Source organism: Panthera tigris, chromosome C2 (assembly GCF_018350195.1).
Source record: "Panthera tigris isolate Pti1 chromosome C2, P.tigris_Pti1_mat1.1, whole genome shotgun sequence".
Lineage (NCBI taxonomy): Eukaryota > Metazoa > Chordata > Mammalia > Carnivora > Felidae > Panthera > Panthera tigris.
This window is the reverse complement of record NC_056668.1, coordinates 58,067,745-58,298,696: the sequence shown is the minus strand read 5'-3', so window position 1 is coordinate 58,298,696 and position 230,952 is coordinate 58,067,745. Positions and strand designations below refer to the sequence as shown.

The window sequence follows — 230,952 nt, the reverse complement described above, 5'->3', positions numbered from 1 at the left end:
CAGTTTTAGTTTTATTTTAAACCCAAAAGGCTTCTTTTGCTTTCCCCTATCTCTGAACAGGTTTATCACCACCTTGGAATTTTTCTAAATTTTTACCAACAAGAGAACTATGTGACTGAGTTATTCTAAATGACTCAAGTGCTTACAACTTTCCCAGCATTACTTAAGCATACAAAGCCCAAGCTGCCTCTTTCCAATTCACAAATTCAGAAAAAGCACTCCTAATTGAAACTTTCAGGATAAGTATGGGATGTTGGAGAGCTCCTCCCAGGGGTGACCAGGCAGGAATCAGAGGGCAAGACAGGTGTTCCACATGCATCGGCCTTCTCAGCCGCGTGCTCTGGGCTACCCCTTCCTCCTCCTGTCTTCATTGGCTATGACCTTCCCGGGGTTTTTTCCATCACAGCCTACTAGTCTAAGTCCAAGTCCCTCAATATCCTCCAAGGTAACTGATAAGCCACTTTACAAGCCAATTTAATTGAATTACATGGGTACCTTGCTTTATTTCACTTCACAGATACTGTGTTTTTTACAAATTGAAAGTTTGGGGCAACCCTTCCTCACGCAAGTCCATGGGTGTCTTTTTTCCAGAAGCATTTTGTCATTCATGTGTCTGTGTCACATTTTGGTAATTCTTGCAATATTTCAAACGTTTTCATTATTATTCTATTTGTTAGGTGATCTGTGATCAGTGAGTATGACTCGATGAAAGCTCAGAGGATGGTTAGCACTTTTTAGCAATAAAGTATTCTTTAACTGAGATATGCGCATTGTTTTTCAGACATAACGTTAATGCACACTTAATAGATTACAGTATAGTGTCAACGTAACTTTTATAGGTACTGGGAAAACAAGAAATTCATCTGAGCCCTTTTTTAATGATATTTGCTTTTTTGCAGAGGTCTGAAACCAAACCACAATATCTCTGAGGTACTCCTGGATTAGTTACAAAGAAGGATTCGTCCTAGGGTTCTCTGCACTAAGTTATGATGAAATAATAAAATGTTTAGGCACTGTGAAGATACCTGTTTAACAAGGAGTTTCCTTGGGAAAGACTCACAAAATCTTCTCATCAGATGGTCTCCTTCTTTGCATATACTTTACAGGATCAGTCTTTAATATTGTCCCTGAGACCATTTCAGGGGGCCCACAAGGTCAAAACTATTGTCACCATCATACAAAAACATCATTTGCCTATTTCACTTTCATTCTCTCAAATGTGCTGTGGAATTTTCCAGAAGCTACACGATGTGTAATGTTGACATCATTCTGATGGCTAATAGAATACATGCTTGTATATTTTTTTCAAATATGTAAGTTTTAATTTCAAATGTGGTTAACATTGGCAAACACTTCTCTTTACCAGAAAGTTCTTTGGGGTCCTCAATAATGTTTTTAGGGATGGTCTAAATTTTTGAGAACCGCTGCTTTAGCTCTCCTGCCTGATCTGGCAGTTGAGATACAAAGATACAGTAACGCAACAGAACGAGAGGCAAGGTGGTGGCTCCTATTAAATTCAAAACTGTGTAAGCCAATCAGTTTGCAAAGGTTGGTGTCAAAAGCAAAATCAAAAGAGCACATGCAAGGAAGTGCTCCAAAATTGACCATATCACATCAAATGGACACAGTTACCAAACTGACAGAGCTCCCTCTGGCTAGATCAGGGATATCTGATTTGTGACTTTGTGACTAATCAGAAATGTTAGTGGCATCTTCTAGTGGGTGAGAGATAGATGGGAGGGGAGGGTTTCACACACAGAGGGAAAGTATAAAGATTATCACTAATGTCTACCACAGTCCCCAAGAGTATCATGAACCAAATATTTAGCCTTGACACTTTTACGTTTAACCATTCAGTATTTTAATACAAATATATGAAATAATACAGAATTAAATAACACATGAAAAGCTTAAATATACAAATATCCAATTCAACAGTGAAAACAAGTTAAGTTTTAGTCACGGAGTAGAGAGAAGAAAGCAGGCAATACTGAAAAAGTCACTAATTTGGTCTTGTGAGTAATAAGAGTTCAAAATTGTTCCACTAGTTCGAAAAATCTATTTAGGGGTCACGTGGGTGGCTCAGTTGGTTGAGTGTCTGACTCTTGATTTCAGCTTGGGTCATGATCCTAGGGTGGTGGGCATGAAGCCTGCTTGAGCTTCTCTCTCTCTCTATCTCTCTGTCTCTCTCTCTGTCCCATCCCCCCTCAAAATAAATAAATAAAAAGGAAAGGAAAGGAAAGGGAAATATATTTAGACCAAAGGGATCTATAAACCCATACATGCCTTCTCTGCTATTATGAGAAGTTAACTCATGAGAAAAGAAGACGGGAGAGAAAAGCATTTGAATTGACTGACTGTTATTTACAAAACTTCCTAAATGCCTATTCTTATCATATGTTTTCATTACACAAGTTTGAATTCACAACGACTAAAATAGGACTGACATCTTATGAGTCAAATGGGACAGGAAATGCACACTTTTTTAAATATGCGAGCTGATGGACTAACAATACTTATTCTTCTATAAAAATAGGTAAGTAAAGTTAAGGTTGCCGATGTTATTTTGCAATAAATTCGTCCCACATTCATTGTGGTAAACGTCACAAAAGAACATGAAGTATAGCAGTGAAACCAAGGACTTTAGAAAGACCAGCTATTAACAATGCAGTGAAGAAACACATGAAAAAACAGACTCATGGACCTAAGAACAATATGGAAGAAGAGAAGGAACATCAACAGAAAGGTTAATGGTAGTCTCAGAAAAGTTCTTTGGTCCTCAACACCTTTCTGTATTCTCCTTTCTCTTTTTCATTTCATTATTCATTTTCTTTCCTGGAATTACATCAGTTTTTAGAGCAGAATGGCGAATTATCTGGTCCAACTTCTTAATTTTCTGGATGCAGATGTGGAAGCTCATTGAGATAAAGTGATGAACGTGGGGCTGCCATCAGCTGGAGCCAGAGTCAGTCTCTGAGTTGTGGCTACTGATCCAGAGTCCATTCAACAGGACAACACTGCCCTACTTCACAAAATCAAGTCCTACAACAGACTTGAGAGGTGAAATGACTTCCTTTTGGAACACTCACCAGCACTGGGTCGCTTACATGGCAGAAGGAAATCTTGAAATTCTTAAGTCTTTTACCCCTACCTCTTTTGTTCTTGGAGAATGACCCTTTTCCTCCTGCCTTTCTCATGAATCAGATTCAAGTAGACCAGGACATAATATTCAGGGTTCTGTGTGAGTCTTCTAGGGCTCTAGATAAAAGAAAGAACAAGATATTAACTTCAAACATGTATAATTTCTATACATAGTGGTATATATTTCTATAAATAACAAAAGCGTCACTAAACACAGAATACTCCTGTGCATATTTAATTGGCAAAGATAAGGACATTTCTTGATCCAATGTGACACAAGGACACTGTGACTCTTTAAAAGGACATAGGTAGGGACTCCTGGGAGGCTCAGTCGGTTAAGTGACTGACTTTGGCTCAGGTCATGATCTTACAGTTCATGCATTTGAGCCTCGTATCGGTCTCTCTGCTGTCAAAATAGAGCCAGCTTCAGATCCTCTGTCCATCTCTCTCTCCATGCCCTTCCCCCACTGTCTCAAAAATAAACATTAAAAAAATGTAATTGCTTAAAAATAAAAGGACAGGTAATTCTAGGAAAAAATGTTCTGCAGAATCACTTAAGACTACAAGTGAAAAAAACATTAAAGAATTCCAAATGATCTGGGGCACCTGGGTGGCTCGGTCGGTTAGGCGTCTGACTTCAGCTCAGGTCATGATCTCTCAGTTCGTGAGTTCGAGCCCTGTGTTGGGCTCTGTGCTGACAGCTCAGAGCCTGGGGCCTGCTTCGGACTCTTGGTCTCCCTCTCTCTCTGCCCTCCCCCACTCAAGCTCTCTCTCTCTTTCTCTCTCTCTCTCTCAAAAATAAATAAACATAGAAAAAAAACCCTTTTTTTAAAGAATTTCAAATGATCTATGTGTATTTTATTTATAAGACCTTGAGCTTTGCTTCCTGTGGATATTAACTTGCTAGACATTGGGTGGCATTCATGTGTCACAAAGAAGACACATGGAGGGCCTTTCAAGGGCTATCAGATTTCTAGCACATAAACTGAAAGGATGTGGGCCTCACCTCAAGGTGTGTAGTTAGTGAAGTAAAAGGCCTAGGATTTTATCTTGGTGCCACCTCTCATTCTCTATGTAAATCGTAAGTAACTCTTCACCAGAAACTGCAATGTTTTAAACTTGCCAATATGCCCAGTATCCACTATCTGTGGTAAAAGACGTAAAGCAGCTCAGGCAAGAATGCCCGGGCTTAAGATTCTGTTAGCCAATGACTCTGTAATCAGATCATGCCCTGCCATTTTTTGATACGATGGATGGCATCTGCACCCATTGGAGTGTAAACTTTTGTAGAAAAATCAGTTGGAAGGCAAGATTTCTCCCGGCAGTATTGACCTAAGCAGTACAGTAAAGGTTGCTTAACACTTCCCTCATAAAAAGTGCCACATCTCTTCTGCTTGGAGCTCTGAGGAAACTGGAGTAGGGGTAAGGAGCACCCCCACCCCCACAACCACTCTGCATTAGGGAGACATAGGTACAATTATTACACAAAGCAAAGATTTGCATTTGTTTTTGGAAACAAATATTTTTTGTATTGCCCTTACAACTAATCACTATTTCACCATCAAAATTATTGAGCACTTCTGGTATTTGATATAGTACTAAGCGTAAAATAAGAGAAAGCGACATGATTCCACTGAGGACACAGTGTTTCATTAACACCTCCATTGTTATCAATGAAAAGACAGCCCATTTAAAGGTCAGGTTATTATGAAGTGAAGTGAAAGAATTCAAGGTAATTATACAGATAATGTTGGTGAAGGAAAAACCACTTTGTTACAAAATAGCTGGATGATTTGAAGAAAAAGTGAAGTTTGGAATAGGCATTTCCTACGGTTGTGTACATTTTTTACTGTTTTCCACTTATACTTTGACTCAATGAAACAAAAGAAAACTGCTGCTCAAACATTTCAAAAAGTGAGATGATTATCTGTTCAGATCTGCCCCCACGTGAGGTTTTTGTTACTGAGAAGCATGTAATCATTGGTGGGTTGACTAACGAGAAATAAGAGGTTATTTTCAATCCCAAATTTAACTTCATTGTAGTATATGTGGAAGGGAAAAAATTATGACCTCAATTGGGTTTTAATAGAATATTATAGAATAGGGGAAATTTTCCCTAGGAAATTTTATTTTTTTTCACTTTCTATTTCAGTAATAAAGCACTACATTCATGAAAGAAAATAAAAGGGATTTTTTTTTTTGAAAACCTATCAGTCTATTATTATCTGATTGTTGTAGTCTCGTGGGAAGTAACTGTGATCTGATCCTATCAGGAATGGAACAAAGAGAAACTGCCTCTAACTCACCATACCTTCAGAGGACACCTTTCCTGGTGAAAAGAACAATATTCTCTCTGGCGTTAAACAGGATCACAAGAAAAATAGATCCTAATTTGTACAAAAATAACATCATCATTACAGATTACCCCTCTATCCTGAAACTGTAAGTTTGCTGTGCTTTTGTGAGCAATGAATAAGTGATTTTGGTCTAAAATACGCTTTTTTGTTGCGTTTGTTATGGACCTAACAAAGAGTCAAACCTTACTTAACTAGATTTGTCTTACCACCCAGCAGCTTCTCAGAGATGATTTCTTTGCCCACATTCAACTAGTACAAGAATTAATTCATCCTTTCTCTCCTCTTTCTTTCTCCATGAACTATGAACACACACACACACACACACACACACACACACACACACACATTTAGTTCCCCCTCTTCACTTCCTTATTTCTGAACAGTTGCCATTTTTTCCAGTAACCAGGTCCAGAAATTTGGTGTCATTTTTGACTGATCATCATGTTCCCCTGCCCATCCAAAAGTTTTATGTTTTCAAATGATGGAAAGCAGAAGAGAAAAGGAAAACCCAAAGCAAGGGTAGGAAAAAAGTAGGAAGCAAATGTAGCAGGACTGTTCACTTTCATCACAAATTGATAATCAAAATTTGTTACTTAAAGAAATTTTAAACGTCAGTATCTCCGATGGTTTTCATCCCTTTCTGCTAACTTTTTGTATAACTTAAGTTTTGGTCCTGAGTGTTTAAGTCTCCAGCATAACAAACACTTGGTTTTACTAGCTATTTCAGTGTATGGGACCTATTAACATTTTTGAAACCCACAAAACAATTCAGCCACCCAAAATATGTCACTTCGCATTCAGTGTAATTAACTGAGTTGGCCATATGTCATGAAGATATCATCAGTAAATAGCAATTCTAGTGCTTACAAGATCCTAGAGAGGTGCAAGTGTTTATTTCATAAATGAGAAAAGCCTGGGTACAAAGATAAGCTGACTCCCTTTGCTTCAGGAATTGGAAAAGGCCTTGAACCATTCTTTTTCCCAGAAAACCTAAGACTTAATGAACAAAGGACAATTATTCTTCAAATGCCCCATTCTAGTGGAATTTACCTTGGGCTTGAATAGATTGCATTATAAGATTCTTGTCCAACAGGGACTTTTTAAAACAAATTTGAACACTTCATACTTTTTTTCTTCGTACTTTCCAAAAGAATACAGCAGTAACAGCAAGCTAAGACTAAAATAAATGCAACCCAATAGTGCCTTTCAAGTCAGAACTCCAGGGTATCACAGCTGGAAGAACATTCTGGCAGAGGTCAGGAGACCAAGGCCACGGTTCTCATCCTAAACCTGTTGTTAACTAGCTGTGTGACCTTAGGAAAAAAGTCAATTTTCCTCTCTGGCTTCAGTTCCTAACTGGAAAAACGAAACGTTTGGATAGAGTCAAACAGCCTTCTGCCTTTGACATTCTGCGGAGCACTAATGAATTCTATGGGTTTATGTTTATATGCAATAAAATTATCTAATATGTAATCCCCTCTCCCCACAGAACACATTCTTTTGACTACTTTTGCAAAGGGGTCACTGGCACTGAAGATTTGTTGTTTTTTTATAAAATGACATTAATCTGGTGTTTATATAAGGTTTATGCAAAATTAAGTGTTTGAAAAACCTAGCACATGAGAGATAGCTCATGAGACATAAAAGAAAAAGGGGGAAAAGTAGCGCTTAAGTGAAGTTTTTAATAGAAATTTAAAATAACACTCTAAACCAACATTTTCTTCCTTCCCTTACAGTTATCTGAGATGGTGAAAACTCCCATATCAGCCTTTCACCCTTGGAAATCCCCATCAACATGCCATAAACTGCAGCTTTGCATTAACTTTAATAAATTATGCACTGTCTTCAGAAAACAAAAAAATTTAATTCTCTCTTTCTAGCTGACTCCTCTTGTTTTACAGCGTCTCATTTTATAATATCTCACAATGCTTTAGACTCAGCATTTATGAGGTACTGAAATTACAATAAGAAAAGGAGAATTGAAAACATCACTTTCAAAATCTATCCTTCCACCCAGCCAGCCAGCCATCCACCCATCCATTCATCCACTGATTCATTCACTATTTTAATGAACATCTATTGAGCACCTAATAATATACATAAGATGTTGTGATAGATGTTGTAGGGGACAGAGAGAAAATGTGCAGTCTATAAAGACAGAATGACATAATGTAGTTAGAAGGTTGCCTATATGTTGCCTATAGTGTTTGAGACATAGTAAAAGTATAACAGAGAAAATACTATTTAATTAGTGAGTATATTGGATAATTTCAGAGTCTGTTACATGGAGTAGCTGGCCCTGGGGAGCGCTGTAAAAAGAAAAGAGATTGTCCTTCTCAGTAATAATGGAAGAACATAGTGTGGACGCTGAGACTTCTCTCCCTGGTTTTGCCATCAGCTGATTCAACAATGGTTGGATCAACATTTTCCACATTTCCTCTCATCAACCCTTACTCTCAAGTTACAAATAATTAGCCACTAAATGATCTTAGGAAACAAAAAGCAGAAGCATCCAGTTTTAACGTCCAATTGCAAGAAAATGATGCTGACGTGTTCTAAAATACCAGAAACATTTAGGTATTTTGGAAACAGTGAACAAAACACATTGTTGCCACCCCTTATTTACATCTTCACGCAACCCCCCCCCCAAATTGCTATTAAAAAGTCATTTGTTTCCTTCTGTGTATTTCTTGTGATCACTCACCTCGGTCTTGGTTCCGACGACGTTTCCAGTATAATAAGATTGAGATTAAGACCAGGAGAATGACCAGGGAAACAATACTTAACAATAGTGGAACTGAAAACCAAAAGCCTATAGATGTTGAGGGGGGAAAAAGGAGACACAAAGTCATAAGAAGCTGTTGAGGCAAAAAAAGATAGAGAAACAGTTGTGATTAGTTTTTCCTAGAACTGAGTTTAAAATGAAAACTACCCTTAAATATATACCTATTGAAGTTTACATTCATGGCTTTATATTATTTCGATAGCATTTAGTTAACAATAATCTAACCACACGGTTTATGTGGTTGCTATCTCTGAAGACCTTTGAATGTGTGGTTTCATTTAGTCCTCAAAACAGCCCAAGAGTTAGGTATTATTATTATTATCTCACATATACAAACAACAATAGAACAAAAAACTGAGGCTGAGAGAAGTTAAGCAAGCCCAGAATCAGAGTAGTAAGCAGCAGAACCAGGGCTCGGTCAGAGCTTGGTTTGCCTCTAAAGTGCATATTCTTTGCCTTACGGTCCGTGAAAGTCATATATTTATTGAGGGCGCTTTGGAAAATACAGAGTAATAGAAAGAAAAAAAAATCATGCATCTCATGATTCCGATCCCAGGAGTAACTCATCTCAATGCTTTTACTGTATGTCTTCTAATCTGCATCTTTGTTATTAAAGCTCTTTCCACCGGCCAACAAACAAAGTTCCTCAGCATCACTCTGCAATACAAAGACGGGAGGAAGAGCCTCCTGATTTGGGAGTTTCCAGCATCTTCCCCATACCTCCGTAAAGGGATTTGTTACATCATAATTGAATCGGGCACCTTCAGACAGAGATGTGTCTAAGTTCAACAGTTTCTGTGCTTGACACGTGCTCGAAGCACGGGAGACTTTTAGTAAGCGTTCGCAGAACAAACAAACATTACAGAGATGATGTTCACACATTATACATGACATAAGTCGATTTTAGCATTCTTGGGAAAGAAGACCAGTTCCTTTTCAACTTCTTGTTTTTCAGGGAAATTGACCCTTTGCCTTGGCTGAAAATGAGGATCTCTTCACAAGTATCCAAATCTAACACTGCATATCTTTTGACCAAATTTACCTAAATGTCGACTTTTTGATTCGTCTGTTTTTTACAAGGACCCCAAAAATGACTACAGGAAATTTTGCTTAGAGGCCACCACGCCAGTAAGGCATACACAGGAAAAAGTTTTTCCAAGCTCTGTTGCTTAAAATCCTCCCTAAAAAAAAAAAAAATCAAAACCCATCAATACCTTTTCAGGAGGCTTATTACAGACAGCCTCATCCAGAGTTGGTGCCTCAGAACCACAGAGAGAAAGAAAACCGTGACTATTCGCAAAGTGTCTTGCCTCTAAAATGGCCACTCCCTTCATTCTCCCACCCATAACCTTTACTTCTTGTATCCATGAGACCCAGAGATAGCAGTTTAGAGAAAAACACAAGAAAGCAAAAGGGGTTTTGAACAGGAGGCAGTTTGTTTCAAAGGGGTGAGGAAAACACCTTCCGATAGGTCTCTTTCTTAAAGCCTCTGTTGCCCCTTTTCCACAGTGTAGATTACCAAAGCCTTTATTGGAGAGGTCACTTCTTCCAGGAAATCTCCTTGATCCCTCCAGATTGAGCTGATGTCCCTCCTCCCCGCCCTCAATCCTCTCAGGGTGCACCGTAGCTTTCTTATTGAAGCATTTAACACGCAGTTTTGTAACTGCCCATTCTGTATTCCCAGCAAACCAGAAGCTTTCTGAGCAAAGGGACTGAGCCTTGCTTGCTGTCACATTTCAACAGTCCCAAAGCCTGGCACAGAACAGATACTCAGTAAATGTCAGCAGTGTGGAAAAATAAATGAATGGATGGATCTCAGCAAAAGCATTTGGTATGTGGGCAACATACCACATTTACCAAAGTAAGATTGGCTTTATTGGCTTCCTCAACCCTGTTTTTCTTTCCCCACTTATGCCATTCTCTCTCTTACTAGCTCCTTTGCTAAGAAACCAACAGGCTCGCAAAACATTCACCACCTTCCAGGTGTGTGACACATCTTTGCCCACCTTCTCTTACCTTTGTCCAAAGTTTGCCTGACGCTGGTCATAGTCCCCAGGTGTAGCACCTGGCAGATTACCTCCTTCCCCACCTGGCTCTTGGGGTCTTTGACCTGGAGGACACTCGTGACAGACGTGGTCCCATTGGGGTGTGAGAGAATCTCAGTACTGTTTTCAATCCCTGACCCAGAGACCTTCCAGGAGATCACAGGGGCTGGGCGGGCATTGGCAGAGCAAGTGATATTTACGTGGTCTTCGAAAAATTTATAGTGAAGGAACACTGTGGGCTGTACTGGGACAAAAAAAAAATGATGGTCTGCCATCAGTTAAGCACCACATTCTCCTCAGAGGATGAAGGAAGATCTGTACAGAAAGACACTGGGGGCTCAAGACATAAGATGGCACATCCAACCCAAACTGGGGCATCTCAGTTCTTCCTGTGTCTAATTCTCTGGCCGGCAGGATGGAAACTGGCCTAGTACAACCCTGCAACAAGAAAAATCCTCTCTGTCGTTTCTCTGCAGGGGAATTAGCTGAATGGATAAAGGGCATCTTCTTTCCCATACAGTCCAGAGCTTAATTATTCTGTTCTCTTTTTCCACGGGCAATGCAGCACCTCTGCCTTCTTCTGGGTATCCCTCTCATAGTCTGACAATAGTCACCAATCAGCACTTCCATACAGGTAGCTTGCACTTCTCAGAAGTACCAGGGCAGTTTCAGAACAGAGAGCCCGTAGAGGGGCTGCTGCTTAGGCATGGCCTTTCTCTGCTTGGAGCTGGACCAGGGAATGAGATGCATGGAGGAGACTTGGAAAGTCCCTGCTTGGAATATCCATAAAAAATGTAAATTAGAAATTCACATGCCCATAACTAGAAAATCACAGAATGACAGTTGGAAAGACCTTGGAGATCACCTGAATGGAGTTAAAACAACTAGTTAATGAGAAAAGGATATTATTTTAGTCCAGCTATAATCCTGTTCCCTTCCAAAAGTCCCTTGACTGATGAATTCATTGCCATCGTATATTTTTCAATGTGCAGTTTATCTCTGCTGAGTAAATGCAGTTTTGCTTTCCTGTGGTTGCTTCAGAGCCCTCAAGATAATTAAAGGGCAGTAACTAAATGAAAGCCTGGTCTGTGCTTAGAGGTTCAAGAGGTGGGAGGGTGACAGTGGGCTGGAGGAAATGGGGCCAAAGGGCTGTGGCTTTTTCCAAAGAGTACCCAGATACTAATGTCAAGGGGCACTGGGGGAAGACAGATAAAAGTGAGGGAAGATGAGTAGGGTTGACATGGTGAGACTGGGTGGCAAGGTGCTCTGGTATATCCAAGGATGACTTAGATGAAGGCTGTAAGGTGTAGCTGGAAAGGGTCAGAATGGAAAAGAATGGGGTTACTACCCGAAAGACTCAGGGGAGTGTGGTTTTCAGGCAAAAACTATTACAAAATATTAAGGGTAAAGTATAGGGGGGAGAAGAAGAAGAAGAAGAAGAAGAAGAAGAAGAAGAAGAAGAAGAAGAAGAAGGAAGAGGAGGAGAAGAAGGAAGAAGAAGGAAGAGGGAAGAAGGAGGAAGAAGGAGGAGGAGGAGGAGGTGAGGAAGAGGAGGAAGAAGTGGAAGGGAGAGGAGAAGGAGGAGGATGGAGGGAGAAGGGGAACAAGAAAAAGTAACAGAAATGAGAATGACACAAGAAGGAAAAAGATGAAAAGTGATGAGGAAGGGGGAAGGAAGGAAGGAAGGAGGGAAGGAAGGAAGGAAGGAAGAAGGGAAGGAGGAGAGAGAAAAAAGGAAAGGAAAGAAGGAAGAAAGATTGGAGGCGAGGGGAGAGGAAAAAAGGGTACAAAGAGACAGAACAGAAGACATAGAATCAAGAAGAAAATCTGACATAAGATTCTGCAGAGAGGATTCATTGTAGGCAAAAATAAGTGAAATATATATATATATATATATATATATATATATATTGTTTGTTTGTTTGTTTGGTGTTGCCATATGTCCCTTGCACTCTTGTCTACTGAGCATCCTCTTACCCCAGGTCCAATATTCTTAGTTCAAACTCTCACTTTAACATTCCTGATAACTATGTCTAAATTTGTCTTTTCCCTTCTAAACCTACCACCAACTGTGCTATGCTCCAAAGTTATGCCTCATTCCCACTTCTAAATTCTTGATCTCAGTTATGTGTCAAAGGAGAGGAATCTTGTCAAACTAACCCTATTGGATTGTAAAAGAATGCTTATTATCCAGTTAAATCTCTAGTTGGCCTCAGGTATGAAAGGCCTCTATGGTACATCCCCTTTCAATCCCAAGAGAACTACATTAAGCCAAAATGAGAGGTACCACATAACTGGCTTCAGGTTATCCCAATCTGGCTCTTTCCTTAGATCCAAAAATGTTTATGCTGTTAGGGACTTTACAGATAATCTATTTTATACTTATTGTGTAGATAAAAAAAACTCTGCTTCAGAGAGTGGACGGGACTCTTTCAGGGTCACATGATTGCTAATGGCAAAGCCAGGTCAGAATCATATCACTACTTAGGAGAACCCCATTATCCTCACCATCGTCCTTAATTTACCCTTGCTGACAACACAATTCCTCAGAGCAAAGAGAACTCCAGGCAGAGATTCAATGTGGCCCCACGAACTCTTCCAATAACCATAACTACGTTATGGTAGACATGAGAGGCTAGGTATCTTCTCATAAACCTTTCTGAGGTTAAGATCCTGAAAAATTAGGCACCACCACCATGTTCCAAACATTCTTGAAAACAACATTTCTAGCCAGAGACAATGTATTATCAGAGATTCTCACCAGAGAGGGTGAGGCAGGCTTTTCCTGAGATCTTCCCGGAACCAAAAGTATTGAAGAGGCACTTGTAACACCCTTCATCCTCCAGGGTGGTATTCCAGAACGTAATGGTTGAGTTCTTGAGTTCCAGCTGGGTGATGTTTATCTTGTCCTTATAGGCAGGCTGGACTACAACCCCATGGTTCTTGCTGAAGGTGACCATGTTTTCTGGGCTTACAGCCTTGATTTTCTGCCATGTCACAATCAAGACTTCCTCGGAATTTTGCAGAGAGCATCTTAAGGAAGCAGGTGTGTTCAGCAGCTCTTCTTCATCTTGGGTCACCACTTTTATCATAGAATCATAAAAGAACATTTATATTTTAAAATTTAATACATACAAGTACACATTTTTCTGATTAAAAATGCATGTTCAAAGTTAAATATAGAAAACATAGGGGAAAATGCTGGAGGAAAGGGGATAGTGGAGAAGAAGGGGGATCTGGATTTTCCTTGTCCTTCAAACATAGCCTTATTGAGGTCAGAATACTTGGAACACCCAGGAAATAGATCTGCGGAGCGACAGAAGGATCTCCATGGTTGGAAGGAGACAGCCTGGCAGGATGCATGTGTGTGTGAGTTGTGGGAGATAAAATAGTGCTGTTATGGAGAAGTGGGAACCCCTTCTGTGAAGAGACAAAAGGGAAACAAAGAGGGGTTGTGAAAGCACAGCAGTGAGTTAGCACAAGAGGAAAACCTCTCTGGACCATGGACTAGGGAGCGAAAAGTACTGAGTGTACTAGTTTGTTTTTTCAGTCTTTGGAGGTGAAACTCTCAGGTTCTGGAAGTGCATGAGTTTCTTTGGAGCAGAGCTGTGGCACGCAATCCTGGGGAGGAGGGAGCTGGTCCCAGAGTGCACAGCATGATGTAGTGATCTTTGGGGCACAATGGAAAAGAACAATCCCCTTCCTGGACTACTTTAGAAAGAGAGTTTATTGCCTCCTCAAGGACAAAAGACCCCGCAGGTGTGAGCCAAAGGTCTTTCATCAGCCAGGTGGAAAGGCTCTACTCTGGAGCAGGAGAGCAGATCACTGTCACGCCAGTCCTTTAAGACTTTGGGTTTTGAATCCCAACTGAGTGCCAAGGAGAAGGCACAGAATTGTGGCGCAGGGCAAGCTGACCACCCTCGCTATTCTGTGAGGACTGCCTGAACAGCGTGGGTTGAGATCCCTAGTTGAGATCCCAATCTGAGACCCCTAGATTGGGAGTACATCCTTTTTTCCCCCTAACAACAATGCGGTGGGACTTCAGAGAGCAGCACAGCTGCCCCCAGTGGAGGCTGGACACACTTACACCTAACCCCTCCTTTCCATGCCTAGCAACTGCTTATTTACTGAAACAAGACTGACCCAACACAGCCAGCCTTGCCTCCAGACCAGCACAGCCACCCCCCAAACACACACCAACAGACAACTCTGGGTTTCTTTTTTCATTTTTTTCATCCCTCTTCTTTTTTTCTTTTGGAATCAGGCTCAGACTTTCTGATTTGTTTTTTGTCATTTCTTATTACATATTTTTTATTTGTTTTTTTAAATCCTTTTCTTTTTCCTTCTGCTTTCCTCCCCCCCCCCCCCAATTTCTTTTCCTTTCACTTTCCTTGGAATCGGCCTTATAGGTTTTGATATTCTATTTGGTTTTCCTTTCTCCCCTTTCTTTTTTCTCTTTTAATGGGATCCGGCTCCCCTCCCCTTCCTTTCTTCCCCCAGGGTTACTTCAACAAACAAATCAAAGCACACCTAGTTAAAGGTCCAAACACTCCCCACTACAAGCAAGGAGGAGCTCTGCAGAGGACTGACCAGTGGCACAAAGCAGCCAAAATGCAAGAGCAGAGTACACTCAACAAAACACCAGAAATACTTCCCGGAGTGCCAGGCCCTCAACAGTGTATGACCCTTTTTTAATATAGCATTACTCTTAGGTATAGGACACATAATATGCTTTTAAAATACACAAAAGACAGAAACTTAGCCAAAATGACAAGATGGAGGAATTCTCTCCAAAGGAAAGATCAAGGAGAAATCACAGCCAGAGACTTGCTCCAAACAGATATAAACAATATAAATATATTCAGAACAACAGTCATAAGCCTAATAGCTGGGCTTGAAAAAAGCATAGAAAACACCAGAGAAACCCTTGCTGTAGAGATCAAAGACCTGAGAACTCACCGAGATGAATTTTAAAGAATGCTATGGATGAGACACAAAATAAACTAGATATAGTGACAGTGAGGACCGAAGAGGCCGAGGAGAGAATAGGTGAAATAGAAGATAAAATGATGGAATATAATGAAGCTGAAAAAGAGGGAAAGGAAATTACTAGCCCATGAGGGGAGAATTAGAGAACTAAGTGATTCTATAAAATGAAATAATATCCATATCATTGAGTCCCAGAAGAAGAAGAGCAAGAAAAGGGGCAAAGGCTTATTTAAATAAATTATAGCTGAGAACTTCCCTAATCTGGGGAAGGAAACAGGCATCCAAGTCCAAGAGGCACAGAGAACTCCCTTCAAAATCAACAAAAACTGGTCAACACCATGATATATCATAAAGTGACTTGCAAAATACAAAGGCAAAGAAAGAATTCTGAAAGCGGCTAGGGACAAAAGGTCCTTAACCTACGAGGGTGGACACATAAGGTTAGAGGCAGACCTGTCCACTGAAACTTGACAGACCAGAAGAGAATGGCAGGAAATATTCAATGTGCTGAATAAGAAAAATATGCAGTCAAGAATCCTTTATCCAATGAGGCTGTCATTCAGAATAGAAGGAGAGGTAAAGTTTCCCAGGCAAACAAAAACTAAGGGAAATTGTGACCACTAAACCAGTCCAGCAAAAATTCTAAGGGGGACTCTCTGAGTAGAAAGCAGCAAAGACTACAAAGGACCAGAGAACATTACCAGAAACACAAAATCTACAGGTAACACAATGGTGCTAAGTTCGTATCTTTCAATAAGCACTCTGAATGTAAATGAATTAAATGTCCTACTATAAAGACATAGAGTATCAGAATGGATAAAAAAAAAAAAAAACAAAAAAAAAAAACAAGATACATCTATATGCTGCCTACAACAGACTCATTTTAGACCTGAGGACACCTGCAGATTGAAAGTGAGGGGATGGAGGGGTGCCTGAGTGTCTCAGTCAGTTGAGCATCTGACTTTAGCTCGGGTCATAATCTCACAGTTGTGAGTTTGAGCCCCACATCAGGCTTTGTGCTGATAGTGCACAGTTTGCTTCAATTCTCTGTCTCCCTCTCTCTCTGCCTCTCCCTTGCTTGCCCTCTCTCTCAAAAATAAATAAACATTAAAAAATTAAAAAAAAAAAGAAAGTGAAGAGATGGAGAACGATTTATCATGCCAATGGATATCAAAAGAAAGCCAGAGTACCACACTTAATAACAGACCAACTAGATTTTAAAACAAAGACTGTAACAAGACATGAAGAAGGTCATTATATTATATTTAAGGGGTATATCCATCAAGAAGAGCTAACAATTGTAGCACCGAACATAAAAGCACCCAAATATATAAATCAATTAATCACAACCTAAGCAAACTCACTGCTAATACCATAATAGTAGGAGACTTTAGTACTCCATTTACAACAATGGACAGATCATTTAAGCAGAAAATCAACAAGGAAACAAAGGTTCTGAATGACACACTGGGCCAGATGGACTTAACAGATAAATTCAGAACATCTCATCCTAAAGCAGCAGAATACACATTCTTCTAGAGTGCACATGGAACATTCTCCAGAATAGATCACATATTGGGTCACAAATCAGTCCTCATCAGGTACCAAAAGACTGAGATAACATCATGCATATTTTCAGATCACACTATCAAACTTGAAATCAACCATAAAAGAAAAGGTGGAACGCCCTCAAATACATGGAGGGTAGAGAACATCCTACTAAAGAACGAATGGGATGCCCATAAAATTAAAGACAAAGTTAAAAAATACATGGAAGCAAATTAAAATGAAACACAACAGTCCAAACCTTTTGGGATGCACGAAAGGCAGTCCTAAAAGGAAAATACATTGCAATTCAGGGCTATCTTAAGAAGCAAGAAAGTTAGAAAGGTCCCAAATAAACAACCTAACCTTATACCTATAGGAGCTAGAAAAGGAGCACCAAATAAAGCCCAAAGCTAACAAAAGAAGAGAAATAATAAATCCTACAGCAGAAATAAACAATATAGAATAAAAAAATCCAGTAGATGGGCGCCTGGTGGCTCAGTCGATTAAGTGTCCAACTTCGGCTCAGGTCATGATCTCGAGGTCTGTGAGTTCCAGCCCTGCATCGGGCTCTGAGCTGACAACTTCAGTGCCTGGAGCCTGCTTCAGATTCTGTGTCTTCCTCTCTTTCTGCTCCTTCCCCACTTGTGCTCTCTCTCTCTTGCTCTCAAAAATAAATAAAACATAAAAAAAAATACAGTAGAACAGATCAATGAAACTAAGAGCTGGTCTTTTGAAAGAATAAACAAAATTGATAAACCCCCAGTAAGACCTCTCAAAAAGAAAAGAGAGAGGACCCACAGAGATAAAATCAATGAATGAAAGAGGAACGATCACAACCAACACCACAGAAATACAATTATAAATAATACTATGAAAATCATATGCCATAAAACTGGGCTGTCTGGAAGAAATGGACAAATTCCTAGACACACGCTACCAAAACTGAAACAGGAAGAAATAGAAAACTTGAACAGGCCCATAACCAGTAAAGAAATCAAATCTATAATCAAAAAGCTCCCAACAAACAAGAGTTCTGGGCCAGATAACTTCCCAGGGGAATTCTATTACACATTTAAAGAAGAGTTAACACCTATTCTCCTCAAACTGTTCTAAAAATACAAATGGAAAGAAAGCTTCCAAACTCATTCTTGGAGCCAGCAAAACCTTGATTCCAAAACAAGACAAAGACAGCACTAAAAAGAATTACGGATCAATATCCTTGATGAACCTGGATGCAAAATTTCTCAAGAGATACTGGTAAATCGAATCCAACAGTACATTAAAATAATTATTTACCATGATCAAGTGGGATTCATTCCTGGGTTGCAAGGCTCGTTCAATATTCACAAATCCATCAATGTGATACACCACATTAATAAAAGAGAAGATAAGATCCTTTCAATAGATGCAGAGAAAGCATTTGACAAAATACAGCATCCTTTCTTGATAAAAACCCTCAAGAAAGTAGGGATAGAAGGATCATACCTTAACATCACAAAAGCCATATATGAAAGGCCCACCACTAATATCATCCTGAATGGGAAAGCACTGAGAGATTTCCCCCTAAGACCAGAAACATGACAGGGATGTTCACTGTCACCACTATTGTTCAACATAGCACTGGAAGTCCTAGCCTCAGCTATCAGACAACACAAAGAAATAAAAGGCATCCAAACTGACAAGTTAAAAGTCAAACTTTCACTCCTCATAGATGATATATAAGATACTCTACGTGGAAAACCCAAAAGATTCCACCAAAAAAACTGCTAGAACTGATACATGAATTCAGCAAAGCTGTAGGATATAAAGTCAATGTACAGAAATTGGTTGCATTTCTATACATCAATAATGAAAAAGCAGAAAGAGAAATCAAGGAATTGAGCCCATTTACAATTGCACCAAAAATCATAAGATACCTGGGAATAAATCTAACCTAATAGGAAAAGAACTGTATGCTATAGAAAACCATAGAAAGCTTATGAAAACAATTGAAAACTATAGAAAGCCTATGAAGGAAATTGAAGCAGACACAAAGAAATGGAAAAACGTTCCATGCACATGGATTGGAATAACAAATATTGTCAAAATGTTGATACTACCCAAAGCAATCTACAACATTCAATGGAATCCTTATCAAAATAACAGCTGTACTCTTCACAGAGCTAGAAGAAACAATCCTAAAATTTGTATGGAACCAGAAAAGAGCTCTAAAACTCAAATTAATTTGGAAAAGAAAACCAGAGGTGAAGGCATCACAATTTTGGACTTTAAGCTGTATTACAAAGCTGTAATCATCAAGACAGTATAGTATAGGCACAAAAACAGATACATAGATCGATGGAATAGAATAGAGAACCCAAAATTAACCCACAAATATATGGCCAACTATTTTTTGACAAAGTAGGAAAGATTATCCAATGGCAAAAAGACATCTCTTCAGCAAATGTGCTGGGAAAACCGGACAGCGACACACCGAAGAATGAAACTGGACCATTTTCTTACACCATAGACAAAAATAAATTCAAAATGGATGAAAGACCTAAAGGTGAGACAGGAAACCATCAAAATCCTACAGGAGAAAACAGGCAGCAACCTTTTTGACCTCAGCCACAGCAACTTCTTACTAGACATGACTCTGGAGGCAAAGGAAATAAAAGCAAAACTGAACTATTGGGACCTCATCAAGATAAAAATCTTCTGCACAGTGAAGGAAACTGTCAGCAATACTAAAAGGTAACCGATGGAATGGGAGAAGATATTTGTAAGTGGCATATCAGATAAAGGATTCATGTCCAAAATCTATAAAGAACTTACCAAACTCAACACCCCCCCAACAGATAATAATAATAATAATAATAATCCAGTGAAGAAATGAGAAGAAATGAATAGACACTTTTCCAAAGAAGGCATCCAGATGGCTGACACATGAAAAGATGCTCAACATCACTCAACATCAGGGAAATGCAAATCAAAACCACAATGAGATACCACTTCATACCTTTCAGAATGGCTAACATTAACCAGTCAGCAAACAACAGATGTTGGTGAGGATGTGGAGAAAGGAGAACCCTTTTGCACTGTTGGCGGGAATGCAAACTGGTGCAGCCACTCTGGAAAACAGTAGGGAGGTTTCTCAAAAAGTTAAAAACAGAACTACCCTATGATCCAGCAATTGCACTACTAGGCATTTATCCACGGGATACAGGTGTGCTATTTCGAAGGGATACATGCACCCCAATGTTTATAGCAGCACTATCTACAATAACCAAATTATCGAAAGAGCAAAAATGTCCATCGACTGATGAATAAAGAAGATGTTGTATATATATGCAATGGAATATTACTTGGCAATCAAAATAATGAATTCTTGCCATTTGCAACAATGTGGATGGAACTAGAGTGTATTATGCTAAGTGAAATAAGTCAGAGAAAGATATCATATGATTTCACTCATATGTGGAATTTGAGAAACACAACAGATGAACATAGAGGAAGAGAGGGAAAAATAAGATTAAAACAAAGAGGGAGGCAAACCGTGAGAGACTCTTAAATACAGAGAACAAACTGAGGGTTGCTGGAGGGGAGGGCAGTGGGGGGATGAGCTAAATGGTTGATGGACATTAAGGAGGGCACTTTTTGGGGTGAGCACTGGGTGTCATATGTAAGAGATGAATCACTGGGTTCTACTCCTGAAGCCAAGACTACACTGTATGTTAACTCTCCTGAATTTAAATTAAATTGAATTAAATAAATAAATAATAAGTAAAATTCTTTTACTAGTGAAAAAAAAGAAAAAATAGAGAAAAATGCAAAGAAAACATTTATGTACATGCCTGATGCTGTTAGAGAAATATACATTCAAATACGTATATTCAATCTTTAAGAGTAACAGAGTAGAAAAACAAGAAAGCAAACTCCCACTGAACAAATATTGTGTAAAGAATCCCTGGAAACTGAAAGTAGGTAGAATGAGGTTGAAGATGAACACTGTCAGATAGAATAGAATGTGTTCGTGCCCAGAGAGGCAGAAGCAGGAAAAGGGCCAATGGACAATTGGCAGAGTGATAGGTTTAAGTGAAGAAGATACAGCAGCCCCATACATTCCACACACACACACCCTGCAAAAGAAGGGGCAGCAACAGTGGCGTCTGCCTCCAGAAAGCAGTGCTGAATACGGGAACGTAAGGTAGAGAAATATTCAGGACAGTGCTTCAGGAGGCTGCATCGTAACAGACGGCTTTGGCAGCCAAATAAGAATCTACACACCCCCACATTTTTACTTAATGCAATGCAGAGCATAAGGCATGACAATAACTTCTTCCCCCACAATGCTGGCTACTCATGTTGATATGATAGAGGATTCCATAAGAAACTGCAATATAAAAACAAACAGGCACAGGTGTGAGAAAGCTGACACAATGAAAGAAGAAAAATGAACTCTACAAAACCTAAGAACTCCTACCAAATGAATAAAGATATCATAAATCAAGAAACACTTTGACATGAATACATGTCATATCTTACGTGTAAAAAGAAGCCAGCATTGTAAATAGTAGAAACTAGAGGTGTAGCAAATGACATCTATAAAATCTTAACTTGGCTCACTTAGCAAAATGGACATTGCTGAAGAGTCAATTAGTTAAGTAGGAAGGCCACATCATGAAATTCTTTCAGAATATAGCACAAAGGGATAAAGATATGGAAAAAATTAAAGAAAAATTCAAAGACCTAGAATGTTTCACCGGTAGTCCATCAAAACTTTAAAAAAAGGGGAAAAGAAAGAATAGAAGATAAAAACACTGTAAGGGACATTTCAAAATGACAAAAGGAGCAATCTAAAATAAGATATATTAATTATAAACCTTTATATGCCTAACAACATAAGTGAAACATACAAAAGCCAATAGAACTGCAAAGAAAAAAAATTTTTTTTAATTTTTTTTTTTAACGTTTATTTATTTTTGAGACAGAGAGAGACAGAGCATGAATGGAGGAGGGTCAGAGAGAGAGGGAGACACAGAATCCGAAACAGGCTCCAGGCTCTGAGCAGTCAGCACAGAGACTGACGCGGGGCTTGAACTCACGGACCTCGAGATCATGACCTGAGCGGAAGTCGGACGCTTAACCGACTGAGCCACCCAGGCGCCCCGCAAAGAAAAAATTTTAACCCTCAGAGATAATGGGAGAGTTTCACTTCCATATATTAAAAAATATATATAAAGCAAAAAAGTCAAATATAAGGATAGAGAATGGACACCTGGGTGCTCAGTTGGTTAAGCATCAGACTCTTGGTTTCAGCTCAGGTCATGATGTCACAGTTTCGTGAGTTCGAGCCCCACATTGGACTCTGTGCTGGCAGTGCGGAGCCTGCTTGGGATTCTCTCTCTCCCTCTCTCTCTGCCCCTTCCCCATATACTCTCTCTGTCTCTCTTGAAATGAATAAAGTTTATACACACACACACACACACACACACACACACACACACACACACATATATATATGGATAGAGACGATTTGAAAACTGAATATTTATATATGAATCATTATATATAAATTATGTATGTATATGCATATAGGTATGTATTTATAAACTTTTATACAAATAGAACATATAGGGGCACCTGGGTAGCTCAGTCAACTGAGCATCCGACTTCAGCTCAGGTCATAATCTCATGGTTCACAAGTTTGAGCCCCACATCAGGCTTGCTGTGGTCAGTGCAGAGCCTACTTAAGATCCTCTGTCCCCCTCTCTCTTTGCCCCTCCCCCACTAGTGTGCACTCTGTTTCTCTCTCTCTCTCTCAAAAATAAATATTTAAGAAAAAACAAAGAGAACATACAATCTCTACAAACATTCTCCAAAATTGAACTTGAAAAAGGACGCAAAAAAAGCTGCTACTTTATGATCCTGAACACTGTCCACAATGCAATAAAACAGGAAATTTACATGCTTCTTTTAACTCTAATTACACCAGAAACCATAGGAAGAATAATCAATTACTATGAGTGACAAGGAGAATATAATGTATTGAAATCCAAAGAAACTGATAAAGCAGTTTTCAGAGGGAAATATTTAATCCTAATTTCATTAGGAAACAAAAGAATGAAAAATGAATACACACATATATCCAGAATCCCACACTGCCTCCCAAAAATAAAAACAGTGAGTTAATATAGATGTTATATATATATAGTTTTAGGGAGGCATATTCTTGGTAGATGTGAAAAGTTCTAGAAGCAATACCTGCCGTTGGGATTGGGGTTTTCTGAAAGTTCCTTGAGATTTTGCAGAGCAGAGATTTGAAGAAACTGCTGCTTTTAGAATGGAGAGTAGAAAAGGAATCAAAGCTACAGTTTTAACTTCTTAGATGATTTTTCTCTTTTGACTATGGAAGAAATAATTTGGTGAGAACGTTTACGATTCTTTGATGCTTCTATAGAATTCCATTTAGATTCCCCCGGTCAGTTGGTGAAGCCTGTGCTGTGGATGGTGTGAAACCTGCCCTGCCCCCAGCTGTAAAGGCTGTCGTAAGGGCACATCACATGGAAGGTGATAACAGGCCAGCAGCAAAGTGAGGTGTGATTTCCTATGAAAGAGAGCAGACAGGTCTGGCCCAATCAGGAAATTCAGCAGATAAGTGGACAGCACAAGCATGTGTTACCTAACAGACTGTGAACCTACGGAACCTCAATATTTCGTTATTTTCCATAGTTTTCTATAAAAAGGGGCAACCCCATTTAAAAAGCTTACTGCTAGAATACCTTCTAAAAAGGGTATATTAATTTATACTCCCCAAGCATTTCCCTATCTTTACAAACAGGGAACTATGTTTAAATGATATTTAGAAGTTACTCGATTTGATAGGTAAAAAACATCTTAAATTAGGAAGAATTTTTTTTTACGTCTGGTATAATCTATGAAAACGGTTTGCAAGTATCCAATGTCTTTTTCCACTTTGAAAACAAAAATGTGGAAAGCAGAAAGAACCACTCCCATTCCTCCAAGCAAATTACACATTTAAATAATTCACACAGACAAATGAACTAGCACAGGCCAAACAACAGTGGTCAAATGTTTCCATCCCAGAAATTTTGTTTCCTAGACTCCACACAGGGGAATTGCATAACTTTTTACCTTGGGCCGCCCTGCAGAGCCTCACTGCTGCGAAGAACCAAATCAGTCTGTAGGCAGACAGATGACACAAGAGCCCAACGAACACCTGAAGACAGAAAGCAAAGCAGAGAAATGGGCATTTGAATGTGGACAAAAAGCTCAAGAAGCTTCCATCTCATTGCTATCTCCAGAAATGCTGCAGCTGAAGTTTTAACCACCAGAGAACTTTGGTTCTTTGGATGTAGAACCAGGGACTATAAATGGAAGAAATAAAAGACTGTGCTCAGGATATGGGAAGGGAAAAGCAACCATGTAGCTCATCCATTATGGCAATCCCTAGCAATTGGAAGCCTTGCTCTCAAAGCCACTACTGTAAACAGCAAGGTCTCAAAGATGTAGGATGGTCAGAGGGAAAAAAAAAAAACTGCCATAAATACATACAGAAAACACAGAGACTGCAAACGTTAGAGAGCATTTACATCCCAAATAATCCACATCTGTTAACATTAAAAATGTAACTCAGGGGTAACCATCTTTCAGAAAGATGTGACTGCCTTGAAGTTTGCTGAAGTATTTTTCCCTGAGAATTCTGCAAATTTTACATGAATTGCACCTTTTGAAAAAACAGTAATGTCCTTTTTTTTTTTTTTTTCTTCAATGCTTAAAGTGACCGGGCAGAAACCCCTGGCATTTTACATGGTGATATTTAATGAAATGTTATTCTGGGTATCATTTTACTATAAGATGAGAGGATGGGATGTAGACAGATTAACCTCTCTCTACAATAGCCCCATAGATCCATTCATTTGGTCTACATGTGTGTTCATTGTAAGGGGTACAGGCCAGAAATGTAACTTTTCCCTACATTTTTCTATAATAGAGATACATAAGAAATGTGGGTTTCTCTGTATTTTTCTTTAACTAAATTTCATTGTTATTTCACGTTGCCATTCCAACTAGAGGTAGAGACTTCATTGCAGTCAATGTCACATAATCTCTGTCAATTCAGCCCCCTGCCACCCCAGCACTTCACAACTGTTCCAGTCTCTGGCATTGCATTGCATCTCCATTCCTAGAGGCTCACACAATGCCAAGCCACGGGGCAGGGCTGCTAATGCTTGGTTACAACCATCTCTCCACGGTGGCATTCTCTAAGATGGCCGTGTTCCCCTCGAGACATCATGGTCATAGCAATTAAACAATTAAACCTTGTGCTTACAGTGTCTTCTCTTCTTTTGTTCTCCTGATTCCGTGCTCCTGGATTCTCCCTGTGTTCAGCAAAGGGGCGTTCTGCGTGTTCTCTGCCTATCCATCTCTTGTCTTACTGTTCACTTATCATGATGGGGAGGCCGGTCTCTTTCCACAATTGCCCCCAAGAAAGCAAGGCACAGGTGTTTTCTGTTCTTGGATTTCAACACCTCCCTGTAAGTTCTATTTATCATCCTCCCTGAACTCCCCACTCATGGGCACCAGGCACAGGGCCACCTTTTCAGAGCACAAATTTGTGTCTGAATATAGACTTCAGACAGACCCTCTTTGCTTTCATAGCCTAGAAAACATTTACTTCCGCTAGGGTTGGGAAAGCTGGTTCCTCCATTACCCTGCGTTTCTCCCAACTGGAATAACACATGTCGTGGGTTTTTCAGCATATTTAGGCTTTTAAAACTCAAACGCTTAGGCTTTTGCTATATCAACACCTTGGCTTCTGAAACCAAAAAGTCTTCTTTGGCATTCTAAGTCCATGGTATTTTTTTAAAAAACCATATGCCCCTCTCTTACGTGGAAACCCAAAAGCAAAGATGATGAGAAATGCAGAATGGATTGGTTCTCATAGTGAAAATCCGTGTTTTAGGATAACAGAGAAAACAGATGCACACCAAAACGCAGTGTGTAAGCTGGGAGCCGACAATGTTTTTAAGAAGCAAAACACAATGATTGAGACTAGGGAATTCGGAGGAAAGCCTTGCTATTAAATATATACATAATTATCCTGGGTGATAAGTTGGGTTAGCACAAATGCAGGATGCGTGGGCCAGGACAAATGACTCTACCTCTCCAAGATGTGGGCAAAATAACAGCACCGAACTCTTTTATTAAAAAGACTAAACAAAGTAGTACATGTAAGGATCCCAGAATTGTGAGTGACACAGATAAGCGGTGAATGAATATCGTTATTATTTCATCGGGTTGCTGTAAGAACTCAGCATTTAAAATACTTAATATTTTAAGTATTAAGTATCAATTAAGCGCCTAAGATACAGTAAATACCAAGACATGTTAGGTAACTAAAAAAATCCACGAATCACATCATACACAGGGAGTACAAATATTAAATGGAGAAATCCAGGAGCTCTTTGCCGACAAGGCCAAGGTTCACAGAGACCTGTGCCTCTGGCAACCAACTGCTCAGAGCCTCCTTCCCTGAGTGTCTGGGTCCAAATCCTGATCCCATCACATGCAGTCACATGGACATGTAAAAATTAACCTCTCTGCTTGTTTCCTTATTTGTAAAATCAGGGAATTTGTAAAATTCCTTCTCTGAAGGCTGTGAAGATCAGAAGCGTCCAGCGCAAGGAAACACTAGCTCGCAGGCCACCATACTCCTTTGTTAAGATGCCGAATGACTGGCTGTGTGGTGTCGCCAGTAAACTACATCTGAAAAAAATTACCTTGAGGTATTACTTGTATTTGGATTTTAACTGTTTTATTCATTGTTATTATTTCTTTTCATTACGGCAGCGTAAATAAAAAGGCTCCCATTCAGTTAGTAAACAGGTCCTGAATAAACAAAGGGTCTGTCTCTCTTGGATATCCTGGGGTTTAACCCGGATTTATAGGCTCTCAAGGCAAATCCTTTATGGCTCTCAAGACAAAGGGACCGGAGGATGGAAAAAGAGGCCGGTGTATCCCAGGAGGGAGCGAGCTCCCCCGGAGAGAGCGAGCCTTGAATCCTGCAGCCCCACCCCAGCTTTGGGTGCCACGACGGAGCCAGAACAGCACCCACATCCCCTCCTTGGGACAGGGTATAACAGAACGTGCTCTGCCGCCCTCGAGCCCCGGCCAGTAAGCCAGGCCGCCGGACTGCCCAGAGGGCCCGCCGGCCGCCAGCGCGCCTCCCCGCCCAGCTCCCCTCCGAAAGAGCCCGGGAGAAGCGTCTCCCGGCAGCATCCTTTTTCCAGGACACTGGGACAGGTACCCGGGCCGCCAGGAAAGGCCTGAAGACCTCCCTGCCGGAGGCAAAATCCGCTCCTCCCCAGGTGAAGCGCCGCGGGGCCAGCGCCGACCGACACCGAAGCCACAGACAGCTCTGCCCGCCGCCAGCCCGGGGCCACGCGCGCCGCATCGCCCACCCCGCGCCCGCCGTCCCGCGTCCGGCCCGGCCCGGCTCACCAGCCTCTCCATGGTCGCTCCCTGCCGCGCGGGATGGCCGGCCTCAGCTGGAAAGCCCGAGGTTTCTCGCTAAAGGAGCTGGAAGCCTAGAAGGCGCGGCCGGTCCCCGCCCCGAGGAGCTGCTGCAATGGCTCTCCTCGCCGCCCCCCGCCTCCCCCGCTGGAGTCCTCACCGCTACACCCACTCGCGGGAGCCAGCGGTTGGGGTTTCCAGTCTCGTGGGTAAATTCCCCATCTGAAACACGGTGCATTTGTCAGAGGTGGCCGTTTTGGAAACACTTTGAGAAAGTGTTGGGAAAAACATACACTCTTTCCATTTCCACTCTACAAGGACCCAGAGAAAAAGGAAATGAGGGGAGGTGGGGAGACCTCAATCGTTTGAGCTCTCGCTCAGAGGTATGGCTGTCTGCATTGCTCAGCAGGTGTTAATCCACAGAACGAGGCGAAACTGAAAAAGAACACAGGTTTGTTATTTGGGGTCTCGGAATTGCAATTCGGGGGAGCACAGGTTTCAGGAAACCAAAAAAGTGTTGCTCTGGTAGGGAAAGCAAAGGCGGGGTATGAGAAAGAAGGAAGGGGTAATTGTATGTTGTAGACAAAGAAGATAAGGGAAAAAGATGCTAATCTGGTGCTGACCCGTTGAGCCACTTCTGATAACTATCTTATTATTTTCTTGCTGCCGTCAGATTAAACTGCCCCTACTATGTGTTTATTAACTTTACTGTCCTCGTATGGCCTGAACGCCAGTTGCTCTGTTGAAATTTAACTGCGTGCAAAACTATTGTCGCTGAATTTCACCAATAGACACTAAAAAACAAATGCACATGGGGTGCTTGGGTGGCTCAGTTGGTTAAGCATCTGACTTCAGCTCAGGTCACGGTCTTCCACCTCATGGGTTCAAGCCTCGCATCTGGCTCTGTGCTGACAGCTCAGAGCCTGGAGCCTGCTTCGGATTTTGTGTCTCCCTCCGTCTGCCCTTCCCCCACTCTATCTCTAAAAAATAAATAAACACTAAAAAAAATAAAAAACAATTGTACATTTATTTTTTTATCCAGAATCAAATTATATATTCAAGCAATCAATGTATCTAGTATCAAATTATATATTCAAGCAACCAATTCTGTAATGATCTCTTCTTTCATGATGTGATTTTTTTTTTCCACTTGAGTTAATGATGAGGAGTCTTCTTATTTTAACACATTCCAGAGTTCTTGGCTCTTAGGGAGAGAGAGAGAAATCAATGAACTGTTCATCTTCTGAAGCCTTTATGTTTTCCTAGGACCACCCTTTGACAAGGTGCTGGGAAAAAGCTTTTACTTAAGCATCCATGTGGCTGTAAATCTGAGGGCTGTAAATAATAACATAATGACTGGATTTTTCCAGACAAACAGAAAGATATATAGAAAGGATAAATAATTCATAAAAATTGATGAATTGCCCCCATAAAGCAAATTCCCCCAACTTGTATCCCTATATAAAATAATTGAATAATTCAAACCTACATGGAAGGAGGAAAGGAGATCATGGGAGGTAGGTGAGAATTATGGCAAGTTGTATATGTTTAAGAAATTGACATTATAAAATAAATACAAGTATTGTCCTTAGTAAGTTAGGAAAGAACATCAGAAGACTAAGCATGAAATATAACTCAAAGTAACAAAAGAATATTTAACCCAATGACAGACAGTATGGGAGAAAAAAAGACTATCACTAAAGTAAAATATAAATTTAAAAATAAAATGGAAAAAATGTCCTATTATATATATCAGTAACTGCAACATATACAACTAGGTTAAAAACACAAAAGATAGAAACTTAGGACACAGAAGAGTGAATGAGGGGAAAAAAATCCCTGCCATTATGAAGCATAAATATTGCTTTAAAAGTTCTTTGGAAAAGAAGAAATGTGCTTACATAAAATTAACATTTTGCAAAAAAAGGGAAATATGACATTTAAAATTCTTGGACAGGGGTGCCTGGGTGACTCAGTGTCAGTTGAGCATCTGACTCTTGATTTCAGCTTAGGTCATGATCCCAAGGTCATGGATTGAGTTCTGTGTTGGGCTCTGCTCTGACAGTGGAGCCAGCTGATAAAACTAAAGACAAAAATCAATTAGAAGGAACAAAATTGAATGAACAAAAAAAGGGCTTTCGTCTAGAAATTAATTGAACAAATCTGTGGCAAAAATTGCTAAGAAAATTAAAAATAAAAAGAAACAATATAGAATGAAAAATGAGAACTAGCATTGATATAACAAATAGAAAAAAATAAGACAATATTATGAACATTCATATCAATTCGAAAACACAAAATGGGCAAAATTCTGAAAGTGCCAAATTGGTCACAAAAAATTTAATAACTGACACTTTAACAATATTAAGGCTTCCAGTACATGAATTTGGGATATTGTCCCATTTGCTCTGTCTTGTCTAATTTTGTTAATTAATGTTTTTTTAATTAATTTATTTTTAGTAATCTCTACACCCAACGTGGGTCTCAAACTCACGATGAGATCAAGAGTCGCATGGTCTTCTGAGTGAGCCAGCCAGACACCCCTCATTAATGTTTTATAGTTATCAGTATACAAGTCTTTTACCTCCTTTGTTAGTTTTATTCCTAAGTATTTTATTTCTTTTGGTGTTACTGTAAATGGAATTGCTTTTCCTAATTTCCTTTTTAGACAGTTCATTGTTAGTGTAGAAACACAACTGATTTTTGTATGTTGGTTTTTTTATATTGTAACTTTCCTGAATTCATTTATATATTCTAAGTTTTTTATGGCGTCTTTGGGATTTTGTATATATAAGATCATGGCATCTGCAAACAAGGACAGTTTTACCTCTTCCTTACTGATTTCTAAGCTTTTTGTTTTTTTCTTCCTGATTAATTCCTCTGGCTAAGACTTCCAGTACTATGTTAGATACAAGTGTTAAGAGTGTGCACTCATGCTTTGTTCCTGATCATAGAGGTCAAGCTTTCAGTGTTTCACTGTTGAGGGTGTTGTTAGCTATGGTTTTTTCAAATATGACATTTATTATGTTGAGATACTTTCCTTCTATTCCTACTTTGTTCAAAATTTTCATCATGAAAGTATCTTGAATTTTTTCAAATGCTTTTTTTACATGTATTGAGATGATCATGTGACTTTTATCCTTTATTGCGTTAATATGGTGTATCACATTAATTAATTTGCAGATGTTGAATTATCCTTGCATCCCAGAGATAAATCCCACTTGGTCATGGTGTGTGTGCCTTTTAATATGCTGCTGGATTCAGTTTGCTAGTATTTTGTTAAAGATTTTTGCATCTATATTTGTAGGAATATTGGCTGAGAGTTTTGTTTTTGTTTTTGTTTTGTTTTTGTTTTCTTGTGATGTCTTTGGCTTTGGTATCAAGGTACCCTTGGCTTCAACAAATGAGTTGGGAAGTGTTCCCTCCCCTTCATTTGTTTAAAGGAGTTTGAGAAGCATTGACATTAACTCTTGTTTAAATTTTTTTTTTAATATTGTCTTTATATTTGAGAGAGAGAGACAGAGCACGAGCAGGGGAGGGGCCAAGAGAGAGAGGGAGACACAGAATCTGAAACAGGCTGCAGGCTGTGAGGAGTTAGCACAGAGCCTGAAGCGGGAACAGTGAGATCGTGACCTGAGCTGAAGTCGGATGCATAACTGACTGAGCCACCCAGGCGCCCCAACTCTTGTTTAAGTGTTGGTTGAATTCACTAGTGAAGCCAAATAGTCCTGGCCTTTTCTCTGTTGAAAGTTTTTGATTTCTGATTTACTCTCCATACTAGATATAGGTCTGTTCAGACTTTTCTACTTCTTCAAGATTTCATCATGGTGGTTATTGTGTTTCTAGGAATGTATCCATTTCTCAATTTCAGTCACATCATCTGGCCTAATGAGTTGCTAAAACGAGTTTTCATTTTATTTAGGGCATGCTTCCAGGTGTGTTTTTAAATTAATCAGTGCTAGTGATAAAAGACAACCTGACCTCTGGAAAAAAAATAGTTTCAAACCATGTGACTGATAAGAGGTTAATCTCCAAAGCACATAAAGAACTGCAACTCAATAGCAAAAAAACCCCAATAACCCAGCTGTAAAAAAAATAAACTAAGGATTTGAAATCTGCACAGATATTTCTCAAAGAAGATATAAATGGCCAACAGGCATGTGAAGAAGTGCTCAATGTTGTTAATTGTCAGGGAAATGCAAATCAGTACCTCAGTGAGATATTATTTGACACATGCCAGGATGGCTGTTATCAAGATAATGAGACAGGAAAGTGGGGAAAATGGCAGCATAGAAGGATTTTGAGTTCACCTCCTCCCATGAGCTCACCAAGGCAACAAGTACATGTAATATAGCTCTCTCTGAAAAAAACTTGGGCCTGGTGAACGGATTTTTCACAGCTGAAGACATAAATAGAAGTCCCAGTGAGAAGGGTAGGAAGGGCAGAGATGCAGCCAGGAACCAAACCTCCAACATGGTGACCTACAGGCAGAAGGGATATCACAGGTGCGGAGGTCCTCCCTGAGGAGCAAGGGGACCAAGACCCACATCAGGCACCACTGGCTCTGGGGACCTGAACAGGAAAGGGAACATAAAACCTCACAACATCTGGCCTTGAAAGTCATCAGGGCTTAACTCCAGGAGCTTTTGAAAACCAGAGGGGCTTAATTTGGGGAGATCCAGAGAGCCATAAGAAATTGAGACTCTCAAAGGGCCAGCACAGTATATCACTCCGTCTGAGACCCAGCACAGAAGCAGCCTCTTGGAAAGCACCTGGGCTATCCATGAAGGAGATTTACTGACCAAATTTAGGATATTTGTGAATTAATATTGTTAACATGTCATCTTCCACCTGTCAGAATGGCTAGTATCAAAAAATAAAACGAGTGTCAGAGAGGATATGGAGAAAAGAGAAACCTTGTGCACTGTTGGTAGGAATGTAAACTGATGCAGCCACTGTGGAAAACAGTATGGAGGTTCCTCAAAAAATTAAAAATTAGAAATACTGTATGATTAAGTAATTCCACTTCTGGGTATTTACCCAAAGAGAATGGAAACACTAATTCAAAAAGATATATGCACCCCTGTGTTTATTGCTGCACTATTTACAATAACCAAGATATGGAATCAACTTAAGTATCCACCACTAAATGAATGGATAAAGAAGATGTGAGATATATACATTTTTCAGCCACAGGAAAGAATGAAATCTTGCCATTCACAACAACATGAATAGACCTAGAGGGTATTATGCCACGTGAAATAAGTCAGACAGAGAAAGACAAATATCATATGATTGCCGTTATATGTGGAATCTAAAAAACAAAACAAATCAACAAACCAACAAACCAATGAACCAACAAAAAGCAGAAAGACTCATAAATACTGAGAACAAACTAATGGTTACCGGAGGGGAAGAAGGTGGGGAAATGGACAAAATAGATGAAGGGAATTACGAAGTACAAACTTCCAGTTATAAAATAATTAAGTCACAGGGATGAAAAATACAGCATAGGGAATAGGGTAAATAATATGGTAATAACTTTGTATCATGCCAGATAGTAACTACATTTATTGTGGTGAGCATATGTAACATATATAATTATCAAATCACTATGTTGTACACTTGAAACTAATATATAATATTGTATGTTAACTTACTTCAATTAAAACAACTTGCTAATAACTAGAAAGAAACAAACAAACAAAAAAAACCAAAACTAATAAAACAAGAAACAAAAGACAGCATAGGTTGATGAGGATGTGTAGAAATTGAAACCCTTGCTTGCTATTGGTGGAGTTGCAAAATGGTACAGCCAATGTGGAAAACAGTATGGAGATTTCTTTAAAAATTAAAAATAGGGGCACTTGGGTGGCTCAGTCGGTTAAGCAACCAACTCTTGATTTCAGCTCAGGTCATGATCTCATGGTTGTAAGATCGAGCCCCGTGTTGGGCTCCATACCCACAGAGGGAAAAAGATTTTTTCTCTCTCCCCCTCTTCCGCAACCCCTCCCCACCTCTCAAAAAATAAAAATAAAAGTACATATGATGCAATCCCACTTTTGGGTATTTATGGAAAAGAAGTGAAATCAGAATCTCAAAGAGATATTAGTACTTCCATGTTCCTTGTGGCACTGTGCACAACAGCCAAGATGTAGAAACAACCTAAATGTTGATCAACAGATGAATGGATAAAGAAAATATGGTACACACAAACAACAGAATACTACTCAACTTAAAAAAAAAGGAAATTCTGTGGATAAAAAAGATGTGGTATATATACACAATGGAGTATTACTTGGCAATCAAAAAGAATGAAATCTTGCCATTTGCAACTACGTGGATGGAACTGGAGGGTATTATGCTAAGTGAAATTAGTCAGAGAAAGACAAAAATCACACGACTTCACTCATATGAGGACTTTAAGAGACAAAACAGATGAACATAAGGGAAGGGAAACAAAAAGAATATAAAAACAGGGAGGGACAAAACAGAAGAGACACATAAATACAGAGAACAAACTGAGGGTTACTGGAGGGGTTGTGGGAGGGGGGATGAGCTAAATGGGTAAGGGACACTAAGGAATCCACTCCTTAAATCATTGTTGGACTATATGCTAACTAATTTGGATGTAAATTAAAAAAAGTAAAATTAAAAAAATAAAATTAAATAAAAAGAAGGAAATTCTGGGTGCCTGGGTGGCTCAGGTCATGATCTCATAGTTTGTGAGTTTGAACTCTGATAACAGTGAAGAGTCTTGCTTCAGATCCTCTGTCTCCCTCTCTCTCTGCCCCTCCCCAGCTTGTGTGTGTGCATGCTCTTTCTCTTAAAATAAATAAACATTTAAAAAAATAAGTAGATAAATAAAAATCTAAACATAAAATAGAAAAATATGAAGCCAATAAATATGATCATATTTTTGTGAATTTAGGTGGATAATGACTTCTTAAATAATTCCCCAAACTCAAACTGTTAGGTGAAAATTGATGAATTTAACAACATTAAAGCATTAAATATTTCTGTTCTTTTAATGATGTAACTGAGATACAGTGGTGCCAAATAGGGAGAAGTAATCAATGTCTAGTATGCAAAGAATCTAAAATATAAAGAATTTCTGCAAATATAGACAAACAACCAGGAATTGCATGAAGATGTAGACAAGAACCTCACAGAAGGGGAAACCTGAATGTCTAACAAATACATGAAGACATGCTCATACTTACTAATAATCAGAAAACACACACACACACACACACACACACACACACACACACACACAATCACACAAATCAAAGAAACCATTCAACTGGTGTTGATTGGAGGGATCCTGAATCAGGAGATGAATAGGAACATTCAAAGTCATTAACATTAATACAATTTCACTTGAACCCACTAGTTCATGCAACTGGATTATATAAACAAATCTTTGTTTCCATTTATTTTTTAAATGATAATTGTTGCTACCAAATGGATGATTTAATATGGAAGGTTAAGTCTTAAATCTGAAGTATACACAGTGACAGCAAAAATCACACACCTGCCAATTTAATTACCTGTGAGCAGGAAAAAATCGGGTTACTAAGGACTCCACCTCAGGATGTCTCAGCTGGGGTGTGGTTTCAGGCACATTCTCTGACCTACAGGTATGATGACATTGATATATTCATTAGAAGAATACAGTCCAAACACTCCCCCTAATGGCAGTATCTTGTGAGAGTATGCTATGAATTTTTTTAAAAAAAAGCAAAAAAAAAAGGGAGATTCAGATCTCTTTAGAGATTGATCAAAATATCTTTTCAATGCTGAGTTCAGCATAAATATAATCCATTAGCAGAACTTGCAGGTTATTTCCACTCTATTGTAGTGGAGTCATAACTTAGGATTTGTCCTGTTAAAGAGCATACCTTCTACTCTCCCAAATTTGTACCTCTGGTCCTTATCTGCTCTATAAATTCCAGATTCATATGTAGAGATAATTGACATATTCTCTTGGATGTCAAATAAGCATGTAAAAACAAATATGTTCAAAATAGAACTCTTGATCCTCCCTCCAAATTTGTTCTTTCTCTAATAATTCCCCATTTGTAAAAGGTTTCTTCACTCCATGGCAAAACATTTAGAATCATCAAGATAATTTCCCCCATTTACCCTTTATCCACATCTTCTCCAGCAGCAAATCTTGTCATCCTAAACCTATCCCTAATTCCCTCAACTCCCACTGCTACCACCCTAGTCCAGACCACTGTTGACTCCCATTTTTACTATGGCAATCACCTCTTTTAAAAACCTCCTTTCATTCATTCTTGAAGCCTAAAAACTGTTCACATTCAGCCTTTTTCACCACTCAGTGGGTCCCCTCCCACCAGTCACCTGAAGTCCATATGCTCTGTCCTGTCAAAATCTGTCCTCAAGAAAGAATCTTAAACTCAATTTACCATAGCATAAATTACTAACAGCCTACCTTTGTAACAATCCCAAGTAGGGTGTCATTTTAATAAGAATAAACCCTTGACTGCAAGAATTATTAAATATAGGTAAAAGAGTTTTCCATCATCATTCTTTCCATGATGAATTTTTCCATGAAAAAAATTTTTTTTTAGATTTAAAACTAGACCTATTTTACCCACATTCCCTATCATAGACAGGGAGTAATATAACTTACTTTTTCTTTCTCTGAACAAGATGGAAAATGATAAATACAATACATAGAAAAATTATGAATGAACCAAATGCATACAACAAAATATAAGGAGAACCAGAAGTACCTGAAAGACATAAGCAGAAACATATTCTTTGTGACTATATGTCATTTCTATACATGGTACTTTAAATCTTCAATGCTCTTTTGATTTACCATTGCTTTGTTGATAATGAAATTGATACTTTAATATTATTGTACCATATTCAATTTTGTAAAAGAATATACTAACGCATTTTCAAATTGAAGACAGATAATATTTAATACCTTTTTACCACACTCAAGAATAAGAAAAAAAGATATAACCACCAAAAGAACAATCACAAGAAAATGTTTAAGAAAAATATAATGTAGTCACAATGAAATATTATTCAATTATTAAAATGTATCTGCAAAAGCCCCAGAAAATAAATTTATAATGATAATTAATACTTAAGACTAATGTGTTAAGCAATGTGATAAGCATCTTATAAGGATTATTTACATTAACCAGGGGAGTACATTATTAGATACAGATGGGAAAATAGAGGCTCTGAGATGTTAAGAAAATTGGCCAAAGATACATAGTGATTAAGTGGCAAAATTGGGAAGCAAGTTCAGTATTGTCTGATTCCAGAGCCTGCAGTCTTATGAAAAAGAATATTGTAAAACTTTGAGTATCAACACTTTTTTTACATTTTCTTCCAAGATTTTATTTAAATTCAAGTTAGTTAACATATAGTATAGTATTGGTTTCAGGAGTAGAATTTGGTGATTCATCACTTATATATAGCACCCAGTGCTCATCACAAGTACCCTCCTTAATGCCCACCAGCCATTTAGCTCATCACCCCACTAACTGCCCCTCTAGGAACCTTCAGCTTGTTCTTTTTTTAACACTCTCTTGTGGTTTGCCGCCCTCTCTGTTTTTATCTTATTTTATTTTTCCTTCCCTTCCCCTATGTTCATCTGTTTTGTTTCTTAAATACCACATATGTGTGAAATCATATGGTGTTTGTCTTTCTCTGATCGACTTTTTTCATTTAGCATAACACACTCTAGTTCCATCCGCATTGATACAAATGGCAAGATTTCATTCTTTTTGATGGCTGAGTAATATTCTTTTGTGTATATATTTATCACATCTTCTTTATCCATTCATCTGTTGATGGATACTTGGACTCTTTCCATAATTTGGCTATTGTTGATAGTGCTGCTGTAAACAATGGGGCATGTGCCCCTTCAAATCAGCATTTTGGTTTCCTTTGGATAAAGACCTAGCAGTGCAATTGCTGGGTCACAGGGTAGATCTATTTTTAATTTTTGAGGAACTTCCCCACTGTTTTCCAGAGTGGCTGCACCAGTTTGCAATCCTACCAACAGTGTAAGAGGGTTTCCCTTTCTCTGCATCTTTGCCAACATCTGTTGATTCCTGAGTTGTTAATGTTAGCCATTCTGACAGGTGTGAGGTGGTATCTCATTGTGGTTTTGATTTGTATTTACCTGATGATGAGTGATGTTGAGCATTTTTTTATGTGTCTGTTAGGCATTTGTATACCTTCTTTGGAGAAATGTCTGTTCATGCATGTCTTCTGACCATTTCTTAACTGGATTAGCTGTTTTTTGAGTGTTGAGTTGGATAAGTTCTTTTTTTTTAAGTTTTTTAAAATGCATTTTTAGAGAAAAAGAGCACAAGTAGGGGAGGGGCAGATAGAGAGGGAGTGAGAGAATCCAGTCTCACAAACCATGAGACCATGACCTGAGCCAAAATCAAGAGTCTGATACCTAACCAACTGAGCCACCCAGGTGCCCTATCAACACTCTTTATAGTAACTATTTTGGCCACAGTATTCCTAAATTGTATTACAAATCCACTTCTTTTTTTTTTTTTAACGTTTATTTATTTTTGAGACAGAGAGAAACAGAGCATGAATGGGGGAGGGTCAGAGAGAGAGGGAGACACAGAATCCGAAAAAAGCTTCAGGCTCTGAGCGGTCAGCACAGAGCCCGACGTGGGGCTCAAACTCATGGACCGCAAGATTATGCGGTCAGCACAGAGCCCAACGCGGGGCTCAAACTGATGGACCGCAAGATCATGACCTGAGCCGAAGTCGGACGCTTAACTGACTGAGCCACCCAGGCGCCCCTTACAAATCCACTTCTATCTGTGTATAGATATGTATATTCTATCTTCTGAATATAATTACATTTTTCATTACAACTTAAATTTAACCGAAGATCATCATGATTATCAATGCTAGTTCTTAGATATAATATAAAAATGAATCAATACACTTTGTGGATGGACCTTGTGAGGAAATTGTGCTTACAGTAAATGACATGAATTATTGTGCATTTTGCATTCTTAGGTCTGCTTGTGGTAGAGTTTTTGAGTCCTTTTTTCGAGAAATTTTTGTTAGCGATTACTTCTTCGTTGATACTGTTAGGAAAATCCATGTGAGAAACTCTGTGCTATTTATTTTTGACTGTTCAGATGTCACTTGGTCTCAGGTTCTAGTTTTAACTATATTCTTTTTCAATGAGATACTACATAGCTCATTCAAACTGGGCAAAGAAGGTTGAATGGGCATAAAATGTGAATACAGCCCTGAAATTGGCACTAAAATGTGAACACAGCACTAAAGTCAGCAATAATAAAGCATGGGGAAAAAAGGCTTTCTATGAGATTTCAGTAAAACCAGAAATTTATAGGGAGCACCTAGGTGGCTTAGTCGGTTGCAGGTCCGACTCTTGATTTCAGCTCAGGTCATGATCCCAGGATTGTGGGATCGAGCCCCCACATCATGCTCAGTGCGGAGCTTGCTTGAGATTCTCTCCCTCTTTCCCTCTGCCCCTCTCCTGCTGACATGCTTTCTCTCTCTCTAAAAAAAAAAAAAAAAAAAAATCAGGAATTTATATCCCTACTATTTGTTGCAAAGCTAAGCAAGGAAGAATTATCTTCTGAATTGACAAGTTACTTCTTTACAGGCATTTGCATTTTAGTGAGAAGTGAAATTAACCATAATAATCCAGCCAATAGATTGATGAGAGATATATACATATCCTATTCAATGGGCATGTTCCAATCTCATGATTTAAGGAATTTTTACAGGAAAGAGGACCTGATTAACTTCAGCTTCAAGAAACACATGTAACAAAAATATTTACCTCTACCCTTCCTAAGACTCCATTAAAATTATAGTAACAAAAATAAACTGATTCAGTGAAAAACAGCAGACAGAAGAATGATCTTCATTGGCAAGAGATTTAAACAAATTTACAACAGATGTGAAGTGGATAGAGGAATGGCCTCTGAAGGTGCAGGGTGAGAGAAGCTGCAGGCTCATGTATGCACAGAACAGACTACACCTGCAGAGAGAGCCCCACAGAAACTGGACAGCATTAGAACTCAGATGACAAAAGAAGGAGGGATTAATCACATAATGAAACTTACACTCAAAAGCACCCATTTCCATATCCGAAAGTTCGGTTCTGGACAGCCAGGTGCTCTGATCCTTCAGGAAGAAGAAGAAGAAGAAGAAGAAGAAGAAGAAGAAGAAGAAGAAGAAGAAGAAGAAGAAGGAGGAGGAGGAGGAGGAGGAGGAGGAGGAGGAGGACAAGGGGAAGAGGAAGAAGGAAGAGTTAAGTAATTCATTGAATATAATGAATATATACTAGGAATACTTAGGGTAGGGGGTCAGACACCTTGAGTATAGGCCCCTCCATTCTGGCTTTTAGAGTCTTCTGCTGCCTCCTTTCTACAAACAAAAGTCTGTCTCTTTACAAGATGTAAAAAAAACACACAAAAAATCTGTAAAGCTGCAGTCAGGGCTCATCAGAGTTTGAATAAAACCTGTAATCAAAGTGAGAAAGATTGAGTAAAGGAAGCATAAATAAAATTAAAATGATGGTAGTGTCCCAAGGGTGGGCAGTGGAGGAGATAAAGAAACAGAAGATAATTACAAGATTTGACAAGATATTACTTTCTTAAAGCAGGAAGAGAAGGGTATGAAAAAATTAAATCAACTTTAATTTATAAAATTAATCTTTAATTATAAAAGCAATTCAAAATTATAAGCCTGATTGTCAAAAAAAGAAAAACTTGAGTGAAAAAATTTAAAGATATTTAAGTCTCCCAGATACTATGAAGGGAAGAAAAGACATATTTTTTAAAAGATGAAAATAAGATTCAATGTAAATGTTTTCATGCCCAGTTAATTGAAGTTTGTAAAAAGAGAATAAATTAAGTGAACAGGTGGAAATTTTTCAAAGAAAGGAGAGAATATTCAGGGTCTTTTAAAGATTTGAGTCTCCAAATTGAATGAACTCACCAAATGCCAATTACATTAAAGAACTATAAATAAAATACTCTAAAAATAGTAGTAGAAAGTTTCAGAGCTCTAAGGATAATGAGAAGGTTATCATTACCAAAGAGAAGATATGGTAATATTTACTATTACAATTTTCTGATTGACATTTGACTTTTCATCAATCACAATGGACGATCAAAGACAATGGAGGACTACTTTGCAAATTCTGAGGGCAAAAGAGTTGTTAAACTAAAGTTGTGTAACAAGCAAACTATCAATCACATGAAACAGCATTGTAAGACCATAGGAGACACCCTGTGGCCTGTTAGCATGACTATCAGAATCACTAGGGAAATTTCCCACTGTTCTAATTCCACAGCACTGAGGCGACTTTGCTTTAACCAGGTTGTGTTAACCTGGGGGAGTGAGGCATGAAAATGATGGAAGGATAATTTATGTTGGCCTGAGTGTGTTATATTTTGTAGTAGTTTCATTTTGTGCTGGTTATTACCTTGTACTTTATTTAGGTTAGTCTACAGATTGTTTAATTCAGAGATTAATGAGACATCCTAGGTTCAAATGAGGTTATGTTTAGCCCATCTGTACTATGTAGTAGGCTACTTATTCCAATAGTCCAGTAGCTGGTTATGTACCCCAAATTGTTAAACTTCCAAAAAATGTGATGTGTCCTTCACTCATTCAAATTTTATGTACCAATATCATTGATGGCAAGTGATGCTTTTTGTTCTTGAATGAATGTGACAAATTATGGACAAATTTTATCCTCCCCACTTCCTGAGTTTACATTTTTCCAAAAGTGATGAAGGACATTAACTAAAGACTCAAGAACCTTAGGAAAACACAAGCAAGACAAATACAAAGGATGTGACACCAAAGCATTAATAATAAAACTGACATAAAACAAATACAAGGAGAAAATCTTAAAAGCCGCCAGGATGAAAGGGAGATACATTTCAAAGGACCAGCAATAAAATTGATATATATCTTTTCAACAAAAGTAATGAAAGTCTGAAGCCAATAAAATACCATTGTCAAGGTGATGAAAAATACGAAATAACTATCAAACTGGAATCAGAAATCCTGTAAAAATGTTCTTCAAAAGTTAAAACATTTTATGACCAAAAATATTAAAATAATTGGCCATCTATAATTTTCCACTATGAAAAAAACAAAAAAGAATTCTTTAGGCAGAAAGAAAAGTGTGAACATGGACAAAGAAATAAAAAACAATGGAAAGGATAAATATAAAGAATATTATTATAAATAACAGGAACAAAAACGATAACATATTTTGGCATTTAAACATATATAAAGAATTAAAATGTACAAAATATGCGCCCGAAATTAATATAGCATTGTTTGTCAACTATACTCAAATAAATAAATAAATAAATAAATAAATAAATAAATAAAATGCACAAACAAATAGCACAAGGAGTGGGCATTCATATAAGCCCATTGCATTATCTGAAAAGTAGTAAAAATAGTAAATTATATTAGACTTTAATAAGTCAAGATATGTATGTTGCAGTCTCCAAGACAACCCTTAAAGAGGGGTGCAGGAATGTATAGTTAACAAACTAATAGAAGAAGTAAATGAAACAAAAATAAATAATCCAAAAGAATTCAGGGAGAGAAAAGATTATAAAACAGGTCAGAAAATAGAAAACAAATAATAAGGCGGTAAATGAAAACCTAAATATATCAGATTTACACTTAATGTGTAGAGACAAAATGGTTTCATGTTGAAAGATTATGCAGGTGAAATATAAAAACAATTATTTAAATTTTGTAGGCAATTATATTATATAAATACAGAACATAAATATATTGAAATTATTATTTAAAGTTTTAAGAAAAATCATACCTTGTTTAACTACGGCTTTGAAACAGAGGGTACAATTGACAGAGCTTGGGTGGAAGACAGGCAAGGAGAAACGGGCAGCTGAGAGAGACTTTCTATGGTGGATGAAACAAAAAATAGGTTTTACCATGCTGCTGACGGCTGCAGAGGTAAGCAGTAAGAGAACTATATTGGGAAGAAAGGAACCATATTGGGAGGAGGAAAGGTTGAAGGAGGTATGAGTGAACCTAGTCTTCACTGCCTGTGGCAGAAATTCAGTGGAAAGCAGTTAAGGGAGATCAATGAAAACTTTGCCCTTTAAGAACAGTTACCATTGGAGACAGAACTGGGGTAGAGAACATTTGCATTGCCTGATTCTTTTAACCATGCAGGAGTACCACAAAGACTTAACATTTCTAAAAATAGATGAGTACACAAACACTTCTGGTATGAATTTTTAAAACATTTCCCCTTGTTGATTATTATTTCTACTTACATTCTTGTTTGACTGACAGAGGAACAATCTTCTCTTCATTCCTTAGAGGATGATCCATGTGCACAATCAGGTGTTGGAGACTTAGGGATCTCACAGTCTCCAAGGAGACATTGTACATTTTCGTGATAGTCACTGTGCCATTTGGGTTCTGAGCAAGGTATTCCTCTGGTGGATTAATCAAGACTTTTGATGGGAAAAGAGATATTTGAGGAACAGGTTTTCCCACAGCTGAGTAAGTAAAACTAAGAAAATCTTCAGAGTCAAAGTTCGACTGGAGCTCAGTTTTTATTTCAGATACAGCTGAGACAAAAAAGGAGACACAAAATTAAATATAAAAATATGTCACACAAGATTTCTGAAGTGTTAAAGATGGACTTCCCCAAATTTTTATATGACAGTGAAATGTTGTAAACATGTCCCTCTCAGATACCTCTCCTCACATTTTGCAAAACTTCACAATTTCATCTCTTATACCCACTATTCCAATTTAAGAGGAACAGTTGGTATCTTCACTTTCATTCAACCTTAAAATTACATATTATAAATCTCCAACACTTTCAAGTTATAGCAAAATAATGAGGGGACACTATGTCACTATCACTATTCCTTCAACATTTTGTTAATTTGTTAGTAAATTTTTATTCTCTAAGTCTTCTTTCCTCTTTTTTTTTCTCTCTACTCTCTCTTTTTCTTTTCCTCTCTTTCCCAGTGAAAATTCTGATGTCATTTATGACTTTTATCTACTGGATTAAAATCAATGCAGTGTAAAATTTAGATGAGAGGTCAGAAGACCTAAATGTTATGCCTGGTCAGGAACCATGTGGAAATCAGAAAGTCATGTAGCCATCATTGGCTTCCACTTTTTTTCTTCTGTATAACAAAAGACTGGTTATGGATGGCCTCTATAATAGTCTTTCCTTCTCTAATATTCTTTCTCTGGACCTTAAACTTCAAAGCTCACATCTCCTTGATTTTGACTCTACATAAAACATTTACATACCTATAATGTTAAGGCAAATTTGTCCACTATGGCTGCCTTGCGGGAACACATTAAATAGACATTTGTAGCAGGCTTCATCTTCAAATGTTACTTCACGGATAGTTATGAATGAGGAATTGGGTTCGATGACCTCACAGTGCAGCCGATCTCTGTATGGTGGAAGAATCTTTTCTCCATATATATTGCTATATGTGCCAATATTTTGTCGCAAAGAACCTTGGATCTTCTGCCAGGTAATTTGCACAACATCTGCTGGAGTTGTCAAATTGCAGAAAATCGTCACATTTTCTCCAAATACAGCTGTCTCATTATTTTTGTATTTTATTCTATGTGGAGAATCTGAAAATAAAGCCCAGTATAAATTAAGAGAAATGTACTTTCATACTACCTTGGATACTATCCCTATCATAGCACTCCCTTATCTCTCTGTTTTACAATTATCTTTTTATTTGTGTCTTTCCCCATTAGAAAATGAGCTTTCTTATCTTCTTCACCATTGATAGGTAGTTTCTAAAAGTGTTTCTGACATATACTACCTATTGACAAATATTTATTGAAGGCAAAACTTGAAACATAAATTACCAACACAAGTAATGGTAATTTTGATGAATCTCTGGAGGTTGAGGGTGAACTAGCTTGAGGGTGACAAACTCCTCAGGGCTCCAGTATTAGGGAGGACCTAAAATTCATAGTTTCCACCAGCATGAACCTAGCCAGTTTCTCGCAGTGAAGAGCCAGGAAAACTCACTTCGTATCTTTGGCAAAGGAAGGAGAAAGTAATCATGTTGAAATAAGCCCAGTGCATTTTCCATAAAAATTTCCCCTTCTCCAGGGGAAAAGACTTTATCAGACCTTATCTCACATGGGTGGAAGGACAATGACCCAGATCTGGTTCCCTTTAGTTTTCCTATCTTATCTAAGGTGGGGAAGGCAGGGGGAAAAGGTACAAAAACTTGTGAAGTCACAGCCAAGGGTCATAGGCCTACCAAGAGTGAAATTTAAACATAAGATTTTAAAATACTTACTTCCTTAAGTCTTCCCCACCACAGCAGTAGGGTTCCAATATAATGACAGTGGATTACAGTTGAAATGGTTGTAATGCTCAGACTTCAATCATCAATAGGAGAGACAAAAACAAAGAAACTACAAGAATTTGAAACCCTTGATACCTTAACCTATAGTAAACAGTAAACACAACCCAACTCCCTGTCAGAGTAACATAAAACCCAAGTTAAAGCTCTATTTACCTTAGTTCTTATGTGACATGTCATGTCTGGATTAAAAAAAAAAAAAGTTGTAAGGCATGCTAAAAGCCCAGAATAAAAGTTATCGGAAAAGACAAAGCAAGTATCCAAGCCAGACTCAAATACAGTACAGATTTTGTAATTATCAGACAGAAAATTAAAGTCAACTATGATTAATATAGTAATGACTCATGGAAAAGTTTGACACGTGCAAAAACATATGGATAATGTAAGCATAGATACGGAAATGCTAAAAAGAATAAAGAGAAAATGCCAAAGACATTACAAGAAAATAAAACTACAGACCAATATCTCTTATAAACATATATGCAAAAATTCTAAACAAGTTGAATCTAAAAAAGTATTAAAAAAATAAACTCCATGATCAAGTGAGATTTATCCCATGTATACAAAGCTGGTTCAACACTTGAAAATCAACTAATGCAATTTATTACCTCAACAGACTAAAATAGAAAAGTCACAAGATCCTATTAACAGATTTAGAAAAAGTATTTGATAAAATCCATCACCAATTCATAATAAAACCTCACAGTAAACTAGGAATAGAGGGTAACTTCCTTCACCTGAGAAAGAACATCTTCAAAAAAAAAAAAAAAAAAAGAATACCTACAAAAACCCTACAGCTAGTATCACACTTTAATAGTGTAAAACTCGGGGCGCCTGGGTGGCACAAGTCGGTTAAGCATCCGACTTCAGCCAGGTCACGATCTCGCGGTCCATGAGTTCGAGCCCCGCGTCAGGCTCTGGGCTGATGGCTCGGAGCCTGGAGCCTGTTTCCGATTCTGTGTCTCCCTCTCTCTCTGCCCCTCCCCCGTTCATGCTCTGTCTCTCTCTGTCCCAAAAATAAATAAAAAAACGTTGAAAAAAAAATTAAAAAAAAAAATAAAAAAAAATAGTGTAAAACTCAAAGCTTTCCCATTAAGATCAGGTACAAGGCAGGGATGCCCCCTCTCACCACTCCTTTCCAACACATACTGAAAGCTCTTCCTAATGCAATAAGGCAAGAAAAATAAATAAAAGGTATGCAGATTGGGAAGGAATACATAAAACTGTCTTTGTTCATAAATGACATGATCATCTATGTAGAAAAGCAAAAAGAAGCAACAAAGAAACTCCTGGAACTAATAAGCAATTATAGCAAAGTTGTAGGATCACACAATATACAAAAGTCAATCGCTTTCCTGTATATCAACAATGAGCAAGTGGAACTTGAAATTAAAAACATAATACCATTTACATAAGCAGCTCCCAAATGAAATACTTAGTTATCAATCTAACAAAATAAGTACAAGATCTATATGAGGGAAATTATAAAACTCTGATGAGCAAATCAGGAAAGAACTAAATAAATGAGAAATATTCCATGTTCGTGAATAGGCAGACTCAATATTGTCAAGATATCAGTTCGTCCCAACCTGATCTGTAGATTCAATGCAATCCCAATTAAAATCTTAACAAGTTATTTATAGACATTGACAAACTGATTCTAAAGTTTATAAAGAGAAGTAGAAGACCCAGAATAGCCAACATAATATGGAAGGACAACAAAGTTTGAGGGCTAACACTATTCAACTTAAAAACTTACTATAACTAGAGTAATCAATACTCTGTGGAATTGGCAAAAAAAAAAAAAAAAAAAAAATAGATCAATGGAACAGAATAGAGAGTCCAGATATGGACTCACACACATAGAGTCAACTGATCTTTGGCAAAGGTGCAAAGAAATTCCACAGAGAAAGGATAGCCCTTTTCTTATTTTATTTTTTTATTACTTCTTTAATTAAACATTTTTAATGTTTATTTTTGAAAGAGAGCTTGTGCAAGCACGGGAGGGTCAGAGAGAGAGGGAGACACAAAATCTGAAGCAGGCTCCAGGCTCTAAGCTGTCAGCACAGAGCCTGACACAGGACTCAAACTCATGAACCTCGAGATCATGACCTGAGCTGAAGTCGGACACTCAACCTACTGAGCCACCCAGGTACCCCAAGGATGGCCTTTTTGACAAATGACGCTGCTGGGACAGTTGGGTGTCTAATTAGTTTCCTAGGTCTGCCATAACAAAGTACCACAAACTTCATGACTTGAAACAATAGAAATTTATTTTTCACAGATCTAGAGGTCTGAAGTCCTAAATCAAGGTGTTTGGGATTCAGGTTTCACCCTAACCCAATGTGATTTCTTCCTGAAATCACCTTAATTGTATCTGCAAAGACCTTATTTCCAAATAAGATCATATTCTACATTCCAGATAGACAAGAATGGGGGTGGGAGCACTATTCAACCCACTACAACAGGCATATGCTTAAAAAAAATGAAGATAGACACCTAACTAACAAAAATTAACTCAACATGGATTATAGACCTAAATGAAAAATACAAAACTATAAAACTTAGAAGAAAACACAGGAGAAAATCTAGGTGACCCTGTGTTTGGTGATAAGTTATTAGATATAATACCAGAAGTATGATTCATAAATGAAAAAAAAATTGATGTTATACTTTATTATAATTAAAGACCTTTGCTTTGTGAAAGACAAAGTAAAGACAATATGACAACAAGCCACAGACTGCAAGAAAGTATTTGTAAAACACATACTTTGTCATAGTTCATTCAGGCTGTTAAAATTAAATACTACAGATTGGGTAGTTTATAAACAACAGAAATTTGTTTCTCACAGTTCTGGAGGTTGGAAATCCAAGATCAAGGGGGCAGCATGGTTGAGTAAGGGCTCTCTTCTGGGTCATAGAATTCTTGTTGTGTCCTCACATGGTGGAAAGAACTAGGAAATTCTGTGGATTTTCATAATCTAATCCCATTTATGAGGGCTCCACACTCATGAGCTAATCACTTCCCAAAGGCCCCACCTACTCATACCATAACCGTTGAGTGTTAAAATTTTAACATATGAATTTTGAGGGGTCATAAAGATTCAGGCCATAGCAGACTTGTATCCAAATATACAAAAAAAAAAAAAAAAAAAAAAAAAACAATATGAAAGCAAACAATACAATGTAAAAATAGGCAAAAAATCCAAATGGACACCTCACCAAAAAAAGATATATAATTGGCAAATAAGCACATGAAAGGATGCACAAAATCTCTTGTTGTTAGAAAATTGCCAATTAAAATAATAATGAGCTTCCACGACACACCTATTAGAATGGCTAATATTTAAAATATGTATATACAATACTAAACGTCGGTGAGGGTATGGAGCAGCAGGAATTCTCATTCATTGTTGATTGGAATGCAAAATGATAGAGCCACTTTGGAAGAGAGTTGGCAGTTTCTTAACAAACCTACACATATTCTTACCATGGGATCCAGCGCTTGTGCTCTTAGGTATTCACCCAGCTGATTTGAAAACTTATATCTACATAAAAATCTACAGGTAAATGTTTAGAGCAGCATATTCATCATCACCAAAAACTGAAAGCACCAATATGACTTCAATAGGTAAATGAGTAAACTGTAGTATCTACACAACAGAATATGATCCAGCGATAAAAAGAAACGAACTATCAAATCGTGCACACACATACAAACCATGGATAAATATGGAATACAGATTGCTAAGTGAAAGAATCCAAACTAAGAAGGCTACACACTGTGTGATTCCAAGTATATACCATTTTGGAAAAGGTAAAACCATAGAGACAGTAGAAATATCAGTGGTGTCCAGGGGTTCAGGAGTAGCCAGGAGAGTTGAACAGGTGAGACACAGGGGATTTTTAGGGCAATGAAACTATTCTGTATGATACTGTAATGGTTGCTAAGTGACCTTACACATTTGTCAAAATGTATAGAGATTTATAGCACATAAAGTGAACCTTCAAGTACACAATTTAAGAAATTATTGGGGCACCTGGGTAGCTCGCTCTGTTGGTTAATCGTCCAACCCTTGATATTGGCTCAGGTCAATATCTCATGGTTTGTGAGATCAAGCCCCTTGGGCTCTGTGCTGACAGGACAGTGCAGAGCCTGCTTGGGATTCTCTCTCTGCCCCTCTCTTACTTGTACATGCGCTCTCTCTCAAAATAAATAAACATTTAAGAAAAAAAATTATTTAGGAGACAGAGGTTGCCAAGGAGTGCAGTCTGAAACCTTAAAATCTAGCTGTATTACAAATGTATCCTATGTAGACATAAGAGTTCATAGTATGTACACTTGATATGACATAATTAAAATAGCATTTTACCTCTGTGGCCTTCCTCCCCTAAACCTGTAAGGCACTCTAGTCATGAGAAAAATACCAGACAAATTCTGATAGAGGGTAATTCTACAACATACTTGACCAGTCCCCTCAAAACAGTCAATGTCATAAAAAATATGGAAATTCTGAGATAACGGTCAGTTAAGAGAAGCTTAAGGAGACAACACAAAGAAATGTAATGGGATAACCGGGGTGGGATCCTTAAAAAAAAAAAAAAGTTAAAAATCAAGAAATGCGAATAAACTGTGGACTTTAGTTATGAAAAATACATAAAATGTAATTTGTTAATTAAAACAAATGTGCCATACTGACATAAGATGTTAATAGTAGGGAAAGCTGGGTAAGGGATATATGGGAACATTGTACTATTTTCTCAGTTTTTCTGTAAGCCTAAAACTGTTCTAAAAAATAAAGTCTTTTTAAGGAATCAATTATATTTCTATATATCTTCAATAAGTAAATGGAAAAAAATTAAAAATACCATATAAAATAGCTTCCCAAGTAAAAAAGAAAGAAATATATAGTAATAAAAACTTATTGGATGATATATAAGACCTCTTTACTGAAATATGCAAAATAACATCTAAAAAAAATAAAGAAGACTTAAATAAATGGAAAGATACATCATACTGTAAATAAGGAAAAAAAATAATGATGTTAATTCTTTTCAAGCTAATTTTTAGACTCAATGCAAATCTAATAAAATTTAAAGCAGTTTTTAAAAAAGATTTTTTAATGTTTAGTTATTTTTGAGAAAGAGAGAGAGAGAGAGAGACAAGTGTGAGCAGGGGAGGGACAGAGAGAGGGAAACATAGAATCTGAAGCAGACTCCAGGCTCGGAGCTGTCAGCAAAGGCTCTGAGCACGTGGGGCTTGAACCCAAAAACTGAGAGATCATGTCCTGAGCTGAAGTTGGACACTTAACTGACTGAGCCACCCAGGTGCCCCCAAGCAGTTTTTTTTTTTTTTAATTCTGCATTTGACAAGCTGAGTCTAAAAAAGCCAAGGGCATAAACAAGACCTACTATCTGAATGTAAAGTTAAAGTAATACAATGTTATTTTTATTCAAGGATAAGGAAATGGATGAAACACAATGAAGTAGAGTCAGAAACAGTCCCACACATATATGTGCATCTGATATATATCACAAATGGAACAGACAGTGCATAGATTTGGCAAAAAGATTATCTTCCCAATAAATGATGATGTGTAAATTAGATATCCATATAGAAAAATTATATATTGGCTCTCATCTAAGACTAAAGACAAAAATCTATTTCAAATGCATTGACTCCCATCTAAAAGTAGAAACAAAAATCCATTTCAAATGCATTAAAAATGTAAATGTGAAAATAAAACACTGCTTTAAAAATAAAGTATTATAGAACGTCTACTTGGCTGGAGTAGCCGATTTCTTAAGTAGGGCATACATCAACAGTTATATGATGCTTTATTCCTTTTTTAGAAATATGAAATTATAAAAAATTAGAAGTGAGTGATTGATCTATTTTAATATTAATTAACTGCAGTCTATCAAAAGATACATATTCAGCAGTAAAAAGGCAACCCATGAAGTAAGAGAAGATACTTGCTATATGTATATATATATGAGTAAGGACTTGTATTCTACAAAGCAATAAGACAAAGACAGGCAACTCTATAGAAAATGGAGCAAAATATATGACTATGCATGTCATAAAAGAGAATGTTTAAATGGCCAATAGACAAGATGCTCAACTTCTTTAGTCATCAAAGAAATGCAAATTAAAACCTGGACTATACATGACTAGAATGGCTAGCTTGAAAGACAGACAATACCAAGTTTAGTGAAAATATGTAAAAAACCCAATTCATACTTTGATGGGAGTGGAAACTGGAAAATCTTTTGGCTTCATGGTCGATGGTACTGTAACAATGTGTGGACAAATAGTAGCTACACTTGTGGTGAGCATAGCATAATATCTAGACTTATCACATCACCATGCTGTACTCCTGAAATTAATGTAGCATTGTGTATCAACTATATTTTAATTTAAAAAATGTGGAACATAGGCATATCCTGTGATCAGAAAATCTACTCCTAGGTATATATCTAATAGAAATGCCTACTTATATTCTTCAAAACACACGTACATAAATGTTCATAGAAGCATGATTTGTAACAGTCAAAACAGAAATTACCCAAATGCAAATCAACAGTAGAATTGATAAATAAGTTATGGTATTTACACAATGGGATTTAATAAAATGCAATGAGATTTAATAAATTACATCTACTGTCAACAATACGGATAAAACTCACCAGTGTATTGTTGAGCCAAAGAAATTACACACAAATGAATAAATGCTAAATGATTATGTTTCTATATATATAATATATATAACATATATATTTATAACATATATATTAACATACATAATCAATATATATAATCAATATATGTATTATATATCAACAACAGATAAAATGAATCTATGGTATAAGAAATTTGGATAGTGGCATTTGTAGGAAAGAAAGGAAGGGGGCATGAATAAAGCTTTGGGATGCTGTTAATGTTCTGTTCTTGATCTTTGCTAGATATGTTGGTCTAATCATTAAAAAAATTAATCAAACTGCATACTTATGTTTATACACATTCCTGTATGTCTGCCTTACTTAAATGCAAAGGTTAAAAAAAAAACCTCATGTACCTTACTCCACTTACCTCAGACTATATCTGGTTTTCATTCACTTCTCTTGGCTTTTATATTCAAATTATAAACAAATTTTTTTGCAAATATTTTTCAAAAATTCATTGGTCTGCAACTATACTCAGCATTGGAGAACATTTAAATACATAGAACATGTTTGTTTTATAAAGAGTGTTTCATTTGTGAACAAGAGAGCTGTAATGATGTCTTACCTGTGCTAATTTCAAGAAGTAAGGTTTTAGAGCAATCATTTACTTTGCCGAGCCTCAGGTTTTTCATCTGAAAAATGAGCTTAGGATACCTGATTTACAGCGTATTGTGAGTATCCGAAAAGAATATGTAAATATAACGACAGTTCTAAATCACCAAGATATTTCAGGTGTCATGGGTGATGTAGTCCCTGTCCCCAAACAAAGACCCCTAACGGGTTTCCCTCACTATCTGAAACTAGTGTGTTCCTATAAAACCTTTCATAAACCGAAATGGCTTAAAGTGAAGAGTGGTTCCCTGCTTTCTGAAAGTCGCAGTTCCACCATTTTGCTTTTATGAAGAACCTACATTAGCACAGGAGGGCTTTTTTGTAAAAGCAAAGTCCTCTTCAAATTTTTTTTTTAGCTAGCAACAACAGGTACTAATGCAGATCCTTCAGAAAAGCAAAGTGATGTGATATGAACCTTCAGAAAGCAGGGGACACCTATAATACCTAATGAAAGTCTAAAGGGAACAAAGAAGCTATCACTATTACTGTAATAACTTCTCTCATTGTGCTTGCCACATCTCTTTATCATTATTTGCCCACAGGCTGTCTGCCCTACTGGATTTTGAGTTATCTGATATCAGAACCAGTGTTCTCCATTTTGTAGTTTAGATGATTAAGTTAAGAAGTAACATGGGACATACTGGTTTCCTCTTCTGTCACATCATTTTGTTCTCAGCATATGTCACTCCTCATTCAACTTTTGATCGGATTATCTAATTGAATTCAAATGATACTTCTTGAGGAAAAAAACTCCCTAACTGGAAGTAATCATGATTTATTTTCTCAACTGAATTCCTACAGAACGTTAGTTATTGCCCTTACCATGAACCCAAGAGATTTAAGATGGAATTGAGTTAAATATCTTTAACCAAATAATGTTAATGACTAGAAAATATTAGTACTTGAATATTTAGTAAATCCCTAACATCTCAGGAGTACTTCAGTTTGTAATGATAAGCAAACCCATGAAGGAAACAATGAACAAATTTGACAATTTAAAAATGATAAACCTTTTAGTGACCAAGGAGAGCCTCAAAACAAGTCAAATTCAGACTTAAAAGGCAAATGGGCTGCAGGAAATACTGCATAACTAGCTAACTAACTAACTGACGGACTAACTAACTAACTTGCAGAGAGCCCATTTGCTTCCAGCAGGTTTGTGGCCTCTAATCTGAACTACTCGGGCTTACTTCAGAAGCAAGGCTTCCTTAATACCTTTCTTTCATTCTCTGCTTACTAAGTCACTGTTTCAATATGCTCATCTTAAAACTGCTAGTTGCCAACCACCTGGATAGCTACATGGTTAACATGCAGACCCAAACATAATGCTCTGCTCCCCTAACTTTATAAAAGTGAAAAGACTCCATCCTGGTATTTATTTACCATTCATTTCCAGCCACAAAACAATTGCGAGAAAAGGTGAAGAGTTACCTGATCCTTGTGCCCAGATGGAAAGCAAGAGGGGCTGGAGAATGAGGTAGAGTGGAAAGCCCATGAAATTTGATGATAAAACCATCACTAACATGTGGAGTGTTTTATTCTCTAACAACTTTCACATGAAAATGGCAATATCTTCCGATATATCCGCCAAAATCTGTTATTCATTAACCACTTGCTCAGAAAGTCCGTTAAGACTTTCCTAACCTTGTGGCATTTCGACTTCCTTCTCTGCCTAGGCTCCAAATTTGTTAGAATCTCAGGTCTATATAATTTTTGTCACCGTATGTGCCTGCTATTCTGCAGCTGTCGCAGGATTCATGCACAGGTTCTGAAAACCTGCCTGCTAACTTGCAAGAAAGTTTCGTGAGTCCTTCTTTGGGGCCTGCTACTAACTTTTCCCAGTCTTTCATGTCCTGTTATTTATGTACAAAATAAAATTCAAACTAGTTTCTCCACAAGGAGTGAGGTCAAGTGAAAAGACCTCTCTCCACAGAGGTATGCTAGGTTTCTAAAAATCATTCCTCTTGGCATCTACATCCCCACGATCACCTCCTCAAATTGGAATAGGAAATTTAAAAAAATATATGTTTTAAGTAAAATCATCAAATAGTTTCAAATTATACACACTGTATTAAAATTAAAAAAAAAACACAGATCACTTTCATCTTTCTATAAACTCCTCCTCTACATAGTATTTTAAATAGAGGGAAAGGGGCACCTGGGTGGCTCAGTCAGTTAAGCATCAGAGTCTTGGTTTTGGCTCAGGCCATGATCTCATGGTTCATGGGTTCGAGCCCCACATCGGGCTCCACGCTGGCAGCACAGAGCCTGCTTGGGGTTCTCTGTCTCCCTCTCTGTCCCTCCCCTGCTTGAGCTTTCTCTCACTCTCTCAAAATAAATAAATAAACATTTTTTTAAACAAATAAATAAGTAAATAAGTAAACAAAGGGAAAGCCCTCCCTGCCTGATGCTTTGGGTTTGTGTTTTCCTCCTTTAAATTCCAACCCAGCCACTTACTTGTCCCTTGGCATTTTATGTTCACAAACTCATACAAGATTCCCCAGAATGTCTTTCTCCTGCTAGGATTGTGGAAAAGTAGTGCTCACTCACTACCACCTCCCAGCATACTTTAACAATGAACATTTGAAAGTAAGAATTTTTTTTCCCTCCTGTACTTCTGTCATTGATGGCTTCATTTGGTTCAATGTAATTTTTGATTTCCCTTGATTTCCTTTTTGACTCGAGGATAATTAAAGTTTTTTTTTCTTAATGTTTTCTGTGTTTCTTAATGTTTTCTGTTATTTTTCTATTATTGATTTGTGTCTCATTCTATGTGATCAGGGAATATATCCTCTTTTTATGAGGTTTGTTTTATGCCAGGATATGGTTGATCTTGGTATATATTCCATAGGCGCTTGAAAAAAAAAAACATATTTTTTTTTTTTTGTATTTTGCTGTTATGAGGTGGCATGTCCTATACATATTAATTGGATCTTGTTGTTGGATAGTGTTGTTGAATTCTTCTATGTACTTGCTGATTTTCTGTTTCATTGTTCACTTAGGCTTTTTTTGTTTATTTGTTTTTGTTGTCCTATCAATTTTTGAGACAGAGGGAGTTGAAGTCCTCAACTATAATTGTGGATGTGTCTATTTCTCCTTTCAGTTCTATCAGTTTTACTCAACATATTTTGCAGTACTGTTGTTTTGTGAATACACATTTAGGAATGTTATATCTTCTTAGTATATTGACCAATTCACCTTCATGTGTTTTCTCTTTCTGTCTCTGGTAAGTTATTTTGTTGTTGTTCTGAAGCATATTTAATACAGCTGATCCTGCTTCCTCTTAATTACTTTGCAGAGTATATCTTTTTCCCTAAGTTTATTCCAACCTACCTATATTTCTATAATTGAAGTGAGTCTCTTGTAGGTAGCATATAGCTGGGTCATTTTTTTTTTTAACCCGTTCTACCAATCTCAATCCTTTGGTATCTATAGATCATTTACATATAATTTTTATATTTTTTAAGACTTAAGTTTGCCATTTTATTTTTTAATATTCTGTTTGTTCTGTTTCCCCCTCTATTTTGCTTTTCTGCCTTTTTGTAGGATACTTGAACACTTTATTTCATCTTAATTTATCAATGGTGTTTTGAGTGTACCTTCTTTATAGCTTTATTAATAGTTATTCTAAATATTACATTATATATATGTATGTGTATATATGTATAATGTAATGCATGAGATGTATTTGGGTTTATGTGTGTGTGTGTGTGTGTGTGTGTGTGTGTGCGCGCGCTCGCGTGTGTGTGTACAGTTTATCACTGTTTACAGGTGTCAACACTTTACCAATTCTAGTGAGGTGTACAAAGCTTACCTCTCTTTGCATTCCTTTATCCTCCTCTATTAACGATGTATTTTTTTTTTTTACCCATTGCCTCTACATACATTGAGATCCACATTTGACAGTGTCACGGTTTTGCTTCAATCATCAAATGTAATTCATAAAACTCTCAAGGAGAAAGTCTTCTGTATTTACCCATAAGTTTGCTTACATATTCTTTCTTACCTGCTGATGTTCCAAGATTTCTTATTTTATTATATTTTTTCTGCTTAGAGAACTTCCTGTAGTCATTCGTTTAGGGGTCGTTTAGGGTGACAAATTGCCGGTTTTCCTTCATCTGCTAGTCTTGATTTCTCTTTCATTTGTGGAGAATATTTTCCTCTGGAGATAGCTATAGGAGTCATAAGTTCATTATTTTTTAGCACTTGAAAATGATATGCAACTTCTTTCTGGCCTCCAAGGTTTATAATAAAAATTCTGCTATTATTTGACTAGTCTCCCCCCCCCCCCAAGTAATACGTCACTTCTCTACAACAGCTTTCAAGACTTTTTTCTTCATCTTTAGCTTTCTGAAGTTTAACTTGTGTCTTGGCATGGATTTACTTGGATTTATCCTGTTTGGAGTTAACTCTTCTTCTTGATCCTGTAGGTCTGTCTTTTCCCAAATTTGGGAAACTTTCAATCATTATTTCTTTGAATATTTTTTCTGTACCACCCTCTTTATCCTCTTCTTCTGGAATTCTAAAGACCCAAATGTTAGTTAGATCTTTTGTTTTAGTCTGACATGTTCCTGAAGGTGTGTTCATTTTTTTTTTCAGTGAATTTTTTTCTGTGTTTTTCAGAATTGGTCATTTCTATTGTTCTCTCCTCAAGTTCAATGACTCTTTCCCTTGTCTTCTCCATTCTGCTATTGAGCCCATTTGTTGCTTTTTAATTTTTTTCATTTGCTATATCTTATTTTTGAAATTCCCATTTAATTTTTCTCTATATCACCTTTTTGTCTTTCTGCAACTTTTTATTTCTTTGCCCAGAGCTCATATTTTTTTCATTAGTCTTAATTGTACTTATAACCACTCATTGAAGTATTTTTATAATGGTTATGTTAAATTCTATTCGGGTAATGCTAAAATTTGTGTCGTGTTGGATTTGGCAACTGTTTATTGTCTAAGTTTGAATCCATCTTGAGTCTTGGAGCACAATGGACTTTTTTAAAAATATAATTTATTGTCAAATTGGTTTCCATACAACACCCAGTGCTCATCCCAACAGGTCCCCTCCTCATTGCCCATCACCTACTTTCCCCTCTTCCCCACCCCCATCAACCCTCAGTTTGTTTTCAGTATCCAAGAATCTTTTATAGTTTGCCTCCCTTCCTCTCCGTAACTTTTTTTCCCCTTCCCCTCCCCATGCTCTTCTGTTAAGTTTCTCAGGATCCACATAAGAGTGAAACCATATGGTATCTTTCTCTGACTGACTTATTTCACTTAGCATAATACCCTCCACATTGCTGCAAATGGCCAGATTTCATTCTTTCTTGTTGCCAAGTAGTATTCCATTGTGTACATAAACAGCATCTTCTTTATCCATTTGTCAGTTGATAGACATTTAAGCTCTTTCCATAATTTGGCTATTGTTGAAAGTGCTGCTACAGGGGCGCCTAGGTGGCTCAGTCGGTTAAGCGGCCGACTTCGGCTCAGGTCATGATCTCGCGGTCCGTGAGTTCGAGCCCCGCATCAGGCTCTGTGCTGACCGCTCAGAGCCTGGAGCCTGTTTCGGATTCTGTGTCTCCCTCTCTCTCTGACCCTCCCCCGTTCATGCTCGCTCTCTCTCTGTCTCAAAAATAAATAAATAAATAAATAAATAAATAAATAAAAATAAATAAAAAAAATAAATAAATAAAAAAATTAAAAAAAAAAAGAAAGTGCTGCTACAAACATTGGGGTACATGTGCCCCTATGCATCAGCACTCCTGTATCCCTTGGGTAAATTCCTAGCAGTGCTATTGCTGGGTCATAGGGTAGTTCTATTTTTAATTTTTTGAGACATCTTCACACTGTTTTCCAGGGCAGCTGCACCAGTTTGCATTCCCACCAACAGTGCAAGAGGGTTCCCGTTTCTCCACATCCTCTCCAGCATCTATAGTCTCCTGATTTGTTCATTTTAACCACTCTGACCAGCATGAGGTGGTTGCTCAGTGTGGTTTTGATTTGTCACAATGGATAATTTTTAACTGACAACTGAACATTGTGAATATTATAAGACTGGACCATATTTAAATCCCATGTTTTAGCAGGCCTTCGCTAACACTGCTCTAGCAAAAGTGAGGATACTATCTTGTTACTGGCAGGGTAGAATGGAAGCTCAAGTTCTATACTCAGTCTTCATTAACACAGAGCTAGGGAAAATTGTCTCTTTATTGCTAAGAAGTAGTCATGGCACCCTTCTTCTTGATGTTCCTCCACTTATACCATGAGAAGTAACCTTTTTATAGCTGAATGGCGATGAATGTCCAAACTTTCTATTTGTCCTCCTCTGACATCACCCCAGTAAGAAGGACAAGGGGTACCCGATTTGACTGGTTGGGAGTGGAAGTCCAGGCTCCAATATGGTCTCCATGGAGTCATGGGGGCCTGAGGCACCTCTTTACTGCAAGGTGGGTATACAATTCCTAGCTCCCACTAGACCTTTTCTGATGCTACCCTCTTCTGTAGGGATGGGAGTGGGGGCAGGTTTCTGGCACCAATGTGAGGTCTGGCATGGGTCAAGTCTAGGCTTTCCACTCAGCTCTTGCTGGTGTGTGTATTTGTTTGTGTGTAAGGGAGGGGATGGCTCAAGTTTCCCTGTGGAGTTTGGCTGGGGTAAAGCAGTTATTGGTAAACATTTTCCATCTTGTTAGATCATCCGTTCCTGGCCACGTGGCTAGAAAGAACAGGCTTTTTTTTTTTTTTTTTTTTTTTTGAAGTCTTTTAAAAATCTATACTTACTGGCATTTCCATTTTTCCAGCTTCTGTAGTACCCAGTCCAAGATAAAATGAGGCAAAAAGAAAACCCAAGGAACTCATCTCAGTGCAGCTATTCAAGTCTCAAGGTCCCTATCTGGCCTTTCTTCCCTTCATCTTTAAGATTCTTTCTCATGTTTGTTTTATATATAACATCCAGGGCTTTTAGCTGTACTTACTGGGAGGGATAGGAAAAAGTACACAGACTCTATCTTTGGGATATGGAAGTCCCACATAATTCACCTTTTAACAATAGGCAAGAGACTTAAACAGGCACTTCATAAACAAGAACATTCAAGTGGTCAAAAAACACATGAAAAGATAAGTGCTCAACATTGTCATTCATCAGTTAAATGAAAATGAAATATACAAGTACAATAATACCAAACATCCAAAAGAATAACTAACATTTTTTTTAGAAGATTGTCAATCCCAAGTGTTGGCAAGACTGGTGAGAGTTTAGGGGCTTAGGTGGTTCAGTTGGTTGAGCGTCTTGACTTCAGCTTGGGTCATGATGTCACAGTTTGGTTCGTAAATTCAAGCCCAGCATCGGGCTCATTTCTGTCAGTGCAGAGCCCACTTCAGATCCTCTGTGCCCCCATCCATCCCTCTCCTGCTCAGTCTCTCTCTCTCTCACTCTTTAAATACATAAATAAATACATAAATAAACATTTAAAAAAAAAAAGAGTGGTGAGAGTTTAAATTGGCACCATCATCTTGGCAGTTATCTGCCACAGTTGTATCTTGCATGCCCTTTGACTTGGGTGTATATATCTAGGAGTTAATATATATTAGATATATACACCCAAGGTGTATATACCTAGGTATATACACCCAAGAGAAATAAATTAATATGCCCACCAAAAGACATAAGCAAAAATGTGATAGAAGCCTTATTTGTGGCAGCCAAAACTCAAAACAATTTAAATGGTATCAATTCTAAAAAAGATAAGTAAATTATAGTACTCTTCATAAGATTAGATACCATGCAGCACTAAAACAGAAAGAAGAAAACTATGTCATGGATGAATCTCACAAAATAATAATGAATGGAGGCAATCAGGGGCAAAAGAATACATATTATGTTTATAGAAAATGTAAGAATAGGCAAAATATTAAAGGGTAATACAAATCCAATAAAGGTAATTCTGGGAAAGGGATACTGACTGGGAAGAAGTACAGGAAATATTCTAGGTTGTTGAAAATACTCTGCATCTTTCTATGGGCTGTAGTTTCACGGGTTGATATATACGTGAAAATTAAAAGTTGTGAAACTAATATACGTTCATGTGTGTGTATGTGTACCTGCTAAAACTTAACCAAAAAAAATATTTTAAAGATTTTCTTCCATTTCACTTTTTAATACATTCTAATGGCCATCCATTGTACATCCGTGGAATCCAGAATCATTGATCTCTTGAGATTTTTTTTTTTAACTACATTCCTCAGCTTCCTGGTCTATCCTTATCCCCATTGTATTTACTATTTAGCTTCCTCAAGAAAAAGACAATCTTCTACCTGTCTATCAAGACCAATATTATTCCACTGCCCACTACAGTAAACTATGGAGAGTGTCCCAAACACATCATAGTATTTCACAAAAGTCCAAGTATATGTAACCTTAGTTTATCTATCAAAATCTGCTAAGACATTACCTTGTTTGTGCCAACCTCTAATTCTAAACAACAAAACAAAACAAAAAAAGTTCATTATTTCCTTGCATGAATAATTGCTGGTCTGCAAACTGGGGAGATTCCAGAGTGAACTCTGAAACGGGCCCCTGTATTTGGAGAGCAAGGAGAGATTGAAAATAGAGGCAGCCAGTCCAGATTCGTAGGCAGCAGGTTTAATAAGCCGACAACTTACTTACAAGGCTTTCTTAGGCAGTTGCAAGATACATAGATCTCTGTACCCACCTGCCAGAGTCCTAAAAGTTTACACAGAGGGCTCACCTGGGTTCTGTCACACATACTGTTCAGGTAGTCTTAACACACATTACTCTCTTCAAGCTGCATCCTTACAAATGCCTCCTACTGTGGGAACAGCGGGAAGAATATATATTCCAAGGACAGGGGAGGGACTGAGGAACCTGGGTCCAGCTTAAGGGTCAACCAGTGGCCATATCCTCTCAATGACCTCCTTCAACAATGATTAACATAACTGCTTTTATGTTATACATACTGACAGGAGAAGAAGAACAAACGTTGGGCTTTGCTGCAGCTCCAGGTCTCCAGGCAGGAGTCCTGAGCCTGAGGCATACAGATTACAATACTCCTACAGGTCCCTCAAGGACTTCTTTAAAGCTACAGCTTTGCTCTTGTTAGTGTTACTTCCCTCTAAGAACCATAAACACTGCCCCCCCCCAAGATATATATTAGCAATCAACTTTCAAACATATGACCCACTAATACACATTTGATAAGTCTCATGACTAATGTTTTACTAGACAACAATAAAAGCAACCTTATCTTAACTATAGCTAGCCCTCCAAGCTCCCAGAGACCTTGCTTTTAACGTGCACAAATTCCTTAGAGACTTGTGCCATCTCTAACCCCCACTAACTAGAAAAGTACATAATCAGTCACTCCTCCAACCTCAGTGCAGCTCTTTCTGCCCACGGGTCCTGTCCCCAGGCTATAATAAAAGCAGCTTTTGCACCAAAAAGTGTCAAGAATTCTTTCTTGACCACTCATTAGTGGCCCCACATCACATTCTACACTATTGATAACTGTCTAGATCACTTATCTCTGTATTCTTGAAGGCTCCCATGTATATACAAATAATGCAGATAAGGTGATTTTTATTTTGCCAGAGACCCACATTTCTTCACTAAACTCATCCATTCAACCAGTTCCTGCCTGTCTTAATAAGGCTCAAATTCTGTCTCCTTTGGAGAACCTTCACTGACTATCTCAGTCAAAAGTGATCATGACTTTGCTTCTACTGAATGATTATAGTACACAGGCTAGGCCACTCTTGTGGCATTTACTAATGCACCAAAATAACTCTGAAGGGACATGTGTTAAACAAACACAATTCATCAAGAATTAGAAGTAAACAGGTTTTAATACTGTCAAGGAAGAAGAATTCTCTCTGCCCTCCAAGGCCCTTCTAGCTGGAAAAAAATCAAATTGACATGAGACAGATTAAGGAGAAAATCAAACCTAATTTCATATGTATAAGGAATCCACGCAGACGTAGACATTCAAAGACAGGCAAAATGAGATATCCTGTCATCTTGAACTAAGGAGAGGGGGGTAGTGGGACTTCACAGTGTAGGAATGCCGGCACCTGGGTAGTTCGGTCGGTTAAGTAGCCTGGCTTTGGCCTAGGTCATGATCTCAGGGCTTGTGAGTTCGAGCCCCTTCCCGCCCCCTCATCGGTCTCTATGCTGACAGCTCAGAGCCTGGATCCTGCTTCAGATTATGTATCTCCCTCTCTAATCCAGCAATCTGCCTCCTCTTACTTCAAAATCTCTACCACCCTGTTTTATCCAAGAAACCCACTTCTTCCAGAATTCTAGGAAAGCAGTGTCCATCGGCTCTTTGCCAGAAATCCATTGTTCCAAAACATTACATTAATATAGCAATAAAATCCTTGGGGTTCCTTTTCACCTTTATTCTATTTATTATTATTTTAAAATAATCTTGACCTTAAAACTTCAAAGTTTGCCTTGGTAGTGCAGGGGAAATGGTGCCGAGGAGCATCAGCTAGTGCGGGTCATCAGCCAATCAGGTCAGGAGCTATGACCTTGAAGCCAATGGGTGCAGACCAGGGGCGGGGCTTGGAACAAGTTAACTGCCAGCAAGGTTGCGGTTGATTGTGGCTGTTCTGGAGTGAACGGATTATAGCTTGTCTCCACTTCTCATTTATCCCTCTGGGATACTCTTCCTGAGGCTCGGCACGGTGAGCTTCCCCTAATTTCCCTTTCAGGAAGCTGCCCTTTCCCTCTGGCGTTTCCGCCTCAGCCTTACCTTAGGGGAGGAGCCAATGCTCCCGCGGTATTCCAGCTACCGGTTTCGGCCAGCCATTCCCTCCTCAAGTTTCCACCTTTCCCGTTTTCCCGCGGCAGCGAAATCAAGGCCAACAAGCCTCTCAGTTGGAATGTATGCCCCTTGGCCCCTGCCCATATCATCCTCCATTGCCCATCACTCCTCCCGTATCATCCCTCCAGACTATTTACCTGGCTTGTGCTCGTTCCCTTTGCCTTGCTGCGGCACTGAGCAGAAAGCACCCTGATGCCATCCGCGGTCGCTCTCCTCAGGTGCGTGGAGCTGAGCTGAGAGGGAGGAAGGACTCCCTGGGAGTGGAGAGGCATTAGGAGGGCGACAGAACGCGCCCCCCCCCCCAAGAGTCCGTGAGTAAGAGGGCTGCTGTGTGGTGTGGCAGGACAGTTTACTGGAGCCAACCCCAGCGGTGCATCGCCTCTGTCGTGAACCATGGGGCCGGAGCTTGGCAGGTGTGAAGATAACTGGGTAACTGGGATGCCACAGTGCCCTCTTCAGGATGCTCTTGTCAGCCGAGTCCTGGAAAGGGCGACTGAGAAGGAAGAAAGACTTCCCATTTTCGGGGCGGGGGGGGGGGGGGGGGGGGTAGTCTGACTAGTCTGACTTACACTTTTCCATGACAAAGGGAATCTCTTAAGGCTGACTGTTGAGGACAAAGCTACAGGCCAGTTTTGAGAGAGCCATCCTTAAGGACCTCCACACACAAAGGTTTTTGTCGAATCCGTTGAAAAATTAATGTAGGAGACCTAGCTGGTAATTTCAAGACAAACCAGTATTTCTTCCGTGATGAGACCCGGACTTATAAACTTCTCCAAAGCTGTCAAAAGTCGGTTTCATTAAGCTGAAGAAGAGTTTTAATTACATGCAAAATCTGTCTAGTCTCACTGCTACTTCTTTACCGGTGTCTTTTAAAATATTAAAAACTACAGGCATATTAACATTTACATGTTAACATAAAATGAGATCTCCCCTTCGGTGAGAGGTTTGTTAGGAAAATTTGGAGTGTAGGTTGAAAAAGCCCAACTGAGTATTCGCCACATATTTACAGGCAGATAGTGAAATTATGTTGAGCTCGATCCCTGAATTTCAAGGATAATTAAGATTTGGAGTAATTTTATTCTTTCCTGAAAGGAATTGATTAAGGTTAAATGTGTAAGTGCTTACTAAAGTTTTCAAATAAACAATTTTAAAAATGAGAAAAATGCTTATGGGAACATGTATCCCTACTTTTAGTTTGAAAAATAGACTTCTTAACTGTTTTAAATTCTGCAAGCATGTAAGAATGTTTATGTTGCGAAAAATACTTTTCCTTTTTTGGTGAAGTTTGTTTGCTCCAAGATGTTTGGTTCTGGAGTACCAGTGGGCAAGTTAGTGGGTGACATTGATAACATTTCCTAAATAGTTTGATGTTAACTAAGAGCAACTATGATCCATCTATCACAGTGTTGTTCCCTAATGGCACGGACTTCTCCTAGGACAGTGCTTCTGAACAATGGCCACTCATCAGAATCACTGGAAAGATTTTAAAGTTGCTAATACCTAGGCAAGACCTCATACCGATTAGATTAACCTCTGGGGGTGCCACCCATGCATCTGTATTTTTTTTTTTTTTTAGAGAATTTATTCTTAAGTAATCTCTACACCCAATGTGGGACTCAAATTTATAACCCTGAGATCGAAAGGCTCATGCCTTACCAACTGAGCCAGCCGGGGACCCCTGCATCTGTATTTATAAAACTGTCTAAGTGATTCCAATGTGGAGCCAAGGTTAAGAATCTTTGTCTTAGAGGAACGGCTAACCTTGCTCTGCTCTAGCACTTATATGGTTATCAATATCCCCTGGTCTAAACTCCAGCTCTTGACATGTTAACGTAATGTTAGGGAATTTAGAAATTCTTTGAAGAAAAACAAAAAATAGACAAACAAAAAAGAAGTCCCTGACATCAGGGAACTAGTCTGATTTCAAAGCTAAGTGTCACTCAGTGTCACTACAAGCTGGCCTGTTGCTTTTACCCAGTCCATATTATTTGCCTGTTGGACGCAAACAATCTCACAGAACATTAACATGATATGAGGTCATTCGAAACCATAATAAAGTGAAGCAAAAAGTCACTGAGCAACCCATAGAATACCAAACATCCCCTCTCTTGGCTAAAATGAGTGCTGCTTCTTTACTTGTGACCGCTTTATCCTCATTCTATTCTGCCCTCCCCATAGAGAAGATTTCTTAAGATACCCAGTCACGGAATTATCCTTGCTTTCTGACCCAATCAACACCAAATCTATATAACACCCAATCCATAGTAAACTCTCACTTGCCTCCAGAATTACTCAACCACAGCCTAGATCCACAGTAATTTTAACATCCTTTTATTGAAACACCCCACATTTCCCCAGGCTGAATGTTATCCCAATTTGTCAATAATGAACCCAATTTGTCAATCCCACATGTGTTTCTGGTGGTCTTTGCCTGAAGGGCATTGATATTCTTTCTCACAAAACCCGACTCAAGAATATTAAAAAGAGAAGGGAGAGGAGGGGTCTAGATGGTGGAATAGCATGGAAATTCTCTGCTTTTTTCATCCCTGAAATCCAGCTAGATCAGCACCACGCCATTTTTCACACCTAGAAAATTGATCTGAGGACTAACACAACAATCTGCATAACTTGAGTCATAGAACTTGGCTGGTACGTGGTGCAGAGAGGTGAACTGTAGGAGAGAGAAGCCATGGAGGGTATGGAGTTGTTTTTTTTTGCAGAGAGAAGACAGATACAGCGGGGAGAATACAGGAAAAGCACTATCCCAAAAGCATCTGCAGAGAAAGACAAAGGGTGGAAACACCCACAAGAAACTGAACAAGAAAGGGAGAAAGGAGAAGGGAGAGGGTTTCAATACCATTAGGACTCTAGAAACAGGGGAGCACAGAGTCAGAAACTCTGTAGTTTAATATGTAGTGGTGCTGTGATGGGAAAGGTGAATCCCCAAAAGCAGACAGCAAGGTCCAAGGGGTCCAAGAGCCACACAGGGAGAGAGAGTTCCCCTGCCAGGAGGACATTTGGTAGAAGCCATGCAGCCTCCCCACAGGCAAAGAAGATCCCAGCAGAACCTGGATTACAGCCACATTTGCAGTGTTGGAACAAGGACGCTAGGGTGCAGTGAAGCCTGGCACCAGATGTGTGTTATGATTTACCATAGTCCTAGAACTTTTACTGCTACACAATCGCAAAAATTTTTTCTGGGGCAGGCTGGAACCCGGCCACAGTCTCTGAGTCTCTGCAGCAGTGAAGTTGCATGAGCATTTGGGGGGCAGGCCAGCATCCAGCCATTGCTCGGTGAGACCCTCCCCTGGAGGTCAGAGTGGGTTCAAGCCACCGGGCTGTCATATGTGATATATAACACAAAGTGAGATAAAATTTGGGAGGGAGGTGCCACTTGGCAGGCTGATGTCTTGGTCATGAACAGTGTAGAAGCAGGGAGTGGACAGAAGCTGGGGACAAAGGAGGGATGCTTGATTGCTGGTTGGCAAAAGCACAGAGTTCTGATGCTGCAGACTGGGAAGCTGGATGATGCCATTTTCACCTGTCCTGCACATACACATATACATGTACACATGCCATACTGATCCACCCCAATAAGCTAAGCAGCACCACCTAGTGAAGAAGGGAGCTGTTACACCAAGCCCCATCCAACTGAGCCAACCCAGCCCCAGAGGATGACCACAAGTCTCTCCCCCTGATTAGTGTATGGATTATAAAGTGCTTCATAATTTGACTTCTAGGGGAAACTGGATGTAATTTCATCTGGAACTCATTCTGTTCGCTGGTCCAACTATTCATTTTTTTTCTTATTTTTGGATACAGAAACATAATGGCAATAAGTTCATATCTGTCAGTACTCTGTCTAAATATCAATGGACTAAATTCTCCAATCAAAAGACACAGAGTAACAGAATGGGTAAGAAAACAAGGCCCATCTATATGCTATTTACAGGAGACCCATTTTAGACTGAAAGACACCTTCAGATTGAAAGTTAGGGGATGGAGAACCATCTGTCATGTTAATGGTTGCCAAAAGAAAGCCTGAGTAGCCATACTATGTCAGACAATCTATATTTTAAAATAAGGACTATGACAAGAGATGATGAAGGACATTATAGCATAATTAAGGAGCCTATCCACAAAGATCTAACAATTTTAAACACTTATGTCCCCAACATGGGGAACCCAAGTATATAAATCAATAATCACAAACATAAACTCATTAATAATAATATCATAATAGTAGGTGATTTCAACACCCCACTTATATCAATGGACAGACGATCTAAACAGAAAATCAACAAGGAAACAATGGCTTTGAATGACTCACTGGACCAGATGGAATTAACAGATATATTCAGAACATTTCATCCTAAAGCAGCGGAATATACATTCTTCTTCAGTGCACATGGAATTTTCTCTAGAATAGCTCACATACTGGGTCACAAATCAGCCCTCAACAAGTACAAAAAAATCAAGATCATACCATGCATATTTTCATACCACAACACTATGAAATTCTAAATCAATCATAAGGAAAAAAGTTGGAAAGACAACAAATACGTGGAAACTAAAGAACATCCTACTAAAGAATCAATGGGTTAACCAAGAAGTTAAAGAGGAAATTAAGAAGTACATGGAAGCCAATGAAAATGATAACACCACAGCCCAAAAACTCTGGGATCCAGAAAAGGGGGTCATAAGAGGGAAGTATATAGCAATCCAAGCCTTCCTACAGAAAGAAGAGAGGTCTCAGATACACAACCTAATCTTAAACTTTACAGGCTGAAAAAGAAAGGAAAATAAAATGCAAAACCAACAGAAGACAGGAAATAATAAAGATTAGAGCAGAAATCAATGCTATTGAAATGAAAAAAAACAGTAAAACAGATCAATGAAACTAAGAGCTGGTTCTTTGAAAGAATTAATAAAATTGATAATCCCCTAGCCAGTTTGATCAAAAAGAAAAAGGAAAAGGACCCAAATAATTAGAATCAAGAATGAAAAAGCAGAGATCACAATCAACCCTGAAGAAATACAAACAATAATAAGAGAATATTATGAGCAATTATATGCCAATAAAAAGGGCAATCAGGAGGAAATGGACAAATTCCTAGAAACATATAAACTACCAAAACTGAAACAAAATTTGAACAGGCCCATAACCAGTAAAGAAATTGGATCAGTAATCAAAAGTCTCCCAAGAAACAAAAGTCTAGGACCAGATGACTTTCCAGGGGAATTCTATGAAACATTTAAAGAAGACTTAACACCTATTCTTTTGAAGCTGTTCCAAAAATAGAAGTGGAAGGAAAACATCTAAACTCATTCTACAAGGTTAGCATTACCTTGATTCCAAAACCAGACAAAGACCCCACTAAAAAGGAGAACTACAGACCAGTTTTCCTGATAAACGTGGATGCAAAAATTCTCAAAAAGAATGGAACCAGAAAAGACCTCGAATAGCCAAAGCAATCCTGAAACAGAAAACCAAAGCTAGAGGCATCACAATCCCAGACTTCAAGCTATATTACAAAGCTGTAATCATGAAGACAGTATGGTACTGGCACAAAAACAGACACTCAGACCAATGGAACAGAATAGAGAACCCAGAAATGGACCCACAAACATATGGCCAACCAATCTTTGACAAAGCAGGAAAGAATATCCAATGGAATAAAGACAGTCTCTTCAGCAAGTGGTGCTGGGAAAACTGGACATGCAAAAGAATGAACTTGGACTACTTTCTTACACCATACACAAAAATAAATTGAAAATGGATGAAAGACCTACATGTGAGTCAGGAAGCCATCAAAATCCTAGAGGAGAAAGCAGGGAAAAACCTCTTCGACCTTGGCCACAGCAACTTCTTACTCAACACGTCTCCAAAGGCAAGGGCAATAAAAGCAAAAATGAACTATTGGGACCTCATCAAGATAAAAAGCTTCTGCACATTGAAGGAAACAGTCAGCCAAACTAAAGGCAACCATCAGAATGGGAGAAGATATTTGCAAATGACATATCAGATAAAGGGTTAGTATCCAAAATCTATAAAGACCTTATCAAACTCAACACTCAAAAAACAAATAATCCAAAGAAGCAATGGGCAAAAGACATGAATAGACACTTTTCCAAAGAAGATATCCAGATGGATAACAGACTCGTGAAAAAATGCTCAACATCACTCATCATCAGGGAAATACAAATCAAAACCATGAGAAACCACCTCACCCAAGTCAGAATGGCTAACATTAACAACTCAGGCAAAAACAGATGTTGGTGAGGATGCAGAGAAAGGGGAAGAGTCTTGCACTGCTGGTGAGAATGCAAACTAGTGCAGCTACTCTGGAAAACAGTATGGAGATTCCTCAAAAGGTTAAAAGTAGAACTACCCTATGACCCAGCAATTATACTACTAGGTATTTATCCAAAGGATACCAAAATGCTGATTCAAAGAGACACATACACCAATGTTTATAGCAGCACTATCAACAATAGCCAAATTACAGAAAGAGCCCAAATGTCCATCGACAGATGAATAGATAAAGAAGATGTGGTATATATACAATGGAGTGCCACTTGGCAATCAAAAAGAATAAATCTTGCCATTTGCAACAACATGGATGGAACTGGAGGATGTTATTCTAAACAAAATTAGAGAAAGACAAATATCATAGACTTCACTCATATGTAAAATTTAAGATACAAAACAGATGGACATAAAAGAAGAGAAGCAAAAATAATATAAAAAAAGGAAGGGGACAAAACATAAGAGACTTTTAAATATAGAGAACAAACTTAGGGTTGCTGGAGAGGTTCTGGGTGGGGGGATGGCTAAATGGGCAAGGGGCATGAAGGAAGATACTTGTTGGGATGAACACTGGGTGTTATATGTAGGGGATGAATCACTGGATTCTACACCTGAAATCATTATTGCACTATATGCTAACTAACTTGGTGTAAATTTATATATATATATAATATGCACACACTTTGATAATAAAAAATGAAAAGGAAAAATAACTTTAAATGAAAGAAAAGAATATTAAAAAGAAACTGGCTTTGAGAAAAAAAGTTGAGAAATGTTGCCTTTGAATTGGGTGAATCACAGTTGTTGCTAACCTTCACCACACATTAAAATGGAAGAACCCAGGCTGCAATTTAGACTGACTTAAATAGAAGTCTCTGAGGAGAGTATCCAAGCCCCGGTATCATTATAACTCTGCAGGTGATGTCAAATAAAAATAATAAATACGGAGAGTAGTTACACAGACTAGGGACCTATACGGATTGGAAAACTGAGGCCAACAGCGTTGAAGTAAGCTGCCAAGTCTTTCACCCTGCCACCTGCAGCCCATCAGGCCTTTGCTTGCGGGCGGTCTGACTACAGCCAGCACTTTTACATTGGTGCTAATACGATATAACCTTTGAAAATGATGTTTACAAGGCTCTTTGATGCTAGTGATACAATACCAAGTGGAAAACAGCATAATAAATAAGAATGAACCCAACTGTGTAAATAAAACATACAAGAATCACTAGATCGCATGACTGTGGTTGATTTTTTCCTGATTTCTGAAATGTTTGTTTCCATATTTATTTCAAAAGCATTCATGATAAGCATGTATTCATTTATTTAGTTCCCCCCCAATATTGTTTTTAGAATCACAAAAGGGGATATAATAAAAATCAGAAAAGGGCATATAATAAACATAACATAAAAATAAGAAAAGGGCAATTCTATTACAAGATAGAATTGGAAGAATTCCCTGCATGAACTTTAAGATGCCCACCTAAAACTTTCCTTAGCATGGGAAGCAGATGAGATTAGCAGACCTGTAGCTATTATCTATTTCTTCAAAACAACACACATTTCAAGACACATCATGGCCCTTATGGGTCCTCTTCCATGAAGTAACAATGAGATAGAACATGTAACAACTTACCTGTTTTAAATCCTTTTGGTTTCAACATTTTTCTTATGTACTTCTTGCTATATAAATATATGAAAGCAAGAGAAACCTGGCTTATCACTCCCAAATAAGATAAAAGAAGGCTATAATGGAATATTATATGGTCTATTAATTTCTGTCTTGCTAGAACAACAAAAGAGATCAGTATTATCTTTTTAAAAGTTATTTTTTTAATGTTTATTTATTTTTGAGACTGAGGGAGACAGATTGTGAGTGGGGGAGGGGCAGAGAGAGAGGGAGACACAGAATCTGAAGCAAGCTCCAGGCTCTCAGCTGTCAGCACAGAGCCCGATGCGAGGCTCTAGCCCGGGAACCGTGAGATAATGACCTGAGCCGAAGTTGTACTCTTAACCGACTGAGCTACACAGGCGCCCCTAAAAGTTATTTATTTAAACTCAAGTTAGTTAACATACAGTGTAGTGGAGACTCTGGATCTAGAGTTCTTTCTTGTTTAGCAAGAAAGCAGGACACAGGAATAAAATGCGAGAGATTGCTAATGTCCTTAAGAAGACAAGAGCCCCGGTTAAAGGTCCTTGCTCCATTTTTATTAGGATCAGAAGGCTTACAAACATGGTGATGGACATATGATATACTCCGATTCAAAAGACCCCCCGAAAACAAACCACCAGAGTCCAGAGTCAAAGCCAAGCGTCAAGGGTCGTTTATTGCAGGTTCGAACCTGGTCCTCCACGCACTCGTTGCCGGTGACGCTAAGAGGCCCCGAGCGAGGATCTTACAGCTTCTTTTATAGACAGGCACAAACAAGTTAGGGATTTTTTGCAGTTACAGGGCTGTTATTGGTTGACATTTAAATTTGAACACTCAGCAGAACTTGATTGGTTCCCGCCTTTAGGTCAGACCACAACTGGGCACGCCCTGGCTGGTTCTGGGAACGGTCGGCGGGGGGGGGGGGGGTGGTCTTTGCAGTTGTGAGTACACCTGGTAATTTTTCTCTTAGTCTCTCACATACACAAAGAGACAACGAATCTGTGAACGTTAACTCATGGATGTGAGGAAAAGGGGGGGTTGAAGATATTCGGTGTTAGGGGTTTGGGTCAATATAAAACAAAATCCTGGTGCAGGGCAGATGGTTGTTAACAGATGTGAGGCGCCATATCTGTTTATCTTAGCCAGACTAGGGGATAAGACAGATAGAGCATGTAACCTCAAGGTCAACAAGGCACCATTCTTTTGTTAATTAGCTCCTCTCTGGGCAACTTCACCCTGCAGCGGCCTATAGCCCTATTTACCTGTTTATGTAATCTGGTCCTTCCTTCCGGTGAAAGCAGCTTTCTGCTATAATACTAAATTGGGGGGCGATTTCCACCCTGAATACCTAATCTTGTTTACCTCATATACCTTTGTTCTCTATTGGATATATTGGGGCCTTTGCCCCACCCTTTCTATACCTATTTACCTAATCTTGTTTACCCAAACTTGGGTGTGAGCATCCTGTGGCTTTGTAATTCTTTATGCCTTGTTAACCCATCAGTGTAGGCCCAGGGAATTCCTAAACTTATTCCCCACAGTGTAGTATTGGGTTCAAGAGTAGAATCCAGTGATACATCCTTTATATATAACACACAGTGCTCATCCCAACACGTGCCCTCAATGCCCATCTCCCAGTTAGCTCATCCCCCTGCCAACCTCCCATCTAGCAAACCTCAGCTTCTCGGTATTTAAGAATCTCTTATGGTTTGCCTCCCTCTCTGTTTTTATCTTAGTTTTCCTTCCCTTCCCCCATGTTCATCTCATTTGTTTCTTAAATTCCACATATGAGTGAAGTCATATGATATTTGTCTTTCTCTGACTGACTTATTTCACTTAGCATAACACCCTCTGGTTCCATCCACATAGTTGCAAATGGCAAGATTTCATTCCCTTTGATTGCCAAGTAATATTCCATTGCACATATATACCACATCTTCTTTATCCATTCATCCATCGATGGACATTTGGGCTCTTTCCATACTTTGGCTATGGTTGATAGTGCTGCTATAAACATGGGGGTGCATGTGTCTTTTCGAAATAGCATACCTGTATCCCTTGGATAAATACCTAGTAGTGCAATTGCTGGGTTGTAGGGTAGATCTATTTTTAACTTTTTGAGGAAACTTCATACTGTTTTCCATAGTGGCTGCACCAGTTTGCATTCCCACCAACAGTGCAAAAGGATTCCTCTTTCTCCACATCCTTGCCAACATCTTTGTTTCCTGTGTTGTTAATTTTATCGATTCAGACTGGTGTGAGGTGGTATCTTGTGGTTTTGATTTGTATTTCCCTGATGATGAGTGATGTTGAACATGTTTTCATCTGTACGTTAGCCATTTGGATGTCTTCTTTTGAAAAATGTCTATTCATGTCTTCTACACATTTCACTTGATTTTTATTTTTGGGTGTTGAGCTTGATAAGTTCTTTATAGATTTTGGGTACTAACCCTTTATCTGATATGTCATTTGCAAATATCTTCTCCCATTCTGCCTTTAGTTGCCTTTTAGTTTTGCTGACTGTTTCCTTCACTGTGCAGAAGCTTTTTATCTTGATGAGGTCCCAATAGTTTATTTTTGCTTTTATTTCCTTTGCCTCCAGAGTCATGTCTAGTAAAAAGTTGCTGCAGCTAAGGTCAAAGAGGTTGCTGCCTGTTTTCTTCTGTAGAATTTTGATTGTGTTTTGTCTCACATTTAGATCTTTCATCTATTTTGAATTTATTTTTGTGTATGGTGTATGAAAGTGGTCCCAGTTCATTTTTCTGCATGTCACTGTCCAGTTTTCCCAACGCAATTTGCTAAAGAGACTATCTTTTTTCCATTGGATACTGTATCCTGCTTTGTCAAAGAGTAGTTGGCTATATAATTGTGGGTCTATCTCTGCACTCTCAGTTCTGTTGCATTGATCTGAGTGTCTGTTTTTGTGCCAGTATCATACTGTCTTGATGATTACAGCTTTGTAAAAGAGCTTGAAGTCTGGAATTGTGATGCCTCTAGCTTTGGTTTTCTTTTTCAAGATTGCTTTGCCTATTTGGGGTCTTTCCTGCTTCCATACAAATTTTAGAATTGTTTGCTCTAGCTCTGTAAAGAATGCTGGTGTTATTTTGATAGGAATTGTATTGAATATGTAGATTGCTTTGGATAGTATCGATATTTTAACAATATTTGTTCTTCCAATCCATGAGCATGGAATGTTTTTCCATCTGTGTGTGTGTCCTCTTCAATTTCTTTCATGCATGTTCTATAGTTTTCAGTGTACAGATATTTTACCTCTTTGGTTAGGTTTATTCCTTGATATCTTACAGTTTTTGGTGTAATTGTAAATGAGATTGATTCCTTGATTTCTCTTTCTGATTCTTCATTGTTGGTGTATAGAAATGCAATTGGTTTCTGTACATTGATTTTATATCCTGTGATTTTGCCAAATTCACGTATCAGTTGTAGCCATTTTTTGATGGAGTCTTTTGGGTTTTCCAAGTATAGTATCATGTCATCTGTGAAGAGTGAAAGTTTGACTTCTCCATTGCTAATTTGGATGTTTTATTTCTTTTTGTCTGATCACTGAGGCTAGGACTTCTAGTACTATGTTGAACAACAGTGGTGAGAGTGAACATCCCTGTCGTGCTCCTGACCTTAGTAGGAAAGCTCTCAGGTTTTCCTCATTGAGGATGAGATTAGCTGTGGGTATTTCATACATGGCCTTTATGATGTTGAGGTATGTTCCTTCTATCCCTACTTTCTTTAAGGTTTTTATAAAGAAAGGATGCTGTATTTTGTCAAATGCTCCTTTCTTTTATTAATGTGGTGTATCATGTTCATTGGTTTGTATATACTGAACAAGCCCTGCAGCCCAGGAATAAATCCCACTTGATCATGGTGAATAATTATTTTAGTGTACTATTGAATTCGATTTGCTAGTATCTTGTTGAGAATTTTTGCATCCAGGTTCATCAGGGATATTGACCTGTAATTCTTCTTTTTAGTGGGGTCTCTGTCTGGTTTTGAAATCTAGGTATTGCTGGCTTCATAAAACGTGTTTGGAAGCTTTCCTTACATTTCTACCTTTTGGAACAGTTTGAGAAGAATAGGTATTAATTCTTCTTTAAGTGTCTGGTAGAATTCCCCCATGGAAACCATCTGGCCCAGGACTCTTATTTGTTGGGAGATTTTTTGATAACTGATTCAATTTCTTTGTTGGTTATGGGTCTGTTCAAATTTTGTATTTTTTCCTGTTTCAGTTTTGGTAGTGTGTGAGTTTCTAGGAATTTGTCCATTTCTTGCAGATTATCCAGTTTGTTGGCATATAATTTTTCATAGTACAGTAAAACCTTGAATTGCAAGTAACTTGTTCTGTGAGTGTTCCACAAGATGAGCACATATTTCTAATAAATTTGAACTTGTTAAAAAAGCAATGTCTTGCAATATGAATAGTATGTGATGCTGAACATCACATGATCACAGCTGAACCAATGTTTCTTTTCTCTCTTTCTCTGTGGGATTGTGGATTGTCTCCTATGCTCAGAGGCTTGGTATCAGGCCGTGGTGTTTGGCAGCAGTCAGTGTTTTTTCAGAATATTGGAAGGTGCCCACAACTGGCACTGGTGTATTTTTTGTTACTTCAAAGCCCCTATGGACAGTCCTTTGCTTTTCCGTACAAGTTAAGCTTAGGAATGCTTTGCCTCATTTTAGGTCAGGTTGCCCGCAGATATATACCTTTTTGTCTGCTGCCTTATTGCCAACTACATTAAATACAGTATATGACAAGAATTTGTTAATACTGTACTGTAGTCAACATTTGTGCAAGCATATACAATGGCCCCCATGCAGAAAAATGTTGACAAGAAAGGCAGTAAGAAGAAGGAGATGATTACAGTGGAAGTTAAGGAGGGAATTGTTGAGAAGTATGAATGAGGTATGCAAGTGGCCATGATTGCAAGATTTTATAAGAAGTCTACGTCTGCATCTTGCCTACAGAGGAGAAGGAGAAAAAGGCAGAGGAATCCCCTCACTTCAAATGAGATTAGGAAGATGTATAAAATATGGGAAACAGTGCAAAATTTTGGAGAAAAGCATCACCCAAATAAGGCTGTAGCAGTGTGAGCAATGAATCTGTTTAACAACAATGCAGTATCACATTTCCACGAAATTGTTAAAAGAAGGCAAAAGCAAGCGTTATTGGATAGGTTTCTTGTTAAAGTTGCACAAAAAGAAAAAGATTCCGTTGAGCCAATAGATAGCAGTGATTCCTTTAGTGATAGTGAAAGTCGTCCTACACACCATCCCTCCTCTCTCTTGTCTCTCACACCAGCCACAAAGGTTTTCAAAGGTAAGTGCAGGTTAATTTATTTGTCTTTCTATTTTTATTTTTTTATTATTTTGTATTACAGTATTTTAACCATTTTTATATGAATGTTTTTGGATTGTGGAATGAAATCTGAGTTTCCATAATTTATTATGGGGAAATTCGCTTTGATATACAAGTGCTTTGGATTACAAACATGTTTCCAGAATGAATTCTGCTCACAAACCAAGGTTTTACAATATTCTGTTATAATTGTATTTCTGTGGTGTTGGTTGTGATTTCTCCTCTTTCATTCGTGATTTTATCTATTTGAGTCCTATCTCTTTTTTTTTTTTTTTTTTTTGAGAAGTCTGGCTAGGGGGTTATCAATTTTGTTTATTCTTTCAAGAAACAGTTCTTAGTTTCATTGATCTGTTCTACTGGTTTTTTTAATTATTATTCTATAGCGTTTATTTCTGCTCTAATCTTTATTATTTCCCTTCTGCTGGTTTTGGGCTTTATTTGCTGTTCATTTTCTAGCTCCTTTAGGTATAAGATTAGGTTGTGTATTTGGGACCTTTCTATCTTTCTTGCTCTTGAGATAGGCCTGAATTGCAATGTATTTTCCTCTCAGGACTGCTTTTTCTGCCTCCCAAAGGGTTCAGACTGTCATGTTTTCATTTTCATTTGCTTCCATGTATTTTTTAATTTCTTCTACAGTTTCCTGGTTAACCTATTCATTCTTTAGTAGGATGTTCTTTAATCTCCATGTATTGGACGGTTTTCCACATTTTTTCTCCTGGTTCATTTCAAGTTTCATAGCATTGTGATCTGAAAACATACATGGTATGATCGTGATTTTTTTGTACTTGTTTGGGGATGATTTGTGAACCGGTATGTGATCTATTCCGGAGAATGTTCCACGTGTACTCGAGAAGAATGTGTATTCCACTGCTTTAGGATGAAATGTTCTGAATAGATATGTTAAGTCCATCTGGTCCAGTGTGTCATTCAAAGCCATTGTTTCCTTGTTGACTTTCTGCTTACATGATCTTTCCATTGCTGTAAGTGGAGTGGAGCATTTAAATCTCCTACCAGAGGCACCTGGTGGCTCAGTCAGTTGTGTCCAATTCGTGGTTTCAGCTCAGGTCATGATTTCACAGTTTATGACTTTGAGCCCAGTGTTGGGCTCCGAGCTGACAGTGCAGAGCCTGCTTGAGATTCTCTCTGTCTCCCTCTCTCCCTGCCCCTGCTTGTGCTCTCTCTCTCTCTCTCAAAATAAATCAATAAACTTTTTTAAAAAGTAAAATAAAGTCTCTTACTATTATGGTATTATTATCACTGAGTTTCTTTATGTTTGTTATTAATTAATTGATTCATATATTTGGGTTCTTCAAGTTAGGGCCATAAATATTTACAATTGTTAGATCTTTTTAATGGATAGGCTCTCTAATTATGACATAATGCCCTTCCTCATCTCTTATTAAAGTCTTTCTTTTAAAATCTAGTTTGTCTGATATGCATATGGCTACTCCAGCTTTCTTTTGACCTCCATGAGCATGATAGTTTGCCCTCCATCCCCTCATTTTCAACCTACAGTTGTCTTTAGGTCTAAAATGAGTCTCTTGTAGACAGAACATAAATAGATCTTGTTTTTTTATCCACTCTGATACCCTATGTCTTTTGATTGGAGCATTTAATTCATTTACATTCAGAGTGGTTATTGAACAATATGAATTTATTGCCATTGTGTTACCTGTAGAGTTGATGTTTCTGGTGATGTTATCTGATCCTTTGTAGTTTTTGTTGCCTTGGTCTTTGTTTTTTGGGTTTTTTTTTTTTTTTCTTTACACTCAGAGTCTCCCAGAAAATTTCTTATTTTAGTGGTTTAGCGGTCATGAACTCCTCCAGTTTTTGTTTGTCTGGGAAACTCTGTATTTCTCCTTCTATTCTGAATGACTGCATTGCTAGATAAAGAATTTTTGGCTGCATATTTTTCCCATTCAACACATTGAAAATTTCCTGCCACTCCTCTCTGGTCTGCCAAGTTTCAGTGGGCAGGTTTGCTGCTAACCTTATGTGTCTACCCTTGTAAGGTTAAGAACCTTTTGTCCCTAGCAGCTTTCAGAATTCTCTTTATCTTTGTATTTTGCAAGTTTCACTATGATATGTTATGGTATTGAGCTGTTTTTGTTGGTTTTGGGGAGAGTTCTCTGTGCTTCTTGGACTTGTATGTCTGTTTCCTTCCCCAGATTAGGGAAGTTCTCAGCTATAATTGGTTCAAATAAACCTTCTGCTCCTTTTTCTTGTTCTTCTTCTTCTGGGACTCCTACAATACAGATATTGTTTTATTTCATGGAATCACTTAGTTCTCTGATATAATAATTTCCTTTCCCTCTTTTTTTTCAGCTTAATATTTTCCATAATTTTACCTTCTCTTTTACCTATTCTCTCCTCTGCTTTTTCAATCCTTGTTGCCCCATATCCAGTTTGTTTTGCATCTCAGTAATAGTATTTTTTATTTCCTTTCCCTCTTTTTTTTCAGCTTAATATTTTCCATAATTTTACCTTCTCTTTTACCTATTCTCTCCTCTGCTTTTTCAATCCTTGTTGCCCCATATCCAGTTTGTTTTGCATCTCAGTAATAGTATTTTTTATTTCATCTTGATGAGTTTGTAAGTCTTTGATCTCTGCAATAAGTGTTTCTCTGGTGTCTTCTATGCTTTTTTCAAGTCCAGCTAGTAGTCTTATGACTGTTGTTCTAAATTATTTTCAGATAAATTGCTTATATCTGTTTTGATCAAGTCCCTGTCTGTGATTTCTTCTTGACCTTTCTTTCTTTTTTATTTTTACTTTTTGCAGAGAGAGAGAGAGAGACAGAGAGAGAGAGTGAACACTAGTGGGGGAGGAGCAGAGAGAGAGGGAGACAGATAATCCCAAGCAGGCTCTATGCTGTCATCAGGGTAGATCCCAATGCAGGGCTCCAAGTCATAAACCATGAGATCATGACCTGAACCAAAATCAAGAGTCAGACACCCACTTGCTGAGTCACACAGGCACCCCACTTCTTGACCTTTCTTTTGGGGAGAATTCTTCTGTCTTATCATTTTGGCTAAGTTTCTGTCTTTTCCATGTTTTAAAAGCTCATTGTGTCCTACACCTGAGAATACTGCTATATTAAAAAGGGCTTATACGCTGTCCAAGGCCTGACACTTCAGGAAGTGTTTCTGGTGTATGCTGTGTGCATTGTGCTATTGTGTTTTGGTTGTTTTTTCCCTCTTGTCAGTCCTCTGCAGAACTCCTCCTTGCTTGAAATAGTTCTGTGTTTGGACCTTTAATTAGGTGTGCTTTGATTTGTTTGTTGAAGTAACCCTGGAAAAAGGGGGGAGGGGAGGGGAACCTGATCCAAAAAAAAAGAGTAAAGAAAAGGAAACAAAAACCAAACAGAGAATAAAAAGACTATAAGGCTGTTTCCAAAGAAAAAGAAAGGAGGGAAAAAATAAGAAAATAAAAAAATAAGGAAAAAGAAAAGAAAAAAAAAAGCCTGATCCAAAAAAGAGAAAAGGAAATGAAACAAAACAAAACCAAACAAACAGAAAGGAACTATGAGCCTGATTCCAAAAGAAAAAAGAAGAAGAAAGAAACAAAGAAAAAAAGCCTGTAGGTGTCATTTTGATGCCCTGGATTTCCAGTGCACTTAGTGCATTGGGGATGTTGGCTGTGCTGGTCTTCTGGAGGAGAGGTCCACTGCTTTGGCTTAGAGTCGGTCTTGCCCCAGTAAATAAGCAGTTGCCAGGAACGTAGGGTAGGGTTTGGTGTGAGCGGTCCTGCCTCCACTGGACACTGCTGTTGCTCTCTGAAGTCCCATTGTGTTGGTGTTGGGGGAGGAATGCTGCCACCCCAATCTCTCAGCCCCAGACCAGGAAGCTCACACACCCACCGTTCAGGCAGCTTCACAGAATAATGAGGACAGTCAACTCGCCCTGCACCACAGCTCTCCTGAGTTTTATCTTTGGTGCGTGGCTGGGATTCAAAACCCAAGGTCCTAAAGGACCTTGTACCACGTGGATCTGCTCCTCTCCTCCAGAGTAGAGCCTCTCCACACTAAGTGAAGTCCTCTGTCCCTGAGAAACAGTCCCACGCCTGCAGTGTATGGCATCTATGGTGTAGCACCACTAAAAGCAGCAAAGGCTATATTCCCTCTGGGTGCACCTCTGTCCCCCAGCGATGAAAGGCCTTTTGCTGGCACCTGCAGGGCCTTCTGTCCTTAGGGGGCAATAAATCCTCTTCCAAAAGTATTCCCAGTGTGCCCCATAGATCACTGCACCACAGTATGCACCCCGGGGCCAGCTCCCTCCTCCCCAGGAGTGAGAGCCACAGCTCCAGTCCAGAGAAAGTTGCACAACTCCAAAATCTTAAAGTTTGAGCTCCAAACATTGTTTGCAAAAAAAAACAAAAAACAAAAAACAAACAAAAACAAAAACTGGGTCAGTACTTCTCACTCCCCCAGTCCAGGGTCCAGAGAGGTTTTCATTCTGTATGAACTCAGTGCAGCACTTTCTTAACACCTCTCTCTTTCTCTCCCTTTTGTCTTTCCATAGAAAGGGTTTCATCCCCTCCAAGGCACCATCGTTTTTCTCTCCCCCAATTCACTTTCATGTACCTCACACCTGCCAAGCTGTCTCCCTCTCAACTGTGGACATCCTTCTGTCACTCTGCAGATCTATTTCCTTGGTTTTCAAAGTGATCTGATCTTAATACAGCTGTGTTTGAGAAAAAAGGAAAGCCTGGGGTCCCTCCTACTTCTCTGCCATCTTAAGTTCTCCAGAGATCAGAATATTCTGACCCCATCCCACTTCCCACTTTGGAATAGCTGCCAGGACATGCTTCCAGAGGCTCAGATAAGTTGAAGATAAACCCCTCAGTTGTCCATCCCCAGAACTAAGTAACCTGCACCATTTGGTAGTCCCATTGACTGATTAGATGAAAACCTCTTTTAGTCAGTTGGGTAGATTGAGGGTGAATAACAGCTGAATAATGCTTTGCATTTGGAGTGAACACAGGATGACACTGGCTAGTCTCTATCACTTGGAGTTGTACCTTTTCTATCATCTTTAAAATGAAAGCATCATAGAAAGGGAAAGCTTTCTTAAATTTGGTGGACCCTAAGATATCACTAGAAATAATTAAGGAGAAATCTGAGCTTCTTTCTTCTTCTTCTTCCTCTTTTTTTTTCCTAAGAAAAACCAAGAAGGCCAATTGTACAATCCTATGATCCTGTGAAGACTTTGCCAAGTCATAAGAGCTGAAATCAGATGGTTTGTGAGAAACAACAAAATGGATTTGAATTCCAGTGTGTCTAATATCACTTTTCTTCCCAAAACGGTTTCCAGCACATGGGTGGGTTTTCTCAGAATTACATTTATGACTAGTTCTGAAGATCTCCCTGAAATCATTCTAATACTGTCTTTGATCTGCACAGTTGGAGGTAGGTGTAACTATTTCTTTGAATTTGTTCTATGGATATATCTTGTAAATGTCGCCATATAGAATTGAGGACAGTAGCAGTAATAGAATATTAGAATTTTGTTCCTAAATTTATACTTTTAACCCAAGATTACCAACCAAATGAATCCAATGATAATCTGTCCCTGAGAAGAGACATGCAGAGTCTGATTCATTGTCTTCATCCTCTTTGGGTTCAAAGTATTCATGTCTTTTTACTTGGTAGGTCATGGTTAGATTTAAATGATTGAAAGAATTGAAGCAGATAATCAAAAACTCAAGGGTTGGTGTATTTTTCTTATCTGCTTTATCATAAACTATTCACATATTAAAGCTAGTCGTGTACTGCTTTGTTCACTTGAACAAAGAATTTTTGGGTCTTCTGAATGTGTCAGTTACTTTTTAAGCACTTGGTAGGGTGTCCCATAGGTTTTGTTTAAATGATAAATTATGTCTAGCCCTTATGAGAAGAAAAGAATACTATAGAAATCAAAAGATTTCTTTTTTTTTTTTGCATTCTTTGACTGATTAGAAATTATATTACAAAAAAGTGGAAAAAAGAAAACATTAAACTGAAGGAAATGCGATGATATTGCTTATTGTACTTTGATAGAAATTCATTATAGGCTGCCTAATGCATAGTAGATAACCAGTAATAGGAAGCTAGTTTTTCTCATTGGGCAAATTATTATACCTAGTTCCTCATTGTTATTTTGAAAATCATCTAGGAGATTTCATTAAACTTTAATTATTTATTAACCTCTTGCTGCAGGATTGCTGAAGAAACTAATATCTGATTTATAACATGTAAAAAAATTGCTATAAGTATTTAGTAATAACCCAAGAGCCAGTGATTGCTAGCAATATTTACTAAAGATTCTAAGGAAATGAGATATTTCATACAAGAGGTAAATACAGAATCCAGCAGATTAGCAATTACACTGATTCAGTGTGCTTAAGTATAAGAGAGGGTTTTAATTACTGGAATTAAATAAGTAAAAAGTGGAACAGTATTTCATTGTCCTCAGCATTAAGAAAGTATATCAAATTAAAGTTCTGTAAGTGTCATATTTCATTGCTTTTCAGTAAAAATGTATTTTTCTGCAGCATTTTTGAACCTGCACTTAAAAGACTTTCCAATTCCTCTCCCTGTGATACTATTTTTAATTGGATGCAGTTTTGAAATATTAAGTTTTACATCTGACAAGGTGTGTATAGTAAATATTTTGTGTTATGCCTCAGATTCATACAAATTCAAAGATGGAATTTTAAGGAAATTTGTAAAAAATACTTGCCAATTCACTGTTCTGCCAGTTGATAGATGCTTGTGATATGGATACTATCATATCAGATATGTGAAAAAAGGAACCAGGCATGGAAGAGCTGAGATCCAGCTAAACACAGTCAAAACAGAGCCACTGTCTGGAAGGGGGTGGGCAGCTCAGAGAATGAGTACACATACAGCTACTGAGCGTGTGAGCAGCTAATGAGAGTTTAAGCAGAATTCAAAAGTTTAGACAAGAATTGGTACATAAGATAGAAGCACAGAGAGGGGGTGCCTGGGTGGCTCAGTTGGTTAAATGTCCAACTTTGACTCAGGTCATAAATCTTGTGGCTTGTGGGTTCAAGCTCTGTGTTGGGCTCTGTGCTGACAGCTCAGAGCCTGGAGCCTGCTTTGGATTCTGTCTCCCTCTCTCTCTGCCCCTCCCCTGCTCATGCCCTGTCTCTGTCTCTGTCTCTCTCTCTCTCAAAAATAAATAAAAACATTAAAATTTTTTTTAAAAAGAAGAAGAAGAGGAAGAAGGAGAAAAAGAAGAAGTCCAGAGAGATTAAGCTGCTAGAACAGGTCTCTTGTAGCAAGATAATTCTGACATTGAACCAATCTATTGCTTCAGTTAGGAATATTTTACAAGATTTCTATTACAATAGAGGCTAGTCTTTAAGTGTGTATGGCTTACAAGATTTCAAGAAACAGATGTTGGACCACTTACCTGGAGTTGGAAGTAAGGAGGAAGGCAAACTGTAGATATAGTCATGGCAGCTGCAGTGTTACAAAAAGTTGAGAACAACTGGAATCAGGTAGAGGAGAGAGACTATCTTACAATAAGGGACGTAGAATGCATTATTGACACATTAAATAGTTCTCTAGCCTCGGGGTTGGCAGCAAACTTTTTCTATAGAAGACCATCTAGTAAATATTTTAGATTATACAGGCCATATGAGCTCTGTCACAATTACTCAACTCTGCCATTATAATTCAAAAGCAACCGTAGACAATATGTAAGAAGTGGCATGGCTGTGTTCCAGTAAGACTTGACAAAAACAGGCATTGAGTCGGATTTGGCCCAGGGCCATAATTTTCCATCATCTGCTCTAGTCAATCAGAACATGAATGAGAACAAACAAACAGGAGATGTGATATTAACAAACATTATGGAAAACATGTATTCGTATAAGAGCCAGAAGTATTCTTACTTCATTTGTTATGAGCACATTATTGCTATGAACATGTTCTGTAACCGTATGATTTTGACTTATATGCAATATTAAGTACTTCTATAAACTTTTATATTTGTCAGTAACCTTTTAGAAGAAGAGAACATAAGTCAAGAACTGTGAAGGGCCTAAGATTTTACTCTGCCTGCAAGTAATAAGTTAGCCTGTCACAGTTTCATGGTCCTGGCAAAAGACAAGGGACTTCTGGGCCTGAGACAAAGGACTTTAGTACTGACAGTAATAGCAGAAACCAGACTATTAGCATCTTCTTGTGCCTGTTCCATGAGCCCCGGGAGCCGCAGGGAGAAGCCAAGAGGGTCCAGTGAAACCCACATACACAATGGATTGCATTATAAGAGAAGAAACCTTAGTTTAAAGAACGTGAATATTTTGTGATAGGCAGTAAGCTCATCCTACCTCTTGCCCTAGAGAGAGACACTATCTTTATTGCTCTGTACAGTACAGTAAACCAATTCTTTTCTCTAGAAGGAGACACTTGGCTCTCTCTTCCAAAGCTGTTAGCCATACATATATTTTTGAAAGATAGTCTGGAAGAAAAGCAATCAATGCCTCCACTCATAAGATATGGGGAAACACGAGAGACCCAGGCAGAATCATCTCCCAAAGGCAAAGATACCACCTCACACAGCAAGTAATCAGTGTTTCCTTAGTAAACAAATGTTGAGTGGATGCCCATAAGAGGATTTATCAACTAAATATTTTATGACAAACACCATTAATTAATCATTTCATTAACAGCATAACTTCTGAGTTTTTATTCCTACTATTCTTCCATGCACATTTTCCATATAAGCCATGGTTAATTATTTGTAGTTTCTGAAATGCGATATGATTGTTTATTCATTTGTACACATCGTGCATGATAATCCATCTACCTGAAACCTGTCTTCCTCTTGTATGCCTGAAAATCTCCTACACATTCTTTTGTACCCATATCAATGTACTTTCTATAGCTGCTATTTAAAAAATAAAATGGGCATGGAGATGTGCATTAACGTTCCTCTGTTACTGGTAATAATCTGATGGAAAATTATGAAAATGCAGTAGAGTTAAAACTTTAGCACCTATTACATTGTGATATATCTTTTTCTCTTTTGCTAGAGAGAGGGGTGTCTGGCATGTGTTGTATGCTAATAGGAGGATGGATAAGTGAGAAATGATGTATTTTTATATTATTAGGTGCAAAGATACACAGATGCCATACAATGGATGAGTCCAAAATTATTTTTTAATATATTTACACCAATAATTATCTTTAACGTTGCATTCGACATGGATGTTTACATGCTCCAAAAGTTATTTTGGCAGGTAAGAAGTAATCTTTTCCAATAATATCATTCACTCATGAACTACTATATGTTATCTATGCTCCGAATTTTTAAAATTTTGCTCTAAACTATAAAACAAAGAAGACAAAGAAAAAGTACGAAGTGTGGGAGAAGTAAATTTAGCTTTATATTTTAGTGAATAAACCATATCTTAGCGACTGACCAGCATATTGAGGGCTCAGGAAAAAAAAATTACAGAGGAAAAAAAAGTAATTCTGAGAATTAAAAGAGATTCTGAGAATCTGATTTGCAGGGCTTAATGCCAGTTATAATTTTAACTCTGAGATGCTATTAGAGAGCTATTATGAAAACATTTGGTCCAGTTTTTTAATTATTTTTGATAAAAGTCTTTTTTAAAATACCCACCTTCTAAAACTTCCCTTACTCACATGAACAAAAACAGAGAATACTCATAGAAACAGCTATAACTTTAAATCACAAACCATTATGTTATCCTAATCATGTGATATTTGAACCCCATCAAGGAAAGAGCTTGAAGAAAAAATACTCCAAATCTTAAGCAGGGTATACATTTCTTCCAAAGTAATTAAAACAGCTTTGTAAATATAATTACCTAAATTACATTAGAAGCAAAACTATTAAAATTAGCTATACTTTCTATACATATACATATATATTGCTTTTTTTCTTTAATATTGGTAGTAAGAGCATTTTTCCACATCGTTACAAAATTTTTATAATTTTTAAAAATTTTTTAGTTGAGATATAATTGACATAAAACATTATATTAGTTTCAGGTATACAACATAATGATTTGATACTTGTTATATTTTGAAATGATCACCCGGGGTGCCTGGGTGGCTCAGTCAGTTAAGCGTCTGACTTCGGCTTAGGTCATGATCTCACGGTTCTTGAGTTCAAGCCCCACATCGGGCTCTGTGCTGACAGCTCAGAGCCTGGAGCCTGCTTCAGATTCTGTGTCTCCCTCTCTCTCTGGCCCTTCCCCTCTTGAGCTCTGTCTCTCTCTCTGTCTCTCAAAAATAAATAAACATTAAAAAAAAATTTGAAATGATCACCAAAATAAATCTAGTTAACATCCATCACCACAGTATTATAAAAATTTTTTATCATAATTTTAAGGTCTACTCTCTTAACAACTTTTAAATATACAGTACAGTATTATTCACTACAGTCACCATGCTGTACATTGAATCCCATGACTTATTTATTTTACAATTGGAAGATTGTACCTTTTGACCCCCTTCATCCCTTTTCCCAACCTCCTGAGTCCTCACTTCTGGCTATTGACAATCTGTTCTTTGTATCAATGAGCTCAGGGTTTTTTGTTGTTGTTGTTGTTGTTTTAAGATTCCACATATAAGTTAGGTCATATGACATTTGTCTTTTTCTATCTGACTTATCTCATGTAGCATAATGCCTTCAAGTTTCATCTATGCTGTCCCAAATAGCAAGATTTCCTTCTATTTTATGGTTAAGTAATATTCCATTGCATATATAATACATTTTCTTTATCCACTCATCTATAGATAGACACTTAGGTTGCTTCCATGTCTTATTATTGTAAATAAGTATTGTAAATAGTGTAAATTCACATTATTGTAAATGTTACAATGAACACAGAGGTGCAGTTCTGAATTCTTATAGGTAGCTTCAGGCACAGTCACATTTTTCCAAGACCATCTGGCAATGAAATCTTACTACATAGCTGCCACTGATAGAATAAAAGAAAGTAGAAGGCAATGGTGGGAAGGCAGAAGGCCAGGTTCCAGTTCTAGAATAATAGAATTTTTCTTCCCATCTTTTCTATAGTCCTCTGCCAATTCTCTACATTCTTTCTATTTTATTTTCTCCTCCTTTTCCTCTTTTGTAACTTTTTTGTAAACTTGTTCTTTTTCTCTCTGTTAATAGGCTAGGTTTCAGTTTTATGCATAGTTAAATGTGTATATATAAGTGTGAGTATATATGGTGTGTATGCATATACCTTTACACATACATATTTATATTCAATGACCTTATCAAGAAATTTAAAAGTTCCCTTTTAATTATATGCTATTTCTTACAAGTGCTGTGTCATAGGTCCTAAGAATCTCATTGCAATATTTGCCTCTTATTTCCAGACTTGCAAGCACATATTTATTAAAGAAGATAATTTAAAATTTCCCTTTGATGGATTCAGTGTGATTCTGTATCTCTAATAATCCTGATAATCTGCTTTTCAAAATAGGATAAAAAGGAAATCTGATTTTTCTATACATAAAATTTCTTTGCAGATACTTTTAATTACAATTCCTGGCTTTTTAATGAATTATACATTAATTCTTTGGTATCTGGCATCTGTGAATAAATTACTTTTGAAAACCACTCCATGGTTATTATTTGCAACTATCCTCATGAGTTCAGATCCCATGCTGACTGCAGCTGCTATAAGAGACCTTGGTAGGTATATGTTTTCCTCTTTTTCTACATTTAAAATATCATATTCTGCATTTAATGTGTCTAGTGTTAAGATCTTTTGCTCACTGTAGCTTCTCACTATATGAAATGAGGTTCTGGGCATTGGGAATTAAGCATAGAGATTCAGGTTGCTGATGCTTAGAACAAAATGAAATGTTAGTGATGGGCTTACCTAGTATATATATTTTTAAAATCTTTCATCTTTCATCCCCTTGTGGAATAAGACAGGGGATTATTTGGAATCCTTGACTTTATACATGCTTCTACCTTAAACCAAAAGTTCTGAGGGTGAACAATTTGCATATACATTGTGATGACATTTCTATTGTCAAATACTGCTTTTCCTTTGAAAATACTGTAATTAGGATAATGCCATCTGTAAAAAAACAAAAAACAAAAAAATTTGGAGTCATCACCATTAAGACCAAAAAATGCAGAAAGTCAAAAACAGTAAAGTCACTAATCTTACAGTGTTTTCAGAGTGTACTATTTTAGGAGAAATAAATCTATATTTAAAATTAAGTACCAAGTCAGGGTGCCTGGGTGGCTCAGCCGGTTAATCCGCCGACTGAGGCCTCAGTCATGATCTCACTGTTCCCAAGTTCCAGCCCCATGTCAGGCTCTGTGCTGATAGCTCAGAGCCTAGAACCCTGTATCTCAGACTCTATCTACCTTTTTGCCTGTCCCCCACTCACGCTCTGTCTCTCTCTCTCAAAAATAAATAAACATTAAAATTTTTTTAAATAAATAAAGTACCAAGTTGATGTAACACACACACACACATACACACTTCTCATTTTATGACCATTATAGGGGGAGAAGCTACTGGAGGGAAGTAGAAATAGAATAGAGGAGACACATCAATCTACCTAAATGAATAAAGGAAAGCCAATTCTTAAATCAAAGAGATTAAGATTGTGAGGTAAGAGTTTTGGTGCTTGGGTGGCTTAGTCGGTTAAGCGTCAGACTTCGGCTCAGGTCATAATCTCAAAGTTGGCCAGGCTCTGTGCTGACAGTTCAGAGCCTGGAGCCTGCCTCGGATTCTGTGTCTCCCTCTTTTTCTCCCCCTCCCCCACTCATGCTCTGTTCCTGTCTCTCTCTCAAGAATAAATAACATTAAACAAAATGGTTTAATTAAAAAAGAAAAACAGAAAGGAGAGGAGGCCCCAGCGTCTATCCCCCAGCCCTGCCTCTATGGGACTCTGTCAGTGCCCGCCCCTTTTCCACTCACAGGACTTAGTGAAGTTTTGTGCTACCTGACAGCATTACATACTTCTTTCAACTTTATAATCTTATAATCTGGTTAGTAATCCAGTGATTGCCTGGCCTATCATTGTTGAATGTAAATTATTGGGTTATCTTCCAAAGTTATGCTCATACGTTTTGGCCATCTTGCCGTGACTTTTGGAATATTGTTTTTCTCCTCACTTTGTAGTTTTTAAAAAAATAAAAATAAAGTACTTTTCTCTTGGCAACATTTTTGCCTGAGTTGACAAAGCAAGATTTTTATATTTGTTTTCTTTTACTCCCACACACCTACAAAATCTGCCTATGCTTATGAGTGCATGAGTACCTTCACACCGTCTTGAGCTTTCGATGGTCTGTTGACTCTTATGCCCCCATGTCAGTTGTGTATTTTCACATATTTACAATTTGTTATAGTTCTATTTTCCAAGTTGGAATAATTACATAACAGTACCAGTTAGTTTTTTCTCAGTAAAGAACAACTCTGAGTTTCAACAACTGAGTAAGAAAAAACACAGTGGCTTCAAACAACAGTTATTTATTATTTTTTGTGAGTCTGGCAGTTGTGATGATACGGCCTGGGCTCACTAATGAATCTACAGTCAGATGGAAGATCATCCAGGGGCTAAGTGATCAAGGATGGACCCTTGGAGAAATCCACCTTTCTTCCACATATTTTCACAATCCTCCAGTAGCACAGCCAGGGGACATTATAGTGGTGGTGGCAGAGGTACCCGAGATAGGAAGCAAAAATCCTTCCCAAGCCTCTGCTTGCATCAAGTCTCATAACAGAACAGACTGGATCTCTTAGAGGAGAGAAACTGTAGTTTTACAGGAAAGGGCATGGATGCATAACGAGGTGAAGAATTAGACCATCAGTGCACTTCCCCTCCACAAGAACACACTGCCTTGACTTGACTTGTCTTGCAACAGCATACTTAGTGTGTTAGGTTGTGATCATAGAATGGTTGGGTCATGAAATAACATTTCCTTCCTACAGACATCTAGAAAGTCATTAAAGATGCTCAAAGTTACAGTTTTGCCGCTACAGGCATATTTAATAGAGAAAAATGATCATTGATCGCTAAAATTAGAGTATCACCACAAGTGGAGGGAAATTAGGATGGGAGTACATAATATGAGGGTGCTTTCCATTTCATAGAGCTTAATCTCTAAAACCGTTGACAGGAATGTATGGAAAAGTCAGAGAATTTCTAATCATAGTGAGATTATCTTGACAATTGCATGAATACTTTGCTTAGGCACCATATTATAAAGCTTGGCTTATGAATTTCCTTTATCCCTCTGTCATTGTTCCCTATCTTGCCTTAAATATATAATGTGTATTTATATTGACTAAATCACCAAATTAAAAAAATAATGAACTTCATGTTTTCATCTGGGCTTTAAAACAAGCAATAACAGCTCTAGCTTATTATCTTAGTTAAATAAACCATACTCAACCACAATAAATTTGATTCCTAATTATGGAAGTCTAGACTTAACTTAAAGTTGATATAATTAAATTTCCTTGAAGGGAGTTTTCAAATATGACTAAAGTCTATTTAAGTATATGGGAAAAGTATGTGATATAAATCAATAGATAAGAATATACTTCTACTTGCTAATAAAAGTTTAATCTTTAATATTGATGATTTTCTTTAGTGAAACAAAGTATTTTCTTTTCCATAGGTCTTTCTAGAAGCCTCACCAATTTAATTAATGGAGAAAGTCTGATGACCTCTATAATGTCTTTGATTATGTTTAATAGTATTGATGATATTAATGGCAACCTACAAAAGGGGAACAATTCATTAGGTAAGGACCTATTTTTTTCCCTAAATTTCTTAAAATTAGAATCTTGTATTTTCTAGAAGCTGACATGGATATTGTAATCTTTTACCATAATTTATGCTTGTACAAATATAATCGTGAGCATTAGTATAATGATTTACCCTTTACAAGCACTACCACATATTTCTTATTTAATATTTGTTGTGGTTTTATTGTGAGACTCGGTTGAGACTTTTCATGAGGACGCTTATAGGGGAAGCATTCTACAGACCTAGGCTGAGTCCAAATGCTCAACAACAAGAACATGAGAGATGTTGTTTTCTATGAGTTGAAGATGAACTTGGAAGACAAGCTAGGCAGTGCACCTGCTGGTGGTGAGAGGGATGCAGCCGTTGCCCTTGGCTTCACTGGGGCACCATGGAAAGCTGTCAGCTTAAAGAGCAAGTGTGAGTGACATGGCCATCTTCAGGGCCTGAGAACAGGGCTTTAAGCAGAGAGATTGCAAGGCCTTCATGAGTTCATTTACCACATTCAGAAAACCCTGAACCTAAGTATCGTTGATTACTCTATCATATGTCTGTGTATTTTATATATATAATGAATGATACATGCACACTATGATGAATGATTATAAAATATATAGATGTGTAATTATCACTCAGGACAAGAAATATAGTGTCACCAGCAATCCCAGAACCATCTTATATGCCCCTCCCTGATCAAAACCCCATACCCTCTTCCTGCAACAGTGGTTCTCAGAGGATAGTCACTACCTTGGGCAGGGCGGCAGGAGAGGGTGTCCACAGGACACTTTAAGGATGTCTATGAAGTCAAATATTTTCAAAGTAATATTAAGAAGTTATTTACTTTTTTTAGTGTGCTGCTATTTGCACCGATTTTGGAAAAGTGATGATTAGAGTCTCCTGGAGAAAATTCTTGACGTATACTATTCCACTCACTGGATGTCTTTTGTGCCCTAAGGCCTTCTGTGGCATTATCTCATTTCACCCTTCTATCGTCCTGAAAAAAGAGCATTTAAGGGGTGCTTCCAGACTACATTCTAGTGCATCAAAGGGGTCTTTAAGATGACAAATAATACGTTATATTGGAGCCAGATCCTTCTACTACCCCCTTTCCCTAGCAATTAAGTATATCTCAAATTACTTTTCTAATCACTCAGGAAGAGGAAGTTTTAGCTATATGTAGTGGCTTTCATGGTCCCTGGAAACTACCTCACTGTTGGGCAGCCAATGTTCCTGTTTACCTCTCTTCTGACCCATCTTTGCCTTACATCTTCATAATCAATGCCTAAAACTAAGAATTAAAGATTATTTTTTTCTGAATAACACACATTCTAGGGATCATCACCCCTCTCATGTCTTCCTCAAGGGAGCTCGTCCACATGGTGGACAGTTACCCTACTTGGGCATCAGGAGAACCCACCTTTAGCCTTGCTCTATATCCAGTTAGCTTACCCAGGCCATGGCAACTTGGAACATCTGTGGTGAACCTGGAAACCCAATTTAGCACAGGAAGGTACATCTTCTTTAAGTGCTTCATATGTTCCATCTGTGGTATGTGAGAAAGTCTAACTACCATAGACATTCAACCTCTTCCAAAATCCAGACCACACAAGCAAGTGATATAATATGTCACTCAGAGAGTTTTTACCATAAGACCTCCTGCAGATAGGGCTTTCCTGAAGAAGACCAGGGTGAGCAACACAGAGAGGTCTATGTTCAGAAACATCTTAAAAACTCAAGGACCACTCTTGGGGGAAACTGAAAAATGCAGAGAGGTATCATCATACGTGCTGGTTGGAAGGATCCATGCCCAGGCCCAAACTTGGTCCAATATTCTACTAAGCTCCATTTAAGATAGTAAATATTGACCACAGAATGTCAGAGAACCTTATCAGAGTTGGCATCTACAGTCTAATCGAGAGAATATTTTTTATATTCACTGGCAAGTCAAAAGAATATAGGGGGGTACTGATATGGAAATTCATTCATTAACCCATTCATTCATTCATTAATACAACAATTATTTATTGATATGTACTATGTGACAGTTCCTATTCTAGGCCTTAGTGCTTCAAACATGAACATAATAGTCCCTGCTTTCACAGAGTTTGCTTCATAATTTTGATAATAATTAATGGAATAGAATTTTGTGTTTAGGTTTCAGAGGAGTAAAAACTATAAGTAGTCACTCTACAATAATAAAAACTCTGCTGAAGGAGGAAGAGAACAGTGAACTTATTCCCTCAGCCCTTAGGAGTTTCTCTGAATTTTTAACAGCGTTGAAAGAAAAATTTCCTTTAAGAAAAAAGATGTATGACAAGATTTGCTGATATTTCATTTATACCAATTGACAAAATAGTGAATCAATAATTTTTGGATAACTCAGATAATAATTATTATCTTTAAAAACTCATGCAATTATTTAAACACTGTTGCTCTGTCTTTTGAAGTTAGCGCATATTTCATAAAGAGAAAAATTAAGAAGAGTTACTGTACTTAGAGGTCTGTCTTTTCCAATTTGCATAGGAGTTTAAAAAATTTGTAAGAAATATTGGATTTGCTTTGAGGTTTTTCCCAGTCTAATAATTACATTCAGTAAACATTTTCCTGATTAGAAACTATTTTCCTTTCTTAAAAAAGAAACTGGGGTGGGGGGGCGCCTGGGTGGCTCAGTCAGTTAAGCGTCCAACTTCGGCTCAGGTCACAATCTCCCGGGTCCGTGAGTTCGAGCCCCGCGTCGGGCTCTGTGCTGACCGCTCAGAGCCTGGAGCCTGTTTCAGATTCTGTGTCTCCCTCTCTCTCTGACCCTCCCCTGTTCATGCTCTGTCTCTCTCTGTCTCAAAAATAAATAAACGTTAAAAAAATTAAAAAAAAAAAAAGAAAGAAACTGGGGTGCTTGGGTGGCTCAGTCAGTTAGTCATCTGACTTCGGCTCAGGTCATGATCCCACAGGTAGGTTCCTGAGTTCAAGCCATGCTTCAGGCTCTGTGCTGACAGCTCAGAGCCTAGAGCCTGCTTCAGATTCTGTGTCTCCATCTCTCTCTTCCCCTCCCCCACTCACACTCTGTCTGTCTCTCTTTCTCTCTCTCAGAAATAAACATTAAAAAGAGAAGAAGAAAGGAACTTTCTTCTTTTTTGTTTATTTATTTTATTTTGAGAGAGAGTGCAAGCATGTACCTGCATGCCTGTGGGTACAAGTGGGGGAGGGGCAGAGAGAGAGGGAAACAAATAATCCCAAGCAGGATCCAAGCTGTCAGCACAGAACCTGACATGGGGCTCGAACTCTTGAACCATGAGATCATGGCCTGAGCCCAAATCAAAAGTCGGACACTTAACTGACCGAATCACCCAGGCACCTCAAAAAAGAAAGCAACCTTCAAATTGGGTCTTCTAACTCCCATTCCCTGCATCCTTCTGAAACCAGAGTCGACCTCCATTCTTTGTTTCAGTTGTAGGAGGTACTAGACTCCCCAGATTGCCGTTACGGGTAACCCCATGCCTTGAACAGGTATGACCTAGAAGGCCATTCCTGAAACTCCCCTTCCATGTTCATACTATCCCTACAGATGCTACATCTTTCCACTTAGCAGACCTAGAAACATGGACACAGGACTAGGTAAGAAGGAATCTAAATTGTCTCAGCACTCTGAGCAGTGTGCTCTCCCATAGTGGACGTTTATAAATGGGACTCATAAAAGATTTTTTTCTCTTTCATTTTGCCACCTCAGAACACAGTTCAAGATTTACTTATTCTCAAATTTAGTCTCGCTTTTTGTTGTGGTTGCTCTATTTTCTGTTGGCCATTCTTTGTTTTCATTTCGTTCTTGCTCTCCACCTATTCTGTTGCAGTTGACCCTTCTGCTTTCCTGACCCCAGGACCTGCTTTTATCTGTGATTCAAATTCTATTCCTCTGTTCCTCACCCTGTAAAAGTGGGGGGATTTTCTCACCCACTGGCATGCCTGATTCCAGCAACCAAGGCCATCAAGGGCTTAGGCTTCCTGTTTTCCTGGGAAGGACGTCATAACGATTGTGGAAAGAAATTTGGCAAAATATGACAATATCAGTAAAGGAGCAACTATTCTTTAGTGCAAATTCCACTTCTGGAGCCTAAGGAAGTAATCAGAGAAGTACAAAAAACCATGTGCAGAAATATACACAATATACAATGCAGCATTTTATCAGGGAAAAAACTGGAAGCAAATGAAATACTCAACAATAAGGAACCAATCAGTTGCTTTGACAAGCCACAACAATACAGGAGATTCACTAAGCTGGGACCCAGAGGCATTCCTTTTCTGTATTTCCTGTGTGTATCATGTTAGATATAGAATATAAGTTCCAAGAGTTTGGGGACTTTCTACTTCTTATTCATTACTGTATCTCCAAAATTTATTACACTGTTTGGCACTGAATAAATGTATATTTCTTACTGGGGATCAAAAGAAGCTCTTTAATGAAACTGACTGAATTTTGCCAACTTGTATGGCTCTCAGCATTTGAATAGAAACTCTTTCAATGTAGGAATAAGAAAATGCCATACATCTACCCCAATGGCTAGTTTTAAAGATAGGAACAAAAAGAAAAGTTGACCCAGATTATCACTTAAAGTTAAGATCAAGTAAGCTCTATTAACTATTTTCTGTTTGTTCCCCTTTCTTTCAGTTTTTGACATCCTATTTGAAATTTGGTCTTATTTTCTAGCAAGTTTCTTGTTTGGAATTCTGAGTTCAAAACTGATCCAATTGTGGATGGCTACTGTTTTTGGTGATGATGTCAATCACATAAGTCTCAGCTTGTCAATTCTGTACCTCGTCTTTTTTATTTGTAAGTCTGGGGCCTATGCCTAAAATTAAATGACACAAAAAAACTCAATACAAAGATACGGGAAGATACATACCAGGCAAAGTTGGTAAAATAAACCATTCAACTTATCTGGAGGAATGTTTTTTTAAAATAACCTATCAGAATTGATAAAAATATTAGTATCTATACAACAGAAATCAATGTGTCAAGATATATAAAGTAAATGCCAGTATAAAAGACAAAGGAATTTGACAAAATCACAATTTCAATGAGATACTTTATCATGCCTTTCCCAGATAATTTCATAACCAATTGAACAAAAAATAATTATGGCTATAAAAAGATATAAATAAACACTTAAGTGTTTGGTTTATAAGATATACAGTCTTATCTTCCCAAACCAAATACATATCCTTTACATATATACCTGTAGACCATTTACGGAAATGAACTAGACTCAAAGAGCATTTTAATAAAATGCCAAATATTGTTCAATCACAATGCAATTATAATTTACTAATTACAAAAGGAGGGTCTTTAAAAATAGTCATTCTAACAGCCTGGAATTAAATATACTTTTCTGGACAGCTTTTAGATCAAAAAGGAAATCAAAATAGAAGTTTCATATCAAGTAAGTCTAAATATTAGAAAATCTATCAATATTATTAATCCCTTTGCCACCATTTCTTCCTCACAGGAGTATGGTAGTTATTAATCATTCATCATATTACTGTTTTCTGATGCAGCCTCAGAATCTCATTCAACCCTGCTCTTCAAGACAGCCCTGCAAAGGACTTGGAGTTAGCATGTGCAGTAAATATAGTAAAACCTTGGTTTGTGAACATAATTCTTTCCAGAAACGTGCTTGCAATCCACAGCACTTTGTTTATCAAAGTGAATTTCAAGAACCATTCGCCCAGTTGTGATCACATGGTGTTTGGTGTCGCATACTACTTGTATGGCAAGACATCACTTGTTTATCAAGTTAAAATTTATTAGAAATGTTTGCTCATTTTGTGGAACACTCACAGAACAAGTTAGTCACAATCCAAGGTTTTACTCTAATACCTAGTTATCTAGTTACCAACTTATACTGTGCACTTTCATTTACATTTAGGAGTAAAACAGTTGCCTATTCTCATATTGATGATTTAAAGTAGTTCTGGAAGCTTTAGCTAATGCAATAAGAAAAAAAAAAAAAGACAGACATTTATCCATAATTTTAAAAGAGAAAATGATGTCATTAGTGACATTTTAAATTACATAGAAAACTCAAAAGAATTAATTAGTAAACTAAGCCCAAAAGGCTTTTTAATAGCTTGATATAAGATAAATATACAAAAAAAATCGTGTTCTTATAAGCCAGCAGTAGTTAGTTAGAAAATATAATGAAAATTTGATACTCGTTACATAGGCAAAAACTTATAAAATATAAAGGAATAAACTTAAGAAGTTTGAGTCTAAACATGGAAAATTATAAGAGTTTACTGAGAAATATAAAATTGGAATAAACTGAAACAGAGAAAATCTTTTTAGAATTGCTAGACTAACAAGAGTCATTATTTTCATGTCTGAGGAAGGAAAGGTAGAATATAGGATCTTGAGGCTTCCTAACTAATCAGGAGATTAAAGCCAATTATAACCAAGTGAGTTTATAGAATCATATTAATGAATTAATAGACATCTAGGGAACAGCCAGTACAGATACATTCATCACGTACTACTTTAATTGTGGATACCTAAATTTCTACAAAAATATATTCCAGAAAATATAATTTTTCTCTAACATTAATTAGTAAGTGAGCATAGCCTCAAGGTTAAGGGTTATACCCCCCAAAATAATTATAAACTTTTAGAGCTAAAATGTCTCTATAAATATTTTAGAAAGAAAACTTCTAGGACAGAATTTCCTGAAAACAAGGTACAGAGGAAATATAAATCTAATGTAAAAGGACTTTCACTCCAACCTGGCTTAATGTTCATATTATTAGTATCTTCAAGATATTCCCTATAAATATTTTCCAGGTGTCACTGTTACCTAATAAATTACAATAACTAGTCCAGGACTTGATCTCCTCAAAGTGCCCATGTCCACATTTTCCTCTTCTTTTATAATTCAAAACTGACTAACCAAAGTGTTAGTTCCTGGCTTAAGGTACCATTTCTAGCCAGGACTAAACTAAAGAATATAAAACTTGTAATTTTCCATCTCTGGAAGGGAAAGACTCGGTAGTGTGATAATGATACCAATTTCATAAAATTAAAATGTATTACAGTCCGAATTAAATAATAGAAATTTGAGGGGGGGGTTGAAATTTTACAAAACAATTTGAAATATCATCTGGAAATACTAAATGTGAGAATAGACAAGATAGCTTAAAAAAAAAGTGGAGAACTTTCTCTATTAGGTAGGTATTAAATATTTAACAAGCCACCAGTAATTAAAATACAACTGTTGTAACAAAGTAATGTAAAGTAAGCCAAAGAGATGGAAGGGAAAATAACTGATCCAAATACACCTGGCAATTGACAAGTAATGGCAATATGATAAAGGTGGAATATCCACAATACTCTTTACTATTAAAACAAATTTTAATTTTAATTTTTATTTTTATTTATTAACTAGAACAGAGTCTGCTAAACAGTAAGTGGAAAAAAGAAACTAGTTACAGAACTCTATTACTGTACAATCTCATTATAGCTTTTTTTACTGTGTGACTTTGTGTGCATGTATGCTTGATGTATGCCATGGTGAGTGTTCACTGGGAACTCACTCCACTGCTCTCAAAGATCTTGATCCAATTATCTTAAATTCCCAGTTCTTTAGCCTCTGAGCACCCAAAGATCTATCTCCTCATGATTTCTGAAAAATTTTGTAGGTTAGCTCCTCATGATCTCTGCTACCTCCTTTTAAATATATAGATGTTTTTGGTTCTTAGTAAATTTTACTGAAGATGGGGACAAGGAAGCTCATAAGGGAAGTTACATTATGTAATTCATGATTTTATAAAAGCTGATAGCTACCTTTAATCTCACTTTTCCACGTTTCCTGCTTAATTTTTACCACTTGTGTCCAGTATTGTAATTCAGCAAGTATCCTTTAATACTTGAAGCTCCTTTTTGGGTCTCATTCTCTATTCTCAACTAGCTTATCAAATTATTTCTTCTGAGAAAATGTAGTCCTCTCCATTATAGAAATTCCAATAAATTTTTTGTTAAAATTATACCTATCCTGCTTGACTTAGAGTGGGCCTATGTGTTAATAAACCCATCGTAAGTTGAAAATTTCGTAAGTCAAAAATGCATTTAGTATATCTAACCTACTGAACATCATAGCTTAGCCCAGTCTACCTTAAACCTGCTCAGAACATTTACATTAGTCTACAGTTGGGCAAATCATCTCACACAAAGTCTATTCTATGATAAAGTAGATCTCATGTAATTTATTGAGTGCTGACTCAAAGAGAAAACCAGAATGGTTGTAAGTGTATTGGTTGTTCGCCCTCATGATCGCCTGGCTGATTGGGAGCTGCAGCTCACTGCCACTGCCCAGCATCACAAGAGGTTATGCTAGACTGAGAAAAAAAAATCAATATTCAAAATTTGAAGTACCATTTCTACTGGTGCATACTGCTTTCACACCATTGTAAAGTCAAAAAATTGTAAGTCAAACTTGCATAAGTTGGGGATGATCTGGACCTGAAGCCTGGGTCATTGAATTATGGGTCCTCTTTAAAAAAAATTAAAATTAAAAAAATACACACACACACACACACACACACACACACACACATATAATCTCTATACTGTACCATATTATTTGGATTTTTTACATTGATAATATGCTACTTTCATATTGCAAGGGGGAATATAACTCTACTACAGCTACTTTTAAGAATATTCCAGTTTTTCATGCTTTTCATTCTCACACAGTAAATGCACCCAAACAAAATTAAACTGGGGAAGTATATCCTTATTGGGTTTCTACCAGTTTGACTCCCTTAGTCCTGCCACAAAGTCAAACCATTTCTATCTCCTACTGTCTCCCAAGAAAGACAGCATATGAAGTGGGCTAGTCCAAAAAACCCATTTGCTCACTTCCATTTTATCCCTCCAGAGCCCCTCTAAAAACATGACTCCTGTAGAGGGTGCTTTGGCTGCACGAGAACACAGTAAAAGAGTTTTATGAGCTTCAAATTGTTGGCAATGATCTGAAGCCAAAACTGTGCAAGAATGTTAGACGCCACAATACAGCTGGGTGTGAATCTGAGGAGGAAGAAGGACAATAGGTGGTGGTAATAACCTGCAATATAATCCAGTTGAAACCAAGTAGGGTAGCCTCTCTATAAAGTTACTATACTATCAAGATATCTGATATTTTCATCTTGAGCAAAATTTGTACCACTGTTGATCTTAAATTAATACTTTATATTTATTTCTTTTTAAAATAGGTGAACTAGTTGGAATGTCTGGAATATTTACCCTGGCCATTATGGGACTTTTTTTAAATTCTACCAGTTTTAAACCAGGAGTTGAAGCACTTCTTCTAGAGTGAGTAGCTAGCATATTTTCATATTTTTTCATGCATTGGCCGCTATAATATTGTAATAATAGCTATATCTATATCTACATATCTATCAAAGTAAGATATTGACTTGAAAACTACTCAATAAAAACCTTTCCTAGAAACTCTATTGCTTGTGTCTTCTAATCCTCTAATTTTAGGCAAAATTTGTAACCTTACCTGAGTTCATGTTGGCTCTATTTTCCCCCTAATTCTCTCAAGTCTCTGACCATCTACTCGGTAATTCCTAGTATAATCCCACTAGACAAGGCGAGGACTAAGGTAAGGCAAGCGAGACACTCATCACAGTCACAAAATTTAAGAAGGTGCCAAAAGACTCAGTAATCAAGATAAATAATCTTTTAATGCAATACTTTTTGGGGGCGCCTGGGTGGCTCAGTCAGTTAAGCGTCTTTCTTCGGCTCAAGTCATGATCTCAAAGTTCATGGGTCCAAGCCCTGTGTCTGATCTGTGCTGACAGCTCAGAGCCTGGAGCCTGCTTCAGATTCTGTGTCCCCCTCTCTCTCTGCCCCTCCCCTGCTCACAATCTGTCTCTCTTTCTCAAAAATAAATAAACATTTTTTAAAAATTTTAATTAAATTTTAATGCATTATTTTTGAAAAAAAAAAGAAATTAATGCAAAAAAACCCTGGTGAAAATGTAAACATTTTAAAGAAATATTAGAACAAGACTACTGATAGTTCCTTTTGCTTCAAGCTCCAATATGGCTCAGCCTGGCGCTGCTGCTAGAAGACCAATATTTTAAGGACAATGAAGAGATGGCATGCAAAGCAAATTAAAAGATAAAGCTAGGGCATTTGAAGAGGATTGGCAGTGTTATAAAAGAAAATATGGCCATATGTACAAATTTACAAATTGTGCCCTGCTCAAGGGCATCCAGCTTAGGGGAGAGTGGAATTTGTGCCAGCCTGCTAGAAGGGTGCTTTCTGTAATGATACAACACACAGGCTGAGAACTTGACTTAACTCGCACAATGACAACATAGAGTAAAAGAGGCCCTGAACATAATCAATGATTTTTGGAGTTTTGCAGGATGTTATAGAAGATAGAATAAACTCAGAAGTCAGAAGTTTGAAAGTATAGAATCTTAATAGAATTTTGGAACTCTTTACTGAAATTTCATGTCAATTATAAAGGAAGCCAATTGTACCAACACCTAGGCAGAATTACTTGGGCCACAATTAATTATTGTAGGAAGAAATAAAAATGTTACATGTTTTAAATCTGATTTTGGGAAGTGATTCTGAAGTCTCCCTTCACCTTTTTGCTCTAACTAAATGCTGGATCTCCCCTGAAGGCATTTACTCCCTTGCTTCCTTTAGAAGTTGTTTTTCTCACCCACATCCTGGGTACTACTGAGCCTAGAGTTGAGGCTGGTGATCTTTCTATACCTTAAAGTCATTTCTAGATCACACTTTCTCATTCTTCCCGAGAAGAACCCAGTTTTGAAGCTCATGCCATCAGATTTTACTCTCTGCCACTCTCTTGACTGTAGTTATGTCTAGATCCCTGAATCACACTCTCCATTTCGTGAAGATATTGACCGTCCTCTCACTGTGACTCTCCAGCACCATTACCCCATCACCATTCTCAGTGATTTCAGTTAATACCCACACAGTTGATCCTTCTATTCCACCTTTCAGTTCCTGGACCTCCTCTCTTCCTATGAGCCTGTTCAGCCCCCCTGCTTCAGCCACCCACGTACATGGTCATATAAATGAGCACATCATAATCTCAATGTTAAGAATCTTACTGTCAAAAATATGACATGTGTCAGGTCCTACTCTCCAAGACAGTAAAAACCTAAGATGACAATAGCAAATCCTCCTATATTCTACAACAATCTGCTGCAGGGCCTTGCGACTCTCCAAGACAAGGGGATCATCATCTCCCATGTTTTCAGCTTACAGCCTCTAGGACCCAGATTTGAACAGTTCTGCAAATAGGCTGACACTACACTGTGTCAATCTTATGACCTTTTACTGATCTTCATCCACCTCACTTCCTTCTTACCCAAATCATTTCTTTTGTTTAAAACCACCTAATAACTTCTCATCTCTTTTGGTAATAGGTAAAGTCTTTTTAAAAATTTTTTTATTTGTTTTTTTTTTTACCTTTTTAAAATTAATTTTCAAAATTTAAATCCCAGTTAGTTAACATGTAGTGTAATAATGGTTTCAGGAGTAGAATTTAGTGATTCATCACTTACATATAACACCCAGTGCTCATCCCAACAAGTGCCCTTCTTAATATCCATCATCCATTTAGCCCATTCCCCTACCCAACACTTGAGAGCAACCCTCAGTTTGTTCTCTGTACTTAAGAGTCTTTAATGGTTTGTCTCTCTCTCTGTTTTAATCTTATTTTTGCTTTTCTTCCCCTATGTTCATCTATTTTGTTTCTTAAATTCCCCATATGAATAAAATAATATTTTTATTTGTCTTTCTCTGACTTCTTTCACTTAACATTATACACTCTAGTTCCATCCACATTGTTGCAAATGGCAAGATTTCATTATTTGTGATTGCTGAGTAATATTCCATTGTACATATATACCACTATTTCTTTGTCCATTCATCAGTAGATGGACATTTGGTCTCTTTCTACAATTTGACTATTGTTGATAGTACTGCTGTAAACATTGGGGTGCATGTGCCCCTTTGAATAAGCATTTTTATATCCTTTGGATAAATACCTAGTAGTACAATTGTTGGTTTGTTGGATAGTTCTACTTTTAATTTTTGAGGAATCTCCATACTGTTTTCCAGGGTGGCTACACCAGTTTGCATTCCATGAACAGTGGTAGAATAGGTGGATAAAGGTGTCCTCTTTATCCTCATCCTTGCCAACATCTGTTGCTGCCTGAGTTAATTTTAGCCATTCTGACAGGTGTGAGGTAGTATCTCATCGTGGTTTTGATTTCTATTTGCTGATGAAGGATGAGCATTTTTTCATGTGTCTGTTAGCCATCTGGATGTCTTCTTTGGAAAAGTGTCTATTCATATCTTATGCCCATTTCTTCACTGGGTTATTTGGCTTTTTGGGTGTTGAGTTTGATAAGTTCTTTATAGATTTTGGATACTAACCCTTTATCTGATATGTCATTTGAAAATATCTTCTCTCATTCTCTTGGTTGCCTCTTAGTTTTGCTGATTGTTTCCTTCACTGTGCAAAAGCTTTTTATCTTGATGAGGTTCCAATAGTTCATTTTTGCTTTTGTTTCCCTTGCCTCCAGAGACATGTCAAGTAAGAAGTTGCTGCAGCTAAGGTCAAAAAGGTTCTTATCTGCTTTCTCCTCTAAGATTTTGATGGCTTCTTGTCCTATGTTTAGGTCTTTCATCCATTTTGAGTTTATTTTTGTGTCTGGTGTAAGAGAGTACTCCAGGTTCATTCTTCTGTATGGAGCTGTCCAGTTTTCACAACACTTTTTGCTGAAGAGATTGTCTTTTATCCATTGGATATTATTTCCAGCTTTGTCAAAGATTAGTTGGCAATACATCTGTGGGTCTATTTCTGGGTCCTCTATTCTGTTCCATTGATCTGAGTGTCTGTTTTTTAGCCAGTGCCATACTGTCTTGATGATTACAGTTTTGTAATACAGCTTGAGTCCAGAATTGTGATGCCTCCAGCTTTGGCTTTCTTTTTCAACATTACTTTGGCTATCTGGGGTCTTTTCTGGTTCCATACAAATTTTAGAATTGTTTGTTCTAGCTCTGTGAAGAGTGCTGGTGTTATTCTGATAGGGATTGCTTTGAATACATAAGTTGCTTTGGATAGTATCGATATTTTAACAATATTTGTTCTTCCAATCCATGAGCATTGAATATTTTTCCATTTCTTTGTGTCTTCTTCAATTTCTTTCATAAGCTTTCTATAGTTTCAGTGTATAGATTTTTTTACCTCTTTGGTTGGATTTATTCCTAGGTATTTTATGGCTTTTGGTGCAATTGTAAATGGGATTGATCCCTGATTTCTCTTTCTGCTGTTTCATTAATTGGTGTATAGAAATGCAACTGATTTCTGTATGTTAATTTTATATCCTGTGACTTTGCTGAATTTAGGTATCAGTTCTAGCAGTTTCTTGATGGAGTCTTTTGGGTTTTCCACCTAAAGTATCATGTCATCTGCAAAGAGTGGAAGTTTGACTTCCTCCTTGGTGATTTGAATGCTGGTCACAGCCTAGAGTAATTAGCCTAAATTCAGTCATAAAGAAAGTATTTTGAATGTTTTGACTTAACATTTCCTAATATAGGATGTTTTATATTGAATTTTTCTCTAATAATGCCTAGGTATTTGTGGTTCTTAAATATAGTTCAAAACTGAAAATTCTTATTTTTTTAAGTTTATTTATTTATTTTGAGAGAGAAAGAGAGAGTAGAAGGGGCAGAGAGAGAGGGGGAGAGAGAGAGAAAATCCCAAGCAGGCTTTGCACCATCAGTGCACAGCCCAGTGTGGGGCTTGAATTCACAAACCGTGAGATCATGATCTGAGCTGAAGTCAGACGCTTAACTGACTGAGCCACCCAGGCACCCCTGAAAATTCTTATTAATGTAACAGGGAAAGATTTAATTTTTATACTGAATTTGTTTTTTGGCCAATCAGGAGTCCTGGAGAAAAAATAATCATTATCTTTAAAGGGTAGCATATGGTTAAACCAAGCTACCTTCATCTCATAAAATGGTATTCATGTACCCTTCTAATCTTTTCAATTTATTTTTTTATGAATATAATATTGTGACATTGAATACATAAAATTCATAGAATGTACACATGCTCACAAATCCCCAGTGGAAAATCTACAAAGGGCACTCATTAGAATAAAGGATTAATTTACATCTTCCAAGGACTAGCTAGATTTTAGGACAAGCCTTCATCCTATCATTGTGTAAAGCAGACTGGCTGTTTAGTATTTTTTTTAAAGATAAATGATTTTAGCTCTTTCCAATGATACAAGGAGTTCACAATCAGTATTCTCAAGCTACATGAACCATAATGCCCGAATAAATTCTGTCAAATAGTACAACTACAACCAAAACATGTTTTCAAAATCAATCCAAAAGAAAGACACTAATTTACCTGTAGTGTAAACTGATTAAAGTTGCTTTAGAATTATTTATTTACTTGTCTGAGTGCTCCTCTCTTCCCAGTTAAATTATAAGCCCCTTGAGTGTGTAGGTAAATGCATTAATTACCTTTATTTTCTTCTTTTTCTTCTTCTTCTTCTTCTTCTTCTTATTATTATTATTATTATTTTAATGTTTCATTTATTTTTGAGGGGGCGCAGACAGAGGGGAGGGAGGATCTGAATCGGGCTCTGCACTGACAGCAGTGAGCCCAATAGAGGGCTCAAGCTCACAAGCCATGAGATCATGACTTGAACCAAAATTGGACGTTCAACTGACTGAGCCACCCAGGTGCCCTGTCTTTATGTTTTTGACTAGGCCTAGCACAATGCCTCACATAGATAAGCCTTGTGATAAATGTGTTAGATTAGTAAACTATAATTAACTACATTTTTTTCTGAAAATGCAGATTCTGGAATTGTCTATCATTTGTTGCTTTTCTTATGGTGTTTACCTTCACTGGACTTCTAATTCCTGCACATACATATTTATATATATCATTTTCTGATATATATTATTCATTAAATATCTATTTCACACTTATTGTTTTAAGGTAAGAATTTCATTTGAATTTTTCTATTTATAAGGCATTGACTAAACCCAAAGAGATTTTTTAAATAGAAATGCTTCATGCCTTAGCATGAATATGAAGAATTGCCTTTTAAACTTGCCAAGGAATCACTAGCAAATTAGTGTTTTAGTGTTTTTTGTAACTGTATTAATTCCGGTTTTAACTGAATTTCAAAGCAATCTAAGCACTTTATAAAATTTTTGATAATTAGAAGGAAAAAAACCTTTCATAATTTTACTACCTAGAGACAACTGCTATTAACATTTGGTATATTTCATCCAATGTTATTTTTCCGATGAGGTTTCATAAAGTTCAACACTGATCTTAAATAAAAATTCTATGTTGCTTTAGTTTGCCTAATATTATATAACAAATAATTTCCTGTTGTGATTAAATTATAGTTAGAAATAGCTTTTTAACAATCATAAGAATATCTTCTTTGTAAATGTCCTTTTTGCCTAAATAATTTTTGTAGCTCTCTTTCAATGATAAGAGGTGGGAAAGAGTCTGCCCTTGCCCTTGTAAGGGAAGAGGAGGTGACACAGAGGAGGAACAACGACCATCACTGCAGTCTCAGGATTCTTCAATCTCCATCACTAGTGTTGTTAACATGCTGCTTCCATCTAGGAAAATTAATAGGGAGTTGACATCAGTTGGCTAGTGCCAAATAAATAGAAATGAGTCCGAAATTATGAGATACAACTAGTGTAAAATGTAGGAGATGTGCGATTAAAAGAAAAAAATAAAAATGAATTGGCCAATATTAGATAGATTCAGCAAGATTAAAATCTACAAAGGAAAAAAAAAAGGAGGGCACTTTTTCCCTTCACTTCTCACTCATTAGATTTGCTTTTATTTCTTTTTGGGATCCAGAATAAAATATATCAACAAAGCATCTCTAACTTTTTCTTTTCTACCTCAAGAAATGCCACTCAAGGGTGATGTGGAATTAACCTTCTAGAAACCTAACAGAAATAAATGAAGAGAATAATGCCATACTCTTGTATCTCTCCATGAAATGCCCTTCTGCCTTTTTTTTTTTTTTTCTGGTGCCATGCTAACAGTGTGTGAAATATGGCTCATTTGTTTGAGAGTTGGTATTCCACAGGGAATATATTGGAGTAGAATAGAATGAAATGGGGGTAGTGCTTAAAATATCTATGGCAACAATAACTTTTAAAAATCTCTTTTGTCTTCTAGACTTCTGGTTTTTCTATTAATGAGCCCTCTTTTGTCTCGACTTGGTCATGGGTTCAGCTGGCGTTGGGCGTTCATAATGATCTGGAGTGAAATGAAAGGAACACCTAATATAAACATGGCTCTTCTCCTTGCCTACTCTGACCTTCCTCTTGGAACTGAGAGGGAAAAATCTCAAGTAAAGATAAATGATTTTTTTTTTCACATATTATGAATACTGTTGCTGTGTACTTAAAATATATTTTAGTAGTGAGGTAGCTCATGCCACTTGGACTGTGGGAGTGATCTAGCCATGATGCCAAGATTGGATAGAGGAAGAACACCTGGCAACATTCCTCTTCCTGGGGAACATTCTGGCTTAGGAATTCCTAAATCCTTTCATTACACTCTTAAAATAGGTTTATTACAAAGGTTAAAGGAATTAAAACTTATAAATAATTTAAGGAATGCCTGGGGGCTCAGTTGACAAAGCATCTAACACTTAATTTTGGTTCAGGTCATGATCGCATGGTCATGGGATCGAGCCCTGTGTACGGCTCTGTACTCACAGCATGGAGCTTGCTTGGGGTTCTCTCTTCCTCTCTCTCTGCCCCTTCCCCATGTGCACAAGCACACACGCTCTCTCTCGGTGTCTCTCCAATAAATAAATGAACCTAAAAAATACTTATAAATAATTTAAAATAGTACCTGAAATAGAGTATGTACCTAATAAGTGTTTTTATTTTTACTTACTCCTAATAACCATTCGAGAAAAGCAGAAACCTGCTTATTATTGGCTCTATTGCTTTCTGTAACTTTGTGAAGCCACATTTAGTAATGCTAGGAATCAGAACATTTTAATTGTCAAGTGAAGTTACCTTTTCACTTACAGTTGCCCCAAACTCTACCTAACAGAACATAATGGGCTTGACTCTCCCTCTACCTTATTTCAAGGTAAGATCATTACAAGGAGCTCTGTAAGAAATTTCCTGTGCGGATATCACAAGCATCTAATACTTCCAATGTGGTGTTTTTTGTTTTTGTTTTTGTTTTTGTTTTTGTTTTCTTTTACACATAAATTCCAAATATAAAGGAAAGAGCATCCAGGGAATATTTGTATGTCTAATTAGATAATAGTCCAAACATTAAAAAATTAAGCATTCAAACACTTCTTTTAAAACCAAAACTATCTACTATCCCATGACCTTCTCCTCCTTTTTAACCTATATACACATGCCTAAAGAATCAAGGTCAGTTCCTTACCATACATATTGACCAGTTCAATGGTGGACATCGTGCACAGATCTGGGTTCTGAAATTTCTAGTTGACTGCTATTTGCTGTATCACCATCACCAAGTTATTTAATTCCTACCTCATTGCACATGTCCGTTTCATCATTCTAAAAGGGACTTAATACCAATGGTTGAGGCACGTGGGTGGCTCAGTCAGTTGGGTGTCCAACTTCGGCTCAGGTCACGGATCCCACAGCTTTGTGAGTTCAAGCCCCGTGTCGGGCTCTGTGCTGACAGCTCAGAGCCTGGAGCCTGCTTCGGATTCAATGTCCCTCTGTCACACTGCCCCCACCCCCCTCAAGAATAAATAAACATTAAAAAAATTAAAAGATAATAATACCAATGGTTGTTTTAGCAAATGTTTACAAATAACTTTTTTAGGGGTCAGAGGGAGTCCTAATTTGTAGTATTTGCCAATTTCCATTGTATAATCACTCTCACTAAGAGAACATCAATCAGCTCAATAACTTCCTGAAAATTTAATGATCAGCTCTCATGAACTGGGAAAAACCAGCTCTAGCACACCACTATCTCAAAGGGTTAGTATGAGAAATAGAAAATGTACATAAAATACTTAATACATTGTTTAGCATATAGTAAATGTACAATAAATATGAGCTATGTTGATGATTATAATGCTTTGAGATAAAACCTTAGTAAATAAAATCATTTAGTGAGATGCCATCACTAGAGTAGTAACTAGTTGAAAAGAAAGTAACACTTCATTTAATTTGGCTGAACCCTATAGCTAACCTTTTAATACTTTTTAATACTCACAAAGCAGCACTAGAGTAAAGGTTAAAAATAACTTAAAATTGTGTCTACTACTCACAAGTTTATTGACCTTGGCTAAGTGACAGTGCCTAAATTTCCCATCTGTGCAATTGGACAATATTGGTATTCACTTCACAGAACTGTTGTGAGGATTAAATAAGCCTGATATATCGTGCTCTATGCTTACTATATAGAAATTAACTTTTATTACTATTAAATTAACGAACTTAGTGATCCTCAATTTTGGACGCACTTTAGAATGCTTCAGGAACTTTTAGAAAATTATCAGTGCGTGTGGAATTCTGGCCATGGCCATGATGAATAGTGGATATCAGACTTATTTCCTATAGTAAACAACTATAAAACTGGTTAAAATATATGAAGTGATCGAATACAGTTTTCAAATTTTCTACAATTTTATAATAAACGAAAAACAGCCTAATTTTTTAAAACAGGCATAAGAGATAAACAGATACTTCACAAAGAAAGCTATATCTACCACTAAGCACATTAAAAATGCTCAACATCACTTCTTTAGGGAAGTGCAAATTAAAACTACAATGAGAAACATAATGTTCAATTTACATGAAAGTTTTAGAATTGGTAGTTCTTATCTATAGAAATAGAAATCAGACCTCCTGTGGAGTAGGGGATTGATTGGCAAGGAGAACTAGAGATATTTGGGGGGGGGGGCGGGATATAAGAATATTTTACATCTTGATAGGATTGAAGGTTATGTGGGTGTATACAATGTCAAAATTTATCAAATGGTAAACAAGTACATTTCAATGTATGTACATTATACCTCAGTTTTTCTAATTACTAATGTGTGGGCTCCACTCTCGTATCAGAATATTCAGTGGGAGCATCTTGGGCACCAGTATTTTAAAGTTTCCCCATGATTCTAATATGCCACCTGGAGAGTCTCTGGTGTGGTTTCACGCTCTGTCTCTAACCTCCATCTGTAGCCACAAAAAAAGGAAAGGCTGGGGGTATGACATAAGTTCTGGAAATTAGAGTTATGTAAGTCAACAGAAGTGTGCGGTCTTAGATTGAAAAGTATTGTTCCAACTGGGAGTATAAGCAGAGAAAAAAAATCTAGTGGCACCAGAGATATTAATTGCCCCTCCCTCCTGACAATGACGGGATGGCAGAGAGGCAAAACATGAGGTAAGCAAACATAGCAAGACCCCCGAGCTCTTCTCTTACCCCAGATGAGGAGAATTATTTGATACAGAGGTGCCTGGTAGTGTTGAACACAGAACTTCATGGTTATGCACATGGTGGCATGTGTAGTGAATAAGAACTGATAAAGTACAAGCATATTCCCAAGGCCCAAGAAGTGCAGCAGTGAAATTTAAGGACAAGCTTTTTATGTTCCCAATGTCTCCATAAGTATTTGTTTACTTGTCAGATCATGTGTCCTGAGTATTGATTTGGTTCCAAAAGCATGAATAAAATCTATGCAGGGAGATAGAGAATACCCAGAGTACTTTCATCATGCCTGACATTCATATTCTTCTCTACTATGAGCATTTATTGACTTAATACAGCCTGGTTTAACTTACATTAGCAAATATAGAATATAGTGCATGAAATTGTCATGATTACTTACTTTGTATTTTTCTTTCTACTCTAGGTATTATTTCATGGAGTGTCAGTTTGCTTAGTTACCTTGATTGTCAATAGATTTATTTTGCCAATGGCAGTTACTAAACTAGGTAAGCCCTACTAATTACTATTCTGAGTGAAGAGAAACATTTTCTAATAACATTTTTTAAAATGTTTATTTGTTTTGAAAGAGAGCTCAAGTAGGGGAAGGGAAGTCAGAGAGAGAGAGAGAGAGAGGGAGAGAGAAAGGAGGGGAGGGAGAGGGAGGGAGAGAGAATCCCAAGCAGGCTCCACACTGTCAGCAAAAGGAATTTCTTGGCTGGTTTTAAGCAAGTAAGTGTAATTATATGGTTAACTCTACTTCTGTGGATAACTGATTGTGGGCTGAAGAGCATTAAAGCAGAAATAGCAATTTTAGGAAGCAACTGCATTATGCAATATGTCCGTTTTCATCCCCTACTTTTTAACAATTGAAAAGTCGAGATCTAGAGAGTTAAAAATTCATGTGGCAGTTGAAAACCTAGAAAAAAAAAAATGGCTCTGATGTTTTAATCCATTATATTCTCAACTGCTCTATCACCCTTCCCATTGCACACAGCGTTTTCACTCTAATGGCAATTCGTTTTTTAATTTAAGAGAGAGAGAGGAAGGAAGAGAGGGAGAGGGAGAGGGAGAGACAGAGAGACAGAGAGAGACAGAGAGAATGAGTGAGGGATGGGCAGACAAAGAGGGAGAGAGAGAATCCCAAGAAGGTTCTGTGCTATCAGCACAGAGCCGGACACAGGACTCCAACTCATGAAACTGTGAGATCATGACCTAAGCCAAGGCTTAACCAACTGAGCCACCCAGGTGCCCCTCTAATGGCATTTTTAATCAATCTGAGAGTCCATCTTTATGAATGGTATTTCATTACCCAATCTGCATTCCTTCCTTGTATTTGTAACAAAATCTTTTCTCTTTACTTTTTTAAATTCTCTGAGCCTTAACATAGTAAATTGGAAAGAAAAGATTAAAGAGGGAAAGTTTTGCAAAGAGCATCATATGTTCTACTTAGTAGCTAAATAAACTTAAAATTCTTATTGTGGAGTATGTTTACTTGCACTAAGAGCAGTGAACATTTGCTTACAGAACATCATTGCTTTCCAAGGAAACGTCTATGGCTCATAAAAAGGAATTTGTGCTTAATATTGAGAGTCCTTCAAACCTTAATGAGGTCTGGAGACAAATACATATCAAACACTTATCATATAAATATATACAATATTATATTTAGTAGGGTAGATTGTATATGTATATATACTCTGTATATATATGTATATATCTATATCAATACCTCCTACATGTGTATCTCTTGCATATATGTATATTTACATATAGTCTGTATATTTGTATATATGTACATATATATGAGATGTATATGTCAGGATGTATATGTCAGAAGTACAGATATATGAATGTGTACATATATATCTCCTATATCTCACATATATATGTATATGTCATCTATTCTGTATATGATATGTATATATCATATATTTATAAAGAGATTTACAATAAGAAGTTGGCTCACATGATTATGGAAGCTGAGAAGCCCCAAGATCTACAGTCCAAAGGTCTGAGAACCAGGAAAACCAATAGTGTAAGTTCCTGTCCAAATTGTGAAGGCAGGAAAGGACTGAGTCCCAACTCAAAGACTATGAGGCAGAGAGAATGAATTTTCTTTTGTTCTGTTCAGGCCTCCAATGGTTTTGATGAGGCCTGCCTGCATTGAAGAGGTCAATCGGCTTTGCTCAAGTCTACCAAGTTAAATATTATTCTTACCCAGAAACACCTTCACAGACACACCAAATATCTGGTTATCTTGTAACCCAGTCAAGTTGACACATAAAATTAATCATCACACCTCTTCTCTTCTGTCTCCTCATCTATCAAACTGGGAAAAGGGACTTACCTTAAAAGGTGGGTAAGGTAATCAGAGACAATACATTCAAGGTGCTGAGATGTGTTTTTCAGCATATGTTAAGCACTCGATAATTATTAACTATTACTGTTACCATTATGTACCTCAGTGTTTTTGAGGAGTATGAAAGTAGAAAAGCTTAAAATTGTCAGGGTTCCCATTATTAAACAATATATGCTGAGTCTTTAACTTAAATCAAAAATACAAAGGGAAACTTATAATCCATATTCAAAATGGTGGCATCTTTATTATTGATAAAACATGTTCTTTGTATCAAAGGTCTTCATGATGTCACATCAACAAAATATAAATCTCTTTATTGTACATTTCAACACTTTCAAGAGCTAACCAAATCTGCAGCTTCTGCACTCAAATTTGACAAAGATCTTGCTAATGCAGATTGGAATATGGTTGAGAAAGCAATCGTCCTTCAAAACCCATATGCAGTAAGCAAATAGTATCTTTTGTTGATTCTTTCAAAGCAGATATAACTAATTATGTTAAGTAAGTATAAATGTTGTAAATATTAATTCACAATTTTTAATACTTGCAATACAGAAGTTGTACTGGGGGCTCACTGTCATAATAGTAAGAAGGGGATCTTAGGGAATTTTGTGATCATTGTGGGGCAGCATAGAAGTGACAACCTCTTTGAGTAGGTAGAAAATAAGTGGTGTAAAATTCAAAAGAAGGAGTGATGAATTGGAGCTCCCTTTAAAAGTTACCATAAAAAGAGGAGAGTGAGTCTTAGAAAATGGCTAGTTTTTTGCTAGATTGATGGTGGACAGGTGCCTTTGTTCAGCATTTATTTACACTACTGTATTTGCCAAGCACTTGCTAGCCCCTAACTTATGATTAATATTATTTTTTGATATAAAACAGAATTCAAAGCCAGTGTCATAAGTTTAGGTGTGAGTGAGATGTCACCTCCTGCTTCTGAGATATGCTTTAGAATATCTGTGGTTGAAGCATATGTAACTCACCAATCAGTAATGGTTGCCATAAGAAGAAATAATAAAAGTTGTTCTGGAATCTTCTCAATGTTACTGCTGTTTTGCTATCTCCTATGTCATGTCCAGTTTTCAATGCAGTGTTTTAATGCATATTGTATGATGCAGTTTTTGCAGTGTTTTTCTGCATCATACAATATGAGGAGCCAAATTCTACGAGTATAGCCATAAGATAATTGGTTGCTATAAAGTAGGATTCCTCAAAATCCATTTCATATCCACTAACCAGTACGCTCTAGATGGGGATCCAGAACCAAGCCCCCCATCTATAGGAATACTGCCAGGAATTTCCGGATAAGACAAGCACCAAATCAAATTCAATTATTTTCTATAATAGCTCCCAATTTCTGATTGTGGCCTTTTGCTAACCTGGCTGCATCAGAATCTTCTAGAAAGTTTATTAAAATATGGCTTTATTTCCCAACCCCTCCCCCGGAAATTCTGATGCAAGTGGCCTGAAGAGGGTCCTAAGAATATGTATTTTTATTCCATTTACCCAGCTGATTGTACTTCAGAGTCAACGTTGAGGCCCCCACTCTGATACCTTATCTGTTTCAGATAGCAGGTGACCAAACAACTGCTATCTCCTCTTTACAGTGCAGACAAGGGGGACTATAACAGTATAACAGATAGAGCACTGGCCTTGGACTCAGAAAATCTGGGTTCGTATCCTAGCTTTGTCACTTTAATAAATAGCTTTGTGATCTTGAGCAAATGTTTTATTTTCTCTAAGCTTCAGCTTTTCTCATATGTAAAATGAAGTTATCCATAACTCCCATCTCTCAAGGCCAAGTTCATTTTCTATTCTACCTTAATCGATAAGGTTAAAGCAGTGATTGTCAAACTGTAACTGCAGCAAGAATCATGGGATGGGTTTGTAAAATCACAGATTTCTGCCCTGTTCCCCCAGACGTGAATTTGCATTTCTAACAATTTTCAGGTGATTCTGAGGCTGCTGGGGGACCACACTTTCAGAAGCATTGGCTTAAAGTGGGATTATACACATGGTAGCTTTATAAACTCTCAATAATGCCATGTAAAGGTAAAAATATGATATAACTCCTTTTCCCAAAAACTGGCAATTATTTTACCTTCTAGATAACTGTGAAATGATGACGAAACTCATCTGAACATTTTTTCTGTATCTAGCAGATTTTCTATAATTTTCAAACCAAATTGTTATGTGAATTGCTTGAGGGCTATGCTAAACAATATATTAATATTCATGTATTACTTTTTTGTTATTTCTTTCTACTTAGTTGAGCCAAGGAGAAACAACAGAACATCAAAAGGTGAAATGTCTAGCCTGTAACAAGGAAATAGATGAGACCCTTAACATTGAAGCAATGGAGTTGGCCAACAGGCGTCTCTTGTCAGCACAAATAGTTAGTACTTGATTATACACTTTTAAAATATTTGTGGGGGCTTCTGGGTGGCTGAGTTGGCTGAGCGTCCAACTCTTGATTTTGACTCTGGTCTTGATCCTAGGGTCCTGAGATTGAGCCCTGCATCAGGCTCTGCACTGACAGCATGGGGCGTGCTTGGGATTCTCTCTCTCTCCTCTCTCTCTCTCTCTCTCTCTCTCTCTCTCTCTGCCTCTCTCCCCCTCTGCCTCTCTCTCCCACTTGAGCTCTATCTCTCTCTAAAATAAAAAAATAAAATTATATTTTGGCCTAAAATTATACTGAAAGCTTTCTCCCTTGCTAAAGACATCTAGATTTTGCTTACCTGCTGAACTGAATAGATTGTTATAAAGGCAAAGGGAAGTTTGGCATTGTCTTAGGAATCTGCTTGATTGCCAAAAGAGAGAAAAGAAAAATGGATCCATCCAAATTGGCCTAAGTAAAAGGTGTTTTATTAAGAGGATTTGGGAATCTCACAGATCCCAATGGCAGGAATTACAGTTGAATTCAACCTTCACACGTGTTATGCGGTCATTTCGATGATACCATCCACCTCCAGTTCCACGCCAAGTTTTTGTGAAAGATACCACCAAGTCTGCTAATAACTGCAAATAGATAGTAGTAGATTCCAGATCAAATCTTGAATAAAAATTAAAGAAATTCTGTGACACAGCCACAAAGCAGACTCTGTGGGAATTTGCTAATAGCTTATTTACTATTGTTCATGTTGGGCCTTCCTCATTGCATATGGAACTGTCGTGCATGTCTCATCTATTCAAACCAAACAGGATTCCAAGCATTCTATATGTTCAATCTAACTTGGGAAATGGAAGGTTTGTAGGGTATAATTGTCCTCTCTTCAGCAGTAGTCCTGGCAGACAGGTTGAATCTCAAAGGCAGCTTTTCCAAGGACCTGAATGAATTTCATTAAGCAATTGAGGCAGTGCCATTAAGGATGAACTTATGCCCATATGGTGCTTTGCTCCACCAGCAGATTTTATGACATCATGTCTTTGAGTCACTTCCAGATTTTTAATTTATTTCAGGAAAATATGTATTCGAGATCTCTCAAAATCAATACAGGACATTCCATTTTGGATCTTGCTTTTCATTAATAATATGATGTATGTCTTAGGATTTATTCTTTTTCAGTCTTTATTCTCTCCATTCATAAAATAGGAAAATGCTAACTACAGGAACTCTTGGATTCATTCCATATATGATATTCTACATTTTCTGCAACATATCCACCATGAATCTTTTTGGTTTCTTTCCCTAAATGTTTGTTTTCTACCATTATATCTTTGTTGATTTTTGTGCTATGTGTTGGGTCTGAATCAGGAAATACTTTTGTTTGTTTGTTTTTGTTGTTGTTTATTTTTGAGAAAGAGCATGGGAGCACAAGTGAGGGGGGCAGAGACTGTGAGAGAGAGGAAGAGAGAGGCTCTATGCTAGCAGTGCAGAGCTCAATGCAGGTCTCAATTCTAAGAACCATGGGATCACAACCTGAAACAAAATCAAGAGTCAGACGCTCAGCCTACTGAGCCACCCAGGTGCCCCAGGAAATCCTTATTTTTTAAAGTAAGTTGGATCTTTCTGCTCTGTTCTCCAGATCTTTATCTTGCCTCACATCTTTTTAGCCCTTCTTTGTTCTAGACATATTTTCACGCTTACCTTGGTTAGTTGATTTGGTTTCTACAATGTCAATTCTAATGCTCACTGCTCCAACCATAATATTAATTGGTCTATTACAGTTTTTAAAGCTTTGATAGTTTTTATTTAAATCTCAGTCACTGTGCTGACAGCACAATGCCTGCTTGGGATTCTCTCTCTCTCCTGCTCCCACTTGCACTCTCTCTCTCTATTATAAATAAATAAACATTAAAAAAAATAAATCTCAGCCATTTACTGTTTGTTTTGTTTTGTTTTAAGATTTTATTTATTTATTTTGGGGGGGGGGGGCAGAGAGAGACCGGGGCAGGGGAGGGGGAGAGGAGAGAATCCCAAGCAGGCTATGGGCTCGACATTGGTCTCGATCCCACGAACTGTGATATCATGACCCGAACCAAAATCAAGAGCTGGACACTTAACTGACTGGGCCACCCAGGCGCTCCTCAGTCAGTTATTGTTCACTAGGACAATATCTTCTCTACTATTGTACATTAGAAGAGGAAGCACAGCATGGTGAGACAGTGGTATAGAAGAGGCAACATCCCCCAACCATAATTGGGGGAAGAGGAGACAGGTTTTAAATTCAGAGAGAACTGGGTTTCTAATGTGATCTTGGGAAAATGACTTAATTCTCTGAGCCTCAGCTTTCTCATCTATGAAATACAGATTAAAATATCGTCCCCATAAGTTTCCTGCAAGAATTAAATAATTCTGCATAAAACATGTCAGTTAATGTAATAGTATGGTAGGGAGATCAATAAATGGTGGTTATTTTAAGGAATCAACCATTCTCTAAATTCTTACATTTTGGTGTGAATGATCACTTAAGAATTAACATATTTCTAGTATCTTAACTGCGTTGTCATTTGTGTTGCTAAGCTTTCATGAGTTCCATATTACTTTCAGTTTCCTTAGTTTTCTACATACTATGGTGTTTACTTTTGAGGATATTGAAAATATGTTTATCTCACATTATTTTATAAATATTTTAATGAAGCTTAAGTAGACTGTTGAATTCCTGTATCATGGACAAACAACCTTTTGTTCCCTCATCCTTTAAATTAGTTCTATCCCTTTCTGGCATCCCCCAAGAACAAAAATGCATTTTAATATCCATATCCTGTACAGACAGGATATGTTCTATGAAAGCAGAAGTCTTTAGTTACATCATGCATTCCAATTTAGAAAGTTGGTTCATACAGAGATTTTTAACAGTGTCAGCACTCTGAGGCCAGGGCAGTGTCGGACAATGGTTTCTTCAGCATCAAAAGTAGTGCCTGAAGCAAAGTGGTCTCTCAGTATACAGACTGAATAAACAAATGAATATTTTCTGTACACAGTGGCAATTCACTTAATACTTATGATAGATTGGAGAAAACAAGAGTTCTGTTGTCAAAACATTTGGAAAAATTAAACATATAAACCAGGATCCTCTACTACAGGATTTCTCAGAGCTTTAAATTTCTAAGATGCATTATAAGCTTTTAAGATAGGGATATACTCGCAGCAGGAACTTCCCACATTTATTGGGCCCCAGAACTCCACTTATTCTTGAAAGTCTAGTTCACATCTAGCAGGAACCTAGTTTCCCATAGAACCAGTTTGATTCCATCCAAAGCACAGACAGACCTTCTACACTGATCTCAAGATCTGGACTTTACAGAAACATTCTTTTTATAACGATACTAGATTATTTAGGGATTCTGAATTTTTTTCTCACAGACTGTTTTTCCATAAAGGGAATACTAATGTGTTATCATTAACCATGCTACATAACAATTGGACCGCACGTTTCTTTTAGGCAAGCTACCAGAGACAATACACGAATGAGACTCTGTCCCAGAGTGCGGCCCAGGTGCTGGTGGGTGCAGTGGGAAGCTTCGGTGAAAAGAAGGGAGAGTAAGTATATTGGCAAGAGAACACCGCCATCCTCAGCCACTGCATTTAGGGAATCGGGCAAATGAGTTTTCTTGCTCTTTCTGAGACTTTGGGATCATCCCATATTATGTGTGAAAGCCACTGACTGCTCTACACCCCCAAATCAGGCCAAATGACCCACTTTTAATTTCCCAACTTGCTCTACTTTTTCACACTTCTGTAAATTTGAACAAGGCACTTCTTCTGACTGAGATTATCTTCCCTTTCTCCTTTTGCCTCCACAGCTGAGCTGTGGTAAAAGACTCTTGTAGACTACTTGAATGCCTCAGTAAGGTCAAAGACTTCCTTAATTCCTCCAGGCACATCTTTTAATGAGTATTCTCTCTTTTTTTAATTTTAATTTTTGTTTTTAAAGTAGGCTCCATGCCTTCCTGTGGAGCCCAATGCAGGGCTTGAACTCATGACCCTGAGATCAAGACCTGAGCTGAAACCAAGAGTCAGATGCTCAACTGACTGAGCCATCCAGGTGCCCCTATATGTTCTCTCTTAATCCTCAGCATGTTCTTGTAATAGTTACTTTTGCTGTAAGCCTCTGTAGTACATAGCAAGTTCCTTAAAGTCAGCACATTAAGAATAGCCTCAGATCTCCTTGGAAGGACGCAAGATATTTGAGTGGGCAAAGGGATGAGTTAAACTGTCATGCAGGTGCATGATGGCCACCCAAAGCTCGGACATACCTTCTTATTCTAGACCACACCCCTGGTGCTAAGGACCCCAATAATCTGCTCAGATGGTCCTCAGCTCATTTGTAAGGCCCTCTTGGGCCTTTTCCCCTGGGCCATTAGCTCACAAGCAAACTGGGCCTTTGGTGTGCACACCCTGAGAGCCAAGAGAAGTGCCAGCATGGTGTCCACTCACATGTACTGGCCTGTGGCACAGAGAGGGATAAAGCCGTGTGTTGGAAGAGAAGCAGCCGGACTGGAGTCTCATTGCAGCAGTCTCATTGCAGTTCAAGTACAGATGTTGAAGAGTATAAGAGATTCCATTTCAAGCCTAGCCATACAAATAATTATAACATTATATTGTCAAGGTAGGAAGATAAAATATATCTTACTTAAAATTTTGTTTTCTTGATTAATGAGTATAAGTACAAGGGCCTCCATTCCCCGCCCCGCCAGCTTGAGGCCGTTCAAATGCTTATGGGACCTCAGTGGTGTTAGGGGACTGGGGAAGAGGGCTGGGCAAATGTGATCACTTTAAAACAATATGATGAACACTTTTTTTTTTTAGTTTTTTTGAAAACAGCTTTATTGGTGTATAATTGATATACAAAGAACTGCGCATATTTAGTGAATACAATTTGATGAGTTTCCCCATATGCAAACACCCATGATGCCATTACCACAGTCAAGGTAATAGGCATATCCAACACATCCCAAATTTCCTTATGTCCTCCCCCGACCCTCCTTTTTCATGATAAGAACCCTTAACATGAGATCTACCCTCTTTATTTTTATTTTTTTATTTGTAAAAGTGATATTCTTTATTCAGCTTTTTTTTTTATCAGACTGACACGCTGCCTGCTGAGCTAAGACGGCACCTATTCAGTTTTTTTTTATTTAATTTACTTTTTTTAATTTACATCCAAGTTAGTTAGCATATAGTGCAACAATGATTTCAGGAATAGATTCTTTAATGCCCCTTACCCATTTAGCCCATCCCCCCTCCCACAGCCCCTCCAGTAACCCTCAGTTTGTTCTCCATATTTAAGAGTCTCTTCTGTTTTGTGCCCCTCCCTGTTTTTATATTCTTTTTGCTTCCCTTCCCTTATGTTCATCTGTTTTGTATCTTAAAGTCCTCATATGAGTGAAGTCATATGATATTTGTCTTTCTCTGACTGACTGATTTCACTAGAGGTAGTATAATACCCTCTAGTTCCATCCACATAGTTGGATGGCAAGATTTCATTCTTTCTGATTGCCCATTAATACTCCATTGTATATATATACCACATCTTCTTTATCCATTCATAGTGCTGCTATAAACATGGGGGTGCATGTGCCCCTTTGAAACAGAACACCTGTATCCTTTGGATAAATACCTAGTGGTGCAATTGCTGGGTCGTAGGGTAGTTCTATTTTTAATTTTTTGAGGAACCTCCATACTGTTTTCCAGAATGGCTGCACAGTTTGCATTCCCACCAGCATTGCAAAAGAGATCCTCTTTCTCCACATCCTTGCCAACATCTGTTGTTGCCTGAGTTGTTAATGTTAGCCATTCTGACAGATATCAGGTGGTATCTCATTGTGGTTTTGATTTGTATTTCCTTGATGATGAGTGATGTTGAGCATTTTTTCATGTGTCGGTTGGCCATCTGGATGTCTTCTTTGGAGAAGCATCTATTCATGTCTTTTGCCCATTTCTTCACTGGATTATTTGTTTTTTGGGTGTTGAGTTTGATAAATTCGTTATAGATTTTGGATACTAACCCTTTATCTGATATGTCATTTGCCAATATCTTCTCCCATTCCATCGGTTGCCTTTAGTGTTGCTGATTGTTTCCTTCGCTGTGCAGAAGCTTTTTATTTTGATGAGGTCCCAGTAGTTCATTTTTGCTTTTTTTTTTTCCCTTGCCTCCAGAGACGTGTTGAGTAAGAAGTTGCTGCGGCCAAGGTTAAAGAGGTTTTTGCCTGCTTTCTCCTTGAGGATTTTGATGGCTTTCTGTCTTACCTTGAGGTCTTTCATCCATTTTGAGTTTATTTTTGTGTATGGTGTAAGAAAGTGGTTGAGGTTCATTTTTCTGCATGTCGCTGTCCAGTTTTCCCAGCACCACTTGCTGAAGAGACTGTCTTTATTCCATTGGATATTCTTCCCTGCTTTGTCAAAGATTAGTTGGCCATACATTTGTGGGTCCATTTCTGGGTTCTCTATTCTGTTCCATTGATCTGAGTATCTGTCTTTGTGCCAGTACCATACTGTCTTGATGATTACACCTTTGTAATACAACTCAAAGTCCGGGATTGTGATACCTCCTACTTTAGTTTTCTTTTTCAATATTGCTTTGGCCATTTGGGGTCTTTTCTGGTTCCATACAAATTTTAGGATTGTTTGTTCTCACTCTGTGAAGAATGCTGATGTTATTTTGATAGGTATTGCATTGAATATGTAGATCGCTTTGGGTAATATTGACATTTTAACAATATTTGTTCTTCCTATCCAGGAGCATGGAATATTTTTCCATTTTGTGTGTGTGTGTGTCTTCTTCAATTTCTTTCATAAGCTTTCTATAGTTTTCAGTGTACAGATGTTTCACTTCTTTGGTTAGATTTATTCCTAGCTGTTTTATGGGTTTTGGTGCAATTGGAAATGGGATCAATTCCTTGATATCTCTTTCTGTTGCTTAATTATTGGTGTATAGGAATGCAACCGATTTCAGTGCATTGATTTTATATCCTATAACTTTGCTGAAATCATGGATCAGTTCTAGCAGGTTTTTGGTGGAACCTTTTGGATTTTCCATATAGAGTATCCAATATGATGAACACTTAAAGAAGACAGATGTACAGTGGAAGTTTATAAAAGAATGAATATAACATGCTGAAAAGCATTATTGCTGCATTCTTCAGGCAAGGTTAATATAAAAAAAAGCAACATTGAGCAATTCAACCCAATGCCTGGATTTTTCCTCTTTAAATCCTCCAGGAAGGCAGAAGCAATATATGCTTATGATGACCCAAAACCAGGAGGCCAACAGTGGGAGAAGGGGGTCAAAGTGTTGAACAGACGCATAGTGGATAACAAAGGCAAATTTTAGAATATATAATTTTTTAGTCACACATGAAGGAGATAAATATGAAATACTAATATGTGCAAAGGTGTATGCCAAGTACTGTGGGGAATAGCAAGATAAGTGGAATGGTGTTCCAATCCCCAGAGAACTTCCTGTTAATTACACTTATATTCAGTACTTGCTTTGCTGGGCTGCCTTGGCATTTACTTTGCCATTTGCTGGTCGTTCCTACCAGTAGCCTGTGTCCTGTGTGGCAATAAAACAAGTGTGTGTCCTGTGGCAATAAAACAAGTCTAAGGAGATAAAGAGTTGGGGATTTAAACAGGTCCTGTGCTAACTGCCTGTGTCATTGCCTAAGAAAGAATTCTTTGAATAGAGAGCTTCCATTTATTAAGTGCTGTGCCAAGCATAGTTTTAAACATGTTACATGTACTACCAATTTAATGTTCTAAGAGTCCTGTGAGGTAAGTGCTATTATCTTCATTTTGCAGATGAGAAATGAAGAGGCACTAAGAGATTATAAACAATTTACCCCATGTCACTTGAATAATAGATTACAGAGCTCCCATTCAAAGTTTAACCTGCCTCACTATCCAACCAAAGAGATATAACTGTTTTCCTAAATCAGGTCTAAGCAGTGAATGTGTTGGTAAAAAATAAGAATTCAGGAGCTTGAATTACTTAGTTGTTTGGGCTGTAAAATACCACAGAATTACTGGTATCACAGAATTCTAGGATTGGTAGGAACTAATCAAATGACCAGATCTTAGTTGAGTCATTAATTCCTTCAGGAAGGTTTCCTGATTCCCCAAGACTATATTAAATGCCCCCCATTTGATGGATCCAAAGTGCCCTACTGTTTATCATCTCCCCAGCAACACTTACTGCCCTTCACTACAATTGTTATTTTCATGTTTTACTCTACTTATCTGCTGGATCCTTAAGGGCAGAGATCCGTATTCGTTTATGGTTTCTCCCCAGCTTTTAGCAAACATAATACGTTCAATAAATATTTTTAAGATTAGGAACAAATCAAGTCCTATGTATGTTGGTGATTTTCCATGTAATTGCTACATTATTTTATTGAATCACAAAGAATGCAGTGACTTTCTTCTTTTCAATATGCCTGTATCCTTGCAGCAGAGAAATTGCTCAAATTTCAGAGTAAGAACAGTATAATCAAGAGGAAGGACAAGGTACACCTTTGAATGCAAGTCACCAATGCCCTTCTATTTAAGGCATATTTTAAAGTGGGGCTTCAGACCCAAAGACAAAACCCTATCCTCCTTCTGATGAAGATAATGAAAACCAAGGGACTTGCCTAAGCAGGACCAAATCACAGCATATAGATCTGAGCTGCCTCAATAAAAAGCCAGAAGAAACCTAGAGACAATGGGATACATGCTACCAAATTGTCTTTTGGGGTTTTATGACCACTGATTTTCCTAAGTACCCATAACTCTTTACCCACCATGTGTATATTCCCCCTAAGTTTCCCAACTACCTGCCCAGAAGGTAAAATCAAAGGAATAAGAGGATGTGTGAGACAGGCTGGATGTTTCATATCTAGTTTCTCATTTAATTATCCCTGACTGGCATGTATATTTTTACATCTATTTTATAGAGCAAACAGGTTAGTGAGGTAATTTGTTTATTGCTTCACTAGGTAATGGGGGATCCAACATGAAAGCCTGGAAGTATTTGAATTCCAAATATTTAAATCGTGTTATTCTTTCCTTCCCCGAACCTTGACCTCTCCATTATAAACCATGTTTCTCTGGGTTTTTTATACTCTAATGAGTGAGCCCCACAATCTAAATTCATAATTATATATCTACTTGTATCTACAACTTTGTGACTTGGACCTATGCTCATGAGAGTGCCCTAATTCCAGTTATCGATGGACAAAATTGTCTTACTACTTTCTGATAATACTACATTATATCTATCCCCCAAATTTTAAAGCGTATTTAATGATTCTTCCCCCCCCCCAGATATATGAGTCCTGAGACAATAAAGACTTATTCTGAAAGCAAAAAACTTCTTGCCTTTATTAGAAAAGTATTGCTCAATTGGGTGTACAATACTAAAAAGGAAAAAGGGATCCCATCAAGGTAAGTGATTTTAAACCTTACTAGAAGTGCTATTATATTGATTTTAAATTCCCTTTTAATTTTTTAAATTTATATCCTGGGAGCGCCTGGCTGACTCAGTCCATAGAGCATGTGACTCTTGATCTCAGGGTTGTAAGTTCAAGACCCACAGTGGGTGTGGAGATTACTTAAAAATAAAATATTTTACAAACTTTTTTAAATTATATCCTGAATAAATTGGAAAATATTTGGGGGTAGTTTATAAATAAATTACTTATATACATGCAAAAAATTACTTGAAGAAAAAAAGAAACAGTATAACAACTTTTTTTATTATGGAAGTAAACTTCACATAACAAGATTAACCATTTTTAAGTGTATCATTCAGTGTTACTTAGTACATTCACAATGTTTGGCAACCATCATCTCTATCAAATTCCATGCCATTTTTATTGCATCCAGTGTAAATTCAGCACTCATTAGTTACTCCCCAATCTCCCTGCTCCCCAGCTCCTGCATAGCACAAGTCTGCTTTGTCTCTATGAATTTACCTGTTCTGAATGTTTCATATAATTATAATCATACAATACATAGTTTTTGTTTCTGGCTTCTTTCACTCAGCACAATGTTTTCATCCACATGGTAGAATGTATCAGTAACATGAGTTTCATCCACTTTGTAGCATGTATCAAGACTTTATTCCTTCCTATGGCTTAATTGTACAGATATATCATTTTCTTTATCTACTCATCATTGATGAACATTTGGGTTGTTTTCACCTTTTGGTTATTGTGAACAGTGCTGCTACGAACATTTATGTACAAGTATTTGAATACCTGCTTTCCGTCTTTTGGGTGTGCACCTAGGAATGAAATTGCTGGAGCATATCATAATTTTATGTTTAATTTATTGAGGAACCACCAAATTGCTCCATAGCTGTTATACAATTTCAAGATCAGGAAATATAAATCTATCAAATTTACTCTCTTTTTCAAGATTGGCGTAATGATGTAGGTAGTTCCATATAAACTTTACGATGTGCTTAGTTCTGCAAAAAACAAAACCAAATGGCATTGAGACTTTCATAGGGATTTTGCACTGAATCTGCAGTATTGCCATCTTAACAATATGAAGGTTTCCAAATCATGAACTTGAGGTGACTTTTCATTTATTTAGGTCTTTAATTTCTTTCAGGAATATCCTGTAGTTTTCGGCAAAGAAATCTTTGGTTAAAATTAATCCTACATATTTTTTTTCTTTTTGATGCTACTATAAATGAAACTTTTCTCTTTTTTTTTTAATTTTAAGTTATTTATTTTCTTTATTTATTTATTTAGAGAGAGATAAAGAGGGCATGAGCAGGGGAGGAGCAGAGAGAGGGAGAGAGAGAGAATACCAAGCACATTCCACACTGTCAGCGCAGAGCCCTATGTGGGGCTTAGACTCACAAACTGCAATATTATCACCTGAGCCAAAGCCAGGAGCTGGATGCTTAACTGACTAAGCCACCCAGGTGCCCTGAAACTGTTAATTTCATTTTTGGATTGCCCATTCCTAGTATATGATTTTTGTATATTAACTTTGCATCCTGAGGCTTTGCAGAATTCATTGATTAGCTCTTCTGCTTTTTTGTGAATTTGCTAGGATTTTCTATATACGAGACTATGTCATCTATGAATAGAGATCATTTTGCTTCCTCTTTTCCAATTTGGATGCCTTTTATTTCTTTTCTTAGATGTAACTGGAAGAAATATAGACCCCTCTTCTCAATAAGAGTATCAAAGTTTATATGGCTCTCTTTAATCTACCATACTCAATAAATACTAGAAAGATATTTCCATATTATAGTTTTTTAAGCCTTCAATACTGACTAAAGCTACAACTTTCTGAGTAATTATTTTTGATGATGAAACTTAAAGAAAGAGAGATTTTAAAAACTATAATTGATAGTGTACCCTGTAGGCTGTCTCTAAATATCATTCATCTCAAGTGCAGATTCTGGAGTCCCAATGGCTTGGTTTAGAATCTCAGTCTCTGCCATTTATTATCTGAATGAGCTTTTCAGTTCTCAACATCTGTGTCATATTCTAGAGGCTGATATGTAAGGCCTCTGACAAGGTAACTGACCCACAATGGGTACCAAAGTATGCCAGTTGGGTTCTCCTCTGTTCCTCCTGGGACTGTGGGAAAGAATGTATAGTGTGTTTATAAGCACCTAGTCCAGGGACTAGCACTGGGTAAGTACTTACCAGATAGGAGCATTTATTACTAAGGGCTGAATAACATTCCAATAATGTAAATGTGTAAAAAAGATGTGATGGAATCACAAACGTGAACAAGTCCAATCACCGAAAGAAACTGGATACAAAAACACACATAATTCTTAAAATTAAAAATTCAACTTAAATGATTCCGAATCGAACAAAAAGTGGGTATAGTGTATCTGTTTTAAGGGGACGCAACTAGAGCTGCACGAAGAATAAGAAATGCTTAGAGCAATGACAAGGCTTCTGTGTCAGTATGAGGGCTCTGAGAGAAAAGGGTCAGGACACTGAGATCTAAAGTGGTAACACTTGGATGGATAGAGCTGAGGATCTTGAACCCCCACATGCTTGTGTATACGCTAACCTGGCAGAGGAGCCATCTTTTTTCCTGCTAGAGAATAGTAGCCTTCTGTCACCTTCAGTGCCCACAAATATATCACAAGGTAAAGCTTTTCTTTGTTTCCAGGTTATTCTCTACTACCTTTCATTGCTTCTAAGGTAATTTCCCGGGTCAGATCTCAACACGGTCAGAGGCGAAAATATAGTGCCTTCTTTAGGAGACTACAACTCATCTACTAAAGGAATTACAGGGCCTGACTAATACTACCAAATACTAGTAGAACATATAAGAGAATGGGTCTTGAGGGTATTGGACCACAAGGTTACAACATAAGGCCAGATTGGGGAGAATTTATTGGCATAGTGGTCTTATCCGTGATGATTCAGGGTTCAACATTCTGCCAAGGACCCTTGGAGCTGGTACTATTATACTCTTGGGATGGTTCTTTGAAGCTTGACCAGGCCAATAAATTACAGTAAATGAAGTGCAGATGATAAAAATTGGAATATTTAACTAGATCATTATATGAGAATGAATGACCCACCACATGACTTTGCTCCCTGGAAAGGACCAGAGGACATTTAGTTTCATGAGGCAACACTGAGAAACTCAATGATAGATGTCTTCTGCAAGGCACAGTTGACAGTAGTGGGGGCTGCCATGGAATTCATCTTACCAGTATCGAAAGGATTTGGGAATAGCAGAAGACAGATGGCAGCACTTAAGTGTCAGAAGCAAGGTGAGCATACTTTCTTTTGTGGACAGCAAACCTGGAGTAGCGGTCAGAGTACCTTGACCTGGGAATGGTTAACAAATAATGTGTGTCAAAGGGCAATATAGACAAATAGTTAACTACATTTTACTTGACTTTTCTAAAGATAGAGAACTGGTGAGCAAAGGAATCAGATCAACTACTACAAAGGAAGATCATGATTCCCCACCCTTTCCTTCTGAGTCAGTTCTCAGAACCAGAGCCCTTGAGAAAGATCTACAGCAATACCACAAATACATGGGATAAATATTGCCTCAATCTTTTCTCAGATCGACTTTTAAGTCACTTTACCAGAGTTACTTTGCATTGAGAAAAAGAAAATACCCTGGGGAGCCTGGGTGGCTCAGTCAGTTAAGTGTCCAACTTCGGCTCAGGTCATGATCTCTCGGTCCACAAGTTCGAGCCCTGCATCGGGCTCTGTGCTGACAGCTCAGAGCCTGGAGCCTGTTTCGGATTCTGTGTCTCCCTCTCTCTCTCTGACTCTCCCCCGTTCATGCTCTGTCTCTCTCTGTCTCGAAAATAAATAAACGTTAAAAAAAATTTAAAAAAAAGAATACCCAGACTTTTTTAAAGACCATGGGATATGGCATTAGAAATGGTACTGATACCAAAGGCTTGAAATGTTGTTATAGCTCTCAAGTTAGACAGGAAGCTTTTAGGCCAGATAATATATGGGAGTCTCTGACCCAGTCTGTTTCATAATAATCCAGCAAGTCCACTGTGTGGTTATTTCCCTGAATCCCCGAGTGTATAGATGGGATGAGTATATCAATGATATACAATGAGGAAATTACAGTCTTTTCAGTAAATGACATTGGGAAAACTGGACAGCTACATGCAAAATAATGGAACTAGACCACTATCTGACACCATACACAAAAATAATCTTGAAATGGACTAAAGTCTTGAATGTAAGACATGAAACCATAAAACTCCCAGAGGAAAACATGGGAGATACACTCCATGATAGCAGTCTTGGCAATGACTTTTTGGATTTGACATCAAAAACAAAGTCAACAAAACCAAAAGTAAACAAGTGGTACTACATCAAACTAAAAATTTTCTGCACATGGTCTCCTGGGTGGCTCAGTTGGGTAAGCATCTGACTCTTGATTTTGGCTCAGGCCACAATGATCTCACAGTCAGGGGATAGGCATAGAGTCTGCTTAAGATTCTCCCTCTCTCTCCCTCTCTCTCTACCCCTCTCCCACTTATGTGTGAGCATGTGCTCTCTCTCTCTCTCTCTCTCTCTCAAAAATAAATAGGGACACCTGGGTAGCTCAGTCAGTTGAGCATCCAACTTCGGCTTAGGTCATGATCTCATGGCTCGTGGATTTGAGCCCCATGTCAGGCTCTGTGCTGACAGCTTAGAGCCTGGAATCCACTTTGGATTCTGTGTCTCCCTCTCTCTCTACTCCCTTGCCCCCGCTCATACTCTGTCTCTTCTTCAAAAATAAATAAACATTAAAAAATATTTTTTAATTAAAAAATAAAACAAGTGATCTTAAAATTAAAATAAATAAAAAATAAAAACCTTCTGCACAGAAAAAAACAAAATTAAAAGCTATGGAGTCGTAGAAAATATTTGCAAATCATGTATCTGATAAGGGGTTAGTAACTGATAGGTGTAAAGAACTCATACAATTCAATAACAACAACAACAAAAAAGCAAAACAACACCCTATTAAATAATGCTCAGAGGAAATAAATAGATACTTTTCCAAAGAAGACATACAAATGGTAAAAAAATACCTGAAAATGTGCTTAATATCACTACTCCTCGGGGGAATGCAAATCAAAATGCAATGAAATATCACCTCACACCTGTTAGAATGCCTATCATCAAAAAGACAAGAGATAGTACATGTTGGCAAAGATGTGGAAAAAAAGGAACCCTTGTACACTGTTGATAAGTATGTAAATTGATGCAGCCACTATGGAAAGCAGCTTGGAGATTCCTCAAAATAATCAAAATAGAACTACCATATGATCTAGCAATCCAGTGAAAACTCCTTTCATATCCAAGGGAAATAAAAACAAGATATCAAAGAGATCTGCACTCCCATGTTCAATGCAACATTATTCACAGTAGCTAAGATATGAAAATAACCTAATTGTCCATCAGTGTATGATTGATTGAAGAAAATAAGGTATATGAGAATATTATTTGCCATGAGAAAGAAGGAAATCCTTCCTTTTGCAACAATACAGATGGACGTCAAGGGCATTATGATAAGTGAAAATAAGCCCGAAAAAGACAAATACTGCATGATATCACTAATGTGTTGAGTATACAAAAGAAAAAAATGAAAAAATCAACTCATAGAAATAGAGAATAGCAAAGTGGTTACCTGGTTACCAGCTGAGGGGTTGAAGAAATAAAGAAAGGATAGTAAAAGGTTACAAACTTTCAGCTAGAAGATGAATCGGGTCTGAGAATCTGATATAAGACACAGTGACTCTAGCTGAAAACCCTCAATAGTATAGTTGAAATTTGTTGAAGGACTAGAACCTGAAAGGTCTCATCCCCCACAGAAGGTAATCATAGGACATGATGGATATGTTAATTCATTAGTGTGGGGACTCTTTTCATAATGTATACATTAAATCACCACGATGTACTCTTTAAATATCTACAATTTTATATCTAATTATACCTCAATACAGCTGAAAGTTTAAAAAAGGTAAAAATAGCATTCTGGAGATAGAACTGAGATGGGCAGAATTTGACAAGGCTTCGCTTATACTCTGGTTTCTCTTCAAATTATATAAATAGTGCGCCTTTTAACAAGGCTTCTCTCTATGGCTCCTCCCTCACACAGTCACTGCCGAAGGCTTTAGAGGTCCCTGGGAATGTGAAGACAGGATCATAATTTATTCCTAATGTCATCTTCAGGGTCCCAAATTGTAAAAGTTTCAGGTCCTGAGTAATACAGATCCACCTCTGAGAGTAGGGAGATCGATCCACTACTTACCTAATCTGAATTCAGCAGCTGATTAATCACGTCACTTGAGTTTTAATAATATAATGCATTATTATATTACTTGAAAAATGAAAAAATAAAAATACATAAGTAAATCCTTGTATCCACAGTTCCACTCCCTGGCGTACTTGGTACAGAAACTATTTTTCAAAACATATGCATGAATTTACATTTTTTGGTGAAGTGTGGATGTATACTATTCCACTACCACACCTCCTGGCATTTTTTTCCCTCAGATTTTATGCCTTGACAAAGAAAGATGCTCATGACACATTGTTAAGAGAAAAGAAAAAAAATTACAGAACAAAACGTATAATATAATTTCTTTTGTGTTTATAGATAATGATTACATTTAAAACAGTATTCAAACTATTAATCATAGTCATCTCCGGAAGGTGGAAGGGATTGACTTTGTTTTATGATTTTTTAAATGTTTGTTTATTTATTTGTCTGTTTATTTTTAATGTTTATTTCTTTTTAAGAGAAAGAGACAGAGCACGAGTGGGGGAGGGGCAGAGACAGAAGGAGACAATCCAAGCAGGCTCCAGATTCCAAGCTGTCAGCACAGAGCCCTATGCAGGGCTGGAACCCACACACCATGAGATCATGACCTGAGCCGAAGTGGGGCGCTTAACTGACTGAGCCCTCCAGGCGCCCCAATGTTTATTTATTTTTGACAGAGAGACAGGGTCGCGGGGGTGGGGAGGGCACTGAGAGAGGGAGACACAGAATCTGGAGCAGGGTCCAGGCTCTGAGCTGTCAGCACAGAGCCCAATGCAGGACTGGAATTCACAAACTATGAGATCATGACCCGAGCTGAAGTCGGAGGCTTGACTGACTGAGCCACCCAGGTGCCCCTGTTTTATGATTTTTTAAAATACTTTCAGTTTGCATTATTCCCATCTGTGACCAAAAGTATTTCTATTAAAAGTAAAAGTGAATGAGGGGCGCCTGGGTGGCTTGGTGGGTTAAGCGTCTGACTTCGGCTCAGGTCATGATCTCACGGTCCGTGAGTTCGAGCCCCGCGTCGGGCTCTGTGCTGACGGCTCAGAGCCTGGAGCCTGGAGCCTGTTTCAGATTCTGTGTCTCCTTCTCTCTCTGCCCCTCCCCTGTTCATGCTCTGTCTCTCTCTGTCTCAAAAATAAAGAAACGTTAAAAAAAAATTTAAAAAAAAAAGTAAAAGTGAATGAAAGTTGACGAAGGTGGGGGGAAAAGAAAGGAAATCAGCCTGAAGACATTTAGCAGAGGGGGAAATTAAAAGGACAGCATCTGAAGTGGGATGTCAGAAAGTGTTAGGGAGTGACTGTTCCTACCCAGAACTAAGCTGGCTTCTGTGCTATAGATGATTAGAACATAGCTGAGCATATAATGAAAATAATTCCGTATAATTATTTTATCAGATAAAACTTATTTTTTTTTTTTTGCAGACATTGCTTTCTTCAGTCATGCCATAAAATCGTATTTACTAATGAATTTGAGTATGTTGGATATCTTGTGATAATGATGAATATGTTTCCGATTACAATTTCTTGGATACCTGAATTAAATGATATCTATGAGCATGAATTAAAATATTCTAACTACTTTTTTCTTACATTTTATATCATGGAGGCCCTACTTAAGGTAATCCAAAATTGTGTGTGTATGTGTGTGTGTGTATGTGCATGAACATGCTATATGTCTCACAGAGAGATTCCCTAACTTCATTTTTCAGCATTAGCTACACACAATTTTCTAAAGGAGTATGTGAAATTCTCTTTCACTTCTCAAACAAATAAACTTTAATTTTTAAAGGTAAATTTTTGGGGCGCCTGGGTGGTTCAGTTGGTTTAGCATCCGACTTCAGCTCAGGTCACGATCTCACCGTCCATGGGTGTGAGTTCCGCATCAGGCTCTGTGCTGACAGCTCAGAGCCTGGAGCTTGCTTCAGATTCTGTGTCTCCCTCTCTCTCTGCCCCTCCCCTGCTCGCGCTCTATCTCTCAAAAATAAATAAAACGTTAAAGGTAAGTAAATTTTTAAGGCAACTCAATAGCCAACATCCATACTTTAAGAACTGATTTTGTATTTGCACAAATAAAGTTCAAAATGGTGTGTGTTGAAGGGAGTTTCAAAGGTGTTGGCAGTGTTCTTAAACTTAGCAGGGTAGTAGTGTTCATTTTATTTTTTTAATACTAGATAGATAAACAGATAGATAGGTAGAGTGATACATATCCCTGTAAACTTGAAAAACATTTCATGATTTGATTTTTAAATCAAATATAAAGGTAGTTGTAAAATGAGGAAATAACCCCCCACAAATTGATTATAGTATTGTGTCATATGGATCGAAAAGTGGAGGTTGAGTATGTGAGTACATAGCTTGATGAACAAAAATAAGGGAAAAGTCAGAAGCAACACTAGGACGCCCACAAGAAAGAAAGTCACTCCCAGTGACTGGAGCTTAGGGATGGGTTGGTCAGCATGGAGATTGGAAAGGTGTTAGATTTGCATGAAGGATATGGTATATGAGATAGGAGATGTGGACGTAAAGAATAAAGAGCTTCACACACCATGCCTATCTCATTCACTTCCCTGGCATCAACTACCATTTATAGTCTAATGACTTCCCAATTCAGTTCCCTGCTCAGATTTTATCAAGAACCTCAGATCATATAGACAACTGATGACTGGATCTCCCCAACAAAATACTGTGCAAACATCTCAAACAGCATATTCTTAACAAATTTATCTTCTGTAAGCCTACTCTCCCTTCAAAATTCCACTGGAAATCCAATTTCCCAGGCTTGAATCCAGTCATTTTTAATACTTCCCATTCTTTTAGCTATAGTAGGTTTTCTGAAACAAAGAAGGAATGAAAGAATGAACTGTCATAAAATAGTAGGGAATTTTGAATAGTTTCTCCCTTGGAATGGACGCTTCAATATTCCAACCATTTTAATTTCAAGTTAATATGATTATTTACTAGTATTTCAGACAAGTAGTCTTAAGGTAGATCAGAGAAAAAAACCTAATGAGTGATATTTCAGTTATTGTAGAAAATGTTGCAGTAAAAGCAAAAACAAACAAGATAATGTGTTGTTGTTTTTTTTAAATCAACAGATGGCTGCAATGAGGAAGGAATATTTTTCACATACCTGGAATCTATTTGAGTTGACAATTACATTAGTCAGCATCATAGATGTAATTCTTACTGAGACAAATTACATTACTTATACTTTTGAATTTATTCAAACTGTAATCTTTTTTAAAATTGTTCAATTTCTTCGCATACTACGTATTTTAAAGGTAAAGAACTATAAAATCATTCATTTTCAAATTCTAATGACTGCTTCATGAAATATGGACTAAAGTTTACTAGTTTTATGGCTTCCACTTTCTATTGGAATGATGTTTATATTTCAAATGTTATATCCCTTTCACAAATTAGATTTTGTAACAGTGTTTTATGAGTATCCAAATTATATTTGTAGTTTACTTAGCATATGAAAGTATAGAAATGTTCATCACAGCTTTTCCTTGAATAGAGAGTACATGACAAATTCCGTATTAATGTAAATATAAACTAACCCCAAAATTATGTATATTTTTATAGATACCTGGTATAGATACCTGGTATAAAATCAACAAAACAACCATGCAAACCATTCACAGTGACAAAACAAATAGTATAAATTCATACATGTCACGAAACCGAAAAATGCACATTTCATGTTATATAAATTCATAGTAATATAAAATCACAGCATCGAAATGACCTTTGATTGTCTAATACACCTTTCTATGACAAGTATGATATTTTTTCTATACAATTATTTCAATGACATGAAACTCACTCATCACAAAGCATATGAAGTATGTATATGGATACAGATATACTCTCCCTCTCTCTCACCACCTCTCTCTCTCTTCATACACAAATAAGGTACATACACATACAAGCACTGTGAGAGATACAAGGCTAAGTAAAACATAGTTCATCTAGAAATAAAACTAATAGGTTAGAATCTTTACATTTAAAGTTTTTTTACATATGCTTAAAAAATAATTGTGCTACCAAGAGAAATAACTAGGTCTAAAAGTATGCAACTGGTAGCTTTTCCAGTTTTACTACTAAATGAGACCGTAAGTAATGCTAGAGTGCTATATAATGCTAGGTCAAATTGACCTAAGGAAGGCAAGTAAAGTGTATTCAGTGACTACTTAATTCTTTCTGATGGGAAGATATGCAGAGTCTACCAAATATTTTAAATGAAAAAAACTGGTAAACAACTTAAGAAAAGTTTGTATATATATTCAGGAAACTCTGAACTCTTATCTTATGTCAGATGATAGTCCTTGGAACATGAAGACAAATTATCTGTACTCTCTACCCCCAGAGAACTCATTGTAGAAGGGAAACTATATGTCATCTAGATGTTCCAATGTTATATTGTAGAATATACAAGTGCAAAACAGAGTCTGTACACAACGCTAATGAGATTTAAAAAAAAAAAAAGACTTCCTTTATTAGGTGATACTTGTGATACTTGAACTGAATCTTGAAAGATGAACATAAACTAGCTCTTCTAGGATTAATGGCAGGTGGTTGGAAGGCAGACTATGGAGGTTATGGAGCATAGACAGGACACCAGAAATAGCCAACTCTACTGAAGTGAGGGGATTGCTCAGTGGTAAGAGATAATCTGGAAATGTAAACCTCAGCAAAGAAACAACGAGAAGTTAATGGTGGGGTCACACAAGAAGCATAATTGTGGTGGGTTCTAACCCCCAAATAAACCTTCTAGCAAGAAGGTTAGTAGGAGATTTTGCAGGTAAAATAGCAATACTTTATAGACATTTTTTGACTTAAGCCCAAAAGATTAATTGCTTTGTTTTCCAAGAAGTTAAGTCAGTTGAAAATAACATCCAGTTCTATATAAGGGACATAAGTAAAGAGTAAAGTCATCACTTCACATAGGTGCCCAACGTTATTAGTTACTAGGAAATAGCTGTAGTCATGAAGTTATAAAGTTATCATGAATAAAATAACTAAGAACCTCGACAGGTTACTATAGTTATCATTGAAAGAATGTTATTTCTTAGCATTATCTACTTTAGGTAAACTAATAGACATATAATTAACTAAATGTATACAATTTATATTAAATAGTAGTTCTGCTTTTTTCAGCTCATAACCCCCAAGTTGCTGCAAATAATAGATAAAAAGATGAGTCATCAGCTATCCTTTAAATATGCTATACTAAAAGGTTATATCCAAGGTGAAGCAGACATAATGACTATAATTGATCAAATTTCAAGTTCTAAGCAAGTTAAACAGGTGAGAAAAACTTTAAATACTAAGGAGAGGGTTTACTCCTCCAGTCCCTCCGCTGCCCCACCCATTATGTTCTCTGTCCCTATGTGTAGGTGTGGTCCCTGACTCCTGATTCCCTGAGTGATTTCTGTAAAAACTTAAACTAGTCTACACCTGTATTACTCAAATGCCTCCTTACTGAAATGTCTGTGCCACAGTAGCAAGTCATGAGGCTTTTGCAACCCACCTTTTCATTCTTGTGAAGCCTGTGTGCAGTGGGTAGTTCCCTCCTGATCCAAGCTGCAGGATCTTTCACCTATAGCTGTGCTCAACAGGAAACACTGGAGGATGAGACGTGATGGCAGTGTTGATCAACCAGAACTTCCTCATAGTTCCCAAAGGCTCCCCTCCTGTCTATATGCCTCATTTCCCCACGGTAAATAGTAATAGAAGCAAAGGATGGGGATCTGGAAACTGGGAAGAGTAATAATAACTCATCTAGAAGGAAACCTTGTCTAATTCTTTCATTACACAGTTAAGGTGGGGGGGAGCCAAGAGAGGTTGAATGATTATGCTCAAAGTCACATAGGTAGTAAACAGCAAAGAGAATTCTAGGGCCTAAGTTCTAGATTTTAGCTTTCTTTTTTCTTTCTTTTCTTTTTCCTTTTCTTTTTTCTTTCCTTTTTTTTTTTTTTTAGTGAGCTCTACACCCAATGTGTGGCTCCAACAGTTGCATGCTCTACTGACTGAGCCAGCCAGACACCCCCTAGATTTTGTTTTTTACTGTTTTGACTGAGGCAGACTAACACTATGTTCTCACAAGTTTGTCAACTATGTGAAACATTTACTTTTCAAGGCAATTTAGAACACCTAAATTCTGTGTAAAATGTACCCAAATCTCGATAGTCAGGAAAATTGAACTGATGATATGTAGTAGAACACAAAATTATCTTTCCTTTCTTTATCACCTGGAACTTTAAAACTGTTTTCTTGGTGGTGCCTGGGTGGTTCAGTCGGTTGAACGACCGACTCTTGGTTTCTACTCAGGTCATGATCTCATGGTTCATGGGTTCGAGACCCACATCAGGCTCTGAGCTGACAATGAGGAGCTTGCTTGGGATTCTCTCTCTCCCTCTCTCTCTGACCCTCCCCTGCTCATGCTGTCTCTGTCTCTCTCAAAATAAATAAACATAAAAAAAATAAATAAATCAAACTGTTTTCCTGAATTTTGTTACCTTTTCTAATCTGGAAAAAGGATATTTAGCCCTGGAATTTGAGAATACACAGTAGGAAATATAAAAGGACCTGAATCTCTAAGATGTTGTCTGGTTTTAGTCCCTACTGCTCTCACACAGCTTGGCCAAACATTTTACCTCACTTAAGATTGAAAGCTTCCCCTGTATCCCCAATTTAGAGGCTTTAATAACATTGAAGACGAAAATATCTACCATGTGTGTGTTTTTCAGAATCAATAGTAACCTAAAGCAAGTTACTTTTAGAGAAAAAAAATATGACTTGCCTTCAGGCTTCTCAAAATCAACCTGTTATGCCACTTTTTACTCTCTCTACCACTCTTGCTGGAGCAAATTAAGGTTATTGCACAAAACTCAGTTCTAATCCCTAAAAAGCTCCCCATCATATTTTTCTTTAAAGTTATTAGTTAGGTTAAAAATCCATCAGCTGCAAATGTAAAGACATTTTATAACAGCTTGTTTTCCAATGGGGATAATGCTTCTTTTATTTTGTAGGTATTATTAAGGAGGATAATGAAGAATACAGGACATGCTCTGAAAGAGCTAGGTAGGTAACCCTCATTCTAAAGATTAAGCACAACCATCTCTTATTATCATTACTTCTGAAAGGCAGTTGTTTTGACAACTAAACCGATTGTTAAGGCAACCTATTTATTACTAATAATAAAGTGAGTAACTTCAACAATCAACATGATCATATCTTTGGCTGCATGGGTTTAGTGTAATATTACCTCTCCACGCTTGTTCTTTCTGCCCTATACCTCAATGAAGCCCTTTTAATTCCTCTTTAAAGGAAACACATTAGCACTGCATGTTTATACACACTATTATCACCTTATAAATTCTATTTTCTTCCAAACCAAAAGTACACATACCTTCCTGAGCAATACAGGGGAAAAAGTTACTTTTTCTCTCCACTTGCCATAGAGTTGCCATGTGAAGATTTAGCTTCATAAGTTGAAATCACAACCGAGCTTCACAGATCTCTGATATGTCTCCTGGAAGGCTCTATGCCTAAACATGGCACCAGCTTATTCCCTGAGTCATGCCACATCATGCTCCTAGTAGAGGATTAATACTGGAAGTGGGACAGACACACTCCTATAGTATAGTGTTCATGTGTGAGGAGAAGGAGGGGGTTTGATACAGATGGTGGGCAGTAAAAGGGTACAGCAAGCATGAGAATGGAACTGGACTTGAGACATCTTGCACAGCAGGTAGTCATCAAGCCAGACAAGAAGTCATCACCAAGGAAAAGCCCAAATGTAGAATCTAAGTGAATGAAGCTCTGTGGGCATTTAGGAATCCAGATAAGACAGGCAGAAGAGCATAGATGGATGAGTCATCTAGACGCACAGGCATGCTGGGTGGGCAATAACCCAGGATGAATGAGAAGACTTAATCAAAAGCCATATCTAAGTGCACAGTTTGTAGTCAAAAATCCTAATTCAAACAGAATGGAAAGGCGGGACATAAACCCCAGACCTAGAAACCAGAAGAGCCTCTCAGTGTTCCATGCAAGTGGATCAGTGTAACTGCTAATCCTACGACTGGGGCTGTCTGTCCTTCCTCATGGGCATAGGTGTAAGTACAAGCCGACAAGAAAATGGTAAACAGAACTATGCTGCTGCTGGTGAATTATGATTGATTGCAGAGGACTCATCAGGGAAAGATATATTTCTCTGTGTTGAGGGTTGTACTCCATGGATTTAGAGCAAAAATATTGAGCTTATTGTCCACATGAAATATTTAAATAATGTTCTTATTTTTTCTGAAAATATTGTGTTATTTTTCAGGCTACTTAGAGTATGATCACCCGGAAATTGCTATTACTATGAAAACAAAGGAGGAGATTAATGTCATGCTCAATTTGGCTAGAGAAATTGTTAAGGTTTTTAGGTCAAAAGGGATTATTCATAAAATCGAAGGTTCTGAAATTAATAAGGTAAGGTAGCATATTTTAAAAACAAATATACTTTCTTGATATATAGTCATCCATGATCTTCAAACTTACTTTTGATTTTCCATTACAGACCATCTCTGGTATATGAATATCCACATTAAAATAATTGTCTAAAGAAAAGCACATACCATAAAGCATTTCCTTCTTGAATTCCAGTGGTCAGCTTTTCTTTCCATTTCTTGCCAAAGTGAGGGACCATCTCTTTCTATGCTTTGCTCCCAAATCAGGGGTATGATAAAACTACTCCTTACTAAGCTAGAGTGGGTATCAATATTTTCCTGGGAATTACCTGTGCCACCAAAACAGCTTTTCCCATAGAATTCCATGATTTATAAGAACACCCAACTATAGGGTGAAAAATAACTACATTTCCTTTCTCTAAGGTAATTATTAGTACCATGACATATAAAAATATAGAGGGTCCCACTAATTCCATAAGTAGAAAATTTATTCCCCAAATTGGGAACCGTATAAAAAAAATCCAAAAGCTATTATGCTTGTGAATACATATACAAAACTTTTAAACATAATAGTAGCTAATTGAATCTTGTAACATATTAAAAGTTTAGTAAGTATATATTATTAGTAAGTAATATATTAGTAAGTAATATATATTATAAAATATATATTAGTAAGTGATATACTATGACTAAGAAGGTTTTAGCTCATAAAATAGCTATAGAACTTATTCAAAGATTTAAAAAGAAGAAAAAAACATTTGACAAAATTAATTGTTCAAAATATTTTTAAAAATTCTTACAAGACTAATAAATAGCATTTTTAATCCAATAAAGAGTTTCTATTAAAAATTTAAAACAAACATAGTATTAGATGTCAAAACACTTATAAGTATACCATTTAAAGTCAGGAAAAAGAAGTCTTAGCCAGGTCAAGAAAAAAAAAAAGGAAATTGAGAGGTAAAATTTTGGGGAAAAGGAAAAGACAGTTATTATATGTTGATGGTTTAATTTAAAATCCTAGAGAATTAATAGACTTAATAAGATATATTAAGCCTAATAATATAGGCTTAATAAGATAAATTATAGAATATTCAGAAATACTATCAACATTCAAAATTCTTCCCCAACTAAAGAAAATATAGAAAAATATTCTATTTACAGTATTAATTAAAAACTAAATCCTTAAGTGTGAACCTAACATTAAATATATAACACTTATGTGGCAAGAACTGAAAGGCTTATTTGAACATGTAGAAAAAAAATCAGTCACATTGAAGACACAACAATGGGAATTATCATATTTGAGGAACAGAAAGAAAAAGATTGAAGAAAAGTGAACAAAATCTAAGGGACTCGTGCGATCCAACATATGCACTGTGGGAATCTCACAAGGAGAGAGAGAGATAGGGACAGAGGGAATATCTGAAGAAATAATGGCTGAAAACTTCCCAAATTAGATGAAAGACATAAATATTAACATTCGAGAAGGTCAATACATTCCAAGTTGGATGAACTCAAAAAAACCCACACCAAGACACATTGTAATCAAGCTGTCAAAAGACAAAGTGAAAATTTTTAAATCAGCCACAGAGAAGCAACTCATCACACATGAGCAAGCCTCAATACAATTATCAGATTTCTCATCAGAAACTTCAGAGATCAAAAAGAAACAGGCTGATATATTCAAAGTGCTAAAAGAAAAAAAAAAACTATCAACCAAAAATCCTATATCCAGCAAAACTGTCCTGCAGAAATGAGGGAGAAATTAAGACATTCCCAGATGAACAAAAGTGGAGGGAGTTTATTATGACTAGATCTTCCCTGAAAGAAATGTTAAAAGGAGCCCTACATATTGAAAGGGCAGAAGAGAATAACTGGAACCCATATGAAGAAATAAAGTTATCTTAGTAAAGATAACTACATGGGCAATGATAAAAGATAATATTATTGTAATAATTTTTTTGCAACTCCACTTTTTTTTTTGTTTTCTACATGATTAAGAGACTAGAACATTTGAAACAATTAGTCTAAAAGCTAACATTATGATAATGTTGGCTTGTAAGTCTATATGTTGTTTCCTACATCATATAAGAGACTACGCATTTAAAAACATATATATTTTGGACACACAACGTATAAAGATATAAATTTGTAACTACAGAAAGGAGTGTGGATAGAACTATTAAAGGAGCAGAGTTTTATATGTCATGAAAGTTAAGCTGATATACATTTAAATTAGAGTACTACACTCTAGGGTGTTAAATGTAATCATCATGGAAATTAAAAGGTAAATAACAAAGAATATACCCAAAAAATAAATGAGAAAGGAATTTAAGTGTTTCACTCAAAAAAAAAAAAAAACAAAACAAAACAAAAACAAAACAAAACAAAACAAAAAACCCTACGTGCAAAAGAAGCCAGTATGTAGGAAATAAAGGACAAAAAGCTATATGTAGGAAAAATAGTAAAATAATGGAAGTAACTGTTCCCTTATAAGTAATTACTTTAAATATAAATGGATTTGACTCTCCAAACAAAACACAAAGATTGGCAAAATAGACAAAAAACATGATCCAACTATATGACGTTCCTGGGAAACCTGGATGTCCTCATGCAAAAGAATGAAGTTGCACCCCTACCTGACACCATTTACAAAAACTAACTCAAAATGAACCCATGACCTAATGTAAGACCTAACACTGTAAAACTCTTAGAAGAAAATAGAGGGCAAAATTTCATGATACTGTATTTGACAATAAGTTATTAAAATGACACCAAAGGCACGGGCAACAAAAGAAAAAAATAGAAAAAGTGGTCTTCATGAAAATTAGGAAATTTAAAAAAATGTACATTATGACCTTCATGTGCATCAAAAGGCACTATCACCAAAATAAAAATGCAACAAACAGAATAGGAGAAAATATTTGCAAATCATGTATTGGATAAGGAATTAATATACAGAATATATAGAGAACTCTTGAAAGTCAACAACAAAAACCAAGCAGCTCAATTCAAAAATAGGCAAAGGACTTGGATAGATATTTTCTTCAAAAAAGATACACAAATAACCAATAAACACACGAAAAGATGCTTAACACCATTAATTATTAAGGAAATGCAATTCAAAACTACAATGAAATCTTCATACCAATTAGGATGAGTATCCTCAAAGAAACCAAAACCAAAAACCCTGTACATCATTGGTGGGGATGTAAAATGGTACAGCCACTGTGAAAAACAGTATGGCACTTAAGAAGAATTTCCCTAAGTTTTAGCAATTCCACTTCTGAGAATATACTTTAAAAAACTGAGAGTAGGATCTCAAAGAGATCCCAGCAGCATTCCTTTGTTTTTGTTTTTGTTTTTATTCTCAAGTTAGTTAACATACAGTGTAGTCTTGGCTTCAAGAGTAGAACCCAATGATTCATCTCTTACATATGACACCCAGTGCTCATCCCAAAAAGTGCTCCTTAATGCCTGTCACCCACTTAACCCACCCCCTACCCACATCCTCCCCATCAACCCTCTGTTTGTTCTCTGTATTTAAGAGTCTCTTATGGCTTGTCTCCCTCTTTGTTTTTATCTTATTTTTCTTTCCCTTGCCCCATGTTCATCTGTTAAGTTTCTCAAATTCCACATATGAGTTAAATCATATATCTCTCTGACTGATTTATTTCACTTAGCATAATACCCTCTAGTTCCATCCACGTTGTTGCAAATGGCAAGATTTCATTCTTTTTCATACCAAGTAGTATTCCATTGTATATGTATATACCACATCTTCTCAACCAATTCATCAATTGATGGACATTTGGGCTCTCTCCATAATTTGCCTATTGTTGATAGCACTCCAGTAGCATTGTTTACACTAGCTAAGAAAAAGAAGCAATTGAAGTGTCCACTGATGGATGAATGGGTAAGCAAAATGTGGTATATACTCAGAATGGAATACTATTCAGCCTTTTAAAAAAGAAGAAAATTCTGGGGCACCTGGGTGGCTCAGTCGGTTAAGCGTCCGACTTCAGCTCAGGTCACGATCTCGCGGTCTGTGAGTTCGAGCCCCGCGTCAGGCTCGGCTGATGGCTCAGAGCCTGGAGCCTGCCTTGGATTCTGTGTCTCCCTTTCTCTCTGCTCCTCCCCCATTCATGCTCTGTCTCTCTCTGTCTCAAAAATAAATAAACGTTAAAAAAAATTTAAAAAGAAAAAAAAAAGAAGAAAATTTTGACATGTGCCACAACATGGATGAACCTCAAGGACAGTCTAAATGATATAAGATAGTCACAAAAACACAAATACAATATGATTCCACTTCTGTATAGAGTCAAAATCTTAACAGACAGAAAGTAGAATGGTGGTGGCACTGGGCTGGCTCAGTCAGAAAAGCATGTGATTCTTGATCTTGGGGTCATGAGTTCAAGCCCACATTGGGTGTAGAGATTACTTAAATGAATGAATAAATAAAAAGTTAAAAGAAAGAAAGAAAGAAAGAAAGAAAGAAAGAAAGAAAGAAAGAAAGAAAGAAAGGTGGTTTCCAGGAGCTGAGGAGAGAGAAGAATAAGGAATTATTGTTTGATGGGCATAGAACTTCAGTTTTGCTAGATGAAAAGAGTTCTGAAAATGAATAGTGCTATGATTCCACAGTATGAATGTACACATAAAATAGAACTGTACACTTAAAAATACTCAAGACAGGGGTGCCTGGGTGGCACAGTTGGTTAAGCAACTGACTTCAGCTCAGGTCATGATCTTGCAGTCTGTGGGTTCAAGCCCCACGCTGGGCTCTGTGCTGATGGCTCAGAGCCTAGAGCCTGCTTCGGATTCTGTGTCTCCCTCTGTCTCTGCCCCTCCCCAGATGGCACTCTGTCTCTGTCTCTCTCAAAAATAAATAAACATTAAAAAAATTTTTTTTAATTACACACAAAGTAGTGATAGCAATAATGCCTAAAAAGTTCCCACAAATCAATGACAAAGAATCCTATAGAAAGTGAGAGAAGAATATGAAACAGGCATTTCACAGGCAAAAAGAAAAGTTGTTAATGAATGTTTGAAAAGATATTTGACATCTCTAGTAACTAAGGAAATAGAAACTGAATTATTAATACATACCACATTTTGCCCATTAAATCAGCAATAATGGGGTTGGGGGGGAGTCAGTGTTCAATGCTAATGAGGTTATGAGAAAATGGATTTAAATAGAGCAGAATGATGAGGCACCTGGGTGTCTCAGTCAGTTAAGCATTTGACTTTAGCTCAGGTAATGATTTCATGGTTTGTGAGTTCAAGCTCTGAATTGGGTGAGCTCAAACTCCACTTCTGGTGAGCATGAGCCCCACTTTGAGTGAGCCCTGTCTCTCTCTCTCTCTCTCTCTGTCTATCTCTCTCTGCCTCTCATGGGATTCTCTCCCCATCTCTCTCTGCTTCTCACTCACACCCTTTGTCTCTCTAAAAAAAAACAACAACTAAGACTGGGGCCACCTGGGTAGCTCAGTCAGTTAAGTGTCAGACTCTTGATTTCGGCTCAGGGAATGATCTCATCATCCTTAGTCCAAGACCCGCATCAGGCTCTCTCTCTCTCTCCCTCTCTCTCTCAAAATAAATAAATAAACAAGAAAAAAGAAAAAAACCACTAAGACCAATATACCTGATTATGGGAAAAGTTTACTCTGTAGAAAATAGAAATAATAACCCAAACCAATGTTATTGATTGATTGATTGATTGAGCAAAAAATCATACCAGTTGATTAGGGGATTTTAACATTAAGGGTTTTCTCTCTCTCTCTTCCAAATTTTTAAAAAAAAATTTTTAACATGTATTTATTTTCGAGAGAGAGAGAGAGAGAGCGCGAGCGAGAGCATGAGTGGGGGAGGAGCAAAGAGATGGAAACAGAATCTGAAGCAGGCTCCAGCCTCTGAACTGTCAGCACAGAGCCTGATGCAGGACTTGAACCCACAAACTGTAAGATCATGACCTGAGCCGAAGTTGGATGCTTAACCCACTGAGCCACCCAGACACCCCTCAAATTATTATTTAAATTCTAGTTCGTTAACCTATCATGTAACATTGGTTTCAGGAGTAGAATTTAGTGATTCATCACTTACATATAACATTCAGTGCTCAACACAAGTGCCATCCTTAATACCTATCACCCATTTAGCCCATCACCCCACCCACATCCCTCCATCAACCCTCAGTTTGTTCTCTACTGTTAAGGGTCTCTAGAATGCCTTACATAACAAGGCTAGGTTAAAATTAACATTTTTTTTCCAGGGCACCTGGGTGGCTCAGTTGGTTGAGCGTCCAACTTCAGCTCAGGTCATGATCTCACGGTTCGTGAGTTCAAGCCCCATGTCAGGCTCTGTGCTGGAAGCTCAGAGCCTGGAGCCTGCTTCTGATTCTGTGTCTCCCTCTCTCTCTAGCCCTCCCCCACTCACACTCCTCTCTTTCTCTTAAAAAAATAATTAACATTTTGTTCCTATATGGGTAATCAATTGACTCAACCTCATTTATAGAAATGATTATCATACCCTATTAAACTTCAGTGGAGTATTTCATGAATTAAATGACTGTGTATGTGTTGATGAGTTTCTGGATTCTTGTTTCATCATTTTATTTATCTGTCATTGAATCTTTCTCAATGTATATCACACCATCTTATACTGGAACTTAATAATAAATCTTCATATCTGATTTTATGTATTTTCCAGCTTTTGCTCTTTTCTTCAAGATTATTTTGACTAGTTTTGGCATTTTGTATTTTCAAATAAACATTAGAATCAACTTGTCAATTTCCATTAAATAATCTAATGAACTTTCCATTGGGATTCCAAGAAGCCTGTATGTCAATTTAGAGACAACTGACATCTTAGTAATACTGACAATCTATTAACGTATCTCTCCACTTTAGTTTTAACTTTGGCTCAGTAGTTCTTGTGTTTTTCTGTTCTTCAACCTATTTCATTCATGAACCTGAATTCTTATCTCACACCACACACGAAAAAACCAATTTTAGATGGATTTTACATAACTGTAAGAGGTAAAACAATAAACTTCTAGAAGATAATATAAGATAATTTTTATGATATTGGCATAGGCAAAGATTTCTTAAACAGGATAGAAAATTGGATTTCAGCAACACAAAAATTGAGAACTTCTCTTTATTAAGAAAACAAGAGAATTAAAAGACAAGCCACAAAAAGGTAGGGGATATTTTCAAAACAAATATATCCAACAAAGGGCTTATGTCCAGAATACCTGATGGTTTTTAACTGACAATACCAACTGTAGGCCATCACGTGGAACAACTGGAACATCAGAGTGAGAGTGTAAAGTAACACAAACACTTTGGAAAATTGGTAGGCAGAAGCTTCTCAATTTGAACACATATATATGACACAGCAATTGGATTACAGAACCATATAGTCACAGAAATGTGCACATATGTACAGCAAGCAAATATAGCAGCATTACAAAAGCCCAGAACTGGAGCACCCCAAATGTTGATGAATAGTAGATCAATAGTAGACAAACCAGACACAAACAAGTACATACTCATTGATTTCATGCAGATAAAGCTCAAAACCAAACAAAGCTAAACTCTGGTGATAGAAGAGTGGTTGTCTTTGGATACAAGAAATGACTGGAAGAGAATATAAGAGAGGATTTTAGGGTGCAGTAAATGTTTTATTTCTTAATGTGGGTGCTGGTTACCCAGATCTTTTCATATTGTAAATGTTCTTTCTGTGGACATTTATGATTTGTGCACTTTTGAGGTCAACACTAAACCATCCTGCACACCTAGAAAACTGATTTGAGGATTAACACAACAATGTGCACAACCTGAACCACAGAACTCAGCAGGTACACAGTGCAGAGAGGTGAACTGGGGGAGAGAGAAACCACGGAGGGCAGGGAGCTGTTTTTGCTTTCAGAGAGAGGACAGAGACTGGGGTTGGGGGGGGCGGTGGGGAGTACGGGAAAAGCAGCCCTCCCCAAAAGCAGCTGGAGAGAAAGTGGAAAAGTGGAAACAGCCGCAGGGACTGAACAAAAAAGGGAGAAAGGAGAAAGGAGAGGGTTTAAGTCCCATTTAAACTCCATTAGACTCTATAATTTGTGTGTTTTTTATCTGCTATAGTTCAGTAAAAAGGTTTAGTTTTAAGTGTTTAATCTATGATTTCAGAATAATGATACCGGAAAAAGGATATCAGTGGGGAGAGGTTGAAGGGTTCCATAGAAGAACAAAATCTCAGAAGAGCAAGAAAAGGAAATAGTACAAAGTCATATTTTTTAAACATTCTTTGAACACAATTTTATTCATCCTTTTTCTTAAATTTTATGGTTTTAGTTAATAATGGCCAAAAAAAGAGAGATACTTGATTTTCAACCTGTTATCAAACCACTTACTGTTAAAGAAGCACTCTACAATATTCCATGGCTAGATAAAGAAAAAGATCATATAAGCTTCATTCAGGTAATATTTTTATTTCCTGGTAATACCATTTTTAATGTACCAACAAATGATTTTCTAAAAAGAGACTATGATACTCTCCAGCTTAAAAGTCTTTAAATGTCATTGATCGCCTGTAGGATAAAATCCCAAAAATCCCTTTAAATGACATGCAAAGTCTATCCACAGTCTGTCTCTTGCCTCCCTTTCCATTTTAATCTTCTGTTGCCTATTCATCATATACCTCATACTGAACCTTGCATGGTGCCCCAAGCCCTTTAACACTATTTTCTAATTCCATTCTTCTGGGGGTGCTACTTTTCTTGAAATGCCCTTTGTTTTTACTTTTTTTTTTTTTTCTTCCAAATCTTGCTTCTCTGGAAACATCCTTACAAATACTCAGAAAGGTAGGCTTTGGAGGCAAATATCCCACCAATAGAAGATCAACCTGTGATCCTTTCTGAGTTTGGAGGACCAAAGGTGTCAGCGTTGTATCCATTATATACTTTCATTATAGCATTAAGTACATTGCATTGCAATCACCTTTACATCTCTCTTCTGTACTATACTCTTTTTTTTTAATGTTTATTTAGAGAGAGAGAGAGACAGAGTGTGAGTTGTGGGGGAGGGGGGCAAAGAGAGAGGGAGACACAGAATCTGAAGCAGGCTCCAGGCTCTGAGCTGTCAGCACAGAGCCCGACGCGGGGCTCGAACTCATGAACCATGAGATCATGACCTGAGCCAAAGTCGGATGCTTAACCAACTGAGCCACCCAGGCGCCCCTGTACTATACTCTTTAGCTCATCCATATTTTGTATACCCAAACCCTAGCACTCTGCATATTACACAAAGAGTGCTCAAAGAGTGTTTGTTTAATGCGGAAATAAATAGGTCTAACTTGTTCTAATAACATTCTCTTTTTGTATCTACTTGGTGCCAAAGGACCAATTATATTTATCCACCTGCTTAATATATTTTGAATGAATGAATTTTTTATTTACTTTATCTGTTGTTTACAGTATAACTATGTAAGAGACATATATATGACATTAGCCTGCATCTGTTCTCATTATTGTCCATCCAGATTAAATATTTTTTTTATCTTTCCCTTACATTCTTATTCTTACATTAAATTATTTCTGTTCTAATCCATGTATAAATACCCCATTTATGAAGTTATATAGATCTATGAATATCCACTTTCTTTCTTTGATATTCATAATTCCTATCTTCTCTTATAAATTTACTAACACAACATGTCAGATCTTATTAAGTGGTATTTTAAAATGCAAAAAAATTATTAAAATATAAATTTCAACATCACCAACTACTGCTAAAATAGTATTTATATCTTATATATTTGGTGATATTTTTAAGGAAAGAGCCAGAGTGGTAACATTTGATTGCGGAAATGATATATTTGAAGAAGGTGATGAGCCCAAAGGAATTTATATAATAATATCAGGTATGGTGAAGGTAAGTCAGAGTTATTCATAAATGCATTTGTGAACATTAGTTAAAAACTCTATGAAATTGAGAATTCATAGTTTTCCATGTTAAGAACTGCATTATTCCTTTATTTAGGACAATAGCTTCCATTCAATTTTCTTATTCAAACATAATGGTTAGCATTATGTATCACCTTTTAAGTGATACTTTCCCATAGATAGTAAGAAACCATCCAAAGGATCATCTTTATGATGGAATATTATCGTATAAGTTGTTTTCTTCTTATGTTTATCTGAATCAGGTATTTAGCCATCCTAAAGCTGGTATAGGTTAGTTGAGTAGAAGAAATCAGAAAGACTGCAGTATCTAAGAATTCTTTTCTTTCTAAGTTATTGCTAATTTAATAAATTTGAATTAAAAGGTACAAGTAATAAATATCCTCAAAATAATATGTACATATTAAAATTGTTAAAACCAAAAGAAAAAAGTCAAAATTTAGACAGTTTGGGTAATTGACATATGTTTTTTTATCTTTCTTTGTTCTGAACAGCTTCAAAGATCAAAGCCTGGCTTGGGAATTGACCAAATGCTCTGGGAGTCAGAGGAGAATGATGATCAGATAACTTACACAGACTTTGTGATCAGTGGGGAAATAATAGGAGAGTTAAACTGCTTAACGAATAAACCGATGATATGTTCTGCTACCTGCAAAACTGTAGTGGAGGTCGGAAAACATCACATTTTGTCTTACTGTTGTATCTCATTCAATATGTAGTATCAAATTTAAGGTTGTTTCTGTACCTAGCATATGTTTGCTGTCTGATGATAATTTTAAAAAATATAGGAATAGTAAGGGAGCAAAACTTGTTACCAAATTATACTTACCCAGTATAATGCCCTGGCAAAATGGCTTATAAATATTGCTCTGCCATGTTGAAAAAAAGATTTTAACCAGAAAAACTGATTAAATGAGGTCTCTCATGGGGAAATTAGAGGAGATATTTTAACTGTAAACACCATAATTCGGGGGACTAAGTAAGGAAAAAAGTCAGAGAACTAATAGCTATTAATAAAAAAAGTTGAACAAAGTAGATGGAAGTTTCCCTAGACACAATGAGGACAAAATTCTCAAAACAACAGGGGCTCTCACTGGCCTAATTTGAACTATAAAAGAACAATGACTTCAAACAATTGAACCCCACAATATATAAAAATCCATAAGCTGATAATGATACCAAAATTCATTTAATTTCCAATAAGGTTTTTGGAATATCAACTTACTACTCTAAACATGGATTGTTCTTTTAAAAAATAGAAAGAATTAAACATTTATCCTGCCTTTCCTCTATGAACTTTTTCAAGGTAACAACAACAAAAAATGAAGTAATATTCTTCTATACAGAATTTCAGCTAACAAATATAGAAGCAGAGACCTAGCATATTTCATTTTGCCATCTGAAATGAAATAATGTAAATAGGCAACAACTATCAATTGATGCTGAAACTACTAAGTGTAACGTTAATGGGAAACATCATAATGAAAGGACAAGGCTTGCACCACCTAAAAACAATTGTAGCATCACTAAAAGTTGGACAATTGGGCATCACGTACCTCATGATATGATGCAGCAGAAGTACTGGCACTACCAGGAAGTCTTCTTGAATGAGAAAAAACTAAAAGCCTATATATATATGTGTGTGTGTGTGTGTGTGTGTGTGTGTGTGTGTGTGTGTATACATATGTATACATACACACACACACACACACACACACACATATATATATATATATATATATACATACATATTTGTGGGTTGCTTTTTTTGAGAGAGAGAGAGAGAACATGCCTGTGGGAGTCAGGGAGAGTTAGAGAGAGGGAGAGAGATAATCCCAAACAGGCTCCATGATGTCAGCACAGAGTCTGACACAGGGCTCAAACTCATGAACCATGAGATCATCACCTGAACCAAAACCAAGAGATGGATGTTAACCAACTGAGTCACCCAGGTGCCCCTTTCTTTAATTAAAAAAAAAAAATTGAGAGAGTAAAAACATATAGATCTAACCAGTTTATAGAAAATTCAGGAAGGAGAGAAACAAGTTAATTGACATCAGAAGGGAATAACTAGCTAAATCCAAAGATGTGGGAGGTCCACAGAATGAATGATCCATTTTTTTTCTCAACACACCAATGACATATAAAAAGGAATGGGAGAAGGAAGAGGGTAAGGGAAAACTTAATGTGTCTATTATTCAGTGATGGATATTAGAATATTTACAAGTAAAATTATATGATACCTGAGATTTTCATAAACATATTATAGCCTTCTGTTTCTGGTTACAGAATAACAATAATGAATTACTAAACAAACAAACATGATAATGTGGTCTATAGTGTGAAAAAAGTGCCCAATGGATAGAAAACAACATTGAAATTGTCCAAAATATGGATTAGGCACTAAATAATTATTGATAATAGATGTGAAGAACTATGTTCTTTGAAATATGTTCAAAAAATTAAAGGAAAATATATCCTTAATGAGAAACGAGATAGAAAATATCAGGATATTGTGGAAATACAGAAAAGAGTCAAATGGAAATTTTAGAACTAAAAACACCTAATTGGAGATAGCAGTAAAAAAGAGTCAAGGGTGCCTGGGTGACTCAGTTGGTTGAGTGTCAGACAGCTTGGGGCTTGTGAGTTCAAGCTCCAAGTGGGGCTCTGTGCTGACAGCTCAGAGCCTGGAGCCTGCTTCGGATTCTGTGTCCCTCTCTCACTCTGCCCCTCCCTCACTCATGCTCTGTTTTTCTCTCTCTCAAGAATAAATAAAACGTTACAGAAAACATTTTAAGAGTCAAAGAACTAGAAGACAAATAATAGAAATAATAAGGAAAGAATAGGTGAAATAGAAGATAAAATAATTGGGGCACCTGGGTAACTCAGTCAGTTGAGCATCCGACTTCGGCTCAGGTCATGATCTCACAGCTCGTGGGTTTGAGCCCCCGTGTCGGACTCTGTGCTGACAGCTCAGAGCCTGGAGCCTGCTTTGGGTTCTGTGCCTCCCTCTCTCTCTGCCCCAACCCACTTGCATTCTGTCTCTGTCTCTCTCAAAAATAAACATAAAAAAAAAAATTAGAAGATAAAATTATTGAAAATGATGAAACTGAAAAAAGGAGGGAACAGAAATTACTAGATCACCGGGGAGAATTAGAGAACTAAGTGATTCCATAAAATGAAACAATATCTGGGAGCACCTGGGTGGCCCAGTCAGGGAGGCATCCAACTTCTGCCACTTAGGTCATGATCTCACAGTTCATGTGTTCGGGCCTTGCCCTGGGTCTAGCTCCCCTCCCTGCCAGGTGCACACAATGGCCAGCTCTGGTCTGGAGAAAGTTGTGCATTTTTGAAAACTCCAAGTTTCAAACGGCTGTTGCAAAATAGAAACTGGTTCTCTTCATATTTCTCATTTGCTAGTCCATGGTCTGGAGAGGTTTTCCTCTTGTGCTAACTCAATATTGCAATTTCACAGCCCCTCTTTTCTTTTTCTCCTTTTGTCTCTCCACAGAAGGGGTTCCATACCCTCTGTGCCTATGCCATTTTATCTCCCCAATTCACATACATGCACCTCAATCCCACCAAGCTGTCTCCCTCCACCTGTGGAGATCCTTCTGCCACTCCACAGATTGATTTTCTGGGTGTTCCAAGTGATTTGACTTCAATTCAGATGTGTTTGAGGGACAAGGGAAATCCTGGTCCCCTTACTTTTCTGCCGTCTTAACTCCTCTCCCCTCCCCCCAGCCTAATCTGATGAAAGAAATTAAGATGTTCCATGCTCTTGGCTTGGAGCAACAAATATTGTTACAGTGTCTGTACTACCCAAAGTAATCTACAGATTTAATGTAACCCCTATCAAAATACCAACAGCATTTTTTCACAGAACTAGAACAAACAATCCTAAAATATGAATGAAACCACAAAAGAATCCAAACAGTGAAAGCAATCTTGAAAAACAAAGCTGTAGGTATTGCAATTCCAGATTTCACATTATAATACAAAGTTGTAGTAATCAAAACAGTATGGTACTGGCACAAAAAGAAACACATGGATCAATGGAATAGAATAAAAAATCCAGAAATAAACCCACAATTATATGGTCATTTGACAAAGGAGACAAGAATAATAAATGGGGGGGAAACAACAGTATCTTCAAAAAATGGTGTTGGGAACACAGGACAGCTACATGCAAAAAAGTAAAGTAGACCACTTTTTTACACCATACGCAAAAGTAAACTCAAAATGGATTAAGTACCTAAATGTGAGACCTGAAACTATAGAAATCCTAGAATAGAGGTGCCTGACTGTCTCAGTCAGTAGAGCATGTGACTCTTGATCTCATGGTCATGAGTTTAAACCCCATGTTGGGCATAGAGTTGACTTAAATAAATAAATAAATAAATAAATAAATAAATAATAAAATTTTAGAACAGAGAACAGGTGGTAATTTCTCTGACATTGGCTGTAACAGTACTTTCTAATTATGTCTCCTGAAGCAAGGAAAATAAAAACAAAAATTAACTAGTTGAGACTACATGACAATAAAAACCTTCTGCACAGTGAAGGAAACAACCAACAAAACTAAAAGATAACCAGGTTTCTGGGTGGCTCAGTCAGTTAAACATCTAAATTTGGCTCAGGTTATGATCTCATAGTTCATGAGTTCAAGTCCCACTTTGGGTGAGCTCAAACCCCACTTTGGGTCCACATGAGCCCCACTTCAGGTGAGCCTCACTTTTCTCTCTTTCCCTCTCTCTCTCTCTCTCTCTCTGCCCCTCATGGAATTCTCTCTCCCTCTCCCTCCTTCTCACTTTCTGCCCTTCACTCACTTGTACCCTTTCTCTCTACCTCTCTCTCAAAACAAAACAAAACAAAACAAAACAAAACAAAACACTAAAAGATAACCTACTGAATGGGAGAAGATATTTGCAAATGACATATTTGATAAAGAGTTAGTATCCAAAATATATAAAAAACTTATACAACCCAACACCAGAAAATAAATAATAATCCAATTTTAAAATGGGCAAAACATATAAATAGACATTTCTTAAGGAGACATACAGATGGCCAACAGACACATCACTCATTATAAGGGAAATGCAAATCAAAACTACAATGAGATATCTCCTCACACCTGTCAGAATGGCTAAAATCAAAAACTCAAGGAAAAAAAAAGTGTTCACAAAGATGTGGAAGAAAAGGACCCCTTGTGCACTATTGGTGGGAATGCAAATTAATGCAGCCATGGTGGAAACAGTATGGAGTTTCCTCAAAGAAATTAAGAATAGAACTACCCTAAGATACACTAATTGCACTGGGTATTTACCCAAAGAATTTGAAAACACTAATTTGAAGGGATATATAGTCAATACTCAAATTGCAATAGTCAATTTATGGAAGCAGCCCAAGCATCCATCAATAGATGAATGGATAAACTGAATGGGTAAACAAGATCTAGTATATATGTATATACAATGGAATATTATACAATGGAATATTATTCAGCCATTAAAAAAGAATGAAATCTTGCCATTTGCATCAACATGGACGGATCTAGAGAGTATAATGCTAAATGAAATAAGTCAGTCAGAGAAAGACAAATGCCATATGATTTCATTGGAATTTAAAAAACAAACAAACAAAGGGGGGAAAGAGAGAGAGAGAGAGAAACTGAAAAACAGACTCTTAACTTTAGAGAATAAACAAGTGGTCACCAGAGGGGAGGAAGATGGGGGGATGGGTGAAATAGGTGAAGAGAATTTAGAGTACACTTACCTTTTTTTTTTTAAATGTGTTTATTTATTTTTGAGAGAGAGAGAGACAGAGACAGAGAGCGAGCAGGGGAGGAGCAAAGGGAAAGGAAGACACAGAATCTGAAGCAGCTCCAGGCTCGAAGCTGTTAGCACAGAGCCCGATGAGGGGCTCAAACTTATGGACCATGAGATCATGACCTGAGCTAAAGTTGGATGCTTAACCAACTGAGCCACCCAGGAGCCCCAGGAGTATACTTATCTTGATGAGCACTGACTAATATATGGAATTGTTGAGTTACTATATTATACACCTGAAATTAATATAACACTGTATATTACATACACGTGAATTAAAACTTATAAAAGAATAATGTTAGACAAACTATACTATCTAACTTAAAGCCTTATTATAAATCCTTATAATCAAAACCATGTGGAATTAGCTTAAGATTAAGACAATATAGATCAGTGGAATAAGGAAGAAAATCCAGAAACAGATTCATATATACACAGTCAATCAATCTTTAACAATAATATCATTTTCAACAAACGATCCTGAAAATTCCAAATATCCACATGGAAGCTATGAGCCTTGGCCCCACACACTATGCACAAAAATTGATTTGGAATGATTGTAGACTTAAACATTAAAATTAGAGCTACAAAAATTCTAAAGGGACACAAAGATCTTGATGTAGGCAAAGATTTCTTCCAGGACACAAAAAACACTAACCATAAAAGGAAATACTGATAAATGGAATGTCACTAGTATTAAAATCTTCTTCTGTTTTAAAGGACACCATAAAGAATATGGAACACAGACGGTGGGGAATTTTTCACAATATCTATCTGAAAAATTACTTGACAATGGAACTTATAAAGAATTCTTACAACTCAAAAATGAGAAGACAAATCACCAAATTAAAAATTGGGAAAAATGGGGTGCCTATGTGGCTCAGTTGGCTAAGTTCCCTCCAACTCTTGGTTTCAGCTCAGGTCACGATCTTGAGTTTGAGCCCTGCATCAGTCTCCGCGCTGGCAGCACAAAACCTGCTTTGGATTCTCTCTCTCCGTCTTTCTCTCTGCCCTTCCCTTACTCAAGCTGTCTCTGTCTCTCTCAAAATAAATAAATAAACTTAAAAAAATTGTTTTTAATTACACAAAGGATTTGAACAAACATTTCACAAAAGAAGAAGCACATAGAGAAGATGCTTGATATCATTAGCTCTCAGAGAAATTCAGATTAAAAGTCGTGATGAGGTATCACTACATACCCACTACTTCGGCTAAAAATAAAGATAATGAGTACCACGTATTGGCAAGGACATAAAGCAACTAAAATTCCCACCCATGGCTGATGAGACTGTAAAATGTCTCAACCCTTTCTTATAAAGTTAAACACACAATTACCATATTACCCAGCAATACCACTCGTACATACTTACCCATGAGAAATAAAAAGCAACATACACAGTGTCTTGTATATTCTTAATAGCTTATTCCTGATAGCCAATATTCTGATCATTGCTAGCATTGGCATTTTACTGTTAGTTAAAAAGTTTACTTCTCTAAAATAATGTATTTTTAGAAATATTCATATCTTTAGTTAAAGTTTAAATAATTTTTTATACTTTATTTTCTTTTTTTTTCAGAATCTATAACAATAATAACGAACATCTCATTGGAGCATGTAGCCTTTTAATATTTAATTTATGACAAAATCACACCAATATTTACTACTGTACACATCTTATCAGATTTCCAGGCAACAACATGAATGTTACATCATTTAAATTCTTAGTTTTAATGTTATATGTAAATGAGGAAACCTTATATCCTTAAACTATAGGTGTACAGAATGAAATATTAAATTTGTATCCTCCTTTTTTCAGACATGTTTTATTCCCAAAAGTCACTTGTATGAAGCTTTTGAGCAATGTTGTCCTCACATTGAATATAAAATGTGGCTAAAACTTGGTCTTTCTATTACTGCCAAAAAAATCAGGGAACGTTTATCTTATAAGGTAAGAAGTGTTTGTATGAACTCACTCTTCTCTCTGAATGGAGTTTTATTAAAGTACTGTTATTAATTAACTATTTAGGAATTTGTATTAAACCTTATAAACCATAGGTTATGAAACTGTGTTTTCCTTGTAGGATTGGAACTACAAGATGCAATTAAAACTCTGTAACGTCTGCATAAAAGACATACCAAAGAACACCAAAACTGATATCTATGATGAAACTGTAATCTATGTCATTCTCATACATGGAGCTGTAGAAGATTGTCAGTTACGGAAAGCTTATAAGGCACCTTCTTTAATTCCTATAACATGCTATCAGGTAGGGAAATGTTGATTCATGTCTTCGGGTCAATATGCCATATGTCCAACAATGTGTTAACATTACAAAAATTGCCACTTTTCCACCTTTCCATCCTCTCCCTTTCCCTTACCACTCCAGAAGCACACATACACAGCACACATACCCCAAGTCCGCTGATACCTTTGGCAAAGGGTAGCCCAAACACCAAGATATCCCTGTTCAATGTTAATGAGGCTGGCCAAGTTGTACCTTTTGGCTATAGTTAGATTTTGGTGCTGTTGTAAATAACAAAAGAGGGTCTATTAAGTTCATTTACACAATGCAGAAGGACCACTTTCTCTGGACTGCATCAACAGTACTCTAGAAAGGCTCTGCCAGGCCCATGCTGAACTGAGTATCAGTGGTATTTCCTCAGCTAATTTTCAAGTGAATATAGAAGTGAAAGACTCCTCATATTTAAGCTCTGTGTGTGTGTGTGTGTGTGTGTGTGTGTGTGTGTGTGTTGGGTAGCATAAGAGAGGCACATGTCAGGAGGAATCAGGGGATACAAAACATAGCTACAGAAAGTAAATTGAAAGAGGTACCTAGAGTCAATTAAATTAGGCATATATTTTTAAGCAATTAATATATGACAGAAACAGTGCTAGATGCTAAAGTGATCAAGACAAATGAGATCTGCAGCTTGCCCTCAAAAAATCTGCCAACTAAGTGAAAAGAAAAACATATAAATATATTAAGAAAACGTGTGCAGCTATGATAGAAGTACTTACAGGGTAGATTTGAGACACAAGAAAAACATGAGGTGGGGATAGGAGGAATCCCAAGGTGAGAGGGGGTCACAAGAAAAAATTTTCTGAGTGGACGCCACCAGCACCAACGTGATAGCCACATGAGAGGAAGTAAGACATTACTCTTAACTGTGGTGCTCCCTACCTCTATGCTTGAATACATAATAACAGAGCTTGGGTGTGGGTGCTGGTTGGGAATTTAGATGGCCAAGTAAGAGATTCTCAAGGCAGCCTAAAACCTACCCAAGTCTGTCTACTCTCCTAGACAGAAAGCCCCACTTACTGTAGATTTGAGTACCAATGTGATTCCAAAAATACCAAAACCACCCACAGGTTGAAGGATTTCTTGAAATCCACTATTTAAAAAGAATTGTTTAATGTTTATTTAGTTTTGAAGGAAAGAGAGACAAAGCGTGCGCAGGGAGGGGCAGAGAGAGAGGGAGACACAGAATCAGAAGCAGGCTCCAGGCTCTGAGCTGCAGCACAGAGCTGTGAGATCATGACCTGAGCCCAATTAGGACACTTAAGTAGGACACGACTAAGCCACACAGGCACCCTGAAATCCACTATTTTTTAAACTTTCTTTTCGCCACATAGAAAATCTCTCTTGGTGATGTTTTAAAGGACCGTTAATGATTAACTCATAATCATTTTTCTCATTTGTAAGAGAAATGAGCGAAACTTTAAAAATCAGTGAAAGTATATGGAATATTGAGTTTCAAAAAGCCAACACATCCAGGTATTTTAAGGTAGCTGTCTCATACTTATGTTTACTTTTCAGCCCAGATATTTAGAGAGGTCTTGAGATAGTTAGGAGCTTACCAGAGAAACATTTAGTTGTATGATATATACTCATTTATTACCTTATATTCTGTCAAACTTCAGGTGCAAGGCACTGAAGATTTCACAAAGGTAATGATTGTTCAAAATTTCGTTGATGTGAAAAAATTCAGATGGAACACTAGAAAGTATGTACCTTCACATAAAGCATCTCTTCCAACAACACCAACATGTGAGTTAGATTTCTTTGAGTAACTGAGAACTTACTTTCCATTTATAAAATACCCATAGATGTATTTGGGAACTATTGTATGGATTCTATCTAGAGCATTGAGAAATAATTTTAATTGCCATATTTGATATCCAATGGGTGAATTCAGACTGAGAATATCCATGTTATGGTAGAAATTATTCTATATTTCAACTATAAAAATAAACATGTATAATCATGTAATCAAAATAATATGGGGAAAAAGTTTAATGAGAGAATTTTAGCTCTTCCCCCAAATTAAAATATTTTATATAGTAGTAATAATGACAGTAGTGTTGTACTGCGTGACTGTTCCAATTACCAGTGGGCCCGGCATTCATTCTCAACACACATTAACATAAATGTGTTTGAGACGATAGAACAATAGGTAATTTTTTCTCTTTCTAAACTTTGTTTGTTACATAATCGTTTTTAAAATGCATTTATTTATCTATTTTCAGAGAAAGAGAGAGAGAGCAAGCAGGGGAGGGGCAGGGAGAGAGAGAGAGAGACAATCTCAAGCAAGCTCTGTGCTGTCAGCACAGAGCCAGATGCAGGGCTTGAACTCATGAACCGTGAGAGCATGACCTGAGCCAAAATCAAGAGTGGGACACTTAACCAACTGACTCACCCAGGTGTCACTACATAATGTTTATTATAAAAGACTTTTAAGCCTTTTTTGAAAAAAGTGACCCTTCTTCCCACCAATTGAGTTTACCACCAATTTCAAATCACAGGCCCTGAGTGTGAATGATTAAACCTGGTCTAATGTGATAGTTGGATTAATTGAAATAGTCCTTTGTTTCAGTGCTTGAACTAACACAGTCTTTTTCGAACCAGCTACAAGCAGACTATATAAAGATCTTCAATGTGAAACAAAGAGTGAGGTAAGTTAAAACAGTACTTTTAAAAGCTTTATTTTGGGGAAAAGAGAGTCTGGAATTTAAACTCTTAATCGGGAGGAGTTTACCTGCTAATCATTTTACAGATTTCGATATGAGCACTGTCTCTTAGACTAGGGTACAGTGGAAATTGTATTTATATTTTTAGCTAAATATTAAATAAATGACAAATAGAAAGGAAGTTCAGAAGATACCAGAATGTTCCTTTTGAACATTAGCAACCACGTACTACTGGGGTGGCAAGGGTTGTCATGTACACGAGCTCCTCCCATGTTTCCACCTGGGGCTGAAATTTTGACTGGTCTGAAGCCTTCATTGCTACCTTGGCTTTGCATCCAGGAGCTCCCAACCTGAAGACAGTTTGCCCGATTATCCACAAGGCCTGTCACAAAGCAGGAGCTCCGTAATAAATGCACTAATTTAATCTACCCCAGGCTAACCTAAGTTCTTCAGAAAATCCCCCAAATATTAATTTTACACTCTGCTATGAACTTGGATAGGTAATTTGGGGATCTTGGGATCTTCAAAATCCTGGGCCAACTTTACAGCAAGATCCCAAGTTATGAAACACTGTAGGGCCCTGGAAATGAAACTGGGGCAGAGGAATAAAATGGAAGTACCTCACTACATCTACACCAGCCTGCCTGTAGACTGAATCCTTGAGAGTTCCAGATAGGGTAGAGAATTTATTTTTAAATCTAGTTTGTGCCAAGCTGTTTGTATTACTCCAGGAGATGCTGATTATAATACCCAGAACCTGAGAGATGTCTGCTAAAAATATACAAGCCAGAAAATTGTGTATTTGGTTATTAGAAATAGGTTTTACATCAAGTCCATTTTGCCCATTAGCACTGCATATGTAACTCTGAGAACGCATGCTGCTTCTCCCCTGAATCTCTACTCACAAATGTATGTTGAATGAAAGGTGATTACAGGTTCTGTGGGGGAGGCTGAAGGTGTTTCTCTTGTGTCTCTCTGATCTTCAAGAGGCCAACACTTCTCTTAAATACTCCTTGCCCATCCCCTGCATAAAAGCAGGAAGTTCACTCCCTCCCTTAATATTTTGGGGTCTTTCTGGGGCACCTGGGTGGGTCAGTCAGATAAGCATCTGACTTTGGCTCAGGTCATGATCTCATGGTTGAGAGTTTGAGCCTCACGTGGGGCTCTGTGCTGACAGCTCAGAGCCTGGAGCCTGCTTCAGAATCTTTGTCTCCCTCTGTCTCTGACCCTACCCCGTTCAATGCTCTGTCTCACTCTGTATCGAAAATAAATATATCATCTAATCAAAAACCAACAAGGAAACAATGGCTTTGAATGACACATTGGACCAGATGGACTTAACAGATATATTCAGAACATTCCATCCTAAAGCAGCATAATATACACTCTTCTCCAGTGTAAATGGAACATTCTCCAGAATAGACCATATACTGTCACACAAATCAGCCCTAAGTAAGTACAAAAAGATCGAGATCATACCGTGCATATTTTCAGACCACAACGCTATGAAACTCGAAATCAACCACAAGAAAAAATTTGGAAAGGTAACAAATACTTGGAAACTGAAGAATATCCTACTACAGAATGAATGGGCTAACCAAGCACTTAAAAAGGAAATTAAAAAGCATATGGAAGTCAATCAAAATGATAACACCAAAACCGAAAACCTCTGGGATGCAGCAAAGGCAGTCATAAGAGGAAAGTATATAGCAATCCATGCCATCCTAAAGAAGGAAGAAAGATCTCAGATACACAACCTAACTTACACCTTAAGAAGTTGGGGAAAGAACAGCAAATAAAACCCAAAACCAGCAGAAGACAGGAAATAATAAAGACTAGAGCAGAAATTAATGCTATTGAAACCAAAAACAAACAAACAAACAAACAAAAAACAGTAGAACAGATCAATGAAACCAGAAGCTGGTTCTCTAAAAGAATTTAAAAAATTGATAAACCACTAGCCAGTTTGATCAAAAAGAAACAGGAAAGGATCCAAATAAATAAAATCAAGAATGAAAGAGGAGAGATCACAACAAACACAACAGAAATAAAAACAATAATAAGAGAATATTATGAGCAACTATATGCCAATAAAATGGGTAATCTGGAAGAAATGGACAAATTCCTAGAAACATATACACTAGCAAAACTGAAACAGGAAGAAATAGAAAATTTGAACAGACCCATAACCAGTAAGGAAATCGAAGTAGTAATCAAAACTCTCCCAAAAAACAAGAGTCCAGGGCCAGATGACATTCCAGGGGAATTCTACCAAACATTTAAGGAATAGTTATCACCTATTCTCTTGAAACTATTCCAACAAATAGAAATGGAAGGAAGACTTCCAAACTATTTCTATGAAGCTGGCATTACCTTCATTCCAAAACCAGAGACCCCACTAAAAAGGAAAACTATGGACCAGTTTCCCTGATGAACATGGATGCAAAAATCCTCAACAAGATATTAGCCACCCAATCCAACAAACCATTGAAAAAATTATTCACCACGAGCAAGTGGGATTTGTACCTGGGATGCAGGGCTGGTTCAATATCCACAAAACAATTAACATGATTCATCACATCAATAAAAGAAAGGACAAGAACCATATGATCCTCTCAACAGATGCAGAGAAAGCATTTGACAAAATACAGCATCCTTTCTGGATAAAAACTCTCAAGAAAGTAGGGATAGAAGGAGCATACCTTGAGATCATTAAAACCATATATGAATGACCCAACGCTAATATCATCCTCAGTGGGGAAAAACTGAGAGCTTTCCCCTTAAGGTCAGGAACAAGACAGGGATGTCCACTCTCACCACTGTTATTCAACATAGTACTGGAAGTCTTAGCCTCTGGATTCAGGCAACACAAAGAAATAAAAGGCATCCAAATCAGCCAGGAGGAGGTCAAACTTTCACTCTTCTCAGATGACATGATACTTTATATGGAAAACCCAAAAGGTTCCACCAAAAAACTGCTAGAACTGAATCATCAATTCAGCAAAGTTGCAGGATATAAAATCAATGCACAGAAGTCGGTTGCATTCCTATACACCAACAATGAAGTGACAGAAAGAGAAATCAAGGAATCGATCCCATTTACAGTTGCACCAAAAACCATAAAATACCTAGGAATAAATCTAACCAAAGAGGTGAAAAATCTATACACTGAAAACTATAGAAAGCTTATGAAAGAAATTGAAGAAGACACAAAAAAATAGAAAAAGATTCCATGCTCCTGGATAGGAAGAACAAATATTGTTAAAATGTCAATACTACCCAAAGCAATCTACATATTCAGTGTAATCCCTATCACCGTAACACCAGCATTCTTCACAGAGCTAAAGCAAACAATTCTAAAATTTGTATGGAACCAGAAAAGATCCCAAATAGCCAAAACAATCTTGAAAAAGAAAACCAAAGCAGGAGGCATCATAATCTCAGACTTCAAACTAAACTACAAAGCTGTAATTATCAAGACAGTATGGTCCTGGCACAAGAACAGACATTCAGATCAATGGAACAAAATAGAGAACCCAGAAATGGACCCACAAATGTATGGCCAACTAATCTTTGACAAAGCAGGAAAGAATATCCAATGGAATAAAGACACTCTCTTCAGCAAGTGGTGCTGAAAAAACTGGACAGCAACATGCAGAAGAATGAACCTGGACCACTTTCTTGCACCATACACAAAAATAAACTCAAAATGGATGAAAGACCTAAATGTAGGACAGGAAGCCATCAAAATCCTCGAGGAGAAAGCAGGCAAAAATCTCTTTGATCTTGGCTGCAGCAACTTCTTATTCAACACATCTCCAGAGGCAAGGGAAACAAAAGCAAAAATGAACTACTGGGACCTCATCAAAATAAAAAGCTTCTGCACAGCAAAGGAAAAAATCAGCAAAACTCAAAGGCGACCAAAAGAATAGGAGAAGATACTTGCAAATGACATATGAGATAAAGGGTTAGTATCCAAAATCTATAAAGAACTTATCAAACTCAACACCCAAAAAACAAAGAATCCAGTGAAGAAATGGGCAAAAGACATGAACAGACACTTCTCCAAAGAAGACATCCAGATGGCCAACCGACACATGAAAAAATGCTCAACATCACTCATCATCAGGGAAATACAAATCAAAACCACCTCACATCTGTCAGAATGGCTAACATTAACAACTCAGGCAACAACAGATGTTGGCCAGGATGCAGAGAAAGAGGATCTCTTTGGCATTGTTGGTGGGGATGAAAGCTGGTACAGCCACTCTGGAAAACAGTATGGAGGTTCCTCAAAAAACTAAAAATAGAACTACCCTACCACTCAGCAATTGCACTACTAGGCATTTATCCAAGGGATACAGGTGTGCTGTTTCGAAGGGACACATGCACCCCCATGTTTATAGCAGCACTATCAACAATAGCCAAAGTATGGAAAGAGCCCAAATGTCCATCGATGGATGAATGGAAAAAATGGATAAAGTATAACTCGGCAATCAAAAAGAATGAAATCTTGCCATTTGCAACTATGTGGATGGAACTGGAGGGTATTATGCTAAGTGAAATCAGTCAGTCAGAGAAAGACAAAAATCGTATGACTTCACTCATATGAGGACTTTAAGAGACAAAACAGATGAACATAAGGGAAGGGAAACAAAAAGAATATAAAAACGGGGAGGGGGACAAAACAGAAGAGACTCATAAATATGGAGAACAAACAGGGTTACTGGAAGGGTTGTGAGAGGGGGGATGGGCTAAATGGGTAAGGGGCACTAAGGAATTTACTCCTGAAATCATTGTAGCACTATATGCTAACTAATTTGGATGTAAATTTTAAAAAATAAAAAGTAAAATTAAAAAAAATTTTAATAAAAAAATAAATACAAACATTAAAAAAATTTTTTTTTAATATTTTGGGGTCTTTCTGGGGAATCTTTTCCTCAAACATTTCCTGGTTGTTGCTCAGTGCCTGGAACTGTAGACCGAATAGCATAGGAGCTGAGAATATAGGCTTTGGCATGAGATTCCTGGTTTACTTCCTGGTTCCATCACTTATTAGCCACATGACCTTGGACAGTTTTCTTAACCTGTTTAAGCATCACTTCCTGCATCTAGACAACAGGAATGATAACCATACGTATCTCGTGTAGTGCTGCCATGCAGATTAAAGAAATGGAAAGTACACTGCATAGCGTTTGGCACATAACAAGCAATCTGTACCCATTAATTTCTGTTACTCTCTGCTAACCCCTTCTTAACATGGTAGACTACTCCAAACTTCTTGTGCCCTCCAGGCACTAAATTTCTAAAACAATAGGGATACAGGCATCTCCTCTAATTCTCTCAAACATGGCTGCTGCAGAAGACTAGGAAATAACAAAGGGAAATTACAATTTCAAAAATGAAGAAGATGAGGAGAACACTTAAGACAAAATGTTAGATTGCCGGAGTCCAACTCCAGCAGGTCCAGGGGCTCCCGAAGGATGAATGACATCGGCGAAAAAGTGAAAAAAAGAAAATAAAAATAAAAATGGACTGGCTGCTTTATTGTGTTGAACTGGCTGTTTTATTGTGGCAAACGTGGCATTATATATTTGTTAGCAATTTCCTTGTAGCATGCATCATCTATGTTTTCTAGCATTACCTAATTCTAAAAATGTTCCTATGGGTAATCACCCTTTAAGGAATAACATGGTTATTTTCTTGTAACGTTCCTTCCTGCCCTTTGCTTATTGATTAATTTCTTACGTTATTTTCATTATGTATCTACATTTATCTATAATCTATAGAGCATTTGCTTTGCTGTTTTCATGAAAGGTCATCTATCTCTCAACACCTCAAGTGGAACAGTTACAGGGACATGACCTCTTAGTTGTTTCCTTGAACCATTTGTGGCTTGAGGAACAAAAATGTTCCCCTCGGTGTGAGATGCCAGGAGGGGGCCAGGAGGGCCTTAGGAACCACACCTTATACATTCTCAGAGACACAATGCACCTAGGAACTAATGGACCATTCTGTACTTTAACCGACTAGGTTCAGTCATCATCTGGAATGCCTCCTGGGGGCCAAGTGGGCCTACGAGTTGGAGTAACTTGTGCCCATAGATACACTCCTCTGTTGCCGGTGTGGGGCTTTCAAATCCATTTGCCCCTCCTTGGCTGGGAAATATATGGGGCTATCCTTCCTTCAGGTAGAGGAGTCTTTATAGGGGGTGGCAAGGGCTAAACGTAGGGCCGCACAATTTCCTTGTGGAACCTTATTTCTTTCCCCAATAGTTCTTTTCCCAGGGGGCCTGTCTAGGGCAATTCCCCAACAGACAATTCCCCAGGTACTTTTATTAAGGCCAAATTACATAAAAGTGGGAGTACAAGAAGCTTCACTGTCTATGGGCCGCCCTGCAGTCCCGATCCGTCCACTGCCTGGGGCCCTGCCATCAGGCTGGTTGGATTGGATAGCTCGGCTTCCAGCATTAGATGGTACCTGGAGGCCACTGGTTAGCCTTTCTTTCTCCTTAGCCTGGGCAGGCTGCCTCACTCATAGGAGTCAGCTTAATAGTAGATATTGAAGAACTGAGTGAGAAGCCAGGGAAGCTAATGATCTCCCTGTACAGATTCCCCCAAAGTGCTCCGTTTTCATAATTAAAAAAAAAAAAAAACTGATTGTGTGAGGCGGTTAATATAGAGAAAATAGTGTGGAAATGAGAGACAGTTTATTAAATGGTAAAAACACCACCGAGTGAGTCTTATGGAGACAATTGTCAACTTGTGTTATTTAGTAAATGCTTTTTCTCCCTGATGTTAGATCCTGGTTATGGGTGTTTCTGGGCCAGTTCCCTTCCTCCTCCCCCAACCCCTCTTCCCACCACACTCTAGAACTGTGGCTATACCTTTACATAATAAAAAGTCCCATGCCCCAAATCCAGCAGCTCCTTACAAAGTGTTCTGGCGTCCAGGATGGAGCACACAGCGCTGCCAATGCCAGAAGTTCTAATTCTCAGTCCCCTGCTCTGTAGACCAGATTTGACATCTGTCCTGCTTTATAAATCTGACTCTTATTAATAGTCTCAGAATTTGACTCCTATCTCCTATCTCCATTTCTAGATTCAAGAATCTACAGGGCTATTGGATAGTATCAAGGAGGAAATGGACGTCTATGAGGTCATCTAGAATAAAACTAAATGAAAATCTGGTAAGCTGCCTCAGTTTCCTCAATGTGATCCGGATCATGCCTGTCTTTGGAGATACAGGCTAAAGCCATGTTTATGTGGCTCTTTTGTGACAGTGTGAATTATATCACTTTCCACTAGCCATTATTTGCAATATGGTCACTTTCCAATAGCCAGTTCATTCTTCTAATGACACTATTTCCAAATTCTAACTTGGAAAATTAACTTTAAAATAAGATTCCTTGATCTAGATTTCTGAAAACTTTATAGACTCATGGTCTCCTCTCTACATTCTACTACTTAATTGTACATGCAAAACTGGCTGCCCCCCAACCCAGGAAGTCATTTTTCAGGCTGCCATGTATGATGGAAGATATAAACAGGTAGTTCGTGATGACTTTAATTTTCAAGTTTCTGTTCTAGTTAAGGAAGCAAAACTGATTAGAAGGCAGTTATATAACAACACAAGATACACTGTGGAGAGTGGCAGCTTAAACTCAAAGGAATCCAAAGAGAAACAACTCCTGTTTTACATAAACACGGCCTTTGTTGAGAAGGGAAGAGGATGTTTAGAAAAGGGACACAAGACAGCAAGACGTTTAGGGAGTAGACCAGTCTGCTGGCTGTTGGTTGTTCAAAATGCAGCACCAATGGGGAAATATATATATATATATATATATATATATATATATATAGAGAGAGAGAGAGAGAGAGAGAGAGAGAGAGAGAAAGAGAGAGAGAGAGCGTGTGCAGGCTTTATATGATTCTAATCTACATAAAGCATATCTCTGGGTTAAAAAATGACCTTCAGATAAATCTTTGTATCTCCATTTAAAAACTTCTAATTCTTAGATGCTACTTCCTGTGACAAAGACCGTTTTAAAAATAGATTAAGGGCACCTGGGTGATTCAGTTGGTTGAGTGTCTGACTCTTGATTTTGACTCAGGTCATGATCCCACAGTTGTGGGATCAAACTCCATGTCTGGCTCTGAGCTGAGCCTAGAGCCTATTTGGGATTCTCTCTCTCTTGCACTCTCTACCCCTCCCCCAGTAGCGGTTTGCTCCCTCCCTCACTCTCTCTCAAAAATAAACATGTGGTTTATATATACAATAAAATACTACTTGGCAATGAGAAAGAATGAAATCATGCCATTCACAGCAATGTGGACCTGGAAGGTATTATGCTGAGTGAAATAAGGCAGCCAGAGAAAGACACATACCATGTTTTCACTCATATGTGGATCTTGAGAAACTTAACAGAAGACCATGGGGGAAGGGAAGGGGAAAAAAATAGTTACAAATAGAGAGGGAGGGAGGCAAACCACAAGAGAGTCTTAAATACGGAGAACAATCTGAGGGTGGATGTGGGAGGTGGGGGACAGGGGAAAATGGGTGATGGGCATTGAGGACGGCACTTGTTGGGATGAGCACTGCATGTTGTATGTCAACCAATCTGACAATAAATTGTATTCATGAAAAACTATTTGCAAGATTTATTTGTATTATGATCAACATCTTTACCTGGGAAAAGTATATGCAAAATTATCAGGAAAACACCATGACTCCAATAGGCAAATTTAAGGAAATTTGCCTTCAGGAAATTTTTCTTCAGGAAAAAGACAATACCCAGACTATAGAGAAAATAAGAAGTACGAAATAAAATAACGAAGTATCAACATTTGCTTTTTCAAATTAACAAATTTTATTCCATGGTAACATCTGTTTCCTTTGAAATAGAGTTGATGAAACAGAAATGAAAATACTTTTCTTATATTTTGCTGGTAGATGAGCAAAAGGAATTTGAAACAAAAGTCATAAAAATGTTCATACACTTTGACTCCATGAATTTGCTTTTGGGAACCAATCCAAAGAGAATAATCCAAAGTAGTGAAGTGGACATATGTACAAACTGTCCAGTGCACCAGTATTTCTAATGCCAAAAAATTAAAAAGAGTCCCAAGTGTCCAATAGTAAGAAAGTATTTAATTTCGCTACAGAACATCCATTAGAGGAAATATCATCCAACCATTAAAAAGATTAGTTGTATACAGTACAATGTAAAATATGAAAAGGAAGACAAACCCATACATACAGCTTTTTTAACATGAAAATAATCCAGAAGAGATAAACCCAAATGTTTCAATTAGGTGTTAGAAAGGTAAGAGTAGGGATGGGTGTGCTCACTTCTCTTATTTTACATAGTTTTATTGACCTTGTAATGAACAACATGATTGTAAAACTACTAAGCATTATTCCAATATACATGATCTGAAAGTTGTCACCCTTTACACTTGGCACTGGGGGCGATCCCAGTGCTGTGAGAAGGAGTGGTAACAGCCAGAGCTAAGACTCAGTGTTTCCCACAATGACACATCATGCTCCTGACAGTCCATAAACTGTCCCTGTCCATTTCAGCAAGCCCCAGTGGCTTCCTGGACTCTGACTCCCAGTTTATACCACACTACCACCACTTTGTGAATCAGGAGTAACTCACATTTCACCCAACGTCCTTCCTCACGTTTAGCAATAATGACCAGGAGGTATTTCCTGCGGGAATGAAACTGACCCTCTAGTATATCCTGTTTGGGGTTGTAAGTCAATGTTGAAAGACTGAAAGTTCTTTTACATCTGTTTTTTTTTTCCCTTCCTACCTCTGTTAGGAATGGTTGACAATACTATTTTGAAAACTGACGCATGTAACGGCGCTGTTGTCACAAGATGCCTCCTGTTTTGAATGTGCTTTGAAACACATTTCCCTGCATCAGAAGGGAGTAAGTTCAAGCTGGATCCTGTGTGGATGATCCTGGTGCCACATGGAAATATGTATGCACCTTGCAACCATTCCATCTAAAACATATTTCTTGGAAAATTTTCTTCATTTAAAATATCTATTAATTTAAGTATCTAGAACATCTCAGAAAATCATAGAACAAATTTTAGTTTTAGAGCCAGAAAATAAGCTTAGGCCACCTAGATAGTTTGCATAATACTCTTAGAGTAAAAATGGTTTGATTCATTTTGTGAAAAACAGAACACTAATAAAATGCAGTTTAAATGTTGATCTTAAACCAAGTATTGATTTCTGTCATTCATTGTACTTCACTTATTTGGGGAGCACTCAGTGAATTAAAATAGTAAAGAATGGAAACTGATTTAGACTTACACAATGTAACTCAGTCCTAAATGAAACTTCCAGTGTCCATTTTGTTCATCGATTCACTACAACAACGAGCCCGATGCCTGGCATCCTTTTAAAAAATAATCCCAACCAGTTAAGAGCTGTTGCATGCTTTCTATATGCTAGGTGTTTAACAAATGCTTATGTAATCCTCACAACAAGCATGAGAGGTAGGTACTATTATTTCCAATTTACAAATGTGTAAACTGAAAGGGTGAGTGTAATTTGCCAAAAATCTCACAGATTTGAAAATGAGCCCGTGATTAGCTCTTATACCACATGTGCCTCCAGTACAGTACATCCTAAAATAAATATCTGAAGAATTAATAAGCATTTAAATCTATATCTTCAGGACCATGCTTCCACCCGGGGTTGGAAACCTGAATGCTAAATGCTGTCTTCTACAGCTGGTGCTAGACACATTTTCAGAGGCCAAGAGTAAAGACTCCATTCATAAAACGTCCTTGCAGAGAAGACAGTTTGGTTTGTTTCTGTTGGGAAAGTCAAATCAAACTACTATCACTTCTCTATAAAACTGAACTCAACAGCTTTTTTCCCCCCAGTGATAGTTAACTAGCAGCTCTGATAGTGTTTGAAGGAACCCTGTTAATGAGTGCCCTTCTTCTGCTAAGTGTTGAACCAAATGAAACTTAAAAGAAAAAATTAAGGCCGTTAGAGACTAAACCACACATACACACACACACACACACACACACACACACACACACATACACCTTCATTAGTGATGGAACTGACATGAAGAACATGGTTGCCTTCTGACCCCCAAAACTGGTGGATTGACCATTGTAGGTATATATCATTAAGCTTACTGCCTAGCTGAGAACAATAGAAAATGTAAGATTCATAAGGTCAAATTCATTCTCAAATCAGAAAGAAGGGGCTGGACAAAGAACGTCGAGATCCTGCTTCCAGATTCATCAACCTGATAAGCCACTCCACCTCAGCAGAATGAATGAGATGGTGACAGACCATGAGTGTCAGGGCAACAGAGAGTAGAGCCCTCCACCCTGAACAAGACGCCAGGTGGGGAAGGAGCTCTCCACCAGTAGTAGCTTGTCACTTACAGCAAGCTCAGTAAGCCCCGGACTCTCAGGCAATCCTCACAGAAACTGTAGGAAGTGGGTTCTATCATTGCCTCATTTTACAGAGAAAATAATGGAACTTAGGGAATTCAGGCAAATTACTCAGTCACACAGATGTAATGACACGGGGCCTTAAATCCTGCAAGGACATTCAGTATAATTTGTGACGCTTTTTAAATTCCCTAGACTTTATCTTGGATATCTGAGCCATTGGAGAAGAGGATACACTCCATAAATATCAGTCGTGGTCAGTGTCTGATCATGTTTGTGTCCTGGGGTATAAACATTTTCACGTGGGGAAAAAAACCCTGAACAAGGCACTGAGATATGAAATAATCCCAGCACCATGTATGACAGATACCCACCCCCTATCAACAGGATATTGGTGTCTGTGTGCCCAGGACTGTCCCCTCATCTGAAAGAACGCAATACACAGACTTTGACCTGAGAAGGGTGCTTAGAGTTCACTTCCATTTGACTCTTCAGAGGAAACCCACTTATTTGCTTACAAAGCCCAGAACGTCTGCTTTTAACTTTCTTAGATAAAAGGCTTTCCTTGGTCCTTTGGTTCTTGGATTTTTTAATTTAGTTTTTAACGTTCACAGTGCTGAAACCTAGTTTGTCATTTTTTCCCCCAGACACTTCATTTTAATCTTCTGTGTTCTATATTAGTGTTACTAATGAGAAACAGGAAACTTTGCAAATGAACATTCTTCCCAAGTGTCGTTTGTGGCTCAAACAGTGACAGGGAAGTGCTATACCATCCACCTGTCATTAGATTTATAAGAGCCCTTTCAGTAAGCTGGACAAATTCCCATTTTGTCGCCAAATGGTCCTCTTACCATCAAAAATTACCCTCTGTGTTACGGTTCCTGGCAAGTCAGTGGAGCTATATGAGAACATCCCAGCCCCAAAGTTCACTTAGGGAGGTACTGAAACTCCTGTTTCAAACCAAATGCACATTAATGGGGAATACCAGCAACAAATAGCCACAGTTTCAAATACATAACTAACTCTCTGACATTAGCCAGGACTCCTAATCAGCTCATACTCTGCACCACAAAGTAAGCAGTTGGAAAATTATCCTCAGGAATACCTCTCAATACTATCACACCATGCAGTCTTGACCCTCCCTTTAAGACCTTTGGGAAGGAAGCAGACCAGGGAAATCTTAGCTAAGGTGTTAGATTCCTAACTCTACAAGAATTCCTAAATTAACCAGGTCTTTTCCTAGCATACAATGATCCATAAGGGTTTTCCTTACAGATAAATATCTCTCCCAGCTCCCTTCTCTAACCACAAGAGTCTACAAAGGAGTAGGCTAGAGCTAGATCTATCGCATCCAATTCTTTGAGATTGAAGAAGCTTAAAGAATCACTCTTCACTGAAAGGTCTCTAACCTGCCTTGGCAGTTGAACCAGCCAGGCGTTTGAAAGCTACCCAGGAACTGGGAAGCACAACACACTCCAAATATCTGGCATGTTTCAGTCTTTCCAGACACATCGGAATGACACAGACCAGAATTCAAAGCCAAGTTCCTCTTTTCACAAGTACTAATTGAATAGGACAGTGAATAGATAAGGTCCACACTCTTTTTTTGGACTTCTTTCCAGCTCTCTTGTTTATTATGGGGTGTCCTTGAGCAAGCCACTTTAATGTGGGAAACAAAGGCAGAAGGAAATGGCAGATATAATTAAATTTCCTTAGAACCTGCAGCCCATTGACAAATACTTGAGGCAGGCAGAGTATCACATTTCTCCAGGAACTCCCTACTGTCTTAATGTTAATGCTTTGCTAGAGGAGAAAACAACCTTAGCTTGACAATAGCTAGGCCTCCAGGATCCTGTGAGTCTTCTTTAGCATATGAAAATCCCTTTGGAAAGCTTTCTTTTGACATTATCTCCCCCAACTCCCAAGTATATCAGTCTATCCATCCTGTACTGGGGCAGCTCTTTCTGCCTATGAGTCCTTTTCCCGTGCTTTACTAAAATCACCTTTTTGCACCAAAGACATCTCAGGAATTCTTTCTTGGCCATCGGCTCTAGACCCCACTGATGAGGGAACATAAGGCAAGCTGAGGGCAAAACACAAGCTAGCACATCCTGCCCACTCCCCCCCCCCCTCCCAGGGGAGATACATGTAATATTCCTCAGCACTTCTGGCCACCCAAGAACAAAGGAAATGTCAGAAAACAAATGGTTAAACTGATGAGTGTCCATCAGTTTGCAAATACCTTAGTACAATTAAAAAAAAAAAAAAAAAGGCAATCTTATCAATAGCCTAAAGTCCAGGAACTCCCTACTGTCTTAATGTTAGTGCTTTGCTATAAAGAAAAACAACCTTAGCTTGACAATGGCTAGGCCTCCAGTAATCTCTGAGTCTTCTTTAGCATATGGAAATCCCTTTAAGAAATTTCTTCTTGACTTTACCTCCCCCAACTCCACTGTATATAACCAGTCACTCTTCACAACCCCAGTACAGCTTTTTCTGCCCACAGGTCCTGTCCCCTTGTTTTTAATAAAATCACCTTTTTGCACCAATGATGTCTTCAAGAATTCTTTCTTGGCCGTCGGCTCCAAACCCCTATCACCCCAGAACCTTATTACCACAACCACTCCAAAAACCCCATTAACTTGTCTTCTATGAGCCTGGGTGTCCTCATCTATAAAATAGAGGAAATAGTATTTACTCATAGAATGCTCGCATGAGCAAATGAGAAGTTATATCTAAAAACATTTAAGTTTTATTTATTTTGAGAGAAAGAGAGGAGGAGGAGGGGCAGAGAGAGAGGAATCCTAAATAGGCTCCAACACCATCAGTGCAGAGCTCCATGTGGAGCTCGATCTCACCAACCATAAGATCATGACCTGAGCCAAAATCAAGAGTCAGGCGTTTAACCGACTGAGCCACCCAGATGCTTCTATATTTAAAAACATATAACACGTGCATGGATCATAGGAAGCTCTCAACAAATAACTATTTTTATTATATTAGTCTATGATCTTGAGATACAGCAAAACAGTCTTTGCATGGGTCACCAATTGTCTACAGTAATGCCAAAGGATAGAAGAGTAAATTTGAAGATTTCAACTCAACTTTCCTCTGATTTCACCATCATCTGCTTAACAAGACCCAGGCTTTTATTTCCAATTCAATTCCTATAGTTCTCATGTAGTAGGCACTGGGGTTAGAACGGAGAAGGATAAAGAGAATGGTCTGATTCTAAGTTTCGTTATTTTGGCTTCTTTCTGTGGGATGTGGGCTGCTTTACTTTCATTTGTGAAGTGAGGGTAGATTATTTAGTCCAGAGTCGTTTTAATTGCAATAAATGTGTGTATTATAAATGTCCCGCTCTTTCCTGCTACCTCACACAACCATAGGAAATTTTCGCGAGCATGGCTAACACGTTCACTCAGCTCAACTTCTCCATCTAGTGGCCCAAGTAAAAGTGAAACTGAAAAGTTAAGGAGTGATTCCCAGCAATGACAGATTGATTTCCAGCCCTCATCCCTGTGACGTTGACTGCACTCAAGGAAGCCTTTGTTCTACATTGGAATGAATCTAGCAACCCATGGGGCAATGTCCAGCCTGTTTGCTCAAACCACTCTACCCCAAATCTGGGATATCTTAATTCATACTGATGAGTCACTAATAGTCTTACTCACTGGCTAAACGTCCTGGGCCATTTTGTCTTCGTGATGCTGAAAATTTCTGGTTGCCTGCTGCTGACCTCTAGGCAGTGTGAAAGATACAGAAACCATTGAGGAGAGGGACTTTTAGATTGCATTGAATTTTTTTTCTTTGTTTCCTGAAGGTAATGGGGAAGAGAAAGGTTAATTCTAAGTTATAACAATGTGTCAAGACTACTTCATATCCTCTTTCTCTTTCTCTCTCTCTCTCTCTCTCTCTCTCACACACACACACACACACACACACTCACAAATACCCACCACTTTTTTCATACACAGAATGGCAGACTGTTGGCTGTTATCCCAGATTTCCTATACATAAAAAAGAAGGCTTTAGATAACTTGGAAGATATTTCCTAAAATTTATTGTAGTTATCCAGCCTGGACAAGGAAGTGGTTTTGACAGAAGAGAATGGGAGAAACAGATTAGTGCAGCTCTAGATTTCTTTGACCTGTATTCAGTGGACACAGCTAATTTTTAATATATGCTTTGTTAAGAATTTTCTTTCTTAGGGGCACCTGGGTGGCTCAGTCAGTTAAGCGCCTGACTCTTGGTTTCCACTCAGGTTATGATCTGGCTGTTCTGTGAGTTTGAGCCCCACGTCAGGCTCTGCGTTGGCAGCATGGAGCTTGCTTCAGCTTCTCTCTCTCCCTCTCTCTGTTCCCCACCGCCCTCCCCCCGCCCCCAACCACACACACACATCTGCGCTGTCTTCAACTTTAAAAAAAAAGACTTTTCTTTCTTACTTCATTGTTTCATTTAATTTACTGAGGACAGCATTTCCTGAATTTCAGATATATCCAAGATAAGAAAATCTGCCACCTAACATCTTTCCTAGAGTTGATTACCTGAAGGTTAATGATAATTTGAATGGAGGTACTGTTAGAGAAATACAATGAAAAACAAAATCCCCTACTGCCCCAGAAAATCTTTCTACAAAAGTAGAAACTTTCATTATTGAATAAGCACTAAACTGGGATGTGAGGCAAACCACAGGTAATTCACTAAGGAGACTGCAAAAACAGAAGAATCTTGCCCTTTTATGGAACCAAGCAGATACAATCCATTGTATACATTTTCTCAAGACTAACAATGACTAGTCCTAAACTAACAAGAGAATTAACTGTACCACTTGCCACACATAATCCATCCTAAATTAATTTGGTAATGTATTTGCCAAATGTCCTTCAAAGAGAACATTTCCTCTTTTTAACTGGAAGTAGGCTTGTAATTTGGAGCTAGGTGCCCACTCAATTTCTGTGGCTATTCCCCAGAGGGAAACTGGGAGATTGCGTGTATATTCCTTGCTGATTACATTTCAAAGAGATAGCCTGCAGATCCTGATGGAAACATTCCCCGGCTGTTTACTCAGCCTTTCCAGAATTTATGTGCCTTTCAAATACATTAAGAACTTAAAAGTTTTCTAATGTAAAAGCTCTAAAAAGGGGGAGGGGGGGCGGAGAATGTCTGCCCCCTCATTTTTAATGGAGAGAATTAGGCTTCTTATTTTTTAATTTGTATTTGCCCTTATAGTACTAAGATGTTGGAAATAATCATGTATTTTGCTTTGTGCATCAAGCCCCCCTAGATTGGCATTGCTCTCCTTTCGCTTACAGACCCTCCTCACTTCAGAATGTTTTCTCCTCCTAGGCAAAGATTATTGTCTTTCTTCCAGTTGGTAGTAATGCCATCCTGGAAATGCTCCACGGAGTCCCACTGAAGCCTGGGGAGCAGCTACAAGGGCACAGTGATGTGTGGTGGCTCTGGTGTCACACAACTAGTCCCCTCCTTGTGCTGCTCCTGACTATTGCAAGTGTGACCTCTGCATTACCAAGGATGAGCAATAAAGCATTTTGCTTTATTTCATTTCAAGGAGCTCCACGAGGGCAAGACTGTATCTGCTTTGCTCGACATTGAACCCACCTAGCATAGGTGCTTAACACACACTTGTTGAAAAAATGAAGAAACAAATGAGTGCCCAAGCTGGAACCGACCATCAAATATAAGCATAATACCAAACATCCAAGTTCATTTCCCTCTTTTTTTAACCTCTTGATTTTTTCTATTGAGACATAACTTACATACAGTAAAATGCACCCTTTTTGGTATAGAGCTATTTTAATTATGAGAAATGCACGTAGTCTGTTGCCACCACCACAAGACACAGAAGAACAACAGAAAAATTCCCTCCTACCCCTTGAAGGTCAATCCCTCCCCCACCCCTTGCTCCTGGCCACTGCTGAAGTGTTTTCTGTCCCTACCATTTTGCCTTGTGCTGAATGTCATTAAAGGTAGGCTTTAAGTCTGGCTTCTCTCACTTCGTATAACACACTCAAGATTCATTCGTGTTGTTGTATAGATTTGTAGTCTATTTCTTTTTTTTTTTTTTTTCCAACGTTTTTTATTTATTTTTGGGACAGAGAGAGACAGAGCATGAACGGGGGAGGGGCAGAGAGAGAGGAAGACACAGAATCGGAAACAGGCTCCAGGCTCCGAGCCATCAGCCCAGAGCCCGACGCGGGGCTCGAACTCACGGACCGCGAGATCGTGACCTGGCTGAAGTCGGACGCTTAACTGACTGCGCCACCCAGGCGCCCCATGTAGTCTATTCCTTTTTATTGCTGGGCAGTATTGGATGGTTGTGACAATGGTTGTCTCGCCATTCACCCCTTGAGGATCATTTGGGTTATTTCCAGGGTTTGAGGGGCAATTCTGAGTAAAGCCGCTATAAACATTTGCAAACACGTTCTTAGAAATCTTATTTTTTATTTCACTTAGGTTACTGCCTATGAGTGGGATTGCTAGGCTGTATAATGCTGCTATGCTTATGTTTATAAGAAAGTACCATGCTGTTTTCCAAAAAGGCTGAATCATTTGGCATTCCCATCAGCAATACGTGAGACCTCTCAAAGCCCTGCATCCCTTGTCAGCACTTGGTATTATCAATTTTTCTGGGTTTTTTCAAAGGTAGAAATTCTAATAGTTGTTAGCAAGAAAACCACAGACCCAAAATGCCATTACCTGAGTAATTACCAAGTCACCAAACAGAGACTTAATACCTAACTGCAGGTTCAACCTCCTCCAGAAATGTACATCTTAACTGGTAAATAAGGAATTTTCTGATCAACATCAGTGAAGTAATCTCTCACTCGGGCCCTCTTTATCCCCGAAGAAATGAGATAATCCACCGAATGAGACTCCCTGTCTTCCCCCTAAGGGATAGTGATCTTGCCTGAAACACTTCCTTCTTCTCTTTTGCTAATAACGTGCCTGCCCCACCCTCCTTCTATAAAAACCTTCCATTTTGCACAGCTCCTCAGAGCGTCTCTCTCTACTCGCTGGATGGGATTCTGTCCAATTCATGAATCGCTTATAAAGCCAATTAAATCTGCAGACTCACTTGTTTGAGCCTCTCTTTTTTTTTTTTTTTAAAGTTTATGTATTTTGAGAGAGAGAGAGAGCAGGGGAGGGGCAGAGAGAGGGAGAGGGAGACAAAGAATCCGAAGCAGTGTTAGCGGGGAGCACTGTTAGCACAGAGGCCAACACGGGGCTCAAACTCACAAACCATGAGATCATGACCTGAGCCAAAAATCAAGACTGTTAACCGACTGAGCCTCCCAGGTGCCCCAATTGACTTCCGTTTTTTAACATAAGTGTGTAAAAGTACCGCATTGTGGTTTGATTTACAGTTCCCTAGTGACTATGGTATTGAGCATTTTTTCATGTATGTATTTGCCATCTGTGTATTTTCTTTGGTGAAATGTCTGTTCAAGTATTTTGGCCATTTTGTTATTGGGTGTTTGTTTTCTTAGTGAATTTTGAGAGTTCTGTGTATGTTCTGGATAAATTCTTTTTATCAGATACATGTTTTGTTAATATTTTCTATTGGTCCATGGGGTGACTTAGTTTGTTTTAAACTTTTCTTGCTTTAAAACAAAGTTCCCCCTTTGATTTTTTTTTTTCCAAGACTACAAAGCGGTTTAATAAATTTAGGAATCTGAAGTGAAAAATTCCCATGGCCTGACCGTAATTGCAGACAGGGCTTCCCCAGAGCTCAGTGCTCTCATTGACCAATGGCTTCTGGTGAAGGCCAGTAGCCCAATTCCTTCAGAAGAATCTATCCTCGATTCTGACTGGCCTAAGAATTAAATTGACATGAGACAAATTAACAGGAGAAAAACAAAATTGAACAACATGTATATCTCCCATATACAAGGGAGAGACCCAGAGAAACTAAGTAACTTCCCCAAATGACTGGAGCCATAACCTTAAATACCATTTTCACATAAAGACAAAAGAAAATGTTGGGGTAGAGAGTCCAAGCAGGAGGAAAATGCACAGTAAACTAGGGTAATGCTGCTATGCAGATTTAATTGCCTTCTGCCTTAGTAACAGTTTCTGGAGATTTAGCGTTCCCCCTCCACCTGACACCCTTACACCTGGCGATTTCCCTTGTAAATGTAAATGTCTGTTGCAGTTGGGTAATTTCCACTTGATTTTCAGAGCTTGTTTTATGTCTGAAGTTTTTTTTTTAAGTTTATTTATTTGGAGGGGGGGAGCAAGACACAGAGAGAAGACAGAGAGAGAGAGAGAGAGAGAGAGAGAGAGAAACCCAAGCAGACTCCAAGCTGTCAGCACAGAGCCCGATGTGGGACTTGAACTTACAAACTGCAAGACCATGACCTGAGCTGAAATCAAGAGTCAGGTGCTTCACCGACTGAGCCACCCAGGTGTCCCTGTGTCTGAAGTTTCTTAAAAATAACTGATGTGATTTTGGAGTTGCAGGGGGTGTGGGTCCAGAGCAACAGCCAAGAAAGGATTCTTAAGACGTCTTTGGTGCAAAAAGGTGATTTTGTTAAACCGCGGGGAAAAGACCCACGGGCAGGAAGATCTGCCCCAGGATTGTGAGGAGGGACTGATTATATACTTTGGAGCTGGGGAAGGTAAAGGCAAGGGGAAGTTTCCAAAGGATTTTCGTATGCTGAAGAAGACTCAAGGGATACTGGAGGCCTCGCTTTTGTCAGTCAAGCTAAGGTTGTTTTTCCCTCTAGCAAAGCCTTAACATTAAGGCAGTAGGAGTTCCTGGAGAAATATGATCCTCTGCCTGCCTCAAGTGTTTGTCGATGGGCTGCAGGTTCTAAGGAAACTTAAATTTATCTCCATATCCTTTTGCCTTTATTTCCCATGTCATAACCAGCTTAAAATAACTAATATGCCAGGGGTGCCTGGGTGGCTCAGTGGTGTAAGCATCGGACTTGGTTTCAGCTCAGGCCATGATCTCTCGGTTTGTAAGTCCGAGTCCCCCACCATGCTCTGGGCCAAGAGCCTCAATGGGGTTCTCTCTCTGCCTCTCCCCTGCTCATGCTCTCTCCCATTCTCTCACAATAAATAAATAAACTTTGGGGGAAAAAAATAATCAACACACTGAAGAGGCGTACCTTAGGGTGGCATAATTTGCTCACCTTCTCCATCTCTGACATTTTAGGAAGTTGTTCATGTGTGCACCTCAGACTCTCCTCCTCCTGGGGTCCTCCTCCCTGCTGCAGGGAGGAACACTTCTCATTTCAGCTCTCAGCTCTCTGCACTGGTGGCCGAGCTCCACAGCAGCCTGTAAGTCAGGGAGCTGCCCTCGCTAGAGCTGCAGGTTGGCTGAGGGGAAGTCACCAGGAGACCTGAGAAAATGGGGAACTCTCTGCTGAGGAAAAACAGGTGAGTCCAGACTCCCCAAGGGAAAGCAGGAGAGATGGGGCAGAGGAACGCAGCCAGAAAGAGAAAAAGAGGTTTTTGGGTGAGGGGAGGGAACTGGGTAAAGAACTGAGAAACATGAAGCACTTCTAGGTGTCAGACACTAAGTTCAATTCCTTATGGGTTTGGCCTTCTCCCCAGAATCAGTGCGAGCAGCTGGTGGAGAACAGCTGAAAGGCAGAAGGACTTTATCAAGGGAAGTCAGGGCAGTCAACCATGACTTCAGAAATGGAACAACTTTCTGAGGGCTGGGAGGGGATGTTCTCCTGAGCTCTCAACACCTGCAGGGAGCTCAAAGACACCACTATTTTTTTTTTTTTTTTAATTTACATCCAAGATAGTTAGCATATAGTGCAACAATGATTTCAGGAGTAGATTCCTTAGTCCCCCTTACCCATTTAGCCCATCCCCCCTCCCACAGCCCCTCCAGTAACCCTCAGTTTGTTCTCCATATTTATGAGTCTCTTCTGTTTTGTCCCCCTCCCTGTTTTTATATTATTTTTCTTTCCCTTCCCTTATGTTCATCTGTTTTGTCTCTTAAAGTCCTCATACGAGTGAAGTCATATGATTTATGTCTTTCTCTGACTGACTAATTTCGCTTAGCATAATACCCTCCAGTTCCATCCACATAGTTGCAAATGGCAAGATTTATTCTTTTTGATTGCCGATTAATACTCCATTGTATATATATACCACATCTTCTTCATCTATTCATCCATCGATGGACATTTGGGCTCTTTCCATACTTTGGCTATTGTTGATAGTGCTGTTATAAACATGGGGGTGCATGTGTCCCTTCGAAACAGCACACCTGTATCCCGTGGATAAATGCCTAGTAGTGCAATTGCTGGGTTGTAGGGTAGTTCTATTTTTAGGTTTTTGAGGAACCTCCATACTTTTTTCCAGAATGGCGGCACCAATTTGCATTCCCACCAGCAGTGCAAAAATGTTCCTCTTTCTCTGAATCCTTGCCAACATCTGTCCTTGCCTGAGTTGTTAATGTTAGCCATTCTGACAGGTGTGAGGTGGTATCTCATTGTGTTTTTAATTTGTTTTCCCCTGATGATGAGTGATGTTGAGCATTTTTTTCATGTGTCGGTTGGCCATTTGGATGTCTTCTTTGGAGAAATGTCTATTTATGTCTTTTGCCCATTTCTTCACTGGATTATTTGTTTTTTTGAGTGTTGAGTTTGAGAAGTTCTTTATAGATTTTGGATACTAACCCTTTATCTGATATGTCATTTGCAAATATCTTCTCCCATTCCATTGGCTGCCTTTTAGTTTTGCTGATTGTTTCCTTCTCTGTGCAGAAGTTTTTTATTTTGATGAGGTCCCAGTAGTTCATTTTTGCTTTTGTTTCCCTTGCCTCTGGAGATGTGTTGAATAAGAAGTTGCTGCAGCCAAGATCAAAAAGATTTTTGCCGCTTTCTCCTCGAGGATTTTGATGGCTTCCTGTCCTGCATTTAGGTCTTTCATCCATTTTGAGTTTATTTTTGTGTATGGTGTAAGAAAATGGCCCAGGTTCATTTATCTACATGTCACTGTCCAGTTTTCCCAACACCACTTGTTGAAGAGAGTGTCTTTATTCCATTGGATATTCTTTCCTGCTTTGTCAAAGATTAGTTGGCCATACGTTTATGGGTCCATTTCTGGATTCTTTATTCTGTTCCATTGATCTGAGCATCTATTTTTGTGCCAGGACCATACTGTCTTGATGATTACAGCTTTGTAATAGAGCTTGAAGTCTGGGATTATGATGCCTCCCTCTTTGGTTTTCTTTTTCAATATTGCTTTGGCTATTTGGGGTCTTTTCTGGTTCCATACACATTTTAGGATTATTTATTCTAGTTCTGTGAAGAATGCTGGTGTTATTTTGATAGGTATGGTCTGCTTTGTTTTATTGCTAATACAAGCTATTTGTACTTTGAAGAAATTAGCCCTTTTCTCTTATTACAAAAAATATTTTTTTCTGTATATCTCATGCCATGCAGATATTTTATGTTTGCTTACTATTTTTTTAAATGTTTATTTATTTTGAGAGAGAAAGCATAGGGGGGAGGGGGCAAAGAGAGAGGGAGACAGAGGATCTGAAGCAGGCTCTGTGCTGACATCACAGAGCCCAATGTAGGGCTCAAACTCACAAACCATGAGATCAGGACCTTAGCCAAAGTCAGATGTTTAACTGACTGAGCCACCAGGCACCCCTGTTTGCTTACTATTTCTTAAACATAACTGAATTAAATCTAGAAATCTCCTTGTTTTTTGTTTGTTTTATTGCTTTACATGCAGCCCCATACATTCACTATATGGTGTCAAATACACACACACACACACACACACACACACGCACACACACACACACACACACACACACAATTTTTTTTCCCAAGTAGTTAATCAGTTGCCTCAGCATCTTCATTTCCATGCTAATTTAAAATATCTCCCTTAGAGGTGTCCGGGTGGCTCAGTCAGTTAAGCATCCAGGAGTCTTGATTTAGGCTCAGGTCATGATCTCATGGTTCACAGGGTAGAGCCCTATGTCGGGATTTTGTCTCTCACTTTCTGCGCATCCACTCACCCCGTCTTAAAATCAAAAATCTTAAAAAAATAAAAATAAATAAAATGTCTCCCTTAATATAATTTTTTAAAGTCTTATATTTATATTTACTGGGATGTGATTTTCAACTTCACCATCCAATCAGCACACCCTCATCATGGTTCTCCAGACCGGATTTGTTACAAAAGCCGTGGAAATCCCACCCCCACCCTCACTGAGCAGAGTGAGAGAACCTAGTTCTCTATGAGAGGAGCTCAGAGTCTTACTTACTGACTGGTGGTCCTCGGACAAGTTGCTTAACATTTTCAACCTTAGTTTTCTCATTGGTTAAAAAAAAAATAGAATCATTATAACTACTTCATGGATTTAGTCTGAGATTAAATGAAATATATACAAAGCCTGTGTTACATACATGTAGTAAGTGTGTGTGTGTGTGTGTGTGTGTGGAGAGAGAGAGAGAGGTTGAGAGAAAGTAATAAACAAACATAAGTAGTATTTTTTAGTTTCTTTTTCTCTATACTCTCAATTCTCCACAAATGGAAAAAAATGTTTATACAGAAGAAACCTAACCCAAACAATGAATAGATTTCTCTTTATTTAATCCTTTTTTCTCCTCTTGTCCCCTGTTCTCTGCCTTGGTGCTGTAAAAGATGAGGATTTACATGAGACAAAGCCAGTACCCTTCCCCATCCCTGTATACAGTCCTGAATGTTGTGCCCAGCAGATAGACTTCTCTATATACTGATACTCTCATGGTCACCATAAGGAATCCCGGCCATGTGGGAACAAATGATTTAGGACTGGTTGTGTATGGAGGTTGTTGGAGAATGTTAGTGGGCTGTTGCCATGGCAATGGAGAAAACATCAAATAAAAGGCTGCCATGTACATTGAGGAGGGGCTGTGAACAGATCTGAGGGCAACAAGCAGCAGCTGAGGCGATTCTGGAGCTACACACAAATGGTGGTTGGAAAACTTGTGAATTGAAGTGGGAAGCCTGGAAAGGAAGTACTTAGCTCATTCCTGATAGATTGCGTTTTAGGGGGCAACAGAATACTCATAAGATACCCTGGTCTGGAAAATCATACCTTCAAACAGAGAGCATCCAGGTGAGAACAAATCCAAGAAACCTCCCGGCCTTTGCCCATGAGGAGTGAAGTCTGTCAGGTCCTGAACTTCACATACTCCACATGGAGCACCTTATTTAGACCCAGCATCAGTCGTAATAACAGTAAATGTGAAGACAAGACAAAAACACTTTGAACCTTTGGAGAGGAGATGTACTAGGAACCTAGTGTGATCCCCAGCAACTAGAAATAAGATCGCTATTTCCTGCTGTCTCTGTTCATTTAACTCAAGTCCCTTTGTGCTCAAGCTCCATCCTGGACATTCCATTTGAAGCTCAAAGTTTCTATTTCTGAGGTGACCACATCTCCCACAGCATCACGATTGTTGAAAGGTTTGTGGAGAGAGACACTTGCAATTATCCTGATGCTGTTAAACCAAGACTCTTCTGACTACTCCCTTTGGGTGTCAGGGAATCACTCAAATATGAAAGTAGTGTCTCGGGGTCCAAGAATCCCAAAGGGTGGCAAAACCAGTTGTTTTGTGGCCTATAGAGTTATCTGCACTTTTCCTATGGTTTCAGGAGAAGCTTTTGAAAGAATATCAGTTAAAAAGCTACCACTGAGCCAAAGCTTCTGTTAGGAGTTAGACGCCCAAAGATTCCCCCCACCCCCAGCAGCATACATTTCTTCAGTGCAAGCTCAGGATCGCATATTTGGGGGATATCATTGGACATATGTTAAAGCACACAGTCCAAAGAATGAAACAGACCAGAAGGGCCATGGCCATTATAACAAGGGAGAGACTGGGTGGACCAGGGAGCCAGAGAAGTTTTGTGTAAGAGACAGGAGCCTGGAATTGCTGGCACATAGCCTGGTGTCATGGAGACGCATCTGGCCTCCTTCAGGGAGGTTCTCTGAACCCATCCCAGACCAAAGCATCCAAGCCGAAGGGCAAGAATATGTTACAGAAAAGTTGAGTGGGGGAAATAACCAGTTTAAAAATAACGTTTGCCCATATTTAACTTTATTTAACCCTTACAATTCCATGAGGTAAGCAGGGGAAGTATCTTCATTTTACTGATGAAGAAACTGGCTCAAGGTTTCCAGAGACACTGACTGAGTAACTCAAACTTCAGTGTCTTTTCTCATCTTCCAAATCTGCCCCGTGAACCAGATTTCTTAGCAATTGGTGAGATTCCTTGGTTTCCTTCTAGCGTTTCTTTAGCCACAGAAACAGGAGATATAAACAAATGGCCAAAAGTAGCCCAAAGGGGAGGAATAACTACAGCCAACGCCTTTTAGCCCCCAAATTCTGATGGTACATAGACCCGAGGGGTTGTCAGAACACTCAGCCATGCTGACGCCCACAGCTTCTACTCTCCTGCCCTTTCCAAGGGAACTCCTTGGGAAGATCACAAGGGATGATATCTCTGAGTGACATTTTACACTTTACATAGTGTTACGGGTACATGCAGTACTTTATAAAGGACCCTCACATTTAACTCTGTAGGTAGCTGACTATGACTCAAATTCAGAAAGATGCCCAGAATGATACTTAGACTTCAGGCTGGATATCTGACCGCAAAAAGATCCTGGGCCTTTCTGCCATAAAATAGATCACAAGTCCTGTTGATTTACCTATGCCTTGAATCAAGGAGGTAGATTTGAGGATCTGAGCCAGTTAGAGATGCTCTGTTCTTGGCTACTCATTCCTTTATGAAATACTTATGGAAAATAGATTTACTGTGTGCTCCATACTGTGGCATGTGCTGGCAAATAAATATGGTCCCCAGCTCTATGACGCTAATGTTCTAGTGTAGGATGTCAACAAATGAACTGTTAAATAACAAAATTTAACCAAGTAAATTTGCAAACCTAGTCGTCTTTATTAAACGATTCATTAGCCAGGCAACACTTCATCTAGCAAGTCGAGAGGCTCTCCAAGGAGTTACACAAAATGGAAGGTTTTTATAGAAGAAGGATGGGAATTAGGACCACCTGGGCAGCTCAGTCAGTTAAGTGACTGACTCTTGATTTCGACTCGGGTCATGATCTCACAGTTTGTGGGATCGAGCCCTGAGTCAGGCTCTGTGCTGACCGTGTGGAGCCGGCTTAGGATTTTCTGTTTCCCTCTCTCTTTCTCTCAAATAAATTAGTAAATATTAAAAAAGAATAATAAAGTGAAGAAAACTAAATTTTAAAAAAGTTATTAGCGGGGTACCTCGGTGGCTCAGTTGGTTAAGCTTTTGGCTTCATCTCAGGTCATGATCTCCTGGTTTGTGAGTTTAAGCCCAGAGTCAGGCTCTCTGCTGTCATCATGGAACCTGCTTCAGATCTTCTGTCCCCCTCTCTCTCTACCCCTTCCCCTCTCACACTCTATCTCTCTCAAAATAAATAATAAAACATTAAAAAAAAGTTATTAGCAAAAGAAAAGAACTATTTCTCGGGGTGCCTGAGTGGCTCAGCTGGTTAAGCATCCAACTTTCGATTTTGGATCAGCTCATGATGAGCCTCATGTGGGGCTCCGCCCTGGGCATTGAGCCTGCCTAAGATTCTGTCTCCCTCTCCCTTCATCCCTCCCTCTCCCCTGACTTAAGCACGTTCTTTGTCTCTACCAAAAAAAAAAAAAAAAAAAAAAAAAAAAAAGAACTATTCCAGGCGAGGCCACTTTCTAAGGGGAAAAACAACGTGTCTTTATCAGGCAGATTATCTCACTTTTTTACGGGGACGGAGAGGGCCCAAGTGACAGACTCATTGGCATAGATTAAAGAAATCCTGGCTGACGGGTTAAGACTACATTTATGGAGGAGGTTGAAACTGCAATTAAATTATATATTAAAGGGCACCTGTGTGGCTCAGTCATTAAGCATCTGACTTTGGCTCAGGTCATGATCTCACAGTCTGTGAGTTCAAGTCCCACATCGGGTGAGCCCAAGACCCACTTTGAGTAAAACACGATCTCCACTTCGAGTGAGCCCAATTTCTCTCCCTCTCTCCCCACTCTCCTCTCTCTCTCTCCTTCTTCCCCTCCTGGGATTCTTTCTCTCTCAGCCCCTCAATCAATTGTGCACCCCCCCCAAGAAAAATTATGTATTAAGCACCAGTTTGAGAACTCAGTCTAAGTGACACCATTTTGGGCCTGTGTTGCTTTGAGGTGTTTTTCTTTTTCAAAAGAACAATTATAATATGGTATAAATTGGAGAAATTCAGAGTGCTGTAGAACTCTATATAAATATTACATAACCTATACCTGAAAGAAATCTCTAAAACATCCATGTACTTACACCTTGATTTCCTAGAGATAACTCACGTGTCCTTCATCACAAGAGTCCAAGCAAATCATTAAAATCAGTCATGAGCAAGCCCTTTCCCTTTGCTGGGAATACAGCTGAAAGTCCCTTCCCTGATTAGGAGTTGATAAGCATCATCTTCATATTTCAAAAGGTCAGTTAATGTCCTGGAAGGAAGGAGTCATTCTAGCATGCTAAATGTGTCCAAGTCATCTACAATAAATACTGTCTTGGGGTAAGAGAAAAGGTTTTTCACAGAAATGGCAAAGGGAAGAGAGTGACCTAACAAAGCTGCAGAAACCAACATTGTGATTTGTGTCATCTCACGGTTATTTTAGATGCTGGGACTGCTACATTGCTGAAGGTTGTCTCTGCCTTCCGTGGTGAGTGGAGAATTATTTCATGAGTTATTTCCCTAAGTGTGGTTTCAATGTGGTATTTGCTTTAAATCACCTGTAACTGCCCACTGTCTGTGGCCACAGTGGAAGCCTGTCACTACCCGGACACAGTCATCTGAAAGTCAGTCAGGGAAGTGACAATTTGAGTTTGGTGAGAAACAGGAACAATAGTCTTGATAAGCGCTCCTCAAACAGGAAAGCCTCAGAAGCAAGAATTAAACTGGCTACCAATGCAGAGAAAGACCCTTGAATCCCACTGCTAGTCCCAGAATCCCCATGTACAGAAGCATACATTTCTGTCCCTTGCACAGAGAACTTACAGCCAGGGTGGTCATATAATTCATCCTCTGCACTGAGAAAGCTTTGAGAGTGAAAGAGACTCTAAAAATAGTTTAGGGTCCCTAAATGACTGATAAGGACGTTAACTAGACCATCTAAGCAAAGCAGAACACACAGTCATGCTCCTTGGAGTAAATGTCATCATCTCTTGAGATGATAAGGAGCATCCATTACATTTATACTGTGTTTTTCTGGAGTGGGGGCATCATCTCTACAGAGCAGTTACCTCTGTGTTCATATGGGAGCTGTTTGTTTGCTTGTTTGCTTGGAGATCACAGACTGAGCTTGGGGTTGGAACTGGAAATAATCTTGGCTCCTTATCTCACATGATATAAAAGAAATTGAGATTTTGTTAGAAGAAAACATCCCCCAAATAGTTACCTATAACATCATCATGGTTCTCCATTTATAAACCAATTCCACCTCAGCCTTAGAAAAAGGAGAAGGGAGGAGAAAGACACACACACACAAAGGTGTAAATTTCTCCTTGGTCTTATCCTTCCTTTTTCTTTTTATCTATCTTCCTTTGCCCCTATGCTGAAGGGGGTATACCTTTAACAAATGAAAGACTCAAAGATAAGGTTTTAGAGTTGAGTGTAATTTCCTTGGAGAGTTGCTGAACACTGAATCAACCAATTTTCTTTCCTTTTCTTTTTTCAGGAAAAAAACACACGGTTTTGAAGCAAAGCCGGATTCCGATAAGGAGAGTAAGTCATTGCTTTCTCTTTCCTACTTTTGATAGACTTACATTTCCAACTGCCCTTTCTCTGCGCTTCCAAAGCTCCCTGGGCATTATTTCCAGTGTAATACCTTCCACATCGGTCTGAGTCATTTGTCCAGTTGCTGGTCCCCGTCTCCACTAGACTGTGAGCTCATTGAATCAGGAGCTGGTGACTCCATATCTCCCTGAGGTCTGGAAGCTGAAGGGGTTAACTGGGAACAATAACTGGAGAGTTAGAGGTGCCAGGTGCTTCCAAGAGACTGCAAGGAGGCCAGTGCGGGCACAGAGAGCACTCAGGAGGGGCATGGCCTTGTGGTCAAGCTTAGGACGGGGGCTTTTGTCTTGAGAACCGCAGGACTATTTTAAGGAAGGGTGGGTGTGATGGTGTTAGCCTTAAAAGACATGGCCTGGGTGGCTGTGCAGAGAACTAATTGTGTTAGGGAGTGGCAAGAACAGATGCTGGAAGATCACTTAGGAGGTGAGGCAACGGTCTCTGGAGACAGAACAGGACTGAAGCCAAGAAGAAGGAATTTGAGAAGGAGAGGGTAGCGAATAGCATCACGTGTGAGAAAGAGAGAAAGCATAGGCATGAGGACAGGCCACTGGATTTCTGAAGAAGAAAAATGAAGGAGTTTTGACTTTGCCTTCCTGGGTTGAAAGAGCGGAGCCTAATTCATTCACTCTGAGTCTTATCAACTAGTTTTGTAAAGTATGAAAACGGAATAATATGGCCCTCCCATCCCTAGCGTCACCAGGGGAATCATGGGTTCCTGGAAACCCCAATCTCCATCAGAGCCAAACCCGGTAGAAATAAGACCTCTAATGCCAAAACTCGCAGGCTTTTCTTTCTTTCTTTTTTTTTTTTTTTTAATTTTTTAAATGTTTACTTTTTTATTTTTGAGAGAGAGAGAGAGCATGAGTGGGGGAGGAGCAGACAGAGAGAGAGAGAGAGAGAGGGAGAATCCGAAGCAGGCTCCAGGCTCTGAGTTGTTAGCACAGAGCCTGACGTGGGGCTCGAACCCATGAACCCTGAGATCATGACCTGAGCTGAAGTCAGACACTCAACCGACTGAGCCACACAAGCGCCCCTTGGAGACTTTTTTTGTAGTGATAATCAGGGACGTCCTAGATGGCCATGGGAATTTATGGAGATAGGAGCATCCGGGATGTCAGTCCTGAGGAAATGCAAATCCATAATAATAAATCAAGTGGCCTGCAAGGGCTTACCCACCTTCTGTGTAGGATGGCACCATGCAGCTTCCGTGGGAAAGCTCACGTTTGCTGATCGAGCTGATGTGTTTGTGAAGGGGGAGCAAGTCCATTTGCCTCTTTACTGAGGGGCCAGAGCCAGTTGGTTTTAAATAAACCGGTTTTTGATAAAGTGCCCTGCTTTTGTTTGTATCTGCTAGCAAATTCAGGAATGGGAAGGTTCAATTTAAGAGTTTGCTTCTGAAGGGACACCTGGGTGGCTCTCTTCGTTGAGCATCCAACTCTTGATTTCAGCTCAGGTCATCATGCCTTGGTCGTGGGATCAAGCCCAAGTCAAGCCCCAAGTCAAGCCTTGAGTAGGGTCCCTATGTAGGCATAGAGCTTGCTTGAGATTCTCTCTCTCCCTCTGCCCTCTCCCCCACTCATGCTCTTTCTCTGCCTCTTCAAATAAAAAAAAGAAAGAAAGAAAAAGAAAAGAAAGAAAGAGAGAGTTTCCTTCTGTCAAGCTTTTCTTGAGCACCAGCCCCTGCATGACGGTCATCCCCTCACCTGCGTAGACACCACAGCCCTCCTTTGCATTGTGGATCCTCTGAGGCCCTGGTCTGTCCCCTACGCTAGCCTGTGAGCCCCTTGAGGACAGGAAATGTTTCTGATTTTTCTTGGTCTCCACAGTACCTGGTACAGGGCGGGTCTGCGATGAATTTTGTATGAGGGATGGAGGGAATTGTGATTTCCTTTCCAATGCCCCACCGAATGTGTTTCCCTCCATGCAGCCTCTCAGCCCCAGCACGGCTCTGCTGTATCTTGTTTAGATAGTGCCGTCACTCCCCAGGGGTGTGCTGCAGGTCAGGATAGCCTGATGGGCTATCATGTGGCTCTCTGGATGCTTATATCCGAGTGTTTGCCCCGCCACTCCCCATCCTCTGTCCTCAAACCCCCCGTGACCTGAAATTCATTGAGTGTATTTTCTTTCTCCAGGTACAGAAATGTCATCTGCTCCCATCCAGGTAATGCAAACATCTCTGAACCTTTTTCTGAGATGATGACGGAAATGCGGACACCCCAGATGGCAGAAATTGGCCTCCAAGACCCCTTCAAAGCTCGATATGAAAGAAAAACTTTAGGTGCCAATGCTTGCTAGCCCAGGACCCTGTACGGGGCCCGAGGGCAGCAGCAGCCGCCACCACTGTTGTTATACATCTTATTGAAAGGAACTAATATACACGGAGTCCTTTGTTGACACCAGTGTGCTGAGGGCTTTGCCTGTAGTGTCCACGTAACTGTTACAGCAACCCTCTAAGATTGGCACTATGATCTCCTCTGTTTTACAAATGAGAAAACTGAGAGATTGAGTGATATTCTCCCGAAGCCAGACAACTGACAAGAGGGGCAAAGACATGATTCAAAACCAAGCCTCCATCCCAGATCCAGGCTCTCCCTCTTAGATTTGCTGCTTTGCTTTTTATCTCCTGAGATGCCACTGACTAGGAACCTCTCTCGAGTGGTTTCCCTTTTTAATAATGCCAAAGTCTCTAGAATGAGTGGTTAAATATCATAACCCAGCCAAGTGAAGGTATCCTCAGATTGTTCTGTTATGTATGAATAGGCTGCCTTCAGGGCCTGAGATTTGGGAATTACACGGAGTGGTCAGGGGTCACTCTGGAACATGGAGCAGAGAAGACATGCCTGAGTAGGCCGAATACTCCAGAAAGCATGAGCTCTCTGGTGGCCTGGGCTAGGGGTTGGAGTGGGGACAGCCATTTAGGAAAAACATCTAAGAGATGGGGGGAGAGATGGTCATGGAAGACAGACTTTGCCCAGGGTCAGGTCTGGGTTGAGCCTAGAGTATAAAGGGAATGGCAAGAAATCCACTGTTGATGAGGCTCTTCTTTCACCAGCAGGATAATGCTGACCAGAGGTCCTTAGAAGATCTCTCCTACACCCTCATCAATCACAGCGTCCTTGGAAGAAGGTCATCAGGGATCTCTGGGGCATACTATGAGAACATTTCCCCCAACACCAAGAGACCCAGGGAGTTCTTGAGAAGAACCGAGACGTCGTATGCACTTCTCCATGTGCCTTCCTCCCCAAGGCATTTGCCCTCCCCAGAAGATGAATATGAACTTCTCACTCCTGGTAAAATCTCCTTCCACTCCCTTCGTCAGCCACATCCGCCTATGTTACCTTCTGAGATTCGGGTTTCTTGTTTAAAATGAAATAGACCAGAACTTGTCTAATTACCAGTAAATAAAAGCTGGGGGTATAGAGATCTGGTTGAAGCAGGCATGGGGCACAGAGCCCTTAAGGGGCATACGCACAGGCACACACACACACACACACACACGCCACCCCTTTCTACAGGGATCTCTGCAGAATGTGGTTTACAAACCACAGGGATCCTTAGATCCTACTCAATATTCATCCTACAAAGACCAACCACTTATCCTAAACACCACTCTTTGAGAAGGGAGTGGCCATCTTTGATTCCAAATGGCTTTGGGAACTGGCTGCTTTGCTCAGTGGTGGGAGGGGCTTCTTGGTCTTCTACAGCTGGGAGCATCACAAAGAGTCTGCTCCTGTGTCCAGGTTCTTCTCATAAAATGTCTTCTGAAGTCACAAGGAAGCATTACCCATCATACTAAGCATGCCAGGGGGGGTCTACTCATTCCACACGTGGGCCCAACTCTTCACCTGGAGCCTTCAGGGGGTGGGGGGAGTAGGGGGAGGCTGGGTGCGTTCCTCTCACTCCATACCACTCAGCGATGGTCTTTGCATAGTGTCCTTTGACTTGTTGGCCCTCATGGCTTTGTCAGTTACATGGGTTGAATCAGTAAGTTCTAGGCCAGGTTTTTATATAATTTTTAGTATAATTTTAATCCATATTTTAAACCTTGTATTTCTCCCTAGAAATATCTTAATAAGAAAATCATAGCATTAGAGCATGGTAGAGTAGAAAGACCTATGGAGACACTCTAATGCCACCATCCCTTTTTTGCTCAGAGAGGATAAGTAGGCCAATGTAACTTTGCAAGTTACTGACAGAACTTTATCCAGAGCCCGATTTCCTGGCTCCCGATTCCACCCTCTTCCAACATACTACATAGAAGAGCCTCTATTTAACTGTGTGGTGTATATGTGGATTAATTCATATGTCATGTATAAAATATTAATCAAATGTCTACATGGGAAAAATAACACCCCCACACACATACCCCTTCTCCAATGAGCCTTTCTCTGTATGTTCTGATTATTTTTCCTAGTTTTTTTCTCACTGTTCCTAGAATTCTGTCTACTCCCTAAAACAGGGGTCAGTACACTGTGGCCCACAGGCCAAACCTGACCTAGTGCCTTTTTTTTTTAATAAGTAAATTGTTATTGGAACACAGCCATGCTTATACATGTTCATACTTTCTATGGCTGCTCAAACACAGAAGACTTGAGTCGTTGTTGACACACACTGAGGTCCTGCAAAGCCAAAAATATTTATTTTTTTGCCCTGTTCAGGAAAAAAAAAAAAAAAAAAAAAAAAGTTTGCAGACCCCAGGCCTAAATGGTCATATTTGGAGAGAAACTCAACACAAATGTGTTTGGGTTTTATAACTCATAAGAGCTGATACCAGTAACCTGGCATGAAAATATTAAACCACAATTTATATGAGACCAAGAATAATTAGCAAATTAGCCTATTTTTATATTCACACCTGTGTTCTCAACTTCCTGTTTTAAGCCACGGCCATTGTCCTAATTTTAGGGATGTTAAAACAGCAAGAAGTTTGTTGACAAGGTAGTGGATATGTTATGTGTTTAATCACTGTTTTGACCCCAAAACTAACCAAGGTTAAATAACTGCTATTTAAAATGTGCTAAATGCCAATGAGGATAATAAATCTGGTCCCATGAGGCTGGATGTGCCAACACAGGTTTGCTGAGACTTCAGCCAGTTGGTGGGCTTCAGCTAAGAGCCAATCACATCTGGGCATCTTGTCCTCTGCTAACTTCCTGTTTTCAGCAAAGTTCTCTCACATGGAACTCTAACTTTGACCCTTGGCCAGGGTTCACTTAGGGGAAAGAGTGTGGACATTAGAGTCAGATAATCGATGATTCAAATCCTGGTTCTACCTCCTTCTCCCTCTATGACCTTGAGCATGTAACTTGAAGGCTCAGCTTTAACACCCATCAACAGGAGGGCTGCATCTAATGTATGTAGTTGATTTACCACAGACCCTGAATAAATTATCTCAAAGAGCAAAGAGAAACAAAAAACTTCACGATGTCTGAGGAAAATCACGTGTTGATGTGCTTGATGATCAGGGTCACCCAGCTGTCCTCCAGGGAGAGAGAAACACAATCGCTGGGTTTTATACTGGAATTTTTCATTTGGACTTTGGACCTTTACTGAAGTTGACCGGTTTATAACTTTTTAGTACAATGGAAGTTATACAAATTTGAGTCTTATCCGTGAAAGTATTATTTGTCCCAAATAGTATATACCTTTTATCAGCAATACATTAAGCATAAATGCTTAACCAAAGAAATTTGTTCTTATAGTGACATTTAGAGGGATTACAAAAGGGAATTATTTTTGAGCAGGAGAGCCCTTTGGGAGGGCTTTGGAATCCCTACTATGTCGGTATATAATGCTGATCCTGTTTTCCATGGATTTCAGGATTTCTGATGAAAGCTGTGAAGCCCTTTTTCCTGAAAATGCACATTCACACACAGACACACACACACACACACACACACACACTATGTTACACAATTTAGGTTGTAGAGGTCATCCATCAGGGAAAGAATTCCTGTGTTCTGGATAAGATACTGAGGTTGAAGATCTAAACTGCTCCTTGAGGGAGCACAGATATAATCAGAAAACTCCCTTCCCCCTCGCCGGTCTCACACCTGTACATGGCCAGTACACAAAGGCACATTTTATACAGCCACTGCAGGTTTGGTGGTTTCCGTTTTATGTTCAGAGTAGCATCTATAAATAATCCCTTAACCCGTGAATAAATTCTTATTCAGAACAGAAGAGAGGTACAAGAAAAGGGCAGGGTCAGGAAAATCTACCGTTGACAATAAATGCAAACGCTGACATTTTTAGGACAACCGCAGGTGACGGGTGCTTCGAATACTCGCAAATGGAAGGGCATAGGTAGAACAGGACAGATGAGTCCCCAGGTTACCGCAGGAGCCTTCAGAGAGAAGGAGATTCTGCTCACATTTCTCTGACTCTGTTCTTTTTCAAGCCAGCCTCTTGTGTTCAGAAAGCAACTTGAAAGTCATTTGATCTGAGCATACCTCAGTTCTGCCATCTGTTAAATGGGTCAGTATAAGTTCTTCCCCCTTTTAGACAGAGGGTGCTTTTTGCAAGGCACTTGGGGAAGCACTGAGTGGTCTTTACCATCCCAGAGAGTCTTCTACAGTCTGATGGTGACACCTGTCAACCCATCCCTTCCCCCCTCACCGCCTGTGCTCTTTGTGGCTTCCCAGACATCAGCCAAGCCTGAACTGAGCAGGACCTTGGGGTGTCTGCCAAAGTCGGAGGCCACTGATGGTGTGCAGTTGCCCCGTGGGCTGGACTTTGCCCCCCAAAATGGTGGAACTCTAAGCTCACTCTTCACTCTCTCCAGACCTCGGTTTCCTAAATAGACGATGAGGGGACTACCTTCTGAGGCTAAGAATACATGGTCTCTAACGATAACCGAAAGGCGAAAGGATGTCTGAGGACACCACTGCCAGCAGTGCGGTGACAGCATGAATTAGTTTATTTTAAAGCAATGAAACAGTAACGGGAGCAGAGAAGGGAAGGTTCAGAGAGACTTCTCTCATTTTTCTCAGCACTGACCAGACTCTGGATGGAGCAGGAGTCCATGCAGAGCCCACATCTAAAAGAGAAAAGACAACATGTGAACCTCATCCTCAGAAGACACAAACACGTGTAAAGGAAAGCAAATCTATTTATTCAAACCCCACTGATGTATGCTGACCACTCGTTTCTCTGACTGCCCACAACCCTACAGTTTGTCTTTATTTTTCACACCGGGCTGTTTTTTTCCTGCTGTTTCCCACTTGGTCTGTGCAGAGTCTCAATGCCTAACAAGACCAGCAGCTTCTTTTCTTGTACTCGGTCTCTCTTGTAATTGTTTGCAAAGCACATTAAAAAAAAAAATCTACAGAACTAAGTTAAATTGAGAGGCAAAAAAGAATTGGACACATGGGTAGAATTTTTCTTGGGAATAGGAGAAGGGGCACATCCCACTGATCTGGCTGTCTCCTTCCTGTCCCTAAGTGACTTCCAGAAAAGATCGGTGCCTCTTTTTTTTTTTAATTTTTTTTTAGCGTTTATTTATTTTTGAGACAGAGAGAGACAGAGCATGAACGGGGGAGGGTCAGAGAGAGGGAGACACGGAATCTGAAAGAGGCTCCAGGCTCTGAGCTGTCAGCACAGAGCCCGACGCGGGGCTCGAACTCACGGACTGCGAGATCATGACCTGAGCCCAAGTCGGCCGCTTAACCGACTGAGCTACCCAGGCACCCCGGTTTCTCTTCTTAAATCTTTCAATTGCTTCACAGATAGTTGTTGAAACCTTATCATGCACCAGGCATTGTGCTCACCGTTAAGATGTGTGGCGACCCATAAACTCATCTCCGATTGCAGAACAGTGTATACATGAGTGCCATTTTTTTTCCAGACACCTCAAAATGCTTTAGTCACAAAGTTCAACTCTTTCCACAGCACATGAACCAAAGAGCCACGCCTATGGAAAGTCTTCTGTGTGATTCACAAGGGGTCAAAACCCAAGAAAAGGTACTTGCCTCTCAGGAGAAGGGAAAACCACACCATCCTGTCTCCACACAGGAACAGGTCCTTCCTTTTGGCCCCAGGCCCTTGAGACACCTGGTCCTACTGGGAGAGCCCTGGGAGGAACTGGAAGGTAGAGAGAGGGCCCCTCCCCGCTCTCACTGGCAAGGAGGAGAACCCAGCCCACCCCAGCCCATCCAGATCCAGCCCATCTTACTCAGAAGGGGAAGCTGCCCTCAGGGAAATGAAAAAAATCAGTTCCAACACCATTAACTGCAAGAAAGTGCCAGCCCAAATCATGGCCCTGGAGAGTCAACAGCTACGAAGCAATAGTAATGTGACAATGACCACGCAAAAATAATTTATTGTAAATATTTTTAAATCCTTCTCCATTAAAGTTACTCATTACATTCTACAAAGTACAAACACACTAAGATTTACATTTGACATGTAAAAAATAAAGAGGAAGAAGGGAAATTCACCTATTTTGCTAGTTTAAGGAACTATCCTCAAAATGGCACACCAAGTTTACAATAAATGCACCCTCTAGTTAAATAAGAAAGCAAATTCACATTTTCCAGAGTCCTGGATCTCAAAAAGACCAAGGCAAATCTGGCCTGACACGCACATTTGGACACAACCCCATATACAATAGCCCCTCATACTGATGTCCACCCACAGCCAATTTAACTGAGACACCGGGGCTAAGACTCTTATTATATGATCACAACACTCTCTCTTGGAAAGTTTCCAGCAAATCAATTTTCCCCACAAAACAAATACTGTGCTTCCTCGTGCTAGGCAATTCTGTACCCACAGATGATCAACACAGTCACTAATGCTCCCCTCAGCCGGCAAACAAGTTGGCATTAAGCCTCCAACAGTTTCTTTCCAACAGAGTTGGAAACTGCTTCAAACCATCTTCAATAAGATAAAGCATCATTGCCTGAAGACACAGAGTTTTATAGGAAGGCCAGTAACATTGGACAATAAAAATCCCAGGTGTAGTATCTACAGCACATGGCTAGGCAGCCTTAATGTTTCTCGGATGGAAGTGTGACAAACTGTAAATTGGCAAAACTATCCCAAATGATAGCTGTGTGTTCAAACCCCCAAGCTTACAGGGACCCACTTTCCAAAAGTGGGGTTCAGGAGTCACGGGAGCAATAAGATGGGAAATAAACACGCGTGGTATTTCCGAAGCTATACATAACACAGGGATAGCGGATAATGTGGCCAAGGCCGGTTTGCGAAGATCTGCAGGTCACGGAAATAGACACAGAACTCTGCCGCTCTGGTCTTCTCCAGTGCCTTCCTCACAGTCTTGCTTGGAGGTAGATCAAATATCACATCGGGAGTGGGGGAATGGGAGGGGATTTCAGAGAGCGAGGGGCTCAGTTGTCCCTCACCCCTGCCTACCTACTGTGTTCTCTTTCCACCAGCACGGGCTGAGGAGATCCCGCCTCAAAGGTCACCTTTGCACTAAAGTGAAAGTGTCCACATGTGGGTGGGGGCAACTAGTGCTCCAAGAATAGCAGTAGCCCCACGTGGCAAGCTCCGCCCACCTACCCCGTTACCCTCCCTACCCCACCCCCAACCCCACTGTGGGCTTCCTGCCTTTGTCAAGGCTGAACCCAGCTGCAGTAGCTCGCAGGTGCTGTTTTGCTGGAGACGGAGCCAGACCTCATAAACGCAGAATGGGGGGGAGAGGCCATTGCCAGCCCTTCCACGTTAATTCACAGGATCCCTTCTGGAAAATGACATGAATTCTCTCATCCCCAAACTCAGTGGAGCACTGCTTTCAGATACAGACTGGTATCCACTGCTTCATTCTGAAAAGAAAATACAAACGGAAGTCATTAATTTTTTTAAATCATGATTATTGTACAGATTTATGCTTTCATTTTATTTCATTGGGTTCAAAAATAAACTCTTATGTAAACTTGAAATGCCTATAAATCCCTAACAGAGGAAGTTTTCTCTTCGGTCAATACACACACGTATCTCTGAATGCTTTTCTTTTTTTTTTTTCCTTAAATTTTTATTTTTATTTGATTCTGAGAGAGAGAGAGATAGCCCCCAAACTGGGGAAGGGCAGAGAGAGAGAGAGAGAGAGAGAGAATCCCAAGCAGGCTCCACACCATCAGCATGAGCCCGATGCAGGGCTTGAACTCACCAACCAGGAGATCATGACCTGAGCCAAAATCAAGAGTGGGACCTCAACTGACTGAGCCACCCACGTGCCCCTGAATGCTTTTCAAAACGCAGATAACCCGTTGCTCATTCATTTGGGTATGATTCACGATAACATTTTGTTGAAGCCTTTTGGGTGCTGAGGACATTTAAATGATGTCCGTTTTCATAATCTATTAGCCTCTAGCTAATAGATATCTACTAGCCTCTAAATTTTCAGTGTGTTAAATGGTATACAATAGACTGTGAGCAAGTCTGATGAGGGAAATGGCGTGGACCTGGCCTGACCAAGGTGGAGATGCCCATGCAAGGACCTGAGGACCATCACATGGAGGGTCCGTGCACTGCCACAGGGTCCTCACAGTTGACATTTGGGGCTGGACAAATCTTTGTAGTAGTGTAGCAGGATTCTCGCACAGAGAGTCGTGACACTGAGGCTTTTCTTTCCAGGAAGCAACTTCGCCCATGCAGGCGCCGCTTAGCTGGGTTCGTACCCGAAGCACTGAACCCCGAACGGCAGGTAGCGTAGTTTTTTATATACATTTTCTATTTCTTTGTCTCCCTATATGGTCACACACAAACATGCAGCCTGATTGAGTGGTCTCATGCTATAGGGTCATGAGGGATGTTGTCACGCATGCGTCCAGCCAGGTTGCCTTGAGGTTTTGGTTTTTTTGTTTTTTTCCCCAGAGGGGAAAAACCTCTACCACAGTAGAGAGGGGCCCTGTGCCTTGTAAGATAGTCAGATGCTGGTATCTAGATGCTAGATGCTAGTATCTCATACACGCACCCAATCGTGACAACTAAAAACATCGGCAGACATTACCAGCTACCCCGAGGGGGCGGTGGAGGGGCAAAACTGACCCCACTTGAGAATTAGTGCCTCTTGGCTAAACTTTCCAAGATTCCTGGAAAATCAATACACAACCTAAGTGATTTTCCTAGATACCAAGCAGTCCTGTCAAAACCGGAACTCATACGTTGGCTCCTCTGCCTGCAGCCAGCTCATCAGTTTACCCCCAAAATGTGCAAACAGGATTCACTCTTCTCACTGCTTGCAGCGTTTTCCTCTTTTCTCTCACACAAATCTGGCTTTTGCCTTCATTTAGTATAGCTGAGTCCTTCACATATGCGAAAACAGTACAAAATAACTACCCCAGGTCAAGATGTCTAAAATAACTCGTGCTGCCATTTTACATTTGTAAAACAGACTGACCCCCACCCCATCCCCAGGCCCCCAAACACCCATAAAGTGAAGGAGCTCAAAAATAGCAGAAGGGGGAGGTGAGATCTAGTAAAGCAGTTCCGTTACCCTTGAGGGCGGCATGCTATGTGACCAAAGTCAGACGGAGAAAGGCAAAATGTTGCATGATCTCACTTACACGTGGAATCTAGGAAAAACAAACTCATAGAAAAAGAGACCAGATGGGTTGCAGAGGGAGAGGGCCGGGTGAAGGTGGTGAAAAGGCACAAACTTCCAATTGTAAGATAAATAAGTTCTGGGGGTGGAATGTGCAGCATGAGGGCTAGAGTTAACACTGCTGTGTGGTACCTTTGAAAGTTGCTAAGGGAATCAATCCTAAAAGCTCTTATTACGTGGGAAAATATTTTTTTAAGTTTATATATTTAGAGAGAGAGAGAGAAAGAGAGACTGGGGAAGGGGCAGAGAGAGAGGGAAAGAGAGAGAATTCCAAGTAAGCTCTCCACTGACAGTGCAGGGCTTGAACTCATGAACTGTGAGATCACGACCTGAGCCAAAATCAAGAAGTCAGACACTTAACCAACTGAGCCATCCAGGTGCTTCTGGAAAAAGAATTTTAAGAATCATTGTTCTTTGGAGTGGCTGGGTGGCCCAGTCAGTTAAGTCCTGGCTTCAGCTCAGGTCATGATCTCACAATCCGTGAGTTCGAGCCCCCCATCAGGCTCCACACTGTGCAGAGCCTACTTGGGATTCTTTCTCTCTCTCACTCTCTCTCTCAAAATAAATAAACTTAAAAAAAAAAGAAGAAGAATCATTGCTCTTTGCAGAACTGGAGCAGCATCTCTGTGGGAAACTGGTTGCCCAGATGATCACGGGGGGCGGGTGGGGTAACCCTCAGACCCACAGTGCGGTGAACATGGAAAACTGGCCTAAGAACACATGGGGTCTCACTGGGTCCCTCCCAGGGGCCTCTGCTCAGCCCACCTATCCCTGACTGAGCTCGTCCCCTCCCTTAGCCTGCCTGCCTTTTCGGGGTCTCTCTTCTTCCTTCCTCACTCTTCCCAAATGGTCACTGTGTTGTCTCCCGTTGGACTGATACTCACAATCCTGAGGGTATCAAATGGCTCAAACACTGCACATGCATGCTCTAGAAAGTGGACGCGGGGTCATAGAAACCCCCCACCCCCAGCAGAAAGGTCTGAGAGGAACAATGATACAATCTCCTGCTTACTCCTGGCTGCATCCTTCAGGCACCTGCCGCCGTCTGGCCCCAGGGATATGTCTCCAAGGCCATCTGTCTGAGCTTAAATTCTTCCCAAGCTCTCCCCAGGCTCACAAGCCACTGCCCTCTGAGTGGCCCTCCCACTCTTATAACCCTCTCAACTTTTTCTCACCCTCCTCTTCTACTTTCCCTGCCTACCTTTGGAAAGAGCTGGTAACCACCAAAGTACAGAGGGGGCTCGGAAAATCGAGATCACTCATGACACAGCAACGGCCACCAGATGCATCTCAGGCAGCTGCACCTCCCTTCTCTCACCTCTGCATACAGCAGGGGGTTGAAGGGTTTCCTCCCTTCCTTCCTTCCTTGCCTCCCTTCTTTCCTTCCTCCCTTCTCTCTCTCTCTCTTTCTAAAATTCCTGTTGAGGGGTGCATAACCTCTTCACCCTACACTTGGATGCTCTCTGTCTGGCCCACAGACACACTTTACTTATTCAGGTAAGTAAAACTGCTCTGTGAGGAAGCAATTCATTCTCAGTGAGCTTAAATTTGGCCTTCTGAATATCATTCATTCTACTTATTTGGGAAAAAGCAAGCTTTAAGACCTGCTTTATATAACTACACCGTCTTAAACAAGGATTAGCCTACTTTCACTTCCTGTCATCAAGACATGCCAGTAGAATGAACACCCCTTCTCATACTATGTAGGAACAGGAGTACTTGGCAATCTGTCCTGCTCTTCTGATTCTAGGCTGGCTGGCACCGTGCCTGGTGCTAACTACATCTCCTAATTTGCCTTTTTCACTCATTTAACTGGCATTTACTACTACCGGTGTGCAGAAAGTATTTCCGGCGGATCGCAGATGATGAAATATACAAGATGGTCGGCATTATGGGCTAACTAACAAGGGCCCCTGCGCCTCCAAGCGAGGGATCAGGGTGGGAAGTGAGACCAGAGGTCAGGCCGAAGCTCCCAGTGCAGATGCAATGGAGGCGCGTCTCCAAAGCTTGTGGTTACTTCACCTCCCCACCTTCCTTTTCACCGGGTTTTGTGCAAAGTCTTAAAAATTCTCAGGTTCTGACAAGCAGGGTGTTTTCCATGCTGATGAAAAGTAACATACCAATGTTCTCATTCCACTCTTGGTTTCAAAAGTAGATGAGTAAGTTGATTAACTTTCCAAAGAGACTGATTTGCCCTTTCATGCCCCTCTGTTAATGTAATAGACTCAGTGGCCTTCAACAGAAAAAGGAGATTGGTTTCTCATACTGAGATAATCTTTCAATGATTTAGCGGTATCATTCGTTCCAAATCCAATACTTCTCTTGTGAAACCGTGGCATTTTCATGAAGCTCACCAATGATGTTGCAAAGTGGGATATGGGACTCCAAATGTGGGTGAGCTACAACAGGGAAACATTTAGCCTCATCTTTACAATTTAATTATTTTTTCCCACCTACTCTGTCTGCTCATGGAGGCAGGACCGTGTAACCTCCTCCATGGAGCGTGAACATCACTTGCGCAGAAATCAAACCAAACCAGCTGCCCTCCATCTGGTTCACTTACTGAAGGTCACAACTCTGCCTTCCTGACTTCTTCGACTTACCGTAGAGCAAGAGGGATGCTGGATCAAGCCCCAAAGTCTCACAACCGGACACTCTCTGATCATGGAGATCCTGTAGTAAAATGCCCAGCACCAACTCTTTACTCATCATATACTTCATAAAACTGTCATCTTCTGAAGGAACCCCAAATTGCAGGTGGTAGGCTACGGTGGCATTTTCACTGCTGAAAGGCACGCCAAACAGACACAGCAACACAGATCAACAGCATCACACTGCAACCCAGGAAGCTGACTTTAGCACGACCCTCTTTCTAGTTCCTCATGTTCCTCCAGTACAAAAAGGCAAAGGGCATACTGTCCTAGAAGAACCCTCTTCTGTAATCTCACCACAGAAAGTTGAGATGACCCTAACCTCTTCCTTCCACCTAAAACCCATCCTCTAGGAGACCCCTGGGAGAGGCCCTTGAAGGGACACTCGCCATGCAGCTACTGTCAAGGACGATCCAAGGGCTGACCCATCCTCTGCCCCAATACCAGACTTTTATCCCCTGAGGCAGGGAAGCCCTGTTCTCCTCTTGTATTCCCTTCTCCACATCCTCACGCTCCACCCTCTCCCTGCCCCGACAAGTGACTGTCACAGCTGTTTGGTTTAACCAGTTCATTCCTTAACCTACAAAATGTCTGAGGTAGGACGCAAAGCTCCCTGCCACCAGCTGGCTCCAGAATTCCCGAATTCCCACCGGCTGCCCTGTGTAGTGGCAGCATATCACAGCTCCAAAGTGAGACCCGTTTTCTGTCCAATTTCCACCTCCCGAGGCTCTCAGCTTTGCAACTCTCAGGAAAGGGACCTAAGGAAAAGGGGTCTTCATCTTCCTAGAACATTTTTCCAGTCCCAAAATGGAAATAATCATAGGGCTATCTTCGGTTAATTAGTAGCTTACCCCGGCTGGTTAAATGCTACAAATGCTACCTCGACATACAGGTTTTTCAAAGTTATCCGCATACTTTGGTTCAAGAAGGCCCCGATTAAGAGCCTGCAATAAAATAATTAAGAGGTGGTCACATCTGAGACTCTCACCCTAGGGCAGTTTTTGACTGACCTGCCGCTCCCGGGAGCCTGGATCAGAACGCCGGTCCTGCTAAGGACGGGGAATGAGCTCCCTCTTGTGGCCAGAGGTCACATAGGCCACTATTCTCATATTCATGTGGCTGCAGGTTTATAACCCGTGACAGCCAAGCAGTGTGCCAAACTCCGCAGTTCGGATGAACAAAATACCATCGAGACTGTGGAGAACCTCTCGGTTTGCGTGTGCTGCTATGGACGGGCTGCAAAATGCACGTTCAGGCTCTCAGCCAGAGACACAAGTGTGCAGGTGTCATTACTTGTTCCCCGTGTTCCACCTGCCAGTTATTGCTATCGATGGTCAACATCAAGGTTGACCATTGATAGCACATCAAGCTGCACATCAAGGCGTACATTCACCCTGCACTCCCACAGGTGGGCAAGGTCTCAGGCTGGCTTATGGAAAGGATCACAGGCTGACTTTCAGAAGACTAGACCAGAAGTTTTTGAAAGAGAGGGTTGCCCTGCCTAACCCAGCCTGGCTAGCCCAACCTAGTCCCACCACATCAGGTCACCCACTGGGGGAGTTTACATTAAGGCTAGATCTCGAGGGGAAAGGAGGGACTTTCAGGAAAAACAGCCATGTGGGCTTCGCCTCAGCTGCCCACTATTAGAGTGCGCCTGGCAACTGACGAACCAAAGGCCATTTTCGCAGGTTCCTGTTGGGCTGGGGCAGGACTGAGGTCACTATCCCATGTAGACACAAACCTGGCTGCCAGGGGTCTCTGGCTGTCTCCTGCCTGCTAGCGGCAGCACCTTCTGGGGGACAATGGCTTTTGTTTCTTACTCATCCCAACACTGTTAAAACGCTGCCTGGACCTCTTAAAATGCAACAAAAGTGCTTCCCGTGCAGAGCTCCTCTACCCAAAATCCTAAAGTCTTAGATTTTTCTTTCAAATAACTTGTAAAAACAAATTCTCTAACATTTAATCTTCAGATTTCTAGCCACATTTGGTTCAACCTTCTAATGTTTTTGTTTTGTTCCCCCCAATGTCTACCCCAGCCCATTATGCAGCCCCACCTCCTCTAAACCCATAATATGGGGGCTGGATTCTCAGAAAGACCCTCCAGGCTGAGTGTCTTTCCTTTCTCAGCTCTGTCTTTAAATTGCAAGTTGGGGCTAGTACATATATACAGGAAAATGTGTTGGGCTTTTTTATCGGCATTTTAATACCAGTAATTTGTGATTAAAATGAGCAATGTCAAAGATGTAACCATAAGGTGATATGCACAGTGGGGGGTCCATAAAGAAAGAGGGATGGAGCTGTCAAGGCAACCCGCCACTGTATGCAGTTTCAGACTTCAGGTCCCTTTTGGCCCTATCCCGTGGTGCTATCACCTGGGTAGCTTCCCCCCTGCACTAATGCTTCCCCCCCTGTACTAAGATTATGGTTTGGGAAATTTATAGTTTCAGAAGCAGGAATCCCAATATAATACTATCTCTTTTTTAAGATAATACTATCTGTGATGGTCACATTCCAGAGATATCTTAAGAATAGTGGATAAGAAAGCTTTGTCATCTAAATCTTCTCCTACCAATACAAAAAAATAATCAAGTGACACCCCTACACACATACACCTTTTATCTAGGTTCTATAGATAGAGACAAAAATATTTAGGACTAAGAGATATATAAAAAAAAACTATATATATGCATGTATTTACTATACATGTATAATATATAAAGTATATATTGTAAGTACATGAATAGAAGAAATCACACCAAACTGTTGATGGTAGCCCATTCAGTAGAAGGGAGCAGAACATACCATATGTATGGAATTGACTAGAACATGCAATATCCAGGGGTAGTAGGTGGGGTGGAAGGAAATGGTAGACTTTCCCTGTATGAGATGTCTTTATATTTTTAATATTGTATAAGGAGCATGGACTCCTGTATTCCTTGTGTTCCTCAAAAGCAAAAGCTAGTATCTGGATTATACCATTTACATCAGGTCACTATCTGAGATCTATTTCTATTCCTACCCCTAGCTTATTGGAACATCTGCAGGAATGGTTTACCTGGGAGTGGCTTCTCCTCTCTTCCATGTGACCCTGTTGAGTCATATAATTAATCAGGGCTTCACTTCGCTCCTTTGTAAAATCAGGGAGTTGAGCTAGTAGGTTTCCAAAGACCCTTCCAAAGCCAAAGCCATCACATCCCATCATCAGTTCCTTTTGTGCTTTGACACTCAGGAAGTCCTTCTAGACAAATGGTGATGGGGGTTGCTTTCCAGAGAAAGAGCAACGTGGCATGCTTCACATTCTTACCTGAAGTCCATAACTTCCACTGAAGTAAAGTAACGACTCAGAGACGGGGATGAACTGTACACATCTGTGAGCTAAAAAAAAACAGGAACAAGGAAAACAACCACACGCGTTACAGATGGATCATATTGCGTCTGTGTCACCTGACAAAGCAAAACCCTCATAGATAGAGATTCCACACTAGGTAGGAATTCACTTATCCAGAGGCCCCAGACCGAGAAACAGGAAGGTGTGGGCCTACCCCAACTGAAACTCAAGCTAACACTCATTTAAAAGGAGCAAGTGACCAGGCTGGGATTTTCAACATCTCTTACGTGTTGTGCTGACCCCTGTAGCCTTCACGCTGGGAGTGGTCTGCAGCCAGAGCCCAACAAACCTCAAGACCCCGGGCAAGAGACAACACGGCAGGGGCTGGGAAGGTGGCAGAACAGACCACCCGGGGCCTGGCACACCACTGGACAAGGGCTTCTTCTCTCCTTTCCGCAGAGCTTTACTGTGAGGAGAAACAGCCACGGAAGCCACAGGAATAGCACCTTCCCCTGAGTAATGGGACCAAATGGACCTGGCCTCTAATTGCAAAGATACAGAGTCCTCGTTTTATGCATGAAATACTGCAATCACACACAAAAAATGGCAGCTGTGCTCCCAGTACCCAGGTTTCGTGACTTCACATTTTACTGTACTTAGTTCAGCCCTTTATTTCAAAAACAAAACAAAGCTAAACCACCTCCTACACACTATTTTTCCTCCCTCCCTTCCCCAGTACGAATCATTGTCTGCAAGTCGGCGCATATCCTTTTCATGCCATGTTTTTCCAAATGTAATAATTCCTTGCGTAACATAACAATTCATAATTACTTTGTGTTTTTATGCAAATAAAAGGTGCCACAGTCTACACGTTCTTCTTTTTTTCACTCCAAATTACATTTGATAACTCCCCATGATGGTACGTAGAGACGGAGGTCATTCACACTAACTCCTAACTCCTGCGGAGTCACCACTGACTGAATGGTCACTGAATGGTCACACCAACCCTTCCATTCCCCTATGATGGCCACGTGCACTGTTGGCACGAATCTCCTCTTATCACAAACCATGCCCAAGCAATCACCCTTGAATATGTCTGCGCCTCTCTTCTTGTACGTGTAAAAGTTTCTCTTGAGTCTGTGCAGAGCAATGGAATCACTGGGTCCAAGAGGGGATGCGTCTCCAGCCCACCTAAATGTTGCCACACTGCTCTCCATCCCAGCAAGTGTGTTACATTTCCCGCGGCCTTGCTGGCACTTAGCGTTACCAGGTTTTGGGGGGGGGTTTAATTATTGCCAATCTAAGGGGTACAAAATGGTTTTCCATATGCATTTTTGCTAGTGGGATTTGAGAATCTTTTCGTGTGTGTTTACGAACTCTGGGATTTCTCACCTTTGAATTATTATCGGTTTCCTGTCTTTCTCTTGGGTTTCCTGTTCCTTGGCTGTATCCGCAACTTCTGTATCTGGAATGTTTGGTGTTATAGTCTAGACGCTAGCTGGTGTTACATTACAAATACCTTCTCCAAGCCTTTGATTAGCCTTTTCCACACATTTCAGAGATAGGAATCCTAGCCTAAAAGCAGTGCCCTGAGGGGAGCTCCGCTCGGTTTGTCTCCCACCTACTTCCCAACAGAATCTCCAGGCGCTTACATTTCCACAAACGTGCCCACTGAATTCACCTGGTGCCAATTCAATCTCCTGAAGGTGGAGCGGGGGGGATCAGAACACCTACAGTTTGTATGCCTCCAATCTTGACACTTTTGCCGTGATCTTTACAAGAACCTGACATAAGAGGCATTACTACCTCGTCCCCTTTCGTTAATAAAGGACACAGCTTTCGGAAAGGTCATGAAACCTGCCCAAGGCCACTCTGCTCACAAAGAATCCAGTCCTAGGTGTTACAGACACTAAATCCCTCCTCCTCACATGTTACCACACTACCCAGTGAGGATGAAGCAAGAAGGAAAGTGTCCTAAATACCAAGGAGGAAAGAAGCATAAAGTGATAAGAACTTCAGAAAAAAATGACTAGGTCATTTTACAGTTGTTGAGCCTCAGAGAAAAGAAAGCTGCCAACAGGCCCATGCAAGAAGTAAGAAGGTGGCTCTCACAGGGTTGTGCAGAACAACAGGAAGGAGGAAGAGGAGGAGGAGAAGGAGGAGAAAGAGGAGGAGGAAAAGGGTGGGGGGAGAATGCTAACGATGGTGTTCTTTCCACACACTTCCTTACATACACACAAACACACACACACGTATCATGGAAGAGATTATGTCCTTCCCACCTTCTCTGTTTCTTCTCTCCTCTTCCTTTTTAATCCTTAGGGCCTAGTAGTATTTTGCATATAGTAGACTCTCAGGAAAAATGTCATTTATTTATTTATTCATTTATTTTTGTTTATTTTTTAAAATGTTTATCCATTTTTGACAGAGAGAGCATGCACATGAGTGGGGGAGGGGCAGAGAGAGAGGGAGACACAGAATTCAAAGCAAGCTCCAGGCTCTGAGCTGTCAGCACAGAGCCCAACGTGGGGCTCGAACTCACCAACTGTGAGATCATGACCTGAGCTGCAGATGGATGCTCAACAAACTGAGCCACCCAAGCACCCTTTATTTATTTACTTTTAAATGTTTATTTTTGAGAAAGAGAGGGGAGGGGCAGAGAGGTAGGGAAAGAGAGAATCCCAAGTAGGGCTCCTTGCCGTCAGTGCATAGCCCCATGCAGGGCTTGAACTCACAACCGTGAGACCATGACCTGAGCCAAAACCAAGAATCAGACACTTAACCGACTGAGCCACTCAGGCGCCCCTCTCAGAAAAAAAGTTTAAGCTAAAATTTTATGTTAAGAGCTGAAATGGTATATCAGATCCCTTTTAGTGTCCACTCTATGATTCTGATTCTTTTTGGTGACACGGTCCCCTGCTGTCATTAGGACATGTTCACATATCTGGGAGCCGTTAACCACATTACTTTGGCCTAAAGAAGTGAAATGAGGGACCTCTCACCCCTTGCTCTGGTGTCCCACGCTGTGCCTACGAGGCTGGGTGCACCTTGAGCGAGGCACCCAGTGAGCTACCAGAGTTGGGCAGAGTCGCTAATTCGGGACCAGGGAGACAGCTTCCCTGTGTTACTGGAGAAGCCACTGTTAACTCCTGCATCAAGCACACAGGCCAGGGTTAACACGACATGCACCTAACAGGTTGGCGTAAGCAGAATCAGGGCCCCACCTGCAAGACAAGAAAACTCTGGCAGTAGGATAAGCGAGAGGCTAGGAAAATTGTTTAGAGAAGCAAGACAATAAAGCAAAAGCAAGGACATGGTGTTCCACTGTTCGTTCTCATTTACCTTCCGTATCTGGAAACTTCCAGAAGTTGGCCTGAGTGAATGAAAGAAAGGAGTTCTTGACCTAACAGTAAGACTAATATCTCATGGGGCAGCTGGGTGGCTCAGTCAGGTAAGTGTCCAACCCTTGATTGCAGCTCAGGTCATCATCTCATGGTTGTGAGATCGAGCCCCACGTCAAACCCCACAATGAAACTCACATCAGGCTCCCCGGTGCTGGGTGCATGGAGCCTGCTTAAGATTCTTTCTCTTCCTCCCCGGCTGGGGTACCCTCTCTCTTTCTCAAAAAAAAAAAAAAAAAAAAAGACTAATATCTATAAGTTGCTCACTTTTGTTCCTGAACATATTTGGTTGGGACACCAGAAGGCAGTAGCTTTTTCACTTCACTATGCCTTAACTTGTATCATCTTGCAAACCAGATAGCTCTTTTTTAAAAAAATGTTTTACAGAGATGGTGCCTGGGTGGCTCAGTAGGTAAAGCGTCTGACTTCGGCTCAGGTCATGATCTTCTGGTTCTTGAGTTTGAGCCCTGCTGTTGTGCTGACAGGTCAGAGCCTGGGGCCTGCTTCACATTCTGTTTCCCTCTCTCTGTCCTTCCCCTGCTCACGCTCTCTCTCTCTCTCTCTCTCAAAATTAAACATTAAAAAAAGCTTTTTTTAATGTTTTACGGAGTTGTTTATACGCATCTCATATGCACCTGTGGGTATACAGGGAATGTATAATGATTTCCACTGATCCCAGAAGGAACCAGCTCAAACTAGCCTGTAAACTTGCCCCAGGGATCACACCAGTCCCTGTTCTTCTGGCACTACACAGTGATGAGCTAAAAATACCTGCAGAATCTGCTCATGTCCGGCTCTGTGCCAGAGATATGGCTCTAAGGTGAATGATTAACATCCATTTCCCTTTGACATCAAGAATTCAGTCTGTAACACGTGATATGTGCAGATGCTGAATCATTTCATTTCTGCTCTGCAAATGCAAAACCCCTTGATGAAAAAAACAATCAAGAGGAAAAAGGCAGGAGGCTATTCACACGGCCACTTGCTCTGGAATCAGGTGGAAGAAAAGGAGGGAAGGGGGCTTGCAGGTAAGATTTAAACAAGGGAAAGAAGGAAGAAGAGAAGCCCAGATAATCATCCCAGAGCACAAACTCCTGTGACCAAAGGCGCAATCAAATATCATGCACCTCAGTACCCAGAAACGAACTCGGGGGTGAACAAGAAAGAATCTCCTCCTGTGGGAGCCTTCCTAGGAATCAAAGGGAAACCAAAGGAGGGTGACTCACACCATTCAACCTATCAACTGCAGAAAAGCACGTAATGCGTGGCAGGCTGGTCTTGCTTAGATTCTCTTAGCCTATACTTTCCTGGGTCTGGCTGTGAACCCAACCAACCCTCCAGTGTTTCTCCATCACCACATACAAGGGCTCAAATGAAAGGCTGACCATGTCAGCGAACGTTAAAAATTTTCAGCGCCTGGGACTGCAAGCTGGTGCAGCCACTCTGGAAAACAGTATGGAGGCTCCTCAAAAAATTAAAAATAGAACTACCTTATGATCCAGCAATTGCACTACTAGGCATTTATCCACGGGATACAGGTGTGCTGTTTTGAAGGGACACATGTACCCCTGTGTTTATAGCAGCACTATCAACAATAGCCAAAGTATGGGAAGAGTCCACATGTCCATCGATGGATGAATGGATAAAGAAGATGTGGTGTGTGTGTGTGTGTGTGTGTGTATGGCGTGTGTATATATATATACACACATACATACATACAATGGAGTATTACTCAGCAATCAAAAAGAATGAAATCTTGACATTTGCAACAACGTGGTTGGAACTAGAGGGTAATATGCTAAGTGAAATTAGAGAAAGACAAAAATCATATGACTTCACTCATATGAGGACTTTCAGAGACAAAACAGATGAACATAAGGGAAGGGAAACAAAAAGAATATAAAAACAGGGAGGGGGACAAAACAGAAGAGACTCATAAATATGGAGAACCAACTGAGGGTTACTGGAGGGGTTGTGGGAGGGGGGACGGGATAAATGGGTAAGGAGGACTAAGGAATCTACTCCTGAAATCATTGTTGCACTAGACGCTACCTAACTTGGATGTAAATTAAAAAAAAACAAAAATCAAACAAGTTAAAAAAAAATCCTACTTCTGTTACGGTTTCAAAAGACACTGAAAATCAATACGTACATAGTAATTCAATTTGTAAGATCTGTGAATAGATACGAAACAAAATAAATTTTGGATACTTTGAGGGAAGAAAAAACTTTCCCCGGTGCCTTGCCAAAGAATAGGAAAACCACACCTCGCCTCTGCAAATCCCCACCACACGCTGCTGTGCAGTGTTCTCCGCTCTTTTATCTAGAACACTCCTGCCTCATATTTCAAGACTCATCCCGAGTATCACCTCCTCCAAAAGGCCCTCCAAGCCTTCATCCTCACCTCAGGTAGTTTAGAGGCCCCTCCTTTGTGCCTTTAAAATATTCTATATGCATCTCCACGATAGAACATATCGCCCTGTTTTAGAACTATTGAATTGCTTCCTCTTCTTGGACTGTGAGCCCCCACTGAGGGCACAGACCTTATGGCTCTGACACTTGGCAAGCTGTCTAGCACATCACAGACCCTCAGTGACACTACAGGTTGAATCAAATGTAAGGCCAGAGTGAGGAAACGGAACACTGTCCTCCAGGACGCATTTCCTGGAGACCAGAGCTCTTCTGTCCGGCTTTACACTACAGAAAACCCATTTCTAAGCATCAGTTTCTGCCAAAACCCAGACAAAGAATCCAAGCCTGAAGCTACTTACTTGAGAGCCCAATGCCAGCTTTTCTCCAAGAACCCACATTCTAATGCTAAGGACTCTGTAAACAACACTTAAGATATAATTACCCTTTTCCTGAGCTGGTGAGGCAACTCCTCCTCGGTAACACAGTCCTCTGGAATCTTTAGCTCGACCAAGAATGTTTTATTTGATGATAATTCAAGTATTTCGTTTTCATCTTCATCGATGTAAATTGCTAAAGAGGGTGGGGATTAAAAAGTAAAAGTAAACACAAGCTTAACATAATAAATTGTTCCACCGGCCGCTGCAGAAAGCCAGGAGCATTCATCAAGGATAAAGCCCAGACACCGTAAGCAGGCACAAGCAGAAGTGCTGTGTCTTCTTGGTAATATCAAAATCTCAAATGGAGGGGACTTGCCTCCATTATGACAAAAATTTTGTTTGTGTGTTTTACAGCAGAAGAGGTCCCAGATTCCATCGAATACAAACGGGGCAAAGCCGGTGGGGGTGAGTGGGAAGAAAATGAATTCCTTTGTTAAACTGAACCTGCAGCCTTAGGTATGTACATGGGTGTCCAGGCAGGTGCTGGAAGGGGGTCTGCGGGGTAAACGGTGGGTGATGGGGGGCAGGGATTGGCACCAAGGAACTTTAGTGAGTCCCCTCCATTCTGGGCTGTCAAGGACCATGCTGAGAAAGGGACATCACATCACGGACCAGAACAGCGCGGGGACTAGACACGAGCCGGGTCTTGACATCATCCAGGACGACAAAAGGTGGGCACGAAGCCATCACTCTGCAGTCTGTCCCACCCAAGAGAAAGGTCGACGCATTCTGTTTGTAGAAGGGAAGCCAAAGTGTACTCAGAGCCCCAGGGCCTTGCATCCTGGCCAAACGTGTGGCTGCCTGCGCTCTAATGACGGTGAGCTAATTGATTTTGAAGCAGTTAAAGCCAAAGGAAAAACACACAAAGCCAGGCGCCAGGAGCTAGAAGCTGTCACTCATGGTGCTGCCTCTGCTCCCCGGGCTTCGCATGGGCCTCACCACCGGGCCCACGAAGGAACCACCCCTCTGGCCCTGAGAAAGGCGTGGGTGGTAGAAATGTGTGTCCGTGCTGCCTCAGACCGTCCTCTCAGATCCCAAAGTGCAGACATAACAGAAGTGGCTTCTTTTACTGGACTCCGAAAAGGCCATCAGTGTATGATGGAAGGGCCGGTGAGAAGAAGTAAGAATCCTGATATTTACTCCCTGACGGAGTTGAGGAAATGGGAGGCACGAGGAACGAGGGAATGTGCAGAAAAGAGATCACATGGCCCGAGATGACCAGCTGAGAAAGGCCTGCTCACGCTGGCCCCTCACTGGCCTCTGGGAACCTGGATTTGGGGAGGGTTCCCACCTTTCCCTCTGAAGAGGGGCTCACCATGCCTCAAACGGTTGGTACAAACAGCGTGGCTTATGCTGAACACCTCCTTTCCTTCTGGGCATCTAGAATTTTGGTAGGTACCAGGCAAAGGCTGCCTAGGGGAACAACCCCAATAAAAACCCTGGGCACTGGAGCCTCTAATGAGCTTCCCGGGTAGACAACATTTCACGCGCGTTGTTACAGCTCATGGCTAGAGCATGTAAGTGTGTCTGTCCTGAGGTTTGTGCCTAGTTTCCTCTGGATTTTGCTTTATACCATTTTGCCATGATAAGTCGTAATTATCTCTATGACTGTATGCTGAGTCCCATGAGTTCTCCCGGCAAATCATTGGATCTAGGCGTCATCTTGAGGGTCCCCAACACAAGGAATTATCTCTGCACCCTTGTTTGTTGTAAGTCATTACATTCATTTGTCTGACAATAAAGTTATGCCTTCATTGTTGCAAACTTGCCAAGTACAGGAAATTGTAGCAAAACAAGAAAAAAATTACAAATAACTCCTTAATCAACAACTCTTCCCCCCCATATTTTATTTAAAAAACATTTTTTTAATGTTTATTTATTTTTGAGCGAGAAAGAGAGACAGCGTGAGAAGAGGAGGGGCAGAGAGAGAGGAAGACACAGAATCCGAAGCAGGTTCCAAGCTCTGAGCTGTCAGCACAGAGCCCGACATGGGGCACGAACCCAAGAGCTTTGAGATCATGACCTGAGCCGAAGTCAGAAGCTCAACCAACTGAGAGCCACCCAGGCACCTTCCCCCCCGTATTTTATATTACATATTTTAAGTCTCCATGAGAAGACTATTGCTTATTTGTCTTGATTCTGTTGTTAGTTGTTGTTGTTGTTAACGTAACAAAAGCTGTTTTCCCTGGTGTCTGGAATTCCTGCCAAAGACTATTCTAACGGCTGCATAATGTTCATAATTGGCTCACCATTTCCTTACATCAGATTTTTAGCATTTTCACTTTCTGCTGTAATAATGCTGTGATGGCTATCTTTGATCTCCACAACCACCAGGTTACGTTTCCATAGCAGATATCACTGCCCTGGAAGGGACCAGGGAAAGCCAGAAAATGAATTCAGGATTCACACAACTGCTGAATTCAAAGACTCTTAAGAAGAGACACCAAAAGAGGTCTCTAATCGCAGCTCCAATGACATACACTTATATGATCCAAATAATGAATCTGTATCAACACCTGGCTAAAATAGTTGTGTCTGTTAAAATAACAATACTAACAATGGACTTATCCAGTCAGGAGAGTTTTTATGCCACTAATGAGACTTCATCTGGACAGAGAAAAAGTGTTTAAAAAAAAAAAATCACAAAATAAGGACACCTGGGTGGCTCCGTCCGTTAAGCGTCCAACTCTCAGTTTCAGCTCAGGTCGGTTTGGTGAGTTCGAGAACCACATCAGGCTGTGCACTTGACGGTGCGGAGCCTGCTTGGGATTTTCTCTTTCTCCCTCTCTCTCTGCCCCTCCCCTACTCACACTGTCTCTGTCTCTCTCAAAATAAATAAATAAACTTCAAAAAAAGTCACAAAACATACAAAGAATGCTGGAGATACACAAAACAGCTCTTTGTCTGGAATATAAGAAATGAGGCTTCAGAGGGAGGCCCGAAACGCCAGATGTCTTCAGGAGATGATGGAGGTTGTTAAACGTCTCCCAGGAAGAAGTGGAGGAAAATCTGATGATGGATGGGAAGAAAGGGAACTGGGAGGGCTGAGGCAGACAGGCCACTAGACACAAGATTGGGAGAGACTGATTTTGACTGCAAGCAGTGGAACTCGGAAGGAAGGAGGGAGGGAAGGAGAAAGCCTGAGATGGAGGAGACGGAGCCGGCTTTAATGGTAACCAGACTTAGTTTGAACCTTGGTGTTGGCCAATATTTATTAGTCATGAGACCTGAGTCAGTCACGTAAATCTCTGAAGCTGTTTTCTCAGCAGAAATATCAACCGCTCCACTGTGGGAAATGGGAAAGATGGGAATCAACACATACAAAGGACCCACTGCAGCAGCCTGCAGGAAGTGGACAGTCACTGATAAAGGCACTTGCCAGTGCATTATCAAGGCACTGCCAAGGAATGACTGGATGAGACTGGATAAGATTTGACTACTCCCTTTGGGGCGCCTGGGTGGCTCAGTCGGTTAAGCGGCCGACTTCGGCTCAGGTCATGATCTCGCGGTCCGTGAGTTCGAGCCCCGCGTCGGGCTCTGTGCTGACAGCTCGGAGCCTGAAGCCTGCTTCGGATTCTGTGTCTCCCTCTCTCTGACCCTCCCCTGTTCGTGCTCTGTCTCTCCCTGTCTCAAAAATAAATAAAACATTAAAAAAAAAAAATTAAAAAAAAAAAAGATTTGACTACTCCCTGGACACAGCAGAGACGAAGAGATCAAAAAACAGTTCCAAGACGTCAAGCCTGGACAACAGGAAGAATAGCTACTGTACTACCCATTACCTACAGACACTCAGCTGCACACTTGCAGCTTTAATTCTCATGTAATTCTCAAATCGACCCTATGAGTGAAATATTAATGTTTTCATTTTATTTATTTTTTTAAAGTTTTTATTTCTTTTGAGAGAAAGAGAGAGAGAGAGAGAGAGACAAAGCATGCACGCGAATGGGGAAGGTGCAGAGAGAATCCCAAGCAGACTTCACCCTGTCAACCCCAGAGCCTGATGTGAGGTTCAATCCCACGAACTGTGAGATCATTGACCTGAGTTGAAAATCAAGAGTTGGACACTTAACTGACTGAGCCACCCAGGCGCCCCTAATGTTTTCATTTTAAAATGAAGACACTGGGGGCGCCTGGGTGGCTCAGTCGGTTGAGCATCTGCCTTCGGCTCAGGTCTTGATCTCACAGCCCGTGAGTTCAAGCCCCACGTCGGGCTCTGTGCTGACAGCTCAGGGCCTGGAGCCTGCCTCGGATTCTGTGTCTCCCTCTCTCTCTGCCCCTCCCCCGCTCATGCTCTGTCTCTCAAAAATGAGTAAGTATTAAAAAAATTTTTTAAAGGAAGACATTGAAGCTTAGAGAAAATCCATAATTTGTTCAGGTCAGGTTGAGCTAGTAAGCAGTAGTATCAGGATCCACTTATAGACTCAGATTCAGAAATCATTTAGATCTTACAAATGTGGAAACTGAGACTAAGGAGGTTGAAGAATTTGCCTGAAGTTGCACAAATGGATGGTAGCAGAGCTGGAATAAACAGGGTCTCATGAAACCATAGAGGGCGCTAACGGGGGAAGGGAACACAAACGAATAGTAGTTTCGTATAATGATGGAGACAATCAGGTGGAGATCTTTCCAGCCAAGAGTATGACTCAAATTCAGGAAAAGAGTGTGGATGCAGATCTAGGAGTCAGCTCCAAGAGGGGTGGCTGCCGCCTTGGGAGTAAATGAGTTCCTCAAGGGAAAGGATGCAAAGTGTGAAAAGTAAGAAGGTTGAAGACAAGCCTCAAGTATCACATGTGGAGGCCAAAGGCAGAAACAGCAGAAGACACGAGGCCCAGGAGTTCTGTAGACCCACAAGAGCACAACGCACTCAAATAGGCTACAAATAGGGCAGAGATGAGGGAAAGGCCACTGGGTTTCATGATCAAGCAATTACGGGTAACCTTGGGAAGAACGACCTGGAACCAATGGGTTAGGAGCAATCAGGAGGCAAGATCCAAATGCAGACCCCTATTTCTAGAAGTCTGCCAGTGAAAAAAGAGAAAGAGAAAAAAAAGCCTAAAACGAAGACGCAAGATTCTGAGGGAAGAAAATTTTGAAAGACAGACAATGCCAACACATTTGAAGAGGCTCAGGTTGAGAAAACCAGACATGGAGCTATCTAGAGATCCATGGGTTAGGAGAAGCTGGAGAGGATAGCCAGACATGGAGCTATCTAGAGATCCATGGGTTAGGAGAAGCTGGAGAGGATCCCATGGAGAGCATAAGTGAAGCGGTTGGTGTTGGGAAGGTGGAGAAACATATGAGATTTGAGGGAAAGAGAAAGAGGTGAAAACACAAAGAAACTTCAAGGCACTGGGCCTACAGATTTGCTACTAAGTTCCTGCCCCCAAAGGCCTTGCTGGTTTATAACTTGCCAATGCTGTCTGTCTAGGATTTTCCCATGAGTCAGCCTGCACCGGGGAGCACTGCCCTGTGCAACCTGTCTGCCGACACATTGCGACAGCGTAAAACGTGGCTCTTATACCCAACTCAAAGGCAAAACAATTCATTCAACAAAACATTCAACACACGCCACTTCTGCTGAAGTCTCTGCTTACATCTTTGACAATTACCTAGATATAGGAGAGAAGAAGAGATCAAAAACAGTTTCAAGACATCAAGCCTGGACAACAGGAAGAATGGCTACTATATACTAAGCATCATGTACAGACACTCGGCTATGCCTCGGTAGATGTAATTCTCATGTAATTCTCAAACCAACCTTATGAGTTAAATACTAATGTTTTCATTAAAAAAATTTTTTTAATGTTTATTTATTTTTGAGAGAGAGAGAGAGAGAGAGAGCCAACAGGAGAGGGGACAGAGAGGGAGGAGACACAGAATCCGAAGCAGGCTCCAGGCTCTGAGCCGTCTCACAGAGCCTGACGCAGGGCTTGAACTCAAGAACTGTGAGGTCATGAGCCAAAGTCAGACACTTAACCGACTGAGCCACCCAGGCACCCCAAATGTTTTCATTTTAAGATGAAGACATCGAAGCTTGGAGAAAATGCATAATTTGTTCAGGTCAGGTTGAGCTAGTATCTTGGAACCACAGCATTCCTACTCACGGAAAAGCCTGTATATAAAGAGAACAAAGAAGTCAGGCAGAAATCCGTGATGCTGGAGGATATCACATAAGGGTCCCCACAGTGTTAAATCTGATCACCTTTAAAGTATATTTCCAAGTGTCCACCTACCTGTCACAGTTTGGCTTTTGTAACATTTAAAATACTTTGCCCAACCCAGAGTGTCATTCGTAGGGTGTTCCTCAGGTCTCTCCCCTCCCTGGCTGGGGCAAATCAAAGAGAACCCTGGAGGGTGCTTAAATTATCCTCCAAATTATCCAGAAAGAAGATGACTTTGAGCCGGGGCGGGGGGGGGGGGGGGCGGGGGGGGGAGCCTCCCCCCCCCCCCCCCACCCTTTACCATTTATATCAAGGAACTTACAATTCTTTAGAGAGAAGAAAAGAATCCATCATTATCTCTTCCCTCAAGAGCTAAGACAAAACCAAGCCTCCAGACACAACACAATTCCCTGGGCTCTGCTCCCAAACGCGGCCACTTAAAAAGATTTCACTGTTTACCATAAGCCTGGCAGAGTGCTAGCCTCTCCTGCACAGTGTGTGGGCAGCCCCGGCTCAGTGCTATAAGCAGAGCCATGACCCTGAATTTGCCACCACTTCAATGGCAGGGCAAAGGCAAAGTGGCTGGGCAGCCCACCCGAGGGGCAGGCAGTAAAGAGTGCACAACCTGCAGAAAATTAACAATAACAAAACAGACCATAGTTGATGGTCATTCTTAACAACGTTAGCGACAAGGTACACCTCCACAGTGGACACCTCTCCGTGGGTACCCCACTGTGCCCTCCTCAGGTAGTTACCCCTTCCATCGTGGGACCTGCTTCGTGTCCACTTCTGTGTCCCCTCCAGCTCCACAGTCATTAACACCACTGCCTCTGAGCCTCAGTCTGTGTACTACGGAGCCCTGAGACAGGACACTGAGGAGCAGGAGAAAGGGAAGAAGGAGGCAAAAAAAGGGCAAAAGCAGCTCAGGAGGAACCTCGCTTTTTTTTTTTTCCAAAAAAGCTTTTAATGTGTATTTTTTTACTTTGAGAGAGACAGAGAGAGAGCAGGGGAAGGGGCAGAGAGAGAGGGAGAGAGAATCCCCAAGCAGGCTCAGTGCTGTCAGCAACAGAGCCCCACACGGGGCTCGATCTCGAGAACCATGAGATCATGAACCACAAGATTGTGACTGGAGCTGAAACCAAGAGTCTGATGCTCATTCAACTGAGCCACCCAGGGGCCCCTGAGGAACCTCACTTCTTAATGAAGCCAGACAGCCATATGTGCAGCCCTTGACTCTGCTAACACTGTGCTTTTCCAGGCGGCAGTATTTTCCACACAGAGCCCAGAAGTTCTATGAATTTGATTCCCTTGCTGGGGCTTGGCAATTAGGCAATGACCAATTCTTAATACTGTCATCCCAGAAGTACCTACAGAGCTCGCTCTGGGTGAGGCCGGGGCCGTCATGGAGGGAGCCCTGTCCCTGCCCCTTTTCCCTATTGCAAACTCCCACCGCCACCTATCATGACTCTCCCCAAAGGCCCAAACCCCTGAGGGCTGAGGTGCCAAGTAAAGTAAAAGTAGGGCTCTGATTTAAAAAATGTGAAAGTTTGCAAATCTCTCTACAGCATTAACATTTTTAAAGACGATTTTACAACCACACTGAAAATGAAGCTTGCACTACACAGAGTATAGAGCTCCTCCCTGAATATTATCCTATGAACTCACGTGTCCCCTGAGAAACTGTGGAGGGAAACGCAACCCCTGCCTCTGCAGATCGCTGTTTGTGAGTTGAAGAGGTTGGATGATTTTTGAGAATGGAACACAGCTCTTGGGTCTTGTGCTTTAGAATCCTGAATATTAAACCAAGTGGACCTGAAGCATCATCCTTTGTTAGAGGCCCCAGATGCCAAGAGACAAATCGGCCAACATTCAGGATAGCACCACTTAATTGTGATGGGACAAGGCTGCATGGCTCAACCTCAGTTTCAACATCCACATGTGGGAGTTGATGGGAAGAGGGCATATGAAGGCCCACCCCAAAACTGCTGTCCTCAGCATGATGGAAGGGGTGTAGCACCTACCTCAAAACCAGCCCATGGCCTCCAAGGATCACCCATCCCACCTCAACTGTGCCGTAAGTAACTAAGCAAACATGGTGCCTGCCTGAGAAACATGCTGGAGGATGGCATATATCTTTCAGCTTTCCTATTCCGTCAGGGACTTTAAACCCTTGAGACAGGAGAGGAGGAGGTCGGGAGGAGGAACATGAGGTGAAGGGCAAGTGGAGTTCCTGAAGAAAATCTCAGGATGCCTTCTGGAGAGACTCAGGGGATCCTCAGTCTTGCTCTCACCCAAGACTGGGTTTACTAAGAAGAACCCAACTCAACCCAAATCCTTGTGGAGACCAGATCACCCTCAAGAGTATCCCAACTCCAAAAAATCTCCCCAAAAACAAGAGTCCAGGACCAGATGGCTTTCCAGGGGAATTCTACCAAACATTTAAGGAAGAGTTAACACCTATTCTCTTCAAACTGTTCCAAAAAATAGAAATGGAAGGAAAATTTCCACATTCTTTCTTTGAGGCCAGAATTACCTTGATTCCAAAACCAGACAGAGACCCCACTAAAAAGGAGAACTATAGACCAATTTCCCCGACTTACATGGATGCAAAAATCCTCAACAAGATATTAGCCAACCGGATCCAACAATACATTAAAAAAATTATTCACCACGACCAAGTGGGATTTATACCTGGGATGCAGGGCTGGTTCAATATCCACAAAACAATTAACATGATTCATCACATCCATAAAAGAAAGGACAAGAACCATATGATCCTCTCAACAGATGCAGAGAAAGCATTTGACAAAATACAGCATCCTTTCTTGATAAAAACCCTCAAGAAAGTAGGGATAGAAGGAGCATACCTCGACATCATAAAAACCATATATGAATGACCCAACACTAATATCATCCTCAATGGGGAAAAACTGAGAGCTTTCCCCCTAAGGTCAGGAACAAGACAGGGATGTCCACTCTCACCACTGTTATTCAACATAGTATTGGAAGTCTTAGCCTCTGGATTCAGGCAACACAAAGAAATAAAAGGCATCCAAATCAGCCAGGAGGAGGTCAAACTTTCACCCTTCGCAGATGACATGATACTCTATGTGGAAAACCTAAAAGATTCCACCAAAAAACTGCTAGAGCTGATTCATGAATTCAGCAAAGTTGCAGGATACAAGAGTATCCCAACTCCAGAAGAAGTATCCCAACTCCCTGCCCCTGCAATCATCCCCACTTACAAATAAAAACAATTTTCTTCTTTCCTATTTTAAAACTGAAATGATTGTCCACTGGAGGGTCCTATATTTATGCATCATGAAAACCTTAATATCAATAATCATAAAAAATTAGCAACTATTTAAAAACACTTTAAAATGGTGTGGAAGACTACATCACACACAGTCATTTTAAAAAAGTGTTCATAAATAATTTATTTTCTTTTTAATGTTTACTGATTTTTGAGACAGAGATAGTGCACGAGTGGGGGAGGAGTAGACAGAGAGAGGGGCAGAAGATCCAAAGTGAGCCCTGTGCTGACAGCAGAGAGTCTGATGCGGGGCTGAAACTCACCAACCATGAGATCATGACCCAAGCTGAAGTCAGATGCTCAACTGACTGAGCCACCCAGGCACCCCTCACAAATAATTTCTAATGAATTGGCAAAATGGCCTCGACATGGCATTAAAAATCCTAAAGGTAGGCCACAAGATGATTAAAAAAATCTTTATCTCAAATTATTTTAAAAATGCGAGAAAAGGATAGAAGAAAGTATAATGAAATATTAATAATATAGATGGGCTTCATGGTAACTGAATATGGATTATTTCCATTTTCATAATAAATAATAACTAAAATAATATATGTAAAGGATATAGTTAGCACCATGTAAGTTTTGTTTTGTAAACACATATAATACAAATATAATAAACAGTTATTTCCAAAATAAATTAATGACATTTTATACATTCATGGTTCTGTTGAAGTTTTAAAGATGCTTTCAAGTGGGCTATTCATTATTTATCATTATAATAATGTCCCAGGTATATCAGATGAAGTACAATAATTATTTTAGCAAACAAATGATAAGGAAAAACATTCAAACAGCAGGTGCAGAGATACAATGAAATATAAGTTAGTGTTTAAATTAACACTTGAGAAATTTTCAAGATCCGGTGGGCAGAGTTTAAAGTAAAATGTTGGTCTCCACCCTTCTTTCAGAGCTTATAAAACAAGCCACAAAAAAATGAAATAAAGCAAACAAAGAACCATGTATAGCGGCCACTCATACCAAATTCCAAACCAGTTTTAAATTCATATTATAAAGAAACAGCAATCAGCACATCTTTCATATCAGAAACAAGTGTAAGTCATAAACATTACATAAGTTCTTAAAATGCATCAACTTAGTCCTACTTAAGTCCTCTTACCTCCAATAAGACATAAGCTTATGATGATCACTACAATGAGACCTAGGAAAACAGAGGCAATGACCATCCACAGTTTGCACTTTCCAATCAATTTCTTATTACAGGAGCTCCAAGGGTTCTCCTTGTTAGCCTGGAAAGCAGAGGGACACTGTGAGGCAGTCACTGGTCTCAACAAGCATTTCTGAATGCTTATTACCAAGGGCCAGTGATACAGAAATGAAGGCAGCGGGATCCTGCCCTCCAGGGGGCTCCCCTCCACGAAGTCAGGTTTACAAAGAAGCAGAATGGAACCTCACACAGAAGTGAGGGAGAAAACACCCAGGGGGCCCTGAGGTGGGGAGGTTAGGCAGGATTCGGAAGGACGGACAGAGAAAGGCATCCCAAAGCCAGGAGAGAGCAAGCATCCTTCGTGTGGGTTCGTGACGGATCTGGCCAAGAGCCTCAGCTAACAGGAATGTGGCAAGTAATAACAGCTAAGATTAGAGAGAGTGAAAGGCTGGAGGCAATCTGAGAGGGCTCTGAATGCGGTCAGAGCAGTTTGGACTTTAATTTGGTGTGAGCGGGGGACCTGTGGAAGGTTTTGGAGCATAAGAGTAGACTTAAGATTCAGAGCAAAATGGTGTGTGCAAAAGCTAAGAGGCTACTGCTGTGACCTGTAACGTGTAATTAAGGCCTGCGAAGGGAAATGAAAGGAAGGACATGAGACACACCAGGAAATAAGGGGCAGTGAGGCAGCCACTGCCATGGCTTATTGATCACCAACACCAATTCATTGCATGCTAACAGCCCCGCAGGGGGGCCACTGGCCCATCTCCCAGAGGCAGGTACAGAGAGCAGCCAGGGCTGATGTCCGCTGTGTGTCCCTACAAAGCTGGCACCTTTTGTCCACGCCCCCCCCCCCCGTGCCATCGTGCAGAGCTCCAGGTTACGCGTGGGCCTGGCTGCCACGGTGCTTCCACTCAGGGCCACCACCTGCCCCTACAAGGTCCCAGGACTCTTCTGCTTCCCACTGAGCCATTGGGGTAATTCCCACACAGAGACCAAGGACTGCGATGGGGAAAAGGTGTGTTTCTGCATCGGGATTCCCCTCCCACACTTAAAAGCAGAGCGATGCCCTCATTCAGCAAGCTACTGAAGCTCACCAGCCCCGACATCCTCAACTGTAAAAATAATAACAAGTGTAGCGCACAGGGCTGTGGTAGAAACCAGACATCACGTGCACGAGAGATCGCGCGCACGAAGCCCCTGCTAAACAAAGATTAGCAATTCAACACATGACAGCAATCATTGCTCAGTGTTTTCATCTCACAAAGCAGCAGCAGGCATTTCTGGAGTCTCGCTCCTGAACAGGCACCGTGTTTACTGTCTCTCCCATCATGACGGTGCTGGTGGCCAGCAGAAAAGGAAATCGTTCACTTTAGGACTACAGTTCAGACTTTCTCAGTGACAGGTTCCCAAGCCTGGCCGGCTGCACATCAGGAATTTAAACTACACACCCCGAGGCCGTACCTGGACACGGGGACCAGATTGCCACGAGGTGGGGGCAGGCCCCCGTCTGTAATTTTGAGCCTCCCGGACTGAATCAGTTGCTCTATCAGGGTTGAGACTTCTGTCCTGAAGCCTCGTCACTCTTCAGGAGCCAAGTCAGATCTCTCCTTTTGTGGAGGCCTCCCTGCCACATCGCCCAAGGAGAGAGCCCCCCCAGAACGTGAGCTGTCCACACAGCTCATCTGCCCCTGCTTTGTCTGGTTTCATGTTCAAGATACCAGCTTATCTTCCAAGGTAAACTGAAACCAGACAGAAGGAGGGGTGGTTCTTGAACTTCCTTGTTCTTACATCTCACACTTATGCCTCAGTCGGGCAGTAGGCACATAACACATGTGTGTGGCTTTGTTGTAGAGGGTTCTACAATTTGTAAGAAGGTACTTGGAGAAATTCTGGAGTAGAGCTCACGTTGTGGAGCCCCTGAGTGCACTTTACATTGGCTCCTCTGGTCGGGTATGAAGGACCAATAAAGGGAATGTCTGGACAGAAGAAAACGCTCTTGAGGTAAGTATGCTTCTGGAGTTCAAGGACAGTGCCAGCCAAAAATTGAAAACTGCTCCAAAGCCACCAAAGCCAAGGGCTCAATAAGGCATGGGGGAAAAGAAGTCTCAGTATAAGGAACCTTTAACTTCTCAGGGAACAGGACTATATCTTCCTACTTACAAAGCCCCTGAGAACAAAATGACCCCATGCCATTTTCAGTCCTTTTTTTTTCTTCTAAGTGTATTTATTTATTTTGAGAGAAAGACAGAGAGACAGTGGGGGAGGGGCAGAGAGAGGGGAAGAGAGAATATCAAGCAGGCCCTGCACTGCAAGCACGAAGCCTGCCATGGGGATCGAACCCATGAAATGAGAGATCGTGACCTGAGCGGAAACCAAGAGTCGGATGCTTAGCCAACTGAGCCACCCACATGCCCTGCCATTTTCAGTCCTTCTACAAGAAGCAGCGAGAACCCTAAGATTAGTACAAAATGAAATGGGCTGAAGTCTCAAATGAACCACAGAATGAGGGTCAATGCATCTCTCTGGCCTCTTGTTGCCTTCACTGATGTTTTCCCTTACAGGTAATAAACTAGGACCCTGGTGGTATGAAGGGCCCACTGCTCTGACTTCAGAGGGGAAGTCAGCTCAGAATTACACAGCCCTCACAGGTACAAAATGCCTCTTCGTGTTTGGCCCAAAGCTGTCAACACACAGCCAGTTCACTGTCCTGCCGTCAGCCCTCGGGGAGAGAGACCATCCTTTGCAAAATTAACCTTCACAGACTCTAAGCCATTATAAAGTAGTCGGTCAGCTACTCCCAACCCAAAAATAAATGACAGTGCTTCTCAGCTCTCTGCACATTAGCATCAACCAAGACTTGTGTATCCTTTAGAAGTTCCCCCTCACCCCCGCTCCCACCCCCAAGATTCCACGGTGGCCTGAGGGTGAAGAGACTCTGATACAGCAGGTGAGTGCTCCCTGCACTGAGACTCCCCTAAAAACCAGGTCACAAAGACATACTGCCTCCTTCACTGGCATCTTCATTCTCTCACGCCCAAATTCTAGGCCAGGAGGAGAACCCACAGGCAGGTTTTTCTGCAGGGTGCTTTCCAGAGACTTTTGCAAACTGCATCTTACATTCTATGATCTGCATTTTGTGGCTCAAGAATTTTTGTAGCTTCCCTCTAAACATTCCCCCAGATAGTCACATCCAAACACACGACATAAGGCCCTGCCACAATGGCAAGACTATCTCTTGGATACAAACAGCTTTTCTTCTCTTTGGTGCAATTAGGAGCAGATAATGTACATATCTGGAAATTTTTTCTTAGCGCGTAGGAAAATCTGTGCTTTGTAATCTCATTGTGGGATTTAATTCACTTGTCCACACATAAAAAATCCAGCTGATTCTTGTCCTAAATTCTGAACAATGCATAGCAATGGGGCTAATTTTTAGCTAGCCGGTCCACAGAAGTCTTGCCTACTTCAAAACTATCAACTTATTGTATTATTAATGATGCTGTCCCTTAAAATGTCTCCGGGACTTCTATTTGGGAACCGAGGTCAGAGCCATAAAAGGATGAGCCATAAAAGAAAACCAATCTCCATCTATTAACCATAACTTCATTTTCATTTCTGACCCAACTATATTACCATGTTTACAGTGAAAACAGGCAAAGTAAACTCAGCGGCTTACATTCCTTTCCCTCAAGCTCCAAGAAGGGGAAAAAAGTTCTTTCCACTGCCTCTGTATCCCCTCCCAGATCAGACCTTCCAATAGGAAGATACCCTAGACACGGGGTGTCTTCTTCCCAACTGTCCCAAAACTGTCCCCTCCTCTTCACCCATCCACCTGCAACTCCCTCCTCATTCCAGATATGCTACGCAAATACTCATATTTCACTTAAGTGCCCAAACTTACCAAAATTAGGAACATATAATTTAGGCAATTATACATAAGTGAGTATAAATTACATATATATTCTCTCTCCCTAATTATCAATAAAATAAACCCATAAAAACAGCGTTAGGTTTGAGACCTAAAAAGCCTAAGTTCAAATCTCAGAGCCACCACTGAGTGAACCTGAGTATTGTGATAACTTCTCTGAGCCTCAGTCTTCCAGTTTCTTCATCTGTCAAATCAGAACACTGACACCTTCCTCATAAGTTTGTTGGGGGTAATTAGAAGCATTTATGTATGGGAAGTATGTGGCACACGATACGTACAAAGCATATGGTTACTAAAAATACGTGGGCTTAAAAAATAATAAAATAAAATAACAAATAAAAATACATGGGCTTAAGCTGCATTTCAAAATTGGAAATCTTAGCATAGAGTTGAAGGAGACCCTACACACAAAATTCTCAGGTGCCTGGCACGCCCAAGCACTTGACAGGATTGTACAGTCGTTGACTTTTCAATTTAAAATACACTTCAGGGGGAGCCTGGGTGGCTCAGCAGGTTAAGCGTCCGACTCTCGATTTCAGCTCAGGTCACGCTCTCATGGTTCGTGAGTTCGAGTCCCGAGTCGGCTCTGTGCTGACTGCATGGAGCCTGCTTGGGATTCTCTTTCTCCCTCTCTCTCTCTCTCTCTCTCTCCCTCTCTCTCTCTCTGCCCCTCCCCCGTGCTCTCTCTCTCACTCTCTCTCTCAAAATAAATAAACTTTTAATAAAATAAAATACACTAACTTATTCTACAGAACCAAAAAGAATGATTAACACATTACAGGAGGATTTTCTCATTTTTTGATGTTTCCTGTTCAAATATTTGAATGCCCTCCGAGTGGTGGGCATTCAAAGGTAACCCTTCACCTCCACACCATTCTGTCAACCACCATAGCTCTTACTATTTGGTGACCTACAAAGCTAATTCACAAGGAAGTCTAGGCTCTCCGTGTATACCCGGCTGATGAGGAAGTAATTAGAACATGAAAGAGCAATCTCTCCTGGGTAAGTACTAAATAAACAATTATAGAATACGGATGCCCTACGTGAGTGTGGCTTCTACTCATCTGTTTTCAGCAAGGCATTCCCAGGCCTCCCAGAGAAGCCCAGCTACCCACATTACATTACCATTTGACCCTTGGGAACACAGACCTTTGCACCTTGCCTCAGGGCACACCTTTTAGTGGTGAAGTTGTCATCAAAACTCCTATCTCTGGATTCAGTCCCTGGAGTCACTGGGGAGTCCTGGATCTATCTAACATGTGGCAAGTATTCCCCAATCCATTCCTAGACCCTGCCATGGAGGTCTGAGGCAGAAGCCCATGGTGGCAGCCACTTGCACAGATATCAGACCATCTTTCTTTCACCCTCATTCTTCTGTGGTGTTCATCTCTCATTCATAAAATCCCCCAAATCACTCTCCGGGGTATCGATAGGTCCTTCTAAAAGCAGAGTGGACAGTGTTTCCAGGAACCCATGCAAAAGCAATGCTTTCACCGTTTGATTTCCTTGCTTATCCCTGAAATCAACAGCTTAGTAGTCAAAGGCGAGGCGTGGGAGTGGAGAAGTGAGATCTAAAAAAGATCAAGTTGGAGCCATATACATGGGGAGTTCCAAGCACTCTGTAAACCTCAAGCCAGTCTTAGGGTTCATCAGACGGCAGATGGCTGTGAATTCAAAGCCTCTGCTATTTTATGAGTATTTGATGAGAATGAATCATGTTCCTGTCACTGCTAGGGCTAGAGCAGAAAAGAGGTCCTTTAGAGATTGAAAGGAGGCCCAAGCAAATGAGCCATTAGTCTAGTTCTTCGGGACAAGAACTTTGAAATCACCTCCCATCAACTGAGCAGGGAAAAGAAAAAGTGTGTGTCTGAGGGATGTGAGCCGGCTGGGGGATGATGCGCAGAGGGGGAGGGTGGAGGGTAGGCGGAAGTGGCAAGGCAGTAAAGGTAAGGCCAGGAGATGCTGATGAAAGAAAGGGAGAAGACCCCATCTATCACTCGAGTTCTCCTTACTTGGAAAACACAACACACACACACACACACACACACACACACACACACACACTGAATTTAAAGTTACAGAACCTTTTTAAACCACCTCTATCCTTGGGGATTCTCTCTCTGAAGAGAGGAGCCACACACCTCCGGGGTAGGATTCCTCAAGTTCCACGGCGGTCGGACGGGCCAGAGGGGTCGCAGGGACTCAGGCCGGCTCCGGCTAGAGCGCGCTCCGGCTAGAGCGCACTCCGGCATCCGCTCCATTCAGAAGATCCCAGCGCGCACCACCAACGCTCCGCGTCCGCGATGCGGGGAGAGGTGGCTGGAAACGCGCAACTGGGAGGGTGCCAGCCGGGGTCCGGGCCCACAGCCGGGCTCAGAGCGCGCTCCGACACCGCCCCGGGAGCCCAGCAGGCCTTACCTGGGCTGCGCGGGACTCCTCGGCCGAGAGAGGGATGACCTGGACGGTTCCGTTGAGAGGCTTCTGCTCGTCGGGCTGCCCCCCGAGCACCGAGAGCTCCAGCTCTTCCCCCGTCGATGGGGATCCGGCCCCTTCCATGGGCAGGCAGAGGACTGCTGACACGCGGGAAGTAGGGCGCACACACGTAGGGGTGCAGAGTCCAGAGCGGCCTCCCGGCGAGCTCACACTCCGCCCCCCGCGGGCGCGGCGGGGCAGACCTCGGGCGGCGGGCCGGGCGGGGCGGGGCGGGGCACTGGCGAAGGGGAGGCGCCCCTGGCCCCCGCCGGGGTAGAGCCGCCGCGCCTACGTGGGCTCGGGAGCAAAGCAGAAGAGGGCTGTTTTTCTGGTTTGTTCAGGGCGCTGCCGGCTCTGCCTTTCCCTGTTCTCGCAGATCCAAAGCAGAAGCTGAGCCCAGGGCCCGTTGGG

The 230,952-nt window shown here is 39.4% G+C and overlaps 5 protein-coding genes across 17 annotated transcripts; 2 read left to right on the top strand and 3 right to left on the bottom strand.

The window, feature by feature from the left end:
- Positions 1 to 2,182: 2,182 nt before the first annotated feature.
- Positions 2,183 to 28,200, bottom strand: CD200 (CD200 molecule). 6 transcript variants are annotated; one of them, XM_042956622.1, is made up of 6 exons: positions 27,369 to 28,200; positions 24,000 to 24,084; positions 13,090 to 13,410; positions 10,300 to 10,572; positions 8,203 to 8,356; positions 2,183 to 3,258 (listed from the first exon to the last, which is right to left on the bottom strand). In XM_042956622.1, the coding sequence occupies exons 1-6, from the start codon at positions 27,378 to 27,380 to the stop codon at positions 3,207 to 3,209; spliced, it is 897 nt and encodes a 298-aa protein (XP_042812556.1). In that variant the 5' UTR covers positions 27,381 to 28,200; the 3' UTR covers positions 2,183 to 3,206. The 6 variants fall into 6 exon arrangements, with proteins under 6 accessions (XP_042812556.1, XP_042812558.1, XP_042812557.1 ...); XM_042956624.1 differs by having other exon boundaries at positions 8,203 to 8,310; XM_042956623.1 differs by having other exon boundaries at positions 8,203 to 8,310; positions 10,290 to 10,572; positions 27,369 to 28,199.
- A 277-nt stretch (positions 28,201 to 28,477) lies between these two features.
- On the bottom strand, positions 28,478 to 64,325 carry LOC122241905 (nectin-1-like). Its single transcript, XM_042998331.1, has 7 exons — positions 64,248 to 64,325; positions 63,120 to 63,462; positions 43,728 to 44,066; positions 42,728 to 43,027; positions 42,256 to 42,347; positions 34,934 to 35,017; positions 28,478 to 28,584 (listed from the first exon to the last, which is right to left on the bottom strand). Coding segments are annotated over exons 1-5 (1,062 nt in total). The 3' UTR covers positions 28,478 to 28,584; positions 34,934 to 35,017; positions 42,256 to 42,345.
- On the top strand, positions 62,757 to 170,633 carry SLC9C1 (solute carrier family 9 member C1). Of its 6 annotated transcripts, none has more exons than XM_042956548.1 (29): positions 62,757 to 62,842; positions 81,466 to 81,712; positions 82,816 to 82,937; positions 85,426 to 85,554; positions 87,827 to 87,992; positions 90,948 to 91,073; positions 95,736 to 95,897; positions 100,328 to 100,427; positions 105,994 to 106,137; positions 107,356 to 107,530; positions 111,038 to 111,119; positions 113,249 to 113,415; positions 115,239 to 115,364; positions 118,855 to 118,952; positions 124,716 to 124,835; positions 132,602 to 132,797; positions 134,275 to 134,460; positions 136,343 to 136,492; positions 138,217 to 138,268; positions 139,518 to 139,666; positions 147,987 to 148,112; positions 149,466 to 149,564; positions 150,088 to 150,261; positions 157,242 to 157,373; positions 157,507 to 157,692; positions 159,348 to 159,474; positions 160,333 to 160,379; positions 167,495 to 167,582; positions 170,221 to 170,633. In XM_042956548.1, the coding sequence occupies exons 2-28, from the start codon at positions 81,562 to 81,564 to the stop codon at positions 167,558 to 167,560; spliced, it is 3,558 nt and encodes a 1,185-aa protein (XP_042812482.1). In that variant the 5' UTR covers positions 62,757 to 62,842; positions 81,466 to 81,561; the 3' UTR covers positions 167,561 to 167,582; positions 170,221 to 170,633. The 6 variants fall into 6 exon arrangements, with proteins under 6 accessions (XP_042812482.1, XP_042812483.1, XP_042812481.1 ...); XM_042956549.1 differs by lacking the exon at positions 62,757 to 62,842 and adding an exon at positions 63,285 to 63,395 and having other exon boundaries at positions 82,837 to 82,937; XM_042956547.1 differs by lacking the exon at positions 62,757 to 62,842 and adding an exon at positions 63,285 to 63,395.
- Positions 170,634 to 181,125: 10,492 nt separating this feature from the next.
- GCSAM (germinal center associated signaling and motility) lies at positions 181,126 to 196,969 on the top strand. 2 transcript variants are annotated; one of them, XM_007098604.3, is made up of 6 exons: positions 181,126 to 181,240; positions 188,527 to 188,571; positions 189,586 to 189,632; positions 191,834 to 191,862; positions 192,754 to 192,991; positions 196,694 to 196,969. In XM_007098604.3, exons 1-6 carry the CDS (start codon positions 181,212 to 181,214, stop codon positions 196,795 to 196,797), a joined length of 492 nt encoding a protein of 163 aa, XP_007098666.2. In that variant the 5' UTR covers positions 181,126 to 181,211; the 3' UTR covers positions 196,798 to 196,969. The 2 variants fall into 2 exon arrangements, 1 of the variants encoding a protein (XP_007098666.2); XR_006207570.1 differs by lacking the exons at positions 181,126 to 181,240; positions 196,694 to 196,969 and adding an exon at positions 184,685 to 184,940 and having other exon boundaries at positions 192,757 to 192,842.
- A 1,040-nt stretch (positions 196,970 to 198,009) lies between these two features.
- Positions 198,010 to 230,701, bottom strand: CC2H3orf52 (chromosome C2 C3orf52 homolog). Of its 2 annotated transcripts, none has more exons than XM_042956533.1 (6): positions 230,488 to 230,701; positions 224,094 to 224,223; positions 213,505 to 213,632; positions 207,226 to 207,296; positions 203,874 to 204,055; positions 198,010 to 199,489 (listed from the first exon to the last, which is right to left on the bottom strand). In XM_042956533.1, exons 1-6 carry the CDS (start codon positions 230,623 to 230,625, stop codon positions 199,485 to 199,487), a joined length of 654 nt encoding a protein of 217 aa, XP_042812467.1. In that variant the 5' UTR covers positions 230,626 to 230,701; the 3' UTR covers positions 198,010 to 199,484. The 2 variants fall into 2 exon arrangements, with proteins under 2 accessions (XP_042812467.1, XP_042812468.1); XM_042956534.1 differs by having other exon boundaries at positions 203,874 to 204,052.
- Between the last annotated feature and the right edge of the window lie 251 nt (positions 230,702 to 230,952).

Excerpts from the sequence above, each read along its gene's own strand:
- CD200 (XM_042956622.1), bottom strand. Across the intron at positions 13,411-23,999 it reads GCTCTGCAGGGCGGCCCAAG|TGGTGACCCAAGATGAAGAA; the intron begins GTAAAAAGTTAT and ends CTATGATAAAAG. Across the intron at positions 3,259-8,202 it reads TCGTCGGAACCAAGACCGAG|AGCCCTAGAAGACTCACACA; the intron begins GTGAGTGATCAC and ends TCTTTTATCTAG.
- LOC122241905 (XM_042998331.1), bottom strand. The coding sequence starts at position 64,325 with ATGTCACCCACTAACTTGCCCACTGGTACTCCAGAACCAAACATCTTG. Across the intron at positions 63,463-64,247 it reads ACTTCACCAAAAAAGGAAAA|GACTCGGCTGACAAGAGCAT; the intron begins GTATTTTTCGCA and ends CGCCCTTTCCAG. Across the intron at positions 44,067-63,119 it reads AGGGAACGAGCACAAGCCAG|ATTCTCCACATAGAATAAAA; the intron begins GTAAATAGTCTG and ends CTTTATTTTCAG.
- SLC9C1 (XM_042956548.1), top strand. The coding sequence starts at position 81,562 with ATGGATTTGAATTCCAGTGTGTCTAATATCACTTTTCTTCCCAAAACG. Across the intron at positions 82,938-85,425 it reads TAAGTTTTACATCTGACAAG|GTGCAAAGATACACAGATGC; the intron begins GTGTGTATAGTA and ends TTATATTATTAG. Across the intron at positions 138,269-139,517 it reads ACATGCTCTGAAAGAGCTAG|GCTACTTAGAGTATGATCAC; the intron begins GTAGGTAACCCT and ends GTTATTTTTCAG.
- GCSAM (XM_007098604.3), top strand. The coding sequence starts at position 181,212 with ATGGGGAACTCTCTGCTGAGGAAAAACAG. Across the intron at positions 181,241-188,526 it reads TCTCTGCTGAGGAAAAACAG|ATGCTGGGACTGCTACATTG; the intron begins GTGAGTCCAGAC and ends CGGTTATTTTAG. Across the intron at positions 189,633-191,833 it reads GCCGGATTCCGATAAGGAGA|GTACAGAAATGTCATCTGCT; the intron begins GTAAGTCATTGC and ends TTCTTTCTCCAG.
- CC2H3orf52 (XM_042956533.1), bottom strand. The coding sequence starts at position 230,625 with ATGGAAGGGGCCGGATCCCCATCGACGGGGGAAGAGCTGGAGCTCTCG. Across the intron at positions 213,633-224,093 it reads AAGCTTATGTCTTATTGGAG|CAATTTACATCGATGAAGAT; the intron begins GTAAGAGGACTT and ends CACCCTCTTTAG. Across the intron at positions 207,297-213,504 it reads CTCACCAGCTCAGGAAAAGG|CTCACAGATGTGTACAGTTC; the intron begins GTAATTATATCT and ends GTTTTTTTTTAG.